The following is a 210997-nucleotide window of genomic DNA, read 5'->3' on the forward strand; positions in this document are numbered from 1 at the left end:
GTGGCGGCCGCGGGGGGCGCCGCGAGCCGCCCGTGCCCGCCGCGGATGAACAGGCGGCTGCGAGCAGCCCCCGGAGCCGCGCAGCATCCGCGTATCCAGTGACGGTGGAAGCCACGCCCGCTCGAGAGCCGGGGGGCTGTCCTCGCCCCCCCCACCTTTCCCCTCCCTCCGACCCCCTCCCGGCCGCGCTCCCTCCCCTCCTCCCGCGCCGGCCCCCGGCCCGCCCCCGGCTCGGCTCGCGGGAGGCGCTGGGCGCCGGGGCTGGCGCGCTCTCCCGGGCTCACACACAGCCGCGCACGCACGCCCGGGGCCGCTTTCCGCGCCGGCCCTTGCTCCCCGCGCCCATGCGGACGGACAGAGCGACGGAAGATGGCTGACGACTCCACGGGGCCCCGAGGATGCGGCCCGGCGGCGGCGGCGGCGGGAGCGGCAGCGGCAGCGAGGGCGGCAGGGGCAGCGGCAGCAGCGGCGGCGTTGGCTGCGGCGGCGGCGGCGGCGGCAGCAGGAGCCGGAGCGACGGCGGCGGCATCCCCGAGACTTTCCGCACTACCCTTACCCGTGACAGCCACTGACGTCCTCCGCCGCTAGAAGAGACCCCGCTTCTCGGCGCCTGCCCTCCCCCTCGCTGCTCGGTCCGGCCCCGCCAGCACCGCTACCTCCGCCAGCCTCGCCACCATCAGCACCACCTCCACCGCCGCCGCCGCCGCCACCACCACCGCCGGCGGCGGCAGCAGCCATTTCATCTCCACAGAAACCAGACACAAAAACATGGCAGAAATGGAGAAAGAAGGGAGACCTCCCGAAAATAAACGGAGCAGGAAGCCGGCTCACCCAGTGAAAAGGGAGATCAATGAGGAGATGAAGGTATTTTTGGATCTCGGGGGCCAGGGAGACTGAGCTCTTTCTTGCGCCCGCTCCCCGTGGGCCGTGGTATGGATCTGGGGGGTACCGGGGCGCGCTTGTCAGTTTCTGTAGGATGCCCAGAACGGCTCCGCTCCCCTTCCAGGTGTAAAGCAGAGGCCAACTCGAGGGCTGCATCCCCGAAATTGTTGCCAACCTCAGATTTGATGAGGGGGGACCATATACTATTTAACCTTACGAATCCCAGGTTGGCACGGACGCGTTTCAGGGCGAGGGCACCGGGGACTCGAGCGGCGGTGGGCAGGGGAAGAGGCTTTCCCAGTGGACGGTGCAGTTTCTCCCCCCTTTTTGAGAATCATCCTCAGGGTCCCTCCAAAGTTAGGAGCCTCCTGGCCGGGGCACCCCGGAGAGAGCTCTATTCCACCCCTCTCCCCCAGCTCACCCTCCTGCTCCTCAATCCCGCTTCCCCCCAACCAACCAGCTGCGACGGCGTGAAGAGCCCGTCAGTGCCCGACGAGCTGCGGCCCGAGAGGCGCGGGTCTGGGCACGGTCCTGACCGCTCTCCTCGCCCGCCCCCGTCCGCTCCTCACCACTGGCAGCCTCCGCTCCTCACCACTGGCAGCCTCCGCCTCCCGCTCGCCTCTGCCTGCCTCACTTCCCAGCCAAGCAGACCCCGGCCAGCCCCGCTGGAGGACAGCTGTCTGAGGGGCGGCCTTTGCAGGGCGCCTGTCCATTGTTCGCTAAGGCCGGCCCGGAGTCCTCTCGGCGAGGCTGGGCTCCCCGCCAGGCCAGCGGTGCACCAGAGGTGGAGAGCGCAGCAGCCTGGCGCTCCAGCTGTTCGCGTTAGAGCAATCGCACAAGAGCACCGCTCAGCTCCGGACCCCCTCGTTGCCCCCCACCTCCTTATTTTCCATGAAGTTGCGGCTTTTGCCTGGGCGAGGGTTTTATTCTGTGTTGATTTCACGAGTCTCTATTGATTTAAAACAATTTATTTATTTTTCTGCGAGCCATCAAAAAGTAGCAGGTTTGCATTTTGCGGTCTTCTTGGTGTTCCCCATCTTCTGCATGAAATCCTTAATACTACCAGGTGGCTTAATACTACTACTTGGCCAGTTTTGGTTCAGTTTGTATTTAAAAAACAAACTGGATGAAAATGGTGTGCAAGTAAGTCAAATTTATTGCGCTTTGACGCTTTCTTCATTAGAACAAGCATTTTCTATCATAGCTCACGCTTAGCAGGGGACGCATGGATATATATCATATATGTATGCGTACCTAGGTGCATATGCTTAGCTTTACTTCTCAGAAATGTCAGAAGCAACCTAAATATCAGAATTAGGGGTTTTATTACTGGATAAGGAACTTAGTACCTGGAAGCATGAGGTGCAGCATGAGTCCAACGGAGAGTTAAGGGAGATTTGCCTTGGAAATCAATGCTGTTTCTTATGGTGGAAACCACCGTTGATTCCAATGATGGACAGTTTTATTTTATTTTTTTTAAGACCGGTAGAAGTTGTTGTTTTTTGATGGGAACAAAATTCAAACAGTCCATAATAACCATTCTTCCTCACTTACCCTTACCTCCTGTCCTGCATTTCCAGATTACTTTTGCATTTCATTTTAGGTTGGGGGTGGGGAAAGGGGAGAGAGGTGAAAGCCACTAGGAAATCACAAGGAGCTCTGGCCCTTTAAAACGCTGCCTAATGTGATCTATATGGATGGCAGCTTTTAAGTTTCATAGGTTCTAGAATTACAAATTAGCTAATTTTAATCAAAACATGTGAAATGTTATCCCGGCTGGATATAAAGGCTGACTGTGCTCGATGCTTGGGGCTCGCGTTGTTGATTTTGGCTGCAGGCGCAGTCCGTGGTTTGGGAGATAGTTGTCCTTCTGCAGTATAACAGATGTTTGTCTGAACTGGTGAGGAAGAAACAAAAACAACATTGTGTGAAGGGGAAAAATTACACAATTTTTAGCCGATGCTGCAGGACTAAGTATGGAATTAACCTTGGTGCACAGAATTTCCTCTTTTTAAAATATTATTTTCCTTCCAAATCACCACCCACTATTTGAAGTTTTAATCCTCACCCTTTCAATCCAGAGTAGCATTAAATAAGAAGTTTTACACGGCAAATAATTCAATTGTCCGTAGGATCAGTATTTTCTCTCTTCTTTGGACCAAAGTAAAATACCCCTAACCAAAAATTTTAGTCATGTTCAAGTATACCATGCCTGAGAGTCTAGTGGAATTGTTTAGTAGGCATTCTTCTAATATAACAGCACCAAAAGTCCTCACTTAAAAAGTGGTTTCTCAAAGTCAAAAGGTGGAAAGATTATTTTGAGCTCCTTAATATCTTTCTGTTTTTAATATTAATAATCACATCAGCAAAACCCCTCCCCAAACATCATGATACTATTACTCCTCCAGCTCCCTGAACCTAAGTGTAGAGTAACATAACAAGTTGGTTGCCCTGTATATAAATGTGTGCAACAAAATGTCACCGAGAACACAATGTGGCCTTGTGCAGCTTCATATCGGTGGCGCTGGAGCTGCCTGGCTGTGTTTGCCTTCATCTGAACGGCTTTCATCTGGACCAGTGTAAACTAAGCCCTGGTAAGTAATCACTGCCCGGCAGAAAGAAAGGAATGTATACAGCTAGCGTGGCCTAAGCTGTAAAAACGGAAACCTGAGCCCCCACCTCGGATCACATATCAAGGCTTGAAGGTAGGGGAAATGAAAGGGGGAAAGAAGAGAGAGCAAATGGAAAAGTCAGCCTGGGAAGTGGAGGATCAGGAGGAGGCCCCCCTTAGGGAGATTTGGCTCAGGGATTAGGGAATTTTATCGTGGTGTACAGTGACCTACTCAGGTTTCAACACTGGTTGGATTGAGTTGCTTCTCTGTGAGCTGAAAGAAAAAGGACTGGTGTGTATGTGATTTTTTTTCCCCCTTCGGGTAATAGAAAGGACATTGGTACAAGTGTCTATTTTAAGTACAGCAAATGCAGGGCACTGAGAATGAGCAACAAACTTGCCTCATCACGGAGACTTCCTTCAAGATTTCCTAATTGAGATAGTCACATATTTATTTTAAAATGGCTGGAGAAGACAAACTGGCTGAGGTTTAGCTGACACCAGTAATGGCATTGAAGAGTGTCTTCATGTGGCTGAGAGCTAATGCTAGTTGCTGTTTCACTAGATCAGATATTGAGTTACATTTTCGTTATCACTGGTTTAATGTACATGGCAGTTGTAACAAATTTAAATTTGATACAATATAATTTTGTGTATGAAAAGTACATGACTTGGCATAGCTTGCTTGTAGTGTACTCCCTGAAAATATCTTCATGTAGAAATGTTTGTCTCACTATGACCTTTACAGTGTTTCTTTATCTTTCCTTTTCTTCTTCCCTTATCCTGGTTTTTCCTGATTAGAAAGACTGGTTGTACCAATGTACTTACAATTAGTATGCCTTATTTAATTAGTGGCTAGTAGAATTTTAAAAAATCAGACAGCGATGCAGAGTATATGTTTCTAAAGTGAATATTGTGATTGTGTCTAATGTAATATGTCTCAGGTATACTGTTAGCTCACATATATCATAATAAGTGAATGTCACAAGGGAATTCTGACATATGGGAAGGTTGATTAGTTTTAAGAGTTCATCCAGAACATAGTAGATATAATATAAAAACTAACTTCTACTAGTGGATGTGTAAGCGTAAATATATGTGTAAGGTAAATATTGTTGCCCTTAAGGATATATATTTTGTGCACATAGATCTTTTGTGATCAGTAGCTACCAAACAACAATACAACTCAAAATATCCAAACTGTCAGTAGAGATTATGAGTTCAATTTTTGTCTTTTAGAATTCTTTGACAAAACCAGCATGATTAGATCAAGCATTCTGTGCTGGAAACTTTCCTAAACAAACCATAATTAATGCACTTACAATGTTTAACTTCTTTATCAATTGCTAAACTACAGGAGAATCTGTGTTAAATGTCAGAGATGCTTCTTTGCTGAAGAAGTTTTCTGTCTATAAATATTCTCAGTAAGTAATTTGTACCTAAAATTACGCTTCAGTCCTGATGCCTACAATTTGAGTCAGGCACATCTGTTAGAGTTTAGTAGTAAACTTACCACAAGATTTTCTAGTTTGTTTTCTGATGGTCTCAATTTGGCATTAAAAATAACCTGTGTCAATTGCACAGACAATAAAGCAAGTTGCAGAGCCGAGCTGGTGAGATAAATAGCTTGATTTTAAGAGAGAGAGAGAGAAATCAGAGCATGGACTGGAAAAGTCAGCAAGTTTAAGTTTGAAATTGGCTCATTATTAAAACAGGTATATTTTAAGTTTTGCTGTTGAAACTATCCTGGTGTCAGAAGCATAATTCTTAGGAACTTAGAAAGTGGACTTAGGACCCCAGATCCCACTGTGGCATTCACAAATTATGTTAGACTCCCCCTCTCTAAGCAGTGGCCTCAGGTGTGCCACGTGGCAGGGATGGGGACTAATGTTAGTGGGCACATAGCCCTGGCCTCTTGGGAGCAGGTATAAGATGTTCCTGAGCCTTCAGCCTTGCTCTCACTTGTCCTGCCAAAGGCTCCAAGCTAAACCCATAAAAGACTGTCCTGTGAGAGCTTGGATGGTTATGTATTATGGTCTGTTCAAACCAGGAGTTTTCTGGGAAGAGTCTCTTTCTCCATCCATGAACTGGTGTGATGTACGGTAGAGCGTCATTCTCTAAACTTACTTATACAACTCGCAGATTCCAGAGACGAGGAAATGGAAAGGAACCACTCCACTTCCTCTCGAATCTGAAATAAACATTTGAACTAGAAGAAAATGAGTCTGACAGACTCATTCCCTTCTGCGTTTCCTGCCTCTGTGCTTGCCAAGCACTGCTCTGAGAAGCCAAGCCCTACTCTCCTTGTGTGAAAGACAGACTTATAGAAACCAAGAGGTAACAGAATTTTTAAAGGAAAGTAAAAAACAGGGCCTTAAAAAAGGGCAAATATTAGTGAGCACAGTGGCTCTCTAAAAGGGAGAGTTCTAGGAAAAGGTAGTCTCTTGTTAGGGTAACCAAAGTTTTTATATCTTATATAAAATTCCCTTTTATTTACTGACTCTTTATACTTAACAAAATTATTACAAGTAGTAGAAGGTATACCATCAAAATCCCTAAAGTCTAAAACTTCCTCTTGTGGAATGGGAATTCAGCCACTTGTACTCTCAAGCTAATAAGATTATTGAATATGTTTCTGAAGGAGAGGGGATATTACAGGTTAGAAGAGGAAAAAAAAAAACACGGAAGACTTTGTTTTTGATAGTGCCAATTGAAACATGTAAACAGACATGAAAGCATGTGGTAAGTGAGATCTGCTGAATGTATATTTTAGGATCTGTAGACCGATGGGTGTTAATATCTCTTATATAACCAAAGGCCTGTGGAACTCTGTGCTGCATTAAGGCCAGTGACTTTGGCACAGACAGGAAAACAATGTAACAAGTCTTGGTGATTTTTTAAGGCAGTTCTGCAGCTGTGGAAAGACACAGCTGCACACAGCTGTACACCTGCCATGCCTGCCACAATGTTAGCCTGAGGGCTGGTATTCACAATTTCACAGCATTTGTTTGACCTTTTTAGGACATTTGATGTCCTGGCAGCAGATTAAAATGTGGGGACATGATTGTCTGCTCTGTATCATGACGAGACAGTAAAACACCATACATTTTATATGCAGAACCACATGATTTTGGTTTCATATGCCAATTATATAGCCATCCAATTTAGGATATATCAATAAGAGAGTAAGACTTTCTTTTCCAGCCTGTTCCAGGTCAGAGTTGAGTATTAGTGTTAATGATATGTCCTCTGCATTAAAATCATTGTGTTGTGGCTAAGAGCAATTCTGCAAAATGGAGCATAGGAACCATCTTCAAAGAATTTCAGGCTCGAAAGCTGTAGTTCAGGTAAAAACAGCAGGGTTCAGTATATAAAGTCTGCACTGAGTGGGAATCTGGCCACCCTTACTATTTCATTCACATTGATGACCCTCCAGTGGGTCATCTGTGGGGGTGGCTCATCCTAACTATACCATTGGATCCAGTGGGATCATGAATGAGGAAGTACTTTGTAATCTGCAAAGGGCTCTTCAAATATTTCTTTTGTACTATTTAAATTTTATGTCATGACCTTTTTCTTGGCAGAACCATAAAATAAAACTGATCCATTGGGTCTGTGTTAAGAAAGACAGCTCAGACTCAGCCCTGGGCCAGGCCTGAGAGTAGAGCTAGAAACTGACTTCTAACCAGATTCAATTCCTGCTTCACTCTGGAACTTGAACAAGGCTTCTGCCTGTCTTCTGCAGATTACCTTTCTTTATCTCTATTAATGAGTCCAATGATGCCTGATAGATATCTACTCCAGAAGTAAGTCAGAGCATATGGAGATGGAAAGGGAGATAAAATATTTTTCAGAAATAACCATCATTCTACTATTCATAACCTTAACTAGTAGAGATAGTAGCATTTTTCCCGCATGCTTTATAAATTGTTTGGAATTGGGAGTTTCTTTTTCCTTTGAAAGCATTTCTCATGTGCTCCACTTTCTTGGATAATGGGTGTCAGAATGTTTTGAAGTTAAGTAATGTAACCAACAAATCCTTTTTATTGTCATTAGGACTGTGACTATAGCTGATGTAATTGTCTATGACTGAGACTATGTGTTAATTTTTAATTAAAACTAGTTTTTTATTTTTATGAAAATAATACATGGACATGACAAAAAGAGTAGGCAATAAAAATAAGCAAAAAGAAAAACAAAGCCTGCAATTTTCCCACCCAGACACAATTACTGTCAACATTTTGATATATGTCTTTTCATGCCCTTTCTCTGTATATGATATATAGTTTTTATAAAAAAAAGGTCTCATACTATACTAACCTTCCTTTTAAAACTTAATATACTGTTAATAGCTTTTCATGGCAATAAAAATGTATCTACAGTATATATTTTAGTGGCAAAATAGTATTCCATTATATGCTCAAACTATAATTTATTTAACTAGGATTCCTATTGTTTGGCATTTAGTTTGTTTCTAAGAAAACAATGCTGAAACATGCGTGTTTCCATAGCTGTTTTCCTAGAATAGTTTCAACAGTCCCTAGAAGTAAAATTGCTAAGTCAAAGGGTATGTACAATTTTAAGGCTTTTAATGCATAGAGTCAAATTACTTTTTCTAACAGTTGTAGCAATTTAAATTCCCAATAGCATGAGAGTGCTTACTAATACTACATGTTATAATTTTTAAGCTTTTACATATTTATTTTTAAAATTAGGTTTTCCTGAATTTTATTTGATCATTTCTCTGTAACTGCATTTAAATAAATATTTGTGACTGGATTAAGTGCTAAGCATTGTGTTAGGTGAGGCATAAAATGAAATTAAAGGTTCCTACCCTCAAGTAACTTACATTGTTTTTGGAATAGATGACATATTTTACTAGAACTGGGACTTGCAGTGAAAATGGGAATTATGTTTATGGGGAGGGGAAGGGCATGACTTGCCCCTCATTGGGTGAGTGATTGGGGGCTCTTTGAATACTTCCTGCTGTCTTGGGTAGAATACAAATTTGAAAACACATTGGCATTCAGTTTTGCAAGGCCTGGTATGAAAAAATCAGTATCTGTGTTTTAAAATCTACTTGTTGTTTTCAAAATAAATAAAGTCACCAGTTCTTTTTGAAGATTTTGAAGTACTTGTGTTTCAGAGGTATTTTGCGAATTTGTAATTACTGCTATTTTCAGTGTTATGAAGTCAACTCTTTATTATTTACCTGGTAAAATGTTCAATCAAAAATCACGTAGTGTCATTCACAGTTCCTCAGAAAGAAAAAAAAAATCATGTAGGTTGAACTTTGACATTTGTACAGTACTTCCAGTTGAATAAGGAAGGTGTTTGATGAATATCCTGGCAGTTAAGATGCAACAAAAATTATTTTGCTGGTATAGGAAGAACTCAGGAGGAGTAAAGACATAGTAAAATTTAGTTTCCACCTATCTTTCTGTGACCTTTTTTTGTTTTTGTTTTAATTCTCAGAAGAGATCATGCTTTCAGACTAAATGTTAGGATTGCCTTTTTTTCTTATGAACACTAGAGGTGAGAGAGGAGAATTGGAGAGGGAAGGAAAGAGGCAGGGAAATTATGTATTAGAAGTACAAAGCAATTAGAGTCAGATGTAGTATCAAAACATTGTGAAATGAGGAGATTCCATTTTAATTGTGAATTTTGAGCACCCCTGTTAAGGAAACTAGAGGTCAATGATCAAATCCAAAAGCAAGCAAAGTCTTAACGTAAGTAGATATGCCCTGTTTAGAAATCTCTTTATATATGGTATTGACATTCTCTTGCATGATATCTTTGCAGCTCTTTGATTGGTCCGGGAGGTAGCTTCTTTGCAATTGCGGATACATTGGGAAGTACAGAATTTATAATAGAAAGAGACCTGGCTTAAGAATTAGAAGATACGTATTTTAGTTTTGACTTTACTAGATCTCTCATGCCTGTCTTTTACCTTCTTGATGTTCTAATTTTCTGTCGTGAAAAGAGGATGTCATATAGGTTCACCAAAAGTTTATTGTGGAAATCAAATACCTAACACATAGGGTTATTGAAAGGATCAGGAGAATTAAAAGATATAGAAACACTGTAAAATGCTATAAGACTATTAGACATTATTATAATTACAGTGACCTATTTTCCAAACCCAAATTGGACCACATGGTTTGAGAGATGATTTTTGTGTCACTTCCAAGGGCAAGAAGCAGTCTGCAAAATGTAGTTCAGATGCCAAAATATTGAAATCTCTGGCACATTTTGATGATTTATGGGAGCAATGATAAAATATTTGAAATAATGACTCAGTAAAATTCATGAGGTATGATCACTGTAATTATGAAATTTCTTTGCAAAAGGTATTTTATTTCTTATATAAGTAGAAGTTCTTTGATTTTACAGAATCCTAAAACTGGGAGGCACTCTTAAGAGACTCTGCTTCATTTCCTGCCCTAGGTCTTCAGGAGAAATGCTGGGTAAAGATTTTGAGGGAGGCAGATATCATAACCTGCCTTCGTTCAGTGGCTTGTTTTATTACTGAACATCCTTATCTCGAAAATCTCTCTGCATTTTAACTACTATTACCTTTACTGTTTTTCACATATATATGTATGAGACACATGTATATATATATGAAACAGGAAATGAATAACTTTTTAAATAGGAAATTCCTTTTTAAGGGATAATAGTACAAAAAAATGCTGAAAAGTAACTGTTGGAATTCTCTGCTAGAAAGACTTGAAAATCTTTATAGGCCATAAACATTAAATTCATGTCTCTTAGAATATATTATGTTTCTTCAGGCACAGTAGCTCACACCTGTAATTCCAGCACTTTGGGAGGCCGAAGCAGGTGGATCACTTAAGGTCAGGAATTTGAGACCAGCCTTGCCAACATGGTGAGCCCCATCTCTACAATATAGAAAAATTAGCCGGGTATGGTGGCTTGCGCCTGTACTCCCACCTACTTGGGAGGCTGAGGCACTTGAGCCCAGGAGGTGGAGGTTGCAGTGAACCAAGATCATGCCATTGCACTCCAGCTTGGCCCACAGAGTGAGACCCTGTCTAAAAAAAAAAAAAAAAAGGAAAAGGAAAAAGAATATGTTTCTTGGATGATAACGTTAAAAATTTATTTTATTTACTTTGGTTTAGCACCATAATGAACTCCTGTGACATCTAGCATCAAACTTCACCTTGAAATTTAAATTTAAAAAAAATTTTTTTTTTTTTGAGAAGGAGTCTCTCTCTGTCGCCCAGGCTGGAGTGCAGTGGCACGATCTCGGCTCACTGCAAGCTCCGCCTCCCGGGTTCACGCCATTCTCCTGCCTCAGCCTCCCAAGTAGCTGGGACTACAGGCGCCTGCCACCACGCCCGGCTAATTTTTTTATTTTTATTAGAGACGGATGGGGTTTCACCATGTTAGCCAGGATGGTCTCGGTCTCCTGACCTTGTGATCTGCCCACCTTGGCCTCCCAAAGTGCTAGGATTACAGGTATGAGCCACCACACCCAGCCTTAAATTTTTAAATTTTTGATTCCTTGGAGTCCTTTGGCTTCTTCATACAATAGTGTATACAACAGAAGTAATAGTCATTTCTTGTAGCTGTACTACAAAAAACTTTGGTGTTCGTTTTCTCTCTTTCATCTTGCCCCTTTCATGAAAGCTTTGAGATTTATGGCTTGAAGTTTTATAAATCTTTGTTTTCTGCTTTTGTAGCAATATATCAAAACATTAAGGTGTTTATTTTTATTTTCCATGACAAAAAAGGGAATGTTTTAGAGTTTATTTACCCTGACATTTATAGTAACTTGAAAATCATGGAATAGATCAAGTTCATATTGATTGTTCCATGAAGCCTCTGACTTTTCAGCACAAACCATAAACTAAACTGATGCAGTTTTGATGCCCAAATAATGTGAATTTGGTGTTAATATTCCAACTGAGGTTTCAGTTTTTACCCAAATGTCTAAAACTTCTGGATCCCATTCCTGGAACTGGTTCTGAAAGGCTGAATGGATTTGCAGCTGGACTAAAACAAATCTATATCCTTGGCTAGGGGGTTGCTCCATGATTATGCATTCGTAGCCTTTGTGTGACTTCAGAGGCTAGACAGAAACAGGAGAAAGTGGCACCCATAGATGACCGGTCTATAAAACTGGATATAGTCACTAGGATATATGTAAAAGATATTCTGTCTTGGCACAGTTTTCTTAGAGATTGGGGCAGATGGCACACAGACCAATAGGATGGCTTGCATGTGGCTTTTAATGCTGTTGGGAATTGTTTTTTTGATGAAAAGTATAAGCCTCATCCTTGGAGATTTCTGCTGTGAGACCACTGATAGAGGACCTCTATTTGTGTGCCTAGGGATTGTCATTCTCAAGTCAGGCTCTCATCTCAGTGAAAGAAATTAGGTGTTGGGGAGACTGATGCCTCATTAAAGGGATCTCTTTTGATTGAGTGGGGCAGTGTTCAACCCAGTCCTCCTCAGTGATATTCCTAAAGTTGCTGAGCTTATTATTCATATTGATCATATCTTTGTGCATTCATGAAAAGAATATCTATTTAATGTGGACACGACCAGCCATCAGAGAGAATAAATGCCTCACTAAAGCTTGATGTGACTGACTGTTGGCCTTGCGGATGGTAACACTGAATCAATCTGGCTAGTTTTTTCTTAATTGTTAATGCACTGTACCATCACTGATTGACCCAGTTGGAGTTCAGAGCTTAAGTGGGTACTAAAGCAAAAAATCTAGCATCCTGTGGGTAGTTTGAAATGCCAGGTTTGTTTTTGTGGAGTCAGTAGTGTAATGTCTTTTACTTTTTATGCTACCCCTGCTGAAATTTAAAGTCGTGAAATTCAAGAAAACACGGAACTCACACGTTGAGACTGTGCACACTCTGGCTTAGCCTTGGTGCTTTGTTTCAGGTATATAAATTATATATTGTAGTGTAATTCAGAAATGACAGCTTCTAAGAAGGATAATAAAAGATTCTTTGAGCCACAAAGAAGGTTAGAATATATAGTTTTTCTGGCTCAGCTTAGGAAGCTCGTGGTTCCCTGCGAGACAGGAATGTTTAAGGCACACATAAGCATTAAAATCATTAACACACAGAGTCTTACATCTTGTTTCCAGATATAGCAATTGATAAGGTAAAAATATATAGTCACTTTAATATGATATTAAATCTGTCCAATTATACTTATTATTTTCGAAGTATGATATCCATAACAACAGCAACAGTGATATTATCTTACATTTATGTATTGATTTATAGTTCATAAAATGTTTTCATACATTATCCCAAATGGGCTGGCTAGTAACTTTAAAGTTATTTGGTACTTTTATGTTACTTGTCAGAAGACAATCTTAGTGACCTTAGATTTTATGGAAAAAGAACCTGTCACTAATGAAATTTATAAAAAAAACTTATGTGTTGATTTTTAAAAAAAAATTTTTTTGAGATGGAGGCTTGCCCTGTTGCCCAGGCTGGAGTGCAGTGGTGTGATCTCAGCTCACTGCAACCTCTGCCTCCCAGGTTCAAGTGATTCTCCTGCCTCAGCCTCCCGAGTAGTTGGGATTAAAAGTGTGTGCCACCAGGGCCAGCTGATTTTTGTATATTTGGTAGACAAGGGGTTTCACCATGTTGCCCAGGCTGGTCTTGAACTCTTGACCTCAAGTGATCTGTCCGCCTCAGCCTTCCAAAGTGCGGGATTACAGGCGTGAGCCACCGTGCCTGGCCTGATTTTTGAAAAAACTCTTGCAGAAGGAAAAAACTAAAAAAGAAAGACCCTTGTAACCTATTGTAACCTAGCTTTCTGTATGGTACTGTTAACAATTCTGAAATTTTTCTTTGTTGAAATTTGGCGTTATCCGCGATAAGAGTTATCTTAAGAAAACAACACTAAATCAGAAAGCAATTTTAATTTAAATTGATCTGAACCACAAAAGGTTGTTTTCATTTTCAAAATCTTTTCTTAGCTGTTTTTGTGATTCACCTTTCAATATTTTTGTATTGATGTTGGATATAGATTTTATAGACTAATGTGCTAAAATATGACTTCCTGTTCATAGGCAACACTAACAAATATAGTACCTTTTTTGTCTTATTATCTTTAAATTACAAATATCTGAAGCCCTGTCATAATTGAATGCATCATCCTAAGATTTAAAAACATTATGGTTTTGAACATGATTTGAAAAATGAACACCACACTAGGGGAAGTGAGGCAGGGCAGCAAATAAATGAGGTAGGACAAGCAGAATTCAATTTATGCATTCTTTTCAAGTAGTTATTGATTATAGAAATAAGTAGTAGCCTATGCTTCTCTTTCAGAACTTTGCAGAAAACACCATGAATGAACTCCTTGGCTGGTATGGCTATGATAAGGTTGAATTAAAAGATGGTGAAGATATTGAATTCAGGAGCTACCCTACAGATGGGGAGAGCCGGCAGCACATTTCTGTTCTCAAAGGTAATGACATTTAATGTCCTTTTGTTCATGCAAAGAAAGATTAACTATCTCAACCTGCCAGAATTGAGTTGCTTTGGGACTCAATTGAGTTGCTTTGTTGATTATGCCAATGGTTGATTTAAACATACATCCCCAATAGTGCTTTCCCATAAGCAGAATTCTGCAGAATATAAAAGAACAACATAAAACAAAAATAGACACAGCTTAATCTCCTCCCAGCAATGGGAGAACTAGACAAGGACTAGCGACCTAAGTGCCATGGTCCTGCATACAGATTTAAAGAAAGGGACAATGTTTGCTAACTAGAGTTTCCTGATCACTTTGATAGATCATCATCTGTTGGGGACTGGGGTTTCTGTTAAGTGAAATGTTAGGTTTAGATCTTCAGACTGCTAGAGAGATTCACTGTTAGTGTGGTAATCCTCCTTCCTTTTTTTCAGTGGGAAATCTAAATGGAATTACTATTTTTGTTTTGCTTGACATTTTCATTCTTTCCCTGCCCCCACGCACTTGAATAGGGTAAAAAGAGGAGTAAGAGAGTGGTAGATGATTAGAGCCTATATTACTCTTTAAGAATTTTTTAATCAAAGCCCAGCTAAAGAGTGAAAATTACAGAGCCTTGGCAGAGCTGAATTAACACTGATTCTACCAGTGGGTAACAGTGCCAGATATCTCATGGGGGAAGTCTGTATGAATACTGAATTTATGAACCTAAATTAGGAATGAGAGCTTGCTTGTCAAAGAAAAGAGAAGTATGTGAAGAAGCAGCCCATTCAGGAAACTTTAATAAAATGTGGGTAAAACAAATTGTACATCATCACTGGCAATTTGATCAATATTTGCGTTGCATTCAAAATCTATTGGCATAAACTACCTGTTCAAACATTTTATTTCCAGTCTTTAAGATAGAGCTTTCCCTTCTTATATGCCAAGCAAGGAAATGTAATTGAGCTGCCCTGCAGGCAAGTGGAATTGAATGTACATGACAAATTTTATGTTAAGCTTACTATGAAATTGTACACATCATGCTACAGAGATAGTATCATCAATTTCACTGTAAATGAAAAATGCAAGTCATGAGTTTGTATTCTATAAACCAATAGCTCATATAATACTTGGCCTAGGTAATAATCTTTGCTTCTGGGGAACATACAGCATGCCAGGATATGCTACTAGAATGAAAAAGTTGTTTCCATGGTTGAGGTTTTTGTTCATTTGTTTTTTTAAGTGATTCACATGCAAGGATACGATGCACAAAGCTCATATCGTTGTAAGTTTTTTAAATTTTTATTTTTGTTATTTTTTAATGGGTATTATCGATACCTTGTGAAGCATCAGTTTTCTTCCCTGTTTCTTTCTCATTGGTTCATGTGATTATATTATGATACAAGTTTATAATACAGTGGGACCTAGTTACAATGCTGGAGGGCACGTTTTAGGCTTTCCCCTGGTAGCCAGAGAGCTATGCTTGCTGTATATCATGTTGTACATGGAAAAAAAGGTTAATTGCCTCTCAATTTTCTTTTCTTTCTTTTTTTTTTCTGAGACAGAGTCTTGCTCTGTCACCTAAGCTGGAGTGCAGTGGCGCGATCTCAGTTCACTGCAACCTCCGCCTCCTGGGTTCAAGCGATTCTCGTGCCTCAACCTCCCAAGTAGCTGGGATTACAGGCGTGCGCCACATGTCTGGCTGATTTTTGTATTTTTGGTAGAGACGGGGGTCTCACCATGTTGGCCAGGCTGGTTTCAAACTCCTGGCCTCAAGTGATTAGCCCGTCTTGGCCACCTGAAGTGCTGGGATTACAGGTCTGAGCCACTGCGCCTAGCCACCTCTCAGTTTTGTTTTGTTTTGTTTTGTGTTGTTTTTGTTTTTTGAGATGGAGTCTTGCTCTGTCACCCAGGCTGGAGTGCAGTAGCATGATCTCAGCTCACTGCAACCTCGGCCTCCCAGATTCAAGTGATTCTCTTGTCTCAGCCTCCCGAGTAGCCGGGACTACAGGCACACATCACCATGCCCGGCTAAGTTTTGTATTTTTAGTAGAGACGGGCTTTCACCATGTTGGCCAGGCTGGTTTTGAACTCCTGACCTCAGGCGATCCACCCTCCTTGGCCTCCCAAAGTACTGGGATTACAGGCGTGAGCCACCTTGCCCAGCCACCACCTCTCAATTTTCTATGGAATTTTACAGTGCTAAAATTTATCACCATGATTCAACTGGAATATTAGCTATCATAGTGGAGCAAATTATAAAGGAGCCCATTGGAAATTTATGGTAACCACACTAAAAAGTTCCTGGATGAACTGTGGAGTTCTAGTACATTGTTTAAAGATTTGCAAGAAAAAATATGTTGGGTTCATGGCCATTTTACTTGAGAAAATAAGGAAAAATTTAAGTCTACTGCATTACGTTCCTTGGTCATATTGAATATGATTTTTTTCTTTTACAGAAAATTCTTTGCCAAAACCAAAATTACCCGAGGACAGTGTTATTTCACCATACAATATAAGCACAGGCTATTCAGGGCTTGCCACTGGAAATGGACTCAGTGACTCACCTGCAGGGTCAAAGGATCATGGCAATGTGCCCATTATTGTACCTTTAATTCCACCACCTTTCATAAAGCCACCAGCAGGTAAGTCACTACTGGTGTTTTCAGTGATAACAATTCATAGAAAGTTGTTTTAACTATCTTAGGAATAATTATTAAATGCTCAAGTTAACTTTGGTAGAGGCTGTTTTAGGGACCTTATAGGTAAGAAATGTTAATACAGGCATTACTTAGAGTATTACTGTTACATTAGGAAAATTTCCCTACCTACTACTACTTAGGCTATAAACTTTCAACTGACAGTAAACCTTTTCTACCACTGACTACAAAACAAAGTTATTTTCCTTCTCTGAAATCACCTGTTTAAATGAGAAAAAAAAGATAAAATGGTTTTTAAAAATAAAATATAGACAATGACTGTTTAGCAAGAAAAAAAAGTAACCATGGTTGGCTTGTAATCCCTGCACTTTGGGAGGCCGAGGCGGGCGGATCACCTGAGGTCAGGAGTTTGAGACCAGCCTGGCCAACATGATGAAACCCCATGTCTACTAAAAATACAAAAAATTAGTTAAGTGTGGTGGCGGGCTAGTAATTAGCTAGTAATCCCACCTACTCGGGAGGCCGAGGCAGAAGGATCACTTGAACCTGGGAGGCAGAGGTTGCAGTGAGCCAAGATCACGCCACTGCACTCCAACCTGGGCAACAAGAGCAAAACTCCGTCTCAAAAAAAAAAAAAAAGTAACCATGGTTGAAAACTGGGTGGTGCATAAGGAGGGCCACATCTCCTCTGGGGTCTTCTGAGGAGAGGGATAGTTTTGTAAAAGGACATGAGGCAGGCTTCGTCTTCAACACGCTTTCCTCTAAATCCATTAGAGAAACCACCTAGATTAAGCTTATCCAACCCGTGGCCCAACCCAAATTTGTAAACTTTCTTAAAACATCATGAGATTTTTTTTGAGATTTAAATTTTTTTGTTTTTTGAGACAGAGTTTCGCTTTTCTCGCCCAGGCTGGAGAGCAGTGGCGCTATCTTGGCTCACTGCAACCTCTGCCTCCCGAGTTCAAGTGATTCTCCTTCCTCAGCCTCTTGAGTAGCTGGGATTACAGCTGCTTACCACCACGCCTGGCTAATTTTTGTATTTTTAGTAGAGACAGGGTTTCACCATGTTACCCAGGCTGGTCTCGAACTCCTGACCTCAGGTGATCCACCCACCTCGGCCTCTCAAAGTGCTGGGATTACAGGTGTGAGCCACCATTCCGGGCCCTAAAACAGTTTTTTTAGCTCGTCAGCTATCGTTAATGTTAATGTATTTTATGTGTGGCCCAAGACAAGACAATTCTTCTTCCAATGTGGCCCAGGGAAGCCCAAAGGTTGGACACCCCTGAAAATTACATATCTTCTCCAACAGAGTGTTTTCTAATTCCTGGAAAGCTCTCTTTGAGAGCTTTTTTCTTTTCTTTTCTTTTTTTAATAGAGATCTTTCACTTGTATGAAAATGTAATTCATTCTTTTATATTTCCAGAAAATTAGATGGCAGTGTATTAGATCTAGATGGCAACGGGCTGAGCATTATGTGATATTGCAAGCTGGGCTATATATTTCACACAGAGAAAGAAGTTAAATAATATTGTATCTGGCTCCCTGTAAAATGTTGGAATCATCCTAGAATGTTTAATTGTAACGCTGGTTATTTTTCTGTATGTTGAATTGAACAATGATAAATACTGAGTTTCAACAGCAGTACTTATTATAACATACTAAAGCTAATGTTTGTGTTTTTATTAGGGAAGATAGGTATTTGGTTATGCTTCCATAAACAGTGAAGAAATTTGTAGATACAAGTTCCTGGGCTTATGTTATAGATATACTTACACTGTATTCTAAGTGTTACTCTCGTTTTTCTTCATGGTTCCCGCTACATTCTTTTGCTTGGCCTGCTGCATTTTAGCAGTAAAAATGTCCTTTCAGCCTGGCACACCTGTAATCCCAGCACTTTGGGAGGCCAAGGCGGGTGGATCACCTGAGGTCAGGAGTTCAAGACTAGCCAGGCCAACATGGAGAAACCCCGTCTCTACTAAAACTGCAAAAATTAGCCGGGCGTGTTGGCAGGCACCTGTAATCCCAGCTACTCGGGAGGCTGAGGCAGAAGAATCGCTTGAGCCTGGGAGGCGGAGGCTGCAGTGAGCTGAGATCATGCTACTGCACTCCAGCCTGGGTGACAGAGTGAGACCCCGTCTCAAAAAAAGAAAAAAAAAAGTCCTTTCATATTGAGGTCTTAGATATGTCATTAAAATCCATTTACCTGTCAAAATCACTTGTAATTGTGTTTGTCTACTAATTACTAATATAATTGGTGTATCATATAAAGTTTGCCTTATTATGCCCCTGTTCTCCTTTGGTTGATTGTTTTGTGATACGGAGGGGTCCACATTTATTTCCCAAGGACCAAAGACATATTTTACATAGGCCAAGTGGGAAAAAAAGGGTAACTAATTTTGTAAATGTAGAGTTTACGTTTGAATATATGCCCAGTGGCTTAGGGGAGGGGAGATGATGATGAAGGTATCAGTAAGGTAGTATGAGTAAGTGACAAGTACATGGGGTTCAGATTCAGACAGATTGGGTTCAAATCTAGGCTTTGTCATGTACCACCCTGTGAACATGGACAAGTTACATAAGCTCTCTTCACTTCAGTTTTCTCATCTGTAAAATGGGGATCCCAGCCCTACCTCATGTGGTTGTTGTGGAGATGAGATAAGAAAATGTATGTAAGGCCGGGCGCAGTGGCTCATGCCTGTAATCCCAGCACTTTGGGAGGCTGAGGCGGGCGGATCACCTGAGGTCGGGAGTTTGAGACCAGCCTGACCAACATGGAGAAACCCCATCTCTACTAAAAATACAAAATTAGCTGGGCATGGTGGCACATGCCTGTAATCCCAGCTTCTAGGGAGGCTGAGGCAGGAGAATCGCTTGAACCTGGGAGGTGGAGGTTGCGGTGAGCCAAGATGGCGCCATTGCACTCCAGCCTGGGCAACAAGAGTGAAACTCCCGTCTCAAAAAAAAAAAAAAAAAAAAAAAAGAAAATGTATGTAAAGCCCTTAGCATAGTGCCTGCCTCCCAAAACCAGACCTTTTTTTCTTTTTTTTTTTGCCCTAGAGTTATCATGCACATAAATTGTGCATAAAAAGGTGTGCATCCAAATGCAAATTGGTCTCTAAGATTTATTTGAGCAAAGCAAACAGCTTTAGAAATTAGCATAGCTGAGGCTAACATAAGTTTGGCATGCCAAAAAACCTGCCCTGGAGTTTCCTGCTGAGCCAGCCACGTGGAATTCAAGCACACAGCTCCTATTTAACTCTAATTCCACATCAGATCAGGAAATAAATATGTGAAGGGACAGAGGCCAAAAATTGAGCCTTGAAAGTCTTAGATGTAGGAACTCTGAGGAATTAGAAGCCAGAGTAACTGAACACCAGTGGTTTTATTGGTTTTGTGCTGTCTTCCATGGAATTCCAGGGCGCTCATCTGTTGAAAATAAAATGTAGGGAAGGACATGTTTAATTTTCTATCTCCGCTCCCAACTTTGACTCTGTCCTACTCAAGGGTTCTATATGACAAGACAAAGATACAAAAAGATTCTCTACTTTTAAGGAACTTATTCTCTTAGTTACCAAGCAGGAACTTATAGGGAAGTTGAATTTTGATTTAGTCATACTATCTAGGGCAGGGGTCTGCAAACCTTTTCTGTAAAGGGCCAGATAGTATTTTAGACTTTTTAGACCACACTGTCTCTATCACAACTACAGAGCCCTTCTGTTGTAGCAGAAAGACAGCCATAGATAATACATAAACAAATAGGTGTGGCTGTGTTCCAATAAAGTTTTATTTACAAAAAAAACAGTGGGCAGGGTGTGGCCCACGGACATAATTTGCTGCTTGTGCTAAGGTAAGATTAGCTAAAGTCTCATGATAACAGGAAGGTGACTAGAGTTTCAAAGAGTCAGGCTATGGACTTTGCCGAGGTGCAGTATGTATTTCAAGGAAGGAAGAACAGCAAGGGCAGGAAAATAGTGAGTTTTCAGGGTATTTGGTGAGCTTGACACAATATTTGTTGCATAAATGAATGAATGACTGATATTCAAATCTTATTGCACATATATAAGCATTTCACTGAGAAAATGCTAGTGTTTTGTCTGGATTAGTCCCGACCTGTTTGACCTTGACTGCAGCTTCCTTGATAGTGAAACGAGGATTCCATCACTCTTAATTATCCATGGCTAAAGTCAACAAATTATCCAAAACTTCCATCTAGTGAATCATTTTAACTCTTCCATTGCTAAAACTTTTACCAGAGTTGTGATTCAAGGTAATTGGGTTGAGATATGCTACTGTCAATTTTCTAGCTGTATGTAGGTTAATGCTGCATTCCTGTGGGGAAACAAATAAAGGGTACAGTGGCTAGGAGCAAAAGGCCCCTTGATAATCAGCCCTTGAATAATTTAGAGTTGACTGTATCATGCAAGTTCACCTCTCAAGATAGGGAAGATGAGGATCATGTGTATGCTTTGGATTCCTGTGTTAGTGTTCAAATTATTCCTATCCCATTGTAAACTGGCTATGTGAAAATGCTAATAATACCTTTCATTAAAATTTTTAGAGTTTATGAAATTTATTCACATTGATTATTTTATTTAATATGGTCTTCATATAACTCTGGGAAATAGCATATTAGATATTAAATTTAAAGAGCTGAAGTTCAAATAGGTTAAATGGCTTTTTCAAGGTCACATGGCTTCTAAGTACTTGAGCCAAGACTAGTACTAAGGTCTTCTGACTCCTAATCCAAAATTCTTTTTAATGTAAATTGCCTTTTAGCATATTCCTACAAAATTTCCCTAGATTGTATCAGAATAATAATGCCTGTTAATATACTACTTCCAGATACCCCAATGACAGGACATACACTCTCTTCCTGCTAAAAGTTACTTTTTCAAGTCCACATTTTTGGGGACACTCAATGAGTTCTTCCCTAACCCTGAGAATCTGTGGTTCTATAAGCGTGGATGGCCCAGTAGGGGTAAAATCCTAGCTTTGTTTTACAGTTCTTGCCATCATGAGGCGAGTTGCTTCTCTTTGAGGGTACCAGAGGGCTCCATCCAGTCAGGCACTGTTTCCCAAGCATGTGTTTCATGTGCTGGGGCAGGCTCACCACTGGATCCCATCCATGTCTTGGCAGCCAGTGGGCCCAGTGGAATACTCGTGATTGGGAACACGGTGATACTGCATTGACTTGGATTTCCACTCTCCTTTCTCACAGCTGCATACAGAACTGTGGGTGTAGCTTACTTCTGGGCCTGGAGAACTGCTCTTCTGGCCCTGCCCTCCCTTTTCTCTGGACAAGGGGAGCTCCCGTGTCTTGGTGGTTACCACAGCATTGACCCTGCTCTGGCCACACATGTGTGCATTCATCTTCCAACTCTGTGCTGCCTTTCCCCCCACAGAGACAGCCTCTGGCCCTTGGTATGGTTTGTGACAGCACAGGCATTACTATGGTAACAGACGTGTTATAAATACAGGATAATAGCTTTGCTTTTGCTTTCCCCCTCCCCCGCCCCCATGCAGTGAAGGGAATCACCATGATCCTTAAATAATAATCACAGACTTTTTTGCAGACTCTAGGAAATGAACAGAATAAGGCTTTGCCATATAGGCAAGCCATGAAGAAAACTTATAAGAATATTAGAAAATAATAAAAGTATTGACCAACACTTTCTTTTTGTGCAAACATGTCTTTATTCTTTCAGTTTGAACAAATGTAAAAACCTCCTTCTTTGCTAATTTAAAAAATCACATCATGAACATAATCTGAAGTGGCAAAAAATATGTCAGCAAGAATTTTGAAAGATAGGTTAATTAAACGGTAACTGCTGTAATTCATCTCATGTTAGAGATTTTAGCATGGGTTCAACCCTTTGAGACTTCATTCGAAGATGATCATGCTTTTAAAGGGCTTGGGCATGGATTGTAAGAACTGTGCTGTAGTGAGTCTTCATTAAGATATTTGGCCTTCTCTGATTTTAATTGAGCTTTAAATTTGGTCCCCTCCAAGTTTGATGATTGAGGTAAAGCACTCAGAAGGGATTTTGAATACATATCTTTGACAAAGGCCTTATAATGGTCTTCACTGCTTTACAAGTGTAATAGCCCTTGGCTGCATTGACTGGCCATCAGTTTTCTGCAGAGGTAGGGCAGGTTTGGGTCTCCCCACCTTGTCAACTTCTGGTCAAAGTAGCCAGGGTAGAACCTGGCCCAGTTGAGACTCAGTCCAGGACTTTTTCCCCTCTAGTTTTGGGTTTGCTCCATGACAACATTTTGCTCCCAAAATTTTTTTTTTTAATTAATAAAACTATTAGTGTGATTGTTTTTGTTCACAAGGAAAAGTGAAATGAAGCAACTTTTTCTAGTGAGAGCTTTCCTGCTGCAGAAAACCGTGTGTACCTAGAAAACCACATTTTAGATCTGAGTCTTTTGACAGGTTTTCCCAGAGGCTTACAACTTGCCTATTCCAAGTCCAGAATCCCTGTAAATCTCTGAATACTTTAAAATGAAATGAAATGTGAAAAAAAGAGGGAATATACTTCTCTTTATGCATTTATGTGGCAGTCTTGAATAAAGTGTCTTTTACCTCAAATGATAAGTGCCCTTATTCTCATTTCTTACCATGTTTGCACATGTGAAGTAAAAGGAAGAGCCTGTCCACACGGCACAGACAGGTTTGTGTGGAGCAACATAAGATCGATCCCCTAAAACCAGCTTGATTTCCTGTGTGCAGAAATGTCTTATCTTTCTTTGAAAACAATGACCGTTTCCTGTCCTCCAGGATGGTTTGCTTTTCAGTTAGTTTTCCCAATTTGAGTTCCATTATAGTCAGGGAAATATGATATATATTTTCAGGCAAATCTTGAAATTCCTAAGGGGTTATAAGAACTGGACTCTAAGGAACCATTAGCTTAACGGAGAATATGGAAACAGTCACGTGATCTGCTAACCTCTATGTATATAGCTGAGTAACCCACAGTTAATAAGCATGTTACTTTTTGGCTCTTATAATTCTGACATGGAGTTGTACTTGCAGGGAAATGGGAATGAGAATGTGGTTTGCATTATGGTCATTATTTATTTTATCTGTTATTCAGTATTCTTGGGGCTTGCATATGATGATGTGTTCCAAATAGCCATTGAGAAAACAGGATTTAATCAAAATTGCTTTGGACTTTATTTATTTGTCCAACTTTTAAAATATGATTATTAAATAAAATTACCTAGAGTTAATGGGATTTGGATGACTTACTATTTATGTACCAGATGAAATTCTCAAAAAAAAAAAAAAAAAGAAAGAAAAAGAGGTTCACTGAACCCTCAGTTTTCCCAATCACTTAGGATAAGGACAGGAGGAATTAACGATGAATGGCAGAAATGTGAGTACTTAATAATGTAATGATATAATCTCATCATAGCTAATAGTTTTTGAGCATGTATTATGCTAGTAGATTTATATCATTTAATTTTCACAACTCTTTGTGGATGCTATTATTAACCTTGTTTTACAGATGAGAAAACTGAGGCCCAGAAAAGTTGAGCAACTTGCCTGAGGTTACACAGATACTGAGTGGCAGAGCTGATATTTGAACCTATACATTATGTCTCCTTAGCCTATATCCTTAACCACTGGATTATCCAAAACACTATGGCAGTATTTCAGTCAGTTAAGTATTTACTGAATGTTCCTTACATTGTGCTAGACAATACAGATGTATGTCATCATCCTTGACTACCAAGAACTTAATAGTACTGTTGGCATATGATCAAAACATCATTCTAGTTTGACCTTGGAATGTATGAATGTATGATATAATTTTAGTTGCATATGGAAGGTGCATGGTAGGACTACAAGGGCAATTAAAGTGGAGTAGCAAAAAGTCTATAGGCAGATAATCAAGAACTGTTATATTTATACAGTTGAGGGGAAATGGCACCTGAAACTTAATATAGGCTAGAAGATAGTAATTTAAAATTCAAAGTGATAAAAAAAGATCCAAAATGAAACCTGAAAATGTTAGATACTATGATATGGGTCCTGCTTTATTGTTCTCTTTACAATTAAGGGTTCTTAAAAATGTGTAAGGCACATTTTAGTGTGTTCTATCATTTTTAATGCCAGATGAAATGTATAATTTGAATGGTAGCATGATGTGGTGAAGACTGCCAGAGCAAGAACCAGGAGACCTGGGTTGCTAATGCCAGCTCTGCCATTTATTGGCCATGTAATCTTGAATAAGGTAGTTTCTCTAAGCCTTAGTTTCCTTGTCTGCAAAATGATGTGGTTAGCTTACATGATCTGTTATTTCCCTATATTTATAAAATCCTTATTTTGTGACTTGTATGGTTAGTTGCTCTCCTGATTTTATGATTTGAGAGGGTATGTTTTAATGTGCTTTAACAGGTACTTGTTAATTGAACAGATATAAAGCAAACTGCATATATGTATAGTTACAACAGCCAGAAGTCTGATGAAAGATTTATACTGCTTGGGACAAGTTTTAATGATTGTTAATTTTTACTTTGAACAAATAGTGAATGAAATAATAGATTTGACATTTTTTAAGATAACAAGTGCTCAGAAATATGAAATGTGAGTAAATAAAAAGGTTCATATGTTATTAGAACTAATCATTTTGATGTTATGCATAGTGATTACTAGAATAATTCCCAGAGTTTCTTTGACAGAGATGTCACATTAGTTTAACTTACCAAAACAGACAGAAGAAATAGAAAACTTGAGTAGTCCTATTAAGGAAATAAAATAATTGAATCTTTTCTACAAAGAATATTCCAGACCTAGATGGCTTCAATGGTAAATTCTGTGAAACATTTAAGAAAAACAAAAAACAAACAAAAAAAAGAAGTTGGAGAAGCTTTTTCAGAGAATGGAGAAGAAATAAATACTTAGACTTATTTTATGATCTCAGCATAACATTGATCACATTACATGCCAAGGGCATTATAAGTAAGGGAAACAATAATTTAGTGTAATTTTATTACATTAAAATTGAAAACTTCTGTCTGGGCGTGGTGGCTCACACCTGTAATCCTAGCACTTTGGGAGGCCGAGGTGGAGGGATCACTTGAGCTCAGGAGTTTGAGACCAGCCTGGGCAACATGGCAAAACCCTGTCTCTACTAAAAATACTAAAATAAGCTGGGCATGGTGGCACATGCCTGTAGTCCCAGATACTTGGGAGGCTGAGGCACAAGAATTGCTTGAACCTGGGAGGTGGAGGTTGTAGTGAGCCAAGATTACACCACTGCACTCCAGCCTGTGTGACAGCGAGACTCTGTCTCAAAAAACAAAAAAAGAAGGAAAACTTCTGTTCATCATGAACATTGATGCAAAAATACTGAGCAAAATTGTAGCAAACCAAAGCCAATGATATATGCAAAATGTTAATACATCATGACTAATTTAGATTTTTTTCTAGGAATGCAAGGTTGGTTTAAATTTTAAAAATCAGTCAATATGATTAACAAAATAAAGTAAAACCTCTGTTAAAGTAAAACCATTAACAGAATAAAGTAATAGCTGCAGCAACAATTTTGATAAAATTTAGCACTATAAATGATTAAAAAAAACTTTTGGCAAAGGAGGAATAGAACTTCCTTAATCGGTCCAAAGGTTATCAACAGAACACTCCACAGCCAATATTACATAATAGTGAAGTATTGAAAACTTTCCTCTTGATATCAAGAATGAGATTAAGATGATCATTATGGGCCAGGCACAATGGCTCATGCTTGTAATAGTAGTACTTTGGGAGTCCAAGGCAGGCAGATCACTTGACGACAGGAGTTCGAGACCAGCCCAGCCTTCACGGCAAAACCTAGTCTGTACTAAAAATACAAAAATTAGTAGGGTGTGGTGATGCGCTCCTATAATCCCAACTACTTGGGAGGTTGAGGTGGGAGAATTGTTGGAACCCAGGAGGCAGAAGTTGCAGTGAATGGAGGTTGTGATGAGCTGGGATTGCACCATTGTACTCCAGCCTGAGCAGCAGAGCAAGACTCTGTCTCAAAAAAAAAAAAAAGAAAAGAAAAGAAAGATCAGTATCACCCACTTCTGTACTGGAAATTAACAGACGATTATTTAATAAGGAAATAAAAAGGAGTAAGAAACTCAAGATTTGTAAGATAGAAATGCTATTTTGTATAGACCTCCCTACAGTCAATCTACAGGTTAACTATTATAATTCACGACTCAATTTATCAGTCTCTAAACACAGTCAATATCTGCAAATCAATTATATCTCTGTATTCCAGCCATAAAAATTTCAAAAGTGAATCTTAAAAATACAATTTAAAGTAGTATCAGACCCATCAAATACCCAGGAAAATAATCTCACAAAATATGTGTAAGATTGTTACATAGAGAATCATAAACATTGCTGAGAGAAATTAAAGAAGACCTAAATCAATAGAGGGACATACCATGTTTATAGATTAGAGACTAAATATTGTAAAGAGGAAGATTCCTCCTAAATTGATCTATATATTTAAATCTAATTCTGATAAAAATCCTGCATAAAATTTTGTGGAAATTAAAAAGTTGTTTTTTAAAATGTATATGGAGATGCAAAGGAGCAAGAATAGTTCACACAATCTTGAAGAAAAAAATAAAATTGGGAGACTTATACTCTCAGATATCAAGATTTATTGTAAGGACAGAATAATTATGATAGTAGGCAAGGATGCAAGGATATAGGTATAAACAATTATAACAGAGTCCAGAAACAAATCTAAATTGATACTTGACTCATGATAAATATATTAGTCAGCTCAGGCTGACATAAAATACCATAGACTGGGTAGCTTAAACAACCAAAATTTATTTTCTCACAGTTCTGAAGACTGGAAATCAAGATCAGAGTGCCAGCAGGGTCAATGTCTGGTGAAGTCTCTCTCCTTGGAGTGTAGATCACTGCCTTTTTACTATGTCCTCATGTGGTGAAGGGAGAGAGAGAGAGAGCAGGCTCTCTGCTGTCTCTTCTCATAAGGGCACTAATCCCACTGGACAAAGGCCCCATCCTCATGATCTCATTTAATACTAATTATCTTCCAAAGGCCTCATCTCCAATTGCCATAATATTGGGGGTTAGAGCTTCCACATATGAATTTGGGGGACACACAAACATTCAGTCTATAACAACAAAGATGACACAGTAGAGCAGTGGAGAAAGGATGGTCTTTTCAATAAATATGTTTATGGAAAAAATGTATGTTGATTCTCTACTTCACATCATTCATAACAAATTGTAGATGGATTGTTGATCTAAAAGTGATAGGTAAAACAATAGAGCTTCTAGAGAATGCCTAGGGGAATTTATGATCTTGAATACACCAATATTTCTTAAACTACATACATAAAGTACTAACCATAATGGAAAAAGTTAATTACATATAATACAATTAAGAATGTTTGCTGATTTTAAAAAATCTTTCAGGTTGCTTGGTGGATACAATACGTGTTGTTCCAGTGATGGATACACTGAAGGCCTTGAATTCGCCATAGTGCAATATATCAATGTAGTTAAATTATACTCATATCCCATGAATTTATACAAATAAAAAAAGAAAAAATCTTTCCAAAGAATGAAAAAGCAAATCACTGAGTACCAGATGATGTTTGTAATGCATTTCCCTGTAAAAGACTCATATTGACAATGTATAAAGAATCTCTGTAAATAAAAATAAAACAGCTCAATAGAAAAATAGGCAAAAAATGTAAACAGGCCCTTCATCAAAGAAAATATCCAAGTTATCAGTAAACATGAAAAGTTTTTCAATCTCATTACTCATTAGGGACATCAGATTTAAAATCATAGTGAGAGACCGGTAAACACACATGAGAATGGCTAAAATGAAGAAGATTGACAATACCAAGTTTGAGGAGGATATGGAGCAACTGGGACTCTCATGCATAGCTGGTGAGAGTGTAAATACATATAACCACTATTGAAAGCTGATTGGCAATATCTATTAATGCTGAACATACACATATGCAATAATTTATACAATTAAGTGTTCTTGAAAATGTATAATGCAATAATTCTATCTTAGGTATGTACTCAACACAAATGTGTATATATGTGAGCCAAAGGCACATAAAATAATCTTCATAGCAGCATTTATTCATAATAGCTAAAAACTGGGAACAACCCAAATGTTCACCAGCAATCATTAACATACACTTGGGCTTCCTTAGATGGGCTTAGGTGGGTAAGTGTAGGTCCTGAAGTTGACTGTGGAACTGTGTGTATATCATATGTGCACAATTTAGGAAAGGCTGTTTTTTTTTTTTTTTCTCAAAAAGATCCTTGTCTCAAAAAATGCTAAGAATTCCTGCCTGCATACGAGACGTAGTTTTCCATAGTTTTTAAGAAAATTTTAAACTCCTCCTAATTTAAGCAACTAAGCCCTAGAATGTAATTTGACCTTTTTAATCCTATATTTAGTCTGTTCATAGCTTTCTCAAATCAAGTAGAATATTTAAGAATCTCATCATTCCTTATTATTAAGGAATTATTACCAAGTGAAATGCAAATGTATCATAGTGAAGCCTAAAAATTAAGTTATAGGCATAAGGCATAGATATACCCCTCTGTGGTCTACTTGAGAGCTGCATTTGATATGGTGTAAAGTGGAGAGAAATTAGGAGACACTGGGTGAGTGACAAAAGTAGAATATACAATATCTCTACCTCCCAGTGGTTCTTACCAGGGTGTGACTTGGCCCCCAGGGGACATTTGGTAATATCGGGAGACATTTTTGATTGTCACAGCTAGGAGAAGGGGTACTAATGGCATCTAGTGGGTAGAGGCCAGGTATGGTGCTAAATGTCCTACAATGCACCATACAAATTATCCAGCCCAAACAAATTATCCAGCTGAAAATATTAACAATGCTGTGCTATAGAAACCAGGCTCCACAGTGATGACAGGTCTGTGTATGGGACACCTCTTGTGCTCCTCTTCAAGTCCTCTTGGCCCCACGTGTTAATCCCATGATTGCTGTAACACTTTGACCAGCTTGGGCGTGTGCATTCTGAAAGTTACTTGCCTCGCACCTGTGGTGTACGTCTCTCGCTTCCTGCTCTGGGACTTCTCTGACATAGCAGCATGGGCATCCTATGTGGATCCTTTTGGCATTCACTTACACATTTGCAAACCAGCAGTGTAGGGGATTAAAGCATACTATATCAACAGGACAGGAGAGTTGAATTTTTCCTTCTTTTGTCCCCTGGGTAGATAGTTATGAAATGTTTTAATACACTCCAAAGAATTACCTCTGCAATTGAACACCAGTCTCCCTTAGCAGTAGCCAACTAAATAGCACATCCTTCTGTTGGCTCTTTCTGCTCCCTAGGTTCATTTCTCTTGTCCCTCACTCCTACTTTCTGGCATCACATGCCCATTAAAGCACCTACATGCAAGTCTTTGACTCAGATTCTGTTTTCTGGGAAACTCAGGATGAAGTGCCATGTGTACAGAAGTCCACAGTGAAAGACCAGAAGTTAATGGAAGGGAATATAAAAAAGTTAGAATTTTATGAACATTTGTCTTTTTTCCCTTCAAAGTCCAGCATGAATATACAATGAAAGAGTAAAAAGGGCACCAGATTCTCAGTGGCACAATAACGGAGCACTCAGAAAGGGCCATTTCTAAAATTGTCCTGTCAGCCAAAGAATTTTCTAATCCTCCTATGATAGGGGTAAGGAAAAACAGTGGTGGCTACACAGAAGGAGGAGAAACAAACTAAGTCAGGGGTTCGAGTAAAAGAGGAAAGTAAAAAGAATATCCTTTGCCTCAGCTCCTTTAAATGGATTGTGTTATTGTGAGAGCTTCAGAATGCTAGAATTTTACTTAGAGGAAACCTAGAATATCATCTAATTAAATTTTCTCTTTTACAGCAGAGGAAATGAGGTCTGGAGAGGTTAAATGATCTTCTCAAGGTCACTCAGTTGCCTTAATGGCAGAACCAGGACCAGAACTCACTTCTGAAATGGATGGGGACACAATCTGATCATGGATTCTAAATCACGTACTTCTGTGATTCCGGAGGCAGCCCAGAACTTCTCTTGACATTTTCTAAACTCTTTTTGGAGTTATGACGTAGCTAGGATAATACTTTCAGGATACCTTGTCCCAGGTCAACAAGGAGCTAAGATGCTAACAGGAAATAAGAGGAAATGTCAGTTGTGCCTTTCCTTTCTTGTTAGAGGGTGGCCGTGTTTCTGGCATTTCTTGTTATTCTAGAGACAGTCCCAGTGCTGACTTCTTAAAGTTCCTGTTAAATGGAGAAGACTTAGTTGATTAACTTGACCAAGGAGAGTGGTCATAATGATCCCAGTATGTTCTGGGGCTTTTCACTAGTGTTTCCCTCTAAGGCAACTTTGTTCTCAAAGGCAGTGCCCTTGGCCAAGAGGATTTGAAGAGGAGCACAAGAAGTGTCCCATACACAGACCTGTCATCACTGTGGAGCCTGGTTTCTAAAGCACAGCATTGTTAATATTTTCAGCTGGATAATTTGTTTGGGCTGTCCTGTGCATTGTAGGACATTTAGCACCATACCTGGCCTCTACCCACTAGATGCCATTAGTACCCCTTCTCCTGGCTGTGACAATCAAAAATGTCTCCCGATATTACCAAATGTCCCCTGGGGGCCAAGTCACACCCTGATAAGAACCACTGGGAGGTAGAGATATTGTATATTCTACTTTTGTCACTCACCCAGTGTCTCCTAATTTCTCTCCACTTTACACCATATCAAATGCAGCTCTCAAGTAGACCACAGAGGGGTATATCTATGCCTTATGCCTATAACTTAATTTTTAGGCTTCACTATGATACATTTGCATTTCACTTGGTAATAATTCCTTAATAATAAAGAATGATGAGATTTTTAAATATTCTACTTGATTTGAGAAAGCTATGAACAGACTAAATATAGGATTAAAAAGGTTAAATTACATTCTAGGGCTTAGTTGCTTAAATTAGGAGGAGTTTAAAATTTTCTTAGAAACTATGGAAATCCAGGTCTCATATGCAGGCAGGAATTCTTAGTATACACAATTTCACAGTCAACTTCAGGACCTACACTTACCCACCTAAGCCCATCTAAGGAATCCCAAGTGTATGTTAATGATTGCTGGTGAACATTTGGGTTGTTCCCGATTTTTAGCTATTATGAATAAATGCTGCTATGAAGATTATTTTATGTGCCTTTGGCTCACATATATACACATTTGTGTTGAACACATACCTAAGATAGAATTATTGCCTTGGCTCCCTCCATTCCCCCACTGGGTATCCAACACCCAAGGTGCGCCTAGTAAGGATGCTTTTCTTCTGCTTGTGCTGAGGCCCCAGGTCAGACATTTTATTCTAGTGAGCAAAACAGATATGCTCCTGTCTTAACCTGGCTCATAGTCTGGTGGAAGAGACAGACATTAAAACACACACACACACACACACACACACACACACACACAAAACAACTCAATCAAGTCTGAGAATTACCAAGTCCAGAGTGCTGTCGCATCTGACCAGGTTTGGGGTCAGGGAAGGTCTCCCTAGGATGAGGTTTAAGATAAGGTACAAAGGACTGAATTCATCAGTAGGACTAAACTGGCAAAGGATTTTAGGGTTGTGAGGGAGGAAGCAGCACATTTAAAGGCTGAGTGGAGGGAGGGCCTCAAGGAAGTGAAAGAAGCCAGAATCCAGAAAGCAGACAGGTGTGAGGCTGGCCTGGTCTTAGGAGCCATGGAGACCATGCCAGGAGTGCCACTTTCTTCTTGAGGGCAGTGGATGCCACTGAAGAGTTTTGAGCAGGTGAGAGCAGTGGTCATATTGGTGTTTCAGAAGAATTTTCTAGATGCAGAATGGAGAGAAGGAACTACATGACAGTGAGTTAGGAGGCTACTTGTAGTTTGGGCAAGAGGTATTGGTGGCTTCACTGGGATTGAGAGTAACAAACTCCATGAAGATAAGGCACCTAGAACAGTGCCTCACATATAAGTAGACTTGATAAATATTCATCGAATGAATGAATGATTGGGTGTAGTATAAAAACTTTTTTTTTTTTTTTGTGGCAAGGTCTCATTTTGTTGCCTAGGCTGGAGTCGAGTGGTGCCATCACAGCTTACCGCAGCCTTGACCTCCCTGAGCTCAGGTGATCCTCCCACCTCTGCCTCCTTAGTATCTGGGACTACAGGCAGGCACCATCATGCCCAGCTAATTTTTGTATTTTTTTGTAGAGATGGTGTTTCACCATGTTGCCCAGGCTGGTCTCAAACTCCTGGGCTCAAGCAGTCCACATGCTTTGGCCCCAGAAAGTGCTGGGATTACAAGCATGAGCCACCACACCCAGCTGTGTAAAAATATTTAGGAGGACCTGGTGATTAATCAGAATGTGGGAGGTGGGAGGTGAGAGGGAGAGAAGAGGCAGGAAAGATGCTGGGTTTCTGCCATCAGGTAACTGGGTAGATGATAGGGCCAGGAACTGAGGTGGGAAACACAGTGAAGGGGACTGGAAATGGAGAGGGTTGTGTATGCAGCATTGGACTTGACTTACTAAGATGTCTGGGAGGCAGTTGGACATAGTAGCTCATGAAAGATAATTGTGTTGATTTGGGCATCGTCGTATTATGGATGGTAACTGGAGTCATAAGAATACGTAGTGCAGCTCAAGAGGAATGTCTAGAGAGAAGAGTGCTCTGAAGGATTTCTTGTTAGTGTTGCCCTCTACTTTTCCCATAGCAGGACTATTTTGGCATGCTGTGTCTCATTACATTCCAGAGTAGGGATTGGCATAGGGCCCCTTCAGAGAGTCTCTCAACCAATCTTTGCTCTAAGAAATCTAAATAAATATTTAAAGGTGAGAAGAGTGAAGAGTGAAGTAAATTATTTTGTTGAAATGTTCTAGTAGGTTCATCTTGCTTCTTTTAACACATTTAATTGAATGCAGTTCTGCATACCCTTCAACCTACTGAACTTGACTTTCTGGGTGTGACTACAGTTCAGGGTATTGAGGGAAGAAAAGGAGCTGAGGAGGAGAACAAGCAGTGCTCTCTCTGAGTGCTTGGGCCCTCCCAGGTGTCCCTTTGACACCCAGTCTCTAGCCTGTCCATTTGCCTCCCCTAGGAGGTGGCCCCACGTGGCCTGCTGCTTGGCAGGACTGGCTGGAGCAGCGAGGAGGGACTTGGCTTGCTCTTCTGTCATGATGGGCTGCTTGTGCTCCCCTCCAGTGGAGATGCTTACACCCGCCTTCTACAGTCACCAAGAACATCTGGCTCCTATGACCCTTCATGGTGATGGAGCCCTGGGAGCAGGCCAGGCTTGTCCTTGGCCATTTTCTCCTGCACATTGGCCTTTTACACTAGGGGCAGCCATGGGAAGCTCCTTGAGGCCTTGTTAGTGTCCATGCATGTCTTGTTAGTCAGTGCATTTACAGCCCGTCATACAGTGCCTGGCACGAAGTTGAGTAAAGAAATGAATCCTCTGTCTACCTCTGGGGAGATTGTCAACCACTGTGGGACCCATTAAGTGTAAATATTGGGACAGTCAGATCTCAGAAGGGGAAATGAGCCCTTCCATTAAAGAGCAGATGATGGAAATGCTTTTCTTGTTCTGAGGTCCTGTATAAAGCAGCTTGACCTTTTAGTCTTTATATGCTACCACTTTTGTATCTCTTTGAAGATGGTGCCCCTCTAGGCAGGGCAAGGCCTCAGAATTGGTTTTCTATGAGTGGTAGGCTTGCTGGAGCACACTTTTTGATCTGACTCCCTTGTCGCTCATCACGTTCATTTGTGGACTAGATGCTGAGTAGACTTCAGCTATCTAGGAGAGAGAAGTCTAGCAGACAGCAAATCCATGATTGCAGCATCATTGTCCCAGGACATCTTAGATTGCTCAGAGGTTCAGATTGAGGGCCCAGGGATGGGGATACGATTTTAATTGAGCATCTTGTCTATGGCAGCCAGCCAGTGAACATGAGCTATTCGGTCTGTATTACTCTCTCTTTGCCTTATTGTTGATTTCTCCCATTTTCTCTGTAGGGCTCTATAGGAAAAGGATTGCCTTCTCTGTATTTGATGCAAGTAACAGACACCATGGGACTTTGTGGACCATGGGTGTCTTTAGTCAATCTGAACATGCATACTGAGGACTAGTAGGTGTTGGTCAACGTGCCCAGCACTGGCCACGTGGCTGCAGACCTTGTCTTTCTGCCCAGTGCAGGCAAAGGAGGCTCCTGGCAATTGAGGATATAATTGTGGGCAAAAGAGAAGAAACCTTCCTGATAATTAATGACCCACATGGAAATGCTCATGCTTCAGTGCTGATGTAGGGCAGTGGAGCAGCACGTTCCAGGAGGCTTCCTCAGAAGTCCAGTCTTGCGAATTCTCTGTGAAAAGACATGTCCACTGTTAAATCTGTGAAATATGGCACACTCTCTCTCCTTTTCAAAGATTCTTAATTGTACATTGGTGGAAACAAAATGTCCTGCTGTAAAAAGCCTGTTGTTTAACTTTGTTTAGCCTGCTATTTTCCATTCATATTTAATCATGGAAGTCTTTTTTAAAAATCACATCCATGTAAGTACCCTATGGGCTTAGTGTTCTGTGGAACGTGCTTTCGGAAGTGTTGCATACAAGACTGTGGGTTTTCCTTAGTCTGAAGCTCTACCTTTTTCCTTTCCTATTCCAGTTTCTTAGGGTGATTACATAGGAAAGACAGACTCCACAGTGAACACTGAGAAGCAGAGGCGAGGTTGTCAAAGAAACTTACAAGAAGAAACTCCTTCACTGGCAAGTCAGTGAAATTATGGGGAAATACTCACATTAATGTCAGGGAGCTGGAGGCACATGTACTTAGTAGTGTCATGTTAAAGAATCCAAGTTCAGCATGGTATTCAAGACAGAATTACAATTTTGTGACTTTATGAGTCTCTCCTTTTGCTGTCCTTCTTCATTGGAGTACGGGAGAATAAGTGAGGAAGGGACATTGACTGTAAAGCAACTTCATTTTGTTTGAATTTGACTCTGGAGTCACCTTCCCCAAGAATGCTGTGGACTTTTCCCTGTCTGCTTTGACTAGAAACACGGGAAGATGAATACTATGAAATTTCAGTGATTTCTGGATTTGCGACATTTCTACCTTTTGATAATTGATTTCATCTCATTCTTAAATCTGTCCTCTTCATTTCCACTGTCACCTTGTAGGTTCAGGACTTCATCCCTTTTCCTCTGCAGCCATTTATTCATCTGTTCATTTATTCCTTCATGTAGCACGAGCACTGTTCTGTGCAAGGCGCTGAACACACAAGAGAGAATGAGACATGGACCCTGCTCTCACTTTGCTTACTGAGGCTTCTAGATGTGGAACTGGATTTCTAGTCTCTCCAAATTCTGATCCGTCCTGTTACTCCTGTTGGAGTAACATTTCTTAATACATCTTTGATCCTGTCATGTTCTTTTTTTTTTCCCTGAGACGGGGTTTTGCTCTTGTTGCCCGGGCTGGAGTGCAATGGCACCATCTTGGCTCACTGCAACCTCCACTTCCCAGGTTCAAGCGATTCTCCTGCCTCAGCCTCCCAAGTAGCTGGGATTACAGGCAGCCGCCACCATGCCTGGCTAATTTTTTTTTGTATTTTTAGTAAAGACAGGGTTTTACCATGTTGGCCAGTCTGGTCTTGAACTCCTGACCTCAAGTGATCCACCCACTTTGGCCTCCCAAAGTGCTGGGATTAAGGTGTGAGCCACAGTGCCCAGTCTGTCATGTTTTATTGAGAAACATTTGGGAGCTTCTTATTACCTGTGGAATAGAGACGAGCTGATTCCCTCCCCCTATGCCAAAATGACATCCATGAGACTCCTTGTTCAGGCCCTATCAGCTCCTGTCTAATCTACTTTTCCCTTCACACAAGCTTGGTCAACTGGATGACTGCAGGATTCTTGCCCATTTCAAGCCTGTCTTCCACTCTCTGGCTCCTGCAGTTCCTCTGTCCTTTCTCTCCTCTTTAACTTCCCCGCCTTCCAAATCCTTCAAGACCCAACTCAAATGCCGTGCTCTCTGGAATGGCTCTCACAACTGTCTGAACCTCTCTCTTACTGCATTCTGCCTGTCATAAAATGAGCCACACACCTCAGGTCCTATCCAGCTCACATGTAAACATGTAGTTCTTTCTGGAATCACATTCTTTGTATCTATGTCTATGTCTGTCTTCATAATATGAATGTAAATAATTTAAAATTGGGTAGAATGTTCCGTTAGAAAATTGAAAATTAATTTTAAAGTCTGTCATTTTTCTGTAATTTTGTATAATATAGGGTCATTCCTTTTACTTATTGGAACCAATTTTTAATTTATGTATAGAATATTTAGATTTTATTTTGGGGTTAAGTACTACTCTGTTTAGAGAGGAGTGGACTATTTAAATTCTTGAAATAACTTCAAATCTATTTATACAAAAGAAAATTAGGGATAATTTTAGGTACTACAAAGACTCATGTAGTATTATGGACCTTTGTCATTTAATTGCATTATCCTTTTAATGAGAGCTAAGTTCAATAAAATTTTATTTTTTCAGACACCACTCTTTGGGAATTCTTGATAGTTCAGTTACCAAAGTGGCAGACATTTTCAGTTGTTGCTCTGATACTTTTTAAATGAGCAAACTTCTCAGGCACTTAGCAAGATCCACCCATGTGTGGATAGTTAATGTAATAATTACAAAGAATTCCCATCTATTAATTACAGAATATCTGGCAGTGCAGTGATATATTTGGCAACATCTTGTCAACTATTAATTCAAGTTAAGTACTTTTTTAAAAGAATAGCTGTAAGTGAGGCTTTTATTAATTCTAATGGCTTTACTCTTAAATAATCTAAGTTAGTGAAATTTAACCAGTTACTGAGTTGTTCTTTGTATTCAAGGATAGTGGTTTTACAGATGTCATCCACAGGAGGGGATGTGATTGGAGAGACTGGTGCCTGGTCACTGGGCCTCTCCAGATTGCATACAGCTGACACCTACCCTTTTCTTGTGGTTCTAATTGCCACTCGTTCTAAGGAAGGCTCATTTACATATAGAATGTGCATATTTAATCGTATTTGATCCTCACCGAAGCTATAGTTAGGGTGGGCATGACCAGTCCTTGATCGACTTACTCTTGTCACACACAACTAGAAGGGGCAATATTAGTACTTTCACCAAGGTCCTCTGTCTCCATCTCTGTGCTTCACCACACTGTCTTTCAAATAGTAGCAACTTAGATTTGCAAAGCAATGTACATCTACTACCTCATTTGCTTATAAAAAGTCACCCCCTTGAGATTGTCCTAAGTGGATCTGCCTGTTGCTTTTCTTTTTTGGCAATCCTTAGTTATATGCCATTGTCTGCTGTGTTTCATATTCATACTTAAAAGGCACTCTGAACATTTGACATGTCCTACAGTGTCATCACCCTGTCCACACCGCCTTCCTTTGGCTGCCCTCAGGTTGCCCTAGCTCTTTCCAAGGCTAGAGATTAGCTAAGTAATATGTCCCAACTCTCCCATCTTTGCCTCTCTACCTTTCTCATTGGAACCCTATCCTCAGCCCTTCTTCCCATTCCTTGTAAAAACATATTCTTCAGAAAGAATCATTCATTTCAAAGCATAAATCATTACTTACAAGTATATATTGAGCCTCCTTGCTTTCAGGGAATTGGTGTTTTAATGGTTCATAAGAAACATTTAGCCAAAGAAATGACCTTCTAGTGGTAGAATTTAATCTTAGTGAGCAGCTGAAGGATAATTTTTTGAAGCTAGGATATTCTTATTGGCACCCTTGAAATTACAGAGGTAGGGGGGTCTCCCATTTCAACCACATGGAAAGCCAGTCTTATCCATGTTCTGCTGTGATCCCTGCTCCTTAGAAAAGAGAAGGCTGGCAAGAGTATTGCTTGCCTGTGGGTAGAATAACTGCTTGAGATCCACATATTATTGGGCCTGTCTTATCATTTAATGTTTAAGTAGCACTTGCTGGTGCGAGTTATACAGAATGTTTGCAGCAAATCCATGTCTCGTAGTCATAAAGAAGTAAAGGCTTGCACCATGGGCCTTTAACTTGTTTTTTGAAAATCAATCAACAAATATTGATTAACACTTCAGCTGTCTCCTCAAAGACATTTTGACCTTTTTGATTTCATTTTCTTTGTCTATTGTTGTGTCACTGAGCAATGTGCTGTGTAAGTTGCAAAATGTGTGACAGCTTTTAGTCCTTTTTGTGGAGAGAGGTCTGTGAGGATGGTTTATAATCTTACTGCTTAGAAAAGCTGTGGTCTCTAAGGTGTAGTGGTCAAGAGCTTGGGCTCTGGAATCAGATGGCCTGGTCCTCAGTAAGGCTCTGATATGTACTTATTGTGTGATTAGGAGCAAATTACTTAACATATAAACTCACTTTCCCCATTTGCACAATGGAGATTAATGTTAGTAACTGCCTGGTTGGTGGTGGTTGTGAAAAAGATTAAATAACATCGAAATGAGCCGTGCATTGTGCGGGCACCTGCTAAGTACTGCTATCATTATGTTCTTTGTGGTTTAGTGGTCCCTGTTTTCTCTGGGTCTCCTTGTATGTTCACTCCTAGAACACAGGGAATTGTACAGAAACTCCTGGTGGACTCTGTAGAAACTTTAAGTTAGATTGCTTTAAAGTGTTTGGAATTGAATTATTTCAAAAAGGAATTTCTTTTTTGCAGAAGTTATAAAGAAAGCAAACTTCAGTTTCTTGCCTGCTTTCCAGGCCTTGACTTTATTCTGTTTTTAAATATAGCTGCTGCAACAAGTAGATTGACACAGTGCAGCCCGGCCATGGGCCATTTCATGTCATTTCATGGCATGGGGAACACGCAGGAGTCTCCTCAGACTGCCTTGTAACTTGTCTCAAATATAATCCAGGTCTTTCATTGATTATCTGGATGTGTGCATTCTAGGAACTGTTGGAGGAGATAGATGTCCCAGCAAATACTTTCGGAATTTCCCCTCAGTCTTGGACTCCCATGAAAGTTACAAAGGGGTGGTAAATCTACAGTTTAATTGCCTGGAGTCCATTAATGCCCTACTGATTTTCTTTGGGCACTGGTCAGGTAAGTTAGTATACATGTTTATAGCCAATTTAAATGCCCCAAGAAGATCACTGACCAATGGCCATCCTTATTTTTAAAAGTCACCAGATAAGGCAATTTCTCAAACAACTTCAGCAGGGCATTCCAGAAATGCTTGATCTCATACTTCTCTGCACTATAATAAATAAATACAATTTTGATTTCATCTTGGAGTAATCTGAACTTCTGGGATGTAAAGTAGAAAAATGTTCTATAGCTCTTGGAACATTAGATTGGAAAGAAAATGCCTTAAACATTCTGCTTAATTAAATTCTAAAGAGGTGGTACAAATTTTTCATGATTAATTGAAATATGCTTATTTTGACTGATACATATTTATATGATATTATCATATGAAAATTATGTTATACAAACCGTTCTCTTTGGGAATGTGATTTAATGCTGTAAACATTTTACATTTGTTGTATTGTTTATTATAAAAATGCACAGGCTGATGGCTGTAAGGTAATGTCATGTAAAAATCTGTTATGTGAATCTTCTCTGAGGTAATCTCAAGTCTCTAATGGCACAGACCGTTAGCCAAAATGTAAGACAGGTAATTAGGTTTTCCCTAGCTTGAAGAAATATTTTTTTAAATAGAAAAAAAAATTTAAAGCAGGTCAAGTTAGAAAAGTTAAAGTGCTGAAACCTTCTATTTTGCCATTGTAAAGCATGCATTTCATTTCCACGTTTATTGTAAAGCATGCATTTCATTTCCGTGTTTCAGGTAGAAAGAGATGCAGGTGTTGAAGTGGACCGATCCTTTTGACTTTAACCACTTAAGAAGTGTTCACTTTTCTAGGGGTACAGTCATAAGATGGGGACACCATCTCATGTCTGATGACAGAATTTTGAACTATAGTTTGGCTGACAATATTAATTTAGATAATCACAGTTCTTTATTAGTTTCTAAAATCTGTTACTAATATAAAAGACTTATAAATCTAGAATGCCTGAAATATCGGAAAATGTTTTTTAAATTTTTTGAATAACCCAATTATCAGACTGTTCTTTGGATCATTAGCTGCTGATAACAGTTTAATACTAGAAAAGGAGAAATCTGATGGGCTTTTCCCAAAGCATATACCTTTATGAAATGGAGTTGTACGAAAAACTGCGGGGAGCATTGACTTATTTAACAAGGCAGATGCTAACCATCATTCTAGAAGTTTTTCCAGCAGCCAGATATAAAAGTGCACAATGTATTTGGTCTCATCTCATATTGTTGCTTTGTAGTAAGAATGATTTATAAGAAATAATCTGTTTTAAAATTCTACCTTTTTGTTCGTTTGTTAGGTCCTTTGTAAGAAAGTATTCTTGCCTCCCTTTAAAAAATGACAAGTGGGTCTGTCTGGTGATGATGGATTGAAGCTTGAGAAAGACCCCGGAGCTGCCCTTTGGCCTCAAGCATCATTCCTTCAGGCCAGGTCCAAGCTGCAAGCTAAGCGCCTGGCCTTGTGAATAGCTTTGCACTCTATTCTTTCTCATCTCAGTGTTGGTCCATTATAGCTGAAGATCTAGGACTTAAACAGTTTTATGCTTTGTTTCCCAAATCAGATTATTTAAAGGAAGAAATAATGAGGGGGACCTAATGCATGTTCTAAAATGGCTCCTTGGGAAGTGGGGTCTCCTCATTAAACTGTGAGGCCAGGTGATTTCCTGCATAAATTTTTTTCCTTACAGATTTCACCAGAATCAAGCTTACTGCCAGTGGATAATTTATGAGAATTCTGCTGTATCTTCTTTTTCAGGAATTTAAGATTTTAAAGTATCTTATCAATTGGGAAAAATAGAAACTATTAGTTGCTATCTAGTTTAGTAAAGATAGGTGATTATTTTAAAATATATGCTCTTTCTAATCTAAGAAAACTCCTCCATACACCGAGGTAAATTATAAAGCTTTGCTAATTTTTCATACCATGTAAAATGTTCATATGTAGAGAGATGCCATATTAGAGATCATGTAAAATATAAATAAAAGCTTGCTTTTATTTATTTATTTTTAAATTTTTTTTGTTAAGGATATTCCTGAAATATCAAAAAGCTTGCTTTGAATAGAACAAATTATTAAATACAGTAATTGTTTGACATTTGATTTCATATTATACCATTTAAAGAAAGTTATCAAAAATGTTGGACTGACATCAAAGGTCATTTTTTATACTATCTCACTTGATAACAATAGATCACAATATGTAATTTGTGAAATACTAAAAGGTCATTAAAATGGCAATATTTATTCCATTGAGGTAAATAAAATGCTGCACATAGTTCTGAGTGGTGATACTCAGGGGGAAAAAAGCCATATCTCTGCACTACAAATTAGTTTGCTTCTAATTTTGCAGGCTGATGACCACACTGCCTCAAACCAAATCTTTTCCCTGGAAATGAAATGATTGCATGACAGACTCTATGAACCCTGAATATGTCAACAACTCGTGGACCAGGCCTTGCTTAGCAATTAGTCTTTGGGGGATTTTATCCAGAAATCAGACAACACTATACGAGTGCTTGTTGGGGATTTTATGATTACCATTCATGTCTGGAGCATGAATGTGGGTTAATAAAAAAAAATTCCATAAAGGAAGAAGAGATGTGGCAATCAGTCTCTCTCTCTCTCTCTCACACACACACACACACACACACACCACACACACACACACACACACAGTCACTATCAATTGGGAGGACAGAGAAAACTCAAGATGTAGCAAAAGCCGTTAAGAGGCAACAAGGAAATATTACTTAGGTGTCTACTTAAAGTTTCCTTTTATTCACCCCCACCCACCCCTCAGAGGCCAGTTTTTCCCAGACCTGAATATCACCATCATAATGTTTGTCATAACTTCTGACCACCTGCACTATGATTTACTGAATATATTTTACTAATTGACTCACTTTAAAATCCTTTGTTTTAAGCAGTAGTATTTGTGATATCATGGGCTCATTATGCTAGTTAAATTTGTTTTCTTCTCATACAAAGGAAAAGAAATACAATTTAAATAATGGAAATATTTGCAAACCACCTAAATTCATTCTGAGCAACCCCATGACATGACATGAGGGACTGGGAGGACCACCAATCTGGCTGAGAATGATCTGACATTCCCATTACCATCCCTCCATCCAGGGCCCATGAACCACATCACATGGAGGAGAATTTCAATCAGGCCTGCATCTCCCTTAGGACACCGGTGCCGGAAGGCTGCATTGTCAGAGTCTGTTCAGCGAGCCAGGCTTGTCCCTTTCCATTGCCAGAATCTGGCCACGCACATCTTTCCTTTTTTGACTAAACGTGTTGCTTGGGAATTATTACATTGCAAGAGTAAACAATAGCACATATCATTTAACAGTAATAGGGAACATGCCATGGTTGAGCCTGGCGTCTGGTCACGGTTCACATGAGGGTGTTCCATTTGTAAGTTAGCACCCTACAAATTGTCCTACCCAGTGCAGATCCTGCAGGCTTTCACAGGACCTTTGAAGAAATGGGTTATTTTACAAGCTTCGTGAGTACCGGGGTTAGGTTTAACTAGGCAGATGAAGCTTTTTTTTTTTTTTTTTTTTTTTTTTAAACCAGGCTAAGAAGCCCTAGGAGCCCTTGTGGCTCTGCAGTCATGCTCTGGTTTTTAAGTAAATGTCTTTTGGAAACTTAGGAGCCAAAAAAAAAAAAAAAAAAAGAGAGAGAGAGAGAGAGGGAGAGAGAGAAAGAAAAAGCACTTCTCCTCCAAGGTCCAGAAACTAAAATCAGGCCCGGGTAGCTCTGTCAGGTTCAGGGTGTGTCTAAATTTGAAGGGATGTTTGCTTCTGATATGAACATTTTTCTTATACTTTTATTATAGAAGATGATGTGTCAAATGTACAAATAATGTGTGCCTGGTGCCAGAAAGTGGGAATCAAGCGCTATTCCCTGAGTATGGGAAGTGAGGTGAAAAGCTTCTGCAGCGAGAAGTGCTTTGCGGCCTGCCGACGAGCCTACTTCAAGAGAAATAAGGTAAGAGCACCGGAGAGAGAGGCGGCCCCCCACAGGCCTCACCAGCCCACACGCGCATGTGCCTCATAGCTTCTAGCGGAAAACACTGCGCACCTTTTACTTTTATATTTTTATTCTCTCTGTTTTGTTGATTCCCCTTTTGTGTCATGCTTAACCTTTTGGAATAAGGAATCCCCTTCTAATGTGTTTCTCTTGGCTTAGTGTTTGTGTTCTGAGAGGGTGAATGAATCTGATGAGGACACTGTGATCACAGCTGGTATCCTCATGGCCAGTGTCTTTCCAGCAGTAGAGTGCAGACTGCACTCTGAGTACATGAAAGATAAGTGGTAGATATTTCTTATAAAAGCCAAGTAATTAGCCACAAAAGCACGGCCAGAAAGTTTTAGCCCACTTAGTTTAATTCTTGTACCCAGTGGAAATACTGCTATTGCTCTTTTCAAAATCTGGCCCACGAGTTCTTGTCAAGAAAAATGTCAAGTCTCTCTTGACATCTTATGTTAAAGCTGATTGATATTGAGAAAAGATGAAATCATGAATACGTGAAACAACATTGCTCACACAGCCAAGCATTTGTGAGGAGCGTGGTGGGTAAACACAGGAAAAGCCATCGTTAGAATTTTGTTTTGTTTTGTTTTGAAGACATCCCGGGTCTGAAAATGTCCTTTTTGAATAGTGTTAGCCACCATGGATGGGAAATGGAATGCATGATGTTTTTACAATCACACGCACATGCACACAACTATTTTCTGAATCCTTAAAGAACTGCTGTAGCCTTTGCCACCAACTACTGCGGTAACTTGCTAGTCCTCAATTATTTTCCATTGATATGTAAAGCTTCCTTAATTCATAAAATCTTTACTAAAATTGTCCACATTTTGTTGTTTCCATTTCTATAATACAAGATCCAAATCTGTTCTTTCTTGAAGCAAACAATTATTATTTTTCCAAAAGTGTGATATTTGCAATCCTGAAATGCTAATTATGGGCTCACTGCATTGCAGGCACTGTTGCAGCAAATTATCTCCTGAAAATTTGGGTCACATTCATTCTGCCAAAAAACATAATGCCAAAAGAATTAGGCTGCAGAATTCAGCAGGGTGGAATTTTAGTAGCAGTCTCTAAGAGTTAGGCTCATAATCTTCACTGAAACAGAGAGGCAAGTAAGGAAATTGTTTGGAATTCTTTTGGGACTGTCAGCAGTCAAGTTCACTTTCCCCTGGGAGGAGCCAGTGAATCTGGGGAGGAGGGTGGGAAGAACGATGCACGGGAGACACGTTTTGTTTTAATATAGGGGGATTAAAATGATCTCCGAGACCCTGGGGCTCCCGTTTTGAATGCCGAGCACTGGAGTAACAAACCCAGGAGTGGGCCCAGTGCTTTCTTCTTCAAAGCCCTACTTACCACAACAAAATACTTTGCATTCCATCCCAGAAGATGGCTATAGAACAGGGCTTTTTGTCTTTCTATAGTTCTGAAGGGTTATGGGTCTGAATCTTGATGGGCTGCCTGTAGGGACTAAAATCAAGCAAGATGGATTTGTCACAATCCTGGTGATACATGTTATATTTTGCAAACTGTATTTTATAGTGAGCCTTTGAAGAAAGGCACCTGATTCCATTTGGAAAAACACTCCAGAATACCATATCTATATCTATATTGTTTACATCATTATAAAGTTTAAGGTCAAACTGAATTTAAACTTTCATAGGGTACATTTTTGAAAAATGGATAACTGGGAGCCAGGATAGGAATTAGCATTTGAAATACTTACAGCAGGTAAAGTCAGCAGTGGGAGGAGGACCATCACATTTCACTTTCTACCAGGAGTTATTGGGGTATGTCTTTGAACATCTTGCTAAACCTGGAAGTTGCAGCAGTTTGGTGTTTAGCCAGTGACTTTGCCAGCTGATCCCAGTTGTCTGTTAGTGTACAAACAATTCCTCCCTTCTCTGCAGTCTTCATCCTTCCTTATATATCCCAAAGCTCTGACGTGCTATGACTTCTTGTGTGTGTGTGTGTGTGTGTGTGTGTGTGTGTGTGTGTGTGTGTGTGTTTTCCAAATAGAGAAATAAACTAGTCATATCATTTGCTGGCTTTTTTTTTTTAATTTTAAAGAGTGTTATCTCTGTTACAATATTATATTGTCTTACAATAAACATGTACAGCTGCTGCATTTCTGTTAACTGATAGGATTTTGTGGTCATTTCATTTAGGGCTTGGGTTTCCTAATGGATTGTATTAGATACCAGTCTCCATCCTGCCATTTCTAAGAACTGCTTGTAATAAGCCCCTGGGTGTTCCGTACTGAAGACAATAGCAAATAGCTACTTCTCTTCTTGTATCATTTAACAAAGTCCTTAGTCCTTGTTAATTAAATTGTGGACTTTCTTAATCTTAGAAAAAGGGCAAAATTCTTCCCATTGCTACATAACAGATTTTTTTTTCTGGCTAAATTCTACCTTTTTTAAGTTTTGAGAAGTGGATAGAAAACAGAGTGAATAATGTGTGTGTGTGCAGAACAGAATTTTGCCTTAGGTATAGTGTAGACTTAAAAAAACATAAAATTAACTGTGCTGTAAATTATGCTTTATGACAGCCCGCTTCTTGCTGGATAGCATGGTGGGATCTAAAAATGGTCTCTAAGTTGAACCCAAATTGCATGCATAACTTTACAAAGAAAAATCCTAGTAGAAAAGGTAGCTAATTAGGAGCAGTATTCAGCTGACCTCTGTTTTGTGTCTGAGCAACACCTGCATTTGTGAATATAAATTGGACAGCTGTGCTTGTGGTCTCTGTGCATTTCTCTTCACACACGCTTGGGTGTAGAGTCAGGAATTGATTTGCTGCTGAAAACAAGGACAAAAATAACCCAACTCTCAAAATGATGGCCCACTGAAAATGGGCTCTTGAAATTTCTTTTGCCTCTCAATCCTTCATTTCTCTTTGGGTTTCTCTGTTTAATGGGGCGGGTTGAAAGTGTCACATACATCTCTCACAGACTGTCACTATGCAATAAGGTGGGATGGATTGAAGCCAGGTTAACCTATATAGTATATAGGTTATATTTTTAACTGAATTTAAATTTTTATTTGAAGAGTTGTCTGGATTGCTACGAATATTAGGCTTTCTTCAAAATACTTCTACTCAACACTGCCAGGAGAGGACCATGAATCACAGCTGTATTCACTTAAGGACTCTAACTACTAGTTTACACATTTCAGAATGTTGGCTCTAGGAAGTGGATAGTGTTAATTCATAATATATTTTGTAGGGTCCTTATCCCCGAAGGCTTATTTGCTGGCTTAAAAGTTTTTGAAACAACGGGTAAGAAAAATACTTATGTAGTCTGTGGGCATTGTATGGACAATGGGATGTCAATCTCATTATTTCATGTATTGGAGACTTTTCAGGGAACTAATAGCTCACTCTTTTCCCAGCCCATTTTTGGACTTGAGAGCATTTCTGTCCTTGTAATTCATCTAGGAATTGGAAAGTTGCAGAGACTCCTTAGTGATTTTACACTCTTGTGAAAACATTTAGTCCAACTTGCTAACACCAGTTTTACTTTGCATAGTAGTGCACACGTAAAAATACTCTTTCCTAAGGGAGTAATGTCTTGTAACCATTATCCCTCTAAAAAGGAGTAACAAACAAGACCACAAATGTTAGTCACTTCCAAATGGCCTGTGTTTGATCTCTTTCCTTTTACATGGGAAATATCTTATTGTCCAAACTAATATCCAAAAATCAAGAAGGAAATTAAAAGTCAAGACAAACGGCCACTGCAGGCAATGTAAAGGATGATTGTTTACTTTTCTTGTTCGGATCTCAAGTTTTTAGTGTTCTTTATGGATTCGGAATGTTGATAATTTACAAGTAAACACAAATTCCTAAGAGCACCAAAGTTTTGCTTCCTTGTTCTAGTTTTTTCATAATTTGAAAGGCCGGGCGCCATGGCTCATGCCTGTAATCCCAGCACTTTGGGAGGTGGAGGTAGGAGGATTGCTTGAGCCCAGGAGTTGAAGACCAGCCTGAGCAATAGAGCGAGACCCTGTCTCTACAAAACATACAAAAATTAGCTGGCTGTGATGGTGCTCACCTGTAGTCCCAGTTACTCAGGAGGCTGAGGTGGGAGGATTGCTTAGCCCAGGAGGCTGGGGCTGCAGTGAGCCATGACTGTGCCATTGTACTCCTTCCTGGGCAACAGAGCAAGACCCTATCTCAAAAAAAAAAAAAAGATCGAAATACTTCTTCAATATCATAATATTGTGGTTCCCCAGCAGATCACAGTGGGAAGAAACCAATGTGGCTCAGAGATGAGGATAAGGATGCATTAAAAAGAAAAAGATTATATAGACAGAAACAACATTTGCAAATGATGCCATTAAGATTTCCTAACAATCATTATAATAATAACATAAATATTCAAGGAGGAGAATATTGTGTTATTGGCATTTCTTTTACTTTCAAACTATATTCTTGGTTATACAGCGATCTCTTCTTAGAAGACATTTCTTTTGGAAGAACCCATCTCTAATTAGCATGTATCATCATGTTATTTGGAGTTATATTTTATTTAGACATAGTCTATTTGTCTTTTTATTAAAGTTGAATATATCCTGGGAAAGATTTCTCAGTTTCAGACTTAATTATAGAACCAAGTAGTACAAAAGAAATGTGTAACAATTGCCCTGTTAATCTAGTGATTAACCTGTCTACTCTTTTTCCTTTAAATACCTGCAAGATTTAATTTGCAAAATGGCTATCATTCATGAAGGCTTGGAGAAGGACATTAAGAAATTACTTGCAATTAATGTCCCCTGACCACCTGAAGCTCAGGCCACATACTTGCTTTTGCCAGTTGCTGGCAAATATCTTTGGCCCACCAGTAAATGCACCTGGGGAGCCCCAGGGTTCTTCCTGTGGATTCCCCTTGGTTTTAACAGCCACCAGTGAGCCTCCTGAATCTGTCCAGCTGCACCCTGGCCTGCAGGATGATTGCTTGGTTTTGCAGTGTTCCTTAGTACTGTACTATAAAGCCTATCCACTGCCTCATGTGTATAGTGGCTTCTCCTCCCAGGGTTTTAGTCTGCAGGCCAGTGGCTGAGCTCCCTTTTGGTCATAGCAAACGGGTGTTCTCAGAAAGCTCTGGGGAAAAGAACAACAAACCCAAGTGTTTCTTATTGTCTTGTATTTTGAAATACAGAATGGAATATTGATGAGCTGCTGCAAATGAGAGGCTGGAAAAAGCAATCACAGAGGAGGGGTAAACGTCAGTCCTTGGAAACACATTTGGGAGTAGGGTTAGAGCAGGAAAGTTCTGGCTAGTGAAGTAAAGTGTAGGTCCGTTTAAAGTGACACACAGGCTCTTGAGGAGAGCTAGAAAGTGTTCCAAGGCAGAGGTTCTGCAGACAGGGTGGGACATAGTACTCTAGAAAGCCATCAGAAGCTTGGGGAGAGGCATGTGACCTCATGTTCACCAAAACACTTGAAAACCACTTGAGAAACTCTGGTCTAAGGGATACCTGGAACACAGCATGGGGCAAGTAGGTTTGTACTGAAAGGAACAGCAACCACTTCTAGTTTTTAATGAGCCACATGTTGTGAGACTGTGAAGGAAACAGCAATAATTCTAACCCATTAGCCAGAATGGACATCAGTTTCTGAATAACATTAGATATTTTAGATTAAATGTGAAGAGTTGATGAAAACTCGAAATAGCTTCAAGCCCCAGTCTGTGTTCAACATTTTTCAGTGAGCGGAAGGAAGAGAGGGAGTTTTTCATAAATCAGAATCCGGTCACCTGGGGATCAATACACAGTGCTATTGACGTATATGCTGGAATGTTAATTTTCAGACATAGTACATCTCTGGCCATCCTTCTGGTGACGGCTAATGCTGTTCACTTAAATCAAGTTTTTTCTCATCGGAACTGCCGGTAATTATCCAATCCATCTAAAAGGCACGCTCCCTTTTAACATTAACCACAATGTCAGATTGCATCAGCCACATTGTGTTCTGGTGACTGCTTCTGCAGAGTGATGAATGTGCGTGTTTGGAGTTCATAGTCCGACTGTCTGTTTGGGCAGTGGGCAGTTCAGTGAAACAAATGATCAGGAAGGGATCTATTTATTTGGGACGAACATTCTTCTTATTGATCCAGTCACTTACATTTCCAGCTCTCTCACCTTGCCACTAACAGTGTTCAGCTTTATCTGAAGAATGAGCATTTAAAGAATTATCTTACAGGTCATTTTGATGTGATTCTCTGATCATAAGCTGCATTCAGCACAAAGTTACTCTTTGTGCCTGACTTAAAAAGGAAGGTGTTGTGAGACCTTATTAATAAAAAACAGAGGAGGGAGAAGGTTCTGAGAGTGCTTGGTGAACTGTCCTGAGAAACCAAGAGATAATGATTATTCTTTTTCCTGGAATAGTAGTTATACTCTGTTGATTCAGTGCTTTGTTAAAAATGTTAAGTATCTGAATAAGTGCAGGCATAAAAGGGCAGGTGGCTTGCCTTGAGATATTTTAAGGTAGTAGATTAAGTCCTGAATTTTTCTTGTACACCTTTGCAATGTCTGGTCACAATGCCTAGTATAGTCGAGAGGCCCCATGGGGGATCCAAGCTATAGGCATGCCTGTGATTATCTTAATTTCTCCTCCATTTCAATACCTCTGGATAGCTTATGTACACATAAACAGAAGTGTGAACTGGCCAAGCCATATGTAATTCTTTGTTCCTTGGGCTCTTTGCTCTTTGTTTATATTATCACAGATTAGAATGGAATAAAGAAAATCTTGCTACAGATGGTCACTTCATTTCTGTCCCAGCAGTTGAGACTGAGAATGGGAAATTCCCTATGTTACAATCCACTCTTAGGGTGGCTGTGCACACAGTGGAATCTAATGTCTACTGACAGACTGCCTTTGGAGGTTACAAACATCAGTCTATTGCATTCTCTGTAAACACAGGCTGTGGGCCAGAGCTGGGCTCTGCTACAAGCTCTGTGAGGCAGATCAATGGTTTAATGAATCCATAAAGATGCTTGAACTCTGCTGCAATTTACTGAGCACTCTAGTTAAATGAAACTCCTGTAGTCTTTAACAAAGATAGTGATAATCGATGGCTGGGGATGGAAGTCCATGTCCAGCAGTCACAACCTCCCAGAAGTTGTGTTGTCTCATTGCTAACAGAGGTTTAGTCACATTCAGTTTCTGAGGCTCACTGTGTCTATGTTGATATTTGCTCAATGTTTGAGAGCTGAATTTGGCCCAGAAATGACATAATCTTAGTAATGTTGCTTCTGCGAGGACTATTTTTAAACTATGGAATATTATTTAAAATAAATTTCTTTAAAGTGACAAGATTAAGCTCAAGAATTATATTTGTTCTAACAGGTAGTGTCTTTGTAAGTCATCCCCATGATGAAAAGTAAATAGCGGAATAAAATCCATTCCTGATTAAGTCCTCAAAATGTCAAATTGCATAGTGTTGGAGAGCCCTGATTAATTTTTCTATGGTAAAATATTCCTCATTAGTTTGCTGTGGTTGAGGGTTAACCACTCCTATTATAAATTCAGACATTAATGTATTTTCTGCTTAATTCATCTTCGAATAGAGGAAAATATAGTTAGTAGATATGAATTTTGTACTTCCAAATGTGCTTTGGAAACATTATACTGATTTATGAGAGAGCTTTGGAGACATGTAGGATAATTCCTTCATAAATATGTTGAAATGTATTTAAAGGTATTTAACCACCTTTGATTGTAGAAAAACAAGTGCCTTGACTTGAAATGATTATTTTTCCATCGAAATAGTAGAAGTTATGACGTAATTCAAAGATTTTGCATCTGATTTTTGTCACAGAAACTTAAACTTTCTTAATGTTTAACTTTCTTGATTAGCTAATTAGCATTAATTAATCCCACTCCCACTCCAATAACTATATTTTGGAGGCTCAATGGGTAATAGGAATTTTGAGATATTATGACTGCAAATTTTCGCTGGCCTTTTGCCAGACATTCCATGGTAAAGCAGTGATTTTTATGTGGATCTCATAAATGATATGTTATCTTATAATCTGTTTTGATAGAATGATTTCATATCATTTAAAATATGGTGAGCATTTTTATGACTGCACATCTAAATCTTTGTTATAAGGAGAATCTTTGAAGGATGTGACACTTTCTGTGATAAACTGTAGGATTGTATGTTTCATAAGTGGAGCAATATAAATTGATAACAAAGAAAAAGGGGAATTTGCCCAACAGGAGATAAGTACCTCCCTACAGCTTTTTGTTTTTAGCCACACTTAAAAAAAAAATCTTGTTATTTAATCATCCATTCATTCTTTAAAAAATAAAATAAAAAGATATATTGAGCCTGTATACGGCACTAAGCATGTTTTAGTCTTGGTGGGTAGACTTTTGAACAAGAGAAAAAGTCCCTGTCTTAAAGGGACTTACACTCTAGCGGGGGAGATAGATGATATATACAGGCTTAAACATATCTTTGTAATATGATTTCAGGTAGGAAAAAGTGCTATAATAAAAAGCAGAGTGAGGGAGAGGGCTAGTGAAGGGCTGCTGTTTCATATCTGAGGATCACAGGAGTTATTTTTGAGGAGGTGACGTGTGCTGGGGACAGAAGGAAGTGACGGAGCTAGTTGTGTGTGAGGAGCTGGCAGCAGAGTGTCCTGTGGAGAAGGGGGAGTAAGTGAGAAACAGAGGTCCTCAGGCAGGAACAGTCTTGGCATTTTTGAACAGCAGCAAGAAGTACAGATGTCTGGAGCGGAATGATCAAGGTGGTGAGAAGCCAAATGACGTAGGCTGGAGAGGCAGTAGTTTGGAGTTCATTCTAAGTGTGATGGCAGCTGTTGGAAGCTGTTGAGCAGGATGGGTGATATGATCTGATTTTTGTTGTTGATTGGGCCTCTGTGACGGAAGTAACACATTCAGGATCCCGTATGCAAGGGGAATTTGAAGAGTAAGAAAGGCAACAGCATTCACATCAAAGTTGGGTGTGTCTGGCAATAGAAAACTAAAAATATCTTATTCACTGAATTATTCATTAGTAGTTATGAAACATTTCCCAGTAGCAAAAGTGTGTTGAACCAATTTAGTTTTTTGTGTGTGTGTTTTGTTTTTTTGTGTGTTTTGTTTTTTTTTTTTTTTGGGCAAGGTGTGGGAGGAAAGGCACCAGGGAGGGATGCTGTTGGGTAAGTGTTCTGACACAGCGATTTTCTTTCTGTAGGGCAGGTGGGGCTTGTCCCCAACCCGGTAGAGAGGTTAGGGCCTCAGAAGGCAAGCTCCATACAGAATCTAACTCTTGCTCTGAGAGACCTACAGCATCCACGGGCCTTCTCAAGCTCTAGCCTTAGAGGTAGCATTATGGTAAAGATATGGTAATCTTGAAGGGACCATCTTTGGGTAAAGGGATTATTTTGATGTCAGCTTTATTCTGAGAGTAGGTATAGTCTGGTGATTACTTGTAGGGTGTGTCAGTATTTTTAATACAAGTAACAGAAGACCTCAACAATAAAAGATATCATTTGGAGTTATAAAGTCCCAAGCTAGTATGTACTTTGGGGCAGGTTGATTCAGCAGCACAGTGGTCTTATCACAGTCCCATTTCTTTCCATCTCTGTATTCTTCCATGTAAAGTGTTGGCCACATTTCATGGCAAGCTCCCCAGTGGTCATGGGACAGCTGCTAGCAGCAATCAGGGCTACACACTTTCTTGTTGACATCCTCTGGAATGAGTCTCTGGCCTAGCATTCCAAAAAAAGAGTCTTGAAATTCATACTCATTGTCTGTGCTTACATTACATGCTCATACCTGAATTGGGGGGGTGGGCTATGACGAGAGAGAGCAATGGAATGTCTAGCATGAGCCAATCAGGGCTTCCCTCTGAAATTCAGGTTGAGCTCATTTTCCTCTGAAGCCCATGGGCAGCATGGGGAGGGGTAGCTACCAGAATGAAAGTCAGGGAACTGTTAGGGAGGGGACCAGAGTGATGGCTGATGGGAGATGCAAGCAAATGCCCCCTAGAGAGAAAGAGAGATGATCTCCTGAGGTTAATTCATGAGGCTGAATTCTTTACACGATGGATGTGTCATGCCTGTCTACCCTTGACATGTGGGAGAAATAATCCTAAGTGGATTGAAAGATAAAAACGTGGTTAGCCGTCATCATAGGGTCCTTAGATGAACCACCTCTTCTACCCAGCACCAGCTGTTTTGAGAAACCTGATTATTAGAACATTGGCTCTAGTATCAGGACTGATGTGATCACTATTTCCACTCTTTTCAGACTTTAGAACATGAGATTGCACAGAACTAAAACAAAGGGATTGTGGTTAGCTGTTATTCCCATTTATAAATAGGAACAGTGGTGCCATTACAGCAGCAGATAGCTCAGAATATAGTTTCCTCAGTGTAAGTGGCCTAGGAGAGGCTGGCCAAGGACTGTATTGGATGTGGGGAGCTAGATGCTTTGGAGTAGAAGTCTGATGGGATGAGGCTGCTGTTACCCATCAAGAGTTAACTCGTCCACACATTGAAGCTACTTTCTTTGTGGCTGAAAACTGTGTCTGCTAAACAGAAGGAAAAGAGAAGTGTTCAGAAGAATTGTGACACAGTCTGAGGCTAAATGCTTCAAGTTCAGGTGGCCAAAGGAGTAGAAGTCTTGAAGACTGCAGCTTTCACCATTATTAATTAATCTATTTATTTATGCATTCAACAAATATTTGTTGAACAGTAACTATGGGAGTTGCCGTGGCCAACAAAACCTGGTACTTGCCCTCATGAAGCTTATAGTCCATTGAGGGACAGATGTTTATTTAAATAATAACGCAAATGTGAAGTCGTCACTGTGACAAGTGCCATGATAGTATTGGGCACAGTCCCATGAGAACCTTTATCAGGGTGAGTTGACTTGTCAGAAGATCTTGAAGCTTCCCTGAGTAAGTGGGGCTAGCACTGAAATCTGAAGGATAAAGAGGTGTTAAGTAAGGAAAGAGAGAAGGAAGAGCTTATTGGGCTGAGGACACCACAGTGTGATTTCTAATTTTGGCATTGATATGCGCTTTCTTTGCTAATTTCATGTTCTTTATGAAGGAATGGCGCTTTACCCACAAACAAGAGAACAATTGAACAAACAAATATTCCCTGGAATGATAACCCCATTTATCCATTTGTTTGCAAATTCATTCATTCATTCATTCATTCTACCAATCCTTGGGGATTCGTTGCTTGCCTGCTGGCCTCTGCCTGCTCTGACTTTTCGATCAGCTTCATGGACTATAGAGTTAGCACATTAATACTAAATCATTTCGGAGAGTATACAGCTTGTAACTCTTGAAGGTAGAAGCATTTTATAAATACATCATAATACTGTAATAATCACAATGATAACTGTAAGAGCTTAAGTGTTCTTAACTATCAAATGTACTAGAAAAGCAACAATGACAGCAGAGAAAAGATTGGGCAAAAATGCACTGATTTGAGAGAGGAGAATAGTGTAATTACTGTCTGATGAATGTGGTTGAAAGATAAATGAGATAAGTCACTTTTTGCTGGGAAGAGCCACAGAAAGGGCGGATACTCACCCTCATCACCACTAGGTGTGGTGAAGAGATATAGTTCTGTTACATATAGAGAGAGAACTATATAGTTACGTTAACGTTAATGCAAGGGCAGACAGAAAGTTTGGGTAATGATGAATTCCAGGACAGAGAACTGCTGATTGACTCTCAGGTCCCTAGGCAAGACAATCGTGATAAAATGGAAAGAGAACAGCATGTTTGCTGGCACGGCAACAGAGGGTGATTCTTGTGGTGCAATGGTGTGGCGGAAAGGAAGGGATTCTCCTCCCTTTCTTTGTATTCTTTGTTTCAGCCTCGCATGTAATTTTAGTACCTAAAGTCATGATGACAACTCTATAGAAATGTAGTGACAAATAAATAGGCAGGTAAGTAATTCAGATTTTATCTTCCTGGGTCTTACCTGGGTGATGTGGACATGGATATTGCTAATGAGAGGTATCTGAATCTCTCTTCAGATGCCAGATGGGAGAGATGACCCTTATAAGGCTAGCTACACCTTTACCTGCCTCAGGTGACTGTGAACCAGGGACTCCAGTTCAGCTGGAGTCAGCAGCCTCCTCTCCAGTTCTAGTAGCTCCTGAAAGCCACACATAATGACAGTCATTTCCAAAAGAGGCTGATTTTAAAACTGTGCTGAAAATGGCTAACAGCAGGCTGAAGGTTAAAGTAAAAAACTTAAAAACCATAAAATCTGCCTGGAGGCTATTTAAGCAAACTGTTTTAGAGGCACAGATGGTTCATATACCTCTGAGCCAAAAACAAAAAGGAAAAAGGGGACAGTAAAGCTGGCGTGATTAAGCAGACAAATATGAAAGTTTTATTAGTACTAAAAAGGCATCCTTTAGAAAGTAAAAAATCCGTCTCAGGAAATTCGGAAGACGTATTAAAGACCAATGGGAAATGGAGAGGGCACACAGATGACATTTCGGAAAGCAACCAAAAATAGTGAAGACTGTACGCATGGACATTGGATATCAGAAGCTGTGCCCCAAGGACCTTAGGAAGCAGTGTAAGAGAAAGATGCCGTATATGGGCAATTGGGAGTAGCTTCCCTGTCCTGTATCAATCTGTGATGTAGAGCAGGTTTTATAAGGATTTTTTGCAACTTAAACAGTGATTTGAATCTTTAAGGAAAATCAGTTGAAGCAAATTTAAGAAGCTTAAGTGCTGTAAATCAGAGGGTCCAAAACATATGAAGGAAATAAAGTATGATGTTGCTGATAGCATTAAAAATAGCACGTATACTTGAGAGTGGAGAAGTCACTGGGGTGCAAGGGCATCCAGCCTCTCTCAAGGGTCTGCTTTGCTGCATCCTGGATGCAGTCCTCCAAGTATCTTCCCATGAGCATGCTGGCGCCTGCACTCATGTGCACACAGAAAGCCTCTGGATTTGAAATGGGTGAGTGTCCATTATCATAATTTTGAGAAAAGCCAGACTCTAAGGAATGACAGAACAGTACAAAGTTTTCAGGGTCACTATTTGAGGAGGCTCCTTTGAGAAAAACAAAACAAACAAACAAAAAACAGTATTTATGTCTTGAGTTAGCATTTGATACAAACCTAAATAAAAATGACCAAATATAGCCTTGCAAAAAAGTAAGGTAAGTTGTTTGGATTTTCAAAAATCCAAGTAATTCATTTAGAGTTTGGCTGACTCCTCCTGAAGAGACCCTTGAGGAACATAAACAACTGAAGACGAGGAATAAAGCCCAGCCTTGGACTAAGAACCTGGGGAAGGAGTGGATGATATTCCTCAGAGTAGAGAAATTAATAGTGTACCATCCCAGGGGTTTATATTAGGAGTAGTGTCACTTGGTAATACTGATGGCTTATTTGGCAGTAGATGACAGGAAGGAGGTAGCATTCACTACTTTCTCTTAGTTGCTTTCATTTGAAAAACCACAGAGAATTACCCTCCGCCCAAAAAGAAACCCTTACAAATATATACATATAATGAGGTAACCTGACATCAGATGCAATTCCATTCACTCAGCCATCAGCGAGCACAAGGGAACAAAACGTTTTAATCCTCACGTCCCTGATATGGGCTGACTCTCAGCATCCCCAGAGAGGAGAACTTGGTCCCATCTGTAGGGGGCTCATTGTGTTACCTGCCTAGAGTAAAAAAATTAACGTTTAAATGTTTGACTGCATTAAAGACAATTTTTAAAAGCAGACAAAAGTACGTCAAACAATATGCTGATAATCAAGCTATGTCCCTTCTCACAGGAAACGTGTAGTTCATTCTTCTTGAACCTGATTTTTATAAAAGGCTAACGCTGAACTTTAAAAGAGTTGACACAGAGGATTAAATGTATTTTTATTATACTGCAGGCTATACAAATATGGGATACAAAAGCCTGAAAAGGTATATTGTTGAGGACAAAAGAACTAATAATAAAACTAAAGAATTGGTAAATGTAAATGTAATCAAAGTGTACTCAGCCTCTTAACACTCAGGGGTAACCTTTGCAGTTGGCCACAATGGGGAAAGACTAGGTCAGACTCCATGGCAGATGGTTTAATACATAGTACATACATTAATCCATGGAGGCAGCCCTGGAAATGCAAGCAGGTTGTTAATGATCATGGATAGTAGTTGTGAGCTGTTCCTGGTCTTGCAGTTAGGTGTTCAGATGTCATGCTTCGGGGTCCAAGTTGATGGGTTTCTGGGTTGGGAAAACATTTTCCCCCTTCTATTGCACTGCACAGCTGATAAGGCATGCTTCAGGGAAGGAGTGATTTAGACTACTGCAGGTGAATGGAAGGGAGAGAAGGTAGACTTACAACCCAGTCCCATGATTTAGTTTGATGACTTTTTACTTCTAGTTAAAGTGGTACCATTGAGAGTTCATTGAGTATGAGGGATTTGTGAATCAAATGTAAAGGAGCAGACGCCACTGCTGTAAATCTAATAGAACTTCAAATCTGACATCAAGTCAATACTGCTTACCAACAACAACAAAAGGAATCCCCAATCTCATGGCCTACTGGCGCCAGAGAAAACCATGTACCAATAATATAATTTTCTTTTTGTTTTTTTTTTTTTGAGACAGAGTCTTGCTCTGTTGCCCACGCTGGAGTGCAGTGGCGTGATCTTGGCTCACTGCAAGTTCCACCTCCTGGGTTCCTGCCTCAGCCTCCCGAGCAGCTGGGACTACAGGCGCCCGCCACCATGCCTGGCTAATTTTTTGTATTTTTAGTAGAGACGGGGTTTCATTGTGTTAGCCAGGATGGTCTCGATCTCCTAACCTCGTGATCAGCCCGCCTTGGCCTCCCAAAGTGCTGGGATTACAGGCGTGAGCCACCGCGCCCAGCCAACCTATAATATAATTTTCAACGTTCTTTATCATGAATTGTTTAATAAGTAGAAAAGAATATTGACCTCCCAAATTTCAGCACAATCAAAGTTGACTTAAAGAGTGAATTAAGGGCTGGGTGCAAAGGCTCACATCTGTAACACCAGCACTTTGGGAGGCTGAGGTGGGAGGATCACTTGAGGCCAGGAGTTCGTGACCAGCCTGGACAACATAGCAAGACTCTGTTTCTACAAAATATAAAAAAAATTAGCCAGGTGTGATGGTGCACACCTGTAGTCTCAGCTGCTAGGGAGGCTGAGGTAGGAGAATTGTTTGAGCCAGGAGTTTGAGGTTGCAGTGAGCTGTGATTGTGCTACTGCACTCCAGCCTGGGTGACAGAGCAAGACCTTATTTCTAAAAAATAAATAAATAAATAAATAAATTGAATTAAAAACAGATAAACCGGCCGGGCGCAGTGGCTCACGCCTGTAATCCCAGCACTCTGGGGGGCTGAGGCGGGCAGATCATGAGTTCAGGAGATCGAGACCATCTGGCTAACATGGTTAAACCCTGTCTCTACTAAAAATACAAAAAAATTAGCTGGGCATGGTGGCAGGTGCCTGTAGTCCCAGCTACTCGGGAAGCTGACGCAGGAGAATGGCATGAACCCGGGAGGCGGAGCTTGCAGGGAGCCAAGATCGCACCACAGCACTCCAATCTGGGCAACAGAGCAAGACTTCATCTCAAAAACAAACAAACAAACAACAACAAAAAAACAGATAAATCCAGAGAATTAATTATAAAGAGGCATACTCCCAAGCCCTATACTGGGGTGGAGCTCATAGAAGTTATTTGTATTATTGAAGCACAAATTGATTATAGAAGCTTAAATCAAAATAACCAGAATTAAATAGAAACTCAGGAAAAAAAAACCCTAGATGCCTTATGGGGTTTCATTTAGGGTGTCATTTTGCATTAAATGCGATGAAAGAAGAAAGTTAAAGTGCCCCAGAGTAAATGGAGTTAGAACTTTATATTTCCTTTCCCCCAGAAGTACAGCTCCCCTCCTCATTCAAGCCCTTTTGCTCATTTTTTTTTACATTTCTAATGTAGTCATTTAGTACTTAGTAAGTATCAGTTAATTTTTAATTTTTTATGATCACATAATTCAGCTCTGGATAAGGAGATGTTTGATGTTCCATGGCCTAGATATTTGGCTAAATGTTTGATCAGGGGCAAGTAAAGGTGATATAGACCTCAATTTCTTTCTCCCTATGTGTGTAGGGAGATGGGGTGATGTACTGGAGAAAATCTATGTCAAAACAACCGTGATAGTTAACCCCTATCACCTGCACTCTCCAGGGATGTCCAGGGGCCTGGTAAGCTATGGTCATGTTACTCTAACCCAGCTGTGCATGGGAGGAGACATGGAGAGATGGGCCTTACTCATTCCTGGGAAGCCTGGCACCCATGGGGTCCCTCCTCTCCACACCTGGAAGGCCAGTGGGGACAGGAAGGAAGTTGGCAGCTTCCATTTTGGTCTTGAGTCCTAAAGCTGAAATAATCCTTTCTGTCACTCAGCCCCCTTGCAGGGCAGCTGCTAACAGGAACAGTTGACCCACACTCGGCTTGGACCAGGATACTGGAATAGTGTGGGTAGTGAAAGGCCAGAGAGAAGCATAAGAATGCATATTTGGGTACAGACTGGTGTCTGTAAAACAAGCACATGAATCTGCAACTCAGTGAGGTCCTCAGAGGATGGAACTTGTCTCAGGGCTGAGTGCCGTGGAAATTAGACATCTGAGACGTGGTTTCTGCTCAGAAGAGTGTCTGTTTGAGCGTGTGAATTGTCCTGTGCTTGTGTGGAAGTTGACTTCACGCCACACATTTATTCACTTAAGCATTTATTCAACAAGCAATATTGAGCATCCGCAGTATGAAGGGCATTGTTCTGTGGCTGGGGATACAAAGATAAATAAAGAGAGGTCCTTGCCTCTGAGGCTCTCACAGTTGAATGGGGAGAGCAACCAGTAAACAAATGACATGATGTGAGGCATGCTGGAACTGATGCGGGTAAGAAGAACCCGGGCACCACAGGGTGACTTACCCAGCCCAGAGGCCAGGCTCTATGCATGAGTGAGCACATGCTAATTTAGAGACCAAAATATAGATTCAGGAAATGGGATGGATAGAAAAAAGGACGGTGAGGCTCAAAAAAGATGTGAGTCAGGAATGAGAGCGCCACATGTCACACATTAAAAAACCAATGCATAACCCTTACTGTCATTCCCATGTTGTGCTTTAACATTTTAAAATATCACGGACTTTGTAGGAATGCTTGAAACAATAATACATAACTTTAAAAATGGATTTTTGACATCATTTTGCCCTTGGGATGTTTTATGAAGAAGTCTTCAGGAGATAAAGGAGGCAAAGAAGCAGAGAATCTAACAGACAGGGCTCAGGGCTCATGGATAAAGTAATGCAGAGACTGACAGGCACGTGAAGAGTTTAATATGTGTCTGCACATTTCCTGAACTGTGCAACCTTAAAGTGGTGGTAGAAAACTTCTCCAACATCCTCCTCCTACGGCCGAGAAAACTGTGGCCCTGAGAAGTTAAGTGACTTGCAGGGGCCACACATCTAGTGGGGGGGTGGTTACCACAACAGATATATCAGCTCTGATGAAGTTTCTAAACTCAGTAACAAGAGGAGGCTGTAATTGCAGTTGCCTGAAGAGCAATAGAAACTGGTCTCATTTATGATTAAAATATCAATGTTTAGTAAGTGTACATAATAACTTTGTAAAATGGCTTAGTATGCTATTTTTCAAGCTTTTATTTATTATGAACCAGTAGTAAAAAATTTGTTTTATAATTTAGTACGCACACACACACAAACTCATAACCAGTTTCACAGAATCTAAGTCACTTTGATGATGGCGTTTTCTTGATTTTGCCAGAAGGTATCAATGAAGATTTTCATACAATTATGTCACAGCTACAACCTGGCTAAAAACAAGGGCAAAATGAATCATGATTTCAGAAGTGTTAAAATGTGAAAAATATCCAGGTTTTAGAATACACAAAACAGGGCATATGTATTTAAAACTGAAATAAAAATTTCATGAAATAATACCATACTTATTTTCCTATGTGATCCACTCTGATATTTTCTGTTTTATTTCATTTTAAAAATTGTTGATTGGGGCTGGGCGCAGTGGCTCATGCCTGTAATCCCAGCACTTTGGGAGGCCGAAGCAGGTGGATCACTTGGGGTCAGGAGTTCGATACCAGCCTCAGCAACATGGTGAAACCTCATCTCTACTAAATATACAAAAATTAGCTGGGCATGGTGGTGCACACCTGTAATCCCAGCTACTCGGGAGGCTGAGGCAGGAGAATCGCTTGAACCCAGGAGGTGGAGGTTTCAGTGAGCTGAGATCGCACCACAGTACTCCAGCCTGGGCATCAGAGCAAGACTCCATCTCAACAACAACAACAAAACAATTGTTGATTGGGACTTACTGATGAGCTGAGAAGCTTGAAAATAGTAGGTAAATAGGTATATTGGTATGAAATGTCATTGTCATGGTAGGTTGGGGGCCTTCAATTTCTCACCGTTGGATGGATTCTCTTTGACCTTAACTCTGCAATTTCACCAAGTTAAACCGAGCTATGATCAGTTATTCTCAACTTTCATTGTGGGCTCTCTTAGCAGAGTTATATTTATCACAAAATGGCCAGTGGCTGCTCCATTTATAATTTGTTTTAAGTATGCATTTGTCTTGATGGAGAACTGCAGGTGATGTGTGTATTGATCAGATAGTAAAAGGGAATGCTCAAATTTTAAGCTGTGCTATATGAAGCTGTTGTATCAGGTGAAAATGAAGCAAAGGAAGTCAGAGGTGAGTTGGTGGGGAGGACCAAGGGTGGGAAAGCCAGGGGAGTGGAGGAAGACCAGACAATGAGGAGGGGCAGCCTCCCAAGAAGCTTCTCACTGTCATTCTGAGCCTGGACCAAAGGGGAGGAGGAGTTGAATGGAGGGATAGACTCTCACCATGTTCAGCCTGGTCTTCTCCATTCCAGTCAAATGAGATGAATTCCAGGCCTGTTCCACATAGCTGTGTTGTTAACCATGGCACGAGGCACATCCTTCACAAGGATTGGCCAACATCAGGGGAGTTGATGGGAGAACATCTTCGCTACCAAGTAGAAAGAGTGGCTGATTCTATTTTAAAGTCAGCCACTGATCAGGGGTGGTGGTGTGTACCTGTAGTTCTAGTTACTTAGGAGGCTGAGCAGGGAGGATCACTTGAACCCAGGAGTTAGAAGCTGCAGTGAGCTATGATCACACCACTGTACTCCAGCCTGGGAGACAGTGTGAGACCCTGTCTCCATGAATAAATAAATAAATAGTAGACTGATGAAGATATAATAGCTAAGGCTTCCCCATTTAAATAGTTTGGTACTTAAAGCCAGATTAGAGATGGGGTGGGTGTGGAGTGGAGAATAAACCTGAGAACTTATTCATGTAACCAAACACCACCTGTTCCCCAAAAATCTATTGAAATAAATAAATAAATAATAAAAAAGAAAAAGGAAACTATCTGAGCTGGGAGTTTAACTGTTTGAATCATGGCCTTCTTTGATAATCTGAAGAAAGCTTCAGATTGGAGTCTCTCTCCAGGGAATACACATGCACAGAGAATTTCACACATAATTTCATGGGGTTCATGGACTTTCTGAAATCCACTCATGGGCTTATTATTTTATTTATTTATTTATTTATTTGAGACAGAGTCTCACTGTGTCGCCCAGGCCTGAGTGCAGTGGCACGATCTCGGCTCACTGCAACCTCTGCCTCCTGGGCTCAAGTGATTCTCCTGCCTCAGCATCCCAAGTAGCTGGGACTACAGGTGCACGCCACTACACCCGGCTAATTTTTTTTTTTTTTTTTGAGATGGAGTCTCCCTCTGTCGCCCAGGCTGGAGTGCAGTGGTCTCGGCTTACTGCAACCTCCGCCTCCCCAATTCAAGCGATTCTCTGCCTCAGCCTCCCGAGTAGCTGGGATTATAGGCGCCCGCCACCATGCCTGGCTAATTTTTTTGTATTTTTAGTAGAGACGGGGTTTCACCATCTTGGCCAGGCTGGTCTTGAACTCCTGACCTCGTGATCCACCCGCCTTGGCCTCCCAAAGTGCTGGGATTACAGGTGTGAGCCACTGTGCCTGGCCAATTTTTTGTATTTTTAGTAGAGACGAGGTTTTGCTGTGTTGGCCAGACTGGTCTTGAACTCCTGGTCTCACGTCATCTGCCTGCCTCGGGTGTGGGCTTTTTGAATTCTGGTTTAGAGTTCTATATAATGTAACATGCATTAGACATGAGAGAATTCAGCTCCCATCTTCTCTTCTACAAACAAGATTTCTTCCCTTAAGCCAGAGATAGAAGATGGAAGGTTTTCTGACATGTGCAGCCTAGAATGGAGGTTGGGACAGGTGGAGGTGAGCTGTAAATCCACCAGCATGAGGGACAGCGTGGCCAGACTGGGGTTTGACTTGTACTGCCTGGTATGCCTCCCAGCAGATTTTTTGAGTAACCCTCCAGTAATAAACTTTACAGTATTAGAGAAAAGGGCATTTGGCCTGAGAGCTAGAGATGATGCTCCTTCCAGGATGTAGGCCTTGAGAAACAAGTGACAGAGTTTTTCTGCAGTTTGTCCAATATTTAGAGCAATCCCAGACCTCTCAAAATGGATGGCTTTAAAGTCACAAAACTGGTGATGTTAAGGAGAGCTTCTTCCATTTGCATTACAGAGACTTGATGGATGTGGGGAAGGTCTAGTCGTGGTAAGATGTTGGATTAAATAATCTTGCTGCCTGGATGTCTTGTCAGATGCAGCGTAATACTTAACAGAACTCCTTACTCCCTGCCACCTCTGAAAGGAATTTAAACTGTCAGCCCATTAAGTGTTCATCTCTAATGTGAAATTTCTAGATGAAGGCAATTTAGCTTAATTTGCCAAGACATCTCTTCATGTCTGGGAGGGCTGCTGGGGGAAGTAGAGCTGGAATCCATTGGAGCCACCAATCTGCAGAAGTCTAGAACACAAAGGACACAGAGTGGGTTTGGTGGGTCATTGTGGCATTTGTCAAGGAAAAGCAACATTGCCCTCTAAATGACTCCCACGTCTGTTCTGGAAAAAACGCATCATCATTCATGCCACCATCCCAATAGACATAGGAAGCAATTTCTCTTCAGGTTTTGAGATGGTGCAAGCATTGACTGTTCTTTCTACAGAGGGCTGGGATGGGGGGTGGGAGGTGGTGGAGAAACTATTATTCTGTGAGCCTGGCTGGGTCTGCAGATGGAAGGCCTCGTTCAAGTACAGCAGCATCCTTGTGCTGCAGTTAGTGGTTTTACATTTTTAAAAATCCCCTTCTGAGGGAAATCTGTGATTACATTTTTTTCTCTGCACAGGTGCTAGAATGCATTGCGCAAACACAAACATCCCACTTCATGAGAAAATTTGGAAGTCATTTTCCTTCCATCTGTCTGAAGTAGACTGTGCTCTAAAACTGGCCATCCACCCACCCGTTCTCCCACGCACCTTCTCAGTGACAGGAGGAGATGGCATTGTAAGAGAATGAAAAAAAAAAAAAGATAAACCCTGCAAGGCATTTAAAAGGATGGCTTATTAGTATCAGTTGGACAGCTATGAATAACACATGATAGCTTCTGGGGTGGCATATTATTCATAAAAGAGTCGCCTTAATTCTCCTTCTCTCCTCTTTCCCATTCCACTGTCCCTTTATTGCAGATACTCTTCTCCATCAAATTCTCAAATCCTTGCCAAATCTGAGTATTTTTTGATCACAGATCATTTTCATATGTCCACAGTGAGTTCTCGCCCACATAGGTAGGTAAGCAATGTTCCTTCAGAAAAGGGAGGCAGTCCCTGTTTCCAGAGGACGGTGCAGCTGTAAGCGCCTTGCACTCCAACAATCAGAGGCCCAGCAGGGCACCTTCCAAGCGCAGCTGCACGGCTCTCCAAGGCACTGCGCCCTACGTGCAGATTCCAAGCTACATTTAACACAATTGCCCATCAGCACTTAGGAAGCAGTTACCACAGAAACCCAGCAGAGACCAATTAGTCACATGATTAAATTAATTAAAATAACCCAGGGCATCTGCCATCTTGCCTGTTTCTGCCACAGATAGCGCATGACCCAGACAGAACTGCAATTGGTTAGCAATACTGTTGTGTCTCCTAATCCTAGAATTGTCTTCTTACCAAGAAAGCAGGTTCTCCTGATTTGCTTTTGTCTCCTCAAGAACTCTCTTGGGTTGTTTTGGAAGATATTCCTCCCCTATAAACTAGGCAGGATCAAATTTACAAAACATCAGACTTAATAAACAATGGGATTTGATATGTTAGGGGTAAGAGGATTTGGAAACATTTTCCAGTTGCACAGTTGAAGACTTTTAGAGATTTTTAAAAATGCGGACATTAACAATACATGCCAGAGGGTGCTCTGTAATATGCATTTACACTTGACCTGAGAATTCTGTGGCAAGTTGCAGAAACCAGATCATGGCTCTCCTTGTTAATGTAATAGGGATGTTATAAAGGGCACAGGCAGCCTGTGTTAGAAGATGGTTCCAGTCAAGGGTGGTGTCTAATGATCCCATTCAGTGGTTTGTCATGTGTAAAAAGCAGAAATGCACACTCTGAAGCAAACCCAGTAAATCAGTGCTTTGTCCTTGATATGCTGAATGACCTAATAATGGCCTCTCTGAAATCTCCATGTAGTCAAAGGTTTTCTGTTATACCAGTGCTATACTTCTGTGCACACACACAAATCAGCTTACCTGAAATCTCATAATGCTCACAGCAGCATGATTTCCATCACCTCAGACACTTTCTAGAGACCCGTCTGATCCATCACACCTGAAACCAAATCACTAAATACTATTTGGAGGTATCCAACGAGGTAATAGTGTGGTTTTCCAATGTTCTTTCTTTGTGAATTGGCTTGACAAAATGGCATGAATTAATTATATAGTTTGACTGCATTAATGTGTGTCTAACAAAGCAAGTGGCACAACCTAGTCTATAAGCCTTGACTCTGTGACAGGAGGATCATGGTTATACATGAATAAGAGGTAGAACGGAAACCATCAGCTTGGGCAGGTCTTTCAGCCACTGTAGACATTGGGCCAGTCTAAACCTTACTTTTGCCTGGGTGAAACAGAGTCTAGTCAAACCTCGGAGCAGATGTGTCCATCTGGCAGTTCCCAACATCAGGTGACTGATAAAAGAGAACCATGTGGTAATTGGGTCCAAACTAAAACTGTGATCTAACATATTATATAATGAGCCTCAAAGGAAATTAATTGATAGTATGTCATTAATAGCAGTAATAACAAGAATATACATTTATATCACATTTTATAATTTATAAGGCATCCACCTACCTCCAGACTTCAACTTAATCTCTCCTTTCTGATCTTTACCAGTTCTTATATTTGGTAAACATATATATGTGTACTTGGTACACTTATTTTGTTGCTGTTGCAAGTGACCATTTTGTGAATAAAATAAACATAATATGACTGCAAAAAAGAACTAAAACTGAGGTATAGAAAATATATTTCACATTTTAGAGATTTTTTTCCTTTGAAGTCAAGATAAAAATGAAAACATATAAAACTTCCTTTGTATAAGTAATTAGTGAATACCTCTGATAGAAGTGATTTGAAAAGCAAAGATACATTTTAAATATATCATAAGGATAAATATGAGTGCTTCTGTGAACTGTAGGCTTGCTTTGTACAAGCAGAAATTTGTTTTTGCTGTCTGTATATCAAATTGTTCCGAAACTATTAAAAATTATGGAAGATATAGCCGTTTGGAAACTGTTAACAGCTACTCTTTCAAGAATGGCAAAATGAATCAAAAATCAAAGTATATCTGATGGCCTTTAGCTGTATATCAGACTCAGTCAATATAAACCAAGTGTTTGGAAAGTAACTATAGAGTGTTTCAACAGATGGACAGAGTGCCAGGTAGTGGATTTGAAACAGATATTTCACTTTATTTGGTCCCATTTTGTGTAGATGATACTTGATTATTCATGAATTGAGCTCTCACACCAACACAAGGGATTTCCTGTCACCATCATTATTCTAAAATCTGGCTGCTAAGAAAAACTTTGAGGCTGAGTGGCTGAGATTGGTTATGGAGTAGGTTACTGGTTATGCATGTTCTTTTGTGATTTTTTAGGTTTATCCTTTGTCTGTGTCATTCAGCTTTTCCCATTCTACCAAGGAGGATGAGCAGAAGATGACTCTGCATAATTTACGGATAATTTCTCCTGTTTTTCTGCCTCTATTCTCCCATGTTATATTGCCATTCATTGTATCTAGAGTGTAAAATTTAAACATTTTAGACTTAGAATGTTGATCCACAAGATTAATCCTGACATGCTTCTGAGACTGATGTGAAAAAAATTACAAAGTTAAATTTCTACAAAATTTATGATTATAAGATGTAGGCTGCATTGATTTTTAGTCTTTTCATTTGATCTTCCTTGCAAACTTGGTTCTGAGTACTTACTGATACACTTAGATTGTCCAAGAAATCAACTTCAGATGAGAGAACATAAAATACTTTGGAAATGAGTTTGTGTTTCTACTATTTTCATAAAGATCTAGTTCTTTCCCCCCCCCCCCCCGAGACAGAGTCTTGCTCTGTCACCCAGGCTGGAGTGCAGTGGCGCGATCTCGGCTCACTGCAACTTCCGTCTCCTGGTTCAAGCAGTTCTCCTGCCTCAGCCTCCTGAGTAGCTGGGATTACAGGTGCCTGCCACCACACCCGGCTAATTTTTTTATTTTTAGTAGAGACGGGGGTTTCACCATGTTGGCCAGGCTGGTCTCGAACTCCTGACCTCGTGATCCGCCCTCCTCGGCCTCCCAAAGTGCTGGGATTACAGGTGTGAGCCACCGCGCCCGGTCTAAAGATCTAGTTCTTGAATAGCAAAGGGGCAGGGCGATTTATGTAACTGCTCTGTCATAAATCCTCTCTAGAATGAGGCAGGGAGGGTACAGGTAAATTAATAAAATATAACAAATATATTTTATATAATGAAATATAAAATAATTAAAACTGCAGAATACCATGGGTAGCATTTTAGTTCCAGTATGTTAATTCATAAGATACTAGAGAGATCAGAAAAAATTTAAGTTATTCTAGTGATATTAAAAAGTGAGACCTTTTTATTTAACAACTAGCTATTTAGATTAGCAGTTCCCATCTTCTCTAAATGCTTATAACTGCTTTCCTTTTTCATAGCATATAATACTACTAGATATTGTATATTTTTTGTAGATGTTAATTTGTCTGTTGCCTGTTTTTCATTATAATAAAAACCCCATGAAGACAGTGATTTTGTCTGTCTTGTTTACCACTACATCTCCAGTGTTTGAAACTTCATCTGCCATATGAAAATTTCTTGATAAGTATTTGCTGAATGAATAGATAAACTATTTCTGAACCAAATGGTGAACTGAATAAACTAGGACTGGATTTTTGAAATGAAGAACATTGAAAGGAATGTTAATTTGTTAACCAAATAAGATTAAATGTTAAAAAAAAAGCTAGCTTATAAACTAGTAGATTTCCTCATCTGTACTGTCAAGTGTTGGGTGCATTTTCTTTTCTTGTTTTGTTTACTTCCCACGCTACACCAACGTAAAGGGTGCATTTTTTGAACCTGGGAACCCATACAGAAGATGTGGAGGCTGTACAAGTAAAGGCTACACTAGTTGACCAGCATATTTTTCTCCCTTCAATATACACATCCTTTAGTACAAAGTATGTAAATGGATCAGAGATGAAAAAAATAAGATGAAATTTATTTAAACTAAGAAAACAATAGAAACAGGCATGAAATAAGAAAAAGAGGAGATATTGAGAATTACCACGTTTGCCTAGTCCTGTCAAGAATAAATGGATCCACAGTCAGAGGATCCTTAATCTCCTGATCATCCATCCACATGGCTTTATCAGGGAATGATGGGTTACACAAAACGTTTGCAGATTAACTAATCAGTCTTCCTAAATTTGTCATGGTTGGAGTAATTATCTTGTTCTCAGTCACAGTGGTAATTGTCATATGAAACCTCTTATTTTGTGTTGTGTGAGAGAATATGGATTTGTATGAAATTTGGGTGACATATAGATCTGATTAGTTTCTTTAATACACATGTAGTTTGTACCTTGCGGCAAACATAGACTCTTATAATCTAAAGTAGGAATCTCAGTTGTCAGTCCCTGAGTGACTTGCAATAGAAATGTCAGTTTCTTCTCTTAAAAGGAACTGTGTTCAATGCACTGCATAGAACTGAGTTATGACTTTATTCAGGGGGCAGCAGTGGGGGAGAGGGTGGCCTGATGTCCCGGTTGTCTATCAGAGGGAGCCCAGAAAAAGATAGAAAATAACTAATTCAAAATGACCCTTTCACAGTTAAAATAATGGTACGTGCCTTAGAATAACCATTCTTTTCTCTCCTCTAGTTTGTCTGGTGGTTTCTACTTAGCAGCTTCCTGCCTTCACCCTACCAATCTGTTTTTAAAAAACAGGATTTCAGGAGCCTTACTTATCCTTCCCCAGCCGAAGAGGTGTTCAGATATGTTCATGCAGCTCTCTCCTGGGTCTCCTGTGCAGATCCTGGTAGTAAAGATAGGAGTAGCCCTGGAAGGATTTGAGAATTTTCACAGGGGTCTATTACAGGACTGTGTGAAGCCAGGGTGAGAAGTCAACCAAGTGTGAATCTTGAAGTCCACCTGCTCCCTTTCCAGGGTCTCACCTTTGTCCACCCAATGGGGGATTCCTTCCTCTCTGGATTCTCTGCTTCAAGTACCTGACTCTCCAGGCCCACCCTCCCTTTCCCCAAAACCTGACCTCTGGAGCCTTCCTGACCCCTAACAGGTAGCATCCTCTTCATACACCTATGGATACTCACGGTTTCTCCCATTTTTAAAGTTTTCACTATATTAGATACTGGGCTAAGCATTTTATGTTGTTTAAGCCTCATAATGCCCTGATGACAAAGATGTTAGTGTCCCCATTTTACAGGGGAGGCAACTGAGACTCAGAGAACTTAACCTACTCAATCAGACAGCCCAGGAGTGACCGGGCTGGGAATGGACTCAAGTCTTTTTCCCCACCAGACTGTGGAGGTGGGTATACATGGCCATGTTCACGGCCTCTGTTCTGTTCTGCTTCTCATCTTGTCTCCTATTGACGCAACTGAAATCTCTGGAAAAGCCCAACCACCTTTTCAGGCTTTTTTACTTGAGAGACTCAGAAATGTGTGCTTCCAGCTGGGAAGCAGCAGTGAGACCATTGTCAATAATATACTCGCTTTCAGTTTCATAAACACTTCTGATGCATGCCCTTTCTTCTGCAAAGGTCTGTCTCTGGGGGTATCTGACCCATCAGGGAGAGATGCCAATTAAATCCACATGGAATCTGAACATACTCAAATCAGGACTGTGCCAAACCTATCAGCGTAATGATTCTGGGTGTCATCAAAGTCTTGGGAGTATCTGAGATGGTAGATGGATGTTAAGGTGAATGTTTCTTAATGTCTTGAGACATTTCAGCTAAACTTGTACTGGAAAACATTACAGAAGGAGAAGCAAGGCATACGTAGTTCATGGGGTTTCTTTAAATTTAAAAAAAAAAAAATCCAAGCTAAATATTTCATCATTCTCTGGAGAGAAATTAGACTTAGGAGAGGGGAGTTTTACAGCCAGATGTGTGGACAATTTCTCCAACCATAGCCCTTTAATGGGAATTATTTTCCATAGCCTTTCATTTCCTTAGATATTCTGTGCTTGCATAGATGGTTCCAAAAACCCCTGCCCCAACTGAGGAGGCTTCCTCCATGAAGTTGAGGCGACAAGTCTGTCTGGGCTTGGCTGGGCCGGGCCGGGCTGGGCCATTTCTCTGGGAGGAGGTGCTTTCTCTTTTGTAGTTCTGTGCTTGTGCGCAGCTGCCTGGTGGGAGCTCTGATATAATAAAGGAGCTTGGCTGGTCAGATTCCTTGTCAGGTGAAGAAGCCTTTTGTTTCTGTTTAGTTTTCTGAAACAAGACAAATTATGATATTTTCTGTTAATTTCTTTCCTTAATGAGTTTCATTAAAATCAAAGCTTCCGGAAGACTGAGCCTTGACAGCTGTCTAAGGGCTGTTTCATTTACTGGGGGCTGCTTAGATGGAGTAATTATTACAGCTTGATGGTTTAAAAAGGAGTAAGAACGACAGAAAGAAATAGATCCCTTGAATGGTGTGTCACACATTTTTCTTTCTTTCTGTGTCTGAGATTCTGTGGTGTTCAAAAGAGATCACAAAAATCATGTATTCTTTGAACTAAAATATTACTACATCATCACACACTTGCTTCTTAGTGGCTCCCTGGTTCTTTTTTTTTTTTTTTTTTTTTGAGACAGGGTCTCACTTTGTCGCCCAGGCTGGAGTGCAGTGGTGCAATCTTGGCTCACTGCAACCTCCGCTTCCCGGGTTCAAGTGATTCTCGTGCCTCAGCATCCTGAGTAGCTGGAATTACAGGTGCACGCCTCAGTTTTGTATTTTTAGTAGAGATGGGGTTTTGCCATGTTGGCCAGGCTGGTCTTAAACTCCTAATCTCAAGTGATCTGCCCTCCTGGGCTTCCCAAAGTGCTGGGATTACAGGTGTGAGCCACTGCGCCTGGCCTCCCTGGTTCTTAAATAGTGAAGTTTACTTAATGATGGTATATTAAAAGGAAGCCTTTTGGAGGTTAAAAAAAGTTTGTCTTTAGACCGTGACAAGCCATTTGGTGCATGCTGCCATGAGGTCTTGATGAGACTATGGGCGGCAGCATATTTCATGTTATGTTGACCAAGTAGTATAGTTAGCATAATCACTTGTCTTCCTCAGATAATTTTTGTATGCCAATTGGCATAATAAAAGAGACTTTAAATTCATGACCAGAATTCCATGTTTCATAATAAAATCAGAAGTGTTTTTGTTCTGGGGCAAACAGTTATTTCCTTGTCGCCTTCTGCAAAGTAGAGGTGACAAAGTATGACTGAGACATGTTGAGATGCTGAGATCCCTTGAGGAAGGGACTGAACATTGTGAGATGGGTAACCTGAGGGACAAATCTAAAAAAAATCTCAAAAAGGAAACTAAAATAACATCAAAATGATGAAAAAATTGATAAAGTGAAATATACTGCTGTACATGAAATGGCATGATGTCTCAGAATTTTCAGTAAGAAAAAAATAAGGGATAGATGAAGTAAGTAAGGTAAAAATCTCAATAGTCTTTGAAGCTGTGAATAGAGAAATTGGAAATTCACTGTTATCTCTATTTTTGCATATATTTTACATATTCATAATACAAATTTTGAGAGTAATAAAATGGTAATAGAAACATGGCAGGAGGATTGCTTGAGCCCAGGAGTTTGAGACCAGCCTGGGCAAGAAACTGAGACCCTGTCTCTACAAAAAAATTTAAAAATTAGCTGGGCATGGTGGTGAATGCCTGTAGTCCCAGCTACTTGGAATACTTAGGTGGGAAGATTGCTTGAGCCCAGGAGGTCAAGGCTGTGGTGTGCCATTATTACACCAGTGCACTCCAGCCTGGGCAACAGAGTGAGACCCCATCGCAAACAAAGAAGAAAAATAAGAATAATAGATTGTAGGAGTTTGATGGGTCAAAATAATTTCACAAGAAAAACTTTATGTTATTTGAGAAAAACATTTGTACCATTGGGAAATTTATATCATTTGATTAATACATTTTTATGATTAGGAAATTTACATACTTGAGAAAAATGAGTTGCAACTCTGTAATTATTCTGAGAATTCTGATTTTCTCAGCAGATAAATTTATCAATTTAAGAGAAATATTAAAACTGTATTTTAGGAAAGGATTTCTAGGAGTGGATCTAAAATTTCACAAAGGAAGCATCATTAGTAAAAATAAGTTTAGTGGCTCATGTGAGGTAAAAGAAAGATATAAATAGTGAGAAATGGACCACAGAAAAGAATAAGCATTTTCATTGTTCCTTTTTTATTTCTATTGAAAAAAAAAAAAAAACTTACAATAGACAAAATGGCGTCTCTCAGTGATTCTCCAGTATGTCCGGAAAAGCAGAGGACACCCTTTCCACATGGCTTTGGCTTGAGGGGATGCAGCCTCATAGCCACGTTTCCCATGAATGTAGCGCTTCAAGAAAGTACAGGGAGGCCCTCACAGCTTGAGACAGAGAGTGGACCAGCACCAGCTACTGGGAGGAGCCAGCTGGCTGTGGCAGCCCTTGATAGCATCCGGTAGGGTTGCGGAGCCTCTCTGGAACACTTCCAAAGGCAGGAACTAGTATCCATTTTTGTACAGCTCTACTTAGTGATGGAGACGGGTGGGTAGTCTAAGTTTCCTTCAAATCCTGAGATTCTATGATTATATAAGACAAAGAGAAATGGAAACATTTGGATGCAAAATAGGTATGTCTGTGTGAATGTGACAATGCACACCCAAATGTGCGCGCGTTTCCCTATAAAGGAAGACGTATCCATATTGTGAGCTGTAGGCTGGCTGCCCACCAAGTAGCAGACTGAATGTAATCTGGCCCTTCTATTTCTTAAAGCTTTTAATACTAAGGAGCCTGGTCTCTCTCAAAACTCCTCATTAAAGTATAAAACACTCTCCTGTAGTTTCAACGCTAGGAAGGTGCTCTCCTTCCATAAAGTCTATCACTATCTTATGGAAATCTCTCCCCCAGGAGGTCACTGAGCCCAGAGCTGCAGCTGTGTTTTAATAAGGGCTGGATAATTTTATGACCAATAACATTTGTCGTTACACATGCTACAAGAAGGTTAATCAAATCTCAGCCTTCAGGGCATAATCTGCATTCCCACAGGAATTTTCTTCCAGAATGCTGTGTTTGGCTGGGGAGGCTTACTTCCCTCCTCATATGTTAGTTGTTGACCATAGCTCTGTGATTCTGGATTTGTGCTTGTTTCCCTTACTGTCACTAGAATATTTCAGTAATAAAACTGTCTGGGGGCACAAACCTGAGTGGCGTGGCTCAGAGTTTCCCAGCTCTCAGAGCTCTATGCTTTCAGGCCGATACTTTATTTTTCAACTTGAAACTTCTGTGAGACTGGAGTATTCAATCTATCTGTTTCATTTGCCTCGGGGAGCCAAAGTTTAAGGCAACTTGCAGACCTGAGATACCAAATATTTTTCCAGCGTTTCTCTGTTGCTTAGGAAACCCATAAACTGGTTCAAACATCTCACTTGGGGAAATATTGAAGTGACATTTAACTCAGAAACAGACTGCCTTTGGTTTGCTAAAGAAAACAGCATCACTGCCTGAAAGGGCAGCAGATCAAAATAAAGAGGGCAAGAGGGAAACAAGAGATGGCTATTGAGAGCTGAAGCTGGGATGGTTGTAACACAAATTGTGAGATTGTTGATGTTTTTCCTTTGGTTTGGAGTGTATGGCTACATCAGTCTATAGTATTTCAACTCATGCAGTGATGAAGGAGTAAAGTCTCCTTGTCATTTGAAGGGTCAAGAGATGGCCAAGAAATCATCTGCTCAGGACTCAGTGATATTTAATGAAGCAAAAGAGGTGACATGGACAATCAGAAATAAGACCTAGTTGTCCATGGGTTCCAGAGTCTCTGCTGAGTCCCATTGAGTTCTTCTGTCTCCATCTGCCGTAGAATCTGTCTGCACAAGGCTGCCCCTGCAGGTTCAGTCAGACCAAGGTCAGATTGCCTCAGAGACTGTCTCATGGTAGAGTTCTACGTTGCTCCACCTCTTCGTGGAATCCAGTACAAGGCAGGTGCAAAGGATTGGACCCAGATTGCATGATAGGTGGATGAAGTGGGTGTGTGGCGGCTGGGGAGGGACGGGGGTGGGCGGAGAGAGAGAGAGAGAGACCTAAAGCTGACCCACTTCCCATATGGTCATCTGAGTAGGAAGTGACTTGGACCTCTGGAATGAGATAGGTGTGGGATGGATGGGTAGAGCCCCCAGAGAGGAGGAAGAGTGCTAGGGAGTAACAAGACTCTATTAAATTGTAGAATATGCACCTAATCTCTAGGCAATAGTGCAGAGCCAGAAGGACTGAAAAATCAAAATGAACCTAAAAGTCATCTGAGTATCCAGATTAATTGACCAGTTTCAGCACCTTCCAAATCTAACCAGGAACACTATGGGAAATACAAAAGGAAATTGGAGTGGGAAGGCATCCTGGCTCATCCCGTACCTCCTGTGCAGGGAAAGCAGTTGAAGCCATGTTCTCCAGTTGCTTCAAGCATAATGTTGTACTTTCCCCCAGTGGGTTTCAGCTCAGTTTGTGTCAGCTTATGTGTACAAACAAATTTTTAAAATTTGTCCCTTGCTAAGGGAGCTGACATCTGCCACTCTCAGAAATTAGAAATGACAGACACCCACCGAAGGGTGAAAGGCTATGAACTAATTGGCTGATTTTTTATCAAAAATAAAATCTACTCTGACTTCACTATTAACTGAACAGATAGCATTGTCTAATCCGTACATTTAGTGGTGATTTCAGGTGATGAAGGAAAATGGACAACTTAGTTCTGTTTAAACCAAAACCCTTCTCACTCATGTGTTTCCCTTTCTTAGATTTAATGCGGTGCCCAGTCCACCTGGCTCAGCAGGTGATGGTGGGTCGTGGATGAGATACTTGATTGTTTCAAAATCCTTATGTTTGTTCACTTGAGACTCTTTTCATCTGTAGGAGCCCATTCCCCTCTCCCCAAGGGGGAGAAAGAAAATAAGCACCAAGACTTGAGAAAGGGAAGGGAGTAGAGTGAAGTTGAAGACAGAAGATGTTACTGTGTATTTTAGCCAGGCTTTTCAGGAAAGGGGGCTGGAATTGGAAGCAGAAAGCAGTGAGAACCAAGGCAGCTTTGGGCTTGGCTTCTCTCCACCTCTCCTTCTCTCACGGTGTCTCTGATTTTCTCTGGCTGTCTGCTCCATGTTTTTCTCGCCGTCGACCAGACCAGATTTCTTTGCATCCCTATAGCTCATGGTCTTCATCACTTCAACATGTACAAATCCATCATGGCCTCTGCAGTGCCTCTCAACATTGTGTCCTCTCAGTTCAGCTCCCATTCTCACCTGCTGCAGTCTCTTGGTGTATTCTAGCTTACGTTCCTGAGGGAGGAAATCGGATTGAAGCCGTACATCTTCTTGCAACAGGGTGTGTCATGGGTTGCTGGACAACTTCTCTAGTAGCTGCCCTTGGGTCATGTGCCCAACCTTGGTCCAGTCAACTCAGACCAGGTCATGTGGTACAAAAACATGGCTACACAGTTCCTGAGGAGGGGGTGTGTCAGGCAGATACCTGCAATGATCTCTCTGCACAGCATTTATTACAGACATTTAGTGTAACATTGAAGTCCATTACACGGCATTTATTGAGCACATGTATCAAGCACTATGCTGGACATCAAGGGTGATCAAAAGTGCTGAGTCTTTCCTGTTTTAGAAGGACTCACTTTTTCCTACATTTCTTATTTATATAGTAAAGAAGGAAGGAAAAAATGACCATGACTAGAAGTAGAAAAGAAATAGCAGGAAGCACATTGGGAAGACGGACAGATTTGTGGTTCTGATCCAAAATCCAGAACACATTTTCTTCCTCTTCAGTCCTGCTCCTTGAGTGTGGAATTGAAAGATGGACATATCGTTAAAAATTATTAAAAATCCTTATTGAAATCTTACCTATGGTACTCAGCTAAAATCCCATGTCCTTCTGACCACTCTAGCCTATGAGGGTGGCTCTATTTCACTGCCTTGGCTAGCAGGGCACATATTTAAACCAGCATCTGCCACTTATTTACTCTATTTTCCATTAATGTGTATATACCTAATCTTAACCAGGCAGAAAATTCCTTGAGAGAAGTCACCAGAGCTCATGTGTGACTTTCCCATAATTTCCATAGTTGGTATTCTGTGAGATAAAATGAATTCAGAATACTGGAAGAAGTTCCTCTAGAAAGAGACTTGGCTCCTGATTGAATATACTTTGTATTAAAATGAAATCCACTTCCAGAATTTTGTGTGTAAAACATGTAGGAATTTTGATGATACAAAATAAAATAATAGTACTTGAAATGCCCCCAGAATACAGACTTTGAGGAAGTCATTTCTTGTTCCAATAAGGACATGGTGTAGAAAGCAGCTGCTTATACCTGGGTGAGCCATAATGCGAAGGTGTGTCTTTGCCCTGGGAGACCTGGAACAAAGGGAGTTTCCAAGGAGAGCTAGAAAAGGGACTCTGAGAGTAGCCCAGAGAATCTCCCCAGCTCCACCTTTTCTGGCTCCAGAGTGGGTGTGTGGAAGAAGGGGCAGTATTTAAACTCAACTGGCTAGTTCCCTTGTAACCTTGTTAAAAGGTACATTTTAAGAACCTGGGACTTTATCCAAGTATGTAATATGTTTTTCCCTTAGGTTTTTATATACTGCTTAGAAATCTCCATTAAGAATTTCAGCTGTACCAGTAACAATGATCACACACTATTGTTAATAGATAGGGTTAAATGGCGAGAGTCATTTCCAATTATTGACTCCATTGTATTTTCATATATTTCAACTCATTAAGAAAAAAAAGAGCCACCACAAAAACAAAACAAAGAAAAATAAACCTGGACAATGCTAGTGCTCAACAGTGGGAAACACGGTCAAGTTGCCTGTGGAGTCCTTACAAAACACAATTTTAAAAATATGTATTTTATTGTTTCTAGAAATTTGACAAACTAAAACCATATTGAAGATGAACAACGGACTCAAATGAGCCAAAGCATGCCTCAGGCAACTCTAAGCTTCCCACCAGTTTGGGGCTAACTCCCATCACTCCAAACTTTTGTGAGAGTATATGATTCTGAATAGCATGGAAACTAGATCACAGGTTCTACACACAGAATAAATTAGGTTGGGAGCAACACACACGTCAGCATTATTAAGTCTGCTGCTCCTCTGCTACCTCTGATGTTGCCCAGACGAAAGGGTTAGGAGGGGAGAGATGTGTTGAATGAGAAGGAGCTGCCAGGCAATAGGGACACTAGTGGGTATTGTGGTGGATACCTTCTGCCCTTTTCCTCAGGTACTCTAACTCTGTATCTTATGAAGAATCCTATATTGTAATTCTTATTCTGTGCCTTTGGTCAGATCACCTGGCTACCTCTTGGTTTCTTCATTTTTGAAACAAGAAGATGTTATCACTCTCAGCAGGCTGAAACAGACTGAGAGAAACCTTCATGCATTGACCCTGATAAAACCGGCTTTATTAACACAATCTTTACACTCCCACACTTTTTTATTAACGTATATAAGGCTAATAAAAAAGAAAGAAAGATCTGTGATTGGAAGTGAGAAAGAATTTTTATACCACTCTTCTTACCTGGAAAACAGTTGTTTTAAAAGAGTTATTTTAAAAATCTATTTGGGGGGCAGGTAAAGGAAGAGTGGGAAAAGAAGAAAGGTCAGAACAATCCACCACTTTACCCCTTTAATATCCCAAATATACAGGGAGTTGTGAATCCTGAGCTGTATCAGATTTTGCTTTTGGAAACACTTAGGAAGTGAAAATGATGCCAGTGACTCTCTAAGGGCAGTGGCATCCCACTGCAGAACAGTAGGCTGAAGGCTTCAGGATAAGACAAAAATAACAATTTCATCACTATCCCCTACCAAGGCAAATCTGAGAAATTTTGCTGAAATTGTTTTTCCATGTAAATTTCAAACGTTCTGAAAAATAAAGCACCAGTGGATACAGGCAGAGGTTTCCCAGAGGGCATAGTGCATGTGGAAGGGAAGCCCATTCATTGGACCTGAAACCACAGGATAAAGGGGGATGAAATAAAGGCTGGCTGAGAGTCCCCACCTTCCAGAGCTGCCTTTGTTGCAATGAGTGTGAAGCACATGCCTCAACTTTTCGTTACTTTGGCTTTTTTTGGCTAGTGTTGCATCTTATAAGTCACAGTCTAGCTTCTCCTGTCCGTATTTTTACTGCACAGAAGGTTTCCCAATTTGCAAGCGTTTGCAGCACGGCTGGGCCCGGAGATAAAACAGAATGTGTATGTAGTACAGTATGCATTCAACTGATGCACAAGACTCTTTCCACCATATGTGCAAAGTAGTGTGCTTTTCACTCGAGGTGCCCCTGCCAAAATTGCCAGGAGCACATGAATAAGTGGAGGAGAAATGCCCTGTGCGTAATGCAGCTCCAGGCCTCGCCCCACCTGGGAAGGAAACCCATGTGTTCTGCAGCCGCCTGCAATCTCACCCCCCTTTTCAGCCCATCTCTCACATTGTTTTATGCTTACCTTTACACAGCTCGAACCTCATCCTTCTCCCTCAACTGGGGCCCATGATGCTAGCCATTGTGAAGGGCAGGTGTAGGGTCTCAGTTGCCCTTCCAGGAAGAGAGAAGTAAGGGTAGTTAGCACTTATGCTAATGAGAATAACGGGACTGGTTAAATACTCATCAGTTACAGAGAATACCACTGGGTGAGAGCAAGTTGGTGTTTTTTCCTTCCCCTTACACATTTATTGTCCTTCGTCTCCTGCAAAGTGTAGCTTACCAAGCATTTTTATTGGAAAGTAATATTGGTCTGGTCTTTGTGGGTAAATCTTCCGGTGGAACATCTTTCATGATGAGATTTATTTCATGATAAGTTTTTAAAAAGAGTGAAGGCTATAAAAGAATTGTACTTTTCACTCACCTCTTTGAATCTATCTTAATCTCCTTGTATGTTTTAGCCTAAATCAATCAATCTAGGGAATTTTTACCTTGATATTCACTGCCTAAAAATTGAATCACCACCTTCCTTGGCTTTACTGAAAACTTGATGTTTATTTGAAAGCATACAGTATTTTTGATTCAAAAGTTGTCAGTAGGACACACAACTCAGAATCTTTTGTTGAGTTTTAACTATTGGTGTTACATGGTGGTTACAGCCACGCTCTCATTCTACCAAGTGTGGGTAACAAGTACGAGCCCCGCTTTATGGATGGGAAACCAAGCCATGGGGCAGCCACTTCCTTTCACCTGTCCTTTCATTCTTTCAGCCACCAGTCTGGGAGGTAGGGCTTTTCCACCCACGGGCCCTGCAACAGGGTATGCCTGGCAGAGAGGAGAGATTGATCCACATTTGGTGAAGATCCACATTAAGTGTAATAGCAGTGCTATCACAATCCGTTGTAAATAGGTCCATATCTCAACTTTCTTCCTTGACTTTATTTGAATTACTTGTAAGCTTTCTCCCTCAACATATTAACAAATAACCTTTGGGCCAATAAAAATGCAATTTTTGTGCTTACGGTTTTCATGAATGCGAAGGGATTTGCTGTCCTTGACGGTATTCATCTAGAACCTAGAACAACGCAAGACTCTGTAGGCCACTTGCATCTACCACACCTCTCCTGATCAGTGGATCTGGGGAATTCCTTGCCTGGTGAGGGTACACTTGGAGTGTCAGGGCTGTTGGACTTTGGCATTGTTCTTTGTTACTGTGGGGTCTGGTAGAAGATGATGTATGTCACAGAGGAAAGATATAGGAGAAATATGGCAGATAATGCCCTGTTCACTTGGAAATCTGGGTGGCCAGAGAGACAGTTGTGCCAGTGGGTGCTTGGTGACAGGTGAGGATGATGTGTTCTGGAAAAGTCAAGGAAAGGAAATGGTAGGGATGATGTTGAGTTGTCCAGGAAACCTGGCTAACCATCCATTGTGTCCCTGTTGGAATCTCCATTACTAAAGGGCAGGGGCCAAAGGAGAAATGTCCTGCATTTTATCAAATTCAGTGTAGAGCGGCAAGGCTTCTTGCGGCCCTGGAGAGCATCCTTGGCTGAGGAGAAGCCCAGTCAGAGCCTCCCCTTAACGCCTGAGCTTTGGATGACACATCATCACTTTGCAATGGTGGCAACAGTCACACTGGAGCTTGATTCTCATTCATTTGGTAATTGGTTATTTCAACACAAACTGTGACTAAGGAACATGATTACACACCTGTCAGCCATATGACGGGGAAGAGAGCTGTCTGTGAGCAGAGGAAGAGGCCTCGTTTCTACCGGGGTCTCCGTGGAGTCTTTTCCATCAAAGATGTCATTTTTCATTTTAACCTCGAAACAAGACATATTATAGCTACTGCCTTGTCTATATCATTTATACGAATCGCTGCCACAGATGCTAATCTAAACTAATACAATTTCATTTTGATTATATCTTTGTAGGCATCAGATTCTAGTGCACAGGAAGGCAGGATGTAATATAAAGAAACAAATGAGCATAAACATTATGTGTTACCTGTGGAGCAGCTTCCTGTGACGAGGCAAGGGACGAGGAGAAATAGCAATTAAGATGTTTTGTACAAGGAGGACATTTTACTGTAAGATGAAATAAATCGGTAAAATAAAAGAAAGCTTTTTCAGGTTGCACAGCTGACTCAGGGAGGGGAGTTCTCACTTATGCAGAAGAAATTACCAGGTGATGGAGAATCATGTCTAAGGATTATAAATAAGAGATGATGTTTCAGAAAGATAAGGGTGGACACATTTAAACAAAACCAAACCCTGAAGATAGCAATTTTGAACTGAATTCTAAAATGAAGGAGGACCTAATAAATCTGGCAACACTTAGTTAAAAAGAAAAGCCCTAGCCTTTTGAATAAGAAAATAATAGCTGCAAATTTGCACACTTTTTTTTTTTTAAGGCAGAGTTTTGCTGTATCGCCCAGGCTGGGGTACAGTGGTGCGATCTCAGCTCACTGCAGCCTCTGCCTCCTGGGCTCAAGTGATTCTTGTGTCTCAACCTCCGGAGTAGCTGGGACTACAGGTGCCCACCACAATGCCCAACTAGTTTTTGTATTTTTAGTAGAGACAGGATTTTGCCATGTTGCCCAGGATGTTCTCAAACTCCTGAGCTCAAGCAATCCACCCACCTCAGCTTCCTAAAGTGCTGGGATTACAGGCATGAGCCACTGCACCTGGCCTTAATTTGCACACTTTCTCGAAATGGTGAGCCAAATATCAGATTGTTCAGAAAATCTCCCTCTCGTTTATCTTTTCTGCTCCTCTCTGTCTTTGGTGAGGTTACTCAGTGTGTGGATTACAATGTATGTGTGCCCAAGCTCTGCTGAGCACTGAGCACGTAAATCAGCAAATGATAAAGGTGTCCTCTGTTATTGAGTTAGAAACAAAGTTTACGTAGGGTGAAGTTAGTAGCTGGAAAATAAGGAATTAAAAGAGGTGACATAAATGGTAATCAAGGGAAATAACACTAAAATCATAGTTTGAGTTATTTGGCAGAGGTATGGTGAAGGCCATGGAATTCACCATACTGCAGTGCCCACGAATCCTGGGCTGCTCACGCGGGAGCCCCTTGGTAAGTGTGGAAAGTTTGTTGACCGAGATGCTGCTCAGGACATACCAGGAGTGAAGACACACAAAGGAAACAAAACAATGCCTTTTTTGAGGGAGCGAAATGGATAGTCAGATGGCTGAAGAGAGATAGAAGTGGTCGTTAAGTACTGATTGTGTCCAGATTGTGTAGAGGGTTAGGATCCTGATTAGTGGGTGTGTTTGTGCATTTCTAAAATTCCTCCAGCCTTTGGCAGTGTCTTCTGATTGGCATTTGCAGTGGGATGCTGGGCATACCCTTATAGTTGCATGCAATTTAATTTTAATCAAGACTTTAATGATAAGAAAAGATAGTGAGTCCCTATTGCCTTCTTGCCAGCTGAGGTTTTTTTTTTTTTTCTCCAGAAAAGAAAGCAGATTTGTGAAATTTAAGTAACTGTCATATATTGAGTACTTATTCTGTGCCAGGCATTGTGTGGGGCACTGTGCCAGGCATTGTGTGACGGATTGTCTCATTTAATCCTTGCAGCAAATTTCTGAAATGGGTGTTGTGTACCCCATTTTGCTGATGTTTAGGTTCTCCTTTTCTCCATCAGTGGTGGCACCAGGAATCAAACTTGGGTTGGAGTGGCACCACATGGCCCTCCTCAACCCTTTCTATACTAATGTCCTCAACTAAGTGGGCACATGGGGTGCTCAGCCCTTAAGAATTTGCTCTCACTTTTTCTTGCTTTTTACTTCCTTAAAATTCTTGCCTGCTAACAAGAGTATTTTCTACTTCCTGCCTTTTGTAGTTTACTTTTATTTACCGCTATAAAATTATAATTATTTAAACGTCTAAGTTTTAAACAGGCTATAAATATATGATCTTTGACACTCCAGATTGTATATGAATAGAGCTTTCAAGGGACCATTTGCTTTACTGTTATCATTGAACTTAAAAAATTAAAATGTATGGAGCATGTGGGCTGAATACCATTCATTTTAGGCACTTCATTATTCAGTTGTCTACTACTGCCTGGCACACAGTAGATGCTCAATAAGTGAAGAACAGATGAATAAGTGAATGAATGGAGACCTAAGGAAAACATTACTCAAGTGCCCTTGCCCCACTGTCTGCATTCTTTGGGGCCGCAATGACACATATAGTGCATCCTACAGTTTATGGAACCAGTCAAAACATTTTTTTAACTCAAAGGCAAAAGTCTTTCATCCCTTAAGACAAAGAAATGACTGAAATTTCTTTATTATACTAGGATACTTGACTGCATGTAAACATTGCCTGTTTTTATTAAGAAGGGAAGGCTAATATCAATAACCTTATGAAGTGATCATTCTTATTCCCCTTTTACTATTTTCCACATCAAAGAATAACAGCTTTCTATTCTGTGATTAGGCAAGAACCATAGGAAGAGGTTTATGAATCTAGAATCCCATGTCCTTGAGAACATGTCTCAATTTGTCTAGGAGCCTGAGAAAAGATTTGAGCTGACTCTTACTTTGATAGTGATCCCATAATCTTTCATTTGTGGGATGTGCACATGAAACTGGAATTTAAGAGATTTCAAAATGAGTGAGCCCTCTGGTGAGAAGTCTGTCAGCTTCAGGGATGTCTCCTTCCCCATCTCTACGCAGGGTTTCTCACGCTGAATCACAGGACTCCCCTGGCACCACTCCTATTTCATCTGCAGCCACCATCCTCGTTCTCCTCCCATCCTTGCCTCATCTTGGTCCCATACCCCAAGTCCAGAATACATGGAGAGTCCACCCTGCCAATACTGGTGGGCCTAGGGTTTGGGTCTGCTCAGCCTTTGGCCGTGTTCCTCAGCCTATGAGATTGGCTCTCAGCTTCCCCCATGAGGTGCCAGCTCCCTCACCACCCCTCCGTTTGAGCTGTGTTGGACACCAATAATTTACCACGAAGGGGAGAGACCAGAGGGCGAGTTACCTCTCACCCACAAGGACCTGCAAGGATGTGAGGGTTTGAGCCACAACTTCTCTGCCTTCTAGTAATCCCTGCGGTTTCTGCCACTCATTGTCACCATGCTGCTTCTGCCCACTGTGCTCCTGGGGCGCACGAGCAGTGTGGCATGGGGGTTGAGATCTGCACCTGGTGTCATGACACCTGCATTCAGAGCCCAACTTTGCCTTTTATGGGCTCTTTGGTCTTAGGCAAGTTGCTTAACTTCTCTACACTTCAGTTTCTACACTGGCAAAATGGAGGTGGTGAGTAATAGGGACTTCCTAAAGGTTTAGGAAGCTTTAATGAGCCAAAGTCTGTAAAATGCTTAGCACAGGGTCTGGCACAGAGAAATCATTAAATCTTATTATTATTGTCAAAGTGGCTTCTATATTGAATTTTCTTCCTTTGTTCCGGATGACAGCTCCATGAAGTAGTCACTGAGTTGGAAGGTTCTGGAATTGGTGATGCCCTCCCCAGTGGGGTCCAGCCTTCATACAGTGGGGTTTCCAGTCATCTCTGAGATGCCATCTAGAGCAACACTGGGTGGTTGAGAGACCAAGGTGCACAGGAACTGGGACAGCTTGGAAATGTTGGTAGCTAGAAAGGTTCAGTGAGGGAGGGAATGGAACAAACAGAAGGGGTGGGGCTGCTCACTGTGCAAGGCAGAACCACATATTATTTTTCTCAGTTTACACTAAGAAGGGAGAGGTTGTGGAAACGCAGGTCACTTTTTGTCTTCCTTCACCTGGGCTTTGACCCCAAAATACACCTCCTGGAAATGTAATAATAATAATAATAAGAAGAAGAAGACAGGGTGACAGAGGAGCAAGAATTAACTAAAATTGTCATCCAGAAATGAACTTCAACTTGATACTCAGCTGTTGGCTTCAACAGGCGTGCCCCTAAACCCCAGTCAAATTCTGCCGAAATGATTATCCCCTATTTAAGCATGCCACAATCCTACTTTTTATTACCTCAATTCATCATCTGCAGAATGGCTGGGGTTTGAAACAAAGACTCCAGAGAGTGTCGTTGGAGCAGAGGTCATTATTTATGAAGGCCCTTCACCTCCATCTTCGCATTTGGCTCCTCAGAGAGGCTCATTGGTCCTGGCTTTGGAGGCAGTGTAATTCAGATATTTTTCTTCCTTAAGTCTGATAGCACCTCCGTTAACAGGTCAAGTGGCACGTGGATCATAATTGGAGCTGTCAGGAGGACCATCCTGCCCAAAATCATGTTTGAACTTCACAGTCTGAAAGACCCAGGGATGTGTCGCCTCATCTTCCTCCTTTGCCTACATCCACTGGCAGAAGTTGCAGTATTGCTGCATATCATTTATGTGGCTAGCGCACAGTAAAAGTCAGGATTCTGTCCTTGTCCTAGGCTTTCTTCTTCATGTTCAGGCTGATTTTAGATCTTTACATATATAATACTCATATTTCTTCCTAAAGAAATCTTATCTTTAAGACAAATTATATTTTGGACAACATTATGCAATGCTGACTGTAACACTGTCCCAGGCCAGAGCAGTGACCAGGGTGGGATACTTTCCTATGTCTGTCCAGAATAAAGACCTGAGTGGCAGGACCAAGGCCATACCCATGAAGGATAGTCAGCTCCAGCCAGGCCGAGTACACAGATCAAAGGGCCAGGGCAGGGCCACAGTCAGAGTGAGGGTGGTGAGCTGGGAATGGTATGGAAGTGGGCTCAAGCCAAAGCTACAGGGAATGAGTGGCAAGAGTGCAGGGTGATGGCTGGGAATGGCTTTGAAGCATCTGCAGCCCTGCTTTGCTGGTTGGTGGGCACCTGGGGGATGAGGTAAACTGAGGCTTAGCATATGGACTGGCTAGAACAGATGTAGGCAACCCTGGTTATACCCATACCCTGATTATAGCATTTCTGTGGTTGCTGGTGGAAGAAAAGAAAGTTAAATTCATCTGAGTGCTGAGCTCTTGTCACAAATAACAATTGTGACGTCATGTCTTTGACAAGTATTGCTGTTAGTTGAGAATTTATAGTTCTTGACCTCAGGATTAGTAACTAATTCACGGACACCATTTGTTTCAATTTGTGACTCATAGCTATCCATGACTACCCTCACCAGCATATGCCCTGTGAGTTATTTCTTCCAGAAGCAGTGAGAGATGTGCACTGATTCATCTGCATCCTTTCGCATGTTTTCTGGTGTCTGTCTCCCCTTTGCCAAGACCTGTACACATGTGACATGGCAGGTCATGACGAAGGGTGTGTTCTGTGACAGTGACATAGATCAAGCTAACTCACTCAGGGCAGTGACCTAAGCTCTTGCTTTGTGCTCCCACCAACTTGAGCTAATTAGCCATCGACCCGCTCAGAGCTGCATTATTGTACTTCTGTCTCTATTATTCCTAGGAGTGGAGGGTGTTGTGGACAGAGCAGAGGCTGGCCACCTGGCTTTTGGTGCTCCACCCCCTCATCCCCCAAAACAATCACCACAGTGTGGGCAGGTTTCTCAACAAGGCACATCCAGGGACTCAGTTTCACTGATTGGTCCAGGGATATCCACTGCCTTGATGAACTGACTCATGTTGACCAAAGTCACAATCTGCATTTATATACCGAATGCCAGGAATACAGGAGACAAGATAGCATGAATGCACCTTGTAGTCTGTACAGCATCACCTACAGGATTAATAAAAAATTGTATCATAATATTGATGATGTTTTTAGAAGTCCACAAAGGAGATTGCTAAAGGACCTGCAGAACTGAGTGAGTTTGGTAGGACGTGTCTTTTCTGGTATTGAGAGGCCTAGGTGTCATACTCGATGATCTGAAGTTTATTTAGAAAGAATTAGATTAAAGAAGTTGGTTTTGCCGGGCGTGGTTGCTCATGCCTGTAATCCCAGCACTTTGGGAGGCCAAGGCGGGTGGATCACGAAGTCAGGAGATCAAGACCATCCTGGCTAACACGGTGAAACTCCATCTCTACTAAAAACAGAAAAAAATTAGCCAGGCATGGTGGCAGATGCCTATAGTCCCAGCTACTCGGGAGGCTGAGGCAGGAGAATGGCGTGAACCGGGGAGGCGAAGCTTGCAGTGAGCCAAGATGGCGCCACTGCACTCCAGCCTGGGCTACAGAGCAAGACTCTGTCTCAAAAAAAAAAAAAAAAAAAAAAGTTCGTTTAAGTGTTGAAGATGTTGGAGTACCATCTTCCACAGGCTGTATCAGAGACCTACTGACGCTGCTTCTGAAGCTGCAGGGAACCCTTTTCTTGGGCTCTTTGCAGACTGCCTCTTCCCCCACCCCGCCCCCTCCCTCCCTTCCCCCCATTCTGTTATATTTGTCATTAAACACTCTCTTTTCCTAATTTTCTTGGTATATTCAATCTTGGAGTGCTAAAACCAAAGAAAATTTGAAAATTTCCCTTAATAACATGTTTTTAAAATGTAATGACACCAGTATTTTTAAGTTATTGTACACAATTTACCTTTGCCACCAGCACATAGGTGGGAGATCATCAGTGTGTGGCATGGGGATTCTGGAGCCAGACTGCCTGGGTTTGAATCCTGGTTCTACCACTTGTTAACAGTGTGAGTTTGTGTAAACTCCATAATGTCTCTGTGCCCCAGCTTCTTCATATATAAAATGGAGATAATGATAGTACCTACTTCATAAGTCATTTTTTTCCTTGATATATGTATGAGTGTGTTCATTAAATGAGTTGATACATATAAAGCACTTAGGATGGTGTCTGGTACGTGCATGAAAAGCTGTAGAAATGTTAGCCATTATTATTAATCCCGGATAATAACCAGAACAGCATCTTAATCTGGTTAGTAATGTGTTTTTTAATCCCATTTGAGGCCGGGTTACTTCTGGGGGAGGCATCCTATAGATAGTGAATCTCCTCTGTAACATCTGGATCCTTTTCTAGCCTTACAGATAGGGTCCTGGAGTACAGCCCTTGCCTGTTTCACATTTTCTCTGATTTCTCAGGTCCATCATGAGATCTGCATATAATCATATGAGCCCAACCCCCTTCTGCCTAGTGATTTCAGAGAAAAGGGATAAAAGGAGTACCTGAAATGCCTAGATTAGGTCTATTAATTAAGGATTTTGTGGGTGCCAACCAGCAGCAAAGTGGAATCATTTGTGTTTCCCTTCCTTTTGTTTCCCCTCACTGTGTCCCTGGGTAATAGATGCAAATGACTAGTGAAAAGCCAGAAGGCAGGCAGTGGGCGGAGGAAGAAAGTGGGGGAAGGGAAAGGAGCCTGGATAATCCAGTGTCGATTAAGCTTCCGGAATAATCAGAAGCTGCCTGGGGTGTGAGGTGGTGTGGCCTTAGCAGAGAATGAGAAAGAAGGGGGCTGCATGCTCCTAGCTGCTGGGCCTTACCTGTGAAATAACAATTCTTACCAAACAAAGACACTCAGGTGACCTGAGAAAGAGCCCTGCAAGATAAATGCAAAAGGGTCACCTGTCCAATAAAGGAAAAATAGATTTAAAAATAAAAAGTAAAAACAGGCATTTTCAGAACCGCTTAAGCAACTGCTCTGATTATTCCAGACACAGTTTTAATGTGCTGGGATGAACATGATATATTTTAGTTCATGTGGAAGCTGTATTTCAGGCTGATGTGGAATCTGTTGCCATAACTGTCACGCAATCCATTAGGGCCCCTGAGTAAAGGCAGCCATTAATCAGGCACGAGATCAGCCCCATAGCCTCACGTGCGTGCGGCTCTGAGGGGCCCTGACCTGACATCATTTAAGGAGATTCTCATGGAGGCCATAAACATGATTCGATTCCCATTATCTTCATGTTGCATATTTGTTACCATTATTCTTTGAAGACTCCAAATTGGATGTTAAAAATTTATGATATATATAAAGGTTTGCATGGAGTGAAAAAATAGCTGCAGCAAATAAGTCCATCTCATCCATCAGAGGTGTGTGAGCTGTCAGAGGAGCCCGAAGAGGTATGGAGAAAGCCTGTCAGTTAGCCAGTTAAGGAGGATGGAGAATTAGGAGGGCCTTCTCTGGGCAAACAGCTTTTCCTACAGCCTACATACTAAACAGGAATTTAAATACATTTGGTTAAAAGAACAAAGTAAAACAGCACCACTGCAGAAATCCCCATAGACAGTCTTCGACAAGCAGGTGAAAGGGAGGGCAAGGGATCCTTAGGCAGACATTAATAGTAATGTGAATGGAGCAGATGCCTGGGTCCAGAGATGGTTGTTTCTGGGTTACTGGCATATCTCCAGAGCAGAGAGTCTGATGCCAGGTGGGAGCCCTCTGTCCAGGAGAAAGCCCTCCACCCAAGCTGCATGCACCCATAATTTTGTTTGAGAACCATGCAACTCTCTACAATCTGTTCAGTGACTTGAATATTTGCATAGAAATAACTCGTATTTAAGGGTTATCCATTCATAGAGGTAGGCAGTTCAGAGTAGAGAAAAACAGAACATTCCAGGCCTTGGCTTAAGGAAGAATGAGAGCTAATGAATCCATTCGACATATATTTACAGGATTGTTTGTTATATAAGAGACTTCATACATAATGCATGGTCTCTGCCGTCAAGGAGTTTCAGTCTGGTAGAGGAAATAAGACATGGATGGTAACCAAGGAGTCTCAGACAGACCTGGAACTCTAGGAGAAGGTGAGATATCAGAAACAGGGAACAAGGTGCACAGTTGCTTAATCTAATCAAGGAATGGACTTTTGAGGATGAGAATTTGTTGGGCAAAGACCAGAGGATCAATTCAACAGGGACGTGGATGAGAGAAACATGTGGGGCAAAAAGATGATTGGCCAAAGTCCAAATTGAGTGCAAGATCTTCTGTGAGGCCAAGACCATGGTATCTAACCAAGTAGGAGGAGCAGGTGTTGGGCAGAAGTGCACCGAATAGTTGGTGAAGGTCTAGGTGTGAGGCAGGTGTGATCAGATAGCTCCAGGAGAGCCGTGCTGAGACTCGGGTATGGAGAAGACTCCTGAGGTTCAGAGGCAGAACACTCAACTGGTAGGGACTGGAGTGTAAGGCTGAATATCCAGCGATAGCGTTAAAGGATAGAAACCCATTCATTTATTCATTCGCTCACTCGGTCATTTATGGAACCCTTATAATATGCCAGGCACTAGTCCAGGATCTGGACATTTGAAGCTGGTCAGAACGCAGTTTCCACACTCAAGGACCTGTTTGATTAGTGGGAGAGGCAGACACACACATGGTCATAATGCAATGCAATAAATTGGTGTGGAATGGAAATACAGGGACAGAGGGTGCAGAGCTTAGGCAAGGACCAGGAGGAAGAGTCACTGATGGCTTCCTAAAGGGGTTGCAGTCTGAACGAAGGCTTAAAGGTCACATAAGGACCTGCCAGCAGAAGGAGAGATGGAATCTAGCTCCACCAGAAAGAATGGGGGTGAAGGACAGGAGACCCAGTTGAAGGGCACTAAGAATTCAGACCCGAGGAGTTGGGCCACTGAGATGAGCTCAACAGTGCAGTAACTCCAGGGGAGGCAGGGAGCTACTCTGAAGACCTCCCTATGTTGTTCCCACCAGAGGCAGGAGTGGCTGAACAGAGATCCCAGGTGTCTGTCCACTGCAGGACAAAGAATCAGTGCTGACCTTTAGTTCAAGTTCACAAAGACATTCACAGCATACTGAAAGGCAGTGTGTGATAGCTGCTGTTTATTCCTGAGCTTCCTCAAGAGAACGTGTGGATGCATTTGAGAAAGGAAGGCTAAACCAGAAACGAGATTTCAGAAAATGAAATTCCATGCATTTTCAGAGCAGTGTCCCCATGCTTTTACCTTGAATTCGAAAATAAACTCTATTATTTCTGGTTCCAACAATTAGTTATAAAATATAAAATCAATGGCCCCTTTTTTCTCCTCTCCAATTCTTCAACTATACACTTATTCTCACAACTTTGAGTTGAGCTGTTTTTGGTGTTCTTAAGTCCGGTAACAATGCCACATGTGTGAGCTGACATGTGCTGCCTCTGCTGCAGCATAGGAGGGCTAAGCTTGGAAACTCTGTTGTGCTCTTCCTGGCCCTGATTCCAGGCAGAATCTTTGCTTGTTTTCAAAAGAAATCCTGAGATCACAATGACACAGAAGTGTAAACTCCCATTCATCACAGGGAGGTATTAACTCTGAAGCCTAATTATCTTTTGACTTAAATGGCAATATTGTTAACCTTTTCATGGAGTCAGAAACATCACACTTCTCTGGGGTAGGCAAGTGGAGCTATTTCTAGAATGTTCCACCTTTTCTAAAGGCATTCTCCAGAGGAGGAAGAATGCCTAGCTTGCTCCAACATGCACATGGCACCAAGACTTTGGCTCAGAGGAAGCAGTGAATTTGAAGAACTAAAGTTTGCTGTATTGTAAGAATCAAAATAAGAGAAGTGAATTAGTGCTGATTCAGAGGGAAAGAGAGGTGAATACAAAGTTTGTTTAAACCAGAGGTTTTTGAAGTAGAGAGGCAATTACTGTAAATTTCTCATATCATCTAATATTTATCTAAATGTTAGGCACAACATGAAAATGGTTACACAACTGTCAGCAAAACAGGGAAATCCACTTGCAGTTTAACTGAAGGATTTTTGTTTCTGTTATGGCAAAAAAAAAAAGAAAAGAAATTTCCTTAGAATAATAGGTCAAAAATGCACCTTTGTTCTGACAATCACATTTGTAGTAAAATGCAAAAAAATAGTCTCCCATTTGCTTTTCCCTGTAGTTGGCATAAATATCTAGCACATTAGTCAGAATAAAACTGTTGAAAATAACACACAAGGAGAGAGTTAGTTCATCATGAAGTGCCTTGATGTGCCTTCTTTCAGAACTTGTCACTCTGGAAAAAAGTCAGACGTGAACACAATTCTTCTGGCCCCAATGGATATCTAGAGCCGACAGTGGGGTGGTCCACTCTCAAGAGGCAATTAGAGAATGCATTGTCTGCAGAGGATTTAAGAACAATAATAAAACCAGCTAAAAGTTGGTCTGCTTTATGTTGTTACCATGAGCCAGTCATTCTGAACAATTTAGTGTTCACATATTCCTCCCTGAAGGGGTCGTTGGTGTCCTATGTCCACCCTCCTTGTTAAGCCATTGTCTGGCACCCCAAGTGGGGGCAGATGTAGAATAAACCTCTGACTTTAATGTATAAGAGGTTGTAAAACATTATGAACTGATTCTCTAAGGTAAGGAAGGTCCTATGGATTTTGTCTAACATTGCCACCAGTTCTGTGAATGATCCAACTCATTCTTACAGATCACTTACTGGGCATCAGGCAGTGGCTGGGCTGAAGATACAGTGGTGGGAGATCAGACTCTGTCCTTGCCCTTAGGAAGCTTGTAGGCTACTAGGGGAGACAAAAATCACACCAGTAATTCCAAGGTTGCAACCATGTTGAGTCTAAGAAGGACCACAGAGGAGATATTTGCCTTGGATAGAGAGGTTTGGGAAGGCCTTTTTAAGGAAGTGGTATGGTAGTTCTTCCAAGATTATTGGTCATACCAGAAACTAAGAAACAAACAAACAAATAATGATAATTTTTGCCCACAAGCAACTAGTTCTGTAATCTCTTAAATCTTTTTTCTTTTTTTGAGACAGAGTCTTGCTCTGTTGCCCATGCTGGAGTGTGGTGGCGCGATCATAGCTCACCATAACCTCGAAGTGCTGGGCTCAAGCAATCCTCCTGCCTCAGCCTCCCAAGTAGCTAGGACTACAGGTGCATGCCACCACACCTGGCTAATTTTTGTTTTGTTTTGTTTTGTTTTGGTAGAGATGGGGTCTCCCTGTGTTGCCCAGGCTTTTTGAATATTTAGGGTAAGGTCTACCATAGGGACTACATCCTAGAGGTTGAGTGTTCCTTATCCAAAATGCTTGGGACCAGAAGTGTTTGGGATTTTGGAATATTTGCGTTGTATATACTTACTGGTCGAGCATGCTAAATCTGAAAATTCAAAACATGAAATGCTCCAATGAACATTTACTTTGAGCATCACGTTGGGATTCAAAAAGTTTTGTATTTTGGGGCATGTGGGATTTCAGATTTTTGAATCTGGGTTGCTCAACCTGTATATCCCCCTCTCATAGCACAATGGTTCACTCCAGTGGGCCTGGGACCTGATTAGAGAACATTCTGGCAGCTATGCCAAGGGCCTCCCCTTGATAGCTGTAGGCACTCTCCTTAGATCAGCAGTTCTCACCCTTCCTTGGTACATTACAGTCACCTGAGAGCTTTCTAAAAACCACCTGTGTCCAGGCCCCAGTTAAAGCAGAATCTTAGAAAGGGAGGGGGTCAGACACCAATATGTTAAAAAAAAAAAAAAAAAACACACCCCAGATGATTCTAATATGCAGCTGGGGTAGCGAATTCCTGTGTTAGGTGAATGTGCTGAATTACACTTATTCCTGTCATAGTAATTTAAAATTACACATTAAAAATTTCACAATGCAAAGGGGATTACAGTGGTGAGAAGTGTGTGTGAGTTATTTGTGCACACAAATACACGTGAAGGTGATGGTTCAAGAACTTCTTGTACTTTGCATGCTTTTCATTTCTGTGGCATGTAGTGGAAACACAGCAAATGGCTGAAGGGTAGAATTTCTTGGACTCTGGAGTCAGGGTGGGTGTTAAAGGACAGGCCATTCCCAGAGCCATGGAAGTTTGATGCAGAGGTGAACATAATGGTTCAATAAAAAAGCAAGTTTCTAGCTTTCTGTCTCCACTTCCGAATCTCTTCAATCCCCCTCTCCTTTCTCTTCCACTGCTACTTTATTTAACCTCATAAATTATGCAGCTTTATATGAAGTCTGTAGCCCCTTTGAGGAAGCATATTCAAATATTAGATAATGGGATATTTTTTTTTGTCCTTTAAACACACAAAAAACATTGTGTGCACCTTACATGTAAGTGGAATGAATGTATTTTTGCCACTAATGTTGAAAATATCCTTAGGCATCTGGTGTGTATGAATGTGTATACATAGTACATGCATAATAAACACATTCCACCTTATGAATATTTATATACAAGATACATATATATTGAATATAGACATACATATGTAAATAGTAGCCCTTGAAAATTATATGCAAAGTGTGTTTCCAAGCATATATATCATAGTGCATCAGAAATATAATAAAGCTATTACCAAGTTTAGCATATTTTGAGGTGGCATTTTCTACAGAGTTGTTTATGGTAGGGTCTACTTACTATCCACGTATGGGTTTTTTCCATCATCACTTAAGTGTTTGTTAAATATCAACTAAAAGTAAGGCACTGGGCATGGCAGAACAAGAAAGATGAAATTGATGTGGTCCCTGCCTTTAAGAGACCTGTACCTCATAGAGTGGCTTAACATTTTGTTATGAAGAATCTAATATTGTCACTGCCCAATGGCATCTTCCTACTTTCTTACAACTGCCTTTCATTTATCTATGCCACTGCTGCCTTTGCCAGTTGGGATTTAAAATGTGACCCATTTGAGCTATATTAATTTAAACCCTGGTGTAGCTGCAAAGTTGTTCCGATGCAGTAAGAAGAAACATCATTGGTCTCAGTGCCTTGTAGCCACTGGACATGAACAACAATTAAACTTTTTTCTCTGTCGCATATAGCCAATCCTATAACTGCATTTTTATTTTAGTCTGATTTAGTAGGAAAAAAAGGTACAGTAAAAAGGCACCAAGCATGAGGGATGTTATAAATCTCAAAAGTGAACCAAAAGAGAGCAATCTCTTTTCCCCACAAACTTCTTGTAACCTAAATATTACTGACCATGACATTGCACTTCCAAGTTCCATCTAGTTCCCTCCCTGGACTAGGTAGCAGAAGCTTTCTTAAACACAAGCAATACATTCTAAAATGTACAAAATATGGATCTCTTTCTAAAATGACAAGCCCCAGTATAGCCAGGGAGCTCTGAGTGACACTCATCAGGGCAGATTTTGCTCCATTAAAGGAGGAACAATACATAAGCATTGTCATCTCTGCCACAGTGTATGCTTATTGTTTTCTCCCCCCTCAATCCATACATAACAACAGGTAGTTCTCAGCTGTTCCCTTGGTGCCAGACATACATTTTATCTAAAGAGACAGCAGACAGAACTACCTGCTGCTTCCTGTGCGGCTCTCCCTGTGTTTCTCTCCTTTTTCCTACTTCACTAGGGCTTTTAAAAATCAGCTGGCAGGGAGCCAGGAGCTCATCATTTTAATGCAGTGTAAAATGGAATATGCATAATTATATGCAAGCCATATGTGAGGGAGACAGCTCAGCTGTGAATTTCAGGAGGCCAGGAAAGAGAGAGCAGTTAGGGCTAAGATGAGATGAGAGCAGAGCGGAGTGCAAGTGTCACGCAAATGAATGGTTTAATGAGTGTGCTGCAGACACGCCCCCTTTCACCTACCTCTCCCTTCTCTCCCACTCCAAACCAGAAACCAGTGGAGATTAGAAAGAAGACTGTATGCAAGCGGTATTGCTAATGGGTTCTGTTAATGTCTCCATTTAAACTTCAGCTTTCTTAATTAACAGCGTAGATCAAAATAACCAGTAACTTTTAATGCAGCTTTTAAATTAAATCTTTTTTTTTTTTTTTTTACTGCATTTGATTGAAGAATCATGGTTCTTACCAGATCATCGCTCCTTTTAGATCTTTATTTAAAAATGGAGGGGAATCAGTTTATCTCTAATAGTATTACAATGCAAAATATAATTATGCAGATTGCTTTTCTTATGGCCTTGCTATTAGAATTTTTTAAAAGTGCATTATCTAGAGATTGCTTAAGCATGCCAAAAAGTTTAAACACGTATGTATGTCATATAATCCTAAATGTGCAATGAACAATGCGCACTGAAAAACTAAGGTGGTGGTAATTGCCAACAAAATTATTTGATTTTGGTTTGCTTGATATTGTTTTAAATATTACACCACAATGAATTTGCATGTTCAAACTAAACAATGTAAAGAAAAATAAATCCCAAATTTTGATACCTAAAAGGCGTACTGCGTATTTAAACAAACTTCTTAATATTGTTGTTATTTCTGGATTCCCGTTTGTTGAATGATCTGAGCTGTTATGCTTTTTAGCTTTTTTTCTTCCATTATTTGTAAGTCCCTAAATAGGCCATTATATTTCCCTTCAGGCTAGAGATGAAGATGGACATGCTGAAAATTTTCCCCAGCAGCACTATGCTAAGGAAACTCCAAGGCTTGCCTTCAAGAATAACTGCGAACTACTTGTAAGAATAACATACTTACAACAAGTCTAGAATGTTACTTTAGCACAGTGAAAACAGTTTTTGAAAGGGTTTGTTCATGATTACATAATTGATGAAATATTATAGTTTTCTGTATAGAGTTCTAAATGCTAATTCTGATATCACTGAATATTAATTTTAAGATCTCAAATTGTTTGCAAATCTTTTATATCTGATTATAGAGCTTGAATGGCCCTGTCTTTATTAGCTTGTTGTGTTTAGTAGTTTATAAGCAGCCACTTGGAGAATGGCTAGTAAAGTTAAAAATATAGAGAAAGACAGTTGATATATGTAGCTTGGGAAAAAACAACCTCACCCTCACCCCTCCTCCTACGTCCTCATTGTACACTATTTTAGGAGACAACATGGTAATATTTTGTTCTGCTAGGGAAGATAGCAGAGTTGACACGCAGTACTCCCTTTAGAATTCAAGTATTCCTCCACTCTCTTGCCAAACTTAATCGTCTCTCCTATGCAGAAGGAGTCAAAGCAGTGACAGGGTGCGGGGATGTTTACAAGTCGTGAGAGGGAGGATATCAGCTGTGACATTGAGACTCTGTTCCAATGCAGGGTTAATTTGCTGTTCATTTTAGCATTTACAGCCAGACAAGATGAAAAGCAAGCAGGAATGCCTATTATATTTCTATTAAATGAATCTGTTGGGACCTAATGTTCTTGATTAGCTTTTGAAAATGAGTGCTCTGCAATGCATTTTCTGTTTACCTAAAGTAAACAGAGAATGAATTGTCATTTATTTAGAGATTCAAACACTCCTTTTGAAAATGAAGCTTTATGAGGGATCTAGCTATGTTGTCCCTAAATGTTCTTTTCTTTTCAATTGCATTAAAGCAAAACATTTGCTCCAACTAAGTGAAAACACTGAAAGAGAATGAGGATGCTCAGTTGTTACATTTTGAGGTAGTCTAATTTCTGTTTAGTTTTTTGGCCGAATATAGTACAGCTCTGCCAGGTCTCTGCATTAGGAAATCCCACATGTAACAGTCTTTGGATTTAGCTCTGATACCAACTGTTCATTAAAAACAAAGTGTCCAAAGAGCAGAAGAGACAAAAATTCAGTTCTTACCCATTCTAGCCGCAGTAGCTACATGTTGACAGCAAGAACCTCCTTCTCCCCCTCCACAGTCTGCACAGTTACAATTACACTACTTATTCTGTGTGTGTAGTCCCTTGACCAACAAATCCACAGGCAAATTTGCTGCTTATAAATGTAATTTTTTTCTGAAATTTTAACTTACCTTATGTTTTATCTTAGGACTCTTAAACTTCCAGGACTGCTAGCATTACCTATTCTGAGGAAACCCTTTTTGTTCATTTCGGTTTTAATGTGTCTCTATAACTATGATTATTCAGCAGAAGACCACAGAGGCCCTTATGCTGTGTTTTGGTATCAGAATGCTTTGGGGTAGCTTACTTCTTTTTATTGCAAAAGTAACATGCCGTATTTAATTTTTGTCTATTTGTTGGAAAAATGAACATGCTTGAGTCCTGGTTGTGGTCAGTTTATACTGGAGGAAGCAAAACATATATGTGAACATCGTTTTTAGCTGTCTTTAGAGAAAATAGATGTTTTGTCATTGCTGTGCTTAAACACATTGTTGTGTTGGCAGTAGTTTTGAGCAATTTGGTACAATCTTCGTCCTTCCAGTCACTGTTAGAAATGCTTTATTTTGGTCAGTATACTTTCCTGTGTTAAAAGAAAAGGAATAAAAAGAAAACATAAGTAAGCTTATTTCTCCAAGGAGAAATTTAATTTTTTTCAGCTGTAAGAAAAGTGATGGTGTTTGGCTGGTTATGAAGCCCTGAGAAGTTATGCTTCTATATGAAAGAGACTTGTTCATTCATAAGAAAGAAATAGGAAATCCTTGGAGTTTTCTTAGTGCAACTTAGAGCAGATTTTTAAAGAATCTGTCAGAGAAGATTGCAAGCTCCACTCCAAAGTACTTTTTTAGCTGAAGGGTGGTTCTGCCATCTTCTTGCATGGATTGCTGCAAGAGCAGTAGCCAGTTTAGAAAGCATGGGAGCTCTAGAGAAAGCACTGAGGGCACAGGGTGCTTCTGGGCCCCCAGATGATCAGGAGCACGTGGCTGGACGACTAGTCCTCTGTGCCACAGACACTGACAGAAAGTGCCCTGGCCAGGTAGACGGGACATTGCCTTGACTTTATTACTGACTCTCTAATGTCTCTGCCCGCTCCCCACCCCCACATGCCTGCTTCTTGGAAGAGGGAGGAATATTAAGTAACTTAAACAAAAGCAAAGCAAAATCGATGCCCGGAATACACAAGTGTGTGTAATCAGAAGGCACTGACAAAGAAAGCATTGGCTGATAGAAAAATCTGCTATGCAACTGTAGATTTCCTGTAGGGTATTGATTTTTCCATTTAAATCCCAAACTGTGATATGTGCCTTCACACTTAATGTACAACACAGATGACTAGATATTTAGTTTTGTGGCCAAGATCCTTTAGTTGGTGACTGTGTAGCAGTCTCCTTATGCTTTTTATTAATTTTGAAAATGAAAGGCTGTCAAGATAAGTGACATTAGCTAAAACAAGTACTATTTGATATGTCACAATTCAGTGTGGCCCCACCTACCTCTTCATAGATAGTCATGCACACTTGCAGGCATGCGCACACACATGCACACACACACACACACGGGTGTTTTGCTGGCATATCTAAGTTTATGACTAAAGAAAACTTTTAATAAAAGAAAATGTAGGAAATTTCTATCATGTTAACAGTGTAGCAGCCTGGTTTACAAGAGCCTGGAAAAGGGAACATTTAGAGCCAGCCATGGGTGAGACTAGCCCAACTCCATTCTTGGTCCCTTTATCATTACTGCCTCTTTCTTCTGGGACTAGAAGTCTTCTCATTTCCTCTATTCAAATGCTCATATCTCTGGCTAGAGGTGGGTTCACAGCTAGAATGAGGAAGACCATAAGTGTGTTATGAGCTCACTGTTTCTCCTCAGCCACGACTTTCTCAATTTTTGAAAGCCCACTGAGAGTAAGACTTTGCAGAAATATAGCATAAGCTGGGTCACTGGAGGGGAAAGACCTCTAGTGAGAAGAAGAGGAACATTGAGAGGGTTTTGAGAAGGAACTGAAGACTCCTGAGCCTACTCCCCAGGTTTTCAAAAGACCAGTCCAGAGAACATCCCTGTGTTCAGGAAGAAGGTCAAAATATAACCAAAGAACAACAGCAACTGATGGAGTATTACTTGGTTGGAAAAAAAGCCAGGCTTAGGAAGTTTGAAAGGGGAACTAAGAGAAAGGAAACTCAGAGGGGTAAAATTAGCCTGTCTCCCTCAGTTCCAGATTCCTGAGTCATCACCTAGACAACGTCTGAATCCCTTTGGCTTTTCCTGAGGCTGTTAGGGGTGAGGGTTTTGCAGAGGGAAAGGGAGGGAGCTCACAGCTGGAAGGTGAAATAAAAATAGCATCAGGGAAGAATTCTTCCTGGTCACTTACAATGCCTGTGTAGGGAGAATATGAAAACTACTTTAGTTTTATGGCTGTATGATCAGAAGTGATGATGAGAAGAGATGCTTAGGCTATTTTTCTGTGGGCTGATTTTTCCATTTCATTTCCTCGTGGATGTAGACAGGTGGATTATAAGAGTTGCATGTAGTCCTTAGGCAGTAGAAATACCCCGTGCTAATCCAGGGCTCAATAAACATGACATTATTGAACATCTTCTATGTACAAGGCATTGTACTAGACAGTGCAGGTAGGGACACAACATAGAAAAAGACACAGTCCCTTCCCTGAAGGAGCATGCAATTCAGTAGGAGAAATAAGGCACATACAGTATCATAGTCGTCAAAAATGTGGGCTCTCAGGTCTTGCCCCAGCTGGACTTTATACACTGTCATCCTGGTGGTATAGCTAAGGATCATAGATGCAAAGGCTTAACATTTATTGTAACGTATCTGATATCACATCACACTTTTGGATCCCTGTTTCACCCCCTTGGACCTCTTCTGAGCTTCAGATCTTTTGTAAAATGTGATAATAAAAGGAAATAACCTCAGAGCATATCATAAGGATAGAAAATTATGACATATTTAAAGAGCCAGGCACATAGTAAGTGCTCAGTATATATTAGCTGCTGTTATTATCATCTTCTTATAGTCATGACTGTTATTACACAGTGAGCTGTGCCCCAAAAGAGCACTAGGAAAGTTCTTGGAGTACAGAGGAGGAAGAGATTGTTTCTGTATGCAGTCATTAAAAACTTAACAAGGGAAGATACCTTTGATCCAGGCCTTTCATGGGTTGGATTTAGATAGTTGCCAGGAAGTGTAAGGGAAGGGGGTTTTCCCAGCAGAGGAAAATAGCACAGGCATGGAGGTGGGAAAGTATGGGCCAGGTGCACTGCACCCAGGTTAGTATCTAGGTTGGCCAAGTGTAGAGTACCTGAAGGCTAAGGGGTGAACAGCAGGCAGTCCCATATGCAGGGGTTTCAATAACTGACACTATCCTATCGAGTCTGGATTTTAGTAATTCTGCTTCATGGGAATTCCTAGCACTTCTGTGGATTAAAAACATTATTATGGAAAATTTCTAAGTATACAGAATTAAAGTAGTGGGAATCATATAATGAACCCCCATGTTCCTTTCACCTAGCTTCAACAATTATCAACTCAGGACTAATCATGCTTCATTTTCCTTCCCTGCACCCCCTCCCACTTTTTTTGCTGTACTGTTCTGAAGTATGTATGCTTTTGTGAGGGACAGATTTGGTCTTTTGGTGTTTTTTTGTTTGTTTGTTTTGTTTTTGTTTGTTTGTTTTTTTTGTAAAATCTTTAGGATCCTTCTCTGGCTAGAAACAATCCATTGATACTAATTAAACTGGGAATTGGAGCTTTGGGACAATGCATACATAAAACAAATGACTTTTGGTTATATATTGTGCTTTTCTTTTCCTGCTCAACACAACCTTGGTAAAGCTTGGCCAATCAGATCCAGTTTTAAAAGCCCTTAAAGTGAAAGACACATCACAGTGCCAGTGATGACTTGAACTTTATTTACTCTCAGGCCCCTGGTTCTAAGTGTATTCATTTAAAAACAAGATTGGATGTCTTTGCAATCCAGCCCAACTCACCAGTACATGTTAGCCTCTCACAGTAGTGAGGGGAAATTCTGGATGGCTGCCATATATTAGCCATTGCTAGAACTTTTCTGCTAGATCATGAAGATATAACAAGAACCCCTGAAAGGTGATAGAAACTGCCCTGTTTCATTTGAAACTTAATAGATGTCTCAGAATAGGTACAATTGACCAGAGACCCTCCCCTTAATGCTTTTGGTCTAATGAAAGCCAGATTTATGCCCCAGCTCAACATGAATTTACATACTATTGCTTTGATTTTACAGCTGAGCAGCACAGGCACTGAAAATTAAAATCATGATGACACACTGGAACTCACATCACATCAAACAAAACATCATATGATGTATGCATACATTGTATACTGTGTACCAGTTTCCTGAAATAATCACTGCAATAGCCCCACAGGTGTAAAATAACCAGAAAATCCCAGGGGGACTGGCTGCTGTCTAGAGAAACTTAGCCTGTCTCACCATTTTTTTTTCCCCAGCCATCTCCCAGATCCCTTTAGTTTGTGGTTATTCCTGTATTCCCATAGTTTCCTAAACTATCTTGGAAAAATAGAACTTTCCAGAAATAAAAGTCACAATCTTAGACTAAGCAAGAGGCAGTTCTGATAGAGGTGGCATAATTATGCTCTCCAGCAAGACCATCTAGACTTTAATACAGGCAGAAGGGATGGATTCCACTTGAGTCATATTTCATCTGCACATTCCTCTGTTCCCATCTGTGCTGGTGTTTCATCTTCTTCTCCAGCTTTGTCTGCCACTTTCCTCTCACTCTTCAGCCTGTTGGCTCCCATTTCTGCCATAGTCTTGTAGTTCAGGTCCTTTCACTTTTCCTATATAAAGACCTTCTTGACCACAGTTGACCATCTCCCCTCCTTTCCCATGCATGCAAACTCTATTTTACCTCTCTTTGTAATTCTGTTATTTGAGAGAAAAGCCACATGAGGGAGGGCTAGAGTTGCTCAGCTTCTGCTCTGATATAGGGGCCTTATTGGGGGACAGAGTCTTGATTTGGCAGGCTCTCCTTTCCAGAGCATGGGGGATCTTTGCCCTTCAGATTTCAGAGCCATTGCCTACAAATGTCAGAGGTATAATGGTTTGGTTTTCATGCTGGCTTCTCACACAGTCCATCACAGTGATTCTTGGAGCCAGAGGGAGGTATGGAAGACTGTGTGTTCTCCAAGGGAGGCACTGTGGTCTGGTGGATAAGAGTGGGAGTCCCAATCCTTTCTCCGCAGATGTGCTAGCTGTGCACTCTGGGCAAGTTTCTCACTCTCCTGAGCCTCAGCGTCTTTATCAATATGACGAGAATAAATACAGCACCTGCCTACCTCATGGGGTTGTTTCAGCAGTCAATGAGATCATGTATATGAAGCATTTAGTATACCTAGCACCTAATAAAAGCTCAACAACCAGTAATCTTATTACTAACAAAATGGAGCTAGAAGGATGCATTAGTTTAAACAAAATCTTGAGGCAGATACTGGGAGTACCTGTCTTTATTCTTCAACTTGAGTCTCCTCCCAGTTTGTTTGGATACAAACTCAAATGTAATATTTTTAATTTGGGTAAAAGAACTTCTGAGAAAGGTTTGAACATCTATCCACTTGCCTTTTTATGCCTAGGGAACTAGAGATACTTGTTGGCGGCATTGCAAATGTTGCTGACTTATGAAGTACTGCAGTATCTGAATACCTTTTTGTAGGATAATCTAAAATTTCCAAAAAATAGTATAGTGTTGTAGTGAAGAACTTGGACTCTTAAGCCAGATTATTTTGTTCAGATTCAGAAATCCCCTCCACTCCACCCACTGGCTGTATAGCCTTGCCCAAATCACTGAATCTCTGTGTGTCTGCGTCCTGGTGTATGAAATGAGGACAATAGTAGCTATTGGGTAGGGTTGGCCTGGGGTCTAAGTGATGACTGCCTGTAAGGTGTTTAGAACAGTATTTGGTAAACAACTGGCACTCAATCAGTGTTGCTGTGATTATGATGATTTATTCCAAGGTTGCTTGCTTTCCAGTACATCATAGACTACTACTTGACCAAATTTACTAGCAATGGAGTACCTGAAAGTTTTACGTGTGCACATTTGCATGAAAACCCCACAAAATTTCCTTTTGAACAGTGAAGGGGACGGCACAGAGATAATTCTTGGCACTAAGCTTAAAAAAAAAAAAGACTCAAGGAAAACTCTCTACATGGTCCCAGACCTCTTCATTCTGCCTAACCATTTAATAGTAAAATTTTTAATGTTAAAATGTGCAACTAAGAACATAAATGCAAAGCAAGGGAAAAAGGTGTAATTTACACAGAGCCATATCTGCCATAGCAAATGGATGTGCCTCTGATACCGTGCTAAGGGAAGGAGACAAGAAATCCTCCTTTGTGAGGCACCTCCAATGAACAAGCACTGTGATCTGTCTGTATAGACCCCTTTTAAGGCCCTTTATTCTCACCGTAACTTTTCTAAGTAGATATTGCTGTTTCCATTTTAGAAGTGGGGAAATTAAAATGCAGAGATGGGATACTCCTTGCTCTGGGGGAGGGCAGGAGGCCCAGTGAGCAGGCACAGAGCTGGAGCTTGACCCACATCTCTGACCACACACCCATGCTTGTGCTCAGGCCAACACATGCCGCTGCCTTCTCAGGGTAGGGGCCAGGTCTTACACATTTTTACATTCCAGGGCCAGAGAAGGAGTGCAGTCTATGATTGTGGAATGAAGGGATTAAGAAATTAATTCAGAATGACTCTTTCTAGTTTCTTTATAGTAACAATTCTTTGGTAGAATTCTGAAGCCAGAAAGAACATCTATGGGGAGTGTTGGGAAGGGCAATTTATTCAGAAAGTCATGGCAATGTTTGCAGATTCCCAGTGCATAATAAATTGTGGGGAACAGAGCCAAGGTATATAGTTTTTAATTTGGTAGACTTGGGACATTAAAAGATCAGCTGTAGACTATAGAAAATATATTTTTCAATATGATACAAACATTCGAGTGTCTTTTTAAAAATCTGGTATAGATTTTGATCCTTTTTTTTTTTTTTTTTTTTTTTAGGATCACTAAGGCTATTTAAAAAAAGCTTGAACTATTTTGGTTTGTTAGGGTTGTATTCCTTAGAGTGAATGGATCTATTTCTTTTGAGATTTCTGGCAATAAATTAGCATATGGGAGTCAGTCATATTCTCCTTTATTGTTTTAATTACTAGAACTGAACAATTGCCTAAAATACCAAAGAGAATTCACCTCCAGTGGCTTCAAGGAAACTATAGATCATATATCAAGCAAAGCCAGGAAATCAGATAGGATATCAATTATCAATATTAAAATGTACCGGTAACCAGCCAGAACTAATATTAATCATATTCAGTCATGTGCTTAGTTTATGGTTAGAAGAACAAGCTAATGAAAGTCTCTTGAGAGGAAAAGGGAAAGAGTATAAAAAATATTTGAAGTGGAGAAGAATGACATATGTGAGTAATAAGAGAGGCAAGAAATTAGAGATGGGAGGACTGGTAAGGCAATTTTAAAAGGGAAGAAGGAAGATAGCGGCCCAGGTTAAGCTTCAAATGAACAGGTTCAGGAAAACAAGATTCTTCAAAATAATGTATTTCATTGCATTTTGGCTTAAAACATTTTTCCTAATTGTATTTTTTGCACACTTCCTACTCTTTTGGTCTCTTCCTGGAGAGCTACATGCTACCAGGAACTGAGACTTTTGCTAGAGTACAGTACTCATTCTCTTTTAATTCCAGATGAGTCTGCCCTGGCCGAGAGCTTTGTGTGTCAAGAGCCTTGTCTCTCTCGTTCATTGCTGGATCCCTGAGAACCATGCTTAGCTCACACCATTTTTCATGAATTCTGAGATGCACTTTCCCCCCTAACATTTTAATATCTCAGAAATGGGAGTCATATATTACAATTGATGACCTGTCACTGTTTAATTGCCAGTGTTTTTTTTTTTCCTGGTGGTATTAAAATAAAGGCATTGTAACAACCAATGGTGATATAGATTCAATGAACCATGGAGGTGGACGCTTAAGAATTATTTGTTGAATGAATGTATGCAATAACATATCTCCCTGGTTCTAGTTCAGGTAAAAATGAAATGCTTATGAGTTGGTTCCGGATTGTATTTCTGCCGCCAGTGAGGCAGGGTAGAGGTTGCCCTCTGGCTATCTTGGCTGAGCATTTTAATGCTGTTCACTTTTCCTTGAGTGGAGCTGATAGATGGCTTCTTCATTCTTGCAAGTGAAATGTTAAATCAATTAAGACATACCCCAGATAAGCTGAGTTTAAAATAAGAAACTTTACTTTTGCCTTGATTTTCCAGAAAATTGCTTTTTGTTCTATTTTGGATTGCATGTCCATCAATATTTCTCTTGAAAATTCATGGAAATACATAGGTAGATGAGCAATAATCTCTTTCTCTGTCTCTCTCAATAAAACAAGCTATAGATTTCATTAGGATAAAGTATGTTTCTATAGATTAGGATGCCCTTATCCATCACCACCACCACCACCACCAACTCTTAGAGAGCTTCCCAACCTACAGAAGAGACAAAGTATATGTAGGTATATTATCCATACTTTAGAATTTCATAATCCACATTCAGTATATCAAATTGTATAGAAGTTATGCCTCAGACTTAACCATGTGAAGTACTCTGCTGTTTTTTGGTGTTCTGATCTCATTTTAGTTTGGTTTCCTTTGAATGGGAGAACCTGATTTTGATATTGGAGCAGGATGTGCTATTTGTTTCTCTATGTGAACAGGGAGGGGAAAAGAAACACGTGAACATTTTTAAATGGCAAAGCCAGAGATGGGAAGGGAGGCAATATTGAACATGTGCTAGGATAAGGCTTTCATATAAAAAGTGTTCAGATATTAAGATATGTGAAATATTTGGGGCCCTTCATTAGATAGCTATTTCAATCAGTGATGCTTTTAAGTTCCAAATTGTCTGGTAATTATGTAAAGACGCTCCAGTGAAACACCATTTTTGGCTTAGGGAAATATTTATATACTTACCAGATAGCTTAAATTTTGAAAATATGCAATGTTATTACATAGCTACCATATAAAATACAATATATGAGGGCAGATTTATATATCCCATGTAGAAATGTGGGTATTTATATATAGGAAAAGGAAAATAAACAAGCATTACTGAAGTATTTATGAGTTTATGGCATTTAACTCATCTCAAACATTTATGCAGTATTTTTTCTATACTAATTTAATGTTTATATATGAATGCATAAAAATAAATAACATGGAAAAATTAAGTTGTAATGGAATTTTTATTTTCATTTTTCCTTAGCCTTCATGCATTTTGATTTTTAAACAATGTTCTGACTGTCATCAAATCAGCCAAGTTGAAAATTGAGCTGCATCAATGGAGACAGCCGGTCTTGATAATTCAAACCAAAAAGACCTTTTCTCGAGGGATATATTCTCCCTGGTTTATTTGGTCTGAGTTGTTTCTCATAGCTCTAATTTATTCTTTTGTATACACTGCATGAAGACAATGTCTATAGAGATTTAAAGCCTTAAAAAAACTGGGTATTTAATGTCATGGACACATCTCAAAAAGTGGAATTCACATGAGAGCAGGTGGTTATGGGGGGTGTGTGTGTTACCCAGATTTTTAAGACATTTGTCTTTCAATCGACATGCATTTATTAGGTACCTGCTGTCTCCCCAGGGCTGGGCTTAAAAGTCATGTGTTGCAATGCAAACAAAGTATAATGTAAAATGTGCATCCTTCTCATAAGAAGTTTACAGATTTGGGCTAGACAAAGAGAACTTTAAAAAAAAAGTTTACAAGCTATGCTTATATGAACAATGTACTTCCAGTGTATAGTAAAGTGCCAGATGGTGTGGCATGGTGACTAGACAATAGGAATATGTATTAAAATATGTATGTGTGCAATAAGGAAGTAAAGGCCGTTTAATAGGGAAGAAATGATGGCCTGGAGTCATCAGGAATAGGTCCTTGGAAGAGATGAAGGTTGGTCTTGCCCTTGGAGGGTGCGTAGCGATGGAAGGGCATCCCAGAGAAAGAGAAGATGTGGAATGATGATGAGAGGGGTGCGCATCATGCATATGGGGGCCAGTTGGGAGACAGCCTGTGCTAGCGTCATTCTGTGAGTGGCGAGAATAAAATGAATTCAGTAGGTTGTGGTCAGATAATAAAAACAGTGACAGCCAAACAGCTAATTTTACATTTGGTGTTTTGGCTATAGGGATCTCTGTTAGGTACCTGAGCCAGGAAGTACTGTTATGAAAGCACTGCTTTCATGGGTTGGAGGAGGGGAGCAGGGAGACTTCTAGAAGGCGGTTAGAACAGTCCAGGCACCCTGTGATGAGGACAAAGACTTCTAACAGCTGGAAAGGCAAGAAAGTGACTCTGCAAATGACTGTCCAAAAATATTGGTCATCAAGTTTTTATGATCATCTTAATATAAATAACTGGCAAAGATTTCATCTCAAGCCAATTTTCCTGTAAATTTAGATTTTGGATAACAGTCTTAAGTAGCTAGTTGTGTGCAGTGGGAAAAACAAGATCAAAGTAGAAGCAAGAAACTGAAGTTTAAAAATATTTGTGATCCAGAGTGATTCAGGGATCAGTACGATTTAAACTATACAAATGCAAAGTAGGAACGAAAGATTCTTAAATGTGGATAGAGTCTCCAGTACAAGGAATGCAACAACTGCTTCCCCCTGAAAATGGCATAGAGACCATGTAGTGTATATACCCTGGAAACACTTCCTGGCTATGTGGGTTACCGGCTTTGTGGTCTTGAGATGGTCAGTTTCTGCATCTGTAAAACAGAAAGAATAACTGTGCCATTTAGGGTTGCTGTAAAAGCTAAATGAGGTAATATATATAGTGTGCTTGTCATTTAGCAAGTGCTCAATAAAGTGTAACTAATAAAGATAAATCCTTTTGTACTCAACTTTTTTAAGAGAAAGAAGGAAATACTAACAAATAAAACTCATATGAGTAGTCCGAATCCGTTTTTTAAAAATGAACCATCTTATGATATACAGCTTTCGGTCATATGGATTTAGCTTATTCTTTACACTTTGCCCATGTATAGGACTCTAGACAGAAAACTGGTATTTATCCAATTATAATCCTAAATATTTTCAAGATCTTCATAAAAAAAATTTTATTTAATTTGCTGGGTTTATAAAGGTAGAACATTGGATTAACATAAGATGATTTTTGAGGAAAAAAAAAAAAAAAGGAGGTTGCTAACCCCCAAATTAAATTTCTTAAAATCCTACATTTCTTAATTTTTCTAATTACCTGACCATTTAAAATCCTGACTTTCTTTTGGAAGTGAACACAACCACCTACTTTTTGGGGTCATCTTTTTTGTTCATATGCTGGTAAGTTTCAGAATATATCAATTAGGCACTTATTATTGATTTGATAAATCAGTTTTCCTTTGTTCTGGCTTAGATGTCTGGAATACATTTGGGACTTGTTTCAGTTGTAAAAATGAACAAACAAAGAAACAAAAATCCACAAGAATGTGGGCAAAATGTCATTTAGTCAAAACTCAAGTGCATCTCCCCTTGATTAGAGCTCCTCTTTGAAATAGCTGGGTTGCCCATACACAGATTATCAAGGTCATGTTCAAGATTAAAATGAGCTGTGGGACAATAAGCTGCCTATTATGGTAAGAAAACATGCAAACAGAAATTGAGACCTAATGTCTTTCCTCTGTCCTGGCTTTTTTCTTTCTGAGCCTAATATACCTATTTTGTCTAATTTAGTTTTAGCTTTAGTTATGCTTTCTAAAATTACAATGTGTGTGAGGATTGGAATTTTTCTCTTCCAACAGGAATTAGGGTCTATGTAAAATGCCTTTCCTCCTACGGGAATGGGAAGAGCCACATACCTCCTTGACCAGCCGTGCCTGGTCAAGGCTGCAGTGTGGAGCCTCTCACAGGGCCCATGATGTGAATGTGCCTCCAGGATGTAGTGGCCCTGCAGCCTTGCTGCTAGGAGATGGTTCTCACTTCATTTGAATGTTAGCCCCTGCAAACAATGACAATTCAAGGTTTACTTTTTAGATGATGAAACTAACCATGCAAAGTTATGTTTAGATTTTGAAGTACAGGTTAAAAAATATATATGTGGTTGAATCTACTGTTAAAAAAAAAAGACCAAAATTCATGGGTTTGCATTTTAAGTTTTCTATTGCAAGAAAGAAATGACAGGACTGTTAAGGACACTGATGATTGGAGCTGAAGCCTGAGGATAAAGGCCTTGGAATCAGTTCTCCTTCAGTGTCAGCTGCCATAATCATCAGCTCTTTGGTTTATCCTGGCCAAGATATTAGTTTCCATAAATTAGATAACTTTATGCAAGTGCCATATACCATCATGTTTACCACAGAATCCACATCATCAATGCCATCTATCTAGTCAGCAAGCTTTTATTGGGTGCCTACTATGTGCAGGGCACAAAATCATTTTGGATGGGCATGAAATGAACTCGATTTTTACAGATTTCTACCCCTCATTTTTACAAGATCATTATATACTTTATATTATTAAATTATATAGAGTTATATTTTTAAATTATATAATGTGTATAAAATAATCTTAATAAAGCCTTTGAATAGACACTCAAGAAATATTGGCTGTATGAATGAATGAACAAACCATACCAGTGTGGCTCTCTATTGGCAATTTTCCCCAATCGGCTCAGACTCCAAGGTCTCTCCTATGTCTAGGGAGTTGTCAGGAATGTCTGGAATGCGGCAGCATTGGCTCAGTTGAGTTCCTCTCTGACATTATTTCTGAGTTGCGGAGTTTCTTGGGCAGAATGAATAGAAGCAGAAGCTGTGGCAGCCACCTATGGGCTCTGACAGCTCTCTGTGGCCCCGTCCCTAAACTATGGCACATCTTGTCCTCTTCCCATACCCCAATAGCCCAGGTTTGTTTCCCATATGAGAGTAGGGCCTGGAAAGAATTTTCTCCAATTTGCTTTCAACTCCGCATATTCATGTGTATGTTTGAATTTAGCTACTAGAGAAGGTATCAAATATTGTAGAAAGACATTAGGTTTAAAAATAAGTGTCATCTTTCTGAAACTATTTAGATTAAATTTTAAATGCAAGAAACACTTTCGAAATTACTTTGGAAACATGACTCCATTCCTAAATTTAAGTGTCACATTTGCCCTGGCTGGTCCAGCAGGGCAGGCCAGTGCCTCCAGAGCCTCTCCGCCTTCTGTCTCTTCCTCTCTCCGTGTGTGATTTCCACACAGAATGTCAGTGGGTCTAATACAGTTTTCTCTGGAACCCCCATTCCGCTAAATTGACCACATAGAATAATCATACTTCTTTTTGAAATGGAACTATGCTAAGTCTTGAATTTTATTACAGAATTTAATACCAATAATTACTTAAAATTTAATGAATTTCACTACTGACTTAATTGCTTTTGAGTAGTTCCACTTAATTTATTAAAGAGAAGCAAAGACATATTCATTTAATGAGCAGCAGAAGTCTTGCCCTCACATCTGCCTACATTCTCTTTTCAATTAATCAATTATAGTCCAATGGTGTGTAATTGCACATTAAGAAAGTTATTGGATAGCTCAGCATGCCTGTCCCAGGAGGCTCATGAATACACTACTATAACACACCTGTAATGACCTGTGCTCAGATCTGCAAATTATACTCATTGCTCTCTCTCCTTCTCTTTTTTTCCTGAATTAAGATGAGAGCAATTTCCATTAACTTTTTGAGTCACATCTAGTCCACATGATATAGAGAAAGGGTAAAAGAAAGACTGAAACAGAAGTAAAAATGGAAGAAAAAGATTTGATCTGCAATTATAAGTAATCTGCCTTTTGAAATTAGCTTCCTGAGACTCAGTCCTGATTGGAGAACTGTTAAAGTGTTTCAGAGGAGCAGGGGTTGTCTCTCCGAGCAGTGTCTCCTGAATCATACTGAATACTTGAGAAAATCAGACCAGCTTTATTTGAACTCAAATAGTGACTTGCCTCTCAGCTTCCTTCCATCTCCTGATGAGAGAAATAGGAAAACAGGAAAACCTTTTGAAATCACATTCAGGCAAATTTGCTTGGCTTGTTTCAAATCAAACCAAAGTCTGGAACTGATCCCCATGCAGGAGCGCTAAGCCTCTGCATAGCAACTAAGCCGCGTTAAAAAAAAAAAAAAAGGAAAGGGAAAGGAAAGGAAGAAGGAGGAGAATCCACTAAAAAGGCAACACAAAGAGCAAATTTTACTTCATTAATGGCCTAAAGACTCAGGTTATGTGAAGGGGTCTATTCCAGTTATGTCCTGATTTATGCTAAACCAGTAAAACCCAACAAGAACCTCTTAATCCAAATTACATAGTCAGAGACATTCTAAATGCCTAAACCAACCAAGTGATTTTAAGCAAAATAAGCTTTTGATGTCTGCACAACTCAAAACTCAAGAAGCAATCTGTTGACATTTTCAGCAAATGCTAACTTAGTCTGAGACAGAGGCAGCAGTGGGCTTCTTCACAATATTCTTCTGGGTAAAGTGATTCTTCTCCCCTTGCCTCCCCCGTCCCCCACAAAAAAAAACCCTGCTTCCATTATCTGTTTACTGAGGTACTGACAAGGGCAGATCTACTGTGATTAATGGCTGTCCATCAGAATAGAAAGAAGGATACATTGATACTCAGCTAGCAGATGCTCATGAACATGCAAATGAATGTGGTAAGCCTTCCTGGTCAGGAAGGATTTGCTTTGTTGATGTTTTAAACTCTGCAGCCAATTTTGGGCATTTTGTGTGCTGTTTTCCCTGCTACGGCCACTGGCCATGGACACTCCGCTGACACTTGGGCAAAGCCTGCCTCCCAATGTGCCTTCTGGGGATGCCCTGAATGGAGAATGGGTGTCAGTGGCAGAGGCACCCCGTGTACTTTCAAGGTGTGTCCTTTCCTGGCACTCCTGGCCTGTCGGGACAAATGTCTCTGCCCAGGGGGCTGTCTTCCTGTGTGGGCTACGTTTGTGGCATCTCATGGGCCTCCATGGGGTTGAACTGTAAATAGTGGCCGCCACATAAAACATGCCATCTGTACCCCTGTGGGTAGCAGGATGGAACACAAAAAAGATTTATTCCAGGAATATGAACTGATGTTTACAGACATGCCAGGACTGACTTTTAAAACACAGTGGAAAACTGTCTCAAAAGCAGCTTAAGTACCATGTAATGGAAGCCCCCCAAAAAGTACTTTGGGGGCATGAAGGAAGCCTCTATGCTCAGAGAGATGTACTAAGCTAGCATATCCATGGCAGGCCCCTTTTCCCTGAGATGTGAGATACCATGAGGTCTCATCATAAGTTTCTGAGAAAGCAGGGCTAGACTCAGAGGGTGCCTGTGGCTCTCATGCTTTGGGGACCTAGAGTTCCCCAAATCCCCAGCCCCTGCAATAATGTTCAGAAAATGAAGGGGAAGGAAATAACTTTGGATTGAACAATTGGATCTCCATGGGAAAGTTTTCTTATTTCCTGGCTGGGACTCAGGGCTGTACTGGGGGCATCCTTTGTTGGTGGCATTATACTCACAGGCAGACATGGGCACCTTGGCTATCATGTGATGACCATATGTCCCAAGATTTGCACACCCTTTTCTGTTTCACCTATTTTGTCTGTTTTCGTAAATCATTGGTCTTCAAATGAGTTCATGTGGCCCAGCATTTGGAAATGTGCCAGTCTTTTGAGAATGCTGTGAATTATTGACATATTTAATTCCCATTGTGTGAACTGAGAGTAATTTTTGCCATCTTTAATACAGTTATCAAATAAAAGTCATAAACAAGAGCCAACAGGTTCACAAATATATAATCAAGCTGTCTAAGCAGGATGGACTGTTTCTGGTGTCCTATTAGTATTCCTTTGCCACTTGCTTGTTGGTTTTGTCATCTGTGAATGCTTGTTAGTGGATACAGCAGCCTCGGTCTGTGAGATAAATCCTTGCCTAGTGAATTTGGGTAATTCTTGTTTATGCATGCTGTGGTTGTTGTCTTGTGATATAATTTTGTTTCACTGCTTGTCCTGTTCTAGAGACCTGGCCACTCCTTTTATGAAGAGTGGCTCCTGCCCCCACCCCCTAATCCCCCCACACCGTCTATCCCACCTCTACCCCTACCCCACCTCTACCCACATCCCATCCCCACAGCCCTGCTCCTTGTTACCTGTCTCCCCTCCCCACCTCCTTCTCTTTGGAAGCTAAGAAGGTGAGGTCAGGGGACAGGCGGGCTCTCTGAACCTTCACTGCAATATGCCTATGAGGGCGCCCCCAGTGACGTGGCATAATAACACCCTTCAAGTTGGCCCTGAAGCGGGGTGAGGTTTCTGGACCCAGACCTGCAAATTGTGTCAGCACCTTGGAGCCTCCGAATCTCTCAGCAGGCAATGGCATGTGTGCATCTTCATGGGTGCGTGCATGTACATGCAGCAAGTTACGCTGAAGATTCAAGTTAGTGAAGGGCATTTATGTCACAGCACTGTGGAAAATTTAAAATTAAATATGACATTTCAGTTCATAAAAATTCTTTGGCCCATCTGGCCCCTGGAATTTCTCCCTGGCCTCACTTCTCTTCAGGTCCCAGTCACCTGTCAGTCTGCTCAGAGCCCTCTTCCTCTTCCCCCCTCCACTCTGCATGTTCATCCCCCATGCTCAAATTTCCCACAAGTTCTGATGCTGAACAGATTAGCCATCAACCAGACAGTCTTTGTGCTTCCTGTATTCTCTGGATACATTTCCCCTTTGTTCTCATATATTGTATACATACTACAATATCTGTTTTTCAAAGTCTCAGTGGGAATAGAGCAAGTCAAAGGAGGGCTGACACTTGTACCAGAATATTAAAGACCAGGCAACCCCATCTCCAGGCCCCCATGGGGCTAGCAAACTGAAGTGGGGAACCCAAGAGGTGCTGGGGTTCAGGGGCCTCGGCTTCTTAACTGCCCTTATCCTAACAAGAGATTATGGCTTCTAATTAAAGGAAGGAAAATATGTAGGCGAAAAACAAATTTGCTAAATCAGTGCATTAACATTTCTTTCCAGTGGTCTGGGAGAAAAGAGATTTGAGTGCAGTAGCAGCTTGAGCTGATCCAGTTTACCAACAGTGTGTCCTTAGAAGCTGAGTTTGGGACCTACTGTCTCTGCTGTCTTAGAATGTCCCAGGAAGCATGAAGCTTCAGCATTCTGATGTGACTCCCAGACTGCCTCTGGCTCCAGGAACAAAACCCAAACCTTTCCTCAGACCCTGTGCCCTGGTTCAAAATTCACGAAATACAGCTCTCATGGCTGTGGCCCGTTCTTTCATGTCCAAGTTGTCTGTAGCCTCTCACTGCTCAAAATGTGGCCCACCCACCGGCAGTGGGGACATTGCCTGGGCCCCTGTTAAGAATGGAGAATCCCAGGTCCCACCCAGACCTCCTGAATCTCAGCTGCATTTTAATGAGATCGCTATAGCATTCTTGTGCACACTAAAGTTGGAGACGCTATAGACTAGGGGGTGATGATTTTTAGCCTCTAAATTTAGGACAGCTTCAGTGAACTCCTTATCAATATAGGACACATACCCACTAAACATTCACACACCCCCAAACTCTTTCATAGCCATTGAGAAACATATTGTGTAGATCAGATAGGCTCCTTTTTTTTTTTTTTTTGAAATGGAGTCTTGTTCTATCTCCCAGGCTGGAGTGTAGTAGCGCGATCTCGGCTCACTGCAGCCTCCACTTCCCGGGTTCATGCAATTCTCCTGCCTCAGCCTTCCAAGTAGCTGGGATTACAGGCACACACCATCACGCCCAGCTAATTTTTGTATTTTTAGTAGAGACAGGGTTTCACCATGTTGGCCAGGCTGGTCTCGAACTCTTGACCTCAGGTGATCCACCCGCCTTGGCCTCCCAAAGTGCTAGGATTACAGGTGTGAGCCACTGCGCCTGGCCCCTAGATAGCACTCTTATCCACAGCTGAGAGAATGTCTTGCTGGAATCGCAAAAAGTAACAGGTTGGGGTGGGTGGCAGTGGGGGTGCAGCAGGGATGCAGCATTCAAGGGAATGCAGCTCCCCAGGAAGTTCAGCCCCCTTCTTCACTGCTTCAAGATATTTGATGTCTGAGCTTTAGGGCTCCAGCTGTGGGAGAAAAGGCGAGGCAGCTAATAGCTATCTAAATCCCAAACTGCCTTTGTGTGCTTGGAATTTGGGCTCTATTGTTTAATCCCCAGAAGGAAAAGAGGGGGTTCTGACATTGAAGGTCTGGGTGGGGGATAGGGCGGCAGCGCCCTCACTGGGATTCCCTCTTCCTCCTACTTTGCTTTCTGCCTACAGGAGCAGGAGAGGCTGGACTTGACTGGCCTCCCTCTGCTCAGGCAGATGAATGTGTGTTGTGAGGAGAGGTAGCCAGGGGCAATCCCAGCCTCCACCCCATGACTTCAAAGGAACTGCCTATAGTGATGTCCAACGTGGAGCTTATCACCACCCCCATCCCTTGAACAAGTGAGGGAGCTTTGTGCCTGGTAGACTCCTTGGCCTTGGGTTTCGCCTATTGTTGGGAGAGAATCTGCCCTGAGAAAGGGGACTGGGAAGAAGGTGTGTGTGGCAAAGCACTGGGGCTGGTGAGCATTTGACCTTAAGTCCAGTCCCAGGGACGTGCTCTGGGTGATGTTATTGATATGGCTCACATACATTTTCCAGGACACCTGGTTTTAAATGTTCTGCCTGTTGTCACACTATAAATCATGGAGAGGACTTGGGGCTCCAGCTACACATCCCAGTCTGCCTTACATACCCCACCCGCAGCAGAACAAACATTGGTCAGATAATGTGTCCTGATTCTTTTCAGGCAATTGGTGACAATTTGTTGCACAACAGGAAGTGGACAGTAACTTAAAGGATCATGTCTGTAGCCACCTGGAATTTCTGGGACAGGCCCAACATGAAATATTCTGGTCTGTTATCATTCAGCTCCCAAGGAACACTGGTGCGCCTCCAGCTGGCCCCTCGTGCTTTGCTGCTGATGTCAAACGCTGGCATTGTTGCAGAAAAAAATTAAGTTAATGAATATAATTTTTTTCCATTTAAGAGTTTCTCTCCTACTTTTTCTTACGCATTTGGCACCTGGTACCTATTGTAGCAAGCATATGCTAGCACTTATCAAACTGAATAAGCAATAGGAAAAAATGAGCACTGCTGAACTCAGAAAGAGCTGATCATGTGTAGTTCAGCAGCCTTTTGTGTGCATGTGAGGAGTATGTGGCTTGAGGTTGGGTTTTCTTGATTATGCACATGCAATATAATCAGTATAATTATATTTTGGGGGTATAACATTGTTTTCAGTTCAAATATAGAACTAACCATATCAGCATTTCATGGGGTTCCATAGAGAGCTTTGCCCCTTACCAGGTATGAGACACACTGTGTCAATCCAGAATCTTAATGGCTGCTGGAGCTATGGGCCTCTTTACGGGGCCAGCTCTAGAGAGAGGTGAGTTGGTTTGTAGCCATAAATGTGCTGTGATTTGAGGGGCTACTCAAGTGGAAAGGATGGGCTACCCACTCACACAAAATTCCACTATTAGAGGTTACTTTCTTTGGGTTGTGAATGCCATCTAAGGTAAGAGCCTTATGATGACTGACACTTTGAGTTTCATTTGCCTAGGACTAGGGTCCTGAAGGAAGGATAGATAACCAACGAGGAGACAGAGATGAAGAAGGTGGGACAAACATCTTACATCTTATACATCATGGTTTTGTTCAGAACTGGGCTTGTCTCTCCTTTGACCACCTGGTAGGGCAAAATGCTGCCAGTGATTTGGTTGGAATTTGTGTGGTGTTGTTTCCCCTCACCTCTGAGTTTCCTCGTTGGTGATGTATGGACTGGGGCATGATGAATGAGATGAAAAAAATGGGGGGGCTAGATATATACTTTATGTGGAGGTGCAAGGTCCCGGTCCTTTCTTGGGAAGGATTCTCTTTTCTTTCTGAGATGATGTCTTTTATAGTTGCGTGGTATTAGAATGTCTTTTTTCTTTTCCTTAAAAAAAATGAAATGAATTACTATTTTTGAGATTTCAAAAATAAGGCAGAAATAATTTAGAGGACTGACATAGGATGGTAAGTTTAAAAGCTATTTTTTAGCTTTTGCTGATTATGGAATCTAAAGCCGGGTAAGTGCTGCATGCTGCATTGTGCCCAGTGACCTGGCTGTAGAAATCGACATCTCTTTTAAAATGAAAGGTTCAATTATGTTTCCAAGTATTCTCCATCTTATACTACATGCAAGGTCCTCATGAGATGAGTTAAGAGACAGATACTGCCCTCAAGGGCAGATATGACAGGAACTCAAGAGACAACAGAAATTATAGTGACCTGTGCTTTGAGCAAGGGAAAAAGTATCGAAGAGGGGTCCCAAGGAGGAACAGATCACATCCTGTTGGGGAGAGGGAATCCAGTGAGTTTGTTCGATTTGGCATCAGAAAGCCCCTTAGCCTGACACAGAAACAAGAGACTTTTGATCTATTCTTTAACACCACTCCCCCGCCCCAAACCACCACTACCAAAGAAAAATCTAGGGAGTGTCATCAAATATGTCCCCAGCTATTCACACCCTAATTTGATACTTTCAGTAAATGAAAATGAGGCCAGACTGTTGTCACTTAGATCCATGATCTCAGCAGGCTTTTGATCACACACCTCATCAGTTAAAATAATTTTTTGAGCACATGCCCACACTGTGTACTTATTTGTAAATTGTATAGATGTACTATTGTTGTAGTATCTTTATATAATTATAAATTCTCACACAAATGGAAATGATTAACAGTAACTGTAAATAGGCATTCTAATATTTTCTTCCCTTCCGTGAATGATCTTTGCACCCCCTGGGGTACCCCACCTCAGCTTGAAGACCACCACTTCAGAGAGGTATGTATAGGCTGTCAAAGGAGATAGGATTTTATAATAATAGCCCTTATAGACAAGAAAAGCCCCAGGTTGTATACTCTTAGGCTACACTTCCTGCTCCTCAGCAAATCCCAAGAATGAGTTGGTGTCTGTGGATAGTAGAGAGAAATTACAGAACAGCCATGGAGCACAATGCAGAGATTCTTTGTCTTAAGTCAACTCATGGTGTAGAATTTGTACTTAACAAGTCAGTAACTGATACATTTCCCAGGACTTCCTGCTTGATCTTGAGGGTCTTTCAGGCTGAGGTAGTAAGTGGTGTTGGCAGCCCTGGTGAGGGGGTAATCTTGTTGCCTAGCTCCATTATGCATAAGGAGTCCTAAATATTAGGAAGAGGAGAGAGGTTCCAGGAAGGCCTGCTGACAAAGCCCTACTCCCACCAGACCATCACTGGCTCTAGGGGAGCGCTAAAGTGGGAGCAAAGCACTAAGTCAGGACTGGGCAATGGGGTCATGATCTTAAAGTGCTACCCAAGTGTTGCCAGCTCCTAGTCATCTGGTGCTCTTTCACCCATTCCTGACTGAGGATTTCTAGTTTTACGAGGACCTCTCTTCCCACTCTAAATACACATATCCAGTGTCCTTAAGACAAGTTGGGACCCACATAGGGCCCACTTCATAGGAGCTCATTTACAACCACCTCTTCTTAGTCACATCTTATCCAGTTGAAGGCCCCTTGTACTGCCACATAGGTTGTAAACTCTGGGGAAAACAGAAAACACTTGACACTTCCACAAACTTCTATCAAGCATGCATCAGGTGTCAGGCATTTGGGAGGAGCTGCGAGTAGAAGGGGAATGAAATGGATTCTTCCCTTTCCACAGTGCTTATTCGGTCCAGAGCTCTCTGGGGTCTCCGTGAGCAAGACAGCCCACCCAGGGCTGCAGAACTGGCTGTCTTCCTTTCTGGGGACCTCTCTGGACTGTCTCCTGTAAGACGTTTCATGGCCAGAATCATTGCTAGCTCCTGAAGAGGAGGGTGTACCAGAGGGGACTGGCCCACAGAGGCAGCAGGGAGTGAGAGGCAGTGATCTGGGAAAGAAGGGACACAGTAGGTCTGAGCAGCCCAGGGATCCACATGCTAATGTGTGGCCTTTGCTCGGAAGGTCCTCGCAGGTGCCACATGGCTACCATGCAAACCCTTGGGAGGCTCAGCCCATGCAGAATAGTTGAATCAGAATCCCCAAGAGTGGGAGCCTGGGGAGAAGCTCTTCAAGTGATTCTAATGTGTTTTAAAGCTCTTGAGCATTTCAAAGCATTCAGGTCTTGTTCCAAACATGATTGTTTGGCTGGTTCTGAACATAACCTAAAGCAATAGTACCATTTGCTCCAACCACATGCCCACTCTCTCCCCATCTTTCTCTTTCTTTGCACGTGTGTGTGCGCACGTGTGTGCACACGTGCACACGCACACACACATACACACACCATGGACTTAATGAAGGCAATTGAATACTTGCCTTGAGAAGAGTTGAACATTTGTTCCACTGGTAATTTTTAAATAAATGCATCACTACCATAGTTACCATTTGTAGAGTATGAATTTAATACCTGGAAAACAAAATGATTCTGGCAGGCTGGAGAGAGCAGGCTGTTTGCTCAGCAGGTGCTGCCCCGTGGGGCCCAAACCCAGAAGACTTGCTGTCCAGTTGTGCTTTCCACCCTCCCCAGCCAACCCCATCAGCCTCCGTTTCTTTACTTCTGAAGGTCAAATGGTTCTGCCCCTTGTAGCTGCCCCAGTTCCCTCTTCACTAAAGGCTTCAGAGGCGGAGGCCTGTGCTAATAACTGAGAACCGACATGAGGTCTTTGTGGGACTGTTTGAGCCTGGGGTGTTTATTATCCTTCTGAATGGCGTTCTCCCAGAGAGGGGAAGAAAGAGGGGGCCCCGGTGGAGCCAAAGAACAGTAATCTTTCAGGAAGAAAGGAAAAGGCCAGCAACAGCAACAAAAACTTCCTGCAGATGTGGAATTTGAAGGAATCCAGAGAAAGCAAGCCTATTTTTAGCAGGAGTAAGAGTGCAAACCATGATAGACGCCACAGGCTGCTGTCACTAACATTTGACTATAAGCAACATTTTCATATTTAAACATGACAGCCCTGCAAATTGAAAAGAACCAACACTATCTGCTTGCTGAGTAGAAGCTATCACTTTCCTCCTCAGCCCGGTAGGAGGACCGGCTGTATGTGCTGTCTGGCCGGGCCAGCATTGGACTCACCCTTGTTGTTGCCATGACTATTTACATGTCAGCCACTGATGTCAGGGTACGCAATGGTGGTGACATGGTTGCTGTTCTTTCCGGTCAACAAGCTGTGCAGTGTTACCTCTGTAGAGAAAATGTCCAGCAGACTTTGCTCAATTAAGCACGTACGTGTAGAAATACAACAGTCAAATGAGCAGGAATAAAAATAGATTAGTTTTGAAGGAGTTAACTAATTCCATCGGGAGAACTGGTGAACTTGAGGTGAACCCAAGAATGGAAAAAAAAGAGAATCCCAGAAACGTGAGCTCTGGAGCAGTTTACCAGACCCCAAATGAGACATATGCATTACATCCTCTATACCTTTCATGAATATCTTGCCCAGATGAATATCAGGAGGGCTGGCACACAAGTTCTTTTGAAACTTTAAGCAGCAAGCATTTTTCTAAGGCCTATTAGAAAATAATTTGCCGTTAGCCTAGTGAGATTGGACAATTTGGGGCAAGATTTCTGAGGACAAGACCTGGAGGCTGACTTCTCCACTGCCCATTCTGACTTGCACCTGTTCCCACTCTGCTTGAGTAGGCGTTAATTATTGGCATTCCAAATGGTCAACATTGGCTCAACACTGAGTGAGAAGAAAAGGCAGAAGAAAACCAAAGGGCAGAACTGATAGCTTCAGGTCAGTCTGAGTGCAGAATGACAGACTCAGCTGTTTTTATTATTTCCAGCTTGTTGACCTTGCTATATACATTCACAGAAGTTTGAACTTTTCTAGATAATCAGCAAAACAAAGCAAGATGAGAAGAGAGTTTGAAGCGTTTGTTTAGCCTCCTCTTTGTAGACTTAGAGCAGCAGTTTCAAAATTCAGTTCCAGCAGCATCAGGTCACCTGGGAACGTGTTAGAAATGCAGATTCTTGTGCCCCATTCAGGCCTACTGAACCAGAAACTGGAGAGTGGGGCCCAGGAATCTGTGGGCTAATTTTTTTTAATGTTGTAGTTATATATATAAAACATAGCATTTTCTATTTTAACTGTAGAATTCAGTGACATTCACAGTGTTTTACAACCATAACCACTATCTGTTTCCAAAACTTTTTCATCACCCCAAACAGAACCTTTGTAATTATTAAGCAATAATTCCTCACTCCCTCCAATCCCCAGCCCCAGATAACCTCTATCTCCTTCTGTCTCTATGAATTTGTCTATTCTAGATGTTATGTACAAGTGGAATTATGTGGCCTTTTTAGTCTGGTTTATTTTGCCTAGCAGAATGTTTTCAAGGTTCCTACATGTTTTAGTATATAGCAATACTTCGATACTTTTTATGGCTGAATAATATTCCATTGTATGGCTATACCATGTTTTGTTTATCCATTCATCTGTTGATGGATGCTTGTGTTGTTTCCACCCTTTGGCTATTGGGAATAATGCTGAAATGAACACTGGCATACAAATATCAGCAGTCTGTCTTTTAACAAGCTCTCCAGGTGACTCTGATGTACACTGAAGTTTGAGAAGCCCTGAAGTTTCCAGAGACCAAGTGCTGTTTTTAAACAGGAACTCAGAACGCTAGGTGGAGGCTGTGTGCCCTACTGCAGCTTTCTGCATCCCAGCCAGGGGTCAAGGCTGTAGCCACTTACATCTTATTTCTGCTGCCAAGATCAACATTTAGAGTTTCTCGAAGGTCCTAAGACTAGACCCAGGAGAAAAATGCCTTTCTGGATTAAGGGTTCTCTTTGACCTTGTTTCAAGGTGATGTTTCAAAATATTTCAAAGGGATGGCAGAAAAACATTTATTAAAAATACATAGCCATTCAGTTGTTTTTGACTAGACTGTCTGGACTCAGATGTTTTATGTTACTCCATGATTACCTTGATATTAGATATAAGAATGACTCATTCTACTTTTATGTAGCGAAATCAGGTCTGTTTTCTGAGAATTATAGAAGTAGTAAGTGAGAGGAAAAGGAGAAAGAAAAAATTGTTTGTTATAAGTTCACAGATACTTGGCTTATGTTTGATTATGATTGTATAAGAATTTCCAGGTTCAAAGACCTTCTTAACTAATTCCTTCATGTTCAGAAAGGTTAAATAATTTTATGGCAGTTTTACAGCTAGGAAATGAAAAAGTCAGGATTAGAATCCAGGTCTAAGTCCAAAGTTGCTGAATAAATCAATTTATACTGGCTTCTAGAAGCTTAAAATAGTATGCCTTTCAGAGATATTTGGGTTTTTAACAGGGGACTCCTGGATATATCATATTTTAACCTGAAGAAATCTGCCTTCAAAGGTAGAATATCATACCTAAGGCAGAGGAAGGGGAGGCCTTTTCAACAATCACAAAATGATCCATGTAATCTGCAAGCTCAGCTCTAGCAATCTCTGAGGTGCAGGTTCAGAAGTATGTTGTGTTTCATCTTGTGTCACATGTTAAGAATGAAATGGAAGTGTAAGGCAGAGCAGCCTGGCCCATGATGGTCTGGATGTTATGATGCCTTAAGTACAATAGGAGTAAGGCAGGCGCAGTGGCTCACACCTAAAATCCCAGCACTTTGGGAGGCTGAGGCGGGAGGATCACTTGAGGCCAAGAATTAGAGACCAGTCTGGGCAATATAGCGAGATCCCATCTCTACAAAAAAATTAAAAATTAGCTGGGTGTGGTGCACACCTGTGGTCCCAGCTACTTGGGAGGCTGCAGCAGGAGGATCCCTTGAGCCCAGTAGGTTGAAGCAGCTTGAACAGTAGAGTGAGACCCCATCTCTTAAAAAATATATATACGAAAGGACAGTAGGAGTAACTGAAGATGTTACCCTTGGGACAAAAAGGCCAGGGAGCACATGACACTGTTGCCAGGTTTATGAAGGGCTGCCGTGTGGAGGAGGATGTTGTGCTAAGTAGCTTCGAGAGAGAGGGGGCCAGCCCCATGGGTAGGGTTTGCAAGAAGGCAGTTCTCTTCTTAGTATCAGAAGTCTGCTAATAAGAGTAGGATGAACACTTTTATAAAGTAGTGAGTTCCCCGTTGGCAGAAGCATCACAGTAGACTAAGATGAGCAGCCAAGCGTATGGCAGCAGGGCTGCCTGCATGGACTGGAAAGTGCAATGAAATGACCCCTGGTGCCAGTGATCTACTCCAAGGTGTTATGACCCTGAGGTTTCAAAAATTGCTGGATTGTTATTTGCTGAATGCAAAACCAGTATCAAAAGGGAATTTGATGTTGATCTATTGTGTTAGCTATTTTAAAATATGCCCCTCCTTGTAAAAAAATCACTAAGCATCATTGACGTAAATTTCTGAAATATTTAGAGTTAATTACTGTTTGGGGATTTGTTTCCGTCTGGTTATAAATTCAGTGGGAACATCATTTTGAATGTTTCCTGATAACTGTGTACTGCTCTGACCTACTGGCGTCTCTCTTTTTATGCTGATAATTAGAGAACTCAAAATGGAGCCACTCCCTGAGTAAGGACCTTGGGTTCTAGCAAAGCAGGAGAGATCCAGCTGGAGCCTGCGGCACCCATGGGGACTGTTTGTGTTATTCTCTATATTTCATGCAGCCACATTAGTGAGGTTTGAGGATTTGGGTGGTCGGCATGATCATGGTCTTCAGACATTTGAAGGACATAAACACAGAGGAAGGAAGGAATTTATTTAGCTCAGAACAAGGGGTATAATTAGGGTAGGAGTAATGAAATAAAATTAAGGAAAGAAAGATTTAGACTGAATATTAGTGGGGTACTTCCAAGCAATAGATTTATTAAGCTTTTAGGTATTTTCTAGGGATTATTACTCTGTTTTCCAAGTCACTTGGAAATCAGAGGGACAAAGGCTGAGATAATCTTGAGGAAACGACAGCCTTTGGGTATGGGGCAAAATGAGAGGGCTTCACTTTGTCCCTCACCTGCCCCTAGTCTGTCTTATAAATGTGAAAAGCTCAGTGGGCAGTCCCCTTCTGAATTACTTCTGTCTACCTATAGAATGTACTTGGTTTTTTGTTCAGACCAGGAATTATTCAAAGGATGGTGTGTTCCCCAAGGGAAAAATCTGATTGTGAGAATCTGGGGAGAGTTCCTACCTGCCCTGAGGTTGGGCAGGCTGATTTCTGCTTGTTAGTTCTGCCTCTGGAGAGCAGGAAGAGGAGGCAAAATTTAATCAATTCCAGTTATGGACGGGAAAGGATTTTGAAACTCTGGGTTAAAAGAAGATGACTAGTTAGAGACCAGCCTGGGCAACAGAGTGAGACCTTGTCTCTAAAAAAAAATTTATAAATTATCCAGGCATGGTGGTGTATACCTGTAGTCCCAGCTACTCAAGAGGCTGGGGTTGGAGCATCACTTGAGCCCAGGAGATCAAGGCTGCAGCGAGCTAGGATCATACCACTGCACTCCAGCCTGGGGTGACAGGGCGAGACTCTGTCTCTAGGCAAAAAAAAGAAAAAAAAAAAGAAAAAGAAAGGATGCCTGCTCATTGAGGAAGGGGGGCGGGGGGGGGGAGCGGGGGGGCGGCTTCAGCCATTGTGGAATCTCTAATAAATCAGGAGCTTTTCTTTCCCTCTGGAGCCTTTCCTGTGCACTCTTGGGATCTACTTGTCCTTTGCAAAGTCTAGTACAGCCACCTCTCCCATGGGGAAGGAGACACTCAGCATCCTGGGACCACCAGTCACAGCTTTAGGACTTTAGCTTTCCTGGACCAGCCCTGATGGCACCATGCATTGCCTGGATGGTATGCACAGACCCAGGCTCCCTTCTGAGACTAAGAACAGACATTTGCATTCAGGTATTTTGCATATGCCATTGATAGCACTGAAAAGTAAAACAATAGAACAATATACTAATATCTGGGAAGATTTTCTTGGGACTTTCAGTACATCTAGCTTCCTCTCTGGTCACAAGGGTAGGCAGCTGGGGACTTTTCTATTACTGGGGTAGCTCCCTTGTAATTTTCCACTTTGAATCCTACATCTTTTTGTATTAAGTTAAATGGTGTTTTGCTCTTTAAAATAGCCTTGTAATATGGCTGGTCTGCACTTCTCGCTTTGTCTTAAAAGGGAATAAAATTCTTAAATTGAAAGCAAATCGGAGAGGGTTCTATGGCGCTCTCTGTGAGGGGCCGAGCGTGGATTCGGGTCTGATGATTACTTTGACTGCGGAAACAGTGGGGGCTGTAATCTCCGAAGCAGCGGACACTCACAGCGACGGTTGGCCCAGTCCTTTGATTTAGACAGCCCTTGGCTGTCTTGCCTGGCCTAGAATCCCTATTCCATTGAAGTCTGGCCTCAGGCTGTCTTCTTGGGCAGTGCCATTTGCATCCAGGCATGGGGAGGGCCTCTGTGTCCTCAGGGTGCCGTGTGTTTGTGGTGAGAGAGGATGAACAGGCAGCAGACAGGGGCTCCTGGGCAGTTGCTGGGCCGCTGCTCCGAGTGTCTGCCAGGCATGATGAAATGGGAGGAGGCAGGGAAGGCTTCAGAGCAGCAGGGTTCACCCGCACACCTAAAGTCCTAACAGCATGCAGGCATGGTATAAAACAGGTGATCCCTTAATGAGGTTTTGATGTGTGCTCTGGCTTTTGAATTTTATGCTGGAGTGTCACTGCAGTGTGGGGTTATCTCCAAGGAAACCCTCACATACCTTCCACATCCATTTTCTAACCCTGCTTCTAAAGAGGGCAGCGTGCCCCAGTGATCTTAAGGGGCATTATAAAACTCTCGAGATAAGATTAATTTGGATTCTTGCTAATTTGGAAAGTCAGTGTAGTCATGAGGAATGTGTGAGTGTGCTGAAAAAAGTGGAACCAGCCACCCTCTAAAAGGCAGGGTAATTATTATACAGGGTTGGGTTGAACAGAGGGTTTGTGTCGCCTTTACTGTTGGTGATCATCAAAGATGTCTTAAGCTAAGAACACAGTTGTCTATCTCAGTGTGACTCCCGTTTACTGCGTATCAAGCTGCAGGAAGTCCAGCTGATGTAAATAGATTAATATTTAAAAAGTAATACAGAAGAATGAGGTTCCAAACATGTAATGTTTAATTATTGAAAACCCATAATGGAATTCCAATCCAAACTCATCTCTCACATCTCACTGGTGTTCAGCAAAGAAGCTCAATTAGCTGGGGAGCCTGCCCACCCCACAGCTTGATTTGATCATCCCAGGGCCAAGCCCATGCTCTCTCTTAAAGTGCCTGGCAACACAGATGTGGGCAGCTTGGGTTGTTGTATGACTCCTCTTTTTTTTTTTTTTTTTTTTTTTTTCTGAGACGGAGTCTCTCTGTCGCACAGGCTGGAGTGCAGTGGCACGATCTCAGCTCACTGCAACATCTACCTCCTGGGTTCAAGCAGTTCTCTTGCCTCAGCCTCCCAAGTAGCTGGGACTACAGGCGCCCGCCACCAAGCCAAGCTAATTTTTTGTATTTATAGTAGAGATGGGGTTTCACCATATAGGCCAGGCTGGTCTTGAACTCCTGACCTCAGGTGATGCGCCCGCCTCGGCCTCTTAAAATACTGGGATTACAGGTGTGAGCCACCGTGCGCGGCCCATATGCCTTCTTATTACATAATTGTTGCAGCCCTTTTTAGTCAAATTAATGGGTAAATGACTGTACAGTGTGAATAGGACAATAGAGAAGAGTTTGCGTAACTTCTAACTGGTACAATTCAGGAAAGTTAGGTGACCTTCCAGAAATCATAGTATTAAGGGCATTCATAGTTCCTTTGGGTTTATTAGGCCATGAAGTATTTGTCTGGTTAGAAGAGTTTACTTAGTCTAGGGGTAGCTGATCACCCATTCTCCTCTTGAGACCATAGTTCTTTGGCCCTTTAGGACATATGTGTCACTTACTCTGGATAAGGCTGAATTTGCGCAGAGGCCTGTGGCAGAGAATGGCCAAAGGAAGAGATAAAATGATCAACATGACTAGAATAAACCCTCATCCATAGACCAATGGGATTTAGTTCAAAATCAGTGTGCCAGCAAGGCTGTTTGAAGTAGTTTTCTTGATTTTATGTTTTTATTTAGCATGACAGTTAAGGACAGTCCTTTGTGTATAAATACAAAAAATAGCGATATGCCATTTGTTGTTGTTTGGTTTAAGTGCACGTGAAGAGGCTGCTCAGTTGTGGCTCCTTTCTCATGTAATGCTCAGGAATTCATCTGTCATGCAGAAAATGCAGCTGTGTGACCTAAAATGCTCTTGGGTGAAGCCTCGGGGTTTGGAAGGTCACGCCATAGGTTCTGGTATTCATGACATCCTGTCGGGCTTGTGGGCTGCGTAGGGTAACTAGAACTGAGAGGACAGAAATTGAGTTTGTAGTGACTGCAGAAGCTGAAACCACAAGGTGAAATATAATAGGGTCTAGGCCTCAGTGAGCACAGGAAGCTGATTAGAGGTGAGCAGGGGCGGGGGAGCACTGAGGCTGAGAAAAGTGCCACAAGGGGACGAGTAACGTTGATTTCTGGACAGAGCCTGTTAACATGCGGAGGGGCCCATGTGTAGGAATCACCTTCACCTTCTCCTGCAGTTCAGTTACAACTGGTAATTGCATCCTGAACCCTTATCATGTGCAGGATGGGGTTCTGGGGTGTAAAGGTGCCATGAGATCCAGGCCCAGTACCACAAAAGAAAGCTTTAATTAAAGAAAACATGATAAGGCTTAGGTTTCCTGGCCCCATCTTATGCATCCAAGTGATTAAGGTAGCATTTTTCAAAGTGTTTTCCTATAGAAGCCTACTTTAAAAATAAAAGAGTTCTGTTTTTGAAAAGCTGGGGAAACTCTGGATGAATGAAGTTTAAGCATGTTTCTTTTCTGCAGATCTCCTCAGAGGCTCAGGCATGGCAGCCTGCACTGAGAACCTCCAAAGAAGAGCATAGAATATGCAACATTTCCCAAGCTTATTGGGCCATGGGATCCTTTTTGGGGGACAGAGCATTTATTGGTGGATCTAGTGTTTCTCAGCATATACTTTAGGAAATAGAGAGTTGGGGCATATTGGTCAGTGGTAGGGTCGGTGGGGTGGGGGGCAGTTGGAATGGGTTTAGGAATAGACAAGAACCTGAGAGAGTATTCATATTTCCTTTCTATGGAGACCCTCAGAAATAGTAGTGCAGGTGTACGCAGGCTTCTATAAGAGGCATGTCCTGGTGTAAACTTTATGCTTTTGCACCAGCAGAAGACAAGGCCTCCCAACCCTTGGATTTGAGTGGGTCCACCCAGACTGAGGCTGTCCTGGGTATGCCACACCTATAGCAAGATACAGGGTCATTAACCACCAGGAGGGAGTATTATGGGATTAGGCAAGGACCTTGAAGTCACTGCCTCTTCCTAGATTTTCCTCATTTTTTTTAGCAGAGAGTAATACCTGGAAGGTTATGGTAAGGATTAAATCTGAGAAAGTCTGTCAAGCTGGGTGAGACTTTTGGTCTTCCTAAAGTTATGGAAGCTTGCCATAAAGAAGCCCAGGGAAATCAGAAAGGTGGGAATAGCCATTGCCACTCATCCTTGTGGTGCCTGAGCAATTGTTCTGGCAGTGAATGGTCCCACAGTGCTAGTAACTGAGCCACTGGACTGCCTTACTGCTCCCAAGGAGCAGGCATCCTTGCTTCCTGATTTAGCACGTGGCCGTTAAAGATTTGCAATTCCCTGCAGTTTGGCTTCTACTCCATCCACTTCCAGCTCCCTTCTCCCCACTCTCTAATTTGTGACCTATGCTTCCTGTTTTAGCACGTGGCCGTTAAAGATTTGCAATTCCCTGCAGTTTGGCTTCTACTCCATCCACTTCCAGCTCCCTTCTCCCCACTCTCTAATTTGTGACCTATGCTTCCCTGTGGTTTCTGCACATTGCCTCTCTCCTCTGTGGTCCTCTGGCTTTATTCCCATGACCACTCTCTCCACCACTATTTAGTCTCTTGGCATTATATTGATTCCAAACTTCCCAAATAAGAACATCTAATTGGTCCATTGAGTTGCTCTGTCCCTCTTAGGCAGAGCCCACACCAACATCTTCAGGTGTCTTTGGGTCCAGGCAGCTACAGCCAATGAGACAGCAGGGCCATGACCACAGCAGGCACCAGCATCTCATGGGCTCTGTTCTGATACAGAAGTAGTTAGCACACAGTTCTTTTTCTCCTCCTCTTTGTTCCCTCTCCTGTTCCTGCCCACTTTTGGAACATGCCAATCTGTATCAAAGGCATACCTTGATACAGCAGGAAATACCCAGTAACACCTTTTATTTCACTCTTAGATACTAAGCACTGAAAGAAAGGCCCGCCCTCACATATTTAGAGCATCCGCCATATTTCTTTTTTCTGTGTCTCACCAGATCCAGGGCATGTTATGCAGGCTGTTTGAATTAGGCAGCTCTGTTATGCTCAATTCTCCTCTTACCCGGGAGCCAAGAGTCCAGTTGTATGAAGGGTCAGATGGCAGTACAGTTTTCTTCTGCATCTCATTTCCTCCTTCAGAGTAGGCCAAAGAATGATGTCATTAGTCATACAGAGGTTAGGAAATGGGGGTTTCTACCCAAATACTGACAACTGATATGTAATTGTTGCTAGTCTTAATTTACTTAGCTCTAAAATAAGGTATGTTATCTGGCTGCTTGTCTGTTTACAGATTTCTGATGAGTGATATTATGATAGTACTATTGAGCCACTTGAATTTATTGGAAGAAAGGAGCTATATAAATAACAGGTGTGTTTAAATATATATGAATGCCTATCTGTGTCCTGGGTTGTCTTGGTTCACACCATTTAACAGTTCAGGCATTTGGCCTGGATGAGGAGATTCAGTTGGGCGAGCCCAGGATTCGCTGATGAGGATGGAGTTGTAAGAGGGATCCTTAGTGGAGAATCCAGTATTTGTTGAGCATTGGTTTTCAACCAGGTAGTTAGCACAGCAGGATGGCTAAATTCACAGAACAAAGACAGAAAAGAACTAGGCAAATCAGCGGTCCACAAACAGGAAATAAGCTTTTCAGAGACAAAGGAACCAGTGTGGATATCCAAAGAAATCAGAAGCAGTCCAGCACATCCCTCCCACGTATCTAGGAAATTGCCACTAAGCAGTCACTCTCACACAGGTTTTAATTAACTAAAAAAGACGATAGGCAATCCAAATTATTCCTTCTCCCCAGGTTCATGAGCCCAACACACGGGGCCTTTTGAATTTGCAGCATTATATACCAGATGCCATAAATGTCACATTTGTGTGTGACAGAGCATAAGGGATTCCATTGGTAACTCTGGCCCGGGTGACTGGTGCTGGCCTGAAGCTGAGCCTAGGGCTAAAACATCCATAGTGAGCTTAAGACCACAGCCTGGCCCAAAAACCTCCTCATTATTGCAATTATATTGCTGTCAAACACTCCACAAACCATTAGAAGCATAGTAAAGAATTTGGGGGTCAAGTGTTTTGTTGGTTTGGGTTTCTGGGTTTTATTTTTGCAGTGTGCTTTTTACTTTGAAGTACACATCAGAGGAAAATTTGTAGTAGGGTATTTTTCTCCCTCTCTTTTTTTAAAATAACAGATTTAACAGAATAAAGGGTAAGTAAGAGTAGAGTATAGGTAAAACAGTTGGCCCTGTTTTTCTAAATAGGAAAATGTGTTACCTTACCTTTGTAATAATACATAAAAACATCTGTATTTATGCAGCACTTTTTATTTTTTAGAATGCTTCCATTTGCACTATTTGTTTTGATCCTCCCAGCAGCTCTTGAAGGTAGACGGGGTGCCAGAGGGCACAGGAGCAGGACCCAAAGTTGCAGAGTGGGCAGCATGTGGGTCTTCTGAGCCAAATGGAATCAAAGCCTGAGGCACTGATTGAAAATTGGGAAGAATGTATTTACAGATTTAATCTCATCAAGAAAACTTTCAACTATTAGGTGGCTAGCAGAGGCAGCAACTATCCCAATAAACTTGAAAACTGGACATGATAAAGGCAGCTGGGATGATACAAGAAGAGATGCGATTGTGGAGAAGAGCCAGTTCTTCTCAAGAGTAAACAAAGACATTAGCAGGAACAAACAATTGACTTCCAAAGTCTCTCTGCCAATGCAGAGAATGGGAAGGACCAAGTTGCCCTGGCTTATGGACACAAAAAGGTGAAAACAGTCTCAGAGATCCCACTGAGACTTGGCAGTGTCTTGTGCCTAGACTAGAGCTAACACAGAGAACTAAAATATAAAATGACACACCCCACAGACATATCTAATAGGTAGGTAAAATGCTTGAAAATATATCCTTGTATAGCAGTTGACACTCTTGAGAGGGAAATGCAAGACAGGAATTTTAGGAATATAAAAGGAAGCATCAAAAGAATAATGTGGGGATATTTAGTATAAAATATGGAGCAGACATTTAAAAATACATTAATTATCAAAGAAGCAAGATATGGGATAATTTATCTTGTTATCTACTAAAAATATTATTCTCTTCAAAACAGAGCAGTTAATAATTCCCCCCCATGCCCTGTGAAGAGTTATGAGAAGGTGGAGGAGCAGTGAAGGGAATCCTACTTTGACCACCATCTGATTAATCTAGGGTAGAGCTACTTGGAATGTGGCTGGAGTGGGGAAGTGGCACTATCTTGGAATACGTGATAGCAGAGGGGGAGAATGCTGGATATGATCAGCCACATTCCCTGGAGTTTAGAAAAGCAGATTTTTTTGAAGTGCCAAGGAAAGGTGGATTTGGTCCGACCATCAGAGGCTCAGTGCATTTGGGGAGTTATTTGGGGCTTTGTGTAAAGTTCTGAAAATGAAATTAGATCAGGAAGGCTAGGCTGCAAAAGGAGCTGAACCCTTAGGGGAATGCCCAAGTTAATAAAAGGAGCTAGTAACGCTATGTTCATAGAAGGAAAAAGAAGTAGAAGTGGATAGATCAGTATTTAGAGCAAGTCATGTAATATTTAACAAAAGAGGATGAAAAGGCAGGGCTGGGCAGATTTTATTTGGTTTCCATTGTCTCCGTAAAGAGAATGTTCTCTACACTGCAAAGAGTAGGGAATACCATAAAGAAGGGTACCAATCCCAAGTCAGGGGGAGAGAGAGAGAGATAGGCAGAGAACACCTGCTATGCTAAGCAAATTAGATCTTCCAGCTCACAAAAGGAAATTGGTAGATGATTTCATATCTACTTCTGGTTAATCTTTGCTCTGTAAAAAATACAGAAACGGACAAATGTTGACCAAATTTTTAAAATTGGGAAAGGGTTTCTGATTTCTGAAACTCTAGACAAGTAGTTTGATGGCTTACCCTCAAAAGACCTTGAATATATTATTAAAGAAATAGTTGATGAGCCCTTAGAAGAAAAAGGTTTCGGTTGACCAGAAACTCAGAGTGAAGTAGGCAGCATAGTAGAGTGAAAAGAGGATGGGTTTGAAGTTCTGGGTCTGAATCCGGGCTTCACTATTTGTAGGCTGAGAGGGTTTAGGGAAACCACGTCAATTCTTTGAATCTTTGTTTTCTCATTTTTAAGTAAAATGGGAAAAATAGTAGCTCCTTTACAAGTTTGTTGCCAGAATTAAGAGAGAGAAGTGAAAGGCTCAAGCTTGGAATATAACGAATAGTCAATAAATGTTTGTTTTTAAAAAGCAAAGACCTTGGGTAAGCATATGCACAGAGGAAAGAATAAAAAAATAAAATATAAAAAGCGAAGGCCTAACAGTGGGACTTGACTGCTGAAAAGCACATGCATTCTTTGGTGGCATTAGCAGAGGTATAGTGTTTTACATGAGGGAGGAAGAATTCCACTGGACTCTCTGCTAGTCAGGCTACTGCATCCCATTCTGGGCTCCACCCTTTAAGAGGGGCATTAACAAGGTGAAGTGTATTCCTGGGTCAGTGGCAGCTGGTCTCACTAGCATGTCCCTAGGAGGACAGACAGCATAGAAGGGCCCTGGGAACTTGTGCCCTGGGAACTGGGTGCCAGAACTGGGGATGTTTAAAAATAACAATCTGGAGCAAATATGATGACTCCTTTTAATTTTTTCAAAGACTGAGATTTGGAAGAGGAGTTGATCTGTGCTGGGAGACCCTGGCAAACAGTAGGTAGAAGTGACAGGGAGGTGGAGTGGTTAAACTTTCTAATAATCAATGCTGGTTGACAACAAAATAGACTGCCTCAATTATATTGCATAGAGACCTGCAGTTGTATTACAACCCTCTTTAGCAAGCCACCAGGAAAATTGGTGCAAAGGAGAAAGATTGCTATGGTATGAATCACTCTTTTGGCTGTGTAGATGGGTATGAATGTTTGTCTCTGTCACAGGAAGTATGGATGCCACCTGGAAGATGACCTATGTGTAGAAGGAAACCCAAGCTTGCTGTGGGAGATAGGTTGGGTTTCACCTGCGAAGTTCCTTAGAGTTCTAAATGTCAGTGATTCTGGAATTTCAAAACAGAAAGTTATTGTCAAATATTAGTCACCTATCTTAATCCTGTAATTTGTAGGAAAGTGCAAAAAACCCTTGAGATAGTGGGGCAGTATGAGTTTTGAAGCCAGACAGATTTAACTTAGAATCTGGATCTGCCATCTATTATCTGCATAGGTAATCTTGAGCAAGTTATTTAACCTATCTAACCCCCAGTTATCTATAAGATAAGGTATTTGTGGAGGTTCAATGAGGAAATTCATGTAGCATGCTCAGCATGGGTACTAGAGCTTAAATAAAGCTACCTATTGTTACTAGTGTATAATTTATTAGTATTACATCAAACTGGGGCTTGCAGTAGTCACAATAATAAAAGCCATGACTTTCATTAGAGTGTCCTGGAGATATTTGAGGACTGGGCAGAGATGGATACCAGGGGCTGAGTTGGGCAACTTAGGGTGCCCACAGGTAGGTTCAGGCTATGGCCCAGGGTGCAGAAAATGTGCAAGAGACTGTCAGAAGAGAACTGAATGAAGCAATGCAAGTAAAGCCCATAGCCAGGTGCCCGGCAGAGCCCAAGCAATCAGTATGTAGTTGGTGAGTGGATGTGATGTCACTAGGAGCAGCTGCAGACTTTTGAAAAGCAGCCAGAAAGTGGGCTAAGGTAGTGGACACAATGAGGGATTATCAGAGGTGCCATTGGTTCTGCTCAGCAGTGCCCTTGACCTGGGCCACCAGCACACAACGTAAGCTTGGCCCTGTGGTGTTTCAGGGGTACCACTCATCACCAGGGTGAGATACAACCCAGGGAGTGAGGAGGCTGGAAGGCAGATTCAAAGTCCCTGGCGGGGGGGTTGGGGGGACTGCTCCAGATACCACTGATAATCACAGCAATCCTTCCAAAAAGTCCTCTTACTTGATGTCTGATTAGTTGTGTTGTGGAACTAAAACCACATATTTTAGAATACGACTTTTGCCATTTTCTAAAAAAAAGTTTGCATGACGGAAGAAATGAGGTGTGTGACCACAGACAGAAGCTGGGCAACTAGCATACTTCACTTTTTAACACATTAGTTTGATGGGTTTCCCTTATATACAAGTACAACCCAAAGTCCTTCCCTGCAACTTTTCTTAAACTCTTATAGTCACAAATAATGAAACTTCAAATATTCATTAGAAAGCAGGAAGAAAAACAATGACACAAAAAGAGAGCCAAATATATACTTGAAAAACAAAAAGTTACAGTAAATAAGGTAAATACATATCTGAAAAAAGATTCAGATAATACATTTTTAAAAAAGAGGAGTCACAGTATTGGCTTAGAAGAACAAAGGGAAATTTGACATTGAGACAGTAGATATTAAGGATTTTTTTTGCTAAAAGCTGTTAGTTGCATGTTAACCTTTAGAACAAATCTGTTGATAGAGGAGAGTGTGTGCTAATTTTTCCACTTATTGCTAATAGACAGATTTTGAACTCCGCAAGGGCAGGTGTACTAAGTCTCTCCTGCCCTGTTCCACAGCCCATTGCCTTCTGGAGCACAGCGCAGTATTTATTTCTGAATGAATAAAAGTGTTAGAAATAGAAGATCGGTTTTCTCTTAAGCTTCAGTTTGAAGCAGAGATGCTTGAATGAAAACAAAACGAAAACTTGTGCCTCCAGTTTCCTGGGGCAGATTCTACCTCATATGAGGGCAGGAGCTTCATTTTACTCATGTCCCAGGTTCCTAGCACAGCACCTCACCCATGATGGTCCCTGAATAAATGTTCACTTTTCAATGAGTAAACTGGATTATGTGATGGCAAATTTTTCAGGGCAGAGAGTAGTTGTGATACTTGGAGCTGATAAAATGGGCATGGGATGGCCTGGCAATGGGAGATGGGCTAGGACGTTGCTCCCTTCTTAGGAGGCACGTTTTCCATGTCTGTAGTCCCCTCCCAGTTTCCTTTCTTTCTCACATGTTTCCCGGGCAGGGTCGTCACTGTGGGTGATCTCCTTTTACAGCTGAGCACTGAGGCTCAGAGGGATTAAATGCCTGGCTCCACTGGGAGCTGGAGGTTGGAGGAGAGGATGAGATGATCACCGAGGTTCCTTTCAGGGCTTAATTTCACTGCTTTGAGATTTCTTAGGTGATTTCTGTGCCCTCTCAGGACCAAATAACTGGAAAACAAAGAGGCAGGCATTTGGTACCAGGCAGACCAGGTTTTTTGATGTACGATTGAATTTTTTAGTTTCCATCTGGATGACTTGTATTGTGAAGGTGTAAGTTGCATTCATCCACCTTAAATGAAGCAGAGAGTTTTGTCATGGTATATTAATACTCTTAAGCAACGTAAAACATCAGCCCAAAGAGAAAAATCATCTTCTGAATCATGTGTTTGGCTGTCAGGGTGGGCCTGCAGTCACTGAATACAGGCCAGGATTCCATCTCTTGCATTGGCTGTAGAATCAGAGACTTGGGTCCATAATAAGCCATTTGTTAAAGCTCATTGAGATCCTGAAAACCAAGCCCATCTCTGCTCTGCCTTACAGAGTTCATGGCACATGAGAAAGAGAAGGAAGGATCTGCTCCTGTGACCTGGGCCAAGATTTCTAGAACCCAGCTTAAAATTTATAAGATAAGTAGAACTTGAGTCATGGTATAAAGTTCCTACAGGGCAGTTTTCTAATGAGATTTTTTCACTTCTAACAAAGATGTTCTTTAGCCTCTCCTTGAGCTCCAAATCTTATTTAAGAGAGAGAGAGAGCTAGAGCAAGCTAGAGAATGAGAATGAATAAAATACAAAGCAAAACAGACAAACAAACAAAAAAACCCAAATAAAAAGAACTATGTAGCAAACACCAGCATGTTGGAATCTAAACCTGCAGAAAGTTTCTTGTTTTGAAAATGAACTTCTTCATGCATTTGTTTTTATTGTATAAGAGCCCTTCCTGTTTCTACTTTAAATTCCTCTCTCAATTCCGTATGGCTTTGCATGTCTATGACTAGGTCATCTTTTTCCTTCCTTCACTCAAATCCAGCTCTGCAAGAAAAACTTGGAATGGTGAGCTTAGTGTTGGTGTGCCCTTCCCCATTTTGTGGGGGCTCTTCCCTCAAGTGAACATTCTGCCATGGCAGGTTGGGGTCATCCAGTCTTAAAAGGCACCTGATACTGTGGCTTCTGGCCTTTCCTTTGGAAGATAGTTCTGCCATGTAATGAGTCAAGCAGATCGTCCATCAGCTCTGTTTTTTAATAAAATATGCCTAGCACAGTTTATGGCTTCCACTATTCAAACAGCAGTTGAGCCGAAGAGGAATGATTCATTTTAATGGTTCTAACGCTCATTTCCAAGCAGCCATGTCGCTTTATCAAGCTTTTGCCTGAATTAGAAAATGACTGGCCTTGGAAAAATAAGAGGGCTCAGCAGGAGTTGAATAGAGGCTTTTCAGGATGGTGGGCAGCTGGGATGCACATAGAATTGTGGGCTGGTTCCTTGTCCCTGCAGACAGCTCCTCTGTTAGCCCTGGGGACAGAGCCTCCTAGGGAACAAGGTGGGGGCTGGTATCTGTGAGGTGTAGCATGAGTTTGCCCAGAGAGAAACGTGCCCTGTTTTATCTCAAAGACACACAGGCTCATAGGAAAGCAGTGGATGAAAATCTCCCTTTCCCTCTTCCTGCAGCCATAGAAGCATCCTCCCCATAAAACACATGTAAAACATGTGGGACAGGCTGGGGATTGAAAATATATACTCTGTAAGAAGCTTAGTGATATGCCTAGCACACAATCATTAGACTGTTAGCTCCATTTTACAGATAAAGAAATTGAGGCTGAGATTTTCATAATGTTGCACTGCTAATAAGGAATAAAGCCCAGATTCATGCCAACATCTTTTGATTCTAAATCCCATGTGATTTCCATAGCCTCTTTTGCCACTCAGGGACACTGAACTAGGGCCCTGCTGGTGGCAGTGTCTAGACCCAAAGGAACAGTTGATACTGGGACCACGGCATTCCAGGGTAGGGCTGGGAGCAAGTGCTCAGGTGGGTCAGTCTGAGGCCCTCAGCTCATGCTGTGAGGTGACTGTCTACAGGCAGAGCAGACCCCAAAGCCTTCAAAACACTGAGCACCCCTGCCCACGTCCCTCCATCCTCCTTTGCTTCACTTGAATGAGTTCATGATTTTTGAGCTGGCCTAGACTACAAGATCAGTGCCACAGTCAACATGCCAAGGCCCAGAGAACCTCCCTTTTATGATAAGCTACAGTTTTGCTTAAGGAGCTACAACTTCTGAGCTGTTACCTAGGAGATATATTAGTAGACAGTCAGATGAAGTGGAAAGCACGTGAAGATTTTTTTGTTTTATTTTTCAAATTGTTGATGGCATTCACGGAGGTGCTAATATCTTTTTTTTTTTTTTTTTTTTTACTGTTCCATTGCTACAAACATCTTTGCCCAGTTAAAGATTTCAGCAAAAGGGTTTCTTAATTAAATATTGCCTGATGCCAGATTACCGCTCAGAAGGCAGTGGTGGATTCCATTATAGGCTGAACTTTACTCCCACAGCTAACAGCTGATGAATGTGTTAATTAGGAACCCTGTCCCCCTCCCTCAGTTGCCTGAGTTTTTTCTTAAGCCCAGAAGAACCTGTATATCGTGCCCATGTGGGTAACCTCATGGCATACTTTGGCCTTGACTTTGACGTTTATATAAAAATAAAGGCTCAGTTGCCAACATGAATAGCTTTCTCTCTTTCCGGGGAAATACAAGATGGAAAGAGTTATAAGAACCACAAGTCGTGCCTTTCGGCTTTCTTATATCAGGAGCAAGTGATATATCTGCTGAGGCAGTGTCTTTGGAGCAGTTGAGCGGTGTAGGTTGCCACACATTTATTTCACAGGAAAGGAGTGAATCCATCAGGCCACTGAGCTTATAAGTACTACTCTGGCAGTCAGCCACCCAAATATAAATACTCTAAATGGACTAAAGGAAATGTTCATTCTGTTGTTTAGAGTTGGACCCATCCCAGGAAGGTAAATTTAATCTTTTTGAGGACTGCTGTTATAGGGTTGAATGGAATACGCATTTGTTTATCTCCTTTGTGATCTTTTTGTCTTCCTGGTGATACATTATGTATTTGTGATACGAAGCATTTCAGCTGTCTCGCTCAATGGCATTGCATTTGCTGGTTGTTGGGTCCCCAGATTGGCATCGTTAAACAGCTTCAGCCTCTGTCCAATCTAGGACCTGTTAGTGAGAGAAGTGGAACCAAAGAGGCCAGATTCCAACAGAAACAAAGCTGGGGTGAAATTAGGGGGAAATCATTCCAGAGCTCAGTGCGTAAATCCCTGCACTTCTTAATCTTTATCTTCTAAAATATCTGAAGGAATTTTGGTACTTCTTGGCATAATGAGGAAAAAAATAATTCCTCAAAAAGTTAAAAAGTGAAATAAAATGTAAAGCTGTCAGTGAAAGAAGGAAAGAATAACCCACCACACCACAATTCAGAAAACCAGAGTTTATGAGACACATATTGTGTTTTCCTGGATATGCAAATGTTGTTTTATTAAAGAGAGAGGGATATGGTATATATTTTCATCTAACTACCACATCTTAAGTAATCAGTTCAGGCTCTTATGATGAAATCTTTAATTACTAGAAGTGTGTCATTAGTTAGATGTAGCATGAATGATAGTACCGTGTTTTATTGCCTCACATGATATAGCCATTTGTGCCATAAATTCATTGACCTCATCTTAAATGATGAGTCCTGTAAGACAGACTTGATTCATTATTTCTTAAGTGACAGTTTTTCCTCTAATAATTTTTTGCTTCACCAGAAAGATTGCTTTTCTGTATTTTTAGATCAGTATTCTGAATTGAAATTTAATAAGGCAAGGACACACACACACACACACACTCTGTCTCTCTCTCTCTCTCTCACGTTACCCAAAACAAGATAGTCATGAACTGTCACACTACTACGAACACTTTGGGATGCTGCTGAAAATCAAGCAGCTAACCGTAGGCCTTTGCTTTAATGGGAAAGTTTGATGAAATAGGATTTTGCTTCTAACTTTGATGTCTGTAATTCTTTTTATGTCAAAATCGATGAGATATGGTGGAGAATTCTCATTTGACAACTGGGATAGATCTATGAGCATTCCTTATTCATCATTGGATTACTGAAAGTGAAGGAAGGGAAGGGAGAACATATAAATTATATTTAGATTATTATTATTTTTTACTCCATTTGAAAATATTTATTTGGCTTGAGGAAACAGGAATCCTTTGGAGGCAAATAATTCAATCTGGCAATTTAAAAACCAATTAAGGATTTCAGAAAACCCTTCTCCCTTATGGCTAAAAAATAAGATCCAAAAAAATATGCCAGAAAATGGGTATATTATTTTAATTAGCTTAATTCATTGATAATTTTTTTTAGTCAATGATTAAAGAAGCTATTTTTGATCCTTCACTTCAAGCTTGTAAATTTGCACTGCAGGCTTTCTATGGATGCCTAATATTGAAACAGAAGCAGGTGGTTTTATTTCATAGTGGAATTTAAGTGCCACATCATTATACATTAATTTTATTTAAATGATCAGGTTTATAAAACAATAACTTACATGCATCATGTTTCTAATACTTGTTTACTTAACCTTTATCTAGATGAAAAATTTGAGGGTCTGATGGATTCTGTGGGTCTCTTCTCATCAGAGGCAATTCTGCACTTTTTTGTAAACTGGGCATCTCAATTATGATAAAAGCTTCCCTTAATTCAGGAGGAACATGAAACACTATAGTGAAACACAGGAGTATATTAGCACTGAAATATTTTTTTTTACCACTTTAATAACTGCAACAGTTTTGATAGCTAAATTGAAAGAATGCCTTTCTAATCATCAAAGGTAACTCAGCAGTTTTCTCACTCTCCAAAATTTTTTGCAAGAAGTAGTTTGAAAGGGCAATTTGATGAGACTAAACAAAACACGAATGTGTGCCAACATGTTGTTCAATCTCACACTATCAAGTTTATTACCTGCAAATATCAGTGGAAAAAAAGCGAGAAGGAAAAGAGTGGATTTACACATACAGACCCACATCTGCCACGTGCGTGTTCGCCCATGATCACATACCAGCATGCCACCACTGTTTACAATCAAGGAAAGCTGAGAGTTAAATGAGATGAGTAATCAAATGCCCAGCATATGTTGTTTTTGCATTGTTTATGTGACCAATCATTATTAAAATTTATCATCTTTTAATTATATCAGTTTATGATAGTTTTTTTAAAAAACCAACACGCACCAACAACAGAACAACAGACAGCCTCTTCAACAAAAACAGGGTCTCATTTAGAACAATATTGGAACCAGTGCTTTATTGGGGGAGAGACTCAAATTCAATAGACTCACCATTGCACTGTTTCACAATTCTTTCTTTGCTGCTATATATGGCTTGAGTGCTGAGAAAATGCCCCCCCCCCAAAAAAAAGGAAAAAAAAGAAAAAAGATTGTGTGTGTAAAACTCTGTCAAAAAAAAGTAAGGCACTGAAAGAACTATTGAAAATTTTGACATCTGTTTATCTGTTTATAGCTATGGCAAGATTACTCATATTAATTCTTGTTTAAAATGCCATATGAAGGAAAGACATTTGTGCAAACAAGAGTCATATTTGAATTGTAGATCATGTCTTCACCATCTGTGAGAGCTGATGGTGTTGCAAAATTAATGTGTTAATGAAATCACAATAATTTCTCCAAAGTAATGGGTTCTGAAGCTGAGAATGAGTATTTTTTGAACTTTGATGTCTAGTGATTTCCAATTGGGAAAAGCTCTCAGCCTTTAATTAGTTCTGCAGCCCAACTTTAAAATAAATTTGGTGATGTCTTTCTTTTGCCAAGAGTAGATTTGAAGGGGGGAAAAAGCCATAACAACTTTTGGAAAATGTTCTCTGGTGTTTGAAAAGTTGTTAAATAAGACTGCCTGCCAAGAAATGTCACCAAAAATTCTGACTACTGAGAGAGAGTGGGCAAACAGCTCAAAAAATAATTCTAGCTTGCTGCAACATCACAGGTTGGGAATAGCTAAACCTCACACAGACTTCATGATTAATTCCAAGTTTCTCCTTGGAAGCCAGACATAATGATGTTCAGCGCTTTGTGTTATTGGTTAACACAGTACACTCTTTCCAACTGCATTATCAAACATAGTCAACAGTGTAAAGTGACTTCGCATGAGGAGAATTGTAAGGGGTAATATTTCAAGCCCATTGAACTTTCTGGAGAACCTTTCCCTCCAAAACTCTTTAGGTTTGCATTTACAATGAGCCTCTCTGACAAGTGAAAATGTGTGGGCAGGTACATTGGACAGGTATATATATTCCCTTTTCTCAGAACCATCTTTAAGTCATGCTTAAAGGGGACAACACAATTTAAGAAAAAAGAATAGGAGGTTGTGATAATTGGTATTCTGAAGAGCTCATATTTATAAAGCCAATCCATCATTTTACAAACATTTCAGAATTTTACCTTTTAGAAGGAAACAGTTCTGCCTGTTTGAGAAGTGCTGGTAAAGTTTAAAAGAACCTTTATGTGAAACACGAAACGTCATCTACCCAGGTAAATTGCTTGTCTTACCTGTTGTGGTTTTTTATTACTGTGTTGTAGGTATGTGACTGGTGTAAGCACATAAGACACACAAAAGAATACCTGGATTTTGGGGACGGGGAAAGAAGGCTTCAGTTCTGCAGTGCAAAATGTCTCAATCAATACAAAATGGACATTTTCTACAAAGAGACCCAGGCCAATCTTCCAGCTGGGCTGTGCAGCACATTACACCCTCCCATGGAAAATAAAGCAGAAGGCACCGGGGTGCAGCTGCTCACTCCAGACTCTTGGAATATCCCGCTAACAGATGCTCGGAGGAAGGCCCCCTCCCCGGTGGCTACAGCTGGCCAAAGCCAGGGCCCTGGCCCGTCGGCGTCCACCACCGTCTCTCCATCTGACACTGCCAACTGCTCTGTCACTAAAATCCCCACGCCAGTGCCCAAGTCCATCCCCATCAGCGAGACTCCAAATATCCCTCCTGTCTCCGTCCAGCCACCTGCTAGCATCGGGCCTCCCCTTGGCGTCCCGCCTCGGAGCCCTCCCATGGTGATGACCAACCGCGGCCCGGTGCCGCTGCCCATCTTCATGGAGCAGCAGATCATGCAGCAGATCCGCCCGCCCTTCATCCGCGGGCCTCCGCACCATGCCTCCAACCCCAACAGCCCCCTGTCCAACCCCATGCTTCCCGGCATCGGGCCCCCGCCCGGTGGCCCCAGAAACCTGGGCCCCACTTCCAGCCCCATGCACCGGCCCATGCTATCGCCCCACATCCACCCCCCGAGCACCCCCACCATGCCCGGGAACCCCCCAGGCCTGCTGCCCCCGCCGCCTCCGGGCGCCCCGCTGCCGAGTCTTCCCTTCCCGCCAGTGAGCATGATGCCAAATGGCCCGATGCCGGTGCCCCAGATGATGAATTTCGGGCTGCCGTCGCTTGCCCCGCTGGTGCCGCCCCCGACCCTGCTCGTGCCGTACCCCGTGATCGTGCCCCTACCGGTGCCCATCCCCATCCCCATCCCTATCCCTCACGTCAGCGACTCCAAGCCCCCCAACGGGTTCTCCAGCAACGGGGAGAACTTCATTCCGAACGCCCCTGGCGACTCCGCGGCGGCGGGCGGCAAGCCAAGCGGACACTCCCTGTCCCCCCGAGACTCCAAGCAGGGCTCGTCCAAGTCCGCGGACTCGCCCCCCGGCTGCTCGGGCCAGGCCCTGAGCCTGGCGCCCACGCCCGCCGAGCACGGCCGGAGCGAGGTGGTGGACCTGACGCGGCGCGCCGGCAGCCCCCCGGGCCCCCCGGGCGCGGGCGGCCAGCTCGGCTTCCCAGGCGTGCTGCAGGGCCCGCAGGACGGCGTCATCGACCTGACCGTGGGCCACCGGGCCCGGCTGCACAACGTGATCCACCGCGCGCTGCACGCGCACGTCAAGGCGGAGCGCGAGCCGGGTGCCGCGGAGCGCAGGACCTGCGGCGGCTGCAGGGACGGCCACTGCAGCCCGCCCGCCGCCGGCGACCCAGGCCCGGGCGCCCCGGCGGGCCCCGAGGCGGCCGCGGCCTGCAACGTCATCGTGAACGGCACGCGCGGCGCCGCCGCCGAGGGCGCTAAGAGCGCGGAGCCGCCTCCCGAGCAGCCGCCGCCGCCACCGCCGCCCGCGCCCCCCAAGAAGCTGCTGTCGCCTGAGGAACCGGCGGTGAGCGAGCTAGAGTCGGTCAAGGAGAATAACTGTGCTTCCAACTGCCACCTGGACGGGGAGGCGGCCAAAAAGCTGATAGGCGAGGAGGCCCTGGCGGGGGGCGACAAGTCAGACCCGAACCTTAATAACCCCGCGGACGAGGACCATGCCTATGCTCTGCGGATGCTGCCCAAGACCGGCTGCGTGATCCAGCCTGTGCCAAAACCCGCGGAGAAGGCTGCCATGGCGCCGTGCATCATCTCCTCGCCCATGCTCAGCGCCGGGCCTGAGGACCTGGAGCCGCCGCTCAAAAGGAGGTGCCTCCGAATTAGAAATCAGAATAAGTAAAAGGTTTGTATGTCCGCCGGGCGCTCCTCCGCACCAGCCAGTGCACCTCTCCTTACTTCTGACAAGGCAGAGGGGAGAGTTGTAATTATAGTCATGATTTTACCCTGTGTGTTTTATATTGCACACGGTGTGGTCACGCTATCAACATTCTGAGCCAGCAGCTCTGACGCTGAGTTGTTCAGTAGCATCATTCCCATTTTACAGCCGAGGAAACTGAGCCACAGCATGTGAGTGCCAAGCCCCGGGTCACTTACTTGAGGGGAAAGCTCAGTCTCCAACCTGTCATGAAATACTGTCTCTCCAATTACACTTTATTATGCTCATCTCCGTAAATCACCCTATTGGAGAAGAGGAGGATGGGGGGAGGGAGAAGAGATTAACTTGGGACACCTAAATGTGTGATCATGAGGTTGCAGGGCAGTGGTGAAATGTCCAGTGAACCCATGAGCTGGGCCACCTACTAAATAGAGCTGGTTGCCTCATTGGCAGAATGTCACCAAATTTTCTTGATAAGGACGGGATTCCATTTGTAAAGTGAGAATGAAACCTAACTCTTACATGCATATGTCAACTGAACCCAGGCCACTGAGTCCTATTTGCCTGGCAGGGTGTCTTTCCTGTTCATGGGGTCTCCTTCCTGCAGTTTGGCACCAAGCAGCATCCCCCAGGGTAGGCCTCAAGCGTCACTGACCAGCTTTGCTCTCTCCCCCTTTTGGGGCCCAGCGGCTTAGCTGATGAGTTGCTCACCTTTGCAGGTAATGGGAGGCTTCGATAGGGAAGAGGGTGGCATTGCTAAAGTGAGTGACACTGCACATCTCTGACCTCATAGACACCTGCCTAATGCCAAGTGAGCCGCCGAGAGTGAGTTAAATTTTTCAATATTGGGAAGGGGAACTAACATGTGTGCCTGTCATAGGCAGAGGTGGCCTCATTTGCTCCTCCTGCCAATTCTGGTGGAATAGGCATCATCTGTATCTCACCAAGGAGGCAGATGAAGCTTAGATACTGTGCCCGAAGCAGAGCTGGTACGTGGGGAAGCCGTATTCAACTCAGGCCTGTTGGACACAGCCCAAGCTCTCCCGTCTATCCAAGCGGGCATCAAACAGGCCAAAATTCAGTTGAGTTTATCAACTTCTTATGGAGAGGAAGAGGAGAGATGAGCATTTATTGAGCACCTAACTTGTACACTGCTCCTTCCAGGGACTAGGGAGATACAAAGGTAAATATGATGGCATGCCCCCATCTGGTGGGAGTGCAAACTCCAGGAGGAAGGAAGCGGGGGCCAGGAGAGTGGATCTCGTAAGATGAAGAATTGCTCACATTTGTATGCAGGCTGTCTTCTAAGTGTTTTTCGGTAGTATTTATTTGGATCTGGGTCCATAGGACAATTATCGTCTTCATTTTATTGATGAGGAAACCAAGACAGAGACATTAAAGTAACTTGCCCAAGATTTTACCAAATTAGCAGAGTTGAGATGCAAATCCAGGCTGTCTGACTCCAGAGCTGCATTTTTTTAAAAACCACTGTAGGAGAATAGGCTAATTAGTTTCTTTATTACCCTACATACTAAAATTGTTTTACCCACCTCAGTGGGTAAAACAACCCTCAGTTGTCCTAGGGGAAAGTTTCTTAAAAAACAAACAAAAACTGAGTCTACCTCCTAACTTCTCTAAGTGTTCAGACAGTTGAATTCTTGTTTCTGCAGCACCAACAAGCCTACATTACCAACCCATTACTCCACAGTGGGAAATACAAACGTGGAGCACAGCACTTGCTGTGGTGTGTCCAGTCCCTGGTCTCTAAGTTGGGCCCCTAGCATAGCCAGGAGATTGCTTGGGAAGCACAGACCAGAGCAAGGAGACTTGTCGGTTGTGGAAGAAAGGTTTCTCAGCCACTATCGTTCGAGGTTTCCTTTTCCTCTGATGGCTTTGCCAGTAGAGGAAGAATACTAAAAATGAGTTCACCATTCCTTCTTGATTTTACATCTACAAGTTCTGCTGCCTGAAGACAGATGGCCTCAGCCTTCTCACAGTCACCTCAATTGAAAATGCCCCTGATTTCTTCACGAGAGTAATTTAATCTGGTTGACAAAGCTGTGAGTAATGGGAAGATGTGTGACAAAAAAAGTGACGGCCTTCAGAAAGTCAGAAAGCATTGGGAATTGTCACTTTAAACACATTCTAATATCACTCATTCAGGTGAGGCTGAAAGAAGAAGAATGGGAGGGTGAGAGATTTTACTATTATACCATCATTGGAGTGAGAAGTGACCAGGTCAAGAATAGTGACACTAACATATGAGTAGCTTGGGACCAAAATAACATAAAAACATAAAATATACGATGGCTATTTGGATGATATATGTTTCTGAATAAAGAATCAGTCTTGTATGTGGACCAGAATCATTAAAAATATTAACCTGGCTCCAGCCAATTTCAGAAGATGTGGTGATGAAATTGCCTACTACCTCTTGAGATTGAAGAGTTCTTTCAATGATGGGTCCCCCAAGAAATTACAGCTTTTCTTTAAAATCAGAAATACAGAAATACTCAGGCTTTGTCAGCTATGAAAGGGTGACAAGGCAAGTGATTTAAGATGGGGGAAAAACCACCTCTCCTCCACTAAATCACATTTCCTCTTGCCCTCAGAAGTTCCGTGTCACCTCACAGCACAGTCTCAACCCGCCACAATTTACTCACATTCTCTGGCCCTTCCTGGTTTGTTTTATTTATTTATTTATTATTTTTTGAGACAGAGTCTCAATCTGTCACCCAGGCTGGAGCGCAGTGGCGCGACCTTGGCTCACTGCAACCTCGGCTGCCTGGGTTCAAGTGATTCTCCTGCCTCAGCCTCCTGAGTAGCTGGGGTTATAGCCACGCGCCACGATGCCCAGCTAATCTTTGTATTTTTAGTAGAGACAGGGTTTTGCCATGTTGGCCAGGCTGGTCTCGAACTCCTGACCTCAGGTGATCCACCCACCTCGGCCTCCCAAAGTGCTGGGATTACAGGTGTGAGCCAACGTGCCCAGGCCCCTTCCTGTTTTTTTGTGCACATGTGGTGCTGTTTTTCTTCTATGCCTTCAGAAACCCAGACCGTTCATATGGTTGGGGAAATTGGAAGTGTATCCACTAAATAAAGGACCGTATGGCTTTTGTGCCCTGATGCTGAACACTGGTGACAAGTTAAAGCCAAAGTGGAAAGTGTTACAAACCAAAAGCAAAACTCAGGCTGAGATGTGGTGGGTGAGGTGCAGGTGAATGATTTCTCCGTGTGCTTGTTGGTGATTCATTATATATTATTTCTCATATGTATTCATTATATATTATATAGGATAATCTGTCAATAACTTCAGTCAGCTCTTCATTCTTCTCACTATGTCTGCCTTTTTCATACTGTAGTACTATTTTATTATTTTTATTTTATTTTATTTATTATTTTTTTGAGACAGTCTTGCTCTGTTGCCCAGGCTGGAGTGCAGTGGCACAATCTGGGCTCACTGCAACCTCTGCCTCCGGGGTTGAAGCAATTCTCCTGCCTCAGCCTCCTGAGCAGCTGGGATTACAGGCACATGCCACCATGCCCAGCTATTTTTTATATTTTTGGTAGAGATGGGGTTTCACCATGTTAGCTAGGCTGGTCTCAAACTCCTGACCTCAAGTGATCTGCCCACCTTGGTCTCCCAAAGTGTTGGGATTACAGGTGTGAGCCACCGCTCCCAGTCTGTAGTACTGTTTAAAAAAATCATTTAAAATAGATCAAAAGCAGACCAAAGTATCTAGAAATTAGCAACCGAGGCAGCTACAGTTGTCTTCAAGGAAGTCTTATTTGCTAGTTCTTTGTAAATTACAGGGTTTTTTTTCCCCCATTTGGAAATTATTCTGTTCCTGGTTACCTGCCTTTATGCATTCTTGTGTGTTGATATGATTACAAATGATTTCAGTGGACAACTATTTTCCCCAGATGCAGAACTAATTAAGTTTAGTTGAAGATTTTAAAAGGTTGTAAACTTCCTTTGATCTTCAACTTTTAAGACTCCAAATGCCAGTTCTGCAGCTTCTGTAAGCTGGAAAAAATATCCCCCCAAATAATAAGGAAAACAATGTATAAACATTTTCCGAACTATTCTATCCACAAAGAATTCCATTTATAAATGGAATACTCCCTTCTTTGTCTTTGCCTAGGAGCTTGAGGGATAGCTGTTTGTATTTGTACATTTTCTGAATTTCTACAGTTTACACTTGTTTATGGTACATTGGGGAGTTCAGAGTAACCATTTGCAAATGTTTGAAGATATTCAAAAGAAAATATTCCCCCTCCTCAGTTTTCCAGGGAAATGACATAGACTCTTTAAGTAAAATAATCAATGGAAAAAATGTGTACAAGGAGTAACCCTTTCATCTCACTTTTTCCATTCTCAAGGAGCAACAGGTCCATACAACTTTCCACCTTTGTGGCTCCCAAATTTCTAAGTTTCAAAAACCAGAAAGAAAATATAAGACCCTTTTTCCTGGTCCCAATTCCATGATACTACTCCAGGCTCAGCAGGGGGGACTTGACATCTTATTTTCTCAGGGAAAGCTGGAGGAGGCACCTGTAGTTTGGCTTTTTGGAGTTTAATTATTAGTCTGGTCATGGAGCCACAGTCCTAGAAACAACTGTTCCAAGGCAAGGAGTTCACTTCATTGGGGAAGCCAAAAGGGTGGAGGTCACAAATAAGTTTTTTGCCAATTTAGTTTCTCAAACTGAGAAGTTCAAGAGAGGAGGCTGTCTGGGAGGAGGTTGGGAAGTCAGTCCATACATTTGAAACAATACTATAGGTGCCTACTTTTAAAACAAGGAAAAGAAGGAAAACTGAGAGTGACAAAAGGAAATCAGTATGAATGGGATGTGCTCGGATCCTGTGTCAGACTTGTGCTATCTAATGGTCCAGTACTTGACTATTGGGAATATTAATTGGTGACAGTCCCTAAGTTAAGGGTTAGCTTGTCTGTTGGGATGCAGTTGGCACATATAGTTCTAGGTAGAGGTACTTCAAAGAGCCAGAAAGAAGACACCAGGTCTGTGTCATGGACACATGTGAGTGGGAGGACCCGGGAGTGTGCTTCCTGTGATCATTTCAGACTTGTAGAGGAAAGTTTTCTGGAATGAATGGTGTCAAGATTGGCCTGAGATATGTCCCAATTCAATGCTGCTGGGACCATGTTAACCCTTATGACCAGGGACTTGGAGGGAAGGTTTTAATGTACAAGCATCCAACTTTTATATATGATGTCAATCAGGTTATGATGGAATATGAAATGACATCTGTGACTGGATATTTATTACTTTCAGATGTACCCATAACCTTCCATCTTCAGCAGGACTGGGACTAGAGTGAAGCAAAGGAAGGGCTTAGGGCAGAGACTTTGAGGAGGCACCCACTCAGGGTCATGCTAGTGCAGCACTGGTCCTGGCTCTGTCTCCAGATCCATATGGCAGCTCCCTAAAGCTGGTCTCCTGGCCCCCTGGACTCGTCCCTGGATGGCCTTCAGCAACTCCCCCTGAAATTTCATGGAAAGTTTTATGTGCCTATGCACAGAGGCATTTTCATGGGAGAAGACGTCCATAGATTTTGGCTCCAGAAAAAGTATGCTCTATATCTCTGAAGGATTATCTTACCTTATTATGGAGCAATATCTGAGTTGAAATTTTTCTTGTTTCTCTGAGGAAGCTGAATTAATGGAAAGTTTCTCTTAAAACTTAGAATATATTGTTTGGCAATTTCTGCTGTGGGCCTAATATTGCAGAATCAAAGTTGGAGCTACATCATGTAGCACTTGCCTCAATAAGATTGCCTTAGTGACACAATGCAAAAGGTTATAGACTTTTCTTCAAGTTACCATTTCCCACAAGGGCCTGTGATGAAAGAAGAAAAGAGAAGCAAGAAAAGAAATAAGCTAGATACTTCCCCAGCACTTGGACCTTCAAAATTTGTACGATATGGGGAGACACTGTTCTTCTGTGGAAAGATCTTCTACTCTGCCACTGAGGCCAAGAAAGCAGAATGGCCAGAGTCAGAGAGGTGGACAGGTCGGTGAACACCAGGGCATTGATGTGGCAGTGTCTGGGAGCGCTGCCAATGCTCCCTAGCTCCCCAGTATGCCTCTTTACTTGGAGAGACTGCACTTGGAAAGAGACGCGTTCGGCCAGCTATTAACCAGCCGTTGCCCAGGAGGGCACTGGAAATCAGTTCCCTGACTGGTTTCCAATGAGTCACTCCCTTGCCAGCCTAAGCTGCTGCCTGTGCACCATGTTCAATCATTTACACCTACCTTCATGCAGACAAGTGCTGCAGAGGGGCAGAGATGTCTGAGGACCAAAATACACTGCACCGTGGAACACTTACCTCATGTTGTGGAACACTTACCCTCACCCGAATGCCCCGCCTTTTCCAGACTTTCCTGTCTAAGAGATCGTGCCAAAGGGCCGGGGGTGGCCATGCTGTTTTCTTTTACCATGTCCTGCACAACTTATTTTATATCCTTCAGTTGCCGTTTTAAGTGCATAGCACTTTCTATGTGGATGGATGTTAAGGCAATGCATTCTGCATGTGTAAACTTTTTCTTAGGGCCTCAAAGGGCATAAACGAAATTCATTCAGAGAAAGAAAGAAATTAGCTTTAGAAAATAAACAATTTAGCACTGGCATCGTTTAACAGGGTCCCATTCTCAAGGAAATGGGGTAAATGCCATTTCAGACACCAGCTCTGAATACTAACTGCAGAGAGTTCTTCTCCAGATTTGTGGATTTCCACAGCACAGAAAAAAAAATAGGGTGGGGTCAGGATTGGGAACATGAGACCATCAACAGGGAGGGGAAGTACACACACATGCACAAAACTTATTTCAAGGGTCATCGAAAAGATTCTAGTGAAAAATGACTGGAGCAAAAGAAAATGACAATAACAAAAACTTGGAATTATTCTCTAATGCTTTAAAATAGTCCCAAGTGTACTACAGAGTTTAAAATTGGAAATCAGTCAAGTTACCTAACTCTACCACTCCTTGGACTGAATTAATGATCATAAGCAAAAAATGCTTGTGCAATTGTACTGTGTGGTCCAGATGTACAGCCCTGAGTAGAGAGATGGGGGCAGAGCAGACCTGGCTTTCCAGGTAGCCAAGGGGTCAGGGCTGGGGCAAATCAAAGCTTCCAGTGCTCCCAGCCTCATTCCCATCCAGATATTTGGCTGCACCAGCACTAGTTGTCTCATCATTTTCCCCTCTGAACCTCTGGTTTGTTGTCTGTCTTTGATATAGTAAGCTGTGTTTTGTTTTGGGTAAAAAGGGAAGTAAGAATGTGACTGATAGTATTTAAAGAACAAAAGGGAGAAATGCTTCATGAATTCATTTGATATGGAACATTGACCTAACATCCAAAAAAATACAACTAAAAAGTAGATCTTTCCCTCATTTGCATGGCTTATTTCCCCAGATATGTTTTTGGTATTGAAAATGAATGGTATTCCCATACAACATGTGTCTCAATTTGTAATGATATCCTCCTTGCAGCTGGCTTAGTTCTGCAAGTGTTTCTAAAATGTTACTGTCTTGAATTTGAACCAACCTACAATAACAAATTATCTAGAAGCAAAGTGGCTAAACGGCATTTGGTGAGAGAAGGGGAAACCCTATATTTCATCCTTCAACTCTTGTTTTAGAAATTCAGACTGTAACATGATCTTTTTCTAAAGAAATCTACACACACACACTTTAAAAACTGTGCAGCTTGGGTGTTGTGGGAGCAAGAATGATCAGGTTTAAGTTTCTCTGCAAAGCTCTGCATCCCATCAACAAGCCCTTTTGATATTTTAAACCCGTATTTAGAGTAATTTCAAGATATTTGGAGCACATGTGGTTAAATGTAAAACTTTGTCATTATAATGTGTTAGATGCTTATACTTTAAATATTTATAAGCTTCTATTTATTTATTTATTTTTATTTTTTTCTGAGATGGAGTTTCACTCTGTTGCCCGGCTGGAGTGCAGTGACGCGATCTCGGCCCACTATAACCTCTGCCTTCTGGGTTCAAGAAATTCTCCTGCCTCAGCCTCCCAAGTAGCTGGGATTACAGGCACGCACCACCATGTCCAGCTAATTTTTTTTTTGTATTTTTAGTAGAGATGGGGTTTCACCCTGTTAGCTAGGATGGTCTCCATCTCCTGACCTCATGATCCACCTGTCTAGGCCTCCCAAAGTGCTGGGATTACAGGTATGAGCCACCATGCCCAGCCTTTATAAGCCATTTTTAAGTAATTTACCCAAAAGCTTTCTCCCACTAGAATACTATAATTGAGTAGTATCTGAGCATCATTATAGAAGATACAAGATGAAGTTGCTGCAGCATGCATTCACATTCTTCTTGCTTTTCTGGTTTTAATTCAAATGTCATTTTTAGTAGAATCAGCTTATTTTATTATTTTAAAAATGTATTAAAAAATCATAAACAAGATTGGTTGTCTGTGATTTAAAACAAAGAAATTCCCCAGCACTCAAAAGCTAAAGTGTTCTAACCTGAACCGTATTGAGTCCCACACGTGAGCGTGGTGGCTCACTCCTGTAATCCCAGCACATTGGGAGGCCAAGGCGGGTGGATCAGACTTAGGTCAGGAGTTCAAGACCAGCCTGGCCAACATGGGGAAACCCTGTCTCTACTAAAAATATAAAAAATTAGCTGGACATGATGGCGCATGGCTGTAGTCCCAGCTACTTGGGAGGCTGAGGCATGAGAACAGCTTGAACCTGAGAGACAGAGGTTGCAGTGAGCCGAATTCGTGCCACTGCACTCCAGCCTGGGCGACACAGTGAGACTCCATCTCAAAACAAAAAACAAACAAAAAACTTCCCATTAGAGTGTTGGATCTCAGTCTGTGTCCACGTGAACTTAAAGTGTCATATTGTTCCTCTGAAATGTCTTAGGGACAATTTATTGGTGGTTGGATTGAATTCTTTACTATTTGCCTTCAGCCATCTTGGAAGCTAAGACATAGGATCCTGTCTTTATCATAGGTAGCCTGTTTGTGCACTTAATATGAAAAAGAGGAGGGGGAAACCCTTTTTCCAAATGCAGAATCCATTTAAGCTTTGGAGGTTATAAATTTCAAAGTGATCACAGGCCCCTGGGGCTCACACTCTTTTATGGCTGGCAAAATACAACTTTCTGGTAAGAATGGGGAAAAGAAGGCTTTAAAAGGCTCATAAACTTGCTTGGACATCTAATAGCTCTTACCAAACAGCATTCTCATGAGTTAAGTGTAAATGAGTCAGAAACATATAGATCAAATTTCTTTTAAAATACACATGGGTTTGAAAATTAAGGCCAAAGTGCTTGGCAAAATAAGTTTTGGTTTTATCCAAACCCAAATGTTGAAAAAATAATTCTAAGATTTGCCAAACCAAAAATACATGCAGATCTCTTCAATCCTCCCGTTAAATAAGATGGCATCATAAACATGGGACTTAGTGGCTATTTTCGTAATCCCCAAGGTTTAGGCAACATGAACCTTAAATATTGATTGAAAGACTATGAAAAATTTTTGGTGGAAAAACATTATAACCTTGCAAATGAAGATGAGGGCTACTGGTTCAGGGTTCTAATCCTGATTTTGACAGCACTTCTCACTGTCCGATCAGGTGATCAACTTGTCCTTTGTCTTAGCTCTGGGTGTGTGTGTGTGCATGTGTGTGTGTGGCCTATGCATAGCAATAATAACTTTTAAAATCCTATTTTTGGATTTTATAAATCCTAAATGTATACTTAATTCATATATTACAATCTGCGAAACTTAATAACTCCTCATCATATCCAAACAGAGGGAAGCAGTCCCCTTTTGCTCATTCATAGTTCAGAGATAGTCTTCATTTATTTCCCTAGAGGGTAAAACATATCCATTTTGCACTAACAATATCTAATGCTGACTTTGCTCAGGTCTGTGTTATTAAAAGACGAGAGAGAGAGAGGGAAAGAGAGAAAAGAAAAAAAGTAGGGGAGGGTGTGTGGCAGGAGTCCTTGACTTGATTTGAAGAACTAATAACCTACTGAGAGACAAAAAAAAAAGCCAAGGTCACTTTTACAAGCAACATGCAGAACCTGCAAACCGATGTGACACTGCAGACAGTAGGCTTCGCAAGAGCAGGGACCGGGTCCAGTTCACTCGTTGTAAGCAAGTGCCTAGCACAGGGGCTGGAAGAATGAGCACACAAGTATTCAGTGACCACATGAATGAAAGCGTCTCCATAGAGGAACAGCTAATGAAGCTGCCTTGATGTAGTGCCTTCTGGTCGATGAATTCTGAATTCTGAACCTGAGGAGGGATGTGGGCTGGCGATCAGGGGTGGAGAAATGAGGGGTGAAGTAGCATGTTAAAGGGCACAGACACAGAAAAGAGCAAGCTGTATTAGGGATGACCTTCCGGTTCACTTGGCTGGAACAAAGGGCTTGACCACAGAGGGTGAGAAGCATGAGGCTGGAGGAGAGTGGGAAGGTGGTAGAACAGGAGTTTGGGGAATTTGTACTCAATACATTGGGCAACGTCACTGTGGCCTCAAGCACAAGAATGACAAGATGAAATCTGTGTTTGAGGAAAATTACTTGAGCAGCTCTTTGTGGACTGAAAGACTGACATTGCTAAAGCTGATGGTTGCATTCTGATGGCAGGCTAATTGCCAGCAGTTGATTCTAAACATTGCAGAACGTCATCGCTGGAGTGCGAGGGACATGCGCTGCCAGATCTATGGGTTAAGTATGGAAAGCCGAAGAACTTTCTTTGTGCTAAGTGGGCCTAAGGAAATGTCACAATGCACGGTGGAAGGAAATCTCACAATCAACAGACCATTCCAGGATCTAAAGAAGGAAGATGCTGGCTTGGCTCCAGATGGCCACAGAAACAGAGGCCCCACCCTTCTGACCAACCAGCAGCTCTGAGCCTTAAGCCAGCAGGGAAGGGCAGATGTGGGCTGCTGTTTCATGCGTGCACAGAGGCAGGCCCTGGCTCTTGCAGCAGCGGACTTCACGAATGCGGAATGTGGAGGTTACACAGCGATGCCTAGACTGTCTGTCCTTAGACCGAAGGGCAGCAGAAAGGCTCAGGGGGCTTGCTCTATATTCCTTAGACATCTCCGGAGATTTTCTCTGCATCAGAATCAGATCCTCCCATGGCCTGCGGCTACTTTTAAGAAAGTTTGGCAACCTTTTGGATATGTCCTCTTCTCTTTTTTGACTTTCCAGGCTGTAAACCTTCAGAAGCTTCCCCATGTGGTGCCAGTGGGCTCCTGGTGGTGAAGGAAGGTGGCAGTGTGGTTTAGTGGAAAAGAATATCTGCTCTGGAGTTGGGCCAGCTTGGGTTCATATCCCAGCAGAGACACTTACCAGGTGAGGGAGAAAGGGACTTCAGCTCTCTGAGCCTCAGTCTCTATGTCATGAGTAATGAGATTGCTGTAAGAGACAGGTAAGGAAATGTATAAAGTGTGGCTCATCACAGATGCCCTAAAATGGCAGTTGCCATCCTGTTAGAAAGGATGCATTGCCTAAGGACAGAGCTTGGGGCTGGAGTGAGACCTGCCTGGGTTTGAAAACTGGCTGGGTCACTTACCAGCTGTGAGGATTTGGCCAAGTTTTATAACCTCTCTGGGCCTGCATTTTCTCATTAAATAATTATAATAGCTAATATTTATTGAACACTTTCTACATGTAGGCAGTGTTTAAATGCTACATACCAACAATGCATGAGACTTAGCATTATTAAGCCCATTTTGCAGATGAAGAGACTGAGGCTTGGAGAGGTTAAGTATGCCACCCAGAGTCATGTGGCCAGTAAATGGCAGTGCTGAGATATGACTGGCAGCCTGGCTCCAGAGTTTCCATGCAAAACCACTGTCCATGGCTTATGTGTAAAAAATGAAGATAATAACCCCTACTTTGTGCAGTTATCAGCTCCAATGTAAATAACAAGTTAAAATGTCTGGGAGCTACCTGGCTCATAGTAGATGCTTATTACAAAAATTGTCATGATAGCCCCTACAGCCCAGAACTTCTTCCTTTGGATGTGTAATGGAAAATAATGAAACACTTCCACGTTGTCAACCTCAGAGGTTAGGGAAACCATTCCAGAAATTCTCATAAAATCTCTGGTTCCACTTTTACAAGTCGAGACTGCAACAAAGAGAGCGAGTGCCCAAGGTCACAGGGTGGCACAGCCAGGATTAGAACCTGAGTCCTCATCTGCCTTTCCTCTCGGTGGGACATGGGATCTGACCGCAGCTGCTTCAGTTACATGCCCTGTGCCAAGCACCAGAGTCATATTTTTGCCACCCACGGCATGGCTTCCTCACATCAGGAAGCCAATTCCAGAGAGAAAATAGGTTATGCCTGAACATCTAGGGTTGAGGGGTTAAAGGGTTGCAGAAAAGCAGTTAGTAACCACACTCTCCATCATTTTTGCTGTTGGGGGAGAAATCAGTATTCTAGCTCTTACATTTTGCAATGGCATTTGTACTAATATGAAGCTTCCTCCCTCCCTCTCTCTGCTAATGGGCTGGTCATAAAGAATGAATCAAGTGTGGAGAAGACTGCTTTCCCAGACCTCATCTAAATCCTAAAATCTGCTGTTGACCCACAGGTCAAAGCTACTTGCCACATGAAGCTGCTTTTTTCTCTGTATTCTTTCTCTTTTACCTAGAATGCCTCTGTTCATATAACATAGAGAAGTAACACACTTAATCTTAACACAGTAAACATCTGGGTTTTTTGTCACAGGCAGAATTTTTGGAAGGCCGCAGTCTTGAGAGTCAGGGTGGTAGAAATCAGAAAAGGACAAGGACCCTGTCCTTTCCACTGACCCCTTGAATGAGTCTCTAAATTCATCTAGGATTTAGCATCTCCCACTTTAACAGGGACACAGTGACACCTGCTCCTGTAGTCACAGTGGGGAGAGGGGAGCAGAGCTGTGGGCCAGGGGCCTGCTGAGTTCCATGAACTGACATCAGCTAGTTCGTGTGTTGGATGAGACTTGATGAAAATGTGTGGTTTTTTTTTTTCTTATGAAAAACTTTTCAGAGTTCTTGTTTGCAAAGGCAGGGTGTTAGGCTATGTATGTCTCTAAGGCACTATACAGCTCTGACACTGTGACCCTGCCACCCTACTGTCAGGGCATAGAAGGGGGGAGATGGAACATAGACTAGGGGTCAGCACTCCCAGCGGGAGGGGGAAACTTGACTTTGGGGTTCTAGAAGCTGGACTTCCATCCACCTTTTCCTATTTCTAGCAACCCTTCCTGGCAAAGTTATTCATCTGTAAAATGGAGATAGTAATAAATATTTCAGTAGCATTGCTGTTTGCTTCCAAGTGAAATAAGTATATAAAAATGCCTGGTGCTGTATTTGATGTAAATTAGGTGTGCAATAAAATTTGACTCCTAGTCTGGGCACAGTGGCTCATGCCTGTAATCTCAGGACTTTGGAAGGCTGAGGTGGGAGGATCATGAGCCCAGGAGTTTGAGACCCCATCTCTACAAAAAATTTAAAAATTAACTGGGCATGCCTGTAGACCCAGCTACTCAGGAGGCTGAGGCCCAGGAGTTTGAGGCTGCAGTGAGCTATGATCATGCAGCTGTCCTCCAGCCTGGGTGACAGAGCAAGACCTTGCCCCGCCCCCACTACCAAAAAAAAAAAAAAACCATCAGGAGCCATGGCTCATGCCTGTAATCCCAGCACTTTGCAAGGCCTAGAGGCCAAGACAGGAGGATCACTTGAGCCCGAGAATTTGAGACCAGTCTGGGCAACACAGGGAGACCCCATTTCTACAAAAAATTAGAAAAAAATTAGCCAGGCTTGGTGGTACATGCCTGTGGTCCCAGCTACTTGGGAGGCTGAGATCACTTGAGCCCAAGAGGTTGAGGCTGCAGTGAGCCATGATGGTGCCACTGCACTCCAACCTGGGTGACAGAGCAAGACCCTGTCTCAAAAAAAAAGAAAACTCCTTTCATTGAAGACATAAACCACAATGGGAAGTACTTAGTTCTGAAAGCCAGGGCATAGGACCTAGGCTCTTGTTCAAAATTTCCTGCAGAACAGCTCTATCATGTAATTCTTCTTTATTCTATTTTTCTTTTTTGGGAGTGAACAGAGCCATCTGCTATAGTGTGTTTGTTAAAAAAAAAAAAAAAAGAAGAAAGAAAAAAGAAAACTACACTGTTAGTCATGAATCCCTCCATGGTTTTGGAAGAGGGCCTGCCAGAGACCTGGTCATTTGGTTTGCTTAAACTTCCAGGTTCTGGAAAGAACTTAGTAAAGAGGATCCATTGTCCAAGGTGAAGATAAGGACTTACTTAAGTGAGTGCACAAGAGGGGGCTCCGTAGTTCTGGGTTCTTCGCCCCTCAGAAACTTTTAGAGGTCAGCAAGAAATAGCAATGACCGCTTATAAGAAAAAACAGACTGCTCTCCCCTAACCCATAGAACCAGCAAAGGAAAACAACATTTTCATTTGTAAAATGAAGACTTAAAGATAGAGTTATCCCAGTAGGGAGTCTTACATGGTTGTAATTTTTACTGATTAACAAGTAAAATAAGGGATGTAGCTAAAAGAAAAAGTTATTTAAAAATTAAAGAAAACAAGGCCTTATAATTGGTTAATTTTTATTTTTATTTTTATTTTATTTTTAGTACTCAGGAACCTTAGCTTCTCAGAGCCATAGAGTGAGTAGCATCACAGTGATGAAGCTGCGATTCAGACCAGAGCCTAACACTGAGCTAAGATGAAACTCACCCTTGGCTCCCATACCCTCTCCTTACCATGAGCTATAGACTCAAAAGGAGAAGGAATGTTTTTCAGTTGCAGGCATATCTCACTTTATCATGCTTCGCTTTATTACGCTTCACGAATATTGCCTTTGTACAAATGGAAGGTTTGTGGCAACCCTGTCAAGTCTATCAATGCCATTTTTCCAACAGCATGTGCTCACTTTATGTCTCTGTGTCACATTTTGGTAATTCTCACAATGTTTCAAACATTTTCATTATCATATCTGTTATGGTGATTTGTGATCAGTGATCTTTGATGCTACTATTGTCATTGTTTTGGGACACCATGAACTGCACCCATATAAGAGGTAAACTTAGTCAATAAACGTTGGGTATGTTCTGACTGCTCCACCAACTGGCTGTCCCCCCATCTTTCTCCTTCTCCTTGGGCCTCCCTATTTCCTGAGATACAAGATTGAAAGTAGGCCAGTTAATAATCCTATGATGGCCTCTAAATGTTTAAGTGAAAGGAGGGCCTCTAAATGTTTAAGTGAAAGGAGGAGACCCATGTCTCTCATTTTGAATCAAAAGCTAGAAGTGATTAAACTTAGTGAGGAAGGCATATTGAAAGCCAAGACAGGCCAAAAGCAAGGCTACTTGTGCCAATCAAGTTGTGAATGCAAGGAAAAAGTCCTTGAAGGAAACTAAAATTGCTACTCCATGGCTAGGCACAATGGCTCAAACCTGTAATAATCCCAGCACTTTGGGAGGCTGAGGCTGGCGGATCGCTTGAGCCCAGGAGTTCAAGATTAGCCTGGGAAACATGGCAAAACCCTGTCTCTACAAAAAATATGAAAAATTAGCTGGGTGTGATGGTGCACACCTGTAGTCCCAATTACTCAGGAGGCTGAGGTGGGAGGATCACCTGAGCCTGGGAAGTTGAGGCTGCAGTGAGCTGTGATCATGCCACTGCACTCCAGCCTGAGTGACTGAGTGAGATATTGTCTCTAAATAACAAATAAATAAAAATGCTACTCCAGTGAAGACACAAATGATAAGAAAGCAAAACAGCCTTATTGCTGATATAGAGAAAATTTGAGTGGTCTGGATGGAGGATCAAACCGACCACAATATTTCCTTAATCCAAAACTTAATCCAGAGCAAGGCCCTAACTCTCTTCATCACTGAAGGCTGAGAGAGGGGAGGAAGCTGCAGAAAAAGATTTTGAAGCTAGCAGAGGTTGGTTCATGAGCTTTAAAGAAAGAAGCTGTCTCCATAACATCAGAGTGCAAGGTGAAGCAGCAAGTGCTGATGTAGAAGCTGCAGCAAACTACCCAGAAGATCTAGCTAAGATCATTGATGAAGGTGACTACACTAGACAATAGATTTTCAATATAGATAAAACAGCTTTATATTGAAAGAAGATGCCAACTAGGACTTTCATAGATAGAGAGGAGTCAATGCCTGACTTCAGAGCTTCAAAGGACAGGCTGACTCTCTTGGTAGGGGCTAATGCTGCCGGTGACCTTAAGTGGAAGCCAGTGTTCACTTACTGTTCTGAAAATCCTAGGGCCTTTAAGAATTATGCTAAATCTACTCTGCTTGAGCTCTGTCAGTGGAACAACGAAGCTTGGGTGACAGCACATCTCTTGATACCATGGTTTACTGAATATTTTAAACCCACTGTTGAGACCCACTGCTCAGGAAAAAATAATTCTTTTAAAACATTACTGCTTATTGACAATGCATTTGGTCATCCAAGAGCTCTGATGGAGCGGTACAAAGAAATTAATTGTTTTCATGCCTGCTAACACAACATTCATTCTGCAGCCCATGGATCAAGGAGGAATTTTGACTTCCAAGTCTTATCATTTAAGAGATACGCTTCATAAGGCTCTAGCTGCCATTGATAGTGATGCCTCTAACAGATTTGGGCAAAGTACATTGAAAATCTTCTGGAAAGGATTCACTATTGTAGATGCCATTAAGAACATTTGTGATTCATAGGAGGAGGTCAAAATATCAACATTAACAGGAGTTTGGAAGGAGTTTATTCCAACACTCGTGGATGACTTTGAAGGGTTCAAGAGTTCAGTGGAGGAAGTAGCTGCAGATATGATGGAAATAGCAAGAGAATTACAAGGGGAACCTAAATATGTGGCTGAATTGCTGCAATCTCACGATCAAACTTGAACAGATGAGGAGTTGCTTCTTAAGAATGAACAAAGAAATTGGTTTCTAGAGATAGAATCTGCTCCTGGTAAAGATGCTGTGAACAATGATGAAATTACAACAAAGGATTTAGAATATTCCATAAACTTAGTTGATAAAACAGCAGCAGGGATTGACTCAGTTTTGAAAGTGTTCTATTGTGGGTAAAATGTTATCGAATAGCATGGCATGACACAGAGAAATCCTTTGTGAAAGGAAGAATCAACCAATGTGGCAAACTTTATTGTTGTCTTATTTTAAGAAATTGCCACAGCCACCCCAGCCTTTGGCAACCACCACCCTGATTAGTCAGCAGCCATCAGTATCAAGGCAAGACTCTCCATCAGCAAGAAGGTTATGGTTCGCTGAAGGCTCAGATGATTGTTAGCATTTTTTTTTTTTTACAAATAAAGTATTTTAAATTAAGAATGTAAATTGTTTTTTAGACATAATGCTACTGCACATTTAATAGACTACAGTATAGTATAAACATAACTTTTATATGCACTGGGAAACCCTCCAAAAAAATGCATGTGACTTGCTTTATTGCAATCCTCACTTTATTGCAGTGGTCTAGAACCAAACCTGCACTATCTCCCACGTATCTTCATCAGTTAATGAGCTATAAGAAAAGAGATGCCATCCTCTTCAAAAATGAACACAATTTCTATCCTGCAAAAGCCATTTAAAAACTCTTCATGAAGCAATGGTTGATGGAGGAGAGAAGGAATCATGTTTTGGTAAAAACCTTCCTTCCTGGGATGGGTTTGGTGTGGGGACCACTATCTGGCATCACACTCAGAGTTTATCAGCTAGTGCAGGCGGCTCTGTTCATTGACCGCAGGGCTCTACCCTTGTGAGTGTCCCAGAATAGCTGCGGCTACCTGAGAGCAATCCAGTCCTCAGGGACTCGTTATTGTCCCAGATAAACAGCGTTGCCGCAGCCAGCACGTAATGGCTGTATTTAACTGTGATAAGTGATGGGCAGACGTGCCCGAGTGAGTGGATCTCTGGTAGGGCCTGGGTAATTGGACAAAGGCAAGCTGGCTGGCAGCAGGCATTTCTTGCACATCATAGAATTGATGCCACAGGGTTTTAGACTCCTGGGGATAAATATGACAGACATGGGGAGCTTGCCTTCTAAATGAGGAAGACAGGACAGACCTACTGGATTTTGATTATGCTAATTACAAAAGTATTTGAGGAAGGAAATAATACAAGTTTAGCAAATGGGTTAGATTAATAGAGGCAGGCTTCCTGGTAGAAGTGGAATCTGCCACCACAAAAGAGCTAGTTTGGAAATGTTGGGATGTAGAATAAGACAGACATTTTTCTCTGAACACACATTTACTTTTGGGAGTGGTTGCCTGGAAGTTTTATGGAATGCTAACAGTGAAAGTCTTAGGCTATAAAGGTCAAAGAAGTAAAGGTGAGAGTGGCCATATTTTGACAGTATCAACATTGAGAGAATGTATTTAGACACAGTTTTGCTATCTATAATTCTCTGGAAAATTTTGTGTTATAAAGGTGGATGAGTATCTAGATCACATTCTTGGCCATGCTTCCCTGATGAAACAGAAAAGTGACTCACCAGGTGAACAGAGAGTCTCTCAATGCATTTGGTGTGCAGTTACGATTCCATGAAGAGAAATATTTCATTCCTCTGGCCAAAAGGGGCAGGCAGGCCTGGAATTCTGAAGATAGCTGGTCATACATGCCCGATGGAGACCATGCCTTGTGGTGCCAGCGTGTATGTATGGTACATGCATAGTACATGTATGATACATATATAGCATAAGAAATGGGCTTATTTGTATGTAATTGTGTGTGTCTGATGCTTCATGTAGCAGGGGTGGGTTATCCTGCCTTCAGACAAATGCCCAAATCAGAGGAAAACCCAAGTGTGAGGCACAATTGTGGCCACTTCCCCAGAATCCCCTGCTTTAAGGGGTATTCCACAAACCTCTGCCATAGATGTGTGTGTATGTTTGTGTGTACTGAGGGAAGGAGACTTTCTGAAATTTTGGAGTTCAGGGTTCAGAAGTTCATGGGCTTCCTTATATACTGGTAACAGATTAATATTCAGTTGTTCAAGTTTATAATTCTACATATTTGATACTGGATTTTGTTGAAAGATTCCACAATCTGAGCATGTGAGAAATGGAAGACTTAATACTGAAGCTCACCCAGGCCCCCACTGCACAGAGGAAGAATCAAGGCTCTGAGGGATGGTGGCTGAGGAACACAGTGGAAGAATCGAGGCTCTGGGGGAGGGTGGCTGAGGAACATGGAGGAGGAATCGAGGCTCTGAGGGATGGTGGCTGAGGAGAATAGTAGAATAATCAAGGCTCTGGCGGAGGGTGGCTGAGGAACATGGAGGAGGAATCAGGGCTCTGAGGGGAGGGTGGCTGAGGAACATGGAGGAGGAATCAGGGCTCTGAGGGGAGGGTGGCTGAGGAACAGTAGAAGAATCAAGGCTCTGGGGGAGGGTGACTGAGGAACATGGAAGAGGAATTGAGGCTCTGAGGGAGGGTGACTGAGGAACAGGTCCAAGGTCACATAGCCAGTCGGAGGCATTTGTACTGTAACTCGGGTCTCTGTTTCGCTTATTGTAGTAATTTCCCCTTTGCACAGATGAAGACATTTAGACATGGAGGACAGTTTTTTCGTAAGATTCTTCTGCTTGGCAAGGGCAAAATAGAACCAGCTCCAGACTCTGGAACTTCCTGCCATGATCACTTTCTAAAAATCCAAACTTGTTTCCTCCCCACTCTGTTGGATTTCATACCTTCCATACCAATAAATATCAGAAAAGTGAAGCCCAAGCTTGGTTCTTCATTTTCATCGATTCCAGAGTCTTTTCCTGTGTCACCAACAAGGGGGCTGCCCTGAACCAGCCAGAGCCAGAAGGACAAATGAGGATGCCTTCAATACCGCCCCCTCCTCAAATGTTATCAGCAGAGAGGGACTTGTACTGCCACCATCTGGCCTTTGTGGGTGTCCCAGACACAGCAAGTATGTGGTGAGAGGGAAGGAAACAGCACAAATTGTCTACTTTACCATTCTCTTAAAATAAGCTTCGTGTGAGCAAGCTTTTCAGAGCAGCAGGACCAGGGCTGCGAAAAATAGAGTGTGGTGCAGCTGCACCCTTTAGAACTTTGGGGGAAAACACATATTATTTACCAGACAATAATAGATACCAGAGAATAATAATGATTATTATAGTGTTTGGGATGGCAAATGCTGTAGTTAAGGTTCCAGAATGGCTCTTATTATAATCCCGTTTTACCGAGTCTCTTGTGAAAGCCTGGAAATTTTCTTTAAGTAGGCTGATGCTGTCCGTGTTTGGTCTTTGTCCAAAGGTGATTTGAATATAAAGAAACTTACTGGAGAAATATTCATTTTTTTAAATAGTGATTGCATTAAAGAAAAAAGCTACATTATTAAAAAAGCAGTTGCAGCATTCCTAAGCAATTCAAAATGGCGGTGTTTCCCAGTTTACTGGAGGAAAATGTTAAACATTCTCCCTCCTCCCTTTTAAAGAAAGAAGGAGGCCCCCTCTAACTACAAGATTCAGTCACTCTTGGTTCCAGGCCCAGAGGTGGGGATGGCTTCCCTCCCTCCACAGCAACTTCCAGGCTGTGCTTGCTAAATGCAAAAGAATTGTTCCCAGAAGAAATGACCCCGGTGTCTTTGGATCCACTTGTCATCTCTGCAGCTCCTCAATTTTTGTGGCCTCACATTTGATAGTGGCTCTTGGTGCTTTTGTTTTTGTATCCCCTCTCTGCATTGTCACTTATTCTTGAGAAAGAAAGAAAAGAAAGAAAGAAAGAAAGACAGAAAGAAAGAAAGAAAGAAAGAAAGACAGTCAAATGTGAGCTCTTTATTCAGAAATAAATATCCACATTTCCAAATCTGACCATGCCAAATGAAAAGGTTTCCATGGCCTTGTAATTCCACCCCCATTACATATTTGTGGTGTTTTGCATTTTCACTTTGGTTATTTAATATACATATTAAGTACACACAGATCTGGTGATTTAATGTGATTGGGGGAACTCAGGCATTTCCTGTCGTGCACAGTGAAACTTTCAAACCTTGTTTTTGGCTGCTGCTGATTATTGTTGCCATTAACACCAGGATTTAGATAGCAGGGTTCAAAGCACAAGCTTCCACTTAGTCCTCCCAATGGGTATTTGACCTCCTCTTGCTCCTGCTAAATTCATGTTACAAACACTCCAAGCAAGCTTCCAGGTCTCTTTGTGGCTCCATTTCTTCACTATAAAATGAGGAAATGGTACTGTATTATCTCTGGGGTCCCTTCAAGTCCTACATTCTATCACCTCTCTGAAGTTATTTGTTCATTGTTCTAAGAATAATCTCAACAGTTGTAAAGATGTTTACAAGTCCTCTGTCACCACCTCACCTTAGCCAAATTTTACCCATTCACATTTCTGACAGCCTCATTTATTGGCAGGAAGAAAAGGTGCTGTTTTGGGGCATGGCAGAAGAGAGGCGCCTGACCCACTCATGTGATCAAAGTGTGTCGAGCGCCCACAGCGGGCCAGACTCTGAGCTAGGAGTTGGGTGTAGAGACACGAGCAAAACAGACAAGCCCCTGACCTCTGGGGCTTTACCATGCAGTTGGCAGACTTCTAAGTGGCTGCTCCCAGGACTGACTGACTGGCCTCAGGAAGCTCTATTTCAAACCAAGTGACTGGCGGCAAATGAAAGAAGGCTGCAGGTATCAAGAGGCAGAGCCTCATATCTCGGTGAATGTTGGGATGAGCATTCCCCAGAAACTGACTTTCCTGGTGGAAAATCCTGTTCAGAGCCTCTGCCCTGGGACCCCAAGGCTCTTGGTTGGTTTATTTTCTTCCAGTCCAGTGCTACTGTTTGTTTTGGATGTGAAGAGATGTGAATGGCTCACCTTTTACAGGCAAGACCCACACACGGAGAAAAGCAAGCATTTCTTCCAGCTTAGTTGCCTTTGTGGGAAACTTCTGAAGATAGGTATATGTGTCCATGGTAATTTTCCACTTGCCAAAAAGTGAATCTACTGGCCCTCTTTTCAGCAAATACCAGAGCTGAGACATGGGGTTACAGGAGTGAGGTCAGGAGCTCCAGGGTCCTCCGTGACCTTGCCTGGCTTTGGAGTGACCTTGGGTGACTCAAAAGACCTCCTGCTGGGGCTGGGTGCGGTGGTTCATGCCTGTAATCCCAGCACTTTGGGAGCCCAAGGTGGGTGGATCACTTTAGGCTAGGAGTTCAAGACCAGGCCTGGCCAACATGGTAAAATCCTGTCTCTACTAAAAATACAAAAATTAGCTGAGCCTGTAATCCCAGCTCCTTGGGAGGCTGAGGCAGGAGAATCACTTGAAACTGGGAGGCAGAGATTGCAGTGAGCCAATTGCACCACTGCACTCCAGCTTGGGCAACAGAGCGAGACCCTGTCTCAAAAAAAAAAAAAAAAAAAGCCTCCTGCTGATTAAGCATGCAGTCATGTGGAGGGGGAGGGTTGCTGGGTTGCAAAGGATGCTGTGGTCTTCGGGTGAGGGCGTGGTGCACCCTACTCATTATGGTATTCCAAAAAGCGACTTGAGTTTCATTTCCTCACACAAAGCTGGCAGGGCTGACCTGAGCAGACCGTGAATGAAACTGCTGTTGAAATCACGCTGTGCTGCAGCGGTTCTGAGGCTCATCCTAGGTCTGCCCTGGCGGCTGGAGAGTGTGCTGCTGTCTGACTCATGCCTGGGTTCTCCCCAGCTGGGCGGAGGGAGGGGGATCGGTCCAGTGGATTCTGACAGCCCCTTCTGCTCTTTTTCCAGGAACGTTCACTCACAGGGTACGCTCATGGAGAGAGGGCGCAGAGCAAACCATGTCACGCCATCCAATGACACCAGCTGGTCAGCTCACCACCCCCTCTGGCTAAAACTCAAGCAAATAAAGCCGCTTCCTGTCATTAAGCATCTCAGAGGAAGCAGCCCTCCCTCGATGGCCTCTAGCCCAGAGAAGCCCGCGCATCTTGGACCCACCAAGCAGGCCCAGCCTTCCTGCTGCCACCATCTCTGCTTCTCCCCAGAGGAACTTAGGGATTTCACCCCTGGCTTTTAAAAAAAACGAAATACCGACAAGCCACAAGGACCAATGTAGGTATTCTCCCCGCCCCATCTTCAAGGCTCAGCGACTGAGGCTGGAAGATGATATGGATTGGAACACAAAAAATCTTTTTTTAATCTTTTTAAAAACTGCTGTGGTTTTGCTGCTACACTAAGAATTGTGATTTGCATTGTACGGTTTTGGACCTATATTGTTCACGTTTTGATGGCGGAGAGGGGTGGTCCTGGAGGCCCAATGCTTCAGAGTCATCTCTGTCCTGCCCGGGATGCACTTTTAAATGAAGAGTTAGAATATTTTATTGGCTAATATACTTTTCTTGTTATTTTTACAAAGGCCACCTTTATCCTTTTTGATGCCATATTTTCAGTGTTACACTTTTATGGCTTTTAATTTTCGATTTGACAGATGTAAGAAGCAGCATGAATAGTTTATACTGTGGTTTTTCAGAGACTGAATGCCAAGAGAACTCGGTAAATGTTTATTCTTCTCAGCTTTCTCTTTAAATTCCCCTAAATAGCGCCCCATTTGGGAACAGAGCAAGAGTGTTGAACTGAAGACCAAAATGCCCTCAAGGTGTAAAATAATCCGAGGGGGAATATTTGCTGGGCGTCAGGAAAGACTCGGATGAAATTTCAACCCTGATGGTTTTCGGTGATCCAGGAAGTCAGTGAGACAATCTCTCTATATGCAGAGCCCTTTCATGATAATTAGAATGGTATGGACAAACCAATGAAAACAAGAGGGAAAGTGAGAAAGATCACCCATGATTCTGTTTCACTGTTTGCTTTCTCCTGTCATGGTTAAGAGAAATGTGCAATTCGATCCTCAATCAGTGGGTGGAGGATAACAGGGTAGATTCACTTGTGTGCACTTGTACAGTTGTAGCTGCGAGTCCAGAAGTCCTCTAGAGCATGTGTACTGGCACTGAGTTGGTGAGACAGTTGTGGAGTATCCCATTCTGATGAGTACAGAAAAAAAAAAAAAAAAGAAAAAGAAAAGAAGAGAAAAAATTAAGAAAAAAATCAAAAAAGGAAGAAAACTAAAAAAAAAAAATCAAATCACCTTGTGATTCAGTGTATCTGTTTACTAACTCAAATAAAGCAATTGTTCCCTCTGGAGGGGTCCAGGTGCCCCCGCCCCACAAGGCCGCGGAGCCTCAGCAGGAGGGGTGGCGAGTCGCGGGTGGGCAGGGCCAGGACGGTGTGGCGCCAGCCTTGAAGCACCACGGCCCGAGGATGCGGTGTACATACTGTATTTCTAGATTCTCCTTTGTACAGAGTCACTTCACAAGTCAAGCTACTGTTTTACAGGTGCTCCTTATTTATTAGAGCTGTGAGAGCTTGGGGGACACACCTGGCGAGCAAGCTCGCTTTTTAAAAATGAAATTTGGGTGCAGGGGAAGGGGAGGCGGGAGGGAGGGGAAGCTCGCAAGCCCGGGGAGAGATTTATAAAAGTAAACAAAAGAAAACCTTCCAGCAACAAATTAAAAAATAATAACAAATCAACCCCAGCACCAAACCCACCCAGGCAGGAAGAAGCCGCCCCTCCTCTGGGGCCATATTTTTCTGCTGGGTCACAACATTCTCCTCTCCCTGACTGGTGTCAGATTCATCAAACAAAAAATAAATCTCGAAGAAAAAAATGCACTTACATGTGCTTATTTGGCTTTTCTCATTATTATGACTACTGTTTTTTTGTTTTTTGTTTTATTACAGAGGTGTTCATTTTTCTCCCCCTGGGAAACATTTTAAAAAATAGAACTAAGGAGTTTTAAAAGATGGTAAGCCACTGGGATGGCACTGTCTCTTCCTGACCTGCTAGACCACGCTTGTCTGCAGACAAGAGCCCACTCCGTCTGTTCCAGGGTCTGCTTCCCAACCATGCCCATCACTGACAGCACACAGTGCATGGGAAGTGAGTGTTTAGGCCTGTAGACCCAGGTGTGGTGTCCCTTCCAAGTGCTCTTCAAGTCTTGATCTTTTTTGGCTCCAAGGGTTCAGGCCTGAGGTTCAAGAAGCACCATCAAATGGAGGCAAACATGCTCCACGGGTTCCACTCACATCCACACACCATCTCACCCCACTGACTAGAGAGACTTTTATTTCAGCCTTATGTGAATGGGGTGGGTCCGTTTGGCTCTTTGGTACCTGAGTTAAATATCAGAAAATTCCTACGGTGGAAAGTATGCTAATATCTAGTTCTAGTCATTGTAAATCTAGTTCAGTTCTCTTGTTCTACATATGAAAAAACAGAAGCCTAGAAAAGCAACTCGACCTGTTCAGAGTCTCGCACTTAGTTGATTTAGCTTCTCAAAAAATGAATGTTCATTAAAATCTGAGGCACCACGAGCAGCTCCCTCGAAGTGATCATCCTGTGGATTCCGGAGACCTGATTTTCTTCTCCCATGGAGCCCGAGAGAATCTTGGAGGCTTCCTGGTGCAGAGTTGTATTTATGGCGGTGACTCCGTCTGAACTCTGCCGAGGCAAGCCCAGCCAAGGACGTGCCAGCGGCCGAGGCACCCGGCTGTGGTTGTCCTGATAGCATTATTCATCTGGTCTTGGCCATGGAGACAGTCATCCAGGATATTGATTTTGCTTTTGTCTGTAGTCCAAGATTGTCAAGCAAACATTTTGACCCTTCTGGAAACAAAAGGTACCTTTGTTCCAGCATAGAAAGATGCTGTGGCATCTCATAAGCCATCAGCACCCCTTTTCCTCCTCTTCCTTCTCACGATCTTACTGCTGTCTGAATGCACAATTCTCTTGGGATATCAAAACCATATATAAAGAGAAATAGAAACAATAATGTATGTAAGTGTGAGTACATGTCGAGCGTTTGCACATTAGTCTCATTTAATCTTCACAATAACCTTCCCTATGGGAAGGGCCTTTATTTTCTCTTTATTACATACAAAGAACCTGGAGCTCAGCAGTTTAGTAATCACCCAAGGTCACAGGGCTAGTGAGTTGCCGAATGGGATTCAAGCCCAGGAGGCTTGGCACCAGTACCCAGCCCCTACCTCCAGTGTGGAGAAAAACTGTTGACATCTTCATGAAGAGTCTTCGACTTCCTGTAAATGTGTGGTAGTGATTCAGTTTTATTCAAAAGTGGTCCTCATTTTAAACCAAGCCAGAAGATTGCATGTTAATGGTGAGTGCACGCCTCACCTTACTGGATGCGGGGACTTGCAGAGGACATTCTGCTTTCTGAAAAATGAGTCAGGCGGGATTTTCCTTGGTGGTTATCAACCCCCCACAGAACACAAAGCCCCATGCCTGATGCTGAGGGGAGGCCAGAGAGGAAGAAAACTCACAGTCCCTGCCCTAGTGGTTTATACTTGATGGGAGGATAGGGCTGTGGAAAAGATGGACCACTTCTTGGTCTCACTAGGACACTCTCTCAATGTTTTCCAGGGTTTATGTAATCACACGTTTGGAGCCTGGATTCATAACTTTGCAAAGCTGCCCTCCCCTGCAGGTAGGTGCTCCCCTGATAAGGGATGGGCACCTTGAGCCACAAGTAGACCTGTAAGTACCAGGCCATGCCGCCCAGATGGCACAACAAAAGACCAGACTGAGGCTCAGGTACATAGGCACTGAAGACTCTGGCGAAGTCCTTCCCCTCCTCAGCCACCCCGTGTACCCCAAGGGCCAGATGCTTAGCCTCCTTTAACAGCTTCAATAGGGACCCTCCCTGAGATATGTAATACCTCCTTGCAGGTTTTCAGTGGTTCCCTGTAGCCTACGAAGTCAAAGTCAAGGGCAGGGTATAACATGCAAAGCCCTCCCAACTCTGGCTTTTGCTGCCTCCCAGCCGAGTCCACTCCCACTCCCTGTCACCAGCCTTGCCAACATAACACCTGCCTAGAACTAGGAACTTGTTCCTATGCCCCTGCTCTCTCTCCCTCCTGTGCCTTGCACATGGTATGTCTTTCCTTCCTCTTCCCTGGGCAATTTCTGCAGCCCAGCTGCTCAGATGAGGTCTTCCCTGGGAAGCTGCATGGACCAGCTCCTCCCCTCCCCTGCTGGGGCAGGCGCCCCCTCTGTGCTGACCTCTGCCCTGATGCAGATCATACTCAGCTTTTCCAGCCACTCATCTGTCTGTGCGCTTTACCAGTCTGCAAAGTCCTTGAGGATGGGGATTGTGTCTTATTTGCCTCTCATCTCCTGAGCACATGCACAGCCCCTGGAAAGCCCTCATTGTCATTATTTATTTTAAAAACTAATAAGCCATCTCCTTCAAGGATCAGTTTACATGCCACCCCTCCATGAAGCCAAACTTGAATCCCTGAGGGGCAATTAATTGCTTCTCCCTTGGGCTTCCATGACCCATGTTTAAATGGACAGAGGCCACTTCTGGCACTGTGCTGAACAGTCTTCCCACCTTGCCAGGCTCACTGGAGGGACGCACCGTGGCCCTCTTCACTTTGCATCCTTGAAGAGCTACTCACTGCTCTTGGAACTGAAAGTGTTGGCTGAGTTGAACCACTTTTATTCTACTAGCCTAATGACAGTAGAAGACAGTAAGACCCTGGAAATCAGAGCAGTTGTGCAGCAAACACAGAAAGACTCCGGAGTTTCATTTTTTGTTTTTAGTTCTTGAGGGAGGTGTCAGTGCTACTCCCAAGGCAGCCAGTCAGCAGCACACTTGGGGCTTCTGAATGCAAGGCCAGTACTAAGTGCTGGGAGCAACACAAATGGGATAAGACTCAGCCACTGCCCTTGCATTTGTGCTGAATGCTGATTCCAGGTCATGCAATTGTTATGCGTTTTGCCAAAAGTGCCTTTGAGATGAGATAATTCCTTGACCCTTGGACACATTTATAGATGGAAAATAGTCTTCAGTACCCAGAAAATGCCTCTTCTTCTATCTCTCGACTGTGGGTGGAAAGAACAGTTGCCACCTGTGTATGTCATTCTTCTAGGGAAGGGGGACTTTGGCTGAGAGGTGACTCCCAGCTATTAGGTGCTTCTTTTGTGCAGGGCCCTGTGCTAAGGGCTTTGCTGACAGTCATTCATGTAATTCTCACGTCAGCCCAGTGAGGGAGTGATAGTATCATCATCCCCGTCTCATAGCCAAAGAAACTGAGGCATGAAGACAAAGGGGTTTTCTGTCCAAGGCGTTACAAATAGTAAGAGGCAGGACCCAGCAGTGGGTTCCAGGGCTAAGCTGCCTCACTATGGCCTGAGGCGCTTGGCAGTTGAGGCCATAGGGCAGAGTTATGATTGTTTAGTTGGTGCCTAAACCAACCAAATGAGATCAAGACATCTTTGACTATCATATTAAGTTTGGAGAAAAAAAATGACTGCTACTTCTCCTGACACCTGGTTTTGGACAAGATCTAAAATAGGACTGTCCGGGTATCTGTAGGTAACACTTGAAGGAGAGGGGCTGGGGGCCTGTGTCATAGCTCAGAGAAGGGAAGAGGAGTGAGGACACTTTGGCACATGTGTTCCATTTCCTGGGGTAGGGAGCAGACGGCACGTGAGCCAGGGGCTTTTTCCACTTCCCATTGTTCCGATTTTTTGAACTGCACACCGAGCCTCCCCCCGGCACTTGCTGAGATGGGACGGTGAACAGGAGCACCAGTAGAGCTGCTGGGGCCGCACTGACTGGGACCCACATGGGGTCACTTTGCCCAGAGTGCAGGGAGCTGACTCCAAGCCCCATGGTCACTTTTGGGCTATGCCTCGGATCCCCAGTTGACCAGCTGAAAGACTGGATGAAAGGACATACATGCTGAGAACCTCCACGTGCCAGGCACCACAACATTCACCTGGACTATCTCAGGCAGTTCTCACAAAACCACGTGCTACAGGCAGTGTGATCCTCATTTCTGGATGAGGAAAATACAGTCCAGGAAGGTTAAGTGATCTGCTCAGCCACTCAGCTAGGATGTAATAGAGCCCAGATTTGAACCCACTGCCCCCAAGGGCAGTCGGTGCTCTCGATGGATGCAGAAATACCAGCATCAACTCAGCTCATAACTCAGTTTGGATCTCAATCAGCCAATGTGATGCATGTCTGATAATGCCATTCCATCTTGCTTCAGACCTCAGGCAACAGATGATGCTCTCCTTCCTCATCTGTTCCTCACATGCAGATTCGGGCCAAATCAACAGACAGTGAACTCCTACAAGAAGGAATAGACACCACTGTTAATTGTAATGTACATTTCTCCAAGGATTGCTAAACGTCATTTAGTTGCATTACTTCATTTATACCTCACAACAACCCTATGAAGTCAGTACTAGTATTCCCGTTTTACTGATGAGGAAACTGAGCACACAGTTGTGGCACAGCCTGGAACTATACTTGGGGAGTGTGAGCTCGGAACCCACACTTCACTGCACACTCCCATTTGGGCCTTTCTCTTGTGGATGGATGGATGTCTACGTGCTGTGTACATGAGAACAGAGCCAGTTTATTGAATACCTCATTTCACTTTCACACGTGTCAGTTCATCTTGGAGAGCATCAACCTTGGAGGTGACACAGAGGAGCGTAACAGTGATTCTCATCTCTTGAGTTACAGAAAAAGTCGATTGCCCATCTCTTTTTAACCTAACAAACTTCCCATAAATTCCCATCCTCTATGAGAACTCTGTGCAAACATTGCCGCTTCAGAATCTAATAAGTAAGAATGCCTAAGGAGATCCACTCTGTGGCCCTTTACTGTTCTTATTTCCCCTCCTCTGCTTTCCTCTAACCAGCCTTGGAGCTCCTGAATGCAAGGGTCAGGGCAAGGCATCTTTGCCTTCTGCATGGACAGGCGGAGTTGTTTGGCGTCTAGCTCACTGGCTGCTGTGCCTCTCATCCACCGTTGGAGCAGTATCAGTTGAGTTCCTTGAATCTTCTCCATGTCCTCTGTGTCCTTCAAAACCCCCTTTCCTATTTCCTGCTCTGGGCTTCCCTCCAGACCTTCTGCAGTTAAAACTGTTGGGGTGTCCTGGAGTCCTGAGCAGCAGGCGAGGGGCCACCGCCTCTCCAGCTGTGTGGACACGGCTGGCTCACAGGACGGCATGTAAGGGTCTTAGCTGGAAGTCACTAGGTCTCAGGGATAACAGGAAAAACCTCTCATTATTTCCAGTCTCCTACGTCTCATGCAAACAATCACATTCCATTTTAATGTTTCATGTAAAATAATTTCTGGTGTTGGGAATACTTGAGAAAAACACTTTTTAGGAAAGGCTAGGTTGTGAGTGAGTGAGCTCTGGAAGGCATGCCTTTGACATTGGTAAAGAAAAGGAAGGTAGAAACTGAAACTTATTTAGCCAGAACCTTTAGACTATGTGTTTGTTTTTATTCTTCTTTCTAGGTTTACTTAAACAAAAGAGAAGGCTTGGTACAAAGTAAAAACAATGAAAACAATGGTAGAGAGGAAAAAAGAAGAGTTTTATAAAACAGCAGGACCGTACCTAAGCCCTTTAATTTCACACTCCCCAGCATGACTGAACCTCACCCCACACCAAGACCTCCCTTCCCAATCTCCATCACAGGGCTCACAGTATCTCCTTCGCACACAGTGGCTGGATTAGGGCTCAGACCGAAGGCCAGGAATGAAATAAGATACTTTTATACTTATTGATCCTTTAAAAAAGAGTTCGTTTTCATGAAACTTTAATTCACTTTTTTTTTCTTTTTTAGCTTTTTAGCCTAACTGCTACACATTTTCTCCCTGTTCTTTGTGAAATGCTAATCCAGCCCAGGGTTTTCGTTTTCCGGGTGTAACTTTTCAGAAATTGTATATCTGCATAGCAACCCCGCAAGGGCTGCCTATGTCATGGTATCACATGTCAGAAAGATGAAAAGGACTCCAAATCTAAGCTCTCCACAAACTTGGCCCTCCGATTCTGGGCCAGAGAGCTTCTTGGCCTTAATATAAATGGCAGGAGAGACATTTCAGGGCCAGAAAGGTGCAAACTTTTATCTTGTTGATGACAGAATACGACACATGACCTCAGCTTAGCTCGGTGGGGACGATCAAACCAGAAACAAAGGCCGTATTTTTCTCTGCTCTTGTCCCTGCTGTCAGCTTCCAAGTGCAACCTGAGCCTGGATTCCGAACCCAGTGTCCAGATTAGAGATTGTTGACTCAGATTTAGTGGTGAAACGTGAGCCGGACTCTGTTGATGGCAAGCCTTGAAGAAGCAAGTTTACTTAAGCCAAGAGAGAGATTGTATGTCAGACCAGAGCCTGGCTTTTCTTTATCACAAACTTCCTGATCTGCCTCTGTTTTAATAGTTTCCACCACCACCACTGAGAGCAAGAAAGAGAGTGAGACCGAGAGACATAGAGAAAGAGAGAGGAAGCACCCCTCTCAGTTCCGTCTCTTCAGTGTTATAAATCAGGAAATTAACAAGTGTGTAACTGGCCTTTGCCACAGTCAAAGACAATGAGCCTTTTGTGTTTCTAACTGGGGGCCGGCACTTAACATAATCAATGAAGAACTCTACTCAGAAAGGATGAAAAATGGAGGCTTGATCCGGCCATTTAAAGGATCTTTCCTAATACTCAGGCAAATGGCTTTTATGAGACGCAAACACGGCTTAGAACCTTGCCTTTGGTCTGAAGGCGGGTCATTAAGAGAAATCATTACATCGCTTTCCCTGTCTCTGTCTCTCTCTCCGTTTTTCTTTGGCTCCCTCCTGGCTTTTCCTTGGCTTCTGATTCCATCCCTCTTTTAGATTCTCTGTGCCTTCAGTAATTTATGTGCAAGATATTTTCCCAACCTCCAAATGTTTTTCCATTTGGCAAACCATGTCCCGAAGCCTCCACACAATGTAACTGTAGAGTTCATTTATGCTAGAGAACATAAGCTTGGTTAATGGACAAGCCTAAGTGGCCAATGGCAGTGACCCTCTGGGCCTGGAACGTCACGGACGGATCCTCGGGGCCGCCCCAGGGGATGCAGTGGAGGTGGGTGTCGGAGAGGAGTGTCTTTTCCAGGTTGCCACAGATGCTTGGCTTCGACCCTCCTTGTCTCCAAAAGGGAAAGAATTCCTTCCAAGCCCCTTTCTCGTATAGTTTTTGGAAGCTTCAGGGCACCATATGGAGAATCATTTCATGATCCTCCTGATGGCTTTTACGTGAGCAGCTATAAATTGGATGGTTTCCTTCAGGTCTGATATCCTGCAGTACCTGCCATGGATTGTCAGGAAAGTCACTGAATATGTTAGTCCTGTGCCGTTCTTTGGGGGAAGGAAGGCCCAGACCCCCTCCTGGGAGGGACCACTATTACTTTGAGAAATGAAAACTAGAGAAGGGGGTAGGGTGGCACGTGGTGCAAAAGCCTGGAAGCTCAGGAGGGTCATGTGCCCCAGTGAATTTTTCATTCCAAAATCTTAGATTAGGACTAAGGCAGGAGTTGAGGCTGGTGCCTCTTCTCAAATGCCATGCTCATTGGCTTCTCCCTTGAGGCTCTTAATAAGCCTGGCTGGGCGGGGCCACTCTGTGAGATAAAGATGAGGTTAATGGGCTGGGTTTATGTCCAGGCGCTCACAGGGTATAACTAGACAGCATTTGGCTTCTGAAATATAAGCTCTATTCATTGAGTAACTGGCACTTTTTCTTTCTAAACAGTTGCAATGATATAATACAACTCTCTCCGTTTTACTTCTTTAAAAGGTGCCACATGAAGGGCTTTCTCAACTCTTGACCCAGGCATCTGTGGATTTAATAAGCAAATCAAAAGCAAAGAGCCATCCTCATAAGAAAAAGGCTTTAGGCGAGTTTTTTAAGGGGCCTTCTTTTGCTTAGATACCATTTCCTTAACTGAATTCCTTTGCCCCTATACATCCGAGCCAGGAGGGCAGAGGTTGGTTAGTGTATTCTACTGGGCCACACATTAATAAGGAATGGAGCCCTTCAACTGTTTCCCAAGCATCTCTGAAAAAAAAGTCACAAAATTCAGATTACTGAAGACTGGTTGGCTCTGGGAACTCATTCACTCATGTATTTTTAGGCTTTTGTTTATCTGTCTTGATTGATAAAGTAATTATCAAAATGCGTTAGAAAATAATAGCCAACTGGTGAGAAATGGAACAGTTGGAGGCAGCGCGGCAATGGAGGAAAGCATCGCAGACTCCCTCAGACTTTCCAGAGAAACTCCGGGAAAATCCTCTTCTCTTTTCCTTTCTCTTCTTTGGGGAGCTGATCAGGGCTCTGGCTTGATAAAGCCCACCCCCCACCCCACCACATCACAGAGTAACTCATTAACTCCCCCAGAAAGGCTGCCCGAGTCCTCCTTTCACTCTCCTCACCTTTCCTCCATCCCTCTCCACTCTGAAGTCTGCCGCAGGCCAACCAGAACCCCAGCAGATGTTTGTGTTTTATGAGCCAAATGGGAGCCTGAAGGATCAACCAAATACCAGTCCCTCTGAGAGGGGAACCAGGCCGTCTAACACGAGGAACACAGAAGGCCGCCCGTCCAGCAGGGCTGGGGCTTCCAGGGAGCAGAAGGAGGGCTGAATAATTAGCTGGCACAGCCTCGTGTTGGCCCATTGCTCTGTCCTTCTGAAGAGCTCACAGAGGCCTTTAATGGAGGCTCAGAGAGGTTGGAGAGGCCCTCTGTGAGTCCACCTCCCTGGCTGGCAGTCCTGGCCAGGATGGCCTCCTCTCAAACCAGAGCACCATGTGGCACCCTGACCGTGGCTCCTGGCACAGGAACGAGCAGGAGGGTAAGGACTGCTACCGTGGAACCAACTTGGAAGTGCCGTGCTGCTCAATAGCCACCCCCACCTCCACACCGCTGTAGGGCCACGGAAGAATGAACAGTGTGGGTGTGCAGATGGAAGACCAAAGTTTCCCTCTCAGCCCCGCCACTTCCTGCCGTGCGCTGCTGGCCGCATTGGTCTTTAATGTCTCCAAGGCTCAATTTCTGTCTCAGTGATACGGAGATGATGAGACCTACTCTTGGGGTTGCTTCCAGGGTTAGATGATAGCAAGTGTGCTGGCTCTGGGCCTGTTTGCTCTGAGATCCATTTCTCAACTTTCCCTGCTCTGCTCCACATGGCAGGGCCCTCACCCTGGCTGTATTCAGCTAATGGGAGATGGGATTTCTCTCCTTCTCTCTCTCCCTCAGCCACCTTCCTCAGTTCCCTCTGGAAAGCCCTTAGGGGCTGCAACTCCCATGAAGTCTTCCTATGTTTGTTCCTTCAGCCTCAGGGTTTTCTCACTGTCCCCTGCCCAGCTTCTCAGCTCTCCATCACTGTGGACCCCATTCCCTTCCTTGCGCTCCCCTGGCTGCAAGGGCCTAAGGTGCTCTCTGTTTTCCTGGTTGGGCCTTGGCTGATGATAGAGTATGTGAACATGTAAACGTGTTGCACACCAAGACAGAGACAGACCCCCCGAAGACCCCAGTCCATAAAGCAGAAGGAAGGACAGTGCAGCTCACCTCGTGTTTCCCACCCTGAGCATCACAACCTGGAGCTTAACCATAGGTCAGGTGATCTATCTGAAACCATTCCCCGAGGGGTTCTTCAGCTTGGGCCTTTAGACAAACAGAAAAATGGAATAGCAACTATGTATGTTTTTTTTTAATCATATATTAGTTTCATTAAAAATATGGATAAAAAATATGCAGTGGGCTTCTGGTATGCCTTCCATTTATTCTTTGCTTTAAAAAAAAAAGAGAGATGGGGGTTCTCACTTTGTCACCTAGGTTGGAGTGCAGTGGCATGATAATAGCTCACTGCAATCTCAAACTCCCGGGCTCAAGCGATTCTCCTGCTTCAGCCTCCTGAGTAGCAGGGACTACAGGCCTGTGCCACCATACCTGACTAATTTAGAAAAACCTTTTTTGGTTGGGCGCAGTGGCTCATGTCTGTAATCCCAGCACTTTGGGGAGGCTGAGGCAGGTAGATCAACCTGAGGCCAGGAGTTCGAGACCAGCTTGGCTAACATGGTGAAACCCCGTCTCTACTGAAAATACAAAAAATTAGCTGGGTGTGGTGGTATATGCCTGTAATCCCAGCTATTCAGGAGGCTGAAGCACGAGAATTGCTTGAGCCTGGGAGGCAGAGGTTGCAGTGAGCCAAGAGTGTGCCACTGCACCGCAGCCTGGGTGACAGAGCAAAACTCTGTCTCGAAAAAACAAAAAACACCATTTTTTTTTCAAGGAAAGGGTCTCACTATGTTGCCCAGGCTGCACTCCTTGTTATGGAACTATAGGCAATGTCTGGTGTGTCTGGACTCTCCTTCTAGGTTCTGCTGACCTTGTCTGTGTCTCCTGTTACTCCTGTTCCATACCAAGTAGCATTTTCTTGGGTTTTTTTTTTTTTCTTGGTACCTATTCCCTGTTTCAGTGCATGTACAGGAAGAGTTGTCTCATCAGGTGCCACTAAGGAAAACTTTCTCCATCAAGCTGCCTGCTGTGCACGTTGCCTGGGCTTTGCCTACCCCTGGTGCTGCATCTGCCTGTGTTCTGTCTTCTGGTTCTGCTGTGCTGTGGGGGCGGGGACGCTTGTACTCCTCTCCTTTTGGCAGGAAGAGTCACTTCCACATTGAGGTCAGAATTGAAAATGGATTTCCCCATTGGGCAGAGGGTTGGAGGCCTGCACTTCCTGTGTAGTGTAATTAATCGCTGCCCCTTCCCTGCCTGCAGCCGTCCAGGCTCAGGGCCGGCCCTGATTAACCATTTCCTGCCCAACGTTGTGAAGGCTACAAAAGACCTGTGTGAGCTTTCGCATGCTTCCTTCCTACAAGTTCGCTATTAATCTCTTGTAGGCCATCCCTCAGGTTAGGGAGCTCTCTGTGCTGGGCTCATTTCTGCTGTGTGGGGAGAACTCAGTGCCCAAGAGGCTCCATGGAGCAGAAAAGCCTGAGTCCAGAGGAAGAGGGGCAGGAGCTGAGGAAGCGAGGACAGCAGGGCCCTGCTTACGGAGCAAATTTAGTCCATCTTTCTCACTCCCTTCCCACACCCATGGCTATGTCATCTCAAATGGACAGGGCTCAAAAGAAGGCTTCTCTTCGCCCTTCTAGCTGCCTGATTTTCATGTCATCTGAAGGTACAGTGAGTAAACAACATGACCTCAGAGATGACATTTGGAAGCCTTTAGGTTGGTTTGAATTCCTGCAACTTCGGAGCTGTCCCTTTCTCACATGTGCATAAGCCATGACATTTGAGAGCTGGAAAGGACAGGATTGTTCGTATTGTTCAATGCCCTCATTTTTGCACATGTGGGAAGTGAGGTATAGAGAAAGGCGGAGTGACTTGTCTAGTGGCAGTTAGCTCGTGAGTAGCAGGATCAAGATGGGAACCCAGGTCTTCATGAACTCTCCGAATGCTTCTTTCAGCAGTTACTTTGGAATTAGAACCAATTAAAGTGTTTGCTGCCTTGATGTGGGGTGTGAGTTGTGTTCCACAGACACAAAGCTCAGTGGATTAATGGTATGCTGGAACGTGTTTAACTGTGGGCTCTCTGAGGGGAAAAAGCGTGATTATCCATAAGTACGTAAGTTTATTATACATTTTGCTGTTATGAAAGATGTGGAACATGCAATTTATAATAACGATAAAATATATAACACTCTTTGTTATAAATTCCATAGAACCAATAGATTCTCACAGCATGGTCTTGTTGATTTTTGTTGAATTCTTGTAACTACCTGGTTGCAATTGCTGAATGAGTGTAGTTCTGATATAAATGTTGAATGATATTTTCTTGTATGTTAATGTATTGGACAAAAGTGAAACCACGAAGACATAGGTTGAAACCTCACTCATTCATCAATGACATGAGTGACTTCTTTTCTAAATCAAATACTGGGAGAATATTTCCTCAAATTTTCATGTTATTCACAATGTAACAGCCACAGACACAGACATGGCACTCTTTTGAGTTTAATCTTCATTATGAACATTCCCCATCACTTTAAGTCTGGACAAGCAACAAAACAATAAATCAAGACCTGATTCCCAGCACTTGCCAATTTACATCCATGGTGTAAATATTCTCACCATGACAGATTTCAAGCTAACACTGTGATGTCACAGAACTCAATTAGAAAGACATGTGTAGCCACACATTCTTATATAATTTTCTACTATGCAGATATAATAGATGTAAATAACCTCAAGAGAATAGATGATAATATAATGTAGTAAAATAATGGAAACGATATGTTCTTAGCATTTATTACCTTTTCTTTTAATGTAACTTATTTAAGTGTGTATAATTTAACTTTTAATAATGTCTATACTTAACAGCTTCTCAGAAAATTTCTGAAAATTTAGAATCAGCTCTTGTGAGCTGATAGAAGCAACCTCCAGCGTGTCACTAGCAGAAGATCAATGGGATGGTGCTTAGCCTGGCTTTACTCTTCTCAGTGTATACCCAAGGCCACTAGACTGAGGAGGCCAGGACGATGGCTATTTGGGTAAGAAGGCATGGGCCGAACTCATGCTGAGAGATGGGGTAAATTTAAGAACAAGAATTAGATCCCATGTAGTAGGTAACTAAAGATATTTCGGGGTGCAGTTTCCAAATACTATAGAAAATAGACAGTTTTAAATATCAGACTGTCAAGAAAATGGAAAGGAAACAAGGGGAGAAGAAGAAAGAGAAATAAGAAGGAAAAAACTGATTAAATAGTAAATGCCTTTTACTAAAAACATAATTTGATGACACAGAACTTAGGCCTGCTTTTGTGGAAGCTCCCTGACCCATCGCTCCTGCAGCCTCCCACAGGCGCACTGTGGTGGACATGGGGCGGGGCCCCTTGGGTAGTCCCTGTTTGAGGACCTGACCTCTTACTTCTTTGGAAGGAGAGGATGAGATTACCAGAGCTTTGGATCCATTTTTGGATCAAATGAAAACCGCAGGCTAATCCTTAATGCGTCCCTCTCCTCTTACAGATGCTGGCCTCACCCTAGGGGCGGGGCATCAGATGCCTCACAGTCCCAGCCCCAGGAGGAGGCCGAAAGTCACATGCTGCCCCTGAGGTCTGGGACGGCCTCTCCTTCCCCCTCAGCCGAACTCAGTGCCCTGGGGAACCCATTTTTCCTGACTCAGCTCCAGTACCACCTCCTTTGTGAAGCTGCCTAGTCTTTTTCTGTTGCTGTAACTGCATACCTGAGACTAGGTAATTTATAAAGCTAAAAAAAAAAAATTATTCCTGACAGTTCTGGAGGCTGGGAAGTCCAAGGTCTAGGAGCACATTTGGTGAGGGCCTTCTTGCTGATGGGGCCTCTCTGCAGAGTCCTGAGGCGACCCAGGGCATCACATGGAGAGGGGCCTCATCAGAGAGAGCCAATTTGGCCTTTTGTAACAGACTGGCTCTTGCAATAACTGACCTACTCCTGTGATGACCATTAGTCCATTCATGAGGGCAGAGCGCTCACCACCCAATCAGCTCTCAAAGGCCACACCTCACAGTGCTGTTACATTGGGGCATGAATTTCAACATGAGTTTTGAGGGGACAAACATTGGAATGGTAGCAGAAGAGATGATGCCCCCAGGCAGTCACCCACTCTCTCCTCCTTTCCCTCACAGCATTTGTAAGTTACTGTACCTTTTTGTTCACTTGTCTATGTTCTCAACAAGACTGTGGGCTCTTCAAGAGAAAAGACCTTGTCAGTGCCTGGTGCATAATAGGTCTCAATAGATCTTAGGCCCTGCATCACTTTAATGATTCTCAAATACGTGTGCATAAGAATTACTTGAAGAATGGGTTAAATTGCAGATCCCCAGACCTCAGATTAGTGATCTTATAATCTGCATCTTTTAATAAGACTGTGTGATTCTGAGGCATTCATGTTCACAAACCACACTTCGAGAAATACAAATTTGTTCAAACATTTTATAGGTGGGGAAACAGAGGGCTGGAGATTAATTAACAGAGGGCTGCTTTCAGACTCTTGACTACTCAATGTAATGGGAGATCCTGGTGCTTTCAGATAGAACTATCTTAAATTTTTATTAATCTAATTAAGCTCATCACAGCCACAGTGATGATCATTGTTTGGAATATTAACAATGCCTTGAACGAAAATCATTGAATACCACATTTTAAAATAATAACAAGGCTTAACATGGTGGCTCACACCTGTAATCCTAGCACTTTGGGAGGCTGAGGTGGGCAGATCACTTGAGGTCAAGAGTTTAAGACCAAGCTGGACAACATGGTGAAACCCCATCTCTACAAAAAATACAAAAATTAGCTGGGCACGGTGTCTCACATCTGTAATCCTAGCTGTCGGGAGGCTAAGGTGGGAGGATCACTTGAGCCTGGGAGGCGGAGGTTGCAGTGAGCCGAGATTGTGCCACTGCACTCCAGCCTGGATGATAGAGCTGGGTCTTGTCTCAAAAATTTTTTTTAATTAAAAAAAAATAGTAACAAGACTCTCTACTATTTAGTTAGATCCCTTTTCTCAAAGCGTAGGCATGCAGACACGGGGCACTCTCTCCCTCTGCTGCCATTAGTGTCTCCTTAGAATTTGAATTGTTTTTCCACTGACAACAGAACAAGTCCCTAGGGTGATTTATGCCTCCAAGGTGTCATTTGCCTCAATGGCTGTCCCCAGAGGCTGTTTGCCACAAGCTCTATTTCCAGCAGGGTGTCCTCTGACCCCTCTGACACCCACACTTTATGGTGGCAGATATAGGGCCCCAAAGTAGAACAATGTTCAGGCGTCTGGCTCATGCCTGCTTTTATGAGCAAACACTTATTTCACCTGCCAGTCTTTTGGTGAGCATTGTGTGTGCTGGTTCCTGCCTTGGGCAGCAGGTGCCACCTAGAGGGCCCTGTGACTGCCACCGTGGCTTGGCAGGGGCTGGGCAGCCTGGGTCCTGAGGAAACTCAGCGGACATCCACTGAGGGTCACACAGGCCCCTAAGCAGCCCTGACACTAAGCCACCCTGAAGCCCTGGGCGTCCGAGGAGGCGGCTGTCGGGGAACCCGGGAAGAACAATAGGAGGTGGGCCTGGTTCCTAGCACTCAGCCACCTTGCTTGACGTAATTCTGAGAGGAAATGGGCAAGAACTCTGTTTGTCGGCCACAAGGTGTCAGCAGCGGGCTGGCCAGGGGATGGCTCTGCGAGCAGGCCCAGGAGGAGCCGCAGCACGCAGAGAGGGTGTTGCTGGTTGCTCTTTGAAGTTCCTAGTTTGCAGAGACTGCTTTTCTTATTAGTGGGGGCCTGATGATTACGATACCAAAAGACCCCTCTCTGCCTTGCCTGCGGACCAGCCACATGCCTCTCTCTGCTTTCAGATGGGTAAAATTGCCGCCGCCGGACACCTCAACCAAGCCTGAACTGCAGCTTGAAGAGCTGGATGCAGGTGGAGATTTGGGGATAACACCACACAAAGCAATGATGTAGGAGGTGTATGAAGACGGAGTAGTTCAGGACACTCCTTTTTTAAAAATTGGATGTGAGTTCTGGCTTGCCTGCGCGCTAGGTGTGAATTTGAAGTCTGGGTTTGCATCCCCATCTGTAAAATAGCATGTTTCCCATCTTTCAAACGACGATATCCACAGGGTTCTTATGTGGGTCAAATGAGATCAAATAATTTGCAAACTATGAGGTACTATACACACGTGGGTGCGATTGTTGGGGCTTATCTTTTGGCCCAAGCTGTGTCCTAGAGCTTCCTTCTGACTAGAGGAACAGACACTGAAGCACAAACGGATGGCTGACTCTTCCGAGCGGGTCATGTGGAGTCTCCGTGTGAGCTGCCAGCCATCAAGTTCCGATCCAGCCTGATAGAGTCATCTTCCAAGTAGATTCTTCCTGGATGCCTTTGCATGGCTCGTGTCCAACTGGAAAGCTGGCAGTGGATGCTCGCTCTTCCCTCTTCACTGAGCCCGCTTTTCCATACTGGAAGAAGATGAAACACACATTTCAGAATGTAAGTTTTTCCTGCCGGACACTATCCCCCCTGGAGTGATGGAGAAAAATATTAGATGAAGTCAGGGGATAACTGAGTAACATACTGATTTATAAACTCATGGAATCAAATGAAAGTGTTTTTTCCACTGGTGGGGTTATTTATTATGTCCTGGCTGGACAGATCCCAGAGAGGAAGAGGCTTTGGTCCCTGAGCAATAGAAGTAGCAGGAACCAATTTTCTCCATTGCTCTGCTTTAAAAAAAAAAAAAAAATAGAACTCACCTGGCTTTGAAATTCATCCCACTCATCACCTTTGGAGTGAGTGGGGACTAAGGCACAGGCCCCATCCTGCTGGGATGTTGGCAAAGAAGAGATGAGGCTGCTGCTACTGGTCATTGCTCTGTGGAGCTTTTCATGTGGCCTCTTTCTTGGTGGAAATAAACTACCTGGAAAGTATAATATGAAAAACTCTGATGGGATTTTGATTGTAATTTTACTGTTTATATTAATTTGTGGAAAAGTGTCATCTTTGTGATATAAAGTTTTTCCATCCATGAACATGGTGTATCTTTCCGTTTATTCGATTTCTTTTTTGTATGTTTCAAAGAAACCTTTTAAGTTTCTGTGTAAAGGCTTTGGGCATCTTATGTTCGATTAATTTCTAGATAAATTATAAGCTTTTTCATGCTATTGTAATGGAATCTTTAAAAATACATTTTCTTATTGTTGCTGTTATGTAGGTAAATATTTGTGTGTGTGTGTGTGTGTGTGTGTTGATAGAAATTGACTGAAGCCTTATCAGTTCTAATGGTTTGTTTATTGTTTTGGATTTTCTGTGTAAACAATGATATTGAATAATGCACATTTCAGCTTTTCCTTTTTAATCCTGATATATTTTGTTTCTTTTTGTTTTGTTACACTGTCAGTTAGCATCTTGAGGTCATCCTACTTGTCCTGACTTCAAGGGAAATTTTTTGGCATAAATGTTTTATTTTTAAATAATTTTAAATTTATTTTAAGAACTTGCAAAGATAGTACATAGAGTTGCCATAGACCCCTCGCCCAGTGTCCTCCATTGTTAACAATTATAGAACATGGTACCCATGTCAAAACTAAGAAACCAAAACTGATATATCAATATTCACTAAACTCTAGAGTTTACTCAGATTTCACTAGTTCTTCCGCTCATGTTACTTTTCTGCCCCAGGATCCCATCTAGGATATCCCATTCTGTTTAGTCATCAGATCTTCTTAGTCTCCCCTGGTCTATGACAGTTTTTCCTTCTTTCTTTTTCATGACCTTGACAGTTTTGAGGCATATTGGTTAGGTATTTTATGGAATGTTTCTCAATTTTGAGTTTGCCTGATGTTTTTCTCATGAATAGAATGGGTTTATGGTTTTTTTGGGAATAATATCAGAGCAGTGTCCTTCTTATCATGTTGTATCCAAGAGTACATGCTGTCAACATGAAGCATCACTGGTGAAGTTAACCTAAGTCACCCGACTAAGGCAATGTTTGCCAGAGTTTTCCATAGTAAAGTTACCTCCCCTATGCCCTTTCCATTCACAATTCCAACCCATCCTTAAGTGGGAGAAGGGGGAAAGGGGAGAGGGATTGTATTAGTCTGTTCTCACGCTGCTACGAAGAAATACCCAAGACTGGGTAATTTATAAAGAAAAGAGGTTTAATGGACTTGCAGTTCTGCATGACTGGGGAGGCCTCAGGAAACTTACAATCACATGGCAGAAGGCACCTCTTCACAGGGTGGCAGGATGGAGTGAGTGCTGAGCAAAGGGGGAAAAGCCCCTTATAAAACCATCAGATCTCGTGAGAACTCACTTACTATCACGAGAACAGCATGGGGGTAATCACTCCCGTGATTCAATTACCTCCACTGCATCCCTCCCACTACACTTGGGGATTATGGAAACTTCAATTCAAAATGAGATTTGGGTGGGGACACGGCCAAACCATATCGGTGAGGATTAAGTTTCGCCTCCTAGAGGATGGAGTATGTTCATATACTGTATTATCTGGAATCCTTCTGTAAGAAAGACTTGTCTTTCCTATTTATCTGTCCATTTGCTTATTCAATCACTTATTTATATCAGTATGGACTCATGTATTTTCTTATACTCTGGCTTATAGTATGTTATTTATTTTCTTGCTCAAATTCTTCCAGTTTGGGCATTGGAGCTCTTTCAGGTTGGCTCCGGTATCCCTTTGACATGCCCCTATACTTTTATTTTTTGGCATCTTCTTACTTTCTGGTTATATAACAAGATCTGCATTCATTTTATATTTTCCCTGCCCTAGACCTAGAATCAGCCATTTCTCCAAGGAGCTCTGGTTCCTTTTATTGGAGAATGGAATTTGGAAACCAAGATCTGGGTGATTTGTGTGCTCCTTACAACTGGGATATCACTGTTTCTAGTCTTCTCAGCAGGCAGAACTAAGAATATATGTATATATACTAGCTCATGTATGCACATACCTATAATTATGTCTGAATCTAGCCATTTGCATCTTTATTAATCTCAACATGAGCTCAACTGGATTACAATGTTTCCGATTGTAATCCAGTACAACATGGTTCATTCTAGACTTCCTCCTTTATTAACTGTAATTTTCCTCTCTAACAGGAAGAAACCTAGCTTCCACCATCTACCATCTGCTTACTTATAAAGACAGTAGTTTTAAGGTTCTGTCATTAAGTTTGATGAAGATTTTTGTTAGCTGTCCTTACCAGGTTAAGGAGGTTTCCTTCTATTGCTATTTTGTTTTAAAAAATTAACCTTGAATTATTAAGTCATATATGTTAGTCAGTCGTCTATTGAGATGATAATATAACATGTCAAAATGACAATATGAAATGTTAAATTATTTGTATCCCTGGGTCAAATCCAACTTGGTCATAGAACTCTTTTTTATTAGATTGAAGTACATGAATTTGCTGTCTTTTTGTACATCAAAAATTGGCAATCAAATACATTGCTGAATTCTGTTTGCTAGTGATTTGTTTAGGATTTTTGTGTATATGTTCATAAGAGATTAGCTTATTATTTTCCTGTCACTCACTGTTTTTCTGCCCCTGAAATTCAAGGGCTTGCTCTTCAGAAGCCAGGATATCTTTTAATTATCACTACGCAAGGTTATAAGCATGAAGGTTATTGCCTTTAGAAAGAAAGGAGATGAGTAAAAGAACAGAGAAACAAGGAGAGGGAGGGGTGACAGAGCTGGAGAGGAGGAGGAGGAGTTTTGGCTAGTTCCGGATGAACTCCCACCCCCGCTCCGCCTACCATACAGCTGCAAGTAGCTCTGTCATCTTACTCTAGAGGCCCTCCCTTCACCTCACATGCAATCCACACACATCCTTAGAATGGGGCAGGAGGAGAAGACAAACTTCACTGGAGATGCTTCTATACTGTTTTCTTAACAGACTTGTGGCAGAATAGAGCTCCTGTCCTATGTGCACTGGGTGGACTTTTGTTTTTGTTTGCCCAGCCTTCCTTTCTTCTCTCCTTAGATGACAGCACACTTTATTCCTTTAGAGAATTGCTCCTCCATGCCTGTGTCCTAGATTCTGATGAGGCCTCCATCCCTGTATCCTGTCCCATCCCTCAGCTACAAAAATGGGCACTTGGCCCAGGCTTGGCCAATTATTCCTTGGCTTTAATGACTGGTCCTCATGGTGGACAGGAGGCTCAAGTTGGTCCAATCAGAGTTCTTCCAAGACGGCGAATGCGCTCCCTTTCTTTCCTTGCAGATCCTGAGCTGGAGCAAGGTAAGTCTGGAACTGCCTACTGCCAGTTTTCCTTTCTTTGGTCCTACCCTCTGGAGGGAGTTATTTGAGGAAAGGCAGAATGAGATCAACACAAAGAGAGAAGCGGAGATGCAAACTGCAGGTATACTTTGAGTCTCCAGATCCACGCTATTCATTCCAATTAGATAAGCTATAAATAACTCCCCTTTTTTGCTTAAGCTACTTCGAGTTGGGCCACCTGACAGATTTGTATCTGCTGAATCAGGTCAGGACTGAGGGAGTTTGTGCTGCCTCTGTGTTCTCAGTTTACTAATCTCACCTACAGGGTGACACAGCTGTGGCTGTTGGTAGTGATGGCTCAAACCAGCTATCCTCATTCACTGGTGGGCAGGAAGTAGGTGGGACCCCTTAAAAGAGACCCCAGCCCAGTTAGTATAAAGAAACCTCAAGGTCCTGTACTATGATAGTGATGAACACCTCAACTGATGGAAAGTGACACTGTAAAATCAGCACACATGGGAGGGGGTGTGTAGACGTTGGTATCCTTTTATTTATTGCCTGGTGAGCTTAGAAAAGGATAATATCTTAAAGGGGGTTCTCCGTCAAAATAAGCCATTGTAGCTGAGAGTTATTTAATAAGGGAATAGGGAAGGGAGGTCTACTTTTCAGTAAGGGAGAGCCTTGTTTGCACATGATGTCCCTGTCCTTCTTCCCACCAGAAGGGCAGCCACGCTGGAGGACAGCTGGATTTAACGTCCAAGTGTACATGCTCTGTGCAGGAGAATGATGTGATCTAACAAAGGCTGGGGCATATGTCCAGTGAACAAAATGATGATTTCAATTTATTTTTTCTTGTGATGCGTAATAGCTTTAAAGACCATTTCTGCACAAGGTTAGCAGAAAAGTTGCATGATTTCTCTAAGGCCAAAGAACAAAGGTTTTCTTTGTTTTTGTTTTTGTTGAGAGGGAGTCTGTCTCCATCGCCCAGGCTGGAGTGCAATGGCGTGATCTCGGCTCACTGCAACCTCTGCCTCCTGGGTTCAAGCGACTCTCCTGCTTCAGCCTCCCAAGTAGCTGGGATTATAGGTGTGCACCACCACTCTTAGCTAATTTTCCTATTTTTAGTAGAGACAGGGTTTCACCGTATTGGCCAGGCTGGTCTTGAACTCCTGACCTCAGGTGATCTACCCACCTTGGCCTCCCAAAGTGCTGGGATTAAAGGCGTGAGCCACTGCACTCAGCCTTAAAGAACAAAGTTTTAAAGAAATATCTTAATTTTTCTGATAAAAAAGTACAAGCAATTCTTTTAAAATTCAATAAAAATTAAGAAAGCAAAGATCATTTAAAATTCTATCACTCAGAGATAAGCACTATTTATATTTTGGTGTATTTCTCCCATATATATTTCTATCAAACGGCAAGATTAGAAGCTGACTCCAGACCAGAATTAGGGTCTTTTGATGCCTTTAAGGATATTTGTTTTTTATTTATTATGACATTTTAAAATATAATTATAGAAAATAATGTGATAAAAAGCCGTGGACCCAAAGCCCACATATAACAAAACTTAGCGTTTACTCTGTTTACTTTGGATGACTTTTTGTTTTAAAAAACACAATACTGCAGATTGTTTGATCCCTCACGCCCACCCCATACTCTTCCCTGATCCCATTTTTCTTTCCTGGTGTTAACCATAATCCTGAAGTTGGGAGTATCTTTCTGTATTATGGCTCTCCAGAGAAAAAGAACTGATAGGACATATATATATTTGCAGAGGCACAGAAAAAAAGGAGTAAAGCCCTTCTTCCTCTACTCTTTGTTCTATTCAGGCCCTTAATGGATTGGGTGGTGCCCACCCACACTGGGGAGGACCATCTGATTCAAGTGCTGATCTCATCTGGAAACACTGGCACAGACATACCCAGAAATCATGATTAATCTGGGCACCCCCATGGCCCAGTCAAGTTGACATATAAAATTAACCATCACACTTTTTTACATGTGGTTTTGTTGTTGTTGTTTTTAGAGACAGGGTCTTACTCCGTTTTCCAGGTTGGAGTGCAGTCGTGCAATCATGGCTCACTGCAGCCTTGAACTCCTAGGCTCAAGCGATCCTCTTGCCTCATCCTCTCGAGGAGCTAGGACCACAGGTATGCGCCACCACATCCAGCTAATTTTTTAAAAGTTTTTTGTAGAGACAGGGTCTTGCTGTGTCACCCCAGCTGGTGTCAGGCTCCTGGCCTCTCTCATACATGTTTTTATATTTTTCTATGTATGTATGCATACTTAAACAATACAACGTATCATTTTTTGCCTTTAAAAAAATTTTAAACAAATTATATTAATATGTGTGTCTTCTTCTAAAACTTTCTTTTTTGCACTCACCTTCGTATCTCTGACATTTATTCATGCGATACATCTATTATCATTTAGTTACTGTATACTACCATTGAATGAATATATCAGAGTTCATTTATCCATTCCTTTGTGAACAGACTTTTAGGTTGTTCTATGTTTTGCTATTTCAAACAATGTTACCATGGACATATTTGTCCTCACCTTGTGAACACCTGTGAGAATTTCTGGAGGTGGAATTTTGAGGTGGGAGTACAGGCGCATCTTCAACTTTTTATTAAATATTGCCACATTGTTTTCTAAAACATTTGTATACTCTGCAATGAATTCAGGTTATGGCCACAAGATCTACACATTCTCCTTGGTTTTTGGCTGGAGCAGCTCTCACCACCACTTGTGCTATTGTTTTGGAGCCAGTTGGCCACTGCTGCCTCCACTGTTGCCATGAAACAGCAGCCTGCTTGTAAGCATAAAGTCACAGTGCTCATGGTAGAATATTTGTAAAGGTGGCTGCAATGACCCCTTTCATTGCCATGTGCATGCCCCATTACAGTATGCCTACTCTACTCCCATCAAGATGTGTATTTCCCTTCTCCTTGAATCTGGGCTGGCCTTGTAACTTCTTTGACCAACAGAATGTGTGGAAATGACCTTGTGTGACTTCTGAGTCTCAGCTTCAAGACATCTTGCAGCCTCTTGTCTCCTCATCTTGGAATGAAATGCTGCCATGTCAGAAAGCCTCCAAGAGGGTGAATCATCATATGAAGAGAAGCGACCATGAAGGATGACCCTATGATGAGATGGTGCCATCAGGAAACACCAAGTGCCCAACATGTCACTGTGGCCATCTTGGACCATTCAACCCCAAGGAAGCCACTAGATGACTGCAGCCATGTAGGTAACCCCTGGAAAGATCAACAGAAGAACCACTAAGCTGAGCCCAGTCCATATTGCTCGCCTGTAGTATTATAAGCAAATAAAATGGTTGTTGTTTTCAGCCGTTGAGTTTTGGGAGTGGTTTGTTCCACAGCAATAGACAACTGATGCAATGCCTCTCCTCAATTCCTGTGCCATAGATCTCTTGCCTCTCATTTGCCGGCATGGGACTTTCCTTTTACTATGGAGATTCAAGATACTATGGGATCCATCTGGTATTCATACACACACAAATCCAGGAATGGCAACTAGCAAACTATGACCAATTGGAGATGGGAATTAGAGGAAAATCCTTCTGTCTGCCTCTCCTGAAGGGTACTATTTGAGGGTGGGTAGTCCCATATGGTCTCTCTGAAGACATCCTGCAGGAATGAATCAGTTTCTCATTAAGCTGTGGCCAGCTTGGTAATGCACTTTATTTATTTTTTTTGAGACAGGGTCTCGCTCTGTCTCCTAGGCTGGAGTGCAGTGGTACAATCTTGACTCACTGCAACCTCTGCCTCCTGGGTTCAAGAGATTCTCATGCCTCAGCCTCCCAAGTAGCTGGGATTACAGGCGTGTGCCACCACACCCAGCTAATTTTTGTATTTTTAGTAGAAACGGGGTTTCTCCATGTTGGCCGGGCTGGTCTCAAACTCCTGGCCTCAAGTGATCTGCCCGCCTCAGCCTCCCAAAGTGCTGGGATTGCAGGTGTGAGCCACCACACCCAACCAGTAATGTACTTTATATTTGCTAACTCTCTTTCTCTGTTTATCTTTTTTCTTCACTTCTGCTTTCCTAGAATTTCATTCCCCCCAAAAGCCTTAGCATATAGGATTTGCTCAGTCTCTGTTTTCTAGGGAACCTGGAAAAAGATAGTTTTAAGAGTGGCCTTAGAAAGCAGACCTTCAAGATGGGATTTGGAGTTGAATTGCCCACTAGTCTAAAGGTGGAGGGCCCCCATTGCTGGTGGCAAGTGGACTGGTAACAACCCCTGATGTGCGTTGGCATCACTATCACCAGGCTTTTGCCTGTAGTTAATTGTGATGAAGTACAAGTAGAAGATGAGGCATTCGGAGATGCCAATAGTTTCTAAATTGCTGTACATTAAAATCATGGGGAGAGCTTTAAAAAAAATCCCCTTGCCTAGGTTTCATCCCGAACTAATTAAATCAAAGTGTCTATGGGTGAAGGCCAGGTGACAGTAAGTACTTTTTAAAAAATCTCCAGGTGATTCTTATATGCAGCAAATTTGGGAACCACTGGAATATGTATTGACTATGGCTCTTGACTGGTGGAATGTGGTGATCCTAATTATAAGGATTGTAGTAGGTACAAGCTGCTTTTGATGACATTGGAATGCTTGACAAAAAAATTCAAAACAGCTTATTGCTAACTTACAGCATTCTGGGAAAGCCAGAGAGCCTCTATGGGAGCCCCTAACTTCTGCATCTGTAGAACAAACTGCTGAAAATCAGGCCCAGGATCTGATAATAATAGTAGCAGAGCTGCAAAGCATACTGAATTTGCATGGTTGGGTCTCCTATGTCAAATTCACAGTTCTAAAGGTGAAAGAGTGGTACCCTGAGACTAGGGATAGGGACAGTATGTTGGAAGTGCCTAAGAATCTCTAGCCACCAATCCTCCATAATTCTCCAGGCCAGCAGAAGCAGGCCTCTCTTATTTAATACAGGAAAACAGCTTCCCTTTGCTTGGAGATGATGTAAAGACTTCCTCTGAAGCCTCACAAGATGGTGTATGTACTCTTCAAGATCTGCCTCACCCACACTCCCAATTGCCGTTGCCTCTAGGCCATTAGCTAGGGTCAGTTCTCAGCATAGCCAAATGAGGAACTATAGTCCCTGCCTCAGGATGGAAGTGCTGCATGCCAAGGCATTGCAAGACCTGGTTAGTCTGTTGGCAGAAACAACAGAAGCACATGTGAAAGTGGATTTTGGGAGGATGGACAGAGGAAGGTGGACTATAAGGTTGGCTATAAAAGACTTCATTGACATGGGTCCCACATCTGTGCCTTAGGATTCCATATTCTAACAAGGATGTTGAGCCTAATAGTTTGCTTGAAATTTAGATACAATGGTAGTCTGCAGTAAAAGGTGGGCAAGTCCACTGCTACTGCACATGGCATATACAGGTATATCTGCCTGCTGAGAAGGTGTTTTATCCATGGCTTTCTTCAGGTGGCCAAAATAAAATCTCTGTCCATTTTTGTTCTTGGGGTCTCAGTAGCTTTTCAGAGGCTTATATCCTGAGTCTCTCAAAGAAGTAAAAGAGGTCCACCTAGACAGAGGAATGGGCCTGTGAGAGTCCATTCTTGCCTAAAGCAGAGGCCTGATCACATTTTTGTCTTCTGGATAGGTTTTCTGCAGATACCTAAGGCATGCATACATGCTGGAGGTGTTTTGGGAAACCAGCATTGGCATCAAGTTGGAAAAAGAATGGCAAAGGGACTTCTAACCATCTGACTGTCATCAGGATCCATGTAACTCCCTAGGTTTGACCCCCTTCCCCATCTGTGATCACCAGTTGCAGAGCTGAACATTATGCAGGTCATCAGTGAAGCTAATGGTCACTGATTTGGGAAGTGATCGACTCGTTTAAATAATCTAGTCTCCAGGTTTCCCCCTGGTCACTCTGCCAACTGCCTTTTAGATTGCTTGATAGCCAGGAGCTCCTCTGCCAGAAGGTAAGTAGGAGTGTCCAGCGGAGGTGAGGTTCAAAGCAGTCGGCCCACCTGCTCCCAGGAGGGCTGGTCAGGCAAAAGGTGAAGGAAGTGAAGATGGAGAATGTATCCTTTGCTTAACCTTGAGTTTCCTCCTCTGAAGTTTAGGTTTGCCTGTGCATTAATTTACCCCACCCTCCATGCTCATTCCTGTAGATAATAACCATAACAGCACTATTATCAGCTAAACTTCATATGTACAGTGGTAGAGATGACTAGATGCTCACCAATCCCATTTTTTTTTTTTCTGCCTGCATACCCAGGAACACAATTATATTTTTCAGCTTCCCTTGTAATTAGATTGGGTTCAGGTCAATGCAGGTAGAGTGATGTATGCAGTTTGCAGGCTTGGTATAGTTCCCTCTGAGCAATCCTTCTTTTCTCTCTTTTCCTCCCAAGGCAACTGCCATGGTATCTTCTTCAAGGAGAACACTTGGACCCACATTGGGCTTTGGTATAAATGAAACACAAGTATTATGTTAAGCCGCTGATATTTTGGGTTGTTTGTTATGGTAGCTTGCTTTACTTATCATGACTAATACAAGTGATTATGCTATGACAGATATTAGACATGCATGACCTCATTAAATGCTTAGAACAATCCTATGAGATAGGCCTACTACTAACACCCCTGTTCTACAAATGAGGATGCAAAGACGTGGAATAACTCGCCCAAAGACCCACAGCTAGGAAATGACAGGGTCAGGCATCAAATTCTTGTAGTCTGGCTCCCAAATCCCCATGCTTGGCCTTCCTGCTGCATTCATTACTGGGAACTGACTACTGCAGGATCCTGTGGATGAGGCAGATCATAGCAAGAGGATTATAAAAGAAAAGTTATAAGAGCTACTAAAATATTATCTTTGTCCCAGTGACTCCAATTTCTTAAGACTGGGCTCAACTCTAAGCTGTGCACCCCATACACCTCACTACAGGAGTAAGGTAGTCTCAACGAAAGACATCTTGTCTTTCTTTCCTCTCCTTGTCCTACCCAGTCCCATGTGCAGTAGGCTGGAGGGTGGCCTAGCCTACTCTACTTCCTCTTAGATGTGTGAATCTGGGCAGCAGGTTAACTGAGTAACCAAGTGAGGACTAGTTCAGAAGGCAAAGCTGGCCTGAATCTTGATCCAGAAAGGGAAGCCTTGTGTGTGAATTCGTTTTCACACTGCTGATAAAGACATACCCGAGACAGGATAATTTATAAAGGAAAGAGGTTTAATGGACTCACAGTTCCACATGGCTGGGGAGGCCTCACAATCATGATGGAAGGCAAGGAGGAGCAAGTCATGTCTTACATGGAAGGTGGAAGGCAAAAAGACAGAGCTTGTGTAGGGGAACTCTTCTTTATAAAGCCATCAGATCTCGTGAGACTTATTCACTATCATGAGAACACCATGGGAAAGACCCACCCCCATGATTCAATTACCTACAACTGGGTCCCTCCCACAACACATGGGAATTGTGGGAGCTACAATTCAAGATGAGATTTGGGTAGGGACACAGCCAAACCATATCACCCTGCCTAGCCCTTTCCTGGTGACTTCTTTCACCTTTCCTGGGAACTTATCTAGTCTCTAATCACAGGATAGAGAGCATTCTGTTTGTCTCACTGGCCCAGACTCCTGGAACTGGTGAGTCCTCTGTGACACTGGGAGTTGGAGAAAGGAAGAAACGGTTGGGGGCTTATGTCTATTATCTTCTTCCATTCTCACTTATAAAAGCTACTACTGATTATTATGTTCATGTTTCAGGTGAACAAGCTAAGGCTTAGAGAGGATGTCGCTTGCCCAAAGTCATGGGGCTTGGAAGAGAAAATAGAGTCTGAACACTGGTCTCCCTGGCTACAAAGTTCCTTCTCTCAGGATTCTCTTGGTAGGGCTTGTTTCTTAATGAAAGTGATCAGCTTTTTAGTGACCATTTGGAACCTCCTCACTCTTATAAATATATTTAATTTTCTGGAATATGAATGCCATCATTCACCATTATTTTCCTTCTACTTTGGCTGCCCTCCATACTTTTTTTTGAGACGGAGGCTCGCTCTATCACCCAGGCTGGAGTGCAGTGGTGCAATCTCAGCTCACTGCAACCTCCGCCTCCTGCGTTCACGCCATTCTCCTGCCTCAGCCTCCCGAGTAGCTGGGACTACAGGTGCCCGCCACCACGCCTGGCTAATTTTTTGTACTTTTAGTAGAGACAGGGTTTCACCGTGTTAGCCAGGATGGTCTCGATCTCCTGACCTCGTGATCTGCCCGCCTTGGCCTCCCAAAGTGCTGGGATTACAGCCGTGAGCCACTGAGACCTGCCCATACTTTTTAATTGTTCAGGGACAAGTCAGTTCTTTGTGGGCTCTGAGGGCTGCCCTGTAAAATCAATTTACTTTCTATGGATAACAGTGAAAGTGAAAGGCAAAATTGGCCAAGTCTGGGCTACTAATAACCCACCCATCTCAGGGAGTCTTAAGACTTTTTGTGGAGGTGATCAATAAGAAACAGATTTTTTGGGGTTTTGCACAGACCTTGAAAGTTCTTCCTCTTGCTGGGGAATAAGAGGAAGTGATAATATATTTATTCTGTGCCCTGCCAGTTTGAAACAAGGGCAGGAGTGTCCAGATAATTTTTTTTTTTTTTTTTTTTTTTGAGATGGAGTCTCACTTTGTCACCCAGGCTGGAGTGCAGTGGTGCGTCTCGGCTCACTGCAACCTCCACCTCACGGATTCAAGCGATTCTCCTGCCGCAGCCTCCCAAGTAGCTGGGACTACAGGCACCTGCTATCACGCCCAGCTAATTTTTTTATTTTTTAATTTTTAGTAGAGATGGGGTTTCACTATGTTGGCCAGGCTGGTCTCGAACTCTTGACCTCATGATCCGCCCACCTCGGCCTCCCAAAGTGCTGGGATTACAGGAGTGAGCCACTGCATCTGGCTGTGTCTAGGTAATTCTACACTCACCTTGCCTGTACTCTCTGGATAATAAAACAAGTTTAGCCGGTGATGATGATGATGACGATGACCATGATGATAATGATTCATCACCTGCAGGTGATATGAGATTATTGGGAGGACAGAACAACAGATCTGAAAGGGCCCCCAGAAACCACTGGTTTCCAAGACAATTTTTACAACAGTGGATTCCTTTCTTCAAACACAATCATACACTCCAACATATGAAATAGATCAAAGTGGAGCAGTTCTAGATGAGAGGGAGCAGGAGGCTGAGGCCTGGTCTGTCCCCCCAACCCTCAGGGCCCCTCAGAACACAGCTTCAAAAGCCAGGCCTCATTCAATGCCTTTGTTTTACAGATGAGGAAACAGAGGCCCAGTTTGTGAAGTTACTCAGCAGAAACCTCCAAAAATGGGTGAGGGTGGGAGGCTGAGGTCTCAGGCGGTTTCAGAACAGTCTTTCCCTCTGTTGGGTGCAATTCTTGAAGGCCGGCGGGCCAGGTGTGCTTTCTCATTCAGTGGCTCTCAGCTGTGACAGCGCAGAAACACCTGAGAGCATCTGGTAGGACTGTCACCTGCGAGTCAGGAGGAGCAGAGCCTGGAATTGCTCAGTCTGAGGTTGGAGGGGCCATGGTGGCCTCTTCTTTGAGGACCCAAACCCAGTGGAAATGGGGTTGGTCTTCCCACGATTCTCATCAACCACACTAAGGAGAATCGGGTCCTCTCAACGCCCAGCCTCTGTCCTCATGGAGGCACCCAGGCCTCCACACAGGAGCTCCTGCCAGCCCCTCGGGGATGCCTGAGCCATCCTCATGCACTCACCTTCCCCGTCAGGTGCCCACAGTGCAGGGTAATCGAGAAATCAGTCAGATGTTGTGCCTGAAGCACCCAGTGCCTGGCCTGGCTCCCAGGAGGATGCGGCCTTGGTCTTCCTTCTCTCATGCTTTCAGCCAGAGTTGGAAAACCACTTTCCCAGGCCCTGAGTTTCCTAAGGCCCTGCCCAGGATTTTCCTGCAAGCTCTGATTGCACTCTGCTGGTCCAGTTAAAACGCCTAGCGGGGAGCTAGCTAATGTCACAAAAGCTGCTTTTTAGAGAGGACACCGCCCAGCTGCATAATCAAACATTAGAAGCCCAAATGAGAAATCACAGCTTGGAATGAGGTCCAGAGCCTTGACCAGCTTTTCAAGTCGTAAATCATATTCGTTCTCCAAAAAGGGCAGGTCATGAGGACCTCCAGGCACCTCAACATGAGCTGTTGCAAACAGCAATGGTAGTGTGAGCTACGGGGTAGAAAGCCAGTGAACAACCCATCGGGCGCAAAGCTCCCCACCCGCGGGAGAGATTCTTTGTCATCAAATGGGGTAATGGAACCCCGGAGCCCTTTGTCCCGGCCCTTCCCCGAAGCCCCGGCCTCCCCGCTAGCTTCCACACCAGCACGAGGCAGACAAAGGCCCACTTGGGATTTTCAGAGCTTTTACTGGATGCCTCTTTAAAGTGTCTAATTTTAATGAAGAAATCTTTCATCTGCCATCCTGTTTCCAGGAGACAGGTTTGGAAGGAATTTTCACAAGTCACTAAGGCCCCTTGGAAATGTGTTTTTTGGTGGAAAATGTAAGGCTGTAAGACATGCACAGAGATGTTCTCACTGGGGGCGGGAGTGGAGGAGGCAAGAGGAGGAAATAAAACACCAAGAAAAAAACGCTTCAAGAGCCAAGTGGAGGAAGGATGCAGAGGTGCAACCGAAAGGGGAAAAGTGTTTGACTGGGAATATATAAAGAATAAGTCAGCCAGAAAACACAGAGTCTCTCCCTGGGGAAATTATATGCAGCTCTAAAAAATGCTACGGACTGGAGAATGCATGGGAGGGGTGGGGTGAGGGGAGAGAAAGGGCGGGAAGGAAAATGTCATCAACAACTGGAATGAGGTAGAGACAGTACATGCACACAGAAAACATGCCAGAAAAAAAACACAAAACCCTCAAGTTCCTCCCCTCTGCAGCTTTCTGAGCCAAAAAGAAAAAATAAAGGCAACAACTGCTGAACTGGAGAGACGATGGAGATGGAAGAGCAGGTCTGCAGGGTCACGCAGCTGCGAGTGCAGGGGAGGTGCTCACACACAGCCCTGCCCCTCTGGAGGTGATGCCCTCTAGAAAGCCTCCCTTGCATACCCTCCTGGTTCCCAGATGCCTTTCTCCAAGAACCTCCTGTCCTGTATTTTTCACCAAGGGAGCAGCTTCCCTTGCCCCTCCCCCCTCCCCCCTCCACCGACGGCAAGGAGCTCCCACAGCACTTCCTGTCAGCTGCAAGACACTCTCACCATTATGCCACATGGGACAATGGTGCCATCTTGGTGGGAGGTCAAGGCTGACGCCAATGAGTTCAGCACAACCTGAGACTTCTCGGAGGTTCCTGGGCCCCACGGGGAAAGGGATATGTGAATATGCATAAACTCACACAGAAGAAATTTGGCCACTGATGCTATGGAATTCAAACTCAAGCATGAGTCAAGGGGTGGAAAAGGGAGGGGTGAGAGAGTGGGGAGACAGAATTCATAGACTATTCTGTGATGAAATGGCAAGTGAGAGTCACAGGGGTTAATGGAGATGGTTTTGTTAACAGAGAAGGGCCCTCCCCCCATCACTTAATCACTGGACAAGGCTGATGAGCAGAGCCACCTGGGGTTGGCGGTGACTTGAGTTAGGCTTTTACAAGCCTGTGAATTTACTCTTGGTGGCCATGACAGGGTGTCTTCTGCAGCTGATGATGAAAAAAGTGTGTTTTCCTACCTCTTTAGGATACACAGTCCAAACCAGCACCAAATAACGGAGGAGTTTGGCAGGGGGGCAGGTTTACATGACTCTGAAATTTCTGAATAAAAATATCATCCTGAATTACACACAAAAGACATATTCCATGTGCTTCTGTTTACCCTGTTTCTGCTAACGAGATATTACTTATAAATGTAAAATGTTAAGGATGTTGTCTTCAGCCTGGAGAGAAAGAACGTGTAATTTGCAGCTTTTGCTCAGAGTGATAACCTTATTAAGTAACGGGATTTGCTGATTAACTGCTGCTAACAAAACATTGTTGCCAAACCTGATAGTCTGAAACCGGCAACAGAGCTACTGTTAGAACCACTTCTCCATCCCACCAACCCTGTGGGGATTTTACAGAGATATTTCTCATTTAAATAAACTTCATCTTTCAGTATTTTTTATTGCTTCCACTAATAGGCTAACAATAAGTTAGGAGCCACTCCTAGATGGGTGTCGAATCAACCTTGGTGAAGAGTTCAAGGAGAAAAGCAATTCTACTTAAAAAATGATTTTTTAATGAAAGGGGTAATGGGAAACTGTGTGAGTTCATTGAGCACTAGAATGAATGGAAGTTCTTAGTCAGAGATCAGAAGGCAGGATCCGGCCATGCTCAACATATGTGATGGCACTTTAAATTCCTAGAATGGAGCAATATCTCTTTCACAGTGATTCACATAGTATGTGGGAAATTTTCTTTTCCCCTAACTTGCCTAAGAAAATCAACTCCATTCCGGTCTTAAGAAATACTTTACTACTTAGATAATCAGGAGAGAGACCCCTGAGGTAGATCATCTTGGTCTTAGCTATATATCTCCTGTAATTCCTCTCTTCCCTACAGAGCCCCAGTGAGTTCCACCAGCTCAGGACTCTCAAGGTCATGAGTCTAGTCATAAACGGCCTGTTCTGCAGCTAAGTCATAGACCCAGGGGCTATTGGAGCAGGCCAGGGTGGGACTGCGGAACATGGACCTTGTCTAGTCCAACTCCCTGGGGTCTGGAAAGGTGAACTGACTTGCCCAAAGCCCTCATCTTGTCAGTGGGAAAGCCAGGATTAAATCTGGGCTTGTGGCTTCCGGTCCAGTCTGTCTTCTGGCTTGTGAGAAACAGGGAGTGAGGGGCAGTGCGCATGCATAGGCGCATTCCCATGTGCACACACCTGTACATCAGCTTTGAGCCTCATGCTGATCCCGTCTCTCCATGATTAATCATCCACACGGCACGACTGTTTTCCCAAGGCAAGATGCTTCCCTCCTTCTTTTTTTCTTTTCTTTTCTTTTTTTTTTTTGTTTTTGAGATGGAGTCTCACTCTGTCCCACAGGCTGGAGTGCAGTGGCACGATCTCAGCTCACTGCAACCTATGCCTCCTGGGTTCAAGCGATTCTCCTGCCTCAGCCTCCCGAGTAGCTGGGACTACAGGTGTCTGCCACCGCACCCAGGTAATTTTTGTATCCTTAGTAGAAGACAGCGTTTCACCATGCTGGCCAGGATGGTCTCGATCTCTTGACCTCATGATCCACCCGCCTTGGCCTCCCAAAGTGCTGGGATCACAGGCGTGAACCACCGTGCCCAGCCACTTCTCTCCTTCTTTTCTAGGCCTGAAAGTGTTCAGGTGTTCAGGTGGCCAAATTGGTGTTCAGATTTGACAGAAAAAATAACATTTATGTCAGGATTTCTTCCTTGCCTGGATCATTTATAGGTAGGATACTATTGTTTGTACAACTATAATGAGAAAAAACTAGTAAAAGAAGCTGGGTTTTGAGAGCTTGTGTCTAACTATCGGAGGAGAGCAGTCTCAGAGAAGGCACCCTTAAATCTGGGTGAGAGAGGGCACTTGTAGGTGTATTTTCTTGTGTTGGCTCAGAGACTTAGACTTCTTGGATGTATGAGAGAGGTCATTCAGTGTGGACCCGTGCTGGGGGAGAGAGGACGGATATGAGCTTGGAAATCGTTTAGTTCAAGGCAGGGCAAGTAGCAAGATTAAAATTTTCAGTCTGTTAAGTTGTAAGCAAACCAAGGGCAGATGATGAGAGAAGGCTTTGGAGGCCTGCACCCCAACACTCCCTAAGTCTGGCCTTCCTTGCTGGCCTCACCCAGCCATAGAGGACACTGATATGGGAGGATTACCTCTTTTAACCCCCTGAATTGCTTTCATTGAGAACCACGTTGCCTTTGCCAATGATCATTGCTAAGCATTAGGACAGGGTAGAGGCCTCTGGGTAGGAAATTGGCAGGTCAGGGTTGGGGTTGGATCAAAATCCAGAAGGAATCATGATCCTCAAACTAGAGCCACAACCAACCGACAGGAGTAGACTGCCCTGCAGTAGGACTCCAGATTCTGCAGACACTGTCTGAGGGCCTTTGACAAGCACTGTAATTTATTTTAATCCTCTCACTAACAGAGAAGGGAGGCCCTTTTGTCTCTGATTACTGACCAAGAAGGAGACTGTGTTAGCCATTCTTGCATTGGTATAAAGAAATACCCAAGACTGGGTCATTTATGAAGAAAACAGGTCTAATTTGCTCACTGTTCTGCAGGCTGTACAAGAAACATGGCGCTGACATCTGCTCAGCTTCTGGGGAGGCCTCAGGGAGCTTCTACTCTTGGCAGAAGATAAAGAGGGAGCTTGCACATCACACGGCAGGAGCAGGAGCAAGAGAGGGTGGGAGGTGCCACACGCTTTTAAGCAATCAGATCTTGTGTGAACTCACTCATAGCTAAGGGGATGGTGCTAATCCATTCATGAAGGATCCACCCCCATGACCCAAACACTTCCCACCAGAGCCTACCTCCTACACTGGGGATTACATTTCAACATAAGATTTAGTGGGGACACAGTTCTAAACCATATCAGAGACCCTAGAGGAGAGACTGGCCCAAGATGACCCTGGGTGGACACTCCTCTGGGGACTCTGATCAAATCTCACATTTCTTCCCTGCACCAGACCGCCCCTTTGTGGTCATAGGAAGGTCAGGGGGACAGAGTAAGCTTCTTAGAGAACCCTGGGCTCCTGTAATAAGTCTCTCCAGGCCGAGTGCAGTGTCTCGCACCTGTAATCCCAGCACTCTGGGAAGCTGAGGAGGGCAGATTGCTTGTACCCAGGAGTTCAAGACCAGCTTGGGCAACATGGCGAAACCTTGTCTCTACAAAAAATACACAGCTTAGCCAGGCGTGGTGGTGTGCACCTATAGTCCTAGCTACTTGGGAGGCTGAGGCACAAGGATTCCTTGAGCCCAGGAGGTTGAAGCCACAGGGAGCTGTGTTTGCACCACTGCACTCCAGCCGGGGCGACAGAGTGAGACCCTGTCTCAAAAAAAAAAAAAAAAAAAAAAAGTCTCTCCTGAGCCAGTGTGGGAGCTGGGCTGGCTGCCCTGAAGTGCAGCAGGTCTCCAGGTGACAGGGGCCTTCCAGGCAGCAGTGAATCAGCCCTTGTGGCTTCAGTAGTCTAAGGACCACCTTGAAAAGGCTTATCCTTGCTCTCTACCTGTGGGAACCAGTCCTAATGAAATAGTAATCAACATAGAAAAGTTGATCAGATAAAATATATACAGGCTCACATAAATTTTATTCTTTATTTAAAATACAGAAATACTTTTTACAGCATGAACAGAAAGTACTACATTGTGTTGAAATCTTAAGATTTAGAAATCTCACTGAATCATACACAGGCCCATGATGCACACTGTACTAGAAAAAAAAACTGTATCAAAAATGAAAACAAACAAACAAAAACCACCTCAAACTATTAAAATCATTAAGGCCAGTAGTGGTTGTTTAATTAAATTGTACATACCTGACTGTGGTGTACATACCAATCACTGTTTAAGAGAATACATTAAAAACAGAAAAATTGACCTCTAAATAATGAACTAATAGCCCTCCTGCAAAAGTTACAAACAATAACAGGCTTTGAAAGATTCAAAGCACATTTTGATGTAGTGTCTTATATATAATGGTCAATTTATGAAAACACTGTATATGATAAAAATAAGTACATCCAACTCACTCCTAAGTAACACGCTACACTTACAGCCTGCTTATGACAAATGAGAGATCTGTAAATATATGCAGTAAGAATACACGTGGGCTCATACTCAGATAATGTATCTGTATGCACAGTATGTGATGAAATTAAACTAGAGGATAAATAACTTTAATAAACTCTACATTTTGAGGCGCATGGGGAATAAAATTCATGTTGTTTCTAAGTTATAGACACAGCATATTTTTTTTCCTATCTCAGTACCTTAGTGTAATGCCAATTTGCATTTAACCTAGTTATCTTATGTTTGCATGCTTTGCAAACTAAATTACAGAACCAAATTGCCTATTACAATTTCCCATTATGTAACACAATTACATAGGAACACTTTGAGGTGAAAGGATTGTCCCAATATTAGGAAACACTGATTTCAGCATGCTTGCAAAGAGCAAAGATTAAGGAGAGGCTGTTTCCTCAGGTGACAGGTTTTACCGCTGTCTCTCTCCAATGTAAATGCCACTCACCATTACAATGAGCTATATTCACTAATGTCTAGTCTGCAAAATTAGATCCACTGGTTTTGTTTTGTTTTGTAAAGAAGCTAGGACCTAAAATTACACCGCTTCCTAAGCTGAAAGTTTCTGTCTCCCCGAGCACTTCCAAGTAAAAGATGGAGTTGAACTAATGTTCCAAGATTCCATTACGTTCATAAGAAATGAAAGCACAATGAATTTTCATACAATTAGAATATCTGCAGTACATACGCCGAGTCCTTCTTGCACACGTGCCTCAGCACAAGCAAATGATGTGCAAACTTTCACTAATGACCTTTCTCTTAAGTTTGCAAACCCAATCATAGAAATACACATGAACATGCACGCACACCCCCTCTAAAAATCCTTAATTAGAAGGGAGGAAATACTGTCTCAGTAGAGAAGAGGGAAGGTAGTCAACCCTGTTTTTATCTTCCCAGGATAAGGAGATGACCTATTTGCACCCTCGGTTTCTGGCTGTTTCATGCAGTGTGCGAGTAAAGTAAGACGTTTTACCAGGGAAAAGGTGCAGCTGCCGCTCTCCCAGATGCGGTGAGATCGGGAAGCCTCCCGAGTGGGTATATGGGGTACGGAAGTAGCATAAACAGGTGGAAACATGAGATTAACTAAGGCTGAGTTGAAAGAAAGGTTCTGAAAATAAGCCCATCAACTTACAAAACCAAAGACATAACATTTCAATCATCGTCATTCTACCTCACAAGCTTAGGGAACATGGATTTCACTAACTCATGGGCCCTCATTTGTTAGCAGGAGTCTTGCTGGATAATGACAGCCTAGCATAGCTAGTAAAACACACCTTTTGGCCCCATGAAGGGAGAAGATTCATGGTGTTACAGTCATACTTCATTAACACAAAGTTTTCACTGTTAGTGAAAAAAAAATAGCAGCAAGACAATTATGATAAAATGATTTTATTCAATCAGTTTAGTTTTCTTGCATGTGAATAGAATGAAAAGCAAATTTATCCACAAATGTATTTAAAGTATAAAATTTTTATGTTAATGAAATTACTTCTAGGTATATACAGTAGAGAAATAATCTAATCAACAGATATCTGTAACATGGAAATATTTGCTCTATAAAGCAAATGATATTTCATATTTTCTTGAGGATAAAATGAGAGGAGTTCTTTTATTTAAATCCCCAAGTGATCAAAGATATAGCTAGAAGATGACAGAAAATTAAATATTATGGCTTAGAACACAATGAATAATAAAAGAAATCAAAGTCCCTCAAAGTCTCTCACACTTGGACAGAAATACTTTCAGTTCCTGAGGAGGAAACATGTTTGACTTCTAGAAAGACCTCGAGGTGTGCAATTGTGCTGTAGAAAGGCCAGGAATGGAAACATTTTTTTTCCAGAGCTGTGCTGCCTTTCTCCTCCCTCTAAACCACATTTTCTTTTGGGAAATATGTCATCATCTTTCCCTACTCAGACACAAGCCACTTAATATTGCATACGTCTCAGTAGTCTTATAAATGTCCAGAAACAATACCTCACCCCAGAAATACTTCTGATGTAGTTCATTGTCCTTCATTTTTCATGCTGGCTGGACCCTCCTCACTTACACACAAGGCTCTGGCCTGGCTTTGGTCATGAGGCTGTACAGTCAGTGCTAACTGGGTCTGGACAACGTTCTGTGTTCTATAAAGAACTTTGGCATTATCTGAATTGCTGCTGGATGTCAGAGTGACTCCGTGCATGTTGCAGGATGGCGGGAGAAGCAGCTTGTGATTCTCAAGAGGTACATCGAATTGGCACCAGGTCACTTAACCTTCAGGGCTGAATGAAGAGGGACAGCTAGTGAGAAGGGCATTGTGCTTGATGAAGATTCAAGAGGCCTCTCAGTGGTACATCAGGGTGAGTCACAGAATGAAACATTCAGAAGGGCAGAGACTCTCATTCCCAACCTCAGGCATCGAGCTGAGAGGGCTAGACCTTGAGAAATAGAACAAGTGGAGATTGGACAGGAAGTGGGGCAGAGTCAAGGAATGCTGTGGGTGGGTGACAACTGGGCAGAGGTCAGAACTGCTGGGCCTGGGAGGACAGAGTTGGCTTATTCTTATTTCTTTCTCTACCCCGTCTCCATCCCCAAGGCATTTGAGCTAGTGGAATGAAGAAAGACAAAAAAGAAAACAAACCAACAAAAAAACATGGAGGCAGGAAGAAAGAATAGAATGAGAAGTAAAAAACGAGTGGGAAAGAATGGTCAAGTGGTGCTTACATGGCCTTGAGAAGTTATGGGCCCATGAGGGAAGAGGATCAAAAAATATCTAGATGAGGTTGCAAAGGAGGAGAGGCAGAAGCCAGCAGCCATGAAACAAAAGAGATGAGCCAACAGCCCATAACTATTATGGCAGCACAGCCCCACTGACCTTGGCCAAAGTAACTGAGCTGGAAATGCTTTTAAAGGTCATGTGGATGACTCCCCTCCTTTTCCAGATAAGGAGATGGAGGTATGGGGGGAGGTGACTTGGAGAGCTTGTTTCTTGCACACTGTACCATGCTCTGCCCCCCACAGAGCAATGTGGAACCCACGGGGGAGAAGGTTCTACTCTGGAGGGGAGCCATCCAGATGTCCCCCAAGACCTCTTTTCCCCAACTCTAGGATTCTACGGTTCTACGTGTGAGGGTGGTCTCTGTCTATTTGCAAACACTCACAATATCCTCAGCTTACCGTGCCTAAGGATATAGCAGTAACACTACTTTAAAATGAATATGTTGAATGTTATACATCCAAATACTGTTGTCCTTCAAAGTAGTCCATACATTGCAGCTCCTTATTCTAACACCTGCCTAATATATTTAAGTTAACCAGTGAATTGTGGCTGTTATTGTTCAAACTATTTGTACCAAGTAAGGAAACACACAAGGAAAAGACAAACGAATGTGTGTGAAAACACATGATTTGAAACCTGAAACTGATTACCCATGTCATGCACCAGGCATGAGCCCAGTGGCTTTGGCTTTCTCCAAAAAGAAAAAAAATCCACCCTCAAGGGATGATGATGGGTTTCCAACAACACTTTGAAAAGAATGTAGTTGAGGATGCTACATTTATGATAGAGGTAGCCTTCAGTCATACATCGTTGCTGTAAAGCGACACCTAGTGAGGTGCTGTTATTTCACAATGAACTGTTTGGAGAAGCAAGGCTTCGGGTGTATTCCAAAGTTGGAGCCAATGGAAGAGGTTGCTGTTGGCCTGTGCAAGCACCTAGTGCATGGAACTGACTCTAAGGCTCAGACCACGTGGTCAAGCCCCAGAGCAGGGTAGGGTGGGAAGGCAGCTGAGGTATAGGTGGTCTGTGTGGTATATGTAGACCCTTCAAATGGAAAGATGCTGCTGTCCCCACACTGTCTGGCATCACTGTTTAATCACCCGTGTCTCTACTATTCTCGTCCTGTCACTATCAATTCATGGCACAGCACACTCGGCCGACCTGGGGGAGAGTGTCATTCTTAAGCTCTACCTGCCATCTTTTCCTCTGCAGGAAATCGAGCCCAGTGCTGAGCATGGGGAGAACCTCTGGGCTCTTTCTGTAGGATTTGAAGAGCGCAGATCTGGGGCCTCACTTGCGAAAGCACCGTGAAGAAAAGCAAATCTTCCTCTAACAGTGTGTTTTTGCCCAGAACTGCTTCTAAGTCGGGGGAATTTCATGAAGCCTGGGAGAGTCACAGTGAGCGTTCTCTCCAGCCCAGCATCTTGGTGAGGCCCATGTGTGATAAGACCACCGAAACCACAAAGGAATTTACCACGGGAAGTGTCCCAGCGGTTGCTTATTAGCATTAGAACAATTACACAAAGTCCATTGTTAGCAGACATGTTTTCATGATCCTTAACTGGTGGCAGTAAATAACAGCCATTCTCTTTCAAGCAAATGCTAGATTTCCAAAAATCCAGCTTCCAATTGTCTGTGCAGGGATCATCTTGGATTAGGACAACCATTGGAGTGGATGACACCCCAGAAGCTGAGGTGCCCAGCGCTCTACCTGCAGGAGCAGGGCGGAACACACAGAAGCTGCCTGAGGGTGGATGGGGGTGATGCAGCTGGGTTTGACATCACAGAATGGAAACAGGGAGGTTTGTTCCCCTGGATGTCTGACCGTCTGCTGGACCATCCCCAGGGTTCTTAGTGTGGTCCTCTCTTGCCACAGGGGAGGGATAGGGGCACATGGCAAGGCAACAGGAGAGCCTGGCAGGTGCTCAGTTCTTGGAGTGTTTATGACCAAAAAAAAAACACAAACAAAACTAAAAAAAATCAGCCCCATGGACAGGTTTGCACCCCTCTCCTTAAAAAAAAAATGCAGTTTTTAAAAAAATCACCTACTCCTTCACAATCCC

The 210997-nt window shown here is 42.3% G+C and overlaps 1 protein-coding gene and 1 long non-coding RNA gene across 5 annotated transcripts; one reads left to right on the forward strand and one right to left on the reverse strand.

Annotated features, from left to right (window-relative positions):
• The first annotated feature begins 737 nt into the window (after positions 1 to 737).
• SOBP (sine oculis binding protein homolog) lies at positions 738 to 170410 on the forward strand. 4 transcript variants are annotated; one of them, XM_016956073.4, is made up of 8 exons: positions 738 to 864; positions 13825 to 13963; positions 16408 to 16593; positions 39591 to 39743; positions 43604 to 43755; positions 97224 to 97319; positions 143701 to 145656; positions 168469 to 170410. In XM_016956073.4, the coding sequence occupies exons 1-7, from the start codon at positions 769 to 771 to the stop codon at positions 145651 to 145653; spliced, it is 2775 nt and encodes a 924-aa protein (XP_016811562.1). In that variant the 5' UTR covers positions 738 to 768; the 3' UTR covers positions 145654 to 145656; positions 168469 to 170410. The 4 variants fall into 4 exon arrangements, with proteins under 4 accessions (XP_016811562.1, XP_016811563.1, XP_016811564.1 ...); XM_054686180.2 differs by lacking the exon at positions 738 to 864 and adding an exon at positions 3387 to 3476; XM_016956074.4 differs by lacking the exon at positions 97224 to 97319.
• Positions 19972 to 21997, reverse strand: LOC107975231 (uncharacterized). Its single transcript, XR_001718619.3, has 2 exons — positions 21719 to 21997; positions 19972 to 20034 (listed from the first exon to the last, which is right to left on the reverse strand). It is a non-coding gene; the product is annotated as an uncharacterized LOC107975231 (long non-coding RNA).
• Positions 170411 to 210997: the final 40587 nt, after the last annotated feature.

Source organism: Pan troglodytes, chromosome 5 (assembly GCF_028858775.2).
Source record: "Pan troglodytes isolate AG18354 chromosome 5, NHGRI_mPanTro3-v2.0_pri, whole genome shotgun sequence".
NCBI lineage: Eukaryota > Metazoa > Chordata > Mammalia > Primates > Hominidae > Pan > Pan troglodytes.

Coding starts and splice junctions, on each gene's coding strand:
- SOBP (XM_016956073.4), top strand. CDS start 769: ATGGCAGAAATGGAGAAAGAAGGGAGACCTCCCGAAAATAAACGGAGC. Junction 39,744..43,603: donor TTTCTTTGGGCACTGGTCAG/GTAAGTTAGTAT, acceptor CTTTTATTATAG/AAGATGATGTGTCAAATGTA. Junction 43,756..97,223: donor CCTACTTCAAGAGAAATAAG/GTAAGAGCACCG, acceptor ATTTCCCTTCAG/GCTAGAGATGAAGATGGACA.